The sequence below is a fragment of the Phoenix dactylifera genome, chromosome 2 (assembly GCF_051530095.1).
Source record: "Phoenix dactylifera cultivar Ajwa chromosome 2, Ajwa_hap1_PhDact_Kaust_v1.1, whole genome shotgun sequence".
Taxonomy (NCBI): domain Eukaryota; kingdom Viridiplantae; phylum Streptophyta; class Magnoliopsida; order Arecales; family Arecaceae; genus Phoenix; species Phoenix dactylifera.
This window is the reverse complement of record NC_143191.1, coordinates 43,378,658-43,667,015: the sequence shown is the minus strand read 5'-3', so window position 1 is coordinate 43,667,015 and position 288,358 is coordinate 43,378,658. Positions and strand designations below refer to the sequence as shown.

Below are 288,358 nucleotides of genomic sequence, written 5' to 3'. Positions count from 1 at the left end.
ATGCTCATATTAATAACATTATCAATAGAGTTCTCTATTTTAGATAATTTTTTTATTTCATTTTAATGATCATAATATTACTTAAGAGTAAAAATATGAACACTAATGATCCCGCTATATTGTATTTAAATATCATTCAGATTAATATGTTTCTATTTTTTATTATATACAAGTTGGATCATATTTTTATAATTTTATAATAAAATACGATTTTACTATATTGATAGTTATATATGTATATAGTATTGAAATTTTGTTAGTGATAGTATATCATAATATTATTATCAAAAAAATATTTTAGAAAATAATTAGATTATCTCATAATATTATCTATTCTATTATATGTATTTTATATCATATTTCAAGAATAGTTGAAAAAAGAAAAAAAGACTGCGCCTCGACGCGTCCCATGAATCATACTACTTTATAAAGGCTCAGCTTGTGCTAAGCTCTCTATTCATCGTGAGCATACATGTATTAATGATATCATCAACATGATTCTTTATTTTGAACAATAAATAGCACTCCTATATCTATTAATATTCTTCTATTATTTATTATATACCTAAAAAGAGATTCAGTATATTGCTTTCCATTCATCAAATGGGTACCGGTATCAATGCCAATACTAATGTACACGACTATCATTAAAATTTATTTCTTAATATGCAACAGATATTAAAGATTCGATGTTAATGCTAATGACGCTATATTAATGCTGGGAGTCGGCAACCATTAAAATTCATTGCTAAATATGCAATAAAAATTTGACTATCGAAGACTTTTATTTATTTTAATTTATTATATTACTATATAAAATATTAGATTGCTTTATTGTGTCTCTGGCATTTATGGATTTGAAACATAAAAATAATCTCTCCACATATAAGAGTAAGCCTGCATATGTCTAACCCTCCCTATATCTTGCAGTAAGAGGGGGCTTGTGTAGTGGAATACCATCTGAACATATCTCACCTAGCTATTATCTCATGATAATGGCTTATAAAATGAAAATAACAAAGAATTCCTTTATATGAGATGAGAACAATAATTTTATTCATTAAGCAAAGAATGATGTTACTTGCTGGTTATTATCAGTTGTTTTCGGTTACTATAACAAATAACAATAGATTTAATAATATTATTTCATGACAAATTGGATTGCAAAAATATAATATTTTTTGTTATTATTATAGTGATAAACAATGATATTTGATGGGATCCATTATCTAGAAATATGACTTATTTAAAATTGATATTATTGTTATAATGAGAATTGCCGGTACATTCTTTTGGACTCGGTTTTACAATTCTTGAATTCAATTACATGTCATGAACAAATAATAATGTTAGTATTTGATCATGTATATGATTATGAAATGTTTGCACAAAAGAACATGTTTGTAAAATGAAGAACCGTTTTTTAATTGATACAAAAACTGCAATTTTAGAATATAAATTCCGCACATGAAGAACAAATAAAGAGGCATATGATAATAATTTCTGTTAAATAACAAGCATTATCATGAGATAATGGTGCTAATTTGAATGATAATTAATAATAAAATGACCCTGAAAAACTATGTCAACGGCAGAGGCGTTCCAATCTAATCTATCACCGGGTCCATGGGGCACTTCAAGGCAAGTCCATGTGATAAAACAACACAAGACTGCAAGGGCAAAGGATAGAATAGAAAAGGGGAGCAGGAGGGTGCATGTGGATTGGTTGCTCTTCAATTCAAAAGTGGGGTGAAATCTTGGGAAGATTTGGGCGAAATTCTGGTCGGGTCTTGCTTTCTTTGTGGACGGATCTTATATCTCGGTTGAGTTGATGGATCTGGTCCAACCAATAATTTTTACCCATAGAGAATCCAATCATGGGGAAGTAAAAGAGAACCAAACCAACACCAACCCAACCTCCCCCTCTTCTTCTTCTTCTACTCTTTTCTCCATATCCCAAGCTCTTATCATCATTCCTTTATGGATGCTTGGTGGTGGAAAGGAATTATCATCATCATCATCAACAACAACAACAACAAGGAGAAGTAGAAAAAAGAAGGTATGACAATTAAGGTAGAAGCAGAGTTCCATGTCCTGCCTGTGGATGGCAGCCTTAATGATAGGAAGCTCATTGAGAGGCTCCGTAAGAAATTCCTACATGGTGGTAGTGTTTTATCTGAGATCGTCTACAAGCATGAAGAAATTTCTGATCTTGAATGGGATAATTATCTTTCTGTTTGGGGCATGCATCCGTGCATCAAAAAACAATACAAACCAATCAACATGAGTATATCAAACTAATTACAGCCAAGAGTGGCAATAGGTCATGTTCGGGTTGGGTCAAATTAAGCTACAACATGCAAAATGTTGACCCATACCTTGTGCGACCTGACAATATAGCAAGTCAAAACCTCACAAGCAATACTTAGCCAAAAGTTTAGACTCATGATCCTATACTACTTATTGGACTAATAATCTAATTAATTTTGCAAGGTTCTAGAGCCAAGCTAAAAGTTCCAACTTAGTCCTCAAAATTATTAACTATTTATTTTCTAAATAATTTTAAAGAACAAGTACTTAACAAAGATCGACCATTGAAGAAATTTTTATTCGAGACCATGACTTGACCTAAATTGTCGGAGCCTAAAAAGAACCCTACCATCGTTGCCTAAGCAGAATATACTGGATCATTTAGATTTTAGGTCAAAAAATTAACTAATACTCGATCCCAATTATCGTTTGGGACGAGTCAAGCTTCTGTATTAAGCCAAATTTTATTATCTCTGCTTCCAAAGAGTAGCATTAATCTCTCTCCATGCATGCCACATGGTGGGAGAAACTTTCTGTCTGTGCAACACGGATGCCCCTAGTGTTATTTAGAAGTGACCGTTGCAGGCATAAAGTTCTCAATCAAAAATTTCACACAATTGATTTGTCATTCTCACATGCTTCTAGTAATTGATGCAACATGACACACTGGCTATAAAAATTGGAATAATTAGAGAACTGCACATGGTTTCATAAAACTTATGCCAATTTTCTAGGTCGCCAAAGCATTTTTTTCAGAAAACATTAGGGAACATATCATGGCATGTTCTACCTAAGTACGGTATTTTGAGTTAACCCGATGTGTCAATTAATCTCTTGACAATGTGCTACCAAAAAATCTATTGATAAGAAATTGCTTGTTTGGAGTCAAGAGATCGAGTTAGCCAGTTTGAAATCCAATTAAGCTGATTTGGTGTAATCCGAAGTCAATTGACTGAGTTTTATGCATTCACTAAATAAGTTTGAATATAATTATTGTTGCCCAAGGTGACAACCCAAGAGGGGGGGTGAATTGGATTTTCTAAATTTTATGATCTCAAATTAATTTCTAAATGAATATGTAGTTTGGCCTATGTGAAGAATATAAGTGCAGTAGAAGCAAGAGTAGTTAAGCCCTAGGCAATTATAATTAAATCATTTTAAGAATTCAAGCTAGAACAACTACACAATATAATAAATAAGATAAAGCAAGAGGCACAAACTAAACACAATGCAAACACAAGCACGTATAGTAGTTCGGTGCACTCCAAGGCACCTACGTCTACTCCCCAAGCGTTTTCTTGAGAATTCACTATAATCTCTCGGATTACAGTTGGATTGTTTTTTTGAACTCACAATCCAAAAACCCACACAGTTGGTTTTACGGGTTCACCAACAAAAACCTAACCGTTGGTTTTACGGGCTCACCAACAAACCTACACTATTGGTTTTACGGGCTCACCAACAAACCTTACAAAAGAAATGAAAGAGTTATAGTATAAAGCTCCTTGATGAGCAAATGAAACAAATATGCATAAAAGAAAGAGAAAAGAAAATAGTTATCGCTTCGAGAATGCTTTTCTTTTTTTGCTGAGATTGCTTCACTCTTCAATGGGTTGGTTGAGGTCTTGAGGGCACTTGAATTCTGCTCAACAACCTTCTTTTGGATTTTTGAATGAAGCAATAAATGGAACTCCCTAGAATTTTCTCTTCTTCTTGAATGCTCACTTAAATTCCAAAAGGATGTTTTCCCCTGATGAATAGTGGCTCTTAAATACTTCTCCAATCTCCAAAAGTCAGTTCCTAGCTGTTGGATTAAAGAAACTAGCTGTTTATAGCCATTGGAGCCTTAAAAAGTACATCTGCAAAACTAGCCGTTATGCTGTCAGTCGAGCTCGGGTCGACTCGGATTTTGCTGGGGTTGACTCGAGCTACAGTAGGGTCAGCTCGAGCTACAGTGGAGTCGGCTCTGACAGAAAATTCCAGAGAACATATTTCTGTTGAAACTGGTTGGGGTCGACTCGAGCTATAGTGGGGTCGGCTCGAGCTACAGTGGAGTCGGCTCGAACAGAAAATTTCAGAGAGCAATTTTCTGATGATACAAATTGGGGTCGACTCGGATTTTGCTGGGGTTGACTCGAGCTTGCTTGGGGTCGACTCTGATAGGAAATTTCAGAGAGCAATTTCTTGATGGAACTGGTTGGGGTCGACCCAAGTACTGTGCCAATTTTCTAGGGTCAACCCGAGGCCTGTGCCAAGTGTGCCAAAGTGTACCAAGTGTGCCAGAGTCGGCTCCAAACTTTCTGGGGTCGACTCTAGGCCTGTGCCAAGTGTGCTAAGGTGTGCCAAATGTGCCAGAGTTGGCTCCAAACTTTCTGAAGTTGACTCTAGGCCTGTGCCAAGTGTGCCAATATGTGCCAATTGTGCCAGAGTCGGCTCCAAACTTTCTGGGGTCAACTCTAACCTTGATTTTCTGCATCTTAAGGTTAGATTTGCACATAAAACCGACATTGCAAGTAATTTAAGATGTTTGGCACATAAAAGTTTCATCTTTTTAACTATGGAAAAGAGAGAATTGCCTTTTAAGGAAAACTTGACTCTTAACTTTGTCAAACTGAAAATTTAGGTTTTTCCTTAAGTTCTTCCAATGAATCTGTCTTTAGATGAGTTCTTGAGAGTTGTTTCAATCGAATATATAAGGCGTATCAAGAATGTATCGTTATTTTCTTCCTTAAGTGTTTAGGTACTGATCAATTGAGTTAATACCATTAGTACAATCATATGACCTCAATGGCTTTATAAACATCAAAATTATACTAGAGTCAAAATTAGGTGGGGCTCCCAAACTTTGAACTAAGGCCTAAAGATAAAATATGATAATCCGTCTGATAAATGGTACAGAGTTAGATTGTTCTGATGGATGTAGAGTAGTAGGAGGATTGCTAGCATCAGTTATGATAAATGCTAAGAATAGGGGTCAGACGTGGGTAGCAACTATTAAAGTGAGCAGTTACTATCTCTTAGTATAAATAAATAAAATTATACTATGTAATAGACCCTTCAACGTCTAATATATCAATAAATTCTATTTCATCTTAGTTTTGCTTTATCCTGCACTTTACTTATCAGTAGAACTCTATCTTAGATCTAGTGTTAACTTAAAATTCTCCTATTATAGCCCATGCTACAACTTATCTTAATCCATCTTTCTCGAATGATGGTGTGATGGTGGTGAAAGTACCTGAAGGTCAAGATATCTGGACCCACACTACTCTTGTATCTCTTTTCGATTATCCTCTTTCCAGCTATGCTAACGTCGGTGGCATGCCAGTGCACTTATATACCCCTTGTCATTGGACTTATCACCTTTTCGTCAGCCAACAACTTTTTTGGCATGCTCGAATGGGAGAGGAAGGGCAAACCAACAAATTCCAGCCAAGGGTGGCAATAGATCAGGTTTGGGTTGGGCTAATTAGGGCTAAAATGTATAAAACCTTGACTTGTGAGATCCAACACAAGATCATGCCAAAACCGTATAAACTATACTCACATACAAGTCAATAGCCATGATCTAATATAATCTATTTGATCCATAACCTAATTAATTTTGCAAGGCTCCATACCCAAGCTAACATGTCCAGCTTACTCATTTTAAGTTATAGTTCTTAATGATTCATTTCCAAAATAATTTAAACAAATAGTACTAGAAAAGAACCGACCATCTAAAAATTCTTATTCAAGGCCATGACTGACTTGAATTGTTCTAGCTCAAAATAGATAGGAGTTGTACCTTTTGCGCGAAAGAAGAATTCATTTTTCTTTGCACGAATCCACTGATCACACAATAGTCACTTTGAGATCTGTGCAAGTGGATGAATGAAGAAGTTTGGAGTGCTTTAATGAAGTTCGGGAATGCTTTGAGATCTGTGTAGGGTATAATCCAATGGTCGATGTCGTAAAAGAAGATCAATCATTCTTTCATGTGAAAGATACAACTTGAACTAGCTCAAAATAGAACTTTACACTCATGACCTAAGTCGAGTTATGCCTAGCCCAAAGCCTATTAAAGTTTGAGACTACAATTTCATACATTTCCTGGCCCAAACTAAACAACCTCAACCAAAACTAGGCCCAAATACTGTTCAAACAAGCCATGTCTTCAGGTTATGGTCAAATTTTACCACCTTGGTTCTAGTTAGTTGCACCCACATCTCTAAGCCACGTAGTAGGAGGTACCTTTTGTGTGTGCAATACAGAGTTCCCCTGGCATTACTCATTTAAGAATGATTGTTGCCACCACAAATCCCTCAATCAAAAAAGTCCCACAAAGGATTTGCAATTTCTCTTATTGGCAATTGGCACAACATGATGTATTGGCTATCAAATTGGAGCAATTAGAGAATTTTATATAACTACATAAAGCTTAGTGCTAGTTTTCTACGTCACCCGAGCATCTCTCCCTAGAAATGCCAGGAGGCATATCATGGCATATTTTGTCTGAGAATAATGCCTTGAATTAACCTTAAACACTGGTTGATCTCTTGGTAATATGCTATTGAAAAATCTATTGGAAAGAAATTACTGATCCTAAGTTAAAGATAGGGGTGGTAATCGGGTTGCATCGTACTAAAAATGGATCGGGTCGGACGTGTGATAGATAAAAAAATCAGGCAACCTGAGCCCACCCTATTTATTAAGTAGGTCAAAAATCCACTCCTAAACCTAACCATTTTATAAAATAGATAATCTAATCTGATTTACAACTAGTCGAAATAAATTAAACGGGTTAAATAGTTAAGCATTGCTAGCCTTACTTAAAGATGAGTCAATTCGGAATCCAATTTGATGAGTTTTTGTTTTGTCCTAAATGAGTTTTATTATGATTGTTCTTTTTCTTGGGGGTAAGTCGGATGAACTAAATAATACGAGAATAGATACATCCATGGAAATCGGTAAAAAAAATATTTAAAAATTGAAGCGGACAGCATGTCGAAAAATTCCAAAGTGTTATCCTAGTGTGATTGGCTACATGGCACTATCGGCTTCTCTATAAATATGTGAAACCTCAATAGGGAGTAGGGCATACATCATCCGACGGTAATCAAATAAGAGCAGATGGATTCTAGTATTAGGAGATTGTGGAACTGAAAGCCATCTAATAACTATCAAAAAATCTCCCTCTAGATAGATGCGAGAAGCACTCAACCTCTGTATAACATAAGTCAGTTCCTTTCATGCAACTCATAATTCCACCATTGTAGAGTAGTACCAAATATTTTAATACCTACATCAGCTAAAAAGGTTCCATTAGCACCCTTATCACGAAATTTACTCCATCAAAAGCACCTTGCTCTTGTACACTACCATCAAAATCAAACTTGAGAAAGCAAGAGAGTGCTGGCACCCCCAAAAAATAACATGTATATGGAGATGCAAAAAAGAATCACAGTCTTTTCCTCCTATCAAAAGTTCCTTTGAATTCGACGTCTAGGCAAACTCCCCCTACTAAGGTGAATGCTTTTAGCAAAATCAATCTTGCACTCAACCTTGTATCCTTAAAAATATGGTTGTCTCTAGACTGCCGGATCCGATAGGCAATGTAGCACATCAAAATTGCTTCAAATCTTTCATCTTTACTAGAGGATTTATATTATTCTTTATTTTTCTTTTTACTCAACTAAGATTCCTCCTATTATTTCACTAGATATAAAACTTCCTAAAGTAGACGACAAAATAGAGTAATCAGTTATTATTTTCTTTACTTATAGATGTAATGCCTCGAGATGCTAAAAATTTTTAATTTATATATTAAATAAATTTTAGAATATTGATGACAAGTGCGAAACATTCACAGAACCGACAAATTTTACGCTTTGACAAAAGTCTGTGTGCGTTACACATTCATTGCCTTAAAACAACTTATGAAACCTCTTTGCACCCGCATAAATATGGATAGAGGGTCTCACCTGCAGAAACAAAGAAGAATAGTATAGAAAAATTGGATCTGCAGTCTAGGGCAGGATGGAAGGATCACAGAGTAGGGTAAAGGTGTGTGTGCGAAGAAAGCCATGGCTTAAAGATTTCATTTTAGCTCCATCTATAAAGGTTAGTTTCATGAGATGAAAGATTTTCTAATCTTCCATCACTACTTGAATCATTTTTTTCATATATGTGTTTTGTATTTTTGTTTAAATATCTTGTGTTGTCTCCTTTTTATAATTTTTTTAAAGGATATTTGGAGGGGTTAATCTCTACCATCTATCGTTAATCCAACCCCACTTTATCCCCACCCCACCCCAACGATGAGGGCGATTCTAATAGAAATCAAACCCTCTGCCTATTGAGAGATGGTACTATCGGAACTAAAGTTTCATGATTAAAGTCGTGTTGTCTTAAAATTTCTAAAGAACTTGTTCTATTTATGCGTCTCCAAGGCATTTTAATAATATATATGGAAATTGTATACGATAATTACCACAATTAGCAAAATCAAAAATCTTTCTTTTTTGTAGGTGATGAGGCTCAATCCTAATTTGTGTATTTCTATGGGTAATTTTATAAAACTCTAGACCTCTTTTAGTGGATGAGATTGAAAGAAATTAGTAAAAATAATTTATGATTAGAGAACAATAGTGTTTATTGGGAGAAAAAAAATCTATCTGTGCATGAGGAACCCTTAGTTATAATATTAATGAGGAAATAGAATAATATATTTTGAGAAAATAGTATTAATTTATTTATATATATTAGGGATTTTTGATTTGAATGATTCTCTTGTTTACATAATTATTATTATTTATTTTTTTTATCTCCCTTTTCTTTTTTCTAAATCACCCAAAGTTTTGTTTTGATATGGATTTAGAGTTATTTTTGTATTTTTAGTACACTTTTATTTATATAGCAAGTTGTCATATAATTTTTGTTATGCAATCATTAAAAGTAACATGCATGTTGAGAATACCATGAATCAATCTTCATTTTTTTTTTAGCATTTTTTATTTGAATAAATTTTGTATTTCAAATACCGACACCAATTATTTTGATAAACATTGTTAGTTTACATTTCACGAATAATTATTATGGGTGTTGTCCTGTTAATTTTCAAAACATGTGATTTTAAAGCATTCATCGTGGTTTCTAAATTTGTAGTTTGATTCTTCACATGCCATGAATTTACTACCTTTTTTATTTTTGAAAGATTGGAAATTATCAAAAATTCTCAACAGTGGTTAGGAAAAATTTTTACATCCTTTTGGTTGATAAAAAAAATTTGCATCCTTAAAAATCCACAATTAAGTGGATTTTTCTTCCTTTGAAAGTTTAAGTCCAAGATAGAAATTATACAAATGGAAGGTAATATGAGTATATATTATCTCTAAAAATTGTGCCACTCTTGTCTTAGCATTTTGATATCATGATCCCCCATATCTTAGATCTAATACGGCATTACTCATTTGAATTAAGGTATCAGGGACCAAAGAAATAAGGGATATCATTCATGCCTATCAATGGCTATGCATGGATTTTGCTATGGCTACTAGGTTCCAACTTGGGAAGCATTTTGTTTTGAGAAAGCATCAAGGATTTTTATCCAAGCATTCTCGGCTCCTTGGACTTAAGAAGTTTTTGCCAAGCCATGTGACATGCAACAACAAATTAAAGTCTAGTTTTTGTTTTTCTTCAGCAGGAGTTTTCCTTGCCGTGCAACGGGTGTCAACCAGCTTAGTTGATGAAGTCACTAAACGTTATCATATTGATACTAGTGACTTTAGTTTGGATCTTGTTCGTATTCGATTTTGGTCTAACTTTCTCTCATCACAGTTCTCCTTTAAAAAAAGAAAAAGACAAAAAAATTAGAACCGGCAAAGTTATCAAATTATGGATCGTTATAATAAAAAAACAGCTTAAGTTTCTCCCTCTCTCCTGTGCATATATATTGATTTTTAATTATATAATACAATATAATAATATACTAAAAGTTTGGTTAGGCCATCCTTGCCTCAATCAACAAGGTTCAAACCATCATTTTTGTGAAAAAAATTCACTAAAATTCAATCACAAATATGCCCCGGCACCTAATCAAATTGACCGAATGATTTCATTAATGCACTAATGTCTACCATGACCCATTATGAAATAGCTCTAATACACTTGCTATTGTGTAGCATGTACACACTCAGTATATCCGCATCAGGCACTAATCAAAAAGGCATGTATGAGTTATTTGCTTCCATTATCTACAGATCAGGACGTTATAAAAATAAAGGCTGTTAATAATCATGTTTGAGTTGCTTAACCCCCTCCGTGACTAGTCACCATAATTGTTGTTTAAGCACTAAATCTCGAGAGATACACTGACAGATTCTGCCTATAAATATCCACCGCCATCAAGATCTGGGCCTTGCTGCCTATAAATATCCACCGCCATCAGGATTTGGGCTCGTCGAGCCCGTTGTATCAGTCCGAGGCAAATCGACATCTGGGCGTATCGCTTCGTGTAACGGTCGCCCAAGTTTTCCAGGTTTGGAAGGCATTCCCTCCCCGTCTATCTGTCGGGGCGCTGGGCGCTTGCGCCTCTGATCCAAGTGTCATCGTCTCGTCTCGCCGCGAAACCAGCGGCGTTGATGGTCGGCGAAGCCTAGCTTCCCCCTTTTGTCCCCCAGATAAGTCAGTCTTTCTCCCTCTCGGCCCCCGTCCCCACCGCGGCCGCCTTCTTCTCGGAGAATTCTTGAATCCAAACCCTAATTTGTTGCTGCCATTGTGAGGAGAGGGAGTTTTTGGGTTCAAGAAGAGGGGAGGGAAGAACCTTGGATCCGGATCTTGAGAGAAATTCTAGGGTTTTCGGGGGTTAGTGGAAATGAGTAGCTTGGTGGAGCGGCTTCGTGTCAGATCGGAGAGGAGGCCTCTCTATACCGACGACGATTCCGATGATGATCTCTATGTCGCCCGGGGTGGCTCCGAGAGCAAGCAGGAGGAGAGGCCACCTGAGAAGATAGTGAGGGATGATGCGGTAAGAGTGTTTTGTGGGGTTTCTACTTCTATTTTAGATGCTATTTTAGCTTAGTATTTTTGGTTGTTATGGTTTTGTGGCTAATCGAGCTAGGGAAATAAGTTGTCGGAATCACATTGTCTGTGTTTCTTGATGATAATTGACGGATGCGACTGCTGTTCATGCACTGAACAGTTCTTTATGGCGGAATTATATATTTCATTTTCTTGATAATAGTTCATGCGTGCGTCTGCTCTTATTATCTTACGAACAACTTCTTGTTGCCTATATTTGTGAAAAAGATTGATCATGGGTTTAATATATAATAATAATAATAATAATAATAATAATAATAATAATAATAATAATAATAATTTTCTGTCTTTTGAACGTTGGTCGCATTATTGAATGGTGTGGGTGTGAATATCGTTGTTAGATCGGTCATTGCCACAAAATTTTGGTTCTAGTATTGTTTCTTTCAGTGACATGCGACATGGTTGATTAGTGGAAATAAGAATATAATAACAGGCTGGAACAGGGGAGACTTGGCTAGTTAGTATCATCAAACAAGAAAATGAGCCACCGTCTGTTTTAGTGGTTTCTGGTTTGCTTATTCAGTTTCATGAAATCTCGTTCATCTTTGAGAGTTTGATGTTTTATCTTGTTAGAACTTTTCTTTGGTTTCCCTATATCGCTTTATTTTCTATTTTGTAGGAAAATGATACATGCAAAACTTGTGGAAAGAGTGGGAATCTTATTGCTTGTGGAACATGTACATATGTTTTTCACCGGAAGTGCTTGCCCCCACCTTTGAAAGTCATTCCTGATGATAGCTGGAGCTGCCCTCACTGTGTATGCCTTTTTAAGACAGACCCGCCTTTTATCTTCCTCCAATTTTGAATGGTTAAATGTCATGGTTGATCGCTAAAGCTTCTGCTTTTTCAGGTAACTCCCCTGACTGATGTCGAGAGGATTTTAGATTGTGAAATGCGCCCAACTGTTTCAGAAGTTGTTGCTTCAAAGCCTGGTTCAAAGCAAACATACATCAAACAATATCTTGTTAAATGGAAGGGCTTGTCATACCTTCACTGTACTTGGTAGTTCCTAGCCTACTAGCAATTTCTTCAGTTAATTACTTTTCCTTTTTAAGCAAATATATATTTTTAAGATAATTACCACTTCTCATTTGCGAGCTATTCATTGTCTTGTGTTAATGAATCTTTGTATTATTTAAATAACCAGTTTGTTTAGTAGTACTATGTATATTTTCTGTTATCCGTGCTGATGGATTTACCCCCGTTACCTCCTATTCTGATCAGGGTTCCAGAAAAAGAATTTTTGAAAGCTGCCAAGACACATCCTCGACTAAAAACTAGAATAAACAACTTCCATAAACAAATGGAATCTATGGATAACTCTGAGGATGATTGGGTTGCGATTCGACCTGAATGGACCACTGTCGACAAAATTCTTGCAAGCAGGTTTCATATTTAATTGTTCTCATATTTCTAATTCAGCTAAATTTTTTAGGTTTTTTCCTGTTAAGAGCAATATAATTGAAAATTCTTCAATTTGTACAGCTACTTTGACCTATAATTTTGTAACATTATAAACTATCAATTGATTGGAAATTGGATAATTCTATTATATTTCATCTAGATTCTTCATTGTAATTGTGCTATCTTGATAATTCTACACTGAATGTTATGCCATTATAAATCATCAATTAAATGCTTAATTAGTTGAAGTCTATTATAGTTTGCCAAATATCTTGATAATTCTACTGGTCCACTTAAAATAAATATGCGTAATATCATATAATTCTGCACCATTTGACTGATTCCTTGCACAGAGTACAATAGGCCACATTCTCAGTAGTAGTTGCTATTTATGTCTCTTTCCTCATGTTTCATGGCACTAATGCTTAAACATTTTTATTAGTTGGCCTGTTTCTTATAATTTGAAGAAATGAACTCCCTGATACAATTACTTGATCAGAATTGCCATGCTTTTGTGGCTTCCTTTTAAGTCAGAATGCATGTTCAGTGTCAAAATGAGGACATCTGATTCTCATATTAAATTGAACATAGTTCAACTCATTTGTTCAAAAACATAAATTGGGCTAGCTGAAGATCTCTGTATGATGTCCTGCATTCCACATCTTTAGGCTTTTAAATCTGCTTCAATCTGAAAGAAACCATGTGTTTTAGAAAATTTCTATGTTCAGATGCTTGGAAAGGGACATGCAACTACTTAGATAATTATGTCAAGAATTTCTTATCTTCCATTCATATAAAATGTAGTTCCATACATATTGGTTAAACAACTATATGATTGGTTTAATCCTATATATTGTTGTTGGTTGGAAATGGACATTTTAGTTTTAGTATAGCTAAATCAATGTTGGAGTTAGGCTTGGAAACAATTTGGGCTTGGGTTGAACCAGTCTTAGACTGAGCTCACTCCAAATTGTACATGGTGTGCCAAGAACCAGCTCGAGTACAAATTTAGGTTTCAGGTCAGGTGTGAGCCTGAGCTGAAGCGTCGAGTAGATTATGGGAAGGGAGGAGGGGAGAGAGAGGAGAGGAATGGAGAGGCAGAGAGGGTGGAGGAGAGGAGGTGTAGAAGTGGAGGGGACTTTGAGAAGTGATAGAGGCGGACAAGGCAGAAAAGAGAGGTTTGGTTTGTGTATTTAGTATAATAAAAAACATATCTATATGTTTGTATATACATCTATGCACATGCATGTATTGCAACCATGGTATGCTGTACCGGTCGGTACCAAGCGTACCGTACCCGTACCGTTGGGTACTGGTATCGGTACATCAATGTCGGTACGTCTGGCGTACCGCATACCGTACCGACACTCAGTACGCCTATACTAGTGCAGCACCGGTACGAGGTTCGGTACCGGTACGGTGAACCTTGATTGCAACTGTGCTTGTGTATATAATGCAGTTATAACATATAAATGATGCAAAGAGAGGACTCTACAGCCACAACCAAAATCAGTGGGACACATTGCAAAATGAAAAACTAAACTATTAGTTGTGATCTACAAGGTCCTCATGCCTATCCATCAATGCACCCCAAAATCAACACCCCACACCATGTCATTAGAACTATGTATTTGGGAGGATTTGATGTATAGGCTAGGGGTTCGAAGAACATGTTTTTTTACATGGACATTTTGTCCTTCTAGATCATATCCAACAGTCTAGATTATCATTTTGCAACATGTATCACTGAATATTGTATTGGGTGTAAATTCCTCTCTTTAAACCCTGTGTATTGTAATCACATTCATATATGTTATTTGTTTTATTTTGTACATAAGTCGGTAGCTGCCCTTCAATTGGGCCAAGGTGGCAAATACTTTGCCTGTACTTTGGTTTGGAAAACCTAGTCTGGTCCTATCTCTTAGTCATCCAGCTGAGTTTCCCACCTTAACTGGAGCTTGAGATTTTGTTAGTGGTTGCAAGCATTATTCTCCGCAAGTTGGTTGAGGAGCATGCTTGTACAACCTCAGCTAGGCTGTGTTTTAAGTGATTCAATCATAAGGTAAATATGGCTTGCATCTCAAGTTACAAGTCTCAAGTGGAATAATATTTACATATCACATAAAAAAATGATCTTTGCATCATCTTCATCTGTTACTTATTGATGCATACTATTAACAGCAGTTTTTGGTATTTAATGTTTGAGCTACCCATTTTATGTTTATTTTTTTTTTGTCTTTCATAACTGGTTCATTCTGCCTCAGGCCTGATTACTTGGTGCTAATACATCTGTTTGCTTCTAATTATTTAATCAGATGGCTTCCTTGAGGGTGTTGATTGGTATAACTAACCATTAATGAATTTCTGATAGGAGTAAGGATGATGAGCGTGAGTATTTTGTAAAATGGAAAGAACTTCCTTATGATGAATGCACCTGGGAAGTTGAGTCGGATATCTCTGCTTTCCAACCTCAAATTGAAAGATTTGAGGTGATTCAATCTAGAGGACGCAAGAAATCATCTATTAAGAGTAAGAATACCAGTCATGATTCGAAGGAACTGAAGCACAAGCAAAAAGAATTCCAACACTATGAGCATACCCCAGAATTTCTTTCTAGTGGTATGTTTACATCCATGGGTCGATGATATCATATTTATTACTTTTCTTCTGGTTCATTTAGATGTTTTGTTTAAATTTCTCATTTTGATGCTCATTGCTTCTTCAAAAGGCACATTACACCCATACCAGCTTGAGGGCTTAAATTTTCTGCGCTTTTCATGGTCCAAAAGTACACATGTGATCCTTGCGGATGAGATGGGTCTTGGTAAGAACATTTTACAGTAACGAACTTCAATTCTAGCATTTTGTTTCTTCCAAGTGTCATCTTTGTGGTTCTTAAATGTTGAGCGTCACCTATTAACTGCAGGTAAAACTATACAGAGTATTGCTTTTCTTGCTTCTCTTTTTGAGGAGAAATTGTCCCCTCATTTGGTTGTTGCACCTCTTTCAACATTGCGCAACTGGGAACGCGAGTTTGCAACCTGGGCACCTCAGATGAACATTGTACGTGATGAACTTCAATTCAAACAAAATATTAAACACCACTTGGAGTGAACTGTTCTCTAATGAAATGGTCTTAACTTGAATCAAATTTGTTGTAGGTAATGTATTTTGGATCTGCCCAGGCTCGAGAGATCATCAGGCAATATGAATTCTACTTGCCAAAAGAGAAAATGAAGAAGAACAAAAAAAAGAAAAATGTTCAAGGTAGCCATCAAAGCAAGCAGGCAAGGATAAAATTTGATGTGCTTTTAACATCGTATGAAATGATTAACATGGATTCAGGAATTCTGAAACCAATACAGTGGCAATGCATGGTAATTTTCTTATAATCTTATGGCCCTTTAACTGGTACTCTCATTTTGTATATCTCTGCTCTGACTTATTTATTTTTGGTGTAGATTGTAGATGAGGGCCATCGCCTCAAAAACAAAGATTCCAAATTATTTCTTCAACTCAAACTTTTTTCAACTAAGCACCGTGTGCTTTTAACTGGAACTCCACTACAGGTTGCAATTCTATCCTATATGTTTAGGGGTTATGTTTCATATCATTATTTTCCCTCTGTATATACTCATATCTTACAGTGACAAATATAAATTTTAAATGATTTTTCATTGTTCTGAAGCTTTTGTACATGACTTGTAGATGCTTTATCCCTTCTAGATTTATGTTTCAATCTATGAGATTAGAATATTTGCTGATATTGATGATAGAGTAATACCATCAATTTCTTGGTTTCTGCCTGAATGTGACTGAGATATGCATCCATGTTATAATATCAATTTTGTGCAGATTTATTATCCTATTAAATAAGAAATTTAATCAGGAGATATGTTTATAGCTAAGCTTCATAGAATTTGTCATGATTCTAAATTGAGACACCACCACAGTTTCTTCTGAGATTTTAAGGAATCCAAACTGAACTAATTGAAAAGGCCTGCCCATGGCATTTTCCCATCTGAACTTTCTTCATTGATGACAATGGAGCATCAGTTGGTTTGATTAATTCCTCTGCTTGTTTCCTGAAGAAAACTTTGGAAGTTATCAAATAAAACCTGCAGTTTTACTTATGGACCCATTGGAACTGAACTGCCAACATTTCAGGACAGAGATACAAAGAAAATATAGTAACATGAAATCCATTAATTAATGCCTACTTGGTGGTACCAGTATTGCTCATTTTTTATAATATATATCGTCTCTTAGAAAAATGTATGTGACTAAATGTTTTACTAGCATTTTTGTGTGCCTTTAATGCCTGTGACTGTTGAAATCACTCCTCTAGTTTCTTTCTCTTTTTCTAAAAGAAGTTGACATATGATCTTTAAACCGATGGTCATACTATTTGAATTTCAAATTCATTGGGGACTGCCCATTTTTTTTCTTGCAGAACAACCTGGATGAGCTATTCATGCTCATGCACTTCCTTGATGCTGGAAAGGTGCGTACTGCTGCTACTTTCATTCCTTTAACATTTTCCAGCATTTAAGATAAGGCTATGAAACCCTCAAATACATGATTAGGATCTTATAGGTTTTGTAAGTGCAATTTAATTCTAGATTCATGGTTGCACGCCATATACAGAGGGGTTGTCATATGTGAACTGCCTTATAATTTCCACAGATTGACTATCTTTGCACTTCAAAAATTTCAGATGTTTATTTTTTAATGGTTGACATTCTTTGTGCACAAGTGTGCTCAGTTTGCCACGTGAATGAAAACTTAGCGTTTTAGTCAATTTGGTTGATGAAACATTTGTCAAGTGTTCTGCATTTCTGTGCCAAACTTGACCTCATCTTAGGTAGCACAAATGAAAGATGCATGATAAAATGTTGGACATTCAATTCTTAGTTTGATGCATGGCTTTGCTATTAATAAGAGGTTGGTGTTCAAACAGAAGGTGATAAATATTATATATCTTTTCTCTATTAATATTGTTTCATCACTATTCTGTTTCTAGTTTGCAAGTATAGATGATTTCCAGAAAGAATTCAAGGATATCAACCAGGAGGAGCAAGTTGCTAGGCTTCATAAAATGCTTGCCCCGCACCTTCTTCGAAGTATGCTTCTGCCTTTTTCTTGATTACATGTGGTACCATCTTCAGTGTATTATCTCACATCTTTGTTTTCTAGAATACTGAATTATTAAGAGTTCTGCATATTTTTCCAAAGAAAGGGTGCTCTGCATATTAGATAATATCAAATTAATTACATGCTAGCTTTTTTTTAGTTGCTTTTTAAACTAATCTGGAATACCGGTATGGGACATTCCATGCATATGGTGTATGAAAAATATAACACATCACATCCATTTCCATGTGAGGTTGAATTTATGAAATATTAGTTAGTTCTACAACTCTTTCAGTTCACTTCAGTTAATTTCTACGGAGTTTTGAGTAGCGCACTGCACGCATTCTTTTGGTAGTGATATAAAGGGGTACAAGTTGAAGAATGACCTGATGGAAGATAAATCTTCCAGAAACTCGAGTAACCAGCTCGTGTTTTTCCAGTGGGATGAGTCAACTGGTTCTACAGTTGAGATCATTGTCTTAAAGTTGTTGACAAATGATACAGATGCTGCTGTTTTGGCCTACAAATTAAAACCAGACCAACAACTGCTGGTCTTCTATGATATGTGGATTGTTACTGGATGAGATCAACAGCTTATTGTTCTTTAAAATCAGTAATAAAATACTGTCTCTCTTTGATTCGTGCATCATTGGTGTTAATATATCAGTTCTAAAACCAACTTCCATATAGATTATTTTGTACATATACATTACATTCATTTGTTCGTCATGGATGACACAATGAAGATTTCACTTTCGTATTTTTTTCTCTTACCAATAAACTTTCAATCAAGACGTTCTTGCCTCCCCTGTTTGGGCTTTTGCTCGAATTGGAACCCTTACATGTTCGTAGGCTTTTATGATGGTCCCATTTCCCTGCATAAATTCATGCATCGTTTTTCGATGCTGGAAGAATATAATGATCTGTTACGAATGGTTTCATTCACGAACTATATGCAATTGTTTGTTCAATGGTTGTTTGTGTTTCATTTTGATTATTATACATAAGAATAAACTCCTGTGTTTTTGACATTGGTAACGAGTTGGTTTCACAAGAAGTGATTTAACTGAACCAATGAAGATTATTTTGTACATATACATTACATTCATTTGTTCGTCATGGATGACACAATGAAGATTTCACTTTCGTATTTTTTTCTCTTACCAATAAACTTTCAATCAAGACGTTCTTGCCTCCCCTGTTTGGGCTTTTGCTCGAATTGGAACCCTTACATGTTTGTAGGCTTTTATGATGGTCCCATTTCCCTGCATAAATTCATGCATCGTTTTTCGATGCTGGAAGAATATAATGATCTGTTACGAATGGTTTCATTCACGAACTATATGCAATTGTTTGTTCAATGGTTGTTTGTGTTTCATTTTGATTATTATACATAAGAATAAACTCCTGTGTTTTTGACATTGGTAACGAGTTGGTTTCACAAGAAGTGATTTAACTGAGTTTAGTATTACCATTAGTGCCTTTTAATTAAAATAAGAATGAACTTGTAGGAGTTAAGAAGGATGTCATGAAGGAACTTCCGCCAAAGAAGGAATTAATTTTACGGCTTGAATTAAGCAGCAAGCAAAAAGAGTATTATAAGGCTATTCTTACTCGTAATTACCAGATACTAGCTCGTCGTGGTGGTGCACAGGTAGGTTTTGCATCTGAAATGAGACTCTATTGCCTTGTTGTTTATGTAGATAACAAATGCAACTTCTTTGGTCTAGATATCCCTTATCAATGTTGTTATGGAACTTCGCAAGCTCTGCTGTCATGCATATATGTTAGAAGGAGTGGAACCTGATAAAGAGCCAAACGATGCCAATGAAGGTCTAAGGTATATATTTTATTGCATGATTGTTTTAATGTGTAGTTTACTAGTTTGTATATTTTGTGCTGTTGCTTTGTGTTCCTCCTAGGGGTGGCAATCAGATTGGATCAAGTCGGGTCAGGACCTTTTTATCAAACAAGTAACCCGACTTGACCCGCATAACCTGTTTAATAAATAGTTCAAGCCAAGTTAAAAGGCTTAAGCAGATCTAGCAGGTTTTAAACATTCTAAACGGGTTAAACGGGTCAATGGTATGAACCAAAACCTGATCCGTCTAATAAATAAATCTAGGCAGTTCCACCCGTTTATGATCTGGACCGGTACATGCCGAATCCAAATCTGCTTAAAGTGGGTTGGTTGCTGGTCGGGTCTTAAATTGCCATCCCCTAGACTTCCTCCTCATTTGGGTTTTTATTGAACCCTGTTTATCCACAAGGCAGCTTGACTTTTTTCCTATGTTTTGTTGTAAAATGACATGCTATTGAAATTCTCAAACTTTTAAGTGTTAATCTGTTCTTATTATAACAATATCTTTTGGATTCCTTCCGTTGAATTTCAGACAACTTTTAGATGCTTCTGGGAAATTACAGCTGTTAGATAAGATGATGGTGAAGCTCAAAGAGCAAGGTCACAGGGTTCTTATATATTCACAGTTTCAGCACATGTTGGACCTACTGGAAGATTACGTAACTTACAAGGTATTTGAAGCAATGTCTATCAGTCTTTTAGACAACTAATTGTTATGCACTGGTCGGCGGTAGCTCATTAGATTTTATTGCACCTGTTTGGTAGAAATGGAATTATGAACGTATTGATGGGAAGATCAGTGGAGCTGAAAGGCAAATACGTATAGACCGATTCAATGCCAAGAATTCCACAAGATTTTGTTTTCTTCTGTCCACAAGAGCTGGTGGACTGGGAATAAATCTTGCAACTGCAGATACGGTTATTATATATGATAGGTAAAAGTCTTGGCTTTGTTGGTTTATACTTTATACGGCTTAAAGTGTTGCTATATGATACTTTTCCAGCTCAAATATGCCATATGTAACTTGCTCTCTCCAAACTATGATTTCCAGTGACTGGAACCCACATGCAGATTTACAAGCAATGGCCAGGGCTCATCGATTAGGGCAGACTAATAAGGTTTAACTGTTTCCTGCTATACCTCTTTGACAAGAATAATTTGCTTGATAGCTGTCTCTGACACTGATGTGGGAATTATTTTGCTGCTGCTGTGTTAGTTTTTCCTGATTCATGGCTTATTTTGCAGGTCATGATATATAGGCTCATTACTCGGGGAACCATTGAAGAACGGATGATGCAGTTGACTAAGAAGAAGATGATACTAGAGCATCTTGTTGTGGGTCGGCTTAAGGCGCAGACAGTTAATCAGGTAAATTCAGTTTTCACCTGAATCTTGTTTCTTAAAGTGAAGGGACATTGCTATTATTTTTACAAGGCATTGTGTGAAAATAGGATTTTCTTGATTTAGCGTGAAATTGAGTGTCAGGATTAGTCTACAGAATTTCTAAACCTTGCAGAGGCTCCGCTTGGTGAGAATTATGAAAAAAAAAATCTTGGAGGTTGCTGCTTGTAGACCTCTCGTTCTCTCTCTCTGGTGAAGCAGGCATTGCCTTACATATGGGAGAAGATAGCCCACAGAATCAGCATACATTAGATCAAGCAGCTCATGAGGAAAAAGTTCCTGCCAAACCTCTTGAGAAAGATTGTTTTGAAGGAAGTCTTAATGTTCATCCAATTGGGGGGTTGACCATGGACAACTGTGATAATCTAGGCAATATTAGTTACCTTTGCTGTTGAGGTGAATTTTTCATTGTTACAAGGAGATGGGTTTTCACACTTAGAATTGCCTACCAGAATTTAGAACATTAGATATCCAAAGTTTCTTCTAACATTTTCTCCCCTTTTCAGTTTCGTTGTGTGATTGTGTCCTTTGCAATTCAAGTTAGTATATATGGCTTCTTGTCTTCTTGGGATGTGTATGTTTTAGATGCCAGTAACATATTGTGATAGTTTTTGTAAACTAGGATGTCAGGTCCTCGACCCAAAAGTATATACATTATTTGGTGTCATGCAGTCTATTAATCTCAGAATTTGAGAAAGCAGGGATATAGGCATCTTGAGCTACAAACTAATGAATTACCAAGATAATTAACATAATATTTAAATAGTGACATGTTTGTGTCAGTGCCATCTGATTGGATAATTATATTCCAGAAAGTATCTTGTATAAGGATCCTAGACATGTTTGTTGGTTAACTTAGGTATCATTAACCCAAACCAGAAAAATAGAATGCAATTAAAAAGTTAACTGTAATCTGTTGATGCAAAGTGCCTAGTTTTGGTATCCAGTTTTATCAAATACAAACAAGCCAAATTTGTAGAGGTATCCATTTATGATGGCATAGGAACTCTCTCTTTTTAACTTTTTTAAATGGCTTTCATTTTTACAATGAGCATAGCATGGTGAAGTTTTAATATTGAACTCAATCATAGCAGGTGGCTTTCTTTTTTGTATTAATTTGTGAACCACATATTGTGTTCAACCATAACCATGAGAGACATGTCTTATCCCAACTATTTGGGTGGTGTCTCCATAACTTACTAAGTTATTTATTTTCAATGTCTATGTGTACAAGAACATTTTTGTAGGGTTCTATACATGCAGCTAGGATGGCTATTTTTATGGGAGGTAAGAATAAACAACATTACAAGTGGGTACAAAATTACAAAATCTATGCTCAGTCATGCACAAACCTTTTTTTTTTTTTGGTATCAATTTATGTGAAGCTTTGTGCTTTTAATTAATAATTGCTATGCTGATAAAAAATTAATTGCCTGTTTTTAGGAGGAGTTAGATGACATCATAAGGTATGGGTCAAAGGAGTTATTTGCTGATGAAAGCGATGAAACTGGAAAAACTCGCCAAATTCACTATGATGATGCCGCAATTGATAGGTCCAATTTGGACTATCTTTTATGTTTTTATTTTAAAATAACAAATTTATTCAGAGTCCTTAGTTATTGCTTTATTTTTTGGTAGATTACTTAATCGTGACCAAATTGGTGGTGAAGAATCTTCAATTGATGAAGAGGAGGATGACCTTTTGAAAGCTTTTAAGGTACAATTCTCATTTCTGCATTTTACAATTTTTCTAGTTAGTTTTCTTGTTTTACGTGCATCTAATCTCTGTACTTTCTAAAGATCGAATATTAATTTGTCCAATGCGCAAACCCCATTAATTTTCTTAGAGCATAGAAAACAGAAAGAAATTAGGATTTCAACTTCGTTGATGCTCTACCCAAATTCGGCTAACCCAAAAGGAGCTCACAGTAGGTCTAGTCTTGGGTGACATTGACTTAGCCCCTGTTATAAATGTTTGTGATTAAATTGGGTATATTACTATACATTATTTATGTCTAGCTGTCATAGATATCCTACCAAATAACCACCACTCGTTTATCCATCTTTCTCCTGCAAGACAAATACTGCTATTTTGATTATATGCATTCAAAAAGACAGTAAACATTTTGCTGAAAAATGTCTAGATGAGAATGAATGATACCATATTTGTTCTGTCTTCCATGTGGCTGAATGCAAAGTGTCTTTTGGTTGTGTTGTGAACTCTTAAATTCTATTTCGGTTTTATAAAGCTTAGGGTATAGTACGTAATTTATATTGGAGTTATGCACATTGTGGTGAAAGATCGTTGCATCCTTGTGCTTTTTTCTAATAAAGTAGAAAGATCCTAGCCAGTAAATGTGTATAATGATTATTGATACCTTTTCTTTAATGCAGTAGCTAAGTGATCAAAGCATCCTTCCAATTAATACAGATGTTGGACGACCATTTCAACCGTGGGCTTAGAGTGGCTCTCAATTTGACTTAACTGGTCTTAGCAGGGTCCATATCAGGAGATCTATGTATTTATTAAGCAAAGCTGAATACAAGTGAAATTCAGATAATCAGATTCTGAAGTTTCTAGCTTTTGGTCAAATCAGTCTTTTGAATTTATGATTCTGGATTTTATAAAGTTCAATTAGAAAAAAACATATATAGTATATTTTCTCTATATATTTGCAAGGGGCCTGAAACAGGATCATGAAACTGTACATACATATATTTTTTCTATATTAGTGAAGAAAATTCTCTGTAACTTCTGCCTTCATATGTTATAACATTCCAACTCACCCAAAACTTGACTTAAAACCGACATCTGTAGTGTTGTTTTCCTTTTCTTTAACTTGGATAAAAGAGGTTCCACTAAATTTTGAATTTATAGACACTAATGGGCCCTGTAATTTTCTTATTTTATTAAAATGTAGTAACATGAATCTTATGTGCAAAAATGTGTTTTTTTTTTTGTGTTCCTAAGACTTGTTTTGACATATCGCTAAACTTGAAAAATGAGTTGCAGTGTTTCACGAAAAACAAGTCCTGCTCTGTTTATTGTGGAAATTGGCATTCATTTTCTATCTTTACTGAAACTAAGGTACAACCAAAAAGCCCCTAAAGTTGCATCCAAATATTCCTCGCTGTTGAGAGTGAGGGGTGTTTATATTGCCATAAGTCAAAGGTTTTTTTGAGGACAAATGTTATGAGGGTGCATAATAATGTGAGAAACTGTGTTAAGAACCACGCTTGTGGCTAAATGATCCTCATTAGGAATGAAGGTCAACATCCCTGGTGGAGGGCACCCCTATGGTTAGAATTGTCACTGTCACAAGGTGGATCTTAACAATGAGGATTTCTCAAGTTTTGTAGGCATCGCTCTTATTTATAAATCCTTTCAAGTGTATTTTTTGTTAATTGAATGACCAATTTATGATACTGTCATCTGCTGCATGCATGCTTTGTGCATCACTCGATCACTTGAGTGATAATTAACCTGAACACATGATATGTTAGGTTGCAAATTTCGAGTATATAGATGAAGTTGAAGCTGCTGCAGCGAAAGAAGAGGAAGCAAGGAAGCAATCTATGACTCACAGAGCTTCTAGCTCCAATTCCGAAAGGGCAAATTACTGGGATGAGTTACTGAGGGACAGATATGAAGTTCAACAAATTGAAGAGCTTACCACTATGGGAAAGGGAAAGAGAAGTCGTAAACAAGTAATGCCTTTCTCTCCAATACATTTCTCACTCCTAAATCATGCCTCTGTTCATTTCACCAGTTTGAGCTAAGCTGCTGCTTTTTTTTTCTTCTGTTTTCGTGAGACCATGAGAAGCTAATCTCCACCTACTACCCTATATCCACCCCTCCCCATCTAGGCTGGAGCCTAGGCCCCTGGGTAGGCTGAGCCACTACTAGTAGAACTGGGGAAATTAATTAATTGGGGGTGAACTCCTGACCTCTTGCTTAGAGGGCAAGATGCAGTACCATCCGAGCTAAGATTCATTGGTAGCTAAACTGCTAGTTGATTATGTGAAGATATATTCTTGCTTCTGCTAAACTTTTCCCTTATTGCATCTAATTCCATTGATCTTTTTAATTCACTTGTGAATAAGTTGAGGGGAATCATGGATAGGTTGGACCTATATCCCCTTTCATTTGGTTTTGGAATGATATTGTTGGTGCTGTTACCCTCCTCACCTCCATAATTAGCTCCTTGATGTGTGAAATGGATAAAGGCTTGATGCGTTTTTTTGGTCTAGGTGTGTAGCTATCAAATTGCTGGCTCACTTGTCTCTACACAACTATTTCTCACCTTCTGTCATACTTCAATAATTTCGGTGCATTCTTTTATCTACCTTTTTTGCCTCATAACCCACTAAATTACTAATTAATGTACTCGATTATTTTCTCTTTTGAAGTAAAGGAGAAAACCAAGTGTAGATTCTCTTCTCTGTTTAACTCTGTCCATCACACGATTCCATATGAAAATAACCTTGATGATTGATCTTCATGCAATAAGTTGTATTTTTTCTTAGAAGATTCTTATCAATTGTCTCAATAATTGTTCCATCACTCTTCTTAGTAACCTCATATTGTAGCTAAGATATTTACCATTCGATAGCTCAGGTACTTCTGATTAGCACTTTTATATTTGTAGCATGGTTATTCAGTGTCCATTCACATTCATATTTTCATTGATAGAGCTTGTTGACCAAACTCATTTCTCTTATATTCATTGTGCTTCTATTTTTGTTCCATCTAGCTCTTATTTGTGAGTTAGGTGGGTTTGATAACAAGCATACACAGACTTGATGAATGCATTTTTGCTTAGCCCTTACTCGCAAATTCAGACCATTCATTTCATGATGGGTTTTGTGACTTGTCAAATTCAGAACTCTAGTTTAATTGAATGTGCTACTTCCTAATCATTTACCTACTTCTATCTAAGCATGCTTCTCTAGATATATATGTACCTCATGCTTACAATTCAATTCTTCTTGTATTCTTCCTCATTATTGGGGTTATTATTTCTTGGGGATCAAAAGTTGCCATCAGTCTGAAAATTTTCTTTTGTTGGTTCAGACCTTTTGAGTTATTTATTGTGTCTAAGACACATTTTCAGTTCACAAGGCAATACTTACAAATTCATCTCCTTTTGCAGTTGGCCCAGTCTGAAATATTGGATTATTGGATTTTCCACTTCTTATTACTTTGTTTGAATTTCAACAAATCTATTATCCTCATGGATAAAAACTATAGGTTCACATTCTATCATCTGTGAATTGCCAAATGGTACCTGCTCAATATGAAGTTAATAGAAAATGGTTTAGATATGAGAATTTGAAGGACTATCACATGACCTTCAGATGTCCTTGCCGAACGTAATATCTCAGCACCCATGAGCATGACGGGTATTTGAAAGAAAAAGATCATCACCTCCTGGATGTCTCTAAGTTTCTGTTAATAAACATGGATGCGAACTTTTCTAATTTGAGTTTCACGTGTGATCTTTCTAAATTATCATTTGATATATATCCATATTCTTGATGGTGCCTCATTTCTTAACAGTTACTCCTGATAGCAAGTTATTCCCCATATGGCTCCTATCTTTGGTTAGGTATGCTATGAAGGTGGGATCCATTGGACCAAGTTGTTCATTGCATATGTACTTTCCTCGACCATTCTTCCTTACATAAAGGATATATGCAGTGCTGGTCCTTGTCCTATTATCATGCCAATTCCTTTTAAGATCTCTGCAGAGTCTCTCATTAATGCCTTTACCCTGACAACTATTAATCTCTAGTCTCATATTATGTCTCTTGTTGGTGCCCTATGCCAGCTTTTCAGTATGTTCTGGAGTTCACATGTGAGATGAACTGTGAATGGATTAAAAAAATCATGAAGAGAACCCTTTCCTATACATCCTGTAATTTATCAGTAATATAATTATTATTTTGTTGAAGATAATCATTATTTTTTATTTTTGCTTTTTCTTTATAGATATTATTTGCATTAGTCATTGCCTTTCAATTGATGATGCCGACCTGCATTAGCGTATTTTTTTTTCTTGTTAATATGTATTCCACATCTTATTTATTTTATTAAATTTCATTTAGATGGTAGCTGCTGAGGAAGATGACTTTGCTGGTCTGCAAGATGTCAGTTCTGCAGATGAGGATTACTGTTATGAAGATGACCTGTCAGATGTTGAAACAAATTTACCTGGAAATATGCCAGGGAGAAGAGGCCAGCTTTCAAAGAAGAAATCACGTGATATTTTATTCAAAAACTATAATTTCATGATAATATGTTTCCTAGGATTTCACATATAGGGCATGTTACTTATTAACTACAGTAATACGATCACACAGAGTATATGGAACCACTTCCTCTGATGGAAGGTGAGGGAAGGTCTTTCAGAGTTCTTGGATTCAATCAAAATCAAAGGGCTGCATTTGTGCAAACACTGATGAGGTTTGTTAGTAATTGTTCAATTATTCGTACGATGTCATAGTTTGTGGAATATCTTAATCTGACCAGATCCTATTGATCAGCCCCTTTCCCTCTCTGCTTTTACACTCTTTATCACACTTTCAACATTTGTGCTTTTCCAAAAGTAAAAAATAAAGTAATTTTAATAATAAGTTTTGCCACTCTTAGCTTGCTATGTTGGTTATTCTAGGCATATGCTAAAGGCAGATTATTGATATCTATCAGCAAGCATCTAAAAAATGCCTCACTGTTCTCTAATCTTGTTATATTTAATCAGCTCCAATTTTATTAACCATGTTGTTCATCTCAAGAGATTGACGATAGCTAGCTGTTGAGTCTTCTTATTGTTATTTGATTACAATAATTGATTTTATGCCCTTATTATCAGTATGACCTTTGCTTTACTACTATAGTACCTCTTATTCTTGTATTATTTTGCAGGTTCGGCTTCCAGGATTATAACTGGAAGGAGTTTCTTCCTCGACTGAAGGGGAAAAGCCCACAGGAACTTCAAGAGTATGTTGTATACAAACCATCTGCATAAGTTATAAGCTCACACGCTGTTATGTTTAGACAAAAACCATCTGAATAAATTATAAGCTTAATGATATGTTCAGATCATGTTTCAAAATATGATGCACACCTCTTATTCATTTTAAATTGCTGAATTTGAAATCAATATTATCAAACGTGAATGCCAATGATCCAAGTTTCAGGAATCAAGGTACACTTTTTAATGCGGCTAATACATTGTCTGATTTCCGATCAGACCGATCTTGGTATGCCTGTAACAGATGAGTTCCAAAGGAAAGAAATTGCGTGCTTTGGTTATTGGACATATCTGGAGTTGATTGCTTTCCTTATGGAACGTTGTAATTGATTCTTCCAATATCCAAGCTATGCCCCAATCCTATTGTGTCAGCTCGGATGTACGAGCATCAGTCCCAAACCCTTTAGCATTTGTTATATGTTGGTTCTTTAGGGCATCTTTGAAAACTTCTTGCTGGGTACAATGGGATCTGGCAGGATGTGCCGGAGATGGGGATGGGAGAGAACATGAGAGGGAAAGAGAGCACATTGAGGCTGCAGGTCCTGGTCCCTGCTGGAAGAAGAAAAAGACCTCAAGAAGTCTTTTGTTCTTTTAATCCCTCATGGGGACTGTGAACCCTGCATTCACCCTCTCCTGCTTTCCCGCTCCAGCCCTTCTCTGGTGCTCCCCCCTCTTCAGCCATTCTGGCAGGAAGTTTCCAAGCATGCCCTTAATGATATTCAGGAATCTTTTTAGGAGTAATTATTTTTCTTTTTTTTCTTAGATGATGGTTGCTTTACGAAGTTCAATAATTTTTACAAAAAAATGCAGATTTTGAATTTTAAAAACTTTATCAAAGTGTGATGATATTGGGAAAAAATCTCAAGTAGCTATTTTAAGGACAAAGTGGAGCAATCTAACCTGCTGGGTAGCAAGTGTTCTAATTATAAATCAAGAACCTGTCTCTCATAAATGCTGAGGCCAGAAGAATGGAAAAATTAATCATGTCTAAAATTATAAATGAGGGGAGTGATAATTTGTCCTTCTGATTGAAGACGAACTATGAATGCATCAGCATCAATTATTGCAACACTTCAGTTAGAGGAGTCAAAGATTGTTTGGAAATAAAAAAAGCATATTATATTTTGCACTGAGATGCTATATTTGGTCAACATGAGTTGCAGATTGGAAGCTAATAATTTAAAGCCAAGAAGACAAGAACTACCCAAAGAGGTGGCTGATTTGTTGAAAGAGATTTTGGTAAACAGGAAATTGGCAGTTATTTTGCATTTGAATATGAAACTAATTGTCTTCCCAAAGCAGTAATTGCAGATATATGTGACCTTGTGAAGATGAATTAGTTCCGTTAACTCTTCTATGAAGTGAACCTTGGCATAGTTCGCTTCAATACCATGATCCCTACAATTCTTTTTTCTTTTCCTCTTTATAATCTCTTCTACTTGAGGGAAAGAACCTATGCCATTTATTCCAAGTAAGATGAGCTGAACTTTTGTCATAAATTTCTATGAAATTATTATAGAACAACTACTTACTTTCAGCCCAATCCAGTTGAAAAATATCTCTCTGCAAACTAGAAATATTCTGTGTGGACAATTAATATCCTTTTCTTAGATATTAGTTTCAATATACAATACATTCTTTGGCAGGGAGAAAGCTTGCTTGTTTCAGGTCTTTCAGTTTGTTTATTTCTATATTCTTTAGGAATTTTATTTCACTTGCAAAACATTGAGGGCTTCATTCTTTTTTAGATAGTAAAATAACTGTGATGTGCCCATCCTTGTTTATACAGCTACGCACAACTTTTCATGAATCACCTTCTTGAAGGTGTAACAGACTCGCCAACCTTTTCAGGTGATCATAGTGTAAATTTCGTCTTTTTGTGCTACTTCTGCTTATGTTCACCTTTGGTCCTCTCTCTCTCTCACACACACACATTCACTCTCTATTTGTGATTTTGTGTGTTATAACTGTAGATGGTGTTCCAAAAGAAGGATTACGAGTGGACGATGTAATGGTTAGGCTTGCACGTATTCAGAATATAGAAGAGAAGGTACATTGTGTAAAATGCTATATGTTTATCAAATCACAGTTTTCTTATTTATGAAGTCAATCCTGATATAAACCCTTTGAGTGGGCGCCAACTAAATGAATGCAATGCTGCAAGCACATGATTTTCTTCATTTAACATTATATTGTTATGCTAACAATACACCAGTGTTCGAGGATATGAGCATCACATTTTCCATCTTTAGATGAATACAGATCTGACATTTTCTACAGCTTTCTGTTTTTAGCATAATTCTTGCCTCATAGATTATGGTGTAACAGTATCTAAGATTTTGATGGTAGGATATCCTTTCCCTAGTTTATATTATATAGAAATTCATGGAATGAAGTATGGAAAATGCAACATTGTGTTCTGAAAAGGGATGGTGGAAGCAAGTACATAAAAACTTATCTGCCAGCAAAGATTTCCCATAATGTTTTCTAACCTAGATTGTCTTACATTGCATCATAAAGATGAATGAATATGTTTAAAGATACATGACTTTTGTGCATACACTAATCCTCTCTAGGGATCATTTTTGACCTCCTTAGATAGGTGAAGATTGCACTCTACTGACAAATTAACAATGCTAACTAGCACCAATTTATCATCACCAAGGAAATATATTAGTGGAAAGAAAAGGTACATATTCTAATCTAGATTCAAGTTATGGATCCTCTATTTTTCTAATCTAGATTCTGATCAAACTTGCTTACTTTGATGCATGCAACTACTCATTGCTGTGTATCATGTTGAAGCTGTTATTGTGCTATTATGGAGCAGTGCTTATACAATCTTGACACTGGCTAAAGCTTTCCTCTTAGACATGCTGCTTTATGACAAGTCAGGAAGTTCAAAATCTATACATACTCCCAGTGTGTCGCACCATTCTTACCAGTCCTGCAAACATTAAAATGATGGATATTTTACTTCGCTACTTGCAAATAAATTGCCAGGACATGATAGACATTTCGGAGTGTTACAAAACACTGCATAACATACTCTTCAGAGATCATATTGTCAAACCGTGACAACATCATCTTTACATGTCTATGCTTTGTATTTCTGCCAAAAGGTTGTCAAGAATAGTTTTTACAAAAGTGAGGAACTGAGGGTCTTCTTACTAATACATTAAGTGATGACCTTGTTAATATTATTGAGTTGTGGGGCAAGATATGAAATTAGAAGGTTCTACATGGAGCCAGTCTGAGATTAGATGTGGAAGGATATAGATTGAGTACAATTATCACAAGGCCTTCTACTGCAGTCTAGTTATTTTAAGTATTCCAAATGAGGACAGTGGATCTGAAGTATGAAACTAGTTAGATGTTAGCGTTACGCATATTCTAGAGCACATAATTTTATTTAACAATGTGGGAACTGATTACGGCAAAATGGAGATATTATATTCATTGTTCATGCTGAGGCTTTTTGGAGTTATAAATAAAATTCTTTATCCATGCATGCCTGTTGCTTGTTGGTAACCAATTAAAGTTAACATACTTGAAAGGACCTTTTATTTTTAAAAATGCAAAAAAAAAGTGACTATCCACCTAACTTCTTTGGCAGTATTAATGCAGCTAGAAGTTATTCTAGACATATTGTTCCAAAGTGCTTTGGCTGAACTCAAAATAATCAGAACAAATTCTAGAAAATATTCCATGTAAGCTTGCCTGATAGTCTTTTTGTGATCTCTTTATGTAGCAAATTTTGGATGCAGCAATGAAAGATCTCATTTTGAAAACTTTTTTTTTTAAACGCTATTTTTTTTTAATATCTTAGTTTGGATTAGTCACTTGTAATATGTAAACTTATTTCAGTTATTATATATTTGTTTCTTGTACTGGATTACTGCAATAGTTATCATATGGCGCTCTTAGCCAACATTTATCTATGTTAGGCAGCTTCATGATGAAAATATATGGCATTTATTACAACTTGTATTCTTTAAATTTACAGGTCAAGTTTATGTCGGAAAATCCTGGGGCTGGCCTCTTTTCGGAAGATATATTATTGCTTTTCCCTGGCTTGACTGGGAGGACTTGGAAAGCAGAGCATGATTTACTGTTACTGAAATCTATATTAAAGTATGGACTCATTTAATTTTGGTCTTTATTTTATAGCTAAAGTAGTCCTTTGGTTAAGTAAATGAAGAAAACGTGCCATGAGTATGTAGAGAATGTGGCAAGTAATATGAAACAAAGAAAATGTGGTAAGTACTAAATAAAGCACATGCTTGACTGGTGAAGAAAACAAAGGAACCATATCGCATGTATTATTTTATGGCTTCATGTATGTCCTACTATAACCATAGGAATCCTATTTAATTATTGTTACCTGTAAAAGGCCAAGTCCTTAAATTGTGAGGTGTCTTCAAATTATTTGTCACAACTCACAACTATCCAAGTCAATTCTTTTGTAGTTCCCCACTACCTAAGTCATATACTTAGTGTACCCTCAATTGGGCTGTCTCTGGGGCTGCTATTGGGCCAGTTTACATATAACAATGAAGCTTCCCCTAGCCATATGTTTAACAATGCCAGTACATTATTATGAATGTTAAACTTATCTAGCGGTTCATACATGTGGTCGCTTCCATTTATGTCTTTACATTGTCTATACCTTATAATGATCTTGTCTAGTAAACATAATGAATCTTGTGCATTTCTCTTTTATCTGAATTAATCAAATAGCCTTAGAAAATCGTCTCAATGGTTGACGTTGTTAAATTACTGTTCATTTGACTGCCCATTGGTATCTTCACAGTTTGTGAATTGGTAATTTAGCACTTCTGAGCTTTTCTACCATTTTGTTGAGATTCACCTGGTCTTTAGGACCTCATAACATAAATTTGTTAATCAAATTCAAGTGAGCAAAGTGTTCTTCATTATTTTACTAGACCAATTAATATTGCATTGGGTACGGAAATCCTATCTTTCTTCTTTCTTTCTAAGCTGTATATCCTAGAAACACCTATATTTTATCAAGTGCTGGCATAAATATTAGTTACCGATCTTGAGGGATTTTCCTTCCTTTTTTGTAATTGTAGGATTTTCCAAGTTGGGCATGCTGATTATAGTGTTTGCCAGATTTACTTGTATTGATTTATGCATTACTTGTAGTGGGATGCAGCCTATACAAACTTTTTGAATGAGCAAGATTATCCAAACATCAGTTTTATCACCTATCTTGTTTTAACAGTTTAGGATAATAATGACACCCTCTGTCGCATTTTTTCCCTGGACGACAACAACATGAGATGTAGAATTGTCACTTTGGATTTATGTTATTTGGATTATTGCCACTGTTTGAGGTGACTCCTTCCTGAAAGCTGAAGGACACCCCACATATGTGTTAGTTTGTTAGATAATATGAGCTATTTGTTAAACAATGCAAACATAGAACTAGGAAATCACAATATACTCTTGATATCTCCTATCTATTAAACATGATTGGGCCTGGAGATTTGGATGGTTTGACAGCCACGTTCTTCTTTCTCTTCCCTTCTTTTTACCCCATTTTGTAATACATAACTTATGAGAATGGTCAATAGTTACTGATATGTGCAAATGTCATGGTAGAGTCCTGTTGTTGCTTATGCTTGGCTTTCCATGGACATAAACGAGAGTCAAAGTCAGACATACATGACGTATTCAAGTGCATGACATAGCAAGAGGAGGGAAAAAAGACATAGAGGGACATATAAGAAAAAAATAAACCAAATCATATATATAGTTCAAATTAAAATGTTATTTTGTAAGGAATTTTAATATGCATGTTTCTTATTAAAAATTCCCAATCAGCCTAATATACAAGAAAATGACATTCTGCAAAATTATTTTTCTACCTACATCCTTTGCAGATCTCTAAAAAGAACGAAGGCTCACTTCTGACATTAGTAGTATCGGTTGAAACTTGAAAGAGTTTATAAGTATCCAATTGTCTGGTACATATCTATATCCAAGAAAGATTCTTGGATTTGGACAAGTGTCCAGGTAGCCATTTATACTTGTTTCATGAGTGACTAGTTTTTTTTTCAAAATAATAATTGAAACTGCAAGTTTTCAATGAGTGAATAGCAAAAATGATATTGATTATGTTCTTACATCTCCTATTTTTATGTTTTGTGATTATCAATTGGGATACAATCTACATGTAATTTCAAGTTCATTTTGCTTGCTGCTTTGATGTTTAATTGCTTCTTTTTGTTTCTTCAAAAAAAATTACTTCATTCCTTTTTGGTATCTAATTACGTATTTTACATTAAAGGCATGGCTATGCAAGATGGCAAGCTATAGTAGAGGATAAAGATGTTGGGCTTGCTGATGTTGTTCGCCAAGAATTAAACCTTCCTATTATAAATGGATCCTTTACTGAAGGTGTTCAAGTCAATGGGGATGCAAATTCTGGTCCTGCCAATGTCAGTATTCCCTTGAATATCAAATAGTTGGCACTCTAAACTAGCATTGGGAATAGTTCTGAGTTTCTTGCTGTTACTGTGTTGCAGGGTGCTTCAGAAGTTGCAAAGGGAAGCCAATCATATCCGGACTACTCTACACTGTATCAATTCAGAGAAGTGCAAAGAAGAATGGTGGAGTTTATAAGAAAGAGATATTTTCTGTTGGAAAAAACTCTGGATCTAGAATGTGCTAAGGTACAAGTTGTAGCTTATATGCTTGCCAACTTCCCAAAGTACCTCTACAGTTGTTGAGTCCTTCTCTAGAAAAGATGGTCTGGATGTGCATTAAAATATTAATATCAATACACTTTTTCTTGTTACGATTAGGTTTCCGAGATATTGCTTGCTTAGTGCTTTCATTCTGGTTCTCATTATCTAATATTTCACTCTTTATTTTTACAAAACTCAGATATTTCTGCATAATTTCCTTGGTCTATGATGTAGTTTATTGGGCATTTTGCATAACAGGACACCAGTTTCCAGGCAAATCAATCAGAAATTAAGTAATATATCCAATCCCTTCTCCTTGCTTCCATTTGCTTCCCTTTCCTTCCTGCCTGCTTTCCATTCTTTCTGACCCTTTTTTTCCTTGATTCAAGACACTTTTCTGAGATGCTGCTTCTAGCTTTTGGTTCCTCATGGCAAAACAATAGTCAATGCTCCCATGCTCCATACTTCTTTCGTGCTTGTATTCTCTTCCCTTTCTAGTTTTACCTCTCTGACCCCAACATCCCCATGTTACCAGGCTCATGTTATGAAATGTAATTTTGTATCCTCTTACCCATTTTAGAATTGAACTAAGGATTGTCTGCTTACACCACAAAGAAAGTAAGGATGGTCCTATAATCACCCGATAAAAAAATCCCTTGATAATTAATGAGACACTTTCTGTTCACAATCTTCACTTACTAATTCATAATCTTCACTTTCAGAGAATGATTGTTTGAAAGATAAAGAATAATATGAAAGTCCATCCTCGAATAACTAGGAAAAGATCTGTTTCTTAAGGTTGTGATTATTAAATCCATATACACATAATGTGCCATGCCTCTGGTACTTCCATCTAGGCATTCAGGTTTTGCACTAAACAATCTGTTCTGTAATAAAGACGAATAGAATTTTTTTGAGAATATGGTAGTTATTCACCACTGACTATGTTTTTAAGATTCGATTAATAAAGATGATTAGGATACTCTTCAAATGCTGTTAATAAAATTCATGCTTTGCTTGTTCAAGTTATTTAGTTTAGATTTAGTCAAGGACCTAACAATGACCCAATGTACTCCTGTTACGGACAAGATTATGTGTTTCTCAGGAAGAAACAGTTATGAAATGTATTTCTGAAAACTAGGAATGTATCACCAAATTGCTACATTCATAGTTCCAGGCTTCCAGCTAATATAAAAATTCAGATATCTGTTTTCCTCCCCATCATCGATTTCATAAGATGCATGTGCACATGTGCTTTCATAAAGTTGCTCTCATATTTTTATGTTTCATTTGTACATTTGCAAACTAAAGTTTGTCATGCAAAACTATAGTCAGTGAACCAAAATAACATGCTATATCACTTGTTTTAAAACACTTAATTAATTAATATTTTGCTCGTAATAGGATAACTTTTGTGTTCGCAATAATAGTTCTGTCATACTGGGAACCTAGGGTGAATGATATTCAGTTACAGATAAAGCATAATGCATTTGAGCTATGTCTCATATGTATGTCATCCATTGGATACCCTGTGTGTTTAAACCTGCATATAAACTTTCATTCCTGAGAATTATATATTTTTAGTTTGTAGCACAAGAGAATTAAGAATATGAAAAATGATTTAGAAAAGTTTGTCATCTTGACAAATAAAGATCCCCAAGGCTGGGCCAGAGTAGTTTGGAGAAGTCTTGAGGGATTGGTTTTAGTTCCTTTTGTCTTATGTATATGCAAATATATGGAATTTCTCGGGAAGCCTAAATGCTTGATGTATTGTAGGTGGTCCTCTGCAATTTTTCTTGCTTTCTACAACTATGACCTCAAACTGAACTTCAGCTGAGTGGTTTCTGGTTGAGAGACTGTCTTCAAGTTATTGTTGTTGCTGTTGATTCTTTCGATTTGAACATGATAAGAACTTAAAATACCTGCACTATCTTTTATAGATATTGAACGTGCAAGAGTTCATGGAAGTTCTCCAGCTGAATCAACAGGAATAGTTGAGAACCAGGTTGGGACCTGGTTTTGATCTTTTCTGATTGCACTCATTTGGGTGCATTCTACACACCTCATCAATTACACAATATAAAAAAAATGTCTCTCTCTCTCTCTCTCTCTCTCTCTCTCTCTCTCTTCTCTATCTAATCTGATAGATTAATATGAGCAATGCAAAACCACGATCCCTTGTTTTGTCATTTTTAATTATATAAACTTATTGAATGTTCATTATTGATTCAATATTTGCAACTTCTCTGATACTTTAATAATAAGCAGTGTATGATAATCCTGAAGGATAATGCATATGATTATTTATAGTTTAATTCTATTTTTTCCTGTGATTTGTTTAATTTGTATTAATTTTTCGTGTACTGGCACGATATTAGCATTGGTGTTTTAGATTCATTGCTTCCATTTTGTCTGACAATAAGCAGAGTACAATCAAACCATCTGAGCCTGCAAGTCAAGAATCAGAGGTTGAGCCAAAGGTTCCAGAAGCACAAAGTCCGAACCCTTTGGATACCTATTCATTGTTGAAAGAACTACCCACTCTGGAGCCCATTGGTTAGTAGTCTCTTTTAGTCTATCTGGTTGCTTGAGTTCTTTGGTTAATGAACTTGTGGATCTGTTCAAATGATTGAGGCACCTGCTGCCTGAATGGTTCTTCTATTACCTAAATTATATACTTGTTAATTGTGCTTTTAAATACATTCTTACTCTATTATATGACTTGCTTTATTCAAGTGGCTGCTCAGTATTTGGCCTAATATATAATAAGCTGATTTTAGTGCGCTTTCTACTGTAGCTAAAACATGCTTTCTGTTACAAGAATTGAATGCATTTAGAAGGTTTTCGCGATGAAGTCATCTTTTGAATGTTGCAACGTAAATTATTTTTTGATGGTGTATATATTTGATGTCGTACCAACTTCCTCTAGTATCCGTTGGACACTGCTAAAGTTGGACATCTGCTTTAGGACATGTTAAGCAACAAAAAAATTTAACCAGGGTAAAAGATTCTTGTGGGAAGTTGGTGGATGATCGAGTTGTCACTATTTCTATATTAAGCTAGCAGCATAAACAAACAATGTCTTTAGGATGTAAGGGCTGCCTCTACAACAATGCCAACTTAAGCTGCCAGATTTACATCACTAGCAGTTTCCTATGTATGAAACAGAATGGGGCATCTAGTTGTGGTTCAGACACAGCATGAAGTTGGAATCCATTATTAATTTAAGCAATTACTTGCTCCTATATAGTACCCTTTCCTAGATCTTTATCTTCCTTTCATTACATGATTTTGTTTGTTTATGGTTTTGGCATCTTAAGACCATTTTGAACTGTCACCATCAGCTTCCATCAGCTTTGCTATTTTGGGTGATGAATACTTCAACAATTTCTCAAACTATGTATTTTGTTTGCATGTTGTCTATTTGAAAAGTACTAGGCTTAGCTATGACATTTGTGGTATTCCTCTTTGCAGTTTCTAGTTGTATCTATTGGCTATATATTTATTGGGTTTTACTGTTTTATCTAAGTCTATATTATGCCTCAAAAGGTTAACTAGTTACCACATCTTCAGGACTGTATCCTTCTAATTTGCAGACAGTGTGCCAAGCCTGTTGAGGCTTTTTGTTCAGATGGTGCGCACAAGTGTGTCTTTTCTAAGGCTCATGACATTTTCTCTATCATGGTGCCACTCTTCTGGTCATGTTCCCAAATACCTGAGTAAAATGGTGTCATTAAATGCAGTCTGTTAAAACCTAGGTTGGACCAGCTGTTTTGATCAAGGTCGAGCAAAACTAGATACTTATACCAGTATAGGCTATACACAAAGTGAAAAATTCTTAAACCTTGCATAATTGGGAAGGTTTGTTTAGGATTTCTAGGTTCTCTAGCTACAAGAATTACCCATAAATTGTTAAATGTTACACTCAGTGCACAAATGTGGGTACATTAAATTAAAGTTTTTCTACCTAATTGGACTCAAAAGAAGTTCATTAAGACTACCTTCTGACATTTGTGTATGGGTTCACAAGAAATTTTAGAGACAGAAGGATCTGATATGCACCTACTCCTAGACCTGTCTGCTGAGTTACGCCCCGTTCGATGCGACGTTCGCAGCGGAATTCGAACGGGACGTCGTTCATCGTATGAACGTGCCTCGGATCGTAGAATTCAAAAAATTTTCTGGATCCAAATCCAGAAGATCTTTGAACTCATTAGGAAGGGGAGATTAGGATCTGAGAAGGGTTGATTAAGATTTATAAAACTGAAGCAAAATCAGAAGTTATTAGATTTGAAGATCTCATCTTCAAAAATTCTGCAGGTGTAGAACACCGCAGCCTGATGATCTATTCTAGGGTCCTGTTTGAGCCGCACAATTGTCCGGCCTTTACAGGTATCCACACGAGGATCTAATCATCTGAGAATGGGTCTTACCGGAGTGCTAGCTCCTTGCAAAGGCCTCTCGTGACTATCATAAGTTGGAATAAGAATCTGCAACTTACCTCCTTGATGAAGAACCTTTCTTTTTCAACCTTGCTCGCGATGGAGGATGAGGAAGGAGGAACCTTGCACGTGGATCTTCCTTGCCTTGCTACCGTGGAAGAAGAGGAGGATGAAGACCCCTTGCTGCCGTGGAGGAGGAAGAAAGAAAAGGAGGCGTGGAGAGGAAGAGGAGAGAATTAATTCATAATGTCTCCCTTGCTACCCTTTTATAGATTGAGTTTAGGGCCTCTCCTAATCTTATTTGGAGTATGAGACTGTAACCCACCCTTGGATTAATGCCAAGTGTCCAATCCTTGTTTTTATAGATGCATGACATGTGTCCACTTAATCATTTGATTAATTTTCTAATCACATTAGGATTCCTAATCTCATTAGGAGAATTAATTGATTTGGGAGCATGCATCCTACGACGCCATGTGGATTTTAAAGTATGCATAGTGTGAACATGACTTAAGTCATATTCATCCTACGACGACATGTGGTATTTAAAATCTGCACAAACCTTGGTTTAATCAAATTAACCCAATCATGAACCCAAATCAATTTGGGTCAAACCCAATTTGATTTGGCTCATTAAATCAGTCCAATTGCAATCCAATTGCAATCAATTCCACTTAATTTTTCTTTCATTAACTTACTAACGCTTAGTGGGTTAATTCAATCACCAATCATATTGATGATTGATTTCTGTTGTGATTTCAAATCACAATTATGATAGTCTGACTAATTAAATCCTCTATGTGTGTGATCCCGTAAATTCTATTCTGACGGGTAGTGAGACATATTGAGATCTCCATCTCAATATCACTGAAACTCCTTTCAGTGGACTGAAACTCCTTTCAGTGGACTGAAACGATTTCAGTTCTACTCTCAGGGTTCACTGATCACCAAGTGAATGCCTTCGAGTCTCACAATCCACTAGTGATACCTAGCAGTATATGGTGGCAACCCAGCAGAATGGAATGTCTGAACCTCTAGGTGCAGTTAGCGTATGATATAGTCCCTCTATCATGGATCCCGATGCGACGGAGGTTATGGATATCTCGTCAAACCCCATTGTCCGTCATATGTCAAATTTATACGACTTCCAGTTCGAGATATGGAAAACTCTTTTTCCAAAATACCTGGTCAGGAATTTATCGAACTCAGTCTCATAAATCACAAAGGATCACTCCTAATTTATCAAGGTCGATAGATCCCATCTAGATGCAACCCTATTCCAAAATGAACCTACTGTAGCCAATCCACACTACAAGGACCCGAATGGCTAGGGCCCAAGTTCACATGCTCGTCAAACTACAGCAACCTCATAGTGAATAGCTGAGGCATCGCAGGTCAAAGGACCAGTCATACAACTGCAGCATAAGTAGTCACTGACGAGTGGATAGACATCCATGTGACTACTATCTTTGGTCATGCTCAGTACTTTGTTTTCTAACAAGTACTTGCATAATCACTCCAGTATCTCTACACCGTGGACTCGAGATTCGTCCATCTGACTAAGTGATCTGTGCACTAATCTCAGCGGATCGATCACCGTTCCTCGTGATGGATCCATCGATCAGGAGCATTTAGAAATTAATCCCTAATGACACATGCCTCAAATTCTCAACTTCTTTGAGAATATGTGTCATCATCTATTAATTTCTTGGACAATTCATGGACACATACAAAACATGAATGAAAAACAAATTGCCCAATCTTATTTATTAATAAGAGTCAAATTACAAATTTATGCCCTAGATTACAAATATGCGTCAGCCACGTTGGCTTTTAGGGCATACTTCTAATACTGTCTCCCACTACAACCTATGTAGTGGAACATCTAGCAACATAAGTTCTAATCAAAGGCTCATAAAGTCAAATTAGCTTTATCGTGATTCTTTTGAAAGGCCCTAAGAAGTGAAGTAGCGCCCCTTTTTTCCCCATATAATAAGTAATATAGGGGATAGGCTTGCTGTCAATGATTTTTTTTCTCCATTTTAATCTCTGGAATTGGGACCTAAGAGAATGTGACACTGAAAATTGATGTCTGAAAATTTCAACAGAGGTGAAGACATTTGTTTCTACCATCCCTTTCTCCCCTCACATAAAATACTTGCTGACAAAAAAGTATGCCACTTGCATGTGCCTAATAAAAAGGTTCCAAATTTATAGATCTATTTGATTGGATTTTCTTTTTTAGAAAAACAGTGAGGGTATACATATAGGTATACATATAGTTTTATGTTTTTGCATCTAACTCATTTTCCTTTCAAGACTTGTTTTCCTCCAATATTTCTTTTCTTTAGTTTTTCCCTTTTTCAAATTGTCATCATCCATACAAATGCTCAATAGAGAAGAATTGGCAATCTATTGACTAGAATCTAGTCTAATTGACTGAACCTTGGGTATGTCAGGTTGGAAACCAAAGCAGCTTGTTTGAATATTATTTCAATTGTGAAAAAAATAGCTAAGAGAGGACTTCATCATGTCTTTGAGAGTACTCATTCTCTGCTTTATTACATTATCTGTCTAGTATATGTAAATTTCCACCAATGAATAACAAAAAATCCTTAGAAATCTTAAGTCTGCTATCTTTTAGCACATTCTCAATAATCATCAATGACTACTTGTTATGGGCATTTAACACCTGCTGCAGTTTCCTTATCCTTATTAATTCTGGAAATGTGTATGATGCTCTATCCTTGGGCCTCTCTTGAGCAAAAGGTTATTACTATGATTCCTCAATGCAACATCATCAGATGTTGATATATGCTACCTTGTTCGAGTACGTCAGTATTCAGTCTTTCTCTGGCATTCTTTTAGTTTAAGATGAATCTTCTAAAACCTTTCTCTGGCATTCTTTGGTACAAGTTGGTTCGTGGTACCGGTACTCGTTCTGCTGCCCGTGCCAAGTATCGGGTTGCTACTAGTATGGTACGGTATGCAACCGGTATTGGGTGGTATGGTCCAGTATGGCAAACCATGGTTGCCACACTGGAGTCAAGGCTCTGTTGCCTGATGTTCCAAATGACTGAAAGTTTATTGGCCTCTGAACCTTCACTCAAGTATTTAATTGTATAAAAAATGTTGTTTGCATACTTCTGCATCTTTCACCATGCATTACATAGATAGTGTATGAGCTATGGCTTATTCATCTGTGGTACACCTCAAGTTCCAGTGATACTTTATGGTCTACTGCTAGGAGATTTGTAGGTCAGTTCAACGACCTCGTTAGATTCTATGGCCATTTGTATGGGCTTTTCTTGGAGGACAGTTTTGGTTGGCCTCAGCCGTTTATCTTATTGCAGGATGCATCTTTCATGATTTTTTTTCCTTTATATGTCATTTTGGGGGAAAAAAGGATTTTTTTTCTTTGTAGTGTGAAATCACTAATTTGCATCAAGAATTACAGCTGATTGGCTTGATCATTGGTTGACGATCCATTTCTGGGTACAGCTGAGAGGAGGTTTACAGTATTAGCATGATGGTTTACCTGTTATATTACCTGGATGTGCTGAATCTCATGACCATATTGTCTAGTTCAAAATGAAATAGATGTCAAAGAGTGTTAATTTCTTAATGATTTTATATATATATTATGTTTACTTTTATCAGAGCATTTCTGTTGCTGACTACCATCTAATGTCCAGCTCCAAATGCACCTGCATATGATGACAAAGGTGCCTGCTTGGAAATGCCACGGCTTTATAATGAGGTAAGTCATAAATCATAAGACTCGGTTGATGCATGCTCATTGTTGTTTCAGCAATTAATCTTGTTCCTTGTGTCTTGTAGATTTGCAGGGTGGTAGAAGACTACGCCGTTGACTCGGTCCAGGCATACTTGGATGACAGATCCGCAGGTTCTAGGCTAAGGAAGAAGCTCCGTCCCCTTGAAATAATGTGTGAAGATGTACAGCGAATCCTTGCAGTGACATGTCAGAGTGATGATGCTGCTGGAGGATCAAATAATGCAAATGCTGTGGGAGATGATGTTCTGCCTGGAGGCAGCGTAGGTGGTGGGTGACAACAGAACTGGAACTGGGGTAGAATCCTCACAATCGGTGCATGCATCACAACCAGATACGAAGGTTACAGCTTGCTTATCGGGCGCTAATCAGACAACTGACAAGGTCATTGTGTTAGACGAGTAACAAGAATATCACATTCCATAAGATGACAATGTTGTAGGCCAAATGGGATATTCAATCTTTAACTTACTGTAAGACCTAGGTAAAATAAAGCTTTCTTACCATAGTTTGTGCCATTATACTGGAGCAACAGTTATTTACTATAGCAATTTATGACTTTCATCAGTTTGATCATTGCATTTTCAACTCATGCGTGGTTTCCTGATGAACAAGCTGCCAATCAGGATAATGTTGATCGGTCAGGGACTCAACCAGCCGGCCTAGAAGCTGCTAGCCTTTTTGTCTAGAATCTAATGATGCTGTGATGATATGAGCATTTTGTGGTTGAAATTTAAGCATGCAGAATTAGTTTTCTGTGCCTTGCTCCAAGATCATGGTTCATTTTCTTTATGGTGTTGTGTGAGATTGAGGTTGCGCTTGACATGTACGTTATCAAGGTTGGCTTGTGAGCCGTTGCAGATGTGCTCGTGTTCTGTAAATTATGGGAATACAGCATGATCTAGTGCAAGATAACTCACATCATAAACTCTGAAAAGAAGAGAAATAACTCCCCCATTTACTTTCTATTAACGTTTCTGCTGTCCATGTTCTGTAATTCTTAAACAATCAATATGAGGCTCCTCCATGTATCTTCTCAGGCAAATGAAGGTCGTGGAATGTTTGCCTTCATTCCTGTGGGCCGGCCAAATCAGTACACATTCTACGCCCATGGTCTTCTCGTGGCGGTCTTCTATGGTGCGATGAAACATATATTATGACAGGTATAACGATTCTTCCTTAACTTGAAGATTCTGTGGATCTATAACCTATATGTATCCATATATGCACATCATTATGCATGCTACTAGACTATTTTATAATAGCATACTATTTTTATGTTATTAATTTATTATCGAGCCTCTAATACTTGCTAGGAACTCGGCCGAGTTCCAGAATCGGCTGAATGCAGCTGATTTTTATGTTGATTTGAGTTGAGTTTTTGAATTTTTTGAACTAAGACCTGCATATCAGATAAAGGATAAGGTATACCGTGCTGCGATCCCCTGATCATGGATTCCCACTTCCAGGCTCCACCAGGCGAGGGATCACATTCCATAAGATAAGTTATAAAATATACGACGTGACTTTCATCATCTGTCACTGTAAAAATGCCCTCCCAATAATCAAGCTAGTGGACTCTCCACTTGAAAGCAAATTTTATGACACAAGATTTTAGATCAGGAGTCAGGACGATGGATTAGAACGGCGTTCAGAGCGAGTCAACCGTGCTGGTCCAGTCACTCCCAATTTTCAGCAAGCACTACTAAAACTCTTACCACTTTCCTCCGAAACTGTTAAACTGTTTTTAATACGAAATAATAGCTGTTTTAACTTTTCTTTTTGACATTTTAACTTTGACTGCAAAATAACTCTTATGACAGCTTTCATGGATCATTACAAGGAGAAACAACGGTGAAATACTAGCAAAATTTTGGGTTAAGCATTGGATGGAATCACCTTAAACAATGCTATACACCAAAAAAAAAAAGGAAAGAAAAAGTACCACAAGTAAAATCAAATAAGAATAAAATAACTTGCTTGTATCATAATTTAGAGAATTTGTTATGGTGGAGAATAAACTTGCTGATACGGCACGACCGGACTAGTCCAATTTAGAATGGATGTGGCATCTTGCAGAGCCAGACCAAATCCATCTTAGTCAAATTAGGAAGCATGACGAGCAAATCAGAAAAACTCCGAGGCCATGTGTTATCCGACGAGGAACACTGCAGCTCGCATATTCCTCAGCTCGACAACTTGAATCTCTCCATCTCGGTAGCTGATTTTCTCCATGCATGGAAGTGTGTTCTCTCCATCAGGCTGGAGATGAAGATTATCAAAATAGCCTTCAGTGGTTATGTCGAATCTCTAAGTGATTACATCGAATCTCAGACGATTATTAGAACAACCTTAGGCTGTTAAGATATAATTCTCAGAAGATTTAAGATTTTAGCAATAAATCAACTCAGAAACCTCCCTCAAAGATTGAAGCATTGCTAATACCGGCATTATAAAACTCTTTATTTTTTTTTACTTCTTCTTTTCCATTTTCCATCAAAAAATCTCATCCGACTTAAACATCAGAGGAGTCGGTCAGAGCGAATTCAATGAGCTCCTTGACCTTATTTATTGTCTTGCAAATTCATGAAAGCAACCCACGCCATTTATCCGGGATCGGGAGCAAATATCATTTTATCTATTGATATAGAAAATTCAAATTCAAAAACCATTTAAAGTTGACGAGCAAGGTTACTATTCTCATTGCATAAACATTGTTATAATAGGATAATAGTTTGATAATATTTCTTTTCTGTTACCCAATTAGATGAGTACCTCTACCAACTACGTCGCAGTCGGCGTTGGTGCAAGACAACAGGTGGGCATCATCTGAAAGACTGAGAGTGAACGGTGGCAGCTAGTTTTTTCCGTTATATAAATAAAAGATAAAAATAATAAGCTTTATATATAATATATATATTTGATAGGATGCATGCTTTATATAATTTTTGCCGTATCTATGCCTGCCAAATTTTGCAGGCGGAGCCAAATAAATATGGTTTAGCGCTAGGGCTAGAAACAGGCTGCGTTAGGTCGGGCCACTTCCCTATCTAAGCTTGGCTTGAATGTTTTTTTGGCTTCAAGCTGAACTTAGGCTCGAAAACTTTGAAAAAACTCAGCCCGAGCTCGACTCAAACCCATACTAGAATCCGAGACAAGCTCAATTGGGCCTACACAAATTATTTGTTTGGGCTAAAAACTAGATCGAACTAAATTAAATTGAAGCTTAATCTTCCAATCTTTCATACTATAGCTTCACATTTTTTTTTGAAGAAATACTATAGCTTCATATTAGCAACCACCTAATTGTCAAAGGCATGTTTATCAGAAAAATAAATTGATAATATAATTAGAAATGATATTCTATTTTTTAAGCCGTTCATAAATTAGTACCTAAGTTTGGGCTCCATTTCGACTTCAAGCTAGGTCTGGGTTTGAGTTTGGCTCCATTTCGGATCCCGTCCGAGCTTGAGTTTAGGCCAGGCTAATGATATATCAGAGCCCAACCTAAAAAAATATATGGATTCTATATTTAAGTGCAAATCGCGTCCAAAATTTTCCAGACCCAACCTGTATAGCCCGATCGGAAGTTGGTCCGGTCGGGCCAATTCCAGCTCCACCTAGCGCTCTCCCTCTCTCTCTCTCTCTCCGCGTATGCATAGTGCTAATGATAAATAATGAATGCAAAAAAGACATCTCAAGCCATAGCCGCAGCCTCCAAGACCGTTGCGGCTGTAGTAATACTGTAACTGCCGTTATTTTAAATCATTAAATAAGACTGGATTTTTTTTGGTACAGTAAGGCTGGAGATTGGAGTTGAGGTCCCAGATCCGGCTGGCCGGGTCTTCTACCTCTTTTCTTCTTCTTGTGATTGTGGTTTCACATTATCATCGCTTCAATGATTGCTGAAAAGGAAAGGAGACTTAGTAGCGAGGAAAAAAAATAAAAGAAAAAAGGAAAGCAAGCAGGAAAGAAAGCAGAAGAGCCGCGTCGGCCTGTCTTAGGTGGTGGGAGCGAGGGAGGCTGATCAAATGGCGGATTTTGGCAGGAAGCCGTCGTGGGGCCGAACGCTGGTGATCCAGGCGGCTCTCTGCCTCGCCCTCTACGCGGCCTTCAACATTGGACGGCCCCAGGCGGCCAGAGATGCTCGCCTCCAATCCAAGCTCCACCGGGAGTCGCTGGATCTCTACTTCCTTAGCGTCAGGGGAGGCCTCCGGAGCCCCAGAGAACAAGCTCATCTCCTCCATCAGGTTGGGTTGACCTCTTCTTGACTTCTTGCTCCCCTTTTTGCTTCTTCCTGTTTTCGATCGGATTTAGCGGGCAGTCTCACCCCCTCCTGTTGCGATTCTGGTTTTGTTTTACTGGAAAAGAATTCGGCAAGGTTAAAACGATCAAGAATTAACATGCAAATAAGGTGTTTGATTATATCCGTAAATTGCTTAGTAGCCCGATGCGCTTCCCGTATGGCTGTTCTCGGTCAATGCAACGAAAATCCATAATAAGAAAGTACGGCATGAGCACTGACCGAGGAACAAACCTAATATTTGGCTGAAGCAATAAACATCCTCTTCTCATCATCTTTTAATGTTGTTTGTTAATCATTCTTTTCATGTCGCTTGCAACCATTTGCCTAAAAAAAATGAGCTTCTTCTTCGCATGTAACCATTTGCCAAAAAAATTGAGCTGCTTCTTCGCAATATCCTGCTTACAATTCTTAATTTGCTTCAGTTCCGTCAGTTGGCCTAATTATGCCCAGGTACATGACATGGATGCTCAACATAAACAGGCCATCCCTAGAAGTGAGAAGTAAAACATCAGAAGGAAAAAATCTTACATTCTCTGTCCTTAATGTTCTTGAATGCCCTTATTCAGAAAACCTTACTATCATGCCAGAATTTTTACAGGAGTAATCCACAAAATAGAGTGTAGCGTAACAGTGGTCGATGTGTCCGTTATGCGGCTGATATTGATTATCATATCACCTCTGGTATCTTTGTTTTTAAAGTTATATTGAGTGAAGTTCTGTCAGGTAAAAGCACCAAACAAAACACACTCTTTAACTTGAGCCTTTCACCCTCCACCCTTTCTCCTTCCTGTGTGTTCATCCCATCACTTGGAAGAGACTCACATTCGTTCGGTTGCATTTGTAATATACTGCTACCTTGTATTTTCACCTTTTTTGGGCTTTTAATTGATTGTTTCACAAATTTGTGTTGTTGATGAAGATGGACAAGGCAGCAAAAATCTATAAAGCAAAGTTCGTGGTGAATATTGGGGAACTTGGGGAGGATGATCCACTTTTGCGGAATGTAATGTCAATATCTTAAAGCATTAATCTTTTCACAGATACTGTAAAATTTGATTGCCTTGCTACTCATTATAACTTGTAATCGTAGTTGTCCCTTTGCAGGCCACTTTTCATTTCCCATTGGTGGAGATTCCCTGGTGCATTATCCTTCCTTTGAATTAAATTTTCATATCGAAATAATTATTTCATAAATTTTCCTTGTTTCAAACTTGGCATTCTTATGAAGAGAAACTGCAAAGATGTATCACTCCTTTAACCATAATCTATGGAATGTCATAGGTATACGACCCCAGTTTCACAAGGACAAGTGAATGGGAACTTCTTGAAGAAAATCAGAATACCTCATGGGCAAGATTTAGACATCATTGCTGTAGATACAGGGCCATTGAAGGTAACTATATATCTTGTATGTTTCTAGTCGATTGTAGTGATCTATGCATTATCAAGAATTTATGGTATTTAACTTTTCTACAATTGGTATCAACACAAATTTACACAAGATGCTTCTAAGAGCAAGCATGAAAAAATGGACTAAAATAGTATTCGATATTTAGCAACGATACTAAGTTAAATAACAACAGTAACGCACCCCTTGGGTGATATAAATCCCCGTATTTCCTCTATAGTCAGATAGGTATATTCTTTTAACCTCATTTGAACTTTCTAGAGTTTTTTCCTTTTGTCAACAACTGTTAGCTCATTTGGTTAGCACCTTGCACCGAAGAGCTTGCCCTTGGTGGATGTCCAAAGTCCTAGTTTTTTTTCCTCTTTTCCTTTCATCAAGGTGTTTCCCAAAATATTTCAAATCAATGACTACTTTCTGGTTGTCTACTTTATTTTCATGAATTATAAATTTCTCTCATGCCATACTCCCAGATTCCAAATGTGTGGCTGTCATTATGACTATTACATAACATAGGTATATATGCATGCTGGTACTTGTTCTTTTGCCCTTGATGGCAACCATGCTATAAACTATAAACGATTAGAAGTTTGAATTCATAATACATTTTCTTTGCTGGAAAGCATGATTTGGAACAATATTAGACAGTATTTTCTCCATGAAGCTTGTATAATAGAAGTAGCCATTGCAGATATATTTTCTGTCTGGTTTGAACAAAGAAAAAACTGCATTCATATTTTGCTGACGTTTGCTTCTTGATGTCTCTGTTGCTATAACATGCCCTGACTTGTATGCTTTTTTGCAATTAGGTATTTGCTTAGATGTTCTTATGATTGATTTGGTTTGATTTTACAAGAACCTTTCGCATGTGGAACAACTTAGCAAGATTGGAAGTGACCAATTGCATTGGATAAAGGGGACTTTAGCAGCAACCAATAGCAACTGGTACGGGCTCTGCTTACTTGTCATCCAATTTAAATTATGAGCTCTTACTTTGGTAGCTGAAGTAATCATGCAAAAGATGCATCTAGTGTGACCTGTTATGATCACAAATCCTTTATTATATGCATTTTGCATTCTCTATGTTTCTGTTTTAGTAGAACTTTTTTTAGCTATAGCACATTTGCATTTATGTGCATTTCATGAATCCAACTTCGATTTAAGGAGCACCCTATTCACTACTGCTGAAGTCAGTTGCTACGCTATGCTATATTTAGACATACATCATATCTTAAAAAATATGTGAGCAGTTATTGAAATTTAACAATTTGATAACATAATTATGTAGGTATTGTTGTAATCTATGTGTACAATACATCCACTACGAGTATCAGAACAGCGATAGAAATAAATTAATGTTACTGATTAATAAAATAATGCTCATGGGGGCAGTGAATACTTTAAGCCATAGTTTAATGATCTTCATTTAGCTCTTGCAGAACCATTTCTTTAAGCCTTTGAAGATGAGGGACCTCATGAAAAATGCAACGAAGAACCAGGATTCTTGGGAGGTCTTTGAGAGAAACTTGACAAAAATACATATAGTGGATATGATTTCCTCCTCTATCACATGTGCCCACATCGTAGTTGCCATTTATGTATCTTCATTGGGCATTTGTATGCCCTTGATCTGTTACCTTCAAAAAATAAAAGAAGTCATTTGGAAGGTTCGTCTCTTTCCTATAGGAAACAATTGCTAGCACACTTCTGTTACATACATATCTATTGTTTCATTCATCTGATCAATTATAAATTGGTAGTAGTTCCATGTGCTTGTGATCAGTACTGTTATAAAATGTGTATGTTTCAGTTAAGAAATAAATCAATTCCACCCCAAAATATATCATGTTTTAAGACTGATCTTGTCAGGTTGTATATAATCCAGATTTGAAAGCTCCAGTCAGGAAAAACTAAAAACTAAAATGGGAATTTTTTTCTTCCAAATCAATTACAAGATTTATTATGCATGGTTCCCTGATATTGTAATTTTCCTATGTTCTTAAAGATCTCTTCAGCAAAGGGAATGGGACAATTCTTCATGTTTTGTTAGAAAGTGTATCTCTTTTAGAATTTTTATCACATATGTAAAAGTCATTGTTTTGCAACATAGTATTGCCCAAGATAGATGATTTGATTTGTTTCTTGAACTTGAAAAACTTGTAGAGATCTTAGGAGAACAATCACTGTGATTTGGCTGAATGTGATTGCTCTCTGTTTGTCCAGATAGAATGAGGTGGTTGCAGACCTTCAAACTTAAAAACAGAAAACAATGAATAATCTTCAAACATTTTCTGAATGAAAAGTTAAAGTGCTAGTTGAGCGACAACACTATCTAAAGCGAGATCTCATCCATTCTAGATCCTATTTTTTTTTCTCTATGTGATTCTTCTTTTAGTTGTTTTAGTATGGTTCCGTCCATCATATTCATGAATTACTTGATAAGAAGACACAATGCATCTTTATTTTATTTGATTGATACACCTAGAAATATGCTGTTGGACAATTTATGACCTGACCTAAGTTAAGAAGGTTTAGGTTTGGCATAAACTGGTCTAAGTCGTATATAGTTTGATCCAACTTGACCGGTTTATGAAAAGGGTTAGGTTTAGATCGAATTCTTGAACCATTTAACCCATTGTGACCTGTTTAATAATTGGGTTGAATCGACATGGTTACGACCTGACGTGTTTAATTTATTTAAACTGCTTTAGACTCATTTAAAACCCATAAACTTGTTTAGCCTTCTCCACCTTGTCTGTTAAACAGGTTACATGGGTCGGGTTTGGTTATCCGCTCAATAAAGAGGTCAGGTTCGGTTTTGTATACTTGACCCATTTAATAAGTGGTTTGGGTTTGGGTTGACAAATTTTTGACCTAGCCCGACCCATTTGCCACCCCTACTTAGAAGAGCATTAATAGTTGGGTGTATAAACTCTCTAAAATTAGATAGTTCTAGCATTTATGGATGAAACCCTATAACCATAAGTATCTGGTCTATCAACAGAATAATCATTTTACTTCCAAGAAACCTCATTTATAATGCGGTCAAATTAGTTTATTAATTTGACCCTGATGAGATTTTTTAAATACTCTATATTGGAGGTCAGCACTTGATCACTTTGCGAAATGAGGTTTGCATCAAAGTAGAATATTTGATAGTAAGGTATCTCCCATGGCATATTCTTTTGTTGGTTGACACATGGCTTTAATGCAGTTAAACAGCTTAAACGGTCGTTTTCTGTTTTTGTTTTTTGAAGCCTTAGACATCAAACTTGACAAGTAGTTTTTAATTTTCTGGCCTTGATTATTTATTTTTGTCTTCAAAAAGTTCCTTCTTAGAGTCCTTGTATCTTTACTATTATATACAAACCTATGTTGCTCAAGGAACTGTGAGATGCCCCATTTAAGGCCTTGTTAGTGACTGCCTTCTAACAAGTACTTGCTCTCATGAAGCCTCAGTTAATCCAATGACGTTTAGACTTCTGGATGGCATAGTCCATGTCATGGCTAAAATTGCATGCAATATATTATGCTTCAGGCTAGAAAATATAATACAATTAACTAACATGCTAATTTGCATTATCTTAAGTACCTGCTATTTCTTTAAACTAGTGAAAATAACTTTATTCTCATATTGGCCTTGAGGAGATATTCTTTTATATTAATATCTAATGATCGATGTTTTTTTGAAGCACTCCACACAAGTGGAAACTCATTCATGTGAAACTGTTAAATAGGATAAGTATACCTGATTTAAATATCAAAATATTCTATAAGAAACTAAACAATTTATGGCATCATCATGGATAATTCTAATTGCATACTGGTCAGCCCTTTTAATATCTGAACAGTAGCTTTGTTCTTTCTCCCTACAATTATAATTTGTGTAATTGTTATAGACAACGTTCTTTTTTTAATTCAAGACAGGCTTATAGTCATTGGATTTGATCCATTGATTGTTTGTGAAGAAAAGCAAGGGACAGAAGTAGTAAAATTTTATGAGCCTCTGCACCATATCTTTCAAGAATTTGGAGTGGTGAGTTGGATCTTTATCTTAATCTGCTAGATTTTCTAATCTCATCATCAGCACTAATGCTAAAATATATTTATACCTTCCAATTGAAAAAAAAAACTTCAGAATGCTTACCTGAGCAAGCGGGGCTGCACTGGCCCTTATTATCATGATGAAGGCATTGTGTACATTGGAAACACAGGTCCTGCAGACAAAACACATAATGCTTTCTCAGCAAATGGAAATGCTAATATTTTTAGGTGAGTCGTGTTTTTTTGTTTTTCAAGAGGAAATTTGTCAGTTTGGCTAGCTACTTGACTTGAGTTGTCTTCTGCTTTTTCAGTGAAATGCACAATGGGTTCCTTCTACACAGAGTCAGTCCACTTGAAATTGTGGGTACCGTAAGCTATTGACTGATAGCTTGCTATTATTTGGTTCATTAACTACTCATAGATATAGGACTTATGATTTCTAGTATGTTTGTTGTAAGTTTAAAAAGGAAATGGTTCCTTTTATTTTGTAAACATGATTCTATGAGAACCCACATGCATGATCCTGTCAATGTATTTTTTTTGCTGTGGAAACAAGAATTCCTTTATCTTGTTTTAATTAATTATTTTTTCTATTCCTATGGCAGGAGTCCTACTTCATTGACTCTACAGGGAAAATAGTTTTTAAGGCTACAATCCGTCAGCATGGAAGGGAAGCCATCTGAACTGCATCATTAGAAATAGAAGGCTACTTGCTTTTTCCCTATTTCTATCTTTTTCTAAATTTTTTTTTGGGAAATTGATCAATTATTCCCCTTGCTATGCATATATTTAGTCATTTGTAGTAAATCATCAGTTGATGGTGTATTACAAATTTATTTATCTGAAATGAAATGGTGATGAAATGAATGTTTTGCGAGTTTTGGTTAATGCCACCAGTTTTCCAATTTTGTATAGTTTTTGGCAAGATTAATTTGAGGCAATGTACTGTTTCCACTAGTATGGGCCTCACCATGGATTCAATTTTGCCACCCCACTTATTCAATTGTTCAAAAAAAAAAAAAATCTGCTGCCCCACCAATGATACCCATTATTGGAATGTCTCCATTGTAACTTCGGATATTATCAAGATATTTGTCATTATTGACGTACTATCATGAACTAAATAATTAAAGTGAGATGAAATACTATAAAAAAGGATTTCAAACCAAGGGAGGTCTCAAATCAAGAACCAAAGCCTAGCATAATTTGGTCTCGCTCATGGAGCAAGTTAAGTAGCTAGGAAGCCGCTTAAATATAGTACTTAACATACTGAGCAAGGAGATTATCAGACTTAAGTAGCCGTCAAAGAGGTCAAGTGAGGGCTAACGTTGAATCAGGCCAATCATTTATGGAGAATGATGGGTTTTTTCCATTGATCCAACTGAAGGGATCCGATGATTAACAAGATATGGCAAATGGAAGAACTGTACTGTTAAAAAAGTTGGAGAAGTATCCACCTCAGATGCGGACGGCTACAAAACCGTTAATCGTACTGGGAATGTAGTCTTAAAAAAAAAAACTTTTTAGACAATTCATAAAAAAAAATTTTATATAAATGACGGGATTGATTGATCGAGCGAGTAATGGGAAGTTAGGCAATTCATGCTGTTAGGTGTATATTTGTACTATTTTTCAAAAGCAGTTTGGCATGCTTGATGGTAATGCTATATCTTTTCTTTTTTTCATAAAGAAGCAATGATGAATTTTCCAAGTGGAACTTTTTGGGTCCCTTGCCATCACTTTTTTTTGTTTTTTTGGTACAATGGCTGCTCACCCTCCTCTAATGTAGGACCGGCCAACAGAATCAGAGAGTAGAACTTGGCTTAAGTGCGAGGGAGGGTCCCCCAGTGTGGCCAAAGTATCTCTCCAGAGTGCTATGCAGCATACGATACAATCCAGTCTGCGGCGCTGTTCACTTCCTGTTATACGTGCACTACCTGGAAGGTGCTGCAATCTCTCAGCATCAGCCTGATGTTGCAAAGCAGGGGACTGCCCTCCCCCCTCCATCCCTCCTTCCATATCCAATCGATCACTGTGGCCGAGTCTCCCTCTAGGATGATGCGCTCAGCCTCCAACCTCCGTCTCGCATATGACACCCCTTCTTATGCTGCCCTGAGCTCCGCCTCTATAGCTGAAAACCCATCGATCCGCCACCCACCAGCAACAATCAAATGTGAGTCGCGGCCTCTAATTACAAAACCCACATCGCCCCTACCGCCAGCTCCTGAGCCACTACTATCGAAGTTCACCTTTAAATAGCCGGGGGGTGGGGACTCCCAAAAGATAAGGAGAAACCTGAGCGCTAAAGCTGTCGCTGAAGCTGCCGAGCGGGGGTTCCAGATGTCCCTGGCCATTCCAGATGTCCATGTTTTCTTTTTTTTAAGTGAACCGGCATCTCACTGCACTCGGCTATGAGAAGGCCCAGAGCAATTATAAGACAAAACATGATCTAATGCCTGCGGCACACGATCAAAAATACCCCATAATACAAACCTGGCACCATATTGTTGAATAGGTGACTGTAATGAAGCGACACAATATAGACTATCTACTACTACTACTGGCGTGGAGGTTTACTGCTATCACTACTGGTAGTAGGAGGCGTGGAGATCTACTGGTGTTCCGTACACATTGCACTACTCTGGGGCTTTCATACTCTGATGAGGCAAGACTTGGATGGTCTGGTGTTCTGCAGGCAACCAGTTGCAGCCATCTCTTCGTGGAAATCGTTCATGTCTCCAAAAACCTGTCCAAGATGTGTTCAGCTCATGTTTTTTTTCTGATTTGTCCAAGGCAAAGCTGGCATTTTGGCCCCTAATTAACCACCGATCTCCTGTATTTGGCTCTGAAAAAGGGGTTTACATCCATTGCAGGGAGCTTCTTGGGGGAATTGTAGCAGCATCCTTTCTTCATATATGTCATCTAAGGGGACTCGTTTGGTTCGCGAGAAAAGAAGAGAAGAAAGTGTGGTCAACGAGCAAGTAATAAGATGCCTCTTGTTTGGTAGGAGTTTTCAAAGGAGAGAGATGGGAAAGTTGTATTCCCATTGGAATATGATTCCCATATTTTATGGAAAAGTTACTTTCCCATGAGGCCGGAATCACTTTATTTTTATTTTTTTCCAAAAAGGCCATTCAGCATTAAAGAGGCATTAAAGACCTAATTTTTATTAAGGGCATAATAGAAATTATACATAACTTTCTCAGAAAAGTGGATGGCCAACCAAACATAAGCACTTTGGAAATTTGTCACTTTTCCATGGTCAACCAAACATGCTAAAAGTACCTTCCTAGGCATCTTCTTTCTAGGAATTTGTTTCCCAAGAATCATATTCCTAGGAGGAAAAATGCTTCCCGCGAATCAAACGAGCCCATGATATCTGATAAAATGGATTGATCTGAGCCTCCTTCCTTTTCTTTAAAGCATATGTTACTCTTTACTCCTTCTTGTTCTTTAAAATGGCTGTGCTTTTTCCTGCTGCTCCGCTGTTGATTATTTTTGCCTGGAGGATTGGGTGGTGGGAGAAGGTTGCACACAGTGCTCCACATGGTAGCTATATACTATTTTTGCTGCTGCTGCTGCTGCTTCCTTTTGCTTTCATTATGATTTTGAGGCAGTGATGATTTCCTTGGCCTTTCTCTTTCAGGTTAATTTGAAGCACTCTGATTCTGTGAAAAGATGAAGAAGATATTCCCTGAGCGAGAGATCCCGAGCGGGTGAGCGGGTGCACGGTTGCCTCAAGATTCGTGCACCGAGGGAGAGTCACAGGGACCTTTTGTCGAATAGGGGCTGGGTGTGGGAAATGGCGGATCACGGAGCTAGAGCACCGGCAACGCCGGCGTTGGGGAAGTTCGGTGGGTCGAGCTATCCTCTCTCTGGGGATGAGGCGAAGGCTCCTTCATGGGCGGAGGCGGCGAAGGGTGCGCCGAGGCTACCAGCCTGGACAAACCACCGCATCTCTCCTCAGGAGCTAGAGGTGCTACAAAGCAAGTTTACAGAGATTCTGGAGGTGCCGGATGAAGAGCTGGAGGGAGCTAGATCAGAGTGGAGGAGCTCCACCGTCATTGTGAGGAGCCTAGGGAGCTCCCTGATGCTGGTGGACTCGGCAGAGTAGTAGTATGGCTCCGGCTGCCGAGGCTTCCCTTGAACTATTGGAAGGGACCGACCATACTTCGAATCGCAGCGAGGGTGGGGATTCCTCTGGAGGTGGTTAGCTTCACAAAGTCGAGGAAGCGCTTCAGTTTTGCAAGGGTGAAAGTTGTGTTGGATTGTTCTGTCCCGCTGAAGCCGGGGATCTTTGTGAAGGGGAGATCGGAGGGGGCTGAGGAAAAATTTTGGCAGGGTTTCGTCTATGAAAACTTACCGGCTCCGTGCTCCCAATATGGGAGGATTGGCCACCCATCAAAGGAATGCTGCTTTCTCTCACCGGCGATGGTAGGGACGGAGGCGGTGGGAAGCTTGGACTCAGGAAAGCAGTTGGCTGAGGCGAGGCAGTCGGAGGCTTCGATGCAGGTGGATGGGAAGGGAGGCGCCTCGGGGGAGCAGGGAGTTTGCGGCCCTTAGCTGGTTACGAACCGTCTCCGATATCAACGGCCGGCTAAAGCTCCTATCCGGAGGAAGGAGACGACCAAGTCAAAGGGGAGACAGAATGCAGTGTCAACAGCCTCCCGTGTTGCTACGAGTCCCACCGAAAACTGGCCAGATTCGAGTACTTCACCAATCAACCTTGAGGGATGGCAGAAGCCATCCAAGGTCATCCGACGGAGGACGCCGGAGAAGGACGTCTCGGTCGCCGGCTCGGGTGTGACCAGGGCGGAACCGAGTCAACCAGGCTTAGACCCTGAGTCTTAGATCGAGTCGGGGAGGATGACGGGCTCGGGTGGGTCTAGTTCCGCTATGGGCCAGGCCGATGCAGGGCCCAAGGGGGAGCCCGTGCCGCGCTCGGGTGGGTTGGGTCCAAGCCCACTAAAACGGTCTGGGTCCCCTTGGGTCAGGGTTCTAGTCCGGTCTTACCGGGGGATGCGGCCTCCGACTGCGGATTCAAGGAAGACGGAAGGCGTCCGATGCTGGAGAAGCCGGAGCTCTCCTCCACCTCAATCGGCGGTGTGCCACCGGCCTCCTTGGGTGGAACCTGACCTCCGGGGAGTTGGCGGGGTGACTCGGGCCGAAGGCAAGGTGAAACAGGGGCGGAAGCTGGCGAGGGCCTTCTCCACAGCGGGGGGCCTGGTGGCGATGGGGGCGATATCGGTGGCTGGTGCAACACCGGGAAAGCCTGGGGCGGACCGACCGGGCGTGGCTCGGGTGGTAGATGGAGTCGGCTTTGGTTCGTCGGGAGTGGCCACCGGCAGTGAAGAGGTGGTCTCAGTTGGCACAGCGTGCCATTTGGCACGGGCAAATAGTGATCCCCTCTTCTTGGCTAAACTGGCTCACGAAGGGGAACTCACTGAAGATGGTCGTGACTTTGATGCCGGAGGGAAGCAGGAAGGTGCTGAGGACTCTGGTGTGAAGTCTGGGGATCCAGTGTGCAGTGCGGCACAGGTAAACAATGAAGGGGATCATATGCAGGTCTTGTACAAACTAAGGGCCTCAGTCAAGGAAGTGAGAATCGATGATTTGATAGGGGAGGGGCTTTTGAATGCAGAGGCAGATTGTGGTAGTGGATCCGGGGAAGTGGGCCATGTCAACTTGCCGTGTGATCAATGAAGGTTATTCTATGGAATTGCCGTGGAGCTGGAAAGATGAGGCAAACGGCTTTCCGTAGATTGGTGCATCAGCACAATCCGAACATTTGTATACTGTTCAAGACCCAGTTATCCAGGAGGGGCCTTCAGAAGGCAAGGAGGGTGTTGCCGAGGGGATGGGGATTCTATGCAGTAGAATCTCAAGGACTTTTCGGAGGTATCATTGTTACTTGGGCTCGAGGGTGTTGTCGTTTGGACATATTCAATGTTTGCAATCAAGAGGTGATCATGGTTATCTTGTAGGATAATAGAAGCTCGTGGGTCCTATCAGTCGTGTATGCGAGCACAAACTATAGGATGAGGAGGATCTTATGGAAGGAGGCTACTCAGTTGATCGGTCAGGGACACCCAATGTTAATGGCAGGTGACTTTAATTGCATTGTTGATCACCAGGAGATGATGGGGGGAAAACCCTTCTCTTACAAGAGGAAGATTAGGAAGTTCCAGGACTTCCTTATGCTGAACGGTTTGGTTGATCTAGGGTTCTCCGATCCAAAATTTACATGGTGTAATAACCAGCAGGGACAGGCCAGAGTCTGGGAGCGACTAGATAGAGCATGTGCCACTGCCGGGTGGATTCAGTGTTTTTCTGACTACTAGGTTAGACATCTGCCCAGGATCGCATCGGACCACAATCCACTATTGTTGAGCACAGAGGTACTTGTCCCCGCCCGTTCCCCTTTCAGGTTTGAGAAATTTTGGCTCAGTTATCTTCGGTCTTGGGAGATGGTATGGGAGGCATGGAGGACACCAGTTAGGGGAGATGCTATGTATCGGGTGTCTCGTCGGCTAGAGTTGACGAGGAGACAGCTACGGAGGTGGAACCATGAGGAGGTGGAGAACATCTTTAGGAGGGTGGAGGACCTAGAGGGGACTATCACCAGTCTACAGGTTCAGGAGGCTTAGAGGGGAGGTTTATTAGAGAAGGAGGTGGGGGAGATCAGATTACACTTGGCACTGCATGATTCTCTACTCAGACAGCAGGAGATATTCTGAAGACAGAAGTCGAGGATACAGTGGATGCAGAAGAAGATCGGAATATTATACTTTTTCATCAGGCGACGGTCATCAGGAGGCGCCAGAACAGGATCAGAGCTATTAGGGGTGAGGATGGGCAGTTGTCGGAGGATCCTGATCAGATATGGCAAATTGTGGAGAGTTTTTTTAGGACAAAGTGGACTGAGCAGTTGGGGGGTCGTAGTTTAGATGACATACCGGCGCCTGTGGTCCGAGTGTCGGCGGAGAAGACTGCAGCATTGATCAGGCTGGTTTTGGCAAAAGAGGTTAGGGAGGCGGTCTAGTCTTTGAGGGGGACAAGGCTCCGTGGCCAGATGGTTTTCCACCTCTATTCTTCTGGAGGCATTGAACGATAGTTGGACAGGATGTGACAGCCGCTATACAGCAGTTTTTTAGTACATCCGCGATGGCGACGGATTGGCAGCGGACCTTCATCACACTGATACTGAAACGGCAGGATGCCACTGAGCCAGGACACTTTCGCCTGATTAGTCTTTGTACGACCTTGTACAAGGCTACAGTAAAGATTCTTGCCGTCAGATTGAGGGATATTTTGCCGAGGTTGATCAGTCCGAAGTAGGGTGTTTTTTTGGGAAGGCGGAGTATTTCGGATAATGTGCTGATTGCCCAAGAGTTTATGTTTGACTTGCACAAGGCACCGATGAGGAGGAGCTTGATGGGGATCAAGCTCGACATGGAAAGGGCGTACGATAGGGTGAGTTGGGATTTTTTGATGCAGTCTATGCAAGGGTTTGGCTTTCATGAAACATGGATCGGCTGGGTTATGGGCTGTGTGAGGGCTTCTTCATTCGCTATCTTGGTGAATGGCTCGTCATCCCGATTTTTTGAGTCCGCTGGAGGGCTACGCCAGGGATGTCCCCTTTCTCCACTGTTATTCATTATGTGTGCAGACGCGCTATCCAGAGCCCTTAGGCAGGTGATGGCCACTCAAGAGTTGAAGGCTTATAACCCTGTGGTGGGGGGTCCCTTGCTCTCTCACCTACCTTTTGCTGATGATTGCTTGTTATTTGCCCGGGCTTCGAGGCAGGCCGCAGGGGTCCTCTGCAGGATCCTTTGGCACTATTATCAAGTGTCGGGGCAGCGAATCAATTTGGTGAAGTCATCTGTATGTTTCAGTCCGAAGATCAGGCAGGCAGTGAAAAATTCTATTTTGGAGACTTTGGAGGTGGGTGAGCAGGAGGGCACGTTGAGGTACCTGGGGGTCTCGATCAGTGGACGGCGACTGCGCAGCAGGGATTGTTCCTCACTCGAGCTTAGCATCAGGCATAGATTGGAGGGATGACAGATGCATACTCTCTCTATGATAAGCAGGATTACTCTGGTTCGGTCAGTTCTTACTTCGATCCCCATCTATTTATTATCCAATTCCTTCATTCCTGTATCTTTTGTGAAGACCCTTGAGCAGCTCTTTAGGAATTTTGTTTGGGGGAGGAGCATGGGAGAGGCGGTATCCACTTGTTGGCATGGGAGGTGGTGTGTCAGCCGATCAAGTATGGAGGCTTGGGACTGTTGTCTCTGGTGGCGAGACGGGAGGATCTAGCGGCACGAAATGCGACGAGATTTGTTCTAGAGCCGGATAGTATGTGGACCTCATTGATGAGGGCCAAATATGGTGCTTTGCTACCTGGAGCACGAGGGGGCCAGCTTCACTCTCTGGTTTGGAGAGAGATGTGTGCTAGAGCAGCGTTGCTGCTTCCAGAGATTAGATGGTCTATTGGGGACAGGCGGTCCATAGATGTTTTGGAGGATAGCTGGGTGACTGAGCAGCCGATCAGCCAACTTCCGACCATGGTGGACTCGACGAGGATTGCTGGATATAGGGTCAGCGACCTGATGGACCCAGATGGGGGCCGGTGGAGGGAGGGATCGATCCAGGAGGTGTTTGGGGAGAAGTTGGCATAGGTGATCATGGGTCTTCCAGTTCCTATTTGGGAAGTGCTTGACAGGTTAGTATGGCTGCCGACGGGTCGGTCGTAGGTACGAGCCAGGCATCTTCTTACTTTGATTAGTAGGGCGCCAAATCAGCAGATCGAGGGAGGATGGATATAGAGGATGCGAGTTCACCCGCGGGTGGCGCTTTTCGTCTGGAAGGTGGCATGGGATTGCCTACTGACCAGGAGTCTGCTAGCGAGCCGGGGCATGCGAATTTTTCAGTGCTGTGATTTGTGTACATATACAGAGGAGACCATTGATCATGTTCTATTACAATGCTCCAGGGCCAGGGAGATATGAAATAGGTCTCATGTTCCACTACCTCTCTCGGTGGAGTCGGCACGGGACTTTATTCACGTGCTGAGAGCATCAGTGCAGAGCCCTAGTTTTGTTGAGGCAGGCATTCTATTCGCACACTTGGCTTACTATATCTGGTTGGATAGAAATGCTGGACTCTTTGAGGGGAGGAGGTGGTCTTCGAGGATGGTGGTGGATCGAGTTGTGCTACAGGCAGGGGAGGTCACCGATGCTACTGCTTTGTTCTCTTCTGGGATGGCCAGGGACATATAGGGTACTCTCTCTGTTATTACAGCGACCAGATTCGCCCTTGTTTCATGGGTGCCCCACCCCTTGGTCATCTCAAGGTGAACTTTTACGGTAGTCGGTCGATGGACGGTGCTTCTGGAGGTGTGGGTTTTGTGATCAGAGTCTCCCTTGGTAGGTTGATAGCCGCTGATGGCCGTCGCATGCCAGGGCTCATCGTTGTTGGGGCAGAGCTGTGGGCTGCTTGGGAGGGTCCTCGGCGAGCGAGTGCATCTCGAGGGGGACTTTTCTATGGTGATCGACTGGATCCGGTGTGCAGATAGGTACAGTGACGGTCACCCGCTCATCCTAGAGACCCGGGAGATGGTGATTTTCAGGCAACACATGTGTACCGAGAGGCAAACAGAGCAGCTAATTAGGTCGCCTCATACGTCGCCCGACACTCCGGGGAGTTTCTTTGGACATCTGAAGCTAACATTCCCACTCTTTTGTACTCTTTACTTTCTTTAGATTTGGCTGGATGTACTCAAGTTAAAGCTACATGAATTGCCGTTTTCACCAAAAAAGAAAAAGAAGATATTGTAAACTCTTGTACGAATTTAGTAGAGAGACTCGGCTTTATATAAGTCTGAGTGTACATTTGTTGATTACATTTGAAAATGGAAAAACTATTATTTACAAGGAATGTATACCAGAATACCTATAATCATGGCGAAATGTGACTTGGTTTGACATCCTACAATTGTAGATGAGAGAGAGAAGATTGTGTCTTTACCGAGAATCCCTTAATCGAATCCAAATATAGAGGATTTTGAATTTGATTCTTATGGAGGAGATTGTGTCTTGACCGAGGATGTCTTAACTGAATCCAAATATAAAGAATTTTGAATTTTGAATTCGATCCATAACAAATATGGAGGATTCTGAATTTGATCCCTATCATTCTAAATGTGTTCCTGAACTTTCCACCTCTAGAAGGGAGTGTTTGTGCTCGGCACGTTACGACCACAATTGTAGGAAATTTAAACAATCAGGTTACGAGGCACATTTTTAGTCCCTGCACTATTCTGAGGTCGACCGGTTCCATCAATTTTTGGTTGGATTATTGAGGTGTGGTGTGTTTTTGCAAGGGGTAAGTTATGTGCTTCGCTGTTACTCGTGATAGCATGTCATTGGACTGTCAAATAAGCATGCTGCCCATAAGCAGCTCATTAAATGCTTGCTCGATTAATAAAGAATGCCAGGTCTCTTGACGACCTTACATAATGTCAAATAAACGGACACAGCTTAGCGTCCCATGATTCTGAACTCAAAATTTCTTTATCATGTTCTTGTCGTTTAGATGTGCCCCAATTTTTTCCGGTGTTTTTAACAGCCTTTTAATGTTCAGGCTTCTTCCAGGTTCAACGCTGGGGTTAACTAAATTATTTTTACAAGAATTATACTTTAGATTATTTTACTTTTTTTTTATAAAAGAAAAAGTTCTGAGAGCCTTACGAAGTTTTCATGTTATTCACTTCAGTTTATCTATGCTAATCTATGAACATTCCCTGCATACTGAGGATGAGCTCTCAGTCCGAATGCGACTACTTTCCTTTGCATTTGAATGCGCAGGGCTGGACGGCCGTGAACATCTGTTTGGTTATTTTCTTACCTGCTCCTCTTTATGCACGTAATAGATCCGTGCGGGCGTATGTTTAATCCTATATCAATTATTTGCTGGGTAGGTCTTAGGTATTTATACAAGATTAAGGCCCTGTTTGGGGGAGCTGTTGGCAGTAGAGCTGTTGGAAGTAGAGCTGTCTGAAGTAGAGCTGTTATAAAAAGCTGTTTGTTGTTTGGTAACTATATTTTTAAAGTGCTGTGGCACTTTAACATAGGTTTGGTAAACAAACTGAGAAAGTACTTTTATATGATAAAATTACTATAAAGGATATTGCATAGTATTATACAATAGAGCATGATAAAACATAACATATATTAATATATAATATACGATATAGTTTAATATTACTATAATATAAAATATTATTATTATAATATAGTAATATGATATTGCATAGCATAGCATAATGGTAATATAATTATTAGAATAAATTAATTTTCTATAATATAACATAATATTAAATTATTTAACATAACATATTAATGTATTATGATATAATATAATATATATTATGTTTATAGTATAATACAATAATAAAGGTATAAAATATTATAATTATTAGTATTAATTAATTTCTCATAATATAACATAATATTAAATTATTTAAAATAACATATTAATGTATTATGATATAAGGTAATATAATATAATATGTATAGTATAATACAATAATAAAGGTATAAAATAATATATTATTAGTATAAATTAATTTTTTATAATATAACATAATATTAAATTATTTAAGATTACATATTAATGTATTATGATATAATGTAATATAATAATATACTTATAGTATAATATAATAATAAATAACCATTTATCTGTTTAATAGATTATCTCTTTACTTAACTATTTGCAATGGCGACAAATTCACTGTACTTATCAATATCATAAGGATCAGATTATTTGCTACTCACTCATTATTTTTCTTTATATTTATTTATTTATACGTTCATTCGTATATATATTTTTATTTATGCATTTATTTATTTATTATTTTATCCATTGAAATATATTTATTTATTATCTAATTTATTTATTCATTCATTCATTCATTTATATAAATATTTATTTATTTATTTATTTATTTATTCTTTTATTTTATTTTATTTTCTTTTATTTTATTTCCTTTTCTTTTTTTTTTCTTTTCTTTTTTTCTTCTCTTCTTCTCCTTCCTTCCTCTGTCCCCTTCTCCGTAGCACCGGAAGGGGGCCAGGCCGCGGCGGCCGCCGGAGGGGGCCGGGCCGAGGCCGGCGGCAGTCTCGGTGGCCGACGGCGCTGAAGGGGGTGCAGCACTACGGCGGCGGGGGAGCGGGACGGGGTGCCGCGGTGGGGGAGAGAGACGGGGTGCAGCGGCGGGGGAGAGGGAGGAGGTGCGGCGGGGGAGAGGGAGGGGGTGCGGCTCTGCAGCGGTAGGGGAGAGGGAGGGGGTGCGGCGGCGGGGGAGAGGGAGGCACTGCCGCTGCGGTGGGGGAGAGGGAGGGGGTGCGGCGGCGGGGGAGAGGGAGGGGGTGCCGCGGCGGGGGAGAGGGAGGCACTGCAGCGGCGGCGAGGGAGAGGGAGGCGGCAGCGGCGGCGAGGGAGAGGGAGGCGGCAGCGGCGGCGGCGGTGCGGGGGGAGGGGTGGGGGTGCTGGTGGGTTGGGAGAGGAACAGGGCGGGGGGGAGGGGGGGTGGTTTGGGGCAGGTCGGTTGGGAGAGGAACAGGTGGTACAACGAGATTTTGGGGGGAGGAATTTTTTTTTTACATGGGGGTATTTTGGTCAAAAAGACAGCTTTCCGAAAAAGCTGAAAACAGCATTTTCGGAAAGCTCCAAATTGGAGCTTCCCCCCAAAAGCTGTTTTCAGCTTCCCGCAAAAGCTGAAACAGCTTTTCAAAAAATTTACCAAACACCATTTTTTAGCTAAAAGTACTTTTGGAGGGCCAGAAAGTGCTTTTTGGCCCTCCAAAAGCTCCCCCAAACAGGGCCTAAGGAATCCATATAATACCTTCCAGTTAGCCATTTTAGGTGAGGCCCTGAGTTGTTACAAATAGTATCAGAGCGGACCCGACCTAAACCTATGTAGACTAGGAGACACTGCAGCACAATCCATTGGGGCTGACCACGAGTCGATGTGGTGTTTGTAATTAGATTTGAATGAATTTGAACTCTTAGCTCGAAGAGGATGTCAGGACTTGAATGAGAAAAGTATGTGACACGTGCGGATGTGTGTTTAGTTCTACATTGGTTATTCGCTGGATAAATCTCGGGTACTTATACAGAATAAATAAATCCAAATAATATCTTCTACTTAACCATTGTGGGTGAGGTCCAAAATTGTTACATAGTGTGTATAATAGGAATTACACATAACTTTTCAAGAAAAGTGGATGGTCAACCAAATATAAGTACTCTGAAAATCTGTAACTTTTTCATGGTCAACCAAACATGCCAAAAATACTTTTTCAGAAGTTCTCTTTCCAGAAATCTACTTTTCAGAAATCATATTTCTATTAAAAAAATATTTTTCGCGAACCAAACGAGCCTTATTTATCTGTCAACATGTCCGCTAGATTGAGCCAGCATAATGTAGTTTAATCAATTGGAGACATGTGAGTTTGATGGTGAATTCTAAAGCTTGGGCTCATGCAATACGTGGTCGGTTAAGCCCTCGCCGTGGCTGAAACTAAACGGACCGCAAGTTGAATCGCTTGTTACTTGACATTCTTCTTAGGAAATCGTTGGTGATTAACCCCAAAGTGTGTCACGAGGTGAAATTTCTAGGTGTCTCCGGAAGATATGTCTGACATCCGTGGATTTTTGCTGAAGATTTATTTGGAGACCCATGACCAGAACGTCTATTTTGGCCCTCATGAAAGGCTACAAATACGGTATGGTTATAGATTGACGGGACTACCTGGTTTTATCACTATAAAGTCTAAAGCTAAAGTTAGATCAGATACTAATATATTTATATTTATTATATTTAATATAAATATAAATATAAATATTTATTAGATAAAAAATTTATATTTATATTTATTTTAAATAGATAAAGATCTAAATAGAATATCAAGAGTATAAATATAAATGAGATATAAGTTAGGTAATTAAATTTTGTGATTATAAAATTAAAAATATTGCTAAATAGGTAATAGAACAAGTTAATAACATATTATTATTGTAATTTATTTTTTTAAAAATTTATCATTTATTAATGCTATATAAAAATAAAAAAATAAAAATAAAAATACATATTTAAATATAAATAGCATAGTTATCTATTATATTTATATTTATTTATTTTACTGATGTAAATATGTATATAAATATTAATCAAATAGGATACGAATCCGACTGATATTATTGGATCCACCTCAACCCCTAATAAAACCATTGGAAACCACATCCAAACAAGAACGGCTCATGAAAAAAAATCACAATCCACCGTTGGATCATCCACCGCAGAGAGCTCAAAGCGCGCCAAACTGCATCATCCGTCTGCTCAAAGCGAACAGTGGACGATCCAATGGTGGGATTCCCGCGAAGGAAGCCGACCGCGAAAGATACAACCCGAGTCCCACCCGAACGGAGGCCAAGAGTCTCCGCACTCTAACCAAGGAGCTTCTCCTCTCTTACAGTCTCCTCTTCTCAATCCACGCAAGGCGTTGAACTTCAAGCCTCTCTGGTGCTTTCTCTGCTGAAGAGGCGACGATGACGAATACCGCCACCGCCTCCACCATGCGATTTTTTTCAAAGCTTTGGTGAGGCAGCCGCTGCGCTAATCATTCGTTGAGAAGATCGCAGAGCCAGGGTGAAGGAAGGAGGGAGCTTCCTCTCTGATGGATTTCCGAACTCCGCCATTCATCCACCCTTACAGCTCTCAAAGCGCGCAATGGATGATCCAACGGTGGATGGGCGCGAAGGAGGTTGAATCCTTCTTTCGTGCTAAGGATACAACTACGACCCGGATCGGAGCCGATTCTCAGCTCCTCTCTCCCCTGAGATAAGTCCCTCCTGATTAGTTTTTTTTTTCTCTAAAAAAAATTTATTTCTTATTCGTAACTTCGAAGTGATTTCAGTACGATCTGCTTGGTGTTTTGATTCTAGGGTTTTTACTTTTCGTCAGAAATTTATTTATTTCTGTATTTTTCCCAAAGAATAGTTAACCATCATTCCACTCTCATCCGGGTTGCAAAAAAAAAAAAAAAAAAAAAATCTTTGGAGAAATTATGTTATTAGGGCTATTACGAGCTTTAAATTTTAATATTTCTAAGAAATTAAATTCTGAAAAGCGTATCGCATCCGAAGAACGATGAACCCGAGGTATTTTGTTTTTCAATTTTATTGGATGTATCCGTACTCGATCCACCCACCTTTGGAGAAAAAAAGAAAAAAAAAAAGAAAAGAAAAAAAAAAGAACGATTTGAACCCGATTCCGATCATGGAGGCCCATCTTTCGAGCTTGCCAGTCCCCTTTCATGTTCCCATCGTCTTGTACCGCAAACAGAAGCGACGAGAAAACACTGCCAACGAGTCCTGACACTGATGGGACATGTCGGGTATGGCAAGTAATGGTGGCGTCTTAAAAGCGCTGCCTGCTGGCACCCCAAAACTTCGTTTCTAGAAAATTTATTAAAAAATAAACAATTCACCAAAAAAAAGGAGGTTTATGTGGAAGCTTGTTTATTTGAAATCAGGTTCGAATTGAGCACAAAATAATGGGAATCAAATAAGCTGGATCCCCAACTTTAAGCTCGAAATTAATTTCAAATCAAGCTTGACTAAACCCAAGCTTGATCAAGCTTGGTTGGATTGCAGCCCTAGTTGAAAATCGTTATAAGGTCTGATTTGGAGTTGGTAGGCAAAACTTGGATGGCCTGCTGCTCATCAGGCAACCAGTTGCAGCCATTTGTTTTGATCTGTTAGTTAGAGGATATTATTCTTTTTGATAAAATCGGCAAATCTGAGGCTCCTCCCTTTTCAAAGCAGTTCTTTCTGAAGCATTAGATGGGTTTTTTTTTAGAGATCTTGGATGTTTCGAAGGGATGCATCCTTGCTAGGACATGAAAGTCTTATCTTTCCATGTTCCTTTTTGTGGTTTTGTATGTTTGCTGGTAATGCTAAAGGTACTCAGGTTTGGGTGTTTGGTGTCTTATCGGAATAGATGAGTATTGTGAGGACCTATGAATGCGTGCGTTTAGTCTCACATCGGTTATCCATTAGGTAGGTCTTGGGTACTTATATAGAGTCAAGAAATCTAAATAATATGTTTTGACTAGCTTTTTTGGATAAGGTTTTGCGTTGTTACAAATGGTATCTGAGCAGACTCAGTCTATGATCTATGTACTAGAGGATACTGCAGCACAGGCCAATTGGGGCTCATCTTAGATTGATCGTGATGCTTGCGATTAGATTTGACTAGATTTGGACCATTAACTTGACGAGAATGTTAAGACTTAAATAGGAAAAGTATATGAGGACCTATGCAGGCATATGTTTAGTCTCATATCGGTTATACACCCGGTAGATCTTGGATACTTATATAGGGTCAAGAAATCCCAATAATATCTTCTATCTAGTTTTTTTGGGCGAGAGCTTAGGTTGTTACAAGTACACCATATGTTACTGCCAGCAATAGAGTACATGCATTGCATGTTTAAGGCTTTGTAAAAAGAGAGTGAGTGATGAAGTCCAATTTATTTAGGAGTCAAATTAAACAGTCCAATCTACTTTGGATGGAGTCAAATTATAGAAAGATATGGAGTCAACTCTATCTAGTTAACGAGAGAGGGAGCTCGAGAAAAGAGGGGGGGGGGGGGGAGATAAGAGAGGGAGAGAGAGCTAATAGGACAATTAACATATTTTTTAAGATAAAAGAAGGCTTCTCTTGGTACACAAAATAACAAATGGAATCAAAGAGGAATTCTCCTTGATTTCAAAGCCATCATTTTTATATGTAGTATAAATTATAAGAAAAGACATGCAACTCGAAGCAGTTGTTACATCCCTGGGGATGCCTCAAGCCATTTCTTAACTCTAATGGGAATGGTGAGGCAAGACTTGCTGCCATTCTACACTCAGCCATTACTCTTGATCTGTTGTGTGTGGCACATTTGGTGTTGCTTAAAGAAGTCCTCTTGCAAATTCTAAATAAAAAATACTTACTAATTAAGAGCCAGTTTGGGATTACCTTTGTTTTATGTTTTGTTTCAAAATAATGACCTAGACTGATCACCATTATTATAAACTCTTTATTTTTTGGAATTGTTGGTAAAATCTGCAGAGCTTTTGATAGCAAAGATTTATCGCTTTAAAAAAAGAGGGAACATAAAAGCAAGGAATAGCATAAGTTTTGTGCAAATGCTATCTTCAACATCAATCTTCATGTGGTATTTCACCAATTTATAGCAAAACAAAAATGATGCTAAACAAGCCCTAAGTGTTTGATATTATCAATTGAGAAGTGCTTCTACAAGAAGTGGAAGTTAAAAAAAAAACTCTCTTTTATGAGATGCTAGAAAACTAACTTAGCTTCTTGTGTGAGATTGCTCCATATCTTTCGATGTGGTAAGCCCATCCATATAATATAGTTTTATAAATGTGATAACCAAATATCAAATATATCAAAAACTGCTTCGAGATAAGACCTTAAATGAATCTACTTTTTGAAAATGACTTTTTGATAAGCAGAAGTGACCCTGAACACACCTTTGGTTGGCTTGTCAAACAAGTGTGTTGTTTGTGAGTAAAATGTATCAAACATCCCTTTTTTTTTTGACTAGGAAATGTTGTTCAAGACATACCGATCAAGGTTTGCTATGTAGTTACCATGAAGAGGTCTTCCTCCATGGTTCATCTGCCTTTCCTCACCTCAGCCTCTTGGATGCAGTTTATCCTTTTGTTCATGGTGTTAGCTTTTCCCCCATGGAAGAGAATTTTGCTGATCCATCTATTTAGAGCATGCTTTGTGTTACTCTAAAAAGTACTTTTGCAACGTTTAAAGCAAACAAGCGCTTCCTAGAAAAAAAAATGAGTTTGGCAACAATAACTGACACAACAAAAAACATGCCCCACCCCCTCTCTCTCTCCCATTCACTCGCTCGTTCTCTTGCTTGCTTCTTTCTTTTCTGATCTTTCTAATTCTCTTTTCTGTTTTTAGAGGCTGTGATGAGTTGCGCTTGTATCTCATGCTTCAGATGGTGAAATTTGGTGCTGCTGTTGGACAATCTTGTCCCAAAGCATTATAATGATATAATTGCCATTGTTTTAGACATGCTCCCTCCCATACCCCCCCTCCCTCCCATGCACACATGTTTAATCCTTCTCCTCCATGCCTAATAATACCTACCATCCAGGCAGAGGTGAAGTACTTTTTTAAATTAGTTGTGCATCTCAAATGCCAACTAGTTTGCATTATTTGAACAGGCCTGGCCAACTCGGATGGCCTGCTATTGGGCGGGCAACCGTTGCTGCCTGTAAGCAACCTCATCCAATGTCTGATAAATGCGCAAAACTGAGCCTCCCTTTTTTCCGACTTAACTATTGTTTTGTTAAGAAAAAGCACTGTCAACCTTTTAAAGAAGGGGAAGAGCTAACATAACATGGATGAAGGTAATGATGAAGGACATGGATTAACATAAAATAACACCAAAGGTAGCCCTAAATAAGAATAATTGGTGAATGAGGATACATAAAACCAACCCCAAATGGATGGAATAAGGTTAAATGGTTATGGTAAGTACTATCAACTTTTTCTTTGCTTCTTGGTTCTCTCTAGATTTTATTCTTTGGTTAACTAGGCCTTGGCTTCAGGAGTTGCTTTGTTGCTATTGTTCCCCCGCTTCCATATATTCCATACGTGTTACTTGATAGATCTTAAGGTTGTGATACTTGATAGATGTTAAGATATCAAGCTTTATGTGCGCTTCTTGGCCTTTATGCAGAAGGTACGAAAAATCTATAATATTATAATATTGTACTATTCTAATATTATACTATTCAAAATAAATAATTTGTAGATCAAGAATTTATAATAACATTTCTTGATAGTACAAAAAATTAAAAAATTGAAAGCAGTATGCACTATCTTTTATTGTCATGTGTCATACTAAAAGTACTTTCTCAATTTGGTTACTAAATAGATGTTAAAGTTCTACATCACTTTAAAAATATAGTTACTAAACAGCAAACAATTTTTTGTTAAAAGTTCTACTACCAAAAATTCTACTTCTAAAATCTCTACTAACAAAAATTCTACCACTAACGACAATCCCAAATGGGACCTAAGGCCCTGTTTGACAAAGCTTTTGGTGGGGCAGAAAGCACTTTCTGGCCCTCCAAAAGTACTTTTGGATGAAATAGAGGTGTTTGGTAAAAAAAATCGGAAAGTTGTTTTAGCTTTGCTAGAAAACTAAAACAACTATTTGGGAGAAGCTCCAAAATAGAACTTCTTTGGAAAAGTACTTTTAGGATACATCTGGAAGTTGTTTTGATTTATAATTTTTTTAATTATAATTATAGACCAAAATACCCATGATAAAATATTATAATTATAGAAAATATTTTTTTATATTACAGAAATCTGCAAGAGTCCCAACAAAGAAAACAAGAAACCCAAAAATTAGTTCCTAAAAATATTATATTAATAAAATATTAATATATAATGATAATAATGATAATATTTTATACCTTTATTATTTGTATTATACTATAAATATAATATTATATTACATTATATCATAATACATTGATATGTTCTATAATATCAGATTATGTTATATTATTATACTATAGCATACAATATTATATCACTATATTATAATAATATTATATTATATTACAGTAATATTATACTATATTATATATTTATGTATTAATATATATTATATTTTATTATGCTTTGTTGTATAATACTATGCAATGTCTTTTATGATCATTTTTGTCATATCAAAAGCAGTTTCTCAGTTTGTTTACCAAACACGCATTAAAATTTCACAACACTTTACATTTGGGGGCCTAAGGCGAATTTAGTGAATGAGGCCTTTTTTTTTAATAATAATTTTTTTAATAAGTACAAAATACTTAAAAAAATGATATGAAAATAGATAGCTGTCAAGTACACTATTTCAACAAAGATGCATGAATCTAACAAAGATAGACAAGAAGCCTCTTTAGTTTAATATAATTCTTGAATGGAAGCACGGAAAAATAATTACTCTAAAAGAAGGGCCTATGAAACTGATTAAATAACTGAGATAATGCTTGGCAATACTGTTTACCATGTCAAGCAAGAGCAGAATAGGAAAAGGTTATCACATGGCACTTCATGGTCAAGGTAAAGGAAAGAATTTGTCCAAAAAGGGACCTCTCTATAAGAGAAAGTAGGGGCATTATGGGAAATTCACTCCATCTAATTAATAAAAGTCCCATCCCACCATCTCCCCTTCAAGTGAGTACCCAAGCAGCAACTGCAACATCACAGCACAGCAGCCATTCAACCCTCCCCCCCCCCTTCCCCCCCTTCTTTTCTTTCTCTACCACCCAAGAGGGGAGAAGAAACAGAGAGGAGAAAATTAAAAGAATCTCCACCCTCCAAGAAGTCCATCTCCAATCCCCCTATCTTTCTTCCTGATGGCCCAGCTGGATCAGGAGTAATGTGACTATGTGAGGGAAGGAAAACCAAGACCAAAACCAAAAAAGAGAATGGATGAAAGATAAGAGTGGCTTCAGACATGTGTATCAAGCCAACCAAAATCCCTCCTCTCTCTTTCTCTCCACTCAAAACAAAACTACTGTCCCCAACTTCCCAAATTTCCCCTCTGCAGGCCAAGAAACTCTCCACCTCCCTTCCATCAAGGGGGAAGACTCGTAGCCAGCTCATGTTCCTGTTTTATATGGGGCCTTTGCTTCCTTTTGGTCATGGCCAGACACAGAAAACAGGGCAAGGGCCTGTTCCTCGGGCCGGCTTTGACCAAACAACAAATAGCTTTTTTAAAAACCTCTATTTCAAAAAACTCTACTTTCGAAAGCTCTACTTTCAACAGCTCTGCCAAACGGGGCCTAAGTATGAGGCTTCAGGAAGAGGCAGTGGAAGGGCCGGTGGCTTTATTCTCATAGAAGCTGCCTCCTTCTGCTCCTCTACCAAGCCAGTGGTTCTGAATCCTCCCCATTCTCTCTGTGTGTTTTGAAGAGGTGGTGATGGGAAACTAAGATCTTTGTGTGATATGATATAGAACTTGTTTTTTCTTGCTACGATGGTTCAAATCCTAGGTATCATTTAGTTTTTATAAAAAAATCCGAATATTAAACCCAGTTTCGGTCACTCGGATTTACCTTCCTTCACTCCCATCCACCATTGGATCACCCATGGCACAGATTTTAAAGCGCTTCGAACTCCTCCATTCATCGGCCTGCATAGATCTCAAAGCGAGCAATCGAGGATCCAACAATGGACTCGCATGACGGAAGATGAATCCTTCTTTTGCGTGAAAGATACAACCTCAATCCTGAGGCTTCAGGAAGAGGCAATGGAAGGGCTGGTGGCTTTATTCTCGCCAAAGCTGCCCCCTTCTGCTCCTCTCCCAAGCTGATGATTCTTAATCCTCTGCATTCTCTCTCTCTCTCTCTCTCTCTCTCTCGCTCGCTCGCTCTCTCTGTGCGCGTGTCTTTTGAAGAGGCTGTGATGAGTAATACAAGATCTGTGTGATATTTGCTACAGTGTTTTGGCCATGTAGCTTTACTTTTTCTTGGCAATGGTGGCTGGGCAGCTAGGAAGGTCTGATGTTCTGCAGGCAACCGCTGCCGCCACCAGCTGTAGAGAAGAGTGCAGAGATGAGGAAGAAAGTGGGATCTTCTTCTCTCTCTGTGCCATAATAATGGATCAAAAGCAACTCTGAGCCTCACTCCCTTCTCTTTCTTTATTTAAGATATGTTGCTGTTCTTTTGCTCATTTTTCTTCCCATTCTATTTAATTTTCTATAAAATTTTTAATCTCTTATATTTGTGGCTCAGGTGATAGGCAACTGCTGGATCATATGCTGATTATTCCTGCAGCCTTTGCTACGTGCCTGTATGAGTCATTTCTCTTTTTCATCTTAGTGATGAGATACCTGCAGACCAGGCAAGGTTGTTCAAGACATACTGACCAAGGTTTGCTGTGCAGTTACCATGATGAGGTCTTCCTCCATGGTCCATCGGCCTTTGCTCTGCTTAGCCTCTCGTTTCCCGTTTATCCTTTTGTTCATGGTGTTAGTTTCTTCCCCCATGGTAGAGAATTCTGGTCCATCTATTTAGAGCATGCTTTATGCTTCTTTTAAAAGTACTTTGCAACTTCTAATGCAAAACAGTGCTTCCCAGAAAAAATAAGTTTGGTGACAATATCTGAAAAGTGTTTTTAAAAGTAGAAGCAACAGAAAACATGCCTCCCCCCTTCTCTCTCTCTCTCTCTCTCTCTCTCTCTCTCCCATATTTAGTTCAGTGTTCCCTTCAATTCCATTCACCTTCCTTCGCTCCCATCCACCATTGGATCACCCATGGCACAGATTTTAAAGTGCTTCGAACTCCTCCATTCATCGGACTGCATAGATCTCAAAGTGAGCAATTGATGATCCAACAATGGACTCGCATGAAGGAAGATGAATTCTTCTTTTGCGTGAAAGATACAAGCTCAATCCTGAGGCTTCAGGAAGAGGCAATGAAAGGGCTAGTGGCTTTATTATCGCCGAAGCTGCCCCCTTCTGCTCCTCTCCCAAGCTGATGATTCTTAATCCTCTGCATTCTCTCTCTGTGTGTGTGTGTGTGTGTGTGCGCGCGTCTTTTGAAGAGGCTGTGATGAGTAATCAAGTTCTTTGTGTGATATGGTGTAGAGCTCATTCTGTCTTGCTACAATGTTTTGGCCTTGTAGCATTACTCTTTCTTGGCAATGGTGGCTGGGCAGCTAGGAAGGTCTGATGTTCTGCAGGCAACCGCTGCTGCCACCTGCTGTAGAGAGGAGTGCAGAGATGAGGAAGAAAGTGGGATCTTCTTCTCCCTCTGTGCTGTAATAATGGATCAAAAGCAACTCTGAGCCTCACTCCCTTCTCTTTCTTTATTTAAGATATGTTGCTGTTCTTTTGCTCATTTTTCTTCCCATTCTATTTAATTTTCTACAAAATTTTTAATCTCTTATATTTGCGGCTCAGGTGATAGGCAACTGCTGGATCATATGCTGATTATTCCTGCAGCCTTTACTACGTGCCTGTACGGGTCATTTCTCTTTTTCATCTTAGTGATGAGATACCTGCAGACCAGGCAAGGTTGTTCCAGACATACTGACCAAGGTTTGCTGTGCAGTTACCATGATGAGGTCTTCCTCCATGGTCCATCGGCCTTTGCTCTGCTTAGCCTCTCGTTTCCTGTTTATCCTTTTGTTCATGGTGTTACTTTCTTCCCCCATGGTAGAGAATTCTGATCCATTTAATTAGAGTGAGCTCTAATTCTTTATGTTTCTTTTAAAAGTACTTTGCAACTTCTAATGCAAAACAGTGCTTCCCAGAAAAAATAAGTTTGGTGACAATATCTGAAAAGTGTTTTTAAAAGTAGAAGCAACAGAAAACATGCCTCCCCCCCTGCTCGTGTGCTCGCCCACTCCTTTCTTTTCCGATCTTTCTAATTCTCTTTTCTGTTTTTAGAGGCTGTGATGAGTTGTGCTTGTATCTCATGCTTCAGATGCTGAAATTCTGTGCTGCTGCTGGACAATCTTATTCCAAGTATTATAATGATATAACTGGCAGTAGTTAAGACATGCTCTCTCTATCTCTCTCTATCTCTCTCACGCACACATTTAATCTTTCTCCTCATCTACCATTGAGGCAGAGGTGAAGTGATGGGATTCCAGCCATCTTTCAAGTACTTTATCTTTTAAATTCGTCATGCATCTCAAATGTTTACTAGTTTGCCTTATTTGAACAGGTTTAGCCAACTTGGATGGCCTGCTATTGTGCAGTCAACTGTTTCTGCCTGCAAGCAACGTCGTCCAATGTCTGATAAATGTGCAGGACTGAGCCTCCCATTTTTTTAAAAACTTTATTGTTGTTGTTCCCTTTTTTTTTGAAAAAGAAAGTACTATTAACCTGTATAAAAAAGGGGAAGAGATAATGTAACACACATAAAGGTTATGATGAAGGATATGAATTAACCTGGAATAGCATCAGGGATAGCCGTAAATAGGAATAAGTGGTGAATGAAGATTCATAAAACTGACCCCAAATGGATGGGAAAAGGACAGATGGTTATGGTAAGTACTATCAACCTTTTCTTTTCCTCTTAATACTCCATCGATTTTATTCAACCAGGCCTTTTCTTCAAGGAGTTGCACTGTTGCTATTCTTTTCCCCACTTTCATATATTCCGTACATGTTGATAGATCGTAAGATTGTGATACTTGACGGATGTTAAGATTAGCCTGCTTTATGCGGGTAACTGCAAGGTACAAAAGTTTATTGAAGGAGAATGTTTATTGAAGGAGCTTAACTAAGTAGACATGATTATGGTAATGAATTCTGAATCTCAGCTTTAAACAGTTCTATATCACATTCCTGCAGGCATTCTTCTCTAGCTTACTAGCCCTTTTCGTGGCTAACAACCAACCAAAGGCTGCTCATGAACCATTCATCAATTGACAGCCATAGTCCTTATAGAGGTCATTGTTTGCTTATCTTGCTCCTATCATTTACGCTTCAGTCAATGAAACTTAGATGTGCCTGAGTTCAAAAAGAGAAAGGAAAACTTTTATGTGCCTGTTCAAAGGATAGGTGACTGAAACCCTATGGGTTTTCATTGTTAGGGTTTAATTTCGTGGATTTGTTATGTGTCATGATAAAATAGCCAACAGAGCTGTTTGTTCTCCATGCAACTGTTGCATCCTTTTAAAATATTCCGCACGATGTCTGAAAGTTGGGCAGAGCTGAATGAACTTGGATACAGATATTAGACAGATGCTAAAATTTGTGTCCGCTCCACATTACTTCTAAAAAGTTATGGATATTAATCGGATGTGACTCCATATACAAGTCAGATTTGTGAGAAAAAAATATTTTTTAAGGAAAAGATAATGGATAATTCTAAATAATATAATTTAAACATATTAATGGTTTTAAAGAGATACGAGAATGACAAGTAGCTAACATGAAGAATTTATGTAATTAAAAATTATATAATTTATAACTCTCTTCTTGGTCACCAAAAATATATGATCATCTATGTCACTGTTAAGCAAGCCGCGACACTTAATTTAAGGTAGCATTTAGCATGATTGCTGGTTTTCTTTTTTTGTTTTTTCTAAATAAATCTGAAACCAGTTTCTCTCTCTCTGTTTTTTTTTTTAAACCGAAAACTTGAAACTTGTTCAGTGGCAAATATGGCGATGGTGGTGGAGAAGAAGGTGATGGTGGCCGACAGCAGGCAGCGGTGGTCGGTGGCAGCAATGGTTGGGGACAGCAAAGACGGCCAGCAGTGGGGGTGGCCAGCAATGGCTGATAGCCGGTGGCCATTGGTGGTGGACGGTGGTCAGTGATGGCAACCGGCAGTAATTGGTGGCTAGCAATGTTTGGCAATGGGTGGAGGTGCCGGCATGCGGTAGCGGTAGTGGCGGATGGTGGGCGATTGGGGAGATGGCAAGCCATTGCTAGTTTTCAGAAAAGTCAGCCTCATTTTCTGGTTCTACAATTTTCAGAAACTGGTTGTCAGTTTCAAAAAATGGAAAATGGAAAACGGATTATTAAACACATGTTCTGCCTGGCAACCATGTCAAGAAGTGCCTAGATAAAAGAAAATCTTCATTTTTATTTAAGCTAAAGTTGAGCATTTGGATATTTGAATTAAAAAATATCTTTCCTTATCAGTTTGACGTTTCGGAGTTCTGATAGTGGTGTTTGCTTGATCCCTTCCTCTTGTTCCATGGTTCCTGCATTAAGGAGTATCACAATTTTTCAAATTCTCTTCAGCATTTTTTTTTCCTTTTAGTCTTTTCAGAATGAGCGAGCCGCTGACTGATAAAAGATGGAACCCTCTTTTTCATTCTGCTAGTGCTACTATGATTACTGTTGCTTGGACAATTTCTGCTGGTCGCATTCTTTATGGGTAAACCACCTGCTAGTTCTGTCACAGCTACTGCCTCCTCTTGTATGTTTGGTCTTATGTAACTAAACAACCTACTCCTGTTGCAGCAACTGCTTCCTCTTGTAGGATTGGTCTTATGTAACTTACCTCATGGTCCTGTCTCAGCATCTGCCTTCTCTTGTATTCTTGGTCTTATGTAACTAAAGCACCTCCTAGTCCTGTTGCAACAACTGCCTCCTCTCTCTGTTTTTGTTGCTGTGAGTGGAGTGATTTGTGAAACCAGCTTCACTAGCTTAGGCATTTTTAGGCCATTCATTAAAACTGAACTGATAATGGCTGTTTAAGAGATTTTTTGGCATCTTTTTCCTACAGAAGCAAAAGAGGTTGTACCATGGGCGGTAATGTACCATGGGCAGTGGTAATTTGCTGGTTACTATATTGTATGGTATTGGACGAGAGGAGGTGTGCTAAAGCAAGGGCATTTTGCCGTCTCGGAACTTATGGTACATGCTTGCAGTTGTGCTTGTATATTTCCATGGGGTGTGCAGTAGAATATTCATAAAACTGGATGTGCTAAAGTACTTGCTTCTCTATTCGATGCAAGTAATGACGACGAAAGCTTGGATGATCTGGTGATCTTCTGTTAAATAGCTGCAGCCATCAGTAAGCTCCTGAATCTTTACATGCTTTCCACCTTTTGGTTTTTCCTTCTATGTTGTTGTAGCTTATTTTCATGCCATGACCCTTTGAACTTGTCTCTTGGCTTCTTTAGTGATTGTCTTTGTGATACCTAGGTAGATGCGCAAACAGCTTATTGAAATTTTTAAAGTCTAAAACATGGATATGTTCTGACAGTTGAAGAAGAATTCGAGGCTGAAGTTTAAGTTATAATCAAAGTTGAGTAGCTCCAAGCAGGCATGTGATATAGGAGCTCGTGTTTTTATTGCTGGAAAAACTATAGATAATGAAACTTCATAGGGGACATTTGTTGTAAGACCCATATTTGAACCTTTGGTTTGTTATGAATGATATGAAGGTAAGCTTTATGTTGGCGTGGTAGTATTGAAAGGGGCTTGATAAAATTGAGTGAACTGAAAGAAAATAACATGTAACTGCGGGTGAAGGTAGTTCAAATAAGAATTGCCTTCAGTTTAAGGAGCAATGCGGCAAAAACTCTTTTGTGAATTAGGTATCGGGAAAAGTGTTCATATTGTCAAGGACTGCTCAAACAATTTTTTAATATGCAGTCTATTAGATATGGAACTGGGTTCAGTACGGTTAAGGTAAAAATTTGTGAGATTCTTTTCTCAAACTCATATATTTCCTGGATTGCTGCTTACCAAACATGTGGTAAGTATGGAATGAACCACTGATTTATATCACGGGAAGCAGCTCATGTAGCCTGCTGGTATTGAACACTTCCAAAAGTTGAATTCACGATCATGGTGGGTTGGGAGATGTGATATTGTCTGCATGTCCTTAGTAATGCCAGGTATTTTTCCCCTTCTGTTTTAGGGTGTATTTACTTCAATTTACATTTAGCTATATATCCATTCTGCATGTTGATATGTGTGAGCAATTATTGCAAACCTTTGTAGACGCTAACTTTCATAATTTTTGCACCCCAGTACCATTCATATGCATTCTAGAAATTGATATGGTAGTCTATATGTTCTTGTGTGTTCGTAGTTGACTATAGAAATTCCATGATATAACTGTTGGACCATACTGTCTGATTTTTGTCCTATTATATGAACAGCAAATACAAAGCCTTGGCATTCAAGCACCACATGAAACCGGTTGGAACCCAGTTATTTCAATTTAGCAAACACTCAAACACTAGAAATTTTCTTACTGAGCTGGATTTTTCTAGGTCAACTGTTTGGCTGATTTTATGTTTAATAGCAAGCAAGAATTTGGAGGCCTTTTTTTTTTTAATTTTGATATAATGTGATTTGATACAATTGGATTCTTGAAATCTAAGTAGCCCATATTACCACAAACAAGGGAAAACATACATGTAAAGAAAACGCAATGGCTAGAAACTAGTAATATGAGCTGAGTGCTTTTGCATGTCGACTAATGGAACTGTACTTTTTTGAAAGTTGTTTGGACTCCACAGGTGATTGAGTTGTTGAACAAGATTGTAACACACAAACAACCTTGTTGCAGAATGTTCCAAGAATGTTCATTTCGCCCAAGGGCTTTTTAGATATTTTTTGGTTGATGAGTCCAGGTTGAGAGCTGAAACTTGTGCAATAGCTCTTGGCTGCAAAAAATAGGCGAATTATGCTATTTAAATTGTCTGACTTACCAATACATTGAATGCATGTTTTTTTGAGAAACAGTTCAAATAAAATTATTTTCAACTTGATATTAAGAAGAAATTATTCAGTGTACTACATATGAAATACCAATGTCTCTGAAAACAGTCTACGCACACTGGAGGCTTATTCATATGACACTGGTAAAAAGAGTCAGCGTGCCTGATTTAAATACAAAGAAGTATTCTGTAATCGACCAAACAATTTATGACATCTCATGGTTGCTTACTATTTGGCCCCTTTAGTCTTCTAATCGTGGTATGCATTTCTTTCTTTTCCTCTGACTTATAATGTGTGTATTTTTAGTTTTCTCGAGCATATGTATGGTTGTTGAATTTGCTCCATAATTAATTTGTGAAGAAAAGCATGCAACAAAATCCGCACAGCAGCTTTCCAGAGTAGTTGTAAGTCGAGCCTGTGCTGTGTAGGGTCGGAAGATGATGAAGCGAAAGTCCTCTGTAGGCAGCCTGCTACTCACCTAATAAAACAGGATTCAGCTTACCCTTCAACGTACTGTAATATGATGAAGTGGAAATCTCCGTGCTGCTTTTCCACTGAAATGTGCTATTGGTTGCTTCTAAACAGAGTTATCAACTAGAAGTTCATACCATAAGCTATCGATTAATTAAAAGTTGTAAGTTTCGTGATTCTAGCGGCATGTATTCTATACAAGTTTCACCTTCAATTATTTTTTTGAATAATTTCTAATCACATTCCAATGGAAACAGGAATTCTTTATCTAATTATTTATTTCTCTAGGATGGCAGGGATTGGAATTCTGCAGGCAAAACGGTCCCCCAATATGTAATTGATCTTTGGAAGAGGAGTCGTGGCCCTACAGGAGTTTGATCCGTTACCCTCTATTTGTAACTTTAATTATTTAAAATGTATGGTATACTGTTGTTGAGCAATATAAACCGGATAGTGAATCAACCTCATGTATTAAATTTCATTGTTTGAAGATAACACTTTTATTGAGAAGACTATTTCTATTGTCCAATTGATCCAGCAATCCTTAGTATTAGACTTTGTGCATGCTGGTCTGCCCCGGTTTTTTTTTTTTTTTTTTTTTTTTTTTTGTTCCGTTGGTTGGATCGACTGACAGGGAGAAAGTATGGTTTCAGAAGTGTATTTGAAATCTAATATTTTTAGAGATCTTTATATGAAAAATAAAATGATTAGTGTTAAATAGCAACAAAGCAACCTCTCGCAAACCTTGATGAAGCCGCTAAAATGGAAATACAGGAATAAATTATTCGCGCTAGTCAGACAATACTACGTGACTCTTCATCAAATTTAATATATATATATATATATATATATCTATATATATAAAAGTATGTATGTTAGGATTTTTTTTATATGAATATCTTCCTAAAAATTCTTGCATGATTTTTTTTTAAATTTTATATTTATTTCTGTATTTTTATCAAATATTGTTTTTTACAAATGTCTCTAATATAATTTTTTTGATACAATTAATAAAAATTATATTTATTTTACTTAAAAATAAAATAAAATTTAAAAATTAACTTTTTGTTTTCTACCCAATCATTCTATAAATGTTTTTCTTTTCACGTCTACCGATTAAAAATAGTTTAGTTATTTTAATTAGAAATTATTATTTTTTAACGGTGTTAGATGGTGTGGATATATATAAAAAATAGTTATAAAAAAATAGAATAACAAAATAAATATTTTATGAATATATATTTATAAATTTAAATTATGAAATAATATTTATGAAAAATTTGATGTATAAAAAAGCCCCGTATATTATTTTTGGGATGAATGGGAAAAGAAAAGTCTAGAAGGTCGACCGCTTCCGGCTTTAGTCGGCACGTGGGAGTTCCACTATAAATAGAGGGCAGATTGGGTTGGAAAGCATACTCATAAGTTTAAGTATGAGGCTTCGGGAAGGCGCGGTGGAGGGGCCGGTGGCTTTTGTTCTCGCAGAAGCTGCCCCCTTCTGCTCCTCTCCCTTGCCGATGATTCTTAATCCTCCCCATTCTCTCTCTCTCTCTCTCTCTCTCTCTCTCTCTCCCCCTCCTTCTTTCTCTGTGTGTGTGTGTGTGTGTGTATGTGTGTGTGTTCTGAAGAGGCGGTGATGAGAAACCGAGATCTTTGCATTACTCTTTCTAGGCAACGGTGGCGGGGCAGAAAGGAAGGTCTGATGCTTCGCAGGCAACCGCTGTAGCCACCAGCCGTTGAGAAGAGTGCAGAGATGGGGAGGAAAGTGGGATCTCCCTCTCCCTCTACGCCATAATGATGGATCAAGTGCGACTCTGAGCCTCTCTCCCTTCTCTCTCTTTATCCGAGATATGTCCCTGTCCTTTTGGCTTTTGCTCATTTTCCTTCCCATTCTATTTAATTTTCTGCATTTTTTTTAACTTTCGATGTTTTAACCCATTCGATTTGAAGTGATTTTTAGAAGATCATGTTCTTGTTTTGACGCTAGGGTTTTGGGAATTTGGGGATTTTGCGTCCACTTAGTTTTTTTTTGCACCTCTCCTCTAAGGGGGTTCAAATCCTTTGTGTCAGTTATTTGTTTAAAACAAATCATAGAATAATATTAGCAGAAAGGTCGAGAAAGGTATATTTGGCAAGCAAAGATCAGATATTCTTATTTTTTTTTCTTTTTCGAAACGGATGGTAAACTGGATTTATTAAACCGATTTAGAATAAATGCAACTGTGGGGAATCAGAAAACAAAATATTTTAAAACTCAAAAGATTTTTTTTTAACTCCCGATCCGTTCCAGTTTTATCTTTAGCCCGAGAAAAAGAATCGGATCAAATAGATAGGTGGCATACCACCAAGGTGGTAGCACAGTTGGGATGGGGCTAAGATTACATTAGAGTGGCCCTTCGAAACGCGCAGGTGTCGATTAAATACGGGAACCGGATGCCTCCCGCATGGTTTGATCGGTGGAGTCGTCATTTGGTCTGTCGGTACTGAGATGGTGTTGGAGTGACATATTCACATGTAGAAAGGGCTGTCACATTGGTGGGGCTCCTAACGGATCGGGGAGGGTATGAGTGTGTTGTCTATCCGCATCGGATATTTTCTGGTGGAAGGGTGGCCCAGTGGGGGTTGCTACGTGGGGGGGGGGGGGGTTAATTCTTCTCTCCCCTCTTTTTTTTTTCCTAAGAAAAAAAGAAAAAAAATAAAGGTGGCATTAAAAAAACACTTGCCGTATCATTGTAGTGGGCACGGTCACCAAGTCCTGACAGTGGTGGGATGAGACTTGCCTCGTCTCCTAAAAAGGGCTGCTTGTCGGGTCCATGCCTATAATTTTTGACTCTGGGTCGGGTTTAGTCCGATTTGGGTCGGATCCGGGTTGGATCCGGTTCAAATTCAGATGCTACCGCTTTCTTTGTGCTTTTGGGAAAGAATTTGGGCAAATCTAATTTGGTCATATCATAATTGAGGTGCTGGGTGCCCCATGATTTGAAAGACTTGCAATTAGGCCTATTAACGAGCCGAGCTTGAGGAGGCTCGAGCTCGGCTTGTTTTACAGATGTTCGGGCTTGGGCTTGGTATCGAGCTCTGTATTGTGTTCGAGCTCGGACTTGCTTGACAAAGAAAATGTTCGGACTTGAGCTCGTAAAGCTCGTTTTAATTACGAGCTCAAATCAGACCTCGAGCCTGAGGGCTCGGGCTCAATAATAAAGATTTAGTATACATTAAACACAACCATAGCTAGGCTACTGTGATGAGTGGAACCTTCTACGAAGGAAATGTTACATCCTACAATGCTAGGCTGAGTCCTGTATGATTTCGCCAGATGCGGTACATGGAAGTGGACCAACAGTGGCGACGGAGATACGACATCGCACGTACGCCTGTAGACGGTGATGATTATGGTCAGATCTGGAGAACAGGGGTGGTTCATTCAAACTAAAAAAATCTGCATTAGGATTTTTATAGCGTCATTGACCACGTGTTGCGACCCAATAGGAGGAGCCTGTACTGGGTTTACCGAGGAATAATTACTGTTAGCCCTTGTCCTTTGCGAGAAAAGGGCACGGGTTAGGTTGGGTTGCAGGGGGTGCGGCAGATGGCAGAGTGCAGTGCTACAGCTGTGACGCTGCTAAAGGGCTGGTGACGTCTTTTAAGGGGGGTTTGATTGCGTTTTTTGCTGCGGCGAGTAATAGTGGCAGATCTTTTGCTTGAGGGAAGAGGGGGGAGCAGCCGAGTTTCTCGTCGATACACGAATATCGAAGCATTGGTCCTGTACGGCAACTGGGTGAGTTTTTAAAAGCTAGCAAGTGTGGGTTGGGGGGGAGGGGGAAGAAAAGGTCCGTGCTTGATACCAGAGCCCAAACAGACATGTGAACTGCTCGAGCTCGGGCTCGATCTCGAGTTTAAACGGACCTTATTTTTGATTCAGGCTCGTTTGACTAAAGACCGAGCTCAAGCTGAATTTTTATTGGACCGAGCTCGACAAGCTCAGTTCGTTAACGGGCCAGTCAGAACAGATGACCCATGACTTCTAACTAAGTCGGTCTGCAAGCCAAATTTCATATCACACTATTTTTTATCTATATGACTGATTGGACGGAACTTGGTGTCTCCCTCCTCCCCCTCTCAGGAGGACAAAAAAAAATCCCACACCTTCTTCCAAAATCCAATTCCATTGCAGAAAACTGGCACATGACCCATATTTAGTTCAGTGTTCCCTTCAATTCCTTTCACCTTCCTTCGCTCCCATCCACCATTGGATCACCCATGGCACAGATTTTAAAGTGCTTCGAACTCCTCCATTCATCGGACTGCATAGATCTCAAAGCGAGCAATTGATGATCCAACAATGGACTCGCATGAAGGAAGATGAATGGGGGGTTCTATATACACCCCCCCTATTGCTAAGGACACCCCCCAAAAACCCAAAAAAAAAATACCCAAACTAACCTTTAGTGTAATTACCATATTGCCCTTGAAATTTTCTCAGTACACCCCCTCTTCCTCCTCCTCCGTTTCGTTTTGAAAAGAAAAAAAAAACACCCCTCAAACCCCCCTTAAACCCCTCGATCCATTTACATCGTTTAGGCGATCTTTGAAGGAGATTTAAGCCCCATTCGAAGCATGGACAAGCAACTAGTGATTTGGGACGAAGAATCGGCCGCAAAGGTACGTGTTCCATCTTGTTTCGAAATTTTTTTTTTTCACGGTTCGTGCTCCGTTCGGCACTGGGAACAAAAGGCTTCTGTTCGGCTGAACAGTGCCGAACAGAAGCCTTCTGTTCGGCAACCCTCAACCGAACAGAAGCCTTCTGTTCGGCTGCACAGTGCCGAACAGAAGGCTTCTGTCCGGCACTGTGCAGCCGAACAGAAGGCTTCTGTCCGGCTCTTTACAACTTACGAGGTATTATAATGTATTGTGCAATTTTGTATTAGTTTAGCGAGCTATTTTTACAGCTGTGTACTTACATAAATTGTTTAATGTATAGATCTTCAAGAGTAGAGAGGACTTGTGTAATTGGAGTACAGTTATTCCATCGCTATCCCTAATGGAATAACTGTATTATCACTTTTTTCGGGTATTGGGGGTGCTGAGGTGGCTCTCCATCAGCTGGGAATACATATGAAGACTGTTGTTTCCGTTGAGATTTCAGATGTAAACAGAAACATACTTAAGAGCTGGTGGGAGCAAACAAATCAAACAGGGGAACTAATAGACCTTTCTGATGTACAAGAACTTAACGGTGACAAGCTTGAGCAGATGATTAACACATTTGGTGGGTTTGATCTGGTTATTGGTAGAAGTCCATGTAATAATCTTTCAGGTAGCAACCGCTATGGTCGTGATGGGCTGGAGGGTAAACATTCATCTCTTTTTTATGATTATTTTCGCATCTTAGACCTTGTGAAGTGTATCATGGGGAAGAACTTCTGATTGCACCATCTCACTTTCTTGTTTTTGGGTCAGTGAATCTAGTTGTATGTTACATCAGGGTACGTTACAGCAGGCATCATCATTTCTGAAGGAAAAGTTGAGCAGGCATTATCATTTCTTTTGTTGGAAAAGAGGGCTCTGTGATGTTCTTGGTCAGGTGAGCGAAGCGCAAATAGGCTGCGCGCTTTATTTGGGGGAGTGAGAAATTAAGGGGGTGGTAGAGCATCTTTTAAATGTTTGCCTTTGATGATTGAGGCGGATTTTCTGATAAGCAACAGTTATGTTAGCTATGTATTTAAAATGTTGAAAGATCATGAGGATGTTCTCTTTGAACCTTAACTTGCATTGCAGAGGCAAATTATGTTATTTATCCATGCTTAGCACAAATAAATTTCATGGTTTAAATTTTGAATTTACAGCAATACTATCATCTCAAGAATTATTGAGAAAAAATCTCAAGAATTGGCCAGGTGATTCTCTGACTTATTCTCCAATAAGTAAATTTTATTGAGGTAGATGTATTTCTCTCTCTCTCTCTCTCTCTTTTTTTTTCCTCTATTTTTGCAATAATAGCTTAAAACAAGTTGTTCATGGACTGTTCGTGGATTACCAAGTAATGAAGCTGTATTATACTGCAGTGGTGATGGCCTTTTAACTCTGCTTGAGGCCTTCCCTTGCTTGTTTTCCCCCTTTTTTTTCAATTATTTAATTATAGAACTAACATGGGACCAAGATGTCGATAGCGATGTTTTCACGGATTTTAATGTTGCTGCTGTTGCCTGTTACTTGAAATAGTGGCTAGGATTGCTCAATCAATCCTTTGACTAGATTGTTGTGGAATAGAGTAATGGCTATAATAATAACTTATAATGGGAAGATGAATTGCATCCCGGACGCTGTGTGAGCTGAGGTGGGGTCCCAGGTGTTCCGAACTATCAAGGTCTCTCCAATGGCGGATGAGTGAATAACTTTAGCAGCCTGAGTGAAGGACCTCTCCAAAGTGACTCTCTGTGGCTGAGTACTATCCTCAAATATTTGGCCATTCCTGGCAAATCAGATGTAGTAGGCTAAATATGCAATCCTGATGCCCTAGCTTTCGATGTGAGGTCTATTCTTACACCTCCTCAGACAGGAAAGGAAGAACTCAACTAGGACCCCAGCTTGGAGGAAAGTCAAGGGGTTTTGGATGAGGCCCCAAACCTAGCGTGCTTGCGGGCACCGAAACAAGATATGATCCACAGACTCCACTACCAGGCAAACGTCGCAGTTCGAGGATTTTCTCATCCCTCGACCGACTCCTTCGACCATGGGGCCGACCAAAATACATTGGTTCGGCCCCATGGGGCCGACCCAATTGCAGCGGGTCGGCCCCATGGGGCCGAACCGAAGGCACTGGTTCAAAGAACCAGTGCCGAACGATTTGGGGAGGCGGGGGGGGGGGAGCTACCTCGAGGTGGTCGTGGAGGCGCCGGCGAGGTGCTCGTTGCTCGGGAGATGGCCGGGGAGGTGGTTCCGGGAGAAGCCGGCGAGGTGGTCGGAGATCGGGAGAATGCCGGCGACGAGAGGGAGAAGGGGGAACGGGGGGGTTTTGGGCGTTGGCGAGGTGCTTTGGGCGGAACAGTTCAAAGGGAGACGGAGGGGGTTTGGCCGCCGGCGAGGTGCTTGAGGCGAGGTTTTTTGGGCGGAAGGGAGAAGCCGGCGGGTGTTTTGGAGGGGAAGAGCGGGGTGGGGGGGGGGGTTTGGGGGTGTAGAGAGCAATTTAGGTGAGGGGGTGGGGAGGGTGGGGGGTAATTTAGGAATTTTTAATTTTTTAGGGGTGTCCTTAGCAAATGGGGGGTGTAGAGAGTATTTAATTTTTTTTTAATTTTTGGGGGGTGTCCTGAGCAATATGGGGGGTGTACATAGAACCACCCAAGATGAATCCTTCTTTTGCGTGAAAGATACAACCTCAATCATGAGGCTTCAGGAAGAGGCAATGGAAGGGCTGGTGGCTTTATTCTCGCCGAAGCTGCCCCCTTCTGCTCCTCTCCCAAGCTGATGATTCTTAATCCTCTGCATTCTCTCTCTCTCTCTCTGTGTGCGCGCGTCTTTTGAAGAGGCTGTGATGAGTAATCAAGATCTTTGTGTGATATGGTGTAGAGCTCATTCTGTCTTGCTACAATGTTTTGGCCTTGTAGCATTACTCTTTCTTGGCAATGGTGGCTGGGTAGCTAGGAAGGTCTGATGTTCTGCAGGCAACCGCTGCCACCACCAGCTGTAGAGAGGAGTGCAGAGATGAGGAAGAAAGTGGGATCTTCTTCTCCCTCTGTGCTATAATAACGGATCAAAAGCAACTCTGAGCCTCACTCCCTTCTCTTTCTTTATTTAAGATATGTTGCTGTTCGTTTGCTCATTTTTCTTCCCATTCTATTTAATTTCTACAAAATTTTTAATCTCTTATATTTGCAGCTCAGGTGATAGGCAACTGCTGGATCATATGCTGATTATTCCTGCAGCCTTTGCTACGTGTCTGTACGAGTCATTTCTCTTTTTCATCTTAGTGATGAGATACCTGCAGACCAGGCAAGGTTGTTCAAGACATACCGACCAAGGTTTGCTGTGCAGTTACCATGATGAGGTCTTCCTCCATGGTCCATCGGCCTTTGCTCTGCTTAGCCTCTCATTTCCCGTTTATCCTTTTGTTCATGGTGTTAGTTTCTTCCCCCATGGTAGAGAATTCTGATCCATTTAATTAGAGCGAGCTTTAATTCTTTATGTTTCTTTTAAAAGTACTTTGCAACTTCTAATGCAAAACAGTGCTTCCCAGAAAAAATAAGTTTGGTGACAATATCTGAAAAGTGTTTTTAAAAGTAGAAGCAACAGAAAACATGCCTCCCCCCTTCTCTCTCTCTCTCTCTCTCTCTCTCTCTCTCTCTCTCTCTCGTGTGCTCGCCCAATCCTTTTTTATCTGATCTTTCTAATTCTCTTTTCTGTTTTTAGAGGCTCTGATGAGTTGTGCTTGTATCTCATGCTTCAGATGCTGAAATTCTGTGCTGCTGCTGGACAATCTTATTCCAAGTATTATAATGATATAATTGGCAGTATTTAAGACATGCTCTCTCTCTCTCTCTCTCACACACACACACACACACACACACACACACACACATTTAATCTTTCTCCTCATCTACCATTGAGGCAGAGGTGAAGTCATGGGATTCCAGCCACCCTTCAAGTACTTTATCTTTTAAATTCGTCATGCATCCCAAATGTTTACTAATTTGCCTTATTTGAATAGGTTTAGCCAACTTGGATGGCCTGCTATGGTGCAGTCAACTGTTTCTGCCTGTAAGCAACCTCATCCGATGTCTGATAAATGTGCAAGACTGATCCTCCCATTTTTTTAAAACTTAATTGTTGTTGTTCCCTTTTTATTTGAAAAAGAAAGTACTATCAACCTGTAGAAAAAAGGGGAAGAGATAATGTAACACACATAAAGGTTATGATGAAGGATATGAAGCAACCTGGAATAGCATCAGGGATAGCCCTAAATAGGAATAAGGTGAATGAAGATTGATGAAACTGACCCCAAATGGATGGGAAAAGGACAGATGGTTATATGGTAAGTACAATCAAGCTTTTCTTTTCCTCTTAATACTCCATAGATTTTATTCAACCAGGACTTTTCTTCAAGGAGTTGCACTGTTGCTATTCTTTTCCCCACTTTCATATATTCCGTACATGTTCCTTGATAGATCGTAAGATTGTGATACTTGACAGATCTTAAGATTGGCCTGCTTTATGCAGGTAACTGCAACGTACAAAAGTTTATTGTAGGAGAATGTTTATTGAAGGAGCTTAACTAAGTAGACATGATTATGCTAGTGAATTCTGAATCTCAGCTTAAAACAGTTCTATATCACATTCCTGCATGCATTCTTCTCTAGCTTACTAGCCCTTTTCGTGGCTAACACCCAACCAAAGGCTGCTCATGAACCATTCATCAATTGAGAGCCATAGTCCTTAGAGGGGTCGTTGTTTGCTTATCTTGCTCCTATCATTTACGCTTCAGTCAATGAAACTTACATGTGCCTGAGTTCAAAAGGAGAAAGGAAAACTTATATGTGCCCGTTCAAAGGATAGGTGACTGAAACCCTATGGGTTTTCATTGTTAGGGGTTTAATTTCGTGGATTTGTTATGTGTCATGATAAAATAGATCTATGAATTTACCTTAAATTTTCTGGCAGGTTAGATTAGATTGTGTTCTGATGCATCTTAGTATATGTTGTTCTCATGTTTCATGCTTCAGTAAATGGAACTTATATGTGCCTGCTCCAAGGATAGGTGACTGAAGCCCTATTGGTTCATGCTTGGAGTTAGGGGATTAGTGTCATGTATTTGTTATTTTGGCGATGAATTGATCCCTGTCATTTCCTTAAATCTGCTAGCAGGTTAGGTTGGATCTTGTTCTGGCATGTTTTTGTTGTTTAATAATTGGTCCACCTGCCACCTTAACTGCTTTACTGTCACGGCAAAATTGGATAGCCAACGGAGTTGTTTGTTCTCCAGGCAACTGTTGCATCCTTTTAAAATATTCCGCACGATGTCTGAAAATTGGGCAGAACTAAATGAACTTGGATACAGATATTAGACAGATGCTAAAATTTGTGTCCGCTCCACATTTCTTCTAAAAAGATATGAATATTAATCGGATATGACTCCAGATACAAGTCAGATTTGTGAGAAAAAATATTTTTTAAGGAAAAGATAATGGATAATTCTAAATAATGTAATTTAAACATATTGATGGTTTTAAAGAGATAGGAGAATGACAAGTATCTAACATGAAGAATTTATGTAATTAAAAATTATATAATTAATAACTCTCTTCTTGGTTACCAAAAATATATGATCATCTATGTCAATGTTAAGTTAGCCGCGGCGCTTAATTTAAGGTAGCATTTAGCATGATTGCCAGTTTTCTTTCTTTTGTTTTTTTCTAAATAAATCTGAAACCAGTTTCTTTCTCTCTCTCTCTCTCTCTCTCTGTGTGTGTGTGTGTGTTTTTTTAACCGAAAGCTTGAAACTTGTTTGGTGGCAAATATGGCGATGGTGGTGGAGAACAACGTGATGGTGGCCGGCATCAGGCAGCGGTGGTCGGTGGCAGCAGTGGCTGGTGACAGCAATGATGGCGAACAGTGGGGGTGGCCACCGATTGCTGATAGGAGGTGGCGATTGGTGGTGGATGGTGGCCAGTGATGGCAACCGGCAGTAATTGGTGGCTAGCAATGTTTGGCAAATGGGCGGATGTGACGGCATGCGGTAGCAGTAGTGGCAGATGGTGGGCGATTGGGGAGGTGGCAAGCCATTGCTAGTTTTCAGAAAAGTCAGCCACATTTTCTGGTTTCTACAATTTTCAGAAACTGGTTGTCGGTTTCAAAAAATGGAAAATGGAAAACGGATTATTAAACACATGTTCTGCCTGGCAACCATGTCAAGAAGTGCCTAGATAAAAGAAAATCTTCATTTTTATTTAAGCTAAAGTTGAGTATTTGGATATTTGAATTAAAAAATATCTTAGTATCCAGCTATCTGACTCCAAATCCAAAAAAGATTCAAATCCATCTGAAGAAACCTACCATTCGGAGATCTGGATCCGAATCCCAGAAGAATACTTAAAATCCGTTGGAAAGGAGCAAGTGGTTGGATTGGCCTGACTGTATATGTATCTAAATATCTATATCCGAATCCTTATTCAAATCTTATCAAACAGTGATTTTTCTATTCAAATTTGATGTGGTCTAGATCTGGATTTATCAGAGCCCCTATCGGGCCTATTTCTAATTTGTGTCATTCTCTGGATATCTTCATTGTTTTGCAGCTTTTGCCTTCCCACAGCACCTTCTGGAATGGTTTTCTTGGTCGACTGCCTCCTGCAGCACATTTCCCCCCCCTCTAATTATGTTCTTTCTTTATCAGTTTGACGTTTCGGAGTTCTGATGGTGGTGTTTGCTTGATCCTTTCATCTTGTTCCATGGTTCCTGCATTAAGGAGTATCACAATTTTTCAAATTCTCTTCAGCATTTTTTTTCCTTTTAGTCCTTTCAGAATGAGCGAGCCGCTGACTGATAAAAGATGGAACCCTCTTTTTCATTCTGCTAGTGCTACTATGATTACTGTTGTCTCTTAAATGGTTGTTTGGTGAAAAGTAGTTGCTTCGACAATTTCTGCTGGTCGCATTCTTTATGGGTAAACCACCTGCTAGTTCTGTCGCAGCTACTGCCTCCTCTTGTATGCTTGGTCTTATGTAAATAAACAACCTACTCCTGTTGCAGCAACTGCTTCCTCTTGTAGGATTGGTCTTTTGTAACTTACCTCATAGTCCTGTCTCAGCATCTGCCTTCTCTTGTATTCTTGGTCTTATGTAACTAAAGCACCTCCTAGTCCTGTTGCAACAACTGCCTTCTCTTGCTGTTTGTGTTGCTGTGAGTGGAGTGCTTTGTGAAACCAGCTTCACTAGCTTAGGCAATTTTAGGCCATTCATTAAAACTGAACCTGATAATGGCTGTTTAAGAGATTTTTAGGCATCTTTTTCCTACAGAAGCAAAAGAGGTTGTACCATGGGCGGTAATGTACCATGGGCAGTGGTAATTTGCTGGTTACTTTATTGTATGGTATTGGACGAGAGGTGGTGTGCTAAAGCAAGGGCATTTTGCAGTCTCCGAACTTATGGTACTTGCTTGCAGTTGTGCTTGTATATTTCCATGGGGTGTGGAGTAGAATATTCATAAAACTGGATTTTTTAAAGTACTTCCTTCTCTATTCGATGCAAGTAATGGCGAGGAAGCTTGGATGATCTGGTGATCTTCTGTTAAACAGCTGCAGCCATCAGTAAGCTCCTGAATCTTAACATGCTTTCCACCTTTTGGTTTTTGCTTCTATTTTGTAGTAGCTTATTTTCATTCCATCTCCCTTTGCAGCCCAAAGAACCAGTGCCGAACGATTTGGGGAGGCGGGGGGGGGGGGGGGGGGGGAGCTACCTCGAGGTGGTCGTGGAGGCGCCGGCGAGGTGCTCGTTGCTCGGGAGATGGCCGGGGAGGTGGTTCCGGGAGAAGCCGGCGAGGTGGTCGGAGATCGGGAGAATGCCGGCGACGAGAGGGAGAAGGGGGAACGGGGGGGTTTTGGGCGTTGGCGAGGTGCTTTGGGCGGAACAGTTCAAAGGGAGACGGAGGGGGTTTGGCCGCCGGCGAGGTGCTTGAGGCGAGGTTTTTTGGGCGGAAGGGAGAAGCCGGCGGGTGTTTTGGAGGGGAAGAGCGGGGTGTGGGGGGGGGGGGGTTTGGGGGTGTAGAGAGCAATTTAGGTGAGGGGGTGGGGAGGGTGGGGGGTAATTTAGGAATTTTTAATTTTTTAGGGGTGTCCTTAGCAAATGGGGGGGTGTAGAGAGTATTTAATTTTTTTTTAATTTTTGGGGGGTGTCCTGAGCAATAGGGGGGGTGTATATAGAACCACCCAAGATGAATCCTTCTTTTGCGTGAAAGATACAACCTCAATCATGAGGCTTCAGGAAGAGGCAATGGAAGGGCTGGTGGCTTTATTCTCGCCGAAGCTGCCCCCTTCTGCTCCTCTCCCAAGCTGATGATTCTTAATCCTCTGCATTCTCTCTCTCTCTCTCTGTGTGCGCGCGTCTTTTGAAGAGGCTGTGATGAGTAATCAAGATCTTTGTGTGATATGGTGTAGAGCTCATTCTGTCTTGCTACAATGTTTTGGCCTTGTAGCATTACTCTTTCTTGGCAATGGTGGCTGGGTAGCTAGGAAGGTCTGATGTTCTGCAGGCAACCGCTGCCACCACCAGCTGTAGAGAGGAGTGCAGAGATGAGGAAGAAAGTGGGATCTTCTTCTCCCTCTGTGCTATAATAACGGATCAAAAGCAACTCTGAGCCTCACTCCCTTCTCTTTCTTTATTTAAGATATGTTGCTGTTCGTTTGCTCATTTTTCTTCCCATTCTATTTAATTTCTACAAAATTTTTAATCTCTTATATTTGCAGCTCAGGTGATAGGCAACTGCTGGATCATATGCTGATTATTCCTGCAGCCTTTGCTACGTGTCTGTACGAGTCATTTCTCTTTTTCATCTTAGTGATGAGATACCTGCAGACCAGGCAAGGTTGTTCAAGACATACCGACCAAGGTTTGCTGTGCAGTTACCATGATGAGGTCTTCCTCCATGGTCCATCGGCCTTTGCTCTGCTTAGCCTCTCATTTCCCGTTTATCCTTTTGTTCATGGTGTTAGTTTCTTCCCCCATGGTAGAGAATTCTGATCCATTTAATTAGAGCGAGCTTTAATTCTTTATGTTTCTTTTAAAAGTACTTTGCAACTTCTAATGCAAAACAGTGCTTCCCAGAAAAAATAAGTTTGGTGACAATATCTGAAAAGTGTTTTTAAAAGTAGAAGCAACAGAAAACATGCCTCCCCCCTTCTCTCTCTCTCTCTCTCTCTCTCTCTCTCTCTCTCTCTCTCTCGTGTGCTCGCCCAATCCTTTTTTATCTGATCTTTCTAATTCTCTTTTCTGTTTTTAGAGGCTCTGATGAGTTGTGCTTGTATCTCATGCTTCAGATGCTGAAATTCTGTGCTGCTGCTGGACAATCTTATTCCAAGTATTATAATGATATAATTGGCAGTATTTAAGACATGCTCTCTCTCTCTCTCTCACACACACACACACACACACACACACACACACACACACATTTAATCTTTCTCCTCATCTACCATTGAGGCAGAGGTGAAGTCATGGGATTCCAGCCACCCTTCAAGTACTTTATCTTTTAAATTCGTCATGCATCCCAAATGTTTACTAATTTGCCTTATTTGAATAGGTTTAGCCAACTTGGATGGCCTGCTATGGTGCAGTCAACTGTTTCTGCCTGTAAGCAACCTCATCCGATGTCTGATAAATGTGCAAGACTGATCCTCCCATTTTTTTAAAACTTAATTGTTGTTGTTCCCTTTTTATTTGAAAAAGAAAGTACTATCAACCTGTAGAAAAAAGGGGAAGAGATAATGTAACACACATAAAGGTTATGATGAAGGATATGAAGCAACCTGGAATAGCATCAGGGATAGCCCTAAATAGGAATAAGGTGAATGAAGATTGATGAAACTGACCCCAAATGGATGGGAAAAGGACAGATGGTTATATGGTAAGTACAATCAAGCTTTTCTTTTCCTCTTAATACTCCATAGATTTTATTCAACCAGGACTTTTCTTCAAGGAGTTGCACTGTTGCTATTCTTTTCCCCACTTTCATATATTCCGTACATGTTCCTTGATAGATCGTAAGATTGTGATACTTGACAGATCTTAAGATTGGCCTGCTTTATGCAGGTAACTGCAACGTACAAAAGTTTATTGTAGGAGAATGTTTATTGAAGGAGCTTAACTAAGTAGACATGATTATGCTAGTGAATTCTGAATCTCAGCTTAAAACAGTTCTATATCACATTCCTGCATGCATTCTTCTCTAGCTTACTAGCCCTTTTCGTGGCTAACACCCAACCAAAGGCTGCTCATGAACCATTCATCAATTGAGAGCCATAGTCCTTAGAGGGGTCGTTGTTTGCTTATCTTGCTCCTATCATTTACGCTTCAGTCAATGAAACTTACATGTGCCTGAGTTCAAAAGGAGAAAGGAAAACTTATATGTGCCCGTTCAAAGGATAGGTGACTGAAACCCTATGGGTTTTCATTGTTAGGGGTTTAATTTCGTGGATTTGTTATGTGTCATGATAAAATAGATCTATGAATTTACCTTAAATTTTCTGGCAGGTTAGATTAGATTGTGTTCTGATGCATCTTAGTATATGTTGTTCTCATGTTTCATGCTTCAGTAAATGGAACTTATATGTGCCTGCTCCAAGGATAGGTGACTGAAGCCCTATTGGTTCATGCTTGGAGTTAGGGGATTAGTGTCATGTATTTGTTATTTTGGCGATGAATTGATCCCTGTCATTTCCTTAAATCTGCTAGCAGGTTAGGTTGGATCTTGTTCTGGCATGTTTTTGTTGTTTAATAATTGGTCCACCTGCCACCTTAACTGCTTTACTGTCACGGCAAAATTGGATAGCCAACGGAGTTGTTTGTTCTCCAGGCAACTGTTGCATCCTTTTAAAATATTCCGCACGATGTCTGAAAATTGGGCAGAACTAAATGAACTTGGATACAGATATTAGACAGATGCTAAAATTTGTGTCCGCTCCACATTTCTTCTAAAAAGATATGAATATTAATCGGATATGACTCCAGATACAAGTCAGATTTGTGAGAAAAAATATTTTTTAAGGAAAAGATAATGGATAATTCTAAATAATGTAATTTAAACATATTGATGGTTTTAAAGAGATAGGAGAATGACAAGTATCTAACATGAAGAATTTATGTAATTAAAAATTATATAATTAATAACTCTCTTCTTGGTTACCAAAAATATATGATCATCTATGTCAATGTTAAGTTAGCCGCGGCGCTTAATTTAAGGTAGCATTTAGCATGATTGCCAGTTTTCTTTCTTTTGTTTTTTTCTAAATAAATCTGAAACCAGTTTCTTTCTCTCTCTCTCTCTCTCTCTCTGTGTGTGTGTGTGTGTTTTTTTAACCGAAAGCTTGAAACTTGTTTGGTGGCAAATATGGCGATGGTGGTGGAGAACAACGTGATGGTGGCCGGCATCAGGCAGCGGTGGTCGGTGGCAGCAGTGGCTGGTGACAGCAATGATGGCGAACAGTGGGGGTGGCCACCGATTGCTGATAGGAGGTGGCGATTGGTGGTGGATGGTGGCCAGTGATGGCAACCGGCAGTAATTGGTGGCTAGCAATGTTTGGCAAATGGGCGGATGTGACGGCATGCGGTAGCAGTAGTGGCAGATGGTGGGCGATTGGGGAGGTGGCAAGCCATTGCTAGTTTTCAGAAAAGTCAGCCACATTTTCTGGTTTCTACAATTTTCAGAAACTGGTTGTCGGTTTCAAAAAATGGAAAATGGAAAACGGATTATTAAACCCATGTTCTGCCTGGCAACCATGTCAAGAAGTGCCTAGATAAAAGAAAATCTTCATTTTTATTTAAGCTAAAGTTGAGTATTTGGATATTTGAATTAAAAAATATCTTAGTATCCAGCTATCTGACTCCAAATCCAAAAAAGATTCAAATCCATCTGAAGAAACCTACCATTCGGAGATCTGGATCCGAATCCCAGAAGAATACTTAAAATCCGTTGGAAAGGAGCAAGTGGTTGGATTGGCCTGACTGTATATGTATCTAAATATCTATATCCGAATCCTTATTCAAATCTTATCAAACAGTGATTTTTCTATTCAAATTTGATGTGGTCTAGATCTGGATTTATCAGAGCCCCTATCGGGCCTATTTCTAATTTGTGTCATTCTCTGGATATCTTCATTGTTTTGCAGCTTTTGCCTTCCCACAGCACCTTCTAGAATGGTTTTCTTGGTCGACTGCCTCCTGCAGCACATTTTCCCCCCCTCTAATTATGTTCTTTCTTTATCAGTTTGACGTTTCGGAGTTCTGATGGTGGTGTTTGCTTGATCCTTTCATCTTGTTCCATGGTTCCTGCATTAAGGAGTATCACAATTTTTCAAATTCTCTTCAGCATTTTTTTTCCTTTTAGTCCTTTCAGAATGAGCGAGCCGCTGACTGATAAAAGATGGAACCCTCTTTTTCATTCTGCTAGTGCTACTATGATTACTGTTGTCTCTTAAATGGTTGTTTGGTGAAAAGTAGTTGCTTCGACAATTTCTGCTGGTCGCATTCTTTATGGGTAAACCACCTGCTAGTTCTGTCGCAGCTACTGCCTCCTCTTGTATGCTTGGTCTTATGTAAATAAACAACCTACTCCTGTTGCAGCAACTGCTTCCTCTTGTAGGATTGGTCTTTTGTAACTTACCTCATAGTCCTGTCTCAGCATCTGCCTTCTCTTGTATTCTTGGTCTTATGTAACTAAAGCACCTCCTAGTCCTGTTGCAACAACTGCCTTCTCTTGCTGTTTGTGTTGCTGTGAGTGGAGTGCTTTGTGAAACCAGCTTCACTAGCTTAGGCAATTTTAGGCCATTCATTAAAACTGAACCTGATAATGGCTGTTTAAGAGATTTTTAGGCATCTTTTTCCTACAGAAGCAAAAGAGGTTGTACCATGGGCGGTAATGTACCATGGGCAGTGGTAATTTGCTGGTTACTTTATTGTATGGTATTGGACGAGAGGTGGTGTGCTAAAGCAAGGGCATTTTGCAGTCTCCGAACTTATGGTACTTGCTTGCAGTTGTGCTTGTATATTTCCATGGGGTGTGGAGTAGAATATTCATAAAACTGGATTTTTAAAGTACTTCCTTCTCTATTCGATGCAAGTAATGGCGAGGAAGCTTGGATGATCTGGTGATCTTCTGTTAAACAGCTGGAGCCATCAGTAAGCTCCTGAATCTTAACATGCTTTCCACCTTTTGGTTTTTGCTTCTATTTTGTAGTAGCTTATTTTCATTCCATGACCCTTTGAACTTGTCTCTTAGCTCCTTCAGTGATTGTCTTTGTGTTACCTATGTAAATGTGCAAACAGCTCATTGAAATTTTTAAAGTCTAAAACATGGATATGTTCTGACAGTTGAAGAAGATTTCGAGTCTGAAGTTTAAGTTATAATCAAAGTTGAGTAGCTCCAAGCAGGCATGTGATATAGGAGCTCGTGTTTTTATTGCTGGAAAAACTATAGATAATGAAACTTCATAGGGGACATTTGTTGTAAGGCCTATATTTGAACCTTTGGTTTGTTATGAATGATATGAAGTGGCGTGGTAGTATTGAAAGGGGCTAGATAAAGTTGAGTGAACAGAAATAAAATAACTTGTTACTGCGGGTGAAAGTAGTTCAAATAAGAATTGCCTTCAGTTTAAGGAGCAGTGCGGCAACAACTCTTTTGTGAATTAGGTATTGGGGAAAGTGTTCATATATCAAGGAGCGCTCAAACAATTTTTTAATCTGCAATCTATTGGATATGGAACTGGGTTCAGTACGGTTGAGGTAAAAAATTGTGAGTTTCTTTTCTCAAACTCATATTTCCAGGATTGCTGCTTACCAAACATGTGGTAAGTATGCTATGAACTACTGATTTATGTCACGGGAAGCAGCTCATGTAGCCTGCTGGTATTGATCACATCCAAAAGTTGAATTCACGATCATGGTGGTTTGGGAGATGTGATATTGTCCGCATGTCCTTAGTAATGCTAGGTATTTTTCCCCTTCTGTTTTAGGGAGTATATACTTCAATTTACATTTAGCTATATATCCATTCTGCATGTTGATATGTGTGAGCAATTATTGCAAACCTTTGTAGACGCTAACTTTCATAATTTTTGCACCCCAGTACCATTCATATGCATCCTAGAAATTGATATGGTAGTCTATATGTTCTTGTGTGTTCGTAGTTGACAATAGAAATTCCATGATATAACTGTTGGACCTTACTGTCTGATTTTTGTCCTATTATATGAACAGCAAATACAAGCCTTGGCATTCAAGCACCGCATGAAACCGGTTGGAACCCAGTTATTTCAATTTAACAAACACTCAAGCAGTAGAAATTTTCTTACTGAGCTGGATTTTTCTAGGGCAACTATTTGGCTGATTTTATGTTTAATAGCAAGCAACAATTTGGAGGCCCTTTTTTTTTTTTAAAATTTTGATATAATGTGATTAGATACAATTGGATTCTTGAAATCTAAGTAGCCCATATTACCACAAACAAGGGAAAACATACATGTAAAGAAAACGCAATGGCTAGAAACTAGTAATATGAGCTGAGTGCTTTTGCATGTCGACTAATGGGACTGTACTTTTTTGAAAGTTGTTTGGACTCCACGGGCGATTGAGTTGTTGAACAAGATTGTAACACACAAACAACCTTGTTGCAGAATGTTCCAAGAATGTTCATTTCGCCCAAGGGCTTTTTAGATATTTTTTGGTTGATGAGTCCAGGTTGAGAGCTGAAACTTGTGCAATAGCTCTAGGCTGCAAAAGATAGGCGAATTATGCTATTTAAATTGTCCGACTTACCAATACATTGAATGCATGTTTTTTTGAGAAACTGTTCAAATAAAATTATTTTCAACTTTAATTTAAGAAGAAATTATTCAGTGTACTACATATGAAATACCAATGTCTTTGAAAACAGTCTACGCACACTGGAGGCTTATTCATATGACACTGGTAAAAAGAGTCAGCGTGCCTGATTTAAATACAAACAACTATTCTGTAATCGACCAAACAATTTATGACATCTCATGTTTGCTTACCATTTGGCCCCTTTAGTCTTGTAATCATGGTATGCATTTCTTTCTTTTCCTCTGACTTATAATGTGTGTATTTTTTGCTTTCTCGATCATATGTATAGTTGTTGAATTTGCTCCATAATTAATTTGTGAAGAAAAGCATGCAACAAAATCCGCACAGCAGCTTTCCAGAGTAGTTGTAAGTCGAGCCTGTGCTGTGTAGGGTCGGAAGATGATGAAGCGAAAGTCCTCTGTAGGCAGCCTGCTACTCACCTAATAAAACAGGATTCAGCTTACCCTTCAACATACTGTAATATGATGAAGTGGAAATCTCCGTGCTGCTGTTCCAATGAAATGTGCTATTGGTGGCTTCTAAACAGAGTTGTGCATTACCATAAGCTATCGATTAGTTAAAAGTTGTAAGTTTCGTGATTTTAGCGGCATGTATTCAATACAAACTTCACCTTCAACGATTTTTTTTGAATAATTTCTAATCACATTCCAATGGAAACGGGAATTCTTTTTCTAATTATTTATTTCTCTAGGTTGACAGGGATTGGAATTTTTCAGGCAAAACGGTCTCCCAATATGTAATTGATCTGTGGAGGAGTCGTCATGTGTCCCTACAGGATTTTGATCGGTTACCCCCTGTTTGTAACTTTAATTATTTAAAATGTATGGTAAACTGTTGTTGAGTAATATAAATCGGATAGTGAATGAACCTCATGTATTAAATTTCATTGTTTGATGCTAACACTTTTATTGGGAAGACTATTGCTATTGTCTAATTGATCCAGCATTCCTTAGTATTAGACTTTGTGCATGCTGGTCTGCCCCGGGTTTTTTTTTTTTTTTTTGTTCCTTTGGATGGATCGACTGACAGGGAGAAAGTATGGTTTCAGAAGCGTATTTGATATCTAATATTCTAAGAGTTCATTTTATGAAAAATAAAATGATTAGTGTTAAATAGCAACAAAGCAACCTCTCGCAAACTTTGATGAAGCAGTTAAAATGGAATACAGGAATAAATTATGCTCGCTGGGGACACAATACCACGTGACTCTTCATCAAACGTAATATATATGGATGTACAAGTACATATATATACATATATACTTACATACATATATATATATACACACACAAATATATACACACATATATATATATTTTCATTGTATAAATATTTTTTAAAAAATTTAAATTTATATGAATATTTTCTTAAATTTTATATTTTATTTCTGTATTTTTATAAAACATTATTTTTTGAATAAATGCCTCTAATATAGTTTTTTTTTGACATCATTAATAAAAGCTATATTTATTTTAATTCAAAATAAAATAAAATTTTATAATTATTTTTTAATTTTCTATCGTAATTATTTTTTTTGGTAATTTATGAATTAAGAATATTTTAGTTATTTTAATTTGAAATTGTTAATTTTTTAACGGTATGGTGTGAGTAAATATATATGTAAAAATAGAAATAAAAGAGGATAGAATAATAAAAAAATATTTTATGAAGATTTATATATATATTATGAAAGAATATTTATGTAAAATTTGATATGTATACGTGGATGTTCATGGAAAAAAAAACATATATATTATTTTTTGGGATGAATGGGAAAAGAAAAATCTAGAAGGTCGACCGCTTCCGGCTTCAGTCGCTACATGGGAGTTAAACCGTGTGCGTCCACTATATATAGAGCGCAGATTGGGTTGGATGGCATGCTCATGAGTTTAAGTATGGGGTTTCGGGAAGAGGCGGAGGAGCCGGTGGCTTTTTTCTCGCAGAAGCTGCCCCCTTCTGCTTCTCTCCCTTCTTGTCTCTGAGTAGGACGATCCATTTTGCCTCCCATCACTCCCCATTCTCTCTCTCTCTCTCTCTCTCTCTCCCCTTCTTTCTCTGTGTGTGTGTGTTTTGAAGAGGCGGTGATTTGCACAAAAAAAAAAGAAAAAAAGAGGCGGTGATGAGAGACCGAGATCTTTGGGTGATTTGGTGTAGAGCTCGTACTTTTGTTGCTACGATGGTTTGGCCCAGTAGCATTACTCTTTCTAGGCAACGGTGGCGGGGCAGCAGGAAGGTCTGATGCTTCGTAGGCAACCGCTGCAGCCACCAGCTGGAGAGAAGAGTGCAGAGATGGGGAAGAAAGTGGGATCTCCCTCTCTATGCCATAATGATGGGTCAAGGGCGACTCTGAGCCTCTCTCCCGGCTCTTTCTTTATCCGAGATATGTCCCTGTCCTTTTGGCTTTTGCTCATTTTCCTTCCCATTCTATTTAATTTTCTGCATTTTTTTTAACTTTCGATGTTTCAACCCATTCGATTTGAAGTGATTTTTAGAAGATCATATTCTTGTTTTGACGCTAGGGTTTTGGGAATTTTGGGGATTTTGCATTAAAAAAAATCCACTTAGTTTTTTTTTGCACCTCTCCTCTAAGGGGGTTCAAATCCTTTGGGTCAGTTATATGTTTAAAAAAATCATAGACTAATCATAGCAGAAAGGTCGAGAAAGGTATATTTAACCAGAAAAGATCAGATATTCTTTTTTTTTTTTTGAAACGGATGGTAAACCGGATTTATTAAATCGATTAGCATTTTTTTAACTTTCGATGTTTCAACCCATTCGATTTGAAGTGATTTTTAGAAGATCATATTCTTGTTTTGACGCTAGGGTTTTGGGAATTTTGGGGATTTTGCATTAAAAAAAATCCACTTAGTTTTTTTTTGCACCTCTCCTCTAAGGGGGGTTCAAATCCTTTGGGTCAGTTATATGTTTAAAAAAATCATAGACTAATCTTAGCAGAAAGGTCGAGAAAGGTATATTTAACAAGAAAAGATCAGATATTCTTTTTTTTTTTTTGTTTTGAAACGGATGGTAAACCGGATTTATTAAATCGATTTAGAATAAATGCAACTGTGGGGAATCAGAAAATAAAATATTTTAAAACTCAAAAGATTTTTTTTAACACCCGGTCCGTTCCGTTTTTATTTTTATGTTTAGCCTGAGAAAAAGAATCGGATCAAATAAATAGGTGGCATTAAAAAAAACACTTGCCATATTATTCAAGTGGGCACGGTCACCGAGTCCTGACAGTGGTGGGACGAGACTTGCCTCGTCTTCTAAAAAGGGCTGCCTGTTGCCTCTTGAATATCTAGGGTGATGGGGTCGGGTAGACGGGTTGACTCCGATCGATCCGAATTTTTGTTCTTTAAACTCAGACTCGATCAATTAAAAATCGAGTCAGATCGGATTTGTATCTATAATTTTTGATCCCACGGATCATTCAGGTTAGATCTAATCTGATTTGAATTGGGTTTGAGCCGGGGCTGAGTCAGATTTGGGTCATATGTTATCTTTTTTTTTTGTTTTTGCGCTTTTTATCTTTTTTTTCCGCTTTTGGGAAAGAATTTGGGCAAATCGTATTTGGTTATATCATAATTATGAGGTGCTGGGTGACCCATGACTTGAAAGACTTGCAATTAACCTCCGGTCGGAACAGATGACCCATGACTTACTAAGTCGGTCTGCAAGCCAAATTTCATATCACACTATTTTTTATCTCTATGATTGATTGGATGGAACTTGGTGTCTTCCTGCTCCTGTCTCAGGAGGACAAAAAAATACCAGACCTTCCAAAATCCAATTCCATTGCAGAAACTGGCACGTGACCCATATTTAGTTCAGTGTTCCCTCACTTTCTCCCTTCAAAAGTTAAAAGAAATAAAAACCAAAAAACAGAAGGAAAAAAAAAAGCCAGCTACCGAGGCACTAGCGGTATCAACAGTGTAATAGATCGAGAGAGAATCCTGACGGGCCGAGGTTCCTTTGGATTCTGTGAACCTATGCTTGTTGCTATCCTTCTACACTTGAACCCTCCTCCCCTTAGGGCTTTTCCTCCTCATTGGCTGGCATTTCCCGTCCCTTAGAGAATAACAAGGCCATGGGATCAAGCTAACGAGCTCCTAAGAAACCCATATCTCCTTCCTGTCTGCCTTGAAAACCCGCCATAAATTCACTTTAAAACGACCAATAGTACCACCACCCACACAAAAAAAAAGAAGAGACTCTCTTGCTTGTTATCACAAAGCAAACTCATTTATTTGAGCTTTTGCTGGATTTTAGGTGGCTTTGTGCAGCCTTTATTTTGATTTTGTTTCTCTTTTTCTATTTCCATTGCCACCAACTTAGTGCTGTTAAAGCCACCTACTTAGCATCGTTTCTGGTCCTTAGACAAGTCACCTTCTTTCCAACTCAAACCAGCAGTCCTCTCTCTCTCTCTCTCTCTCTCTCTCTCTCTCTCTCTCTCTCTCTTCTAGGCCCAAGAGATTCTGAAGCAGAGCAAAGTTGTGTGGAGCTTCTGTCTTCTTCTTTGTCTTCTGGCACAAGAACATATCTGAGATAGCTCCCATTCATTAAAAAAACCATTTTGGGTCTGCTTTTCTGGCTTTCTTGCTGCTATAACTGTCCCGAGTCAACCAAAAGCTTGAGAGCTCGGCGTTTGGGTTTCCTTCTGTTTTGCTCATTCTCTTCGGGTCTGGTCGGGTCCAGATTCAGTAAACCAGACCTGATCCAGAAAATAGTTCGGGGCCAATTTTAGGACCCGACTCAGACATGTGGGTTTAAAAATTTCAGTCGGATTGGGTCGGGTCATGGGTCGACCGGACCCATTTGCAGCCTTAAAAAGCTTTTACTTTGGAAAGCTCCTCTGCCAAACGGTGCTAAGTACGAGGCTTCAGGAAGAGGCAGTGGAAGGGTCGGTGGCTTTATTCTCATAGAAGCTGCCTCCTTCTGTGCCTTTACCAAGCCAGAGTGGTTCTGAATCCTCCCCATTGTGATATGATATAGAGCTTGCTCCTTCTTGCTTCGATGGTTGGGCCCCTAGCATTACTCTTTCTTGGCAACAGTGCTCGGGCAGCTAGGAAGGTCTGATGCTCTGCAAGCAACCGCTGCAGCCACCAGCTGTATAGAAGAGTGTAGAGATGAGGAAGAAAGGGGGATCTTGCTCTCCCTCTAGGGGCGTTTGGTAACCCCAACAGGATCACCATGGTGAACTAAGGATTTGATCCCCAGTGATCTAAGATCACTGTGTTTTGTAGGCCATAGTCCAGTGATTAAAATTTTTCGAATATCCATGAGTAACTTATTTGGTATGGTACGGAAATCCAAGATCATCGACCACGTAATACCACAAATACTCCTGATATAGCTTAGATTTTTTATGTGTTTCTTTTGCTTATTCCCCTGTAAAATATTTCTTTTTGATTCTTTGATGACCATTCATGCTAATAAAATTTACTATAGATCTTTAGCACTGTTTCCATCTATTTATGGTTGATAGCAATAGTGCTCTAACCTTAGATCTCACTTCATACTAGACTATGTTTCAAGGTGAAATAACCTGTACCTATCTTAAGCTGGAAGATATTTTCTCTTCTTAGTATCGTTCATTTGGAGTTGTCATTCAAATAATTTGAGAGGAAATCCTGTCATTTTCTCGTTTTCTCCTCTACTTGTGCGAAATCTCTGTACGTGCGGACCAACTACTCTATTTTTGTGATGCCATCATGTCCTTATTTCCTTACTCTCAAATCCACCCTTCCCATATCTTTGACGAAGGGTTACTTAATTCACTAGATGTTTGCTTCCCTGAGGCCTCTCGGATCCCCGCCGATCCCGGCCGTTCGACTTTCGTCGCTGCCGACGGCCGATTGTCACCTTCGGACTACTTTTTGTGCTCTCTAGAAAGGAGAGCAGAGAGATGGGAGAGATCGGAGCGGAGAGATGGGAGATGTAACGACTCGAGCATTAAAAAAGGTTGAGGGGTATTTTTGTCTATAATTTTCAACTTAAGATCACTGCCATGGGGTGATCCTGAATTTCTGACCTCAAGGATGGGTATCCCATCACCGGGTTGGATGGTAATTTGAGAAGTGAAGGTGATTTAGGATCACGCCACGTAGGATCACCGTGGTGCAACTAAACGCGGTGATCTTATCACCTCCACCCCCATCACTCTTGATCTTGGGATGATCACCCCATACTAAACGCTCCCTCTATGTCATAATGATGGATCAAAGACGACTTTGAGTCTCTTTCCCTTCTTTTTCTTTATCCGAGATATGTCCCTGTCCTTTTGGCTTTTGCTTATTTTCCTTCCCATTCTATTTAATTTTCTGCATAAAAAATTAATTTTCAATTCTGCAACCACTTAAATTTGAAGTGATTACTAGAAGATCGGATTCCTGTTTTGATGCTAGGGTTTTGGCAATTTTGGCTATTTTATAGAAAAAAATCTACTTAATTATCATTTGCACCTCTCCTTCAAGGGCTTGCCATTGGAGAAGAGGGTTCAAATCCTAGGTATCGTTTAGTTTTTATAAAAAAATCTGAATGTTAAACCCAGTTTCGGCCACTTGGATTCACCTTCCTTCGCTCCCATCCACCTTTGGATCACCCATGGCACAGATTTTAAAGTGCTTTGAACTCCTTCATTCATTGGACTGCATAGATCTCAAAGCAGGCAATCGATGATCCAACAATGGACTCGCATGAAGGAAGATGAATCTTCTTTTGCGTGAAAGATACCGCCTCAAACCTGAGGCCTCAGGAAGAGGCAATGGAAGGGCTGGTGGCTTTATTTTCGCTGAAGCTGCCCCCTTCTGCTCCTCTCCCAAGCTGATGATTCTTAATCCTCTGCATTCTCTCTCTCTCTCTCTCTCTCTCTCTCTCTGTGTGTGTGTGTGTGTGTGTGTGTGTGTGTGTGTGTGTGTGTGTGTGTGTGTGTGTGTGTGTGTGTGTGTGTGTGCGTGCGCGTCTTTTGAAGAGGCTGTGATGAGTAATCAAGATCTTTGTGTGATATGGTGTAGAGCTCATTCTGTCTTGCTACAATGTTTTGGCCTTGTAGCATTACTCTTTCTTGGCAATGGTGGCTGGGCAGCTAGGAAGGTCTGATGTTCTGCAGGCAACCGCTGCTACCACCTGCTGTAGAGAGGAGTGCAGAGATGAGGAAGAAAGTGGGATCTTCTTCTCCCTCTGTGCCATAATAATGGATCAAAAGCAACTCTGAGCCTCACTCCCTTCTCTTTCTTTATTTAAGTTATGTTTCTGTTCTTTTTGCTCATTTTTCTTCCCATTCTATTTAATTTTCTACAAAATTTTTAATCTCTTATATTTGCGGCTCAGGTGATAGGCAACTGCTGGATCATATGCTGATTATTCCTGCAGCCTTTGCTACGTGCCTGTACGAGTCATTTCTCTTTTTCATCTTAGTGATGAGATACCTGCAGACCAGGCAAGGTTGTTCAAGACATACTGACCAAGGTTTGCTATGCAGTTACCATGATGAGGTCTTCCTCCATGGTCCATCGGCCTTTGCTCACCTTAGCCTCTCGTTTCCCGTTTATCCTTTTGTTCATGGTGTTAGTTTCTTCCCCCATGGTAGAGAATTCTGATCCATCTATTTAGAGCATGCTTTAATTCTTTATGTTTCTTTTAAAAATACTTTGCAACTTCTAATGCAAAACAGTGCTTCCCAGAAAAAAATTAATTTGGTGACAATATCTGAAAACTGTTTTTAAAAATAGAAGCAACAGAAAACATGCCTCCCCCCCCCCCTCTTCTCTCTCTCTCTCTCTTCTCTCGTGCTCGCCCACTCCTTTCTTTTCTGATCTTTCTAATTCTCTTTTCTGTTTTTAGAGGCTGTGATGAGTTGTGCTCGTATCTCATGCTTCAGATGCTGAAATTCTGTTCTGCTGCTGGACAATCTTAATCCAAGTATTATAATGATATAATTGGCAGTATTTAAGACATGCTCTCTCTCTCTCTCTCACACACACACACATATTTAATCTTTCTCCTCATCTACCATTGGGGCAGAGGTGAAGTGATGGGATTCCAGCCATCCTTCTAGTACTTTATCTTTTAAATTCGTCATGCATCCCAAATGTTTACTAGTTTGCCTTATTTGAACAGGTTTAGCCAACTTGGATGGCCTGCTATTGTGCAGTCAACTGTTTCTGCCTGCAAGCAACCTCGTCCAATGTCTGATAAATGTGCAGGACTGAGCCTCCCATTTTTTAAAAAACTTTATTGTTGTTGTTCCCTTTTTTTTCGAAAAAGAAAGTACTATGAACCTGTATAAAAAAGGGGAAAGATAATGTAACACACATAAAGGTTATGATGAAGGATATGAATTAACCTGGAATAGCATCAGGGATAGCCCTAAATAGGAATAAGTGGTGAATGAAGATTCATAAAACTGACCCCAAATGGATGGGAAAAGGACAGATGGTTATGGTAAGTACTATCAACCTTTTCTTTTCCTCTTAATACTCCATCGATTTTATTCAACCAGGCCTTTTCTTCAAGGAGTTGCACTGTTGCTATTCTTTTCCCCACTTTCATATATTCCGTACATGTTGCTTGATAGATCGTAAGATTGTGATACTTGACAGATCTTTAGATTGGCCTGCTTTATGCAGGTAACTGCAACGTACAAAAGTTTATTGAAGGAGAATGTTTATTGAAGGAGCTTAACTAAGTAGACATGATTATGGTAGTGAATTCTGAATCTCAGCTTAAAACAGTTCTATATCACATTCCTGCACGCATTCTTCTCTAGCTTACTAGCCCTTTTCGTGGCTAACAACCAACCAAAGGCTGCTCATGAACCATTCATCAATTGACAGCCATAGTCCTTATGGTGGTCATTGTTTGCTTATCTTGCTCCTATCTTTTACGCTTCAGTCAATTAAACTTACATGTGCCTGAGTTCAAAAAGAGAGAGGAAAACTTATATGTGCTTGTTCAAGGATAGGTGACTGAAACCCTACGGGTTTTCATTGTTAGGGGTTTAGTTTCGTGGATTTTTTATGTGTCATGATAAAATAGATCTATGTATTTACCTTAAAATTTCTGGCAGGTTAGATTAGAATGTGTTCTGACGCAACTTAGTATATGTTGTTCTTATGTTTCATGCTTCAGTAAATGGAACTTATATGTGCCTGCTCCAAGGATAGGTGTCTTAAACCCTATTGGTTCATGCGTGGAGTTAGGGGATTAGTGTCATGTATTTGTTATTTTGGCGATGAATTGATCACTGTCATTTCCTTAAATCTGCTAGCAGGTTAGATTGGATCATGTTCTGGCATGTTTTTGTTGTTTAATGCTTGGTCCACCTGCCACCTTAACTGCTTTACTCTACTGTCACGGCAAAATTGGATGGCCAACAGACTCCAGGCAACTGTTGCATCCTTTTAAAATATTCTGCACGATGTCTGAAAATTGGGCAGAGCTGAATGAACTTGGATACAGATATTAGACAGATGCTAAAATTTGTGTCCACTCCACATTTCTTCTAAAAGGATATGAATATTAATTGGATATGACTCCAGGTACAAGTCAGATTTGTGAGAAAAAATATTTTTTAAGGAAAAGATAATGAATAATTCTAAATAATATAATTTAAACATATTGATAGTTTTAAAGAGATAGGAGAATGACAAGTATTTAACATGAAGAATATATGTAATTAAAAATTTTATATTTAATAACTCTCTTCTTGGTCACCAAAAATATATAATCATCTATGTCAATGTTAAGCAAGCCGCGGTGCTTAATTTAAGGTAGCATTTAGCATGATTGCCAGTTTTCTTTCTTTTGTTTTTTCTAAATAAATCTGAAACCAGTTTCTCTCTCTCTGTGTGTGTGTTTTTTTTAACTGAAAGCTTGAAACTTGTTTGGTGGCAAATATGGTGATGGTGGTGGAGAAGAACGTGATGGTGGCCGACAGCAGGCAGCGGTGGTCGGTGGCAGTGGTGGTCGGTGACAGCAATGATGGCCAACGGTGGGGGTGGCCAGTGATTGCTGATAGCAGGTGGCGATTGGTGGTGGATGGTGGTCCGTGATGGCAACCGGCAGTAATTGGTGGCTAGAAATATTTGGCAATGGGCGGAGGTGACGGCCTGCGGTAGCAGTAGTGGCGGATGGTGGGCGGTTGGGGAGGTGGCAAGCCATTGCTAGTTTTCATAAAAGTCAGCCACATTTTCTGGTTTCTACAATTTCCAGAAACTGGTTGTCCGTTTCAAAAAATGGAAAATGGATTATTAAACACATGTTCTGCCTGGCAACCATGTCAAGAAGTGCCTAGATAAAAGAAAATCTTCATTTTTTATTTGAGCTAAAGTTGAGCATTTGGATATTTGAATTGAAAAATATCTTAGTATCCGGCTATCTGACTCCAAATCCAAAAAAGATTCAAATCCATCTGAAGTAACCTACCATTCGGAGATCTGGATCCGAATCCCAGAAGAATACTTAAAATCTGTATATGTATCTAAATATCTATATCAGTATATGTATCTAGATATCTATATCCGGATCCTTATTCAAATCTTATCAAACAGTGATTTTTCTATCCAAATTTGGTGTGGTCTGGATCTGGATTTATCAGACCCGCTTTCTGGCCTATTTCTAACTTGTGCCATTCTCTGGATATCTTCATTGTTTTGCAGCTTTTGCCTTCCCACAGCACGAATGGTTTTCTTGGTAGACTGCCTCCTGCAGCACATTTTTCCCCCTCTAATTATGTTCTTTCTTTATCAGTTTTGACGTTTCGGAGTACTGATAGTGGTGTTTGCTTGATCCTTTCATCTTGTTCCATGGTTCCTGCATTAAGGAGTATCACAATTTTTCAAATTCTCTTCAGCATTTTTTTTCCTTTTAGTCTTTTCAGAATGAGCGAGCCGCTGACTGATAAAAGATGGAACCCTCTTTTTATTCTGCTAGTGCTACTATGATTACTGTTGTCTTGTAAATGGTTGTTTGGTGAAAAGTAGTTGCTTGGACAATTTCTGCTGGCCGCATTCTTTATGGGTAAACCACCTGCTAGTTCTGTCACAGCTACTGCCTCCTCTTGTATGCTTGGTCTTATGTAACTAAACAACCTACTCCTGTTGCAGCAACTGCTTCCTCTTGTAGGATTGGTCTTATGTAACTTACCTCATAGTCCTGTCTCACCATCTGCCTTCTCTTGTATTCTTGGTCTTATGTAACTAAAGCACCTCCTAGTCCTGTTGCAACAATTGCCTTCTCTTGCTGTTTGTGTTGCTGTGAGCGGAGTGCTTTGTGAAACCAGCTTCACTAGCTTAGGCAATTTTAGGCCATTCATTAAAACTGAACCTGATAATGGCTGTTTAAGAGATTTTTAGGCATCTTTTTCCTACAGAAGCAAAAGAGGTTGTACCATGGGCGGTAATGTACCATGGGCAGTGGTAATTTGCTGGTTACTTTATTGTATGGTATTGGACGAGAGGTGGTGTGCTAAAGCAAGGGCATTTTGCAGTCTCCGAACTTATGGTACTTGCTTGCAGTTGTGCTTGTATATTTCCATGGGGTGTGGAGTAGAATATTCATAAAACTGGATTTTTTAAAGTACTTCCTTCTCTATTCGATGCAAGTAATGGGGAGGAAAGCTTGGATGATCTGGTGATCTTCTGTTAAACAGCTGCAGCCATCAGTAAGCTCCTGAATCTTAACATGCTTTCCACCTTTTGGTTTTTCCTTCTATTTTGTAGTAGCTTATTTTCATGCCATGACCCTTTGAACTTGTCTCTTAGCTCCTTCAGTGATTGTCTTTGTGATACCTATGTAGATGTGCAAACAGCTCATTGAAATTTTTAAAGTCTAAAACACAGTTGAAGCAGAATTCGAGGCTGAAGTTTAAGTTATAATCAAAGTTGAGTAGCTCCAAGCAGGCATGTGATACAGGAGCTTGTGTTTTTATTGCTGGAAAAACTATAGATAATGAAACTTCATAGGGGACATTTGTTGTAAGACCTATATTTGAACCTTTGGTTTGTTATGAATGATATGAAACGGCGTGGTAGTATTGAAAGGGGCTAGATAAAGTTGAGTGAACAGAAATAAAATAACTTGTAACTGCGGGTGAAGGTAGTTCAAATAAGAATTGCCTTCAGTTTAAGGAGCAATGTGGCAAAAACTCTTTTGGGAATTAGGTATTGGGGAAAGTGTTCATATGTCAAGGAGCGCTCAAACAATTTTTTAATATGCAATCTGTTGGATATGGAACTGGGTTCGGTACGGTTGAGGTAAAAATTTGTGGGTTTCTTTTCTCAAACTCATATATTTCCAGGATTGCTGCTTGCCAAACATGTGGTAAGTATGGAATGAACCACTGATTTATATCACGGGAAGCAGCTCATGTAGCCTGCTGGTATTGGTCACATCCAAAAGTTGAATTCACGATCATGGTGGGTTGGGAAATGTGATATTGTCTGCATGTCCTAAGTAATGCTAGGTATTTTTCCCCTTCTGTTTTAGGGAATATATACTTCAATTTACATTTAGCTATATATCCATTCTGCATGTTGATATGTGTGAGCAATTATTGCAAACCTTTGTAAACGCTAACATTCATAATTTTTCCACACCAGTACCATTCATATGCGTTCTAGAAATTGATATGGTAGTCTATATGTTCTTGTGTGTTCGTAGTTGACAATAGAAATTCCATGATATAACTGTTGGACTGTACTGTCTGATTTTTGTCTTATTATATGAACAGCAAATACAAAGCCTTGGCATTCAAGCACCACATGAAACCGGTTGGAACCCAGTTATTTCAATTTAGCAAACGCTCAAGCAGTAGAAATTTTCTTACTGAGCTGGATTTTTCTAGGGCAACTATTTGGCTGATTTTATATTTAATAGCAAGCAACAATTTGGAGGCTCTTTTTTTTAATTCTGATATAATGTGATTAGATACAATTGGATTCTTGAAATCTAAGTAGCCCATATTACCACATACAAGGGAAAACATACATGTAAAGAAAATGCATTGGGTAGAAACTAGTAATATGAGCTGAGTGCTTTTGCATGTCGACTAATGGAGCTGTACTTTTTTGAAAGTTGTTTGGATTCCACAGGCGATTGAGTTGTTGAACAAGATTGTAACACACAAACAACCTTGTTGCGGAATGTTCCAAGAATGTTCATTTTGCCCAAGGGCTTTTTAGATATTTTTTGGTTGATGAGTCCAGGTTGAGAGCTGAAACTTGTGCAATAGTTCTAGGCTGCAAAAAATATGCGAATTATGCTATTTGAATTGTCTGACTTATCAATTCATTGAATGCATGTTTTTTTGAGAAACTGTTGAAACAAAATTACTATCAACTTGATTTTAAGAAGAAATTATTGAGTGTACTACATATGAAATACCAATATGTATATATATATATATATATATATATATATAGAGACACACACACACACACACATACGCGTATATATATACACACGTATATATATACACACGTATCTATACACGTATATACGTATATACGTGTATATATATACACGTATACACGTATACACGTATATGTATATATGTATATGTATATATGTATTTGTATATACTTATAGGTATATATGTATAGGTATATATGTATATGTATATGGATATGCATATAAACACACACACACACATGCATACACACACACACACACACACACAGACACACGTATACATGCATATATTTATATATATATGCATATATGCATGCATATGTATATATGCGTGTGTGTGTGTGTGTCTAGATTTTTTTTGTATAAATATTTTTTAAAAAAATTAGATTTGCGTGAGTACTCTTTTAATTTTGATATTTATTTTTGTATTCTCATAAAACATTGTTTTTCATAAGTGTCTTTAATATAACTTTTTTTTGGCACCATTAATGAAAACTATATTTATTTTAGTTAAAAATAAAATAAAATTTTGAATTTAGTTTTTTATTTTCTATCGCAATTATCTTATGAATGTTTTTTTTTTTACATCTACCGATTAAAAATATTTTAGTCATTTTATTTTGAAATCGTTAATTTTTTAACGGTGTTAGATGGCGTGAGTGTATATATATATATATATATATATATATATATATATATATATATATGCAAAAATAAAAATAAAAAAATAGAATAATAAAATAAATATTTTATAAGAGTATATATATAAATATAAATTTTTAAAGGATATTCATGCAAAATTTGATACAAGGATATTTATGGAAAAAAATCTATATATTATTTTTTGGGATGAATGGGAAAAGAGAAATCCAGAAGGTCGACCGCTTTTGGCTTCAGTCAGTACATGGGAGTTAAACTGGGTGTGTCCACTATAAATAGAGGGCAGATTGGGTTGGGAAGCATGCTAATTAGTTTTAGAGCTCGTTTGGTTCGCGCGAAGCATTTTTCCTCCTAAGAATATGATTCTTGGGAAGAAGATTCCTACTGAAAATGTACTTTTGGCATGTTTGATTAAATATGAGAAAGTGACAGATTTCTACAGTGCTTATGTTTGGTTGACCCTCCACTTTTTTTAGAAATGTTGTGTAATTTCTATTACACCCTTAATAAAAATTAGGTCTTTAATGCCTTTTAATGCTGAAGTGTCTTTTTGGAAAAAATAAATATGGAGTGATTCCTGCCTCATGGAAAATATTTTTTCGTTAATATGAAAATCATATTTTTATAGAGATATAACTTTTCTAACTCTCTCCCTTAAAAACTTCAACCAAACAAGAGACATCTTATTACTTTTTCATTGACCACACTTTCTTCCTTCTTTTCCCGCGAATCAAATGAGCCCTAAGTGTAAGGCTTCGGGAAGAAGCGGCGGAGGGGCCGGTGGCTTTGTTCTCGCGGAAGCTGCCCCCTTCTGCTCCTCTCCCTTGCCGTTCGAGGTCGGCCCCGCTTTTAGCGGGGGCGAGGCTTGGCTTGATTGGCTCTGAGTAGGACGATCTATTTTGCCTCCCACATTCCCCATTCTCTCTCTCTCTCTCTCTCCTCTTCTTTCTCTGTGTGTGTGTATGTGTTCTGAAGAGGCGGTGATTTGCACAAAAAAAAAGGAGGCGGTGATGAGAAACCGAGATCTTTGGGTGATTTGGTGTAGAGCTCGTTCTTTCATTGCTACGATGGTTTGGCCTAGTAGCATTACTCTTTGTAGGCAACGGTGGCGGGGCAGCAAGGAAGGTCTAATGCTTCGCAGGCAACCGCTGCAGCCACCAGCCGGAGAGAAGAGTGCAGAGATGGGGAAGAAAGTGGGATCTCCCTCTCCCTCTATGCCATAATGATGGATCAAGGGCGACTCTGAGCCTCTCTCCCTGCTCTTTCTTTATCCAAGATATGTCCCTGTCCTTTTGGCTTTTGCTCATTTTCCTTCCCATTCTATTTTAATTTTCTGCATTTTTTTTAACTTTCGATGTATCAACCCATTCGATTTGAAGTGATTTTTAGAAGATCATGTTCTTGTTTTGATCCTAGGGTTTTGGGATTTTTGGGGATTTTGCATTAAAAAAAATCCACTTAGTTTTTTTTGGCACCTCTCCTCTAAGGGGGTTCAAATCCTTTGTCAGTTATTTGTTTAAAAAAAATCATAGACTAATCTTAGCAGAAAGGTCGAGAAAGGTATATTTAGCAAGAAAAGATCAGATATTCTTTTCTTTTTTTTTTGTTTTGAAACAGATGGTAAACTGGATTTATTATGTCGATTTAGAATAAATGCAACTGTGGGGAATCAGAAAATAAAATATTTTAAAACTCAGAAGATTTTTTTTAACCCCCGGTCCGTTCCTTTTTTATTTTTATGCTTAGCCTGAGAAAAAGAATCGGATCAAATAGATCGGTGGCATTAGAAAAAAAACACTTTCCATATGACTGAAGTGGGCACAATCACCAAGTCCTGACAGTGGTGGGACGAGACTTGCCTCGTCTTCTAAAAAGGGCTGCTTGTTGCCTCTTGAATATCTAGGGTGATGGGGTCGGGTAGTCGGGTTGGCTCCGATCCAACCCGATTTTTTGTTCGAGTTTTAAACTCAGACTCGATCAATTAAAAATCGAATTAGAACGGATTTATACCTATAATTTTTGATCCAATAGATCATTTAGGTTATATCTAATCTGATTTGAATTGGGTTTGAGTCGGGTCTGAGTCAGATTTGGGTCATATGTTATCATTTTTTTTTTGTTTTTGCGCTTTTTCTCTCTTTTTTTTCGCTTTTGGGAAAGAATTTGGGCAAATCGTATTTGGAAGACTTGCAATTGACCTCCGGTCAGAACAGATGACCCATGACTTACTAACTAAGTCGGTCTGCAAGCCAAATTTCATATCACACTATTTTTTATCTATATGACTGATTGGACGGAACTCGGTGTCTCCCTGCTCCCCCTCTCAGGAGGACAAAAAAAATCCCAGACCTTCTTCCAAAATCCAATTCCATTGCAGAAAACTGGCACATGACCCATATTTAGTTCAGTGTTCCCTCACTTTCTCCCTTCAAAAGTTAAAAGAAACAAAAACCAAAAAAACAGAAGGAAAAAAAAAAGCCAGCTGCCGAGACACCAGAGGTATCAACAGTGTAATAGATCGAGAGAGAATCCTGGCCGGCCGAGGTTCCTTTGGTTTCTGTGAACCTATGCTTGTTGCTATCCTTCCACACTTGAACCCTACTCCCATTAGGGCTTTTTCTCCTCATTGGCTGGCATTTCCCATCCCTTGGAGAATAATAAGGCCATGGGAGCAAGCTAACAAGCTCCTAAGAAACCCATATCTCCTTCCTGTCTGCCTTGAAAACCCGCCATAAATTCACTTAAAAACGACCAATAGTACCACCACCCACACACAAAAAAAAGACGAGACTCTCTTGCTTGTTATCACAAAGCAAACTCATTTCTCTGAGCTTTTGCTGGATTTTAGGTGGCTTTGTGCACCCTATATCTTGATTTTGTTTCTCTTTTTCTGTTTCCAATACCACCAACTCGGTGCTGTTAAATCCACCTTCTTTCCAATTCAAAACTTCTATGATTTTGCACAAAACTTCTATTTCTTGTTTTTATTTTCAAATCTTTTGAAACAATAGATTTTTATTGAGTTTCATTTACTTGTCGGTCAAATTCTTTTTTTCTTCTTGGGTTTTTGAAAACAGAAACAGAAAACAAAAGTAATACCAAACGGGCCTTAAGGCTATGATGATTTGCCCCGCGGTTAATTCCCTTCTAGATGCATTTTGAGGCATTCACATTGATTTGCTGGGTGCATGAAAATTTTTCTCTCCATTATTACTAGTTCTAGACATGTCTGATTAGGGGTGAAAGTGGATCAGATAATATTCATCCGAATTTGTTGTTGTATTTAAATCTATCTGGATATTGATAAAAATTTGATATAGATATGGATAGACAACTATTCGATATCCGAATAACTTATTTTATTTGTAATCTTATTTTAAAAAATAAATGATTATATTAATATATTATTAATTTGATTTCTTATCTATTTAATAATATTTTTGATTTTGTGGTCGTAAAATTTAATTATCTAATTTATATCAGTATTTACATCTGTATTTTTGGTATCTGATTTGTATTTTTATCGGTTTACAATAAATATATGTATAAATTTTTGCATCCGACTAACATCCATGTCTATATTTATCAACTAAAATAAATATGTATATGGATATGTTAGTATCTGATCCGTACTTGATCTGATTTCAACTCTATGTCTGATGTGTGTGGGTTTGTTTTGTCTGCTGCAAGGTTGATACAAAGAATTTCAAATATGGCTGGATGCAATTCAATGAATTTGGGATTCTTTATCGGCTTATTTATAGGCCAGCAAACAAGCAAGCTTTTTGTGAACAGCTCTGGTCCTGCTCCAAATTCTCCTTGAGTTTGGTTCTTGATCAAAATGAGCTGAGCGGGAGCTAGGCTTAGTCACTCAAGCTCATTCAATTCGTATTTGCAGTTCTCTTGGAATTGGCAGGGCAGAATAGGATGGTCTGTTGTTTTACAGGCAACTATCTGCAGCCATTTCATTAGATCTGTTGTTTAGAGGGTTTTTTGCTTTCTTATGCACATTGTCCGGCGGCATGGGCGATCTGAGCCTTTTTTCTTCCCTCCTTATCGTTTATGCCTTTAATGAGGCTGTTGAAGATATTAAACTGCCAAGAATTCCTTCAGAAATAATTTAGTAACTGAAAAATGTATTCAAAATATCATTCAACTGGTATGGTGTATTCTTATTGCTCCCTTTGGGTTGGTATCATGAAATATTCCATTTAATGGAGTAAAGTGATTGATGCAGATTCCTGTGCCTATGTTTCTTTTGTTCTTAACATTATTATCTTCTTAAGATTAATGCTTGATAACTTGGTGATGTCACTTGAAGGTAACTCAGCTGAGTTGTTGGGCCATTGCTATCTTTGGAGTTGGCTTTGTGAATCATGGCACATGATGAACCAAAGTAAAAGGCTACAAGGTCCTATTGGTGGGTGTGACGTCAAGCGTCACATCAGATTGCAACTAGTTTGACAGCTGGTTTGGCTTATGCAATGTAAAGGGGTCCTGGTTTAAAGGCTAAAGCATCAAATCTAGCTTGGATATACGGATGTCCGATCTGTATTCAATCCATTTTCAGCCCCATCTAAAGCATTGAATCCTTATGCCATGTTGCTTGCACTTGAAGAAGGGAAAAAAAGCATTACAATGCTTGCATGCTGTGTGGCATGAGGGGTTGGTGCTGTTAATGTGGTCTGTGAAATACATACAAAGTGTCAACTCCCTTGTGACCCATTAGGGTGTTCTTGCTTTTCCCCTTTTGTTGTTATGGTTGAACACGCATGCATTTTCCCCCTTTTGGCAATATTGTTGGGTCTTGGCATTTTTCTTCTTTATACAGAGGCAGTGATGATTTGCCCAAAAGGTATTAACTTTGTCAGTTTTATGGTGGGCTATTATTTACTTATTATTTACCATGCAGAGGTGGCAATGGGTCGAGTTTGGTTTCCTGTCAGTATCCTCAGCATTTCATTTTCTTTCTGTTACCTTAATGGATTGATATGATGTGCACAATTTGATAATCTGTTTTCCCATGTTCGTCATTTCATTTATTTGATGACATTTGCTCCATTTCTTTTTAAAAGTGGGCTACTCATTTCTTGCCAATATCTGAAGTATATTTGTCGAACACTAGTTTACCGTGCTCTACTGGCTTGGCATATTTGGATAGGCTGCTTGTCAGCGGACAGCCATTGCAGCCTATCTAAAATGGGCTGATTGATGGGCAAATACTGAGCCTCTCTAACCTACCCTCTAAATTTGGATAAAAGGAAGTTTTATAAAATGTTTCTATTGTCTCTCTTTTTGTATTATTATCTATATTACCATAGTTTCCATCATTTTACTTATGTTTTTAAAAATTTAAAAATCTTGCTACTTTTTCTCTTTTTGTGTTATGTATATTGTTATAGTTTCCATAATTTTACTTATTAAGGTATTTGCAAGTTTGTGTAGCCTAGGGCATTCTTTGATGACTTGAACAATTTTCATCGGTATCCGTGATGCTTCATTTTTTTCTAATACCATAATGGGTTGATATGATGTAGACAATTTGATAATCTGTTTTCATGTGTCCTTGTCATTTGCTCTAATTTTATATTGTTGATTGATTTTTTGTTCCCTTCTGGTTTATAAGATACAGGAATATGCTTCTCTGCACTGACAAGTTTTCTGTTTGTGTTGCTTTCTGTTCTTTCTCTGGAGGTTGGGTGATGGGAGAAGGCTACTCCCATCCTTCAGGATAGTCTGCCCCATCCTACCCTTCCAAGCTGGTGATGTCCTCCATCCACTTTGATGATCTCTATTCTGCTGCTGCTTGTATCTCATTTACTTCTGTTTTACTCCTATTTATATAGAGCAACAGTTTATCTTGTATTTATTCTGTCAGGTAATCAGAGAGCGTTCAGAATGTCATTGCCGCTGCACCTTGTGTCCCTAGTTGTTTTGTTAGATGGAGGAAATTCTAATGATTTCAGGGTCATAGCAGATTTTAATTGCTTTGTGCTGTTCTGAACATCAATTAATTCAGTGTATATATCCTGGATTCTTGTAGAGTAATGTACTTTTGCAGAGAGGAAGAAGCTGCAAGCTTCGAATACTTTACATGTAAGCTTGTTATTGGGCATGATTGCTCTTTGCCTCAAGATAACAAACTAATGTGCAAAACTGATAGCCTCTTTCACCAAATTTCAACGGTTCCTATTTTAATAAAAACTTTGTTCAATTTTTAGGTCCTAGTGTTCTATATGACTTTGCTTCTTTTTTCAAATTTGAAGGTTTCCTTTTGTTTAACATTTCTCTTAAGAGGTCTGTTAGACGAGTTTGTTTGCAGCCCGTATTTGACTCGAAATTCTGCTTGAACTTGAGTTGCTTGGTTTGTAAACGAGGTAGGCTAGAGCTAGACTTGGTATATTTGAGCTATCCTTGATTAAGACCAGAATAAAAAAAAATGGAATTGATATGTTTACATTTTATATATATATATATATATGAAAATCTTATTTTAATATTTATTTATTGAAGGGACATAATTTAATAATAAAGAATGCATTTTCTTCCATAATACTGGGATATTGTTGTGGTGGTTAGCTAGAAAACTATATATGAAAGCTTTAGGTGACCTCAGGCTTACCAAATCTGTTAAGCAAAAGTGTTTGTGCGCAGCTTTCTGGAAAGTAAATGGGCGGGAGGTTGAAAAATAAGCTGAAGTTGAGCTTGGACTCACTCATTTGTGGTTGATTTGTTTGCTCCTGTAATCATTAAAACAAATCTACTTTCGGTGGCATAGGTAAGCTTGGACGGCCTGTCCTGCTATTCAGACAGCAGTGTGCAACCTCTTGTTTAGATGTTGAATCTTGGTTTTGTTCTTTTGCAGCCTTGATAAACTAGGTTCCTCTTTGGCAAGGATTTTGGTGTTTTTGTGGATTAATTTAACCCCCTTTTTTACTTTGTATAACTACTGGATTGTATGATTGTAACATAGTTTCTAACTTACAGAATTTCTAGAGTTAACAACATGTTTATTTGCTGAGAATATGTATATCTTCCTTTTTTTCTGGAGACTCTTGATTTGGTAGGTAAGTTGCTATACCATTTGTGCTAAGAAGAGTTGCCTCCTCTTTTCAGCTAATATTGACCCAACTTAATTAGTGTCGAACTTCTTTTCTTTTCTGCTGCTTTGTTCATTCATTCATCCACTCATTTTTGCTTCTTTATTTCTTTCTATCAGTGGTTAAAGGGTCTGATGATTTGCCCTTGTATCTCCTTTGTGCTTCAAGTGTTGAAATAGTATGCTGACATCTGCAAGAAATTCTTGTCTTGATAAGAAGGCTGTTATTTTACCCCTAGGTCCAATTTTGGGGCAGGTGGTACATCAATTTTTAATGCCTGATATACATATTTTTGAAGATCCAATATGCATTTGTTACTTCTGCCTCCTAGTTAGATCTAGGGGCAAAAATTGTAAAGATGTTATCTTAAAATCTGGTTAGCATTATTATACAATAGATTGTAAAGATGTTGGATTAGCTAAATCTGGTTTGTATAGTCTGCCAAGAATGGTTTGTTCATTCGTTTAGCATGATTTTCTGTAACAAAATTAGCTGTGGTAACTGCTAAAGGTGGTGCCTAGAGTTCTACATCAGGTGTTTTTGACTTCTTTTTTTGTTTTTCTAAGAGGGTTGGGGGTAAGGGGTAGCTGGGACTTGTGTGGTTCTGAAACACTTATTTTCTCCTCTTTTCAGTGGCAAGCCAATCTTGGACAGTCTCCTGTCTCCAGGTAAAACAGCTTGTGTTTCTTTTCTTTTCAGTGGCAAAGGAATTGCCCAATGGCAGAAAATTGCCCTCATTTCAGTTTATAATTGTCTGCATTTAGATTTTGTGTCTAGTTTTTAGGTATTGTATTTTCAAGCTTGTACCATTTTTGCTTGTTAAAAGTGTCTGGATTCTTTGTGAAAAGCCAGTGCGATGCTTGTGGTGAATCAGTGAAGTAGATTGCATCAGGGTGGTAAAAATTTGAAGATTGCTTGCTTGATGGTAATGATATATGATGACCTGATTTCATATCTTTGTTTTTATCCAAATGTTTTTCCCTTCAGGATTTAGGTTATTAAGAGTTTCTAAGCTTCGATGCAGTTAATACTTGCTGCTCGTTCAGTTAATACTTGCTGCTCGTTCGTAGGAGATGGAAGGAGGGCCGCCTTCAGAGGGGCAAGTAGGCAGCTGTCTGAGAAAATTTGTCATTGATGTTGAGCACCTTCTCTCCCTAGTCAAGATGCTAACTTTCTGTCATTGCTTCGTAATAAAAAAAATGTTTTCAGACTGTCAAATAAAAAAAATTTATGCATCCATGCTACCGGATTGTTCAAATGTCTTTTAAATGTATTCTCTGATACTAGTTTATTGTCATGTAATTCGAAATTTCATTGCTAAGCTGTTCTCTTAGATCTTCCTCATCTCCATGAGCTTCAATCTCTTATCTAGGGGTCAAAAGCATTTTTCCTTTTTATATTACAATTGGTTTCTCTTGATCTTGTAGAGGATCGGCCGCTTGCAAGAGCATGGGTGGTTTGAAGTGCTAAATAGCTTTTCAGCTTCCTGGTGGTTGGCCAATCAATTGAGAAAGTGTGCTGAAGGCAGACTATGCTGTCGCCGGATTGTCTGAAACCAAGTGCTGAAGCCAATGCATTTATATTGGACCAATTACGTACAAACATGTATACAAGGAAGGACCAATGCTTTAAAATATGTTCCAAAATACTCTTAGCAGGCCTCTCCCGCTGATGGAAGTTTATTACCTTAAGGATCCACAGGTTCTGAAGCCCGTGATCTTATTTGTGTCCGATTTGAGTAACGTGCGTGGTTATATATATCATTTTCGTATATTCCTGTTTGTACGGGATTCACGTACAAGTTTCACCACCTGTGTGAATGTTGGTGGTGAAGTTTCAATGCTATTAAATATGTTTCCTTTCCTATATCAGATGATACGGGAATCTTGGAGGGTAAGTTGTTCCATAAGCAACCTGTTGCACAGCTCGGGTTCGGAGGATGATGCGATAGCTGATAAATCGATTTTCAGATTTCTTCATTTAGGAGAAATTTTGGGTTTTCTTTTTATATGAATAGAAAACTATTTACTCGTCTTCGGTCCGATATTAAATGTCTCCTCTTTCTCCTGTTACTTATAAAATGGTAAGGTGCAAAGAAATCATTAGACAGATGGTACTATGTATTTTCATGTCCCCTGCTCTTTTCCTTTTTTTTCCTCCAGAGTATGTTTACGAAGCTTTGTTGGCCAAGTAGGGTTACCCTCTTCTTTGCTGATGATGATGCAAATCTCTGTACCCTTCTTTCTGACGGCTTGTCTTTTGACTTTTCCTCTCCTACTCTCTGTGTGCATTTGTCTTGGTTTTTTATTTTTTTATTTTATTTTTAGCATGCATGTCTCTGCTTGCCGCTCACTGCCTCTGCAATTTGTAGACGATTTATTCATTTCCTGTTGCATCTCTAATTGGCTTTAGAGTTGCTGCCAGTGCAAAAAGAATACGTATGGACAGACTTTAATATTTCTTTTTCGAGTATGGTCTCTCAGAGTAGGGTGGCGATTGGTGTCAAAGATTGTATTTCAAGGATTAGGCTTAAGGCAGCAGAAAGCTTGTATATCCTGTTAAGACGTCTGAAGTTCGGGATTCAAGCAAGGTTTAACCCTGCAAGTAGATGGAATTCAGGTCCTAAATTACCGTAGCAATAGAAGATAAAAAGAAGAAACCACGTTGACACCCAATGCGTGCATACGGCAGATTGGCAACAGCTAATTTTGAAAGAGAGAGAATGAACTGACTCGGCCCAGGCTAGCTGTTTGGTTTAGGTTCGTAATTTCAATGCAAAGGTTATTATGTATGTATTCTTCTCTTTCTTCCGGCAAGCTAGAGAAGAAGCCATCTTTGAAAACTAGAGCCCCACCGATCAGCTCTCAGACGGCACGCCGTTCTTGCAACCAGGTTTGCAACCTAATTCCCTTTACGTGAAATTATCAAGGGAACTGGGGTGAGATCCTGCACGATCTAGGTCATTTCCTTCAGAACGATGTCAGTATCTGTAAAAGGAACTAGAGCATTTGAAACGCAACGCGTGCAAATTTAATGAGCCCAAGACAAACCCTAAGTACCCAACCCAGGCCAGCTAACGAGAAGGGGGCAATATCACCTGACCTCGTATCAACTTTCTAATTAATGTAGCCACCGTCTATAAGCACCTCGCCCCCTATCTTTTATCCTCCCATAATTTTCTTGGCCAGCTAGGGGAGAATAAAAATTCTACATCGGGTCTGCTATATAAAAATCATATAGCGGGCTAAGCAGACCTGTTAGAATCCACCATGCACTATCAGCAGATTTATAGATCTCAAAGCAGGACTTTCACCAAGTTATATCTCTTTCCAACTTTTTTTTCTTTCTAAAACAGATGATTTATATAGTTCTAATACAGATATATCCAATAAGATCAGAAAACAACAAATTCTGGAGCGCTTTAAGCAACTCTTTTTCCAACCTATAGAATATCTCTGGAGTAACTGGCTACATACGAAGCCACTCAGTTCGCAGCCCCGTTTGTCTCTCTGAACACATACTTGGTTTGGAAGGCCATTCTTCCACATCACCACTTGTCATGGCCCGAATGTTCCGATGTAAAGAATGGCTCCACCACTCTCTCCCCACATCTTTAAAGACCCATACAGCTCGCCTCCCTGCCTCTCTGCCATCCTCTGGTCGCCTTTAGACTATAAAATCCTAACCCCAACCCCTAGCTCTAATCCTTATCCTCACCTTGATCATCGCAACAGCTATGCAGATAGAGATGGAGTGTTTAGACTCATTCCCAAAAAAGCGAGCTTTGGTGCCGGAGAGGCCGAAGAAAGAGAGGAGATGAATGGCAAGGGCCTCAACAAAGAGGTGGGCCAGCATTGTCACTGATAGCGCCTGGAAAGGGTGGCGACAGCTAGAGGAGTTTGAAGGAGAGGAAAGGAGAAGAATGGCAGGATCTTCATGATACGTAGTTCTTTTGGGCTCGTTTGGTTGGCAGAAAAAAGAGAAAAAGTGTGGCCAACGAAAAAGTAATGAAATACTTCTTGTTTGGTTGAAGTTTTCAGAGGAAAGAGACGGAAAAGTTGTATTCCCATGGAAATATGATTCCCACGTTTTATGGAAAAGTATTTTCCATGAGAAACATGGAAAAGTTACTTTTCCATGAGCCGGAATCACTCTATTTTTATTTTTATTCAAAAAAGCCCTTCAGCATTGAAGAGGCATTAAAGACCTAATTTTTATTAAGGATATAATAGAAATTACACATAACTTTTTCAGAAAAGTGGATGGTCAACCAAACATAAGCACTCTAAAAATCTGTCACTTTTCCATCGTCAACCAAACATGCCAAAAGTACTTTTCCAGTCATGCTCTTCACAGGAATCTGCTTTCCAAAAATCATATTCTTAGGAGAAAAATGCTTCCCACAAACCAAACGAGTTCTTTGTGAAAGAATTAACAGGAAGCTCCGTCAGGGGCACGCCTATTTCTCTTCTCATGACTTCCCTGTCACCAACTAGTCTACTACCTTCTGCAATATAGAACCAACTAGTCTACTACCTTCTGCAATATAGAAAGGTCCCAGTTCCAACAGATTCGAGTACTACCAACAATCCTAACAGTGTTGATCTCACCATCCGTCACCAAAACTTTATCATACTTGCAACACACTTGAATATTCATCTCAAGGTCGCAGTTTAACAGATTTGAGTATTACCAACAAGCCTATCAAAAACTATTGACCTCACCAAAATTTTATCATACTTGCAACACACCTAAATATTCATCTCAAGGTCCCAGTTCCAACAGATTTGAGTATTACCAACAAGCCTATCTAACAGTGTTGATATCTCACCATCTGGGTCACCAAAATTTTATCATACTAGCACACACTTAAATATTCATCTCCAGGTCCCAGTACCAACAGATTTGAGTATTACCAACAAGCCTATCAAACACTGTTGATCTCACCATCTTTCACCAAAATTTTATCGTCCTCGAAATGCACTTGAATATTCATCTCTACTTTACTTGTCAACAGTAGATTATAGAGCATGTTCTTGATTCTATCCCATTACGTATAGATCAAGCTTCAAGCTTCTCTTGATGTTAGCCACTATATGACCTGTATCACACCAAGACCAATCATCAGGCAAAGTATACATTTCTGATCACAGGAAGCAAGCCAAACATATATATATATATTTTTAGCCATTTGGCTAAAGACCAGCCTTTAACCCTACAACCCTTGATCTGTATTGTTTGCCGTAAGGAGGGCAAGTGGCTTCAAATGTCAAGCTCAGTTTTTTTATTGATCTATGTACTGTAAAACATGCTTGCTAGTAAACATGATCAAAAACTCAAGGGAGACTGAAAGTACCCTACATAATGCCTGCATACAAGTGTTTTTAAACATCAAGGATGAAGGTCAGGAAAACCACATGAAGTCTACCAAAAAAAACGAAGCTTAAAATTATTTTAAAAAACTTTTATATGGGAAAAATAATTAATGAATTTGAGAACCTGGTGCACTAAATGAATATAAAATTAATGACTGCTTTCAAGGTAAAGGAGACAAATAACAGCAGTGTGAGAGAGCAAGATGAGAGAAAAAAATATTACTTTGAACTAAACTAAATGTTCCACTGACAATGGAATCCGAAATTACAGATCTATCAGAATATATGAAATTCCATAATGCAACAAAACTACTCCCACATTTAATCCCAGTGAACCCAAGAGATGGCAATGATGAAATCAATTTTGGAAGGTTTCACCTTAAAAAAAGAATTTGATTTCCACATATCACAACTGCCTTTTTAACACTGATAAAAAGAACTAAGTTTTGAGACCACAATCTAAAATCAAGATAATTCATAAACATAAACAAACTAAGAACCATGAAGATCATCAAATAGGGAAAAAGAAATCTACAATGTAGGAGAAGAATATCCCCCCAACTCCCCCAAAAGAAGAAGAAATTCTAGCAAATAAGGAACTTCTTAAGAAAGCAATGCAAAGCTGGTCTAGTCTCTACCTAAATGAATCAACAAGTGTTCTGGGGATGACACCCAACAACCAGCCACCCACCCCTCCTCCAAAAAAAAAAAAAAAGAAAAAAGAAATGGTACAGACGTTTCTTAGGATGCATTGTGTTTTAACCCGTTAAAATGGTCTACATGATCACACATTTTTAGAAAATTGTTTTATGGGATGTTAATTTTTCTTGTCAAGAAATCTTCTTATTGTCATGGTAAAGACATAAAAAAACTTGGTGTTGCTTACATTACTCCCTATTCAGTGTACCAGTCCTTTGTTTCAGTTCAGTGTTGATGTACCACACAAAAGTCATGTGGCAGATTGTGCATGCCATTCCACCAATCACCGCATACAGGAGTTGGAGTGGTGAATAAAGCAGGTTGGTGAAGTTTTTTTCCCCGTAGAAGACAATGAAGATGCTATTTATCTGGCTAGTAAAAATGTATTGGAGACCTACATTTGTATATTAATCTCAAAAGAATCCAAGAGGTAAGAAATATTTGGAAGAGAGCTACTTCACAATGTGTAGTTTATTGTTTTGTGAACCTCTATGGATGACTTGCCTGTACGAGCACCCCAAGCAGAATCCTTTCTACCATAAAGATCAACAAATATTAACTCAAAAGCCAACTTACTTGCCCCCCATAAAAGTGAGGCAAAACAGCCATATGCACTTGCTTGAAACCTTGTTCCTATTTAGGAAGTCCTTATCACACACATCAATGATAACAAAACTGACCATCACTCCATGACGAGGTGAACTGCAAAGCAAAACTACAAAACAAGGAGGCTCCAGAAAAAGATCTTCAATGAATATACGTATATAAAAGAATGAGGCTTGGATAAAATATGTACATAAATGAGAGGCAATAAAAAAATCTATGCAACGATGGCTAAATTTCATTAGCTTTCAATTATGCTATCCTATCTTCATTTGCAGAAAATTAATTTTTGAGGCCATCAGTCCTATACTTAGTCCTAGAATATGCTAGCGATGCAGAAAGAAAAAGGAGTTTCTTTTTCCTTGTTTGGGAACACACACACACACACACAGAGCATCAGTTACTTAACATTACTCACATGCATTTTGCAAGTAAATAATAACATAGCCATCAAAACCACATGTAAGACGCAGCTAACATGAGAAGTGTATCAAGATAATTTAAGAAAGAAAAAAACTGAAACACCAAATTCCAGGAAAGACACTATCAATCATGAAATGTATTTAAGTAACATCTCTGATTCTTATGTATGTAAGCCAAACCAAGCAAAACATTTTTAAAGACCAAATACTTAAAAAGAACAGCTAGATCTTCTCATTAACGAAGCAACTAAGACTAGCCGATTACCCAAATTGATGCCACAGACCATCCAATAGCAATGGGAAAAGAAAGTCCAAGCAGTAATATCAATCTCTATGGCTCAACTGTTGTCACCTGCTGCCACTCCCCATCCACTGCTTCTTTCCACAATGTGACATTGTTATTCCCATCAGCCACAGCCAAGATGTTCCCTGTCAATGACCATGACACCCTCCAAACAGGGGCCTTAAAATCATGCAGAACTTTACCCTCCCACTGATCACCTTCCTTCGCCACTGTCCATATAACCACAGTCCCATCCTGTGAAGCACTAGCAATGGTAGTCTTTGGGAGCCCCAAATTTGGTGCCCAAGCCACATCTCTCACCCAGTCAGTGTGCATCTGAAGAGCAGGAAAACAATCCATCTTCCAACTCCCATTGTAAAGCTTCCACACTTTAACCGTGTTATCACAGCCACCAGACGCAAGCTTCTGGACAGGATCAAACTGTCCTGAACTGACAAGGGAACCTGGTGCCATTGCTGGAGCCCATGAGACAGAAGTGACTCCAACTGGGTGGGCCTGGTCAATCCTAGTAGTGTCCCAGCCTCCATCCGTTCGAGCAGTGAAAACCGAGATGTTCCCATCTGAGGAACCACAGGCCAAGCACAGGCCAAGCTCATGCGGCGCCCATGCAATGGAATTGACAGAGGACTTGTGCTCGGAGAAAATGTGCGCCTGAGTCCACTCGTCAGGCTTGCTTCCTTCCTTCCATATGATCACACGGCCATCATAGCTGCAGGAGGCAAGCATGGATCCAAACTTAGGGTGGGCCCATGCGACCTGCCAGACTGGACCCTGGTGGCCAGTCAAGGTAGCAAGGTGCTGATGCGAGGAGCCACTTACTCCAATAATCTTGATGGTAGAGTCAGAAGAGGCTGTGGCCAGGCGCTTGCCATAGTAGTCCATCGAAACATCATGAACCACATCCTGGTGACCCGTTTCTATTTTCTGAGAAGGCATTGTCCCAGTTCTAAACTGAGAACTCTAGGTTTGTATTTGTTATAATTGTTCTTGTTTAGTTATGTCCTATGGAGGACACAATTCTAGCTGCGCAAAATTGCAAAAAAGCATTAAATTTCAGTCAATTTGACCAAACTTCGACACAGCTAAGCATGGTTTAAAGCTGAGAGAGAGAGAAATATAAAGAGTCCATCTTCTGTTAGAATCTGTATATCTTAGTTTATGCGTCAAATTCCAATTCATTAAACATTCTATAATATTTTCAAGAATTTGTTCCGCAAGTACTGCAACTGATCCCAAAACAAAACCGAGATGGCGAAATCGTCAGCTAATGAAAATAAATAACCAAAAAATAATAAACATTCTTGAAATTTAAATCATCGCAAAATTATCAGCAGAGACAAACTCAAGGTTACAACAAATTCGGAAGAGAAAGATCGGATCAAGCACAGGCAAAAGAATATGTGAATCGACCTTCACATCATTTCTTGTAAATTACAACACTGAAAATTTATCAAAACATCACATTATAACGCTACAAAAACTCAGAAATCAAGCAAAGATGAGCAGGATGAAATTATCCAAAATTAAGTCATACATAAACAGCAGTCAAAACTAAAAAAAGAAAATCCTTAAACACGAGAACATCGACCACGGATCAGGGGACAAAGGGGTTCATCTAGATATGTTTATTATTTCCATGCCAGATTTCATCTTACAGCAACTTAAAGATCGCATCAATTAAGAGAAGAGGGAAATTGAAAAACCCTAGATCTTTGCTAGAAAGAAATCGACAAAAGCAAACCATTGCTAGATCCAGAAGCAACGAACCGAATAGAAGGATTTGAAATCAAAGGACAGAGGAAAGGATTACCACTTCGAGATCTCTCGCGCACCAACACCGGATCAGGCAGAAAGGCAACTCTCCTCTCCCTCGATCCCTCTTCTTCCCCACCCCAGGTCTCAGCAATAGGCAACGTCAAAGAAGTTTCCGACAACCCGAATCCCGACCCGACATCGTGTCCGCAATAAGGCTGCAAATGGGTCGGGTCGACCCGTGACCCGACCCGACCCGACCCGACCTGCGTAGACCCGACCCGACCCGAATTTTAGGACCCGCGGGTCTGGGTCGGGTCCTAAAATTGGACCCGAATCATTTTCTGGGTCGGGTCTGGGTTTACCAAACGGACCCGACCCGACCCGAATGGACCCGAAGAGAGAGAGGGGGGGAAAAGCAAAAGAAAGTCTTTTCTTTTTTTTTTCTTTTTCTTTTTTTTTTGGCGTGGGTTGTGGTACTGTTGGTCAGTGTGGGAGGATAGCAACAAGCATAGGTTCACAGAATCCAAAGGAACGTCGGCCCGTCAGGATTCTCTCTGGATCTATTACACTGTTGAGACCTCTGGTGTCTCGGTAGCTGCCTTTTTTTTTTCCTTCTGTTTTTTGGTTTTTGTTTCTTTTAACTTTTGAAGGGAGAAAGTGAGGGAACACTGCAACTGAATATGGGTCATGTGCCAGTTTTCTGTAATGGAATTGGATTTTGGAAGAAGGTTTGGGATTTTTTTTGTCCTCGTGAGAGGGGAGCTGGGAGACACCGAGTTCCGTCCAATCAGTCATATAGATAAAAAATAGTGTGATATGAAATTTGGCTTGTAGACCGACTTAGTTAGTAAGTCATGGGTCATCTGTTCTGGAGCTCAATTGCAAAGTCTTTCAAGTCATGGGTCACCCAGCACCTCATAATTATGATATGACCAAATTAGATTTGCCCAAATTTTTTTCCAAAAGCACAAAAAAATTGGACCCGATCGGACCCGAACCCGACCCGAATCGGACCCGGACCCGACCCGAACCTGACTCGGACCCGACCCGACCCAACCCGATCTTCAACCGGGTCGGGTCCGGGTCCAAAATTGGGACCCGAACAAAAAACCGGGTCGGATCGGGGTCACCTAGGACCCGACCCGACCCATTTGCACCCCTAGTCCGCAAATAACACCCGATTCCAGCCCGACCGGATCCATTTTTAGCCACTCCGCAGCCCGGCCGGGCAAAAGCTCTTTTTTACGACGATTTCTCCTCTCTTTTTTTCTTTTTTTTTCCTTATTTCTTTCTCTCTTTCTTTCTTTTATTTATTTTTAAGTAGATTGATCATACCTAACGAGTATGAATATACCCAATAAAATCGAAAAACAAAACACTATGGAGTATCCGGGGCAACTCCCCATCTTTAGCCCGCAAGATACTATCAGAGTGACTAACTATATAAACAGTCACCTAGTCCGCAGCCTCATTAGCTTTATGGAAAACATGCTTGGCCTGGAAGGCCCCTCTAGCCCCACGATTGCTCATATATCTCGGAGCAAAGAGTGGACGCAACCATTACCCTTTAGACCTCCACGGACCCAACTGATGACCGTGGTCGAATCTCCCTTCGGGACAATGGGACTGGCCCGTAAAACACATCGGGTGTGATGAAAGCCCGCCCAAGCGGCCTTCAGTCCCGTTTTCGGAACCGATATGTCGAAGAATTGACTGCCTCTCATAGCCACGACTCTAGCCGACGGATCCCGAATAACAAAACCCGCACCGCCCCTCGTACCTTCATCTAGACAGACCCATTGAAGTTGACTTTGAGAAAACTCGGAGGTAAGGGCTCTCAGGTGAAAAACACCGTACGACGATTTTCGTTCAGCTCCGCTATTTTGTATTTCCCCTGATTTTACATTAAAAATTATACTTGTGTATGAGATTTAGAGTTCCGGACAATTTTACCTTTAAACCTAATACGAAGACGAAGATAGATGATCTAAATACAAATATTCAAAAAAAAGAAATAGACGTCGAGTAAATATTGGGTAAATCTCATTCATTTAGAACAAAATTATTTTTGAATTTCTTAATATATACAATTCTGAAAAAATAATATTTGTTTACAGAATTGCTAATACAAAGATTTCTTTGTATTACCTCTTAAAAAACACACAAATTCTTTGCGTAAGATTCACCCAGAAATTTTTGCCCTTGGCAATTTCTGAAAAACTATAGTTTAACCTTGGGTACCTTATGGGGGATGGAATATTTTTCGGTGATTCATGCACATTTTGAGTGTGGAAGATATCTGGCCCGGTCAAATATTGCTCCTGTTGCATCAACTTTTTCAACTACCAAATTACATCAATTTTCAAAGTCAATTAAATGCTTAGAAAGGTTTTTTATATCTAAACAGTTGTTTATCCAGCATTTTTCGATCATCTATATCAGAGTGAAAAAAGTATGTTTGTTCTTCTTCTTCTTCTTTTGATATGGCTGGATGTACTCAAGTTAAAGCTATATGAAATGCCGTTTTCACAAAAAAAAAAAAGAAAAAAAAAAGTATGTTTTCTGAATTTGAATCTTATACAACACAAAAAATAAGTGCTTCCTTCCACACAGCTTATCATCTAGCGCATTGCTCGAAAGGGTCAGAGGTAGGTTGTAGCTAATATTATGCTAATAATTACAGATAATTAGAGTAAAGTATAGTAACTAAAACAAGAAAATTAAAGATAAGTGTAATAATAAATTAAAAGTGAAAATGAAGGTAAATATAAAGATAAAATAAATATTTGATTAGCTAAATGTTTCGTCCTCCTGTTGTATTTTTTTATTTATACATTCAATCACCAACGATCTAGCAACCGTATGTGTCTAGTGTCGGTACTTGCTCATATCTAAACTCCATTTTATTTGACAGTTTCAACCAGTTGAGCTACCACCATTCTCTCACCTTCCACGTCCTAACAATCTCATTAGTTAGGTCAATGGGAAAAGATCCATAGTTCACCGGGCACGATCGGGCCGCATTGTTATTAGTCTTTACTCGACCTCTCTAACGGCTATTCGATCTGATAGTTTTCTTACTCGATCTCTTTAAGTATTATTCAAGACTGAATAATGTTACAGCTTCTGTGAAACCGCACGGACTGGGCCGGGTCCACTCGACCGGCCCAGCCCAAAAACAAATGGGAGGAAGACTCCGACTGGGGTCTTCCTCTTCCTTTTCGATCGAGAAGAGGACTTCTCTCCGATCGCGACGGGATTGGAAGTCCATCGCGATCCGGAGACCTCTGGATAAGGCTGGGAGAAATCTATTTATAGAGCCCCTCCTCCTCCTTTGAGTTCGTCCAAGGTGGAGTCACCAAATCCTATCTCTTCTTCCGGTTTGGGTCCTCCTCTTCCTCGATTTTCTGCCGAAGAAGGAGCCGCCGGATCCCTGCCGGAACTGAGGTAAGAGTTCCTACTCCTCTTCTCTTCATCTCTTGGCGCTTGGATGTGATTCTTCATAGATTTGAGCCGGCCAATCGCTGGAGTTTGGATTCGGGATAGGGCACTTTGTTTCTTCGCCGTCGGCTCGTGTTCACCGCCGTCGGCAGCCGAGGTTGGCCGAGCCTCTCTTGCCGCCGACGGGGCTGGCCACCGCGGCCGCCCTGGGACCGACCGAGATGGAAGAAGAAGAGGAGGGGAGAGGTACGGTCCCCTATTTTGGAGAAGAAGAAGAGAGGGGTGTCTCTCTTCTCCTCTCTCTTTCTCTCTCATGTTGAACCCTCTCTCTCTCTCTCTGTTCATGGCAATGTTAGATTGACCCAGGTAAAGGTCCTGATCCCGGACTGTCGGGCACTTCTGTGTGGTCGACTCTAGGAGGGTGTTAGAATTTAAGTCTTTATATATTATGATGAATTTTAATAAAAAATATAATTTTGGAATATTAGGCTTTAAGAAGAAATTTCGAGATTAATTGGATCTATCAGTTGGATTGCATTTGCAAGATAAGTAATGACTGCCTTTTTTAGACTCTTCATTTATATAATATTATTTTTGCATCGAATAGATTGTTAATGAATTTATATATGATTTATGAATTTTAGGAGATGATGATTTGAATGAAAAATAGATATGTGAATTGGAATAATATTTTTCGAACTATTGTTATATTTACTGTTCTTGCATCGTATATGCATATTTAGATCGGATTATGATATATCTATTATGTTACCAAAAGCATTTTGATGTGCATTGGATTTGGAACTCTCAGCCTGACTATGTTCTGAACCCTGCCAATTGGGGATTATGCATTGGCAATTTTGGCCCCACCACAGGGTATAAGTGTGGTATTCTGGCCTACTCTGCAGGGTATAAATGCGGTCTTCTGGCCCGCTTCGTATGGTATAAGTGCGATATTCTGACCCACTCCGCAGGGTATAAGTGCAATTCTGTTTCTGGCCTAATCATAGGGTATAAGTGTGGTCGTAGTTAAAGGTTGTTGAGTTGAATGTGATTTGTCTCGCATCGGATTTATGATTATGTATATGGGTATTTGAAAGATACGGATTTCAATGAATTTGTGTTTGAAAAGAAATTGATTATGTTATTATGCTGATTCATCGTAATTTATATTTATATTTTATGTTATTATATGAATTGTTTAGTTAACGTATTTATTACTTACTGGGCTGTCTAGCTTATTATACGATTTCTTACTGTTTTTACAAATCCGAAGAATTAGCTCGATCCAGAGTTTTACAATATGGGAGAGCGCCTAGAAGAACTGAGGCACAAGTTATCATTAGGATTTATATAAATTATTGTTTTATCTTAGACAATTACTAGACTTGCAAGACATTGTAAGTTGTGTTAGTTAAAGAAATAAAGTTTGAATAATATTAGTTAAAATATTTTTGCTGCCTGATTTGATATTGTGATAAGATGCCTTGCATGCTTGTGGGGAGAGTTTCCTACTGGTGTGTGGCAGCTGCCGCGACCTTCGGCCGCGATCTTGGGTCGGGGGCATGACAACTTAAGTGGTATCAGAGCATGAATGAATAAATTCTAAAATAAAAAAATCTGACATGACATGAGTGCAGGTGGGTAGACACTAGGGACATTAGGACGTTAGTTTATGATGATTGTAACAAGCCATCCTATATACTTGTAATTAACTGGTAAGCTTATTATTGGCATGCTGCTATTTGATAGATATAGGTCAGAATGCCTCCACATCGGATGAGAAAGACTACTCTTCAACTGCATGTACGAAAATTTCGTGGACGAAATTTTTTTTAAGGGGGAAGAATGTGAAACCCCATGCACTGGGCTGGGTCCACCCGACCGGCCCAGCCTAAAGCAAATGGGAGGAAGACTCTAGCTGGGTGAAAGAGTTCGATCGGTTCTAGCAGTGATTGCATGCTGAAATTTTTAAATTTTTCAATGGCTGCACCTGTTCGGGTTGCCTACGTACCTCTTCATAAGGGGGATCAAGCCATACGTAGTTGTTTTTAGTTTTAAAATTGCAGCGGTAAATATTGAATTAAACATTTTAATTCTAGCATGCATAAGAAATCAGATTTCAAAACATCACTACAAAACACATGATCGATATGCCGGAATTGTTTAAACGATTATGCTAAATCATTTGCATGATTAATATCAGATCTGAAATGAGATTATTAAGTTCTAAACTTAACTAATCTATGATCCAACTAATCTTTGAATACCCAGCATCTGAAGATTACTCTGCAAAGAGCTCCTGAAGAGGTTTAACCCTTGGGGATTAGATCTTAACTAAAGTACTGGTGTGAGATTTATACCTTTGCAAAATCAGAATATAATGGATCTAATGCTCGAGCTTCACAACCACACAATCGTCTAGCCTCCACGAGTAATCCACGCGAAGTTCCTGGAGAGATCCAATCCCGCGGAAGTGCTAGCTTGCGCAGAATTTCTTGAGGCTGAAATTTGATCTTCCTGATACTATCAACCTTTGATCTGCCTTCTGGGAAGAATTTGGAGGAATGGTTTATAGGGATTAAAGAGGACTTAGATCTGATCTAAAGACTCTTATCAGGGACCCCTAACACTAATGGTGTGATGGACTTAGAGGAGGAAGAAGTCGGCTAGATTGAATGCAGAATTTTTCCATGCATGAACTAGGGTTCCTCTCTTTTCTTTTTCCTTTCTTCCTTCTTTTTTTTCTTTTTCTCTTAATTTCGGCCACCAGCTGATGGAGGTCCTTTTAATGTCGCCCTCCACTCCTCTTCACATGCTAACCTTCCAATATTTTGAGAGTATTTTGTGGGGTTTTGAATTCAAAATTCAAATGCTTGTTTCATGCGCCAACACATGATGAAGCTTGATCTAATTTAAACCATTCATCATGTCGCCACTTTCTTCTTTCAATTTCGAAATTTCCATGCCCACAATCAGATTAGAGGGTCATGAGGTGATTTTGTGGTGTTTAAATTCGAAGTGAGATAAAGATAAGGATGACATATGCCATGAAGAGAGAGAATTTGATCTTATCTAATTCTTTTCATGAATTTATCTCACCATTTCACCCCATCTGATGATGAAGGAGGTCCCTGATGTATGCCACATGTCCCATGGCGCCATTAAATAAGTTAAATTAATTTTTAATCATATTAAAAATCAATTTATGGCGCCATGCATGGATATGTGACATGTGGATTTCAAGATCCGAACAGTTTCAGATCAAACCCATTCAATTAAATTAAATCCTAACAATTAGGATTGTCCAATTACCTTGGGTTGAACCTAATCCAATTAGGTCATTCATTAATTAAGCACAAATTTAATCTAATTTAATTTGGTCAACCTAAGTCCTCTTGATTCAGACCTAATCCAATCAGGTCAAAAATCTTGATTGAGCCCAAAATTGAATCCAATTCAATTTGGCTCATGCTTAGTCCAATTACTTAATTAAATTAAGTTTATTAGTAATCTAATTACTAATTAATCCTTCAATAATTACTTTAATTATTTTTACGATAATTTTTCAATCGAATTGACCAAATTATCCCTGAATGATTTTCAATCATTCTTCAGCCGTCTTGATCAATCAGAAAACTTCTATGCGTGTGACCTCATAGGTTCGAACCTAAGCCGGTAGTATAGGAACGACTTCCTACACTAATCGACATGACCATCTAGCAATGGTACCCGACGTCCGGATAGGCCGAATATATGCGAAGCAAATATTCTGGAACTCTGGACTATGGTTACTGTATAATTCAACTCTGTAATCAGTGCATCCATGATATGATTCAACTTTAGAAATCCTGTGACTCCTCACAAGGATTACCCTGGCCAAGGTTTTGCTAAATTAAACACAAAGCATTATCTCCTGTTTTCAGGAGGGGTCAATTCCATTTTGACTCACTCACTGATTTTGCAAGTACTTGATTGCACCCTGTAACCTTCCGTCCCAGAATTAGAAATTCTGCTAGTCCGGTACTAAAGTACAGTGAGTTGCTTGCTAATCACTGTGGTGATCTTAGGTCTGAGGGATACTTATACCCATATCCACTCGGAACATCTATCGACAGTAGAGTATTCCAGAATTGGTCACGTTCAGTGAAATGTACTTCTATACTTCATCTGTGTGACATATCAGTGTCTCCACACTCCTTGGTTAAGAGGACAACCAACGTATATGTCTCACAATGACCTAATCTCGATAATGCTGTCGTCCTAGTAACAGTATATCATTTGGTCGCGAATAGGTTTAAGGACTTGAATATAAATCCTCCTTTATCATAAAATAAGTCCTAAGGACTTCATCATATAAGAGTTCATTTGAAGATGTACAATGAAATGATGAATAATGCCAAATAATATTTTATTAATTTATCAATTCATTTAAAAATTCAATCATCAACATGCTGACGATTGACATTTATGATACAATTTCCAACACTGGGGTCTTCCTCTTCCTTTTCGATCGAGAAGAGGACTCCTCTCTGATCGCGATGGGATCGGAAGTCCATCGCGATCTGGAGACCTCTGGATAAGGTCGGGGGAAATCTATTTATATAGCCCCTCTTCCTCCTTCGAGCCTATTCGAGGTGGAGCCACCAAATCCCATCTCTTCTTCCGGTTTGGGTCCTCCTCTTCATCGATTTTACGCCGAAGAAGGAGCCGCCGAATCCCCGCCGGAACTGAGGTAAGAGTTTCTACTCCTCTTCTCTTCATCTCTTGGCACTTGGATGTGATTCTTCACAGGTTTGAGCCGGTCAATCGCTGGAGTTTGGATTCGGGATAGGGCAGTCTGTTTCTTCGCCGTCGGCTCTTGTTCATTGTTGTCGGCAGCTGAGGTTGGCCGAGCCTACCTCGCCACCTCTTGCCGCCGATGGGGCCGGCCACCGCGGCCGCCCTGGGACCGACCGAGATGGAAGAAGAAGGGGAGGGGAGAGGTATGGTCCCCTATTTTGGAGAAGAAGAAGAGAGGGGTGTCTCTCTTCTCTCTCTTTCTCTCTCATGTTGAACCCTCTTTCTCTCTCTCTGTGTTCATGGCAATGTTAGATTGACCCGGGTAAAAGATCCTGATCCCGGGCTATTGGGCACTTCTGCGTGGTCGGCCCTGGGAGGGTGTTAGAATTTAAGTCTTTATATATTACAATGAATTTTAATGAAAAATATAATTTTGGAATTTTAGGCTTTAAGAAGAAATTTCGGGATTAATTGGATCTATTAGTTGGATTGCATTTGTAAGGTAAGTAATGACTACCTTTTTCTAGACTCTTCATTTATATAATATTATTTTTGCATCGAATAGATTGTTAATGAATTTATATATGATTTATGAATTTTACGAGATGATGATTTGAATGAAAAATAGATATGTGAATTGGAATAATATTTTTCGGACTATTATTATATTTAATGTTTTTGCATCGTATATGCATATTTAAATCGAATTATGATATATCTATTATGTTACCAAAAGAATTTTGATGTGCATCAGATTTGGAACTCTGAGCCTGATTATGTTCTGGATCCTGCCAATTGGGGATTATACATTGGCAATTCTGGCCCCACCACAGGGTATAAGTGCAGTATTCTAGCCTACACCGCAGGGTATAAGTGGAGTATTCTAGCCCACTTCGCAGGGTATAAGTGCGGTATTCTGGCCCACTCCGCAGGGTATAAGTGCGGTTCTGTTTCTAGCATAGCCACAGGGTATAAGTGTGGTCGTAGTTAAAGGCTGTTGAGTTGAATGTGATTTGTCTCGAATCGGATTTATGATTATGTATATAGATATTTGAAAGATACGGATTTCAATGGATTTGTGTTTGAAAAGGAATTGATTGTCATTATACTGATTAATCGTAATTTGTATTTATATTTATGTTATTATATGAATTATCTAGTTAAGGTATTTATTACTTATTGGGCTGTCTAGCTCATTATACGATTTCTTATTATTTTTACAGATCCGAAGAATTAGCTGGATCCGATGTTTTACAATATGGGAGAGCGGCTAAAAGAACTACGGCACAAGTTATCTTATTTAGAATTTATTTAAATTGTTGTTTTATCTTAGACAATTGCTGGACATGTGAGACATTGTAAGTTGTGTTAGTTAAAGAATAAAGTTTGCATAATATTAGTTAAAATATTTTCGCTGCCTGATTTGATATTGTGATGAAATGCCTTGGATGCTTGTGGGAAAAGTTTTATACTGGTGTGCGGCAGTTGCCACGACCTCCGGCTCGCGATCTTGGGTCAGGGGCGTGACAGTTTCGATCTCTAAATACGTGGCTTAGGTCCTATTCAAAACCTCCTTGATTTGAAATCCTCACTTTTGTTGCTTTCGGTCGCATTCCATCCCTAAGCTTTCATATGTATGCTATACTTCAGCATCAGTGTGCGGTGTGAATAGTTCATTTTCTTGAGTTTCTTTTTGCTGGATTGGGTGGCCAAATAGCCCTCAATGGTCAAAAAATCTTGCATGATGTATTTTCTTTCATAGTTATATAAATATTTATTATTTAAAGCACTAAATAAAATGAGAAGCGTTTGTTGGATCATGTTGGTTTTGTGGGGTTTGATATGATCAAACAAACTGTTAGATAGTTGCACTTAACATGAGAGAGTGCTCGTGATTGGGGATTTTGTGGAAGATAAGAGAGCAAAAGATTTGGAGATATGGAGGAGCAATGCTCGAAAACTTTGATGTTAAACTCTTGATCCTATGTTGAGCGGATTCGTTGGGCAGTTCATATTGAGCAAAAGATAAACATCCATAATTAAAAAAAAAAAAAACTCTTACGAAGAGAAAAAAATCCAGAGCCGCTTAATCATAAAAATTCCGCTTCTGTTTTATTTTATTTTACTTTTTACAATTTTTCCCCGAAGGTTGCTTCAGTTTTAATACTTTGTTGTACCCTCAGGTCCCTGAGAGCATCTACTTTGCACCTGACGAATTTGTCCAATTAAATACTCCATTTCTTTTTTCAGGTATGAAGATTTGTGCAGCGTATGTTTAGTCTTACATCAATTATTTGCTGGATAGATCTTGGTTATACATGATCAAGGAACCTAAATAATACTTTTTAGCTAACTATTTTGAGTGAGGTCCTAAATTATTACAAAAAGTATTATACCAGACTCGGTCCATAATCTATGTGGACTAGAAGATACTGCAGCACAGATTCATTGGAGCCAATCACGAGTCGATTGTGGTACTTATAATTAGATTTGAATGGATTGAAAGGCTTAAACCGAGAGAGTATGTGAGAACCCGTGCAAACGCATTTTTTCGGTGCAGATTGAATAGCTATTCCAAATATCAATGATCCATCTTTTGATGGAAATCCATATATATAAATAATCAACGATGCAGTATTTGCTGACTAAGGAGATTAATGTTCGAACATATAATGTCAGGCTCACTAGTAGATGTCGATGTTCAAAATAAATATCTAGTAAACAGTCAGGGAGAAGAGATTTGTTGCTCAAGTAGAATAATAATGGTAATTTGAAAGAAAAAAAAAAAACAAGAGAAGAGATAGAAAAAGGAAGATTATGGGAGAGTGAATTGGCTAATAAGTTTATGAAGAAAGAAAACCAATTATCGTATTCCTTCAAAATATTCTATTTTACAATGAATATTTTTTGTATATTACATCCAATATTCTATCTATATTACACATTAAATCCTTCCTCATTCTTATTTGCAAATTGATCTTATATTTATTTATAAATAAATATAAAATATCTAGATTGAATTTGCACATGAGGACAATAAAAAGGTTGTATGATTAAAGCATCCGAATCCGACGGCGGGCATGATCTCGGTAAGTATGGCCTCGGCAGGCATGACCTCGGCAGATGTGATCTCGATAAGCATGGCCTCGGCAAGCATGGTCTCGGCTGAGCAAAGTCCGATTGACCTCGAGGCCAAGGAAGACCTAGCAGAAGTTGAGACCGACCCTGACTCCACCAACAGTTAAGCCGGTTTCTAAATCGGAGTGTCTACCTAAAGAAGAGGTCACCAAATCCTCCGTATTTGAGATCAAATTCCGCAGTCTCCGCCACAACAGCTGTCAATATTTGAATCCTTGCAATCTCAACCGATTGCCAACTAGCCTGAAATTCTGTGCTATCTAAAGTAATTCATTTAACCCAAGATTTGCGCAATCACATCCGATTACGAGTAACTGCTACATCCCCTCCTATAAAGAGGGAGGGACTCCAGGGAGAGAGGCATCTTCTTCCCTCGCCAGAAAAGATCTCTCCATTAAAATATCTAAAGATCCCTCTCTGACTTAAACATCGGAGGGCATTCGCCAGATCCCCTGGCCCAGGCTTCTTACAGGTCTGCCGGAGACAGCCGTCCGCCACCGCCCTGCAGCAGAAGCTCCTCCTCCTGGATCATGGTCACCCCCAGGTCCGATTTCCACCAATAACAGTAGGCACTAGAGGAAAGGTCCGAGTCGTAATCATGAGACTAAGGAGCAGAGGGGCTTCTAATGCCTCTAGACATCGCGAATCAAGCCCTGGCTGCTCGATCCAGAATCCACCATCGAGGCCTCCGGCAGATCACGTTCCGTAGATCCAACCTGAACAGTTCGACGTACTGGTGCAGTAAATCCAAGCGCTAGCCATAGCAGTCCAAAGCTTGCAACAAGTGAAGGCCCCTCTTATGCCGCCTCCACGAGTTCACACTCGATCGGCACTCCCTCTAGATGCGCCTGTGTCCCAAGGCCGTAATCCCTGCCATTGCTCTTCAAGGATCAATGATGGGGAACGGCGCCGTTACCAGGATTCTTCCCAGGCGTCCCTTTGGGGGGAGTCGTCAAGGAGTCGCCAGGATAGAAGGCCGCAGCCTCAAACCCGGTGGCAACCTTCTAAAGCCGGATCGACTCTGGGTCAATCAGTATCGGGATGGACCACTACAACAACTTCTCAAGACAGAGAACTCGACAAGAAGGTCGAAGAATTCGGGCGGCAAATCGAGGTACTCCGGGATCAAAGAGTAAGGCATGAGGGCGACCCCGATTTTACCACCAAGTCAAATCGAGGTACTCTACTATGCAAGGCCTTCCCCGCAACCCTTTGAGAAACGGCTCGGCTTTGGTTCTCTAAGCTGAAGCCGAGCACCGTGTTCTCCTTTGAGTAGCTGGGCAGGCAGTTTGCAGCCAACTTTGCTGCTAGCCGGTGCCAACGGCGAACGTTAGATTCTCTTATCGACATAAGGCAAAAGGAAGGAGAATCCCTAAAAGACTACATCGATCGCTTTACTGCCGCTACTTGGGAGGTTCGCGATCTCGATCAATCAATTGCCATGTCAGCATTGAAAACAGGAGCTCGGCCCTATAAGTTTCTTTTCTCCATTGAGAAGAATTTTTCTGCCAACTTCACGGAGATGCTGGCCCAAGCTCGAAAATACGCAAAGGCTGAAGAGGCCATGGCTTCTCGGCGAGACACCGCCGAACGACCCTTAAAGGTGCAGAAAAGGTGTTGGGAGGACCGCGACCGCCCAAGAAGTCGGTCGCCCCGCCGAGAGAAGAACTTGCCTCGATGAGGAGCCCGTCTCGTCTGAGATCGCAGCCCCGATCGAGATCCCCGTCTCGACCGAGGACGCCACCAAGGAGGTATGAGAACTATACTCCCCTTACCACTACTCGAGCTGAGATCCTTATAGAGATAGAAGGCCAAGGCTATTTTCAACCTCCACCACCGATGCAAGAGTCGGAAGCTCGGTAACGCTCTAGAAAGTACTGTCGCTTCCATCGAGATCATGACCACGATATAGAGGAATATTTTCGACTTCGAGATGAGATTGAAGTACTTATCCGTCGTGGGATACTAAACCGATTTGTACGAAACCGACGTGATAAAGGAGAACTAGTGGAGAACGCCACACCACCTGAAGATGAAAATAATAACAGACCCATTGCCGGCATCATCAACGCCATAGGAGGGGGCTCTGCCGAAGGAAGCTCGGCTAAAGAACCTGCTGAGAAGGAAGCCCCTCTGAAGCGTCAGTGCATGATAGAAGCCATCTCGTTCTCAGATGAGGACTTAAAAGGAGTTGAAACTCCCCATGATGATGCTGTAGTTATTTCCCTTGTCATAAATAAGTTTGATATAAAACATGTTTTAGTTAATAATGGAAGCTTTGCAAATGTATTATTCTATGATGCTTTCTAAAAATGGAAATGACAGAGGATCAACTCCGGAAATGAACGCACCACCGGTCGGATTCTCTAGGAATTCAGTCCCGGTTGAAGGAATTGTTAGCCTACCTATCACGGCCGGGCTCGCTCCCAGAGAGAGTACTGTGAAGACGAACTTCCTAGTAGTCCGGGTGGCTTCAGTCTACAATACTATTCTCGGCCGACCTGGACTCAATGCCGTCCGGGCCATAGTCTCAACCTACCATCTGCTCATGCGGTTCCCCACCGAACGGAGAGTCGGCGAAGTTCAAGGGGACCAAGCAACGACCAAGCAATGCTACATGGCGACCCTTAAAGCAAAACAACCGGCTGAAAATCAGTCCAAGTCCCGCCCTTGGTGCTACCTATTGAGACCTTGAAAGTGCAGGACGAGCCTGGGAAGCAACGAACAGAGCTCGGGGAGCTTCTACTTCAAATTCCCTTGAGAGAGGACCGCCCGAATCAAACCGTACAGGTCGACTCCAGCCTAAGCCCTCATAAGCGAGACCGCATGATCAAATTTCTCCAAGCCAATACCGACGTATTCGCCTGGTCGCCCACTGACATGCCGGGAATAAATCCTAAAGTTATGGTTCACCTACTCTAGGTGAGCCCAACCTACAAGCCCGTTAGGCAGAAAAAACGGAGCTTTGCACTAGAATAAACTTCTTGAGGCCGGCTTTATCAGAGAAGTCACCTACGTGGTCCTCGTGAAAATAGATTATGGGAAGTACTGCATGTGGGTGGACTACACCGACCTGAACAATGCCTGCCCGAAAGACAGTTTTTCTTTCCCAGAATCGACCAGCTCATTGATTCTACCTCGGGACACCAGCTGCTGACGTTCATGGATGCCTTCTCAGGATACAATTAGATCCGGATGGTGCCCGAAGATAAGAAAAAGACAACCTTTATCACTGACAAAGGCCTCTATTGCTATAAGGTAATGTCATTCGGGTTAAAGAACGCTGGGGCAACTTACCAAAGGCTGGTCAGCAAGGTCTTCAAGGACCAGATAGGCCGGAACATGGAGGTCTATGTGGACGACATATTCGTGAAAAGCCAGACGGCCGAACATCACATAGCCGACCTCGACGAAGTATTTTCCACTCTCAGAAAGTATCAAATGAAGCTCAACCCCACAAAGTATGCCTTTGGAGTCACCTTGGGCAAGTTCCTCGGTTTCGTGGTAACTCAAAGCGGGATCGAAGCGAACCCAGAAAAGATCCGAGCACTGTAGGAGATGGCACCACCAAGAATGGTCAAAGAAGTACAACGGCTTGTTGGACGAGTTGCAGCTTTGGGAAGGTTTGTCTTGAGGTCGGCAGAGCGATGTCTCCCTTTCTTCAGGATTCTCAAATGGCCAAAGAACTTCATATGGACCGAAGAGTGCCAACAAGCCTTCGAAGAACTCAGGTTTCATCTTGCCTCTCCTCCATTGCTCACGAAACCTCAGCAGGGCGAGCTCCTTTATCTATACCTTGTCAAGTTCCCGGTAGCAATGAGCTCGGTCCTAGTTCGGAAAGAAGACAAATCTCAAAAACCAATATACTACACCAGTTGAATTCTGCGAGATGCAGAGACCCGATACTCCAAATTAGAGAAAACGGCCTACACACTACTCATCTCGGCCCGAAGGCTCTGACCGTACTTCCAAGTTCACACTGTGGCCGTATTAACTGACCAACCCATAAAACAAGTTCTATAGCGATCGGATCGTACGGGGAGAATTGCAAAATAGGCGGTCGAGCTCGAAAAATTCGACCTCGAGTGCCGCCCGAAGCCGGCAGTCAAGGCACAAGTGCTCGCCAACTTTCTATTGGAATGCAACCTGCCAGACGACCCCGAGACCAAGCTCACATCAAAGGAAGACATTTCAGAGCAGCCATGGATTCTACATGTGGACGACTCCTCAACCTCGGGGGGTAGTGGAGCAGGCCTCATTCTTACCAGCCCAGATGGAGTGGTCGCGGAGCAAACTTTATGCCTCGAGTTTCCGGTCTTGAACAACGAAGCGGAGTACGAGGATCTCATTGCTGGACTGAAATTGGTGAAGGAGCTCAAGGTCGGCAGCCTAAAAGTCTTTAGTGATTCCTAACTGGTCGTGAGCCAAATCTTAGGAGTTTTTGAACCAAGGGAGACATCAATGCAAAAGTATCTCCAGAAGGTATGAAATATCACCTCTACGTTGAACACCTTTGACATTCAGCACATCCCCAGAACAGAGAACACAAGGGCTGACCTGCTATCAAAGCTGGCGACTTCCCGCATAAGCGACCTCCCAAGAACCACAACACTCGAGTATCTTAAAACACCAAGCACCGAAGAGCCTGAGTCGGCCCTCTGCATCGAAACTGAGCCGAGCTGGATAGATTCATTTGTCAACTTCCTACAGAATGAAGTTCTCCCCGATGATGAGCTCGAGGCCCATCAAGTCAAACGCCAGGCTTCTCGATACCTCCTGTATGAAGGCAAAATATATCGCAGGTTCTTCTCGTCTCCGCTCCTCAGATGCCTCCATTCCTCGGAGGCGGATTATGCCATGCGAGAAGTTTATGAGAAGATCTGCGGGAACCACCTAGGAGGTCGGGCCTTGGCCTACAAAATTCTACGCTAAGGATATTACTAGCCTACACTTCAAAAAGACACTACAAGCTTCGTCCAAAGGTGTGACCGATGCCAGAGGAATGCTAATGTTCAGCGCCGACCCTCAGTTCCACTGACTTTAATCAGTGCCCTTTGGCCATTTGCCCAATGGGGGATCGACATATTGGGACCGTTCCCCCAAGCTACTGGATAAAGAAAATTTCTCATTGTCTCCATTAATTATTTCACTAAGTGGGTCGAAGCTGAACCAGTGGCCCAAATCACCGAGCCAAAGATGCGAGAATTTATCTGAAAATCGATAATCTGCAAGTTTGGGCTCCCCCGCGTCATCATATCCGACAACGGCCATAACAATACCCGCTTCAAGAAGTTTCGTTCCGAGCTCGACATTGACCATCGTTTTATCTCGGTCGCTCATCCCCAGACTAATGGTGAAACGGAGGTGACAAACCGGACCATCATTCAAGGACTTAAAGCCAGACTCGATCGATCTAAAGGGCAATTGGTCGAAGACCTTTACAATGTCCTCTGGGCCTACAGAACCACATTCCGAATCCCTACCGGTGAAACCCTATTCAACCTAGCTTATGGAACGGAAGCAGCTTCCATCATCAAGGGTGGAGAACTACGATGCAGCTTCCAACTCATCACGACTCAGAAGCAACTTAGATCTTCTTGAAGAAACAAGGAAAGCCGCTCGAAACCGCATGGCAAGATATCAACAGAAAGTGGCATAATATTACAACTCTAAAGTCAAGGTCAAGCTCTTCAAAGTGGGTGATCTCGTCCTGAGGAAAGCTGAAGCCTCTCAGCCTGAAGCTTGCCCCAAATTGGGAAGGATCATATCGAGTCGTTCGGATCCAACGGCTCGGAGCATACAAGTTAGAGTCCCTCGATGGAACCCTCATTCCTTGAAGTTGGAACTCCAAGAGCCTCAGGATATATTATCAATAAAGCCCTTTTAAGGGTCTCTTTCAAATGCATGAAAATCCAATAAGACATTCCTCAAGGATTTCTCTTAACCATTCAGAATTTCTCCTAATGTTGATATGCTTATCAACCACAGGTCCTTATTACAACAGAAAGTGTCCTCATAACATCGAAAAATGCTTCGAGTCACTTGGGGAGACCTAATGACGTCTCGACCAAGCTCGAGACGCCCTACTATGTCGATCGCAAGCTAAGGCTCCTTCGACCTCGAGTACTACCTAATGACATTCCAACCAAGCTCGGAATGCCCCGCTGAGTCGACTTCGAGCTAAGACTTCCTCGACCTTGGGTACTACCTAATGACGTTTTGACCAAGCTCGGGATGCCCCACTAAGTCGACTGTGAGCTAAGACTCCCTCGACCTCGAGTACTACCTAATGACGTTCCGGCCAAGCTCGGAACGCCCCGCTGCGTCGACCGCAAGCTAAGGCTCCCTCGACCTCGAGTACTACCTAATGACGTTCCTACCAAGTTCGGAACGTCCCGCTGCATCGATCGCGAGCTAAGACTCCCTCGACCTCCGGTACTACCTAATGACGTCCCGACCAAGCTCGGGATGCCCCGCTGAGTCGACCGCGAGCTAAGACTCCCTTGACCTCGGGTACTATCTAATGACGTCCCGACGGCTGAGTCGACCGCAAGCTAAGACTCCCTCGACCTCGGGTACTACCTAACGAAAATCCGACTACAGTTCAAGATGCCTAGGGCAGATACTATGGATCGAAGGGCACTCAAGCCTGTAATAGCTCACGATTCCAATGGTCGAATAACAGCTTGACTAAGCCTACGCTACAACTAGATCCATGCCCGGAGATTTAGTAAAATCTTTTGAAAAGCGTCGGAATCGGATTCAAAATTGAATGACGCACGAAGTCTTGCCCAAATGATCAAAGACAAAGTTTTGTCGAAAACACAAGCAGAGACAAGTCCGGAGATGCAACAAAATTCATACCAGATGAAGAAAACATATATTTTATTGATAAAAAGCCTTAAGGCTAAGTACAGGGACACTGACTCCGAGGTCGGCCCGTTTAGCTGTACAGTGGTTTTAGCGGCTGACCTCATTTACAAACTTGTAAAAAAAAAAAAGAAAGGCAGAATCTCAGGCCGCCTCGGAAGTAGTGGCGACCTCGGCACCAGCCTCGGGGCAGTCTGCTGGAGCAGTCTTGGGAGCAGCCGTCTCTTCGAACACTGGAGTTCCATTATGAAACCGCAACTCAAAATTACCTCGAAAAATAAAAAGCTGCGCCTCGTGCCTTCATTAAAAAACACCCAAAAGTACCTTTTCCCCTTCTTTCGAAACAACAAAATCATTTGAAACCGCCCAATCTCATCAGCATGACAGAATCGGCTACTTCCTTCACCCGAGCTCGAAAATGGCTCGACCTCGGAAGTCGGGGGTAGTGATGAGGAAAAAAGTAGACCACCCAACACATATGATTAAAGCACCTGAATCCGACGGCAGGCGTGATCTCAACAAGCATGGCCTCGGCAGGCATGGCCTCGGCAGGTGTGATCTCGGTAAGCATGGCCTCCGCAAGCATGGTCTCGGCTGAGCAAAGCCCGATTGACCTCGAGGCTAAGGAAGACCTAGTCAGAAGCTGAGACCGACCCCGACTCCACCAATAGTCAAGCCGGTCTTTAAATCAGAGCGTCTACTTAAAGAAGAGGTCACAAAATCTTCCATATTTAGGATCAAATCCCGCAGTCTCCACCACAACAGCTGTCAACATTTGAATCCTTACAATCTCAACCGATTGCCAGCTAGCCTGAAATTTCGTGCCATCTAAGATACTTCATTTAACCCAAGATTTGCACATTCATATCCGATTGCGAGTAACCGCTACACCCCCTATAAAGAGGGGGGGACTCCGGGAAGAGAGGCATCTTCTTCCCTCGCCGGAAAAGATCTCTCCATTAAAATATCTAAAGATCCCTCTCTGACTTAAGCATTAGAGGGCCTTCGCCGGATCCCCGGCCCAGGCTTCTTGCAGGTCTGCCGAAGACAGCCGTCCGCCATCGGCCCACCGCTCTGCAGCAGAAGCTCCTCCTTCTGGATCACGGTCACCCCGGGTCCGATTTCCGGCAATAACATATATATAATTTTTTAACTTCAATCATGGTATCTAGAGCAAAATCATGTATCTTCATCTCATTGAACGATCATGTATACATATATATGTACATATATGTACATATGTATGTACATATGTACATACATATATGTACATACATATATGTACATATATGGACATATATGTATTAGTTTTTTTCTTGTTAACGAGTCTTTAATTCACACAGTGGTGGTATTTATGTTGCGGTTCTGCCTACCCTTCTCATCATCACTCTAATTAATTACTCCAGCTCCACTACTCCTCTGACCAAACATTCCCCGTTCCCACGCACGGCTCGTTGACGGCAGCGCAGCCGCTGTTGAAAGGATCGGATCTAAGAAGAGAGGGGAGTGTAGCGGAGCGAGAGCGAGGGGAGATGTCGGGCGGGTCACGGCGGTCGGGGGCGTGCGTGAAGTGCTGCCTAGTGCTGTTCGCCGTCGCGTCCGCTCTCTGCGTCTCGGGTCCAGCCCTCTACTGGAGATACAAGAAGGGCTTCGGTGGTGGGATTTCCTCCCACTCTTCTTCGGCCTGCGCGCCCTGCGTCTGCGACTGCCCCCCTCCCCTCTCCCTCCACAAGATCGCGCCTGGTACTCTTTTCCTGCATTCTTGCTCCCCTCCCCGTTCTTTTTGGTTGCTTTCTCTCTCTGTCTCTCTTTTTTTTTGCGCCAAATTATTCGGGGTTTTGATGATTCGTTAGCGTTCAATTTTGTGATTCGGGGTTTGGAATGAATTTAGGTTATTATTCGTTATGCGATCTTGGGTTTGATGATGATTGATCTTGTTGGACAAGGAAGATGGATAAAAAAGCTCCAATCTTTCCTATTAATTAGCTATTGTTCGTTAATGTTGGAATGGGTAGCTAGATCTAGGGGGATTCATTACTTCCTGCCGTTTAAATTGTTGAGTTGTGATTTTTATTTGGACTTCCTGACACGGTAATTTCTTGCAAATTAGTTATTTTACCTTTTCAATTGGATTGTTTTACTTTCCTGTGAGAATTTCACTTAGTAATATGATTTCCTTCCAGTGTCTCTATACGTGTTACTGCCTCAACATATCCTAAAACCGTACCACATGAGCTGAGAAAAATATTTTAGATCAAACAGGAAGCAAGTAGGTCACATGTCAATTTGTCTATGATACTGCGATATTGGGAGTGTGGCATTGAAGAGATTCATAGTTTAGGATGGTGAAAAAAAAGGTAGAACAGATTTTATTGACGATGCACGTTGCTCCCTTTTTTCCAACAACCTTTTTCTTTTTTCGGAGAAGGGAACCCTGGAAAATGGAACTTGTTATTTTATAAAGTACCTTCCTACAGCATGTTCGTCTCTTGCTGGAAAATTTTCTAGGAAATGCCGAGAACTTTAACTATGGATCTTCAGATTAGATGTCTGAAGTTAGCCTCTTTTGCCCAAATCTTTTTTCTCCCTTTTCTGTTGAGTGGTGAAGATCAGCGTATTATCTTATTTCTTTGTTCAATCCCTTGGGAGGAATAGATTGCAAACAGATGCAAGTGACGGGGCCTTGCTGCAGGACATTGGCTTTGAGGAGATATGCTGTCTAACAAATTCCTTCTGACAACTATAGCTAGGTTAGAGAGGATTGATTTAGACATCATGCTTTTTGTGATGTTTTAGAAAGAAAATTGACATCTGGATTTCTTTGTGTGTGAGTGTGCGTATGAATTCACATCAAACATCTTGGATTGAACATTGCAACTGGCTCCCAGTGTTCAGGAACCCAGTCTTTTGCCTTTGTGGTTTCTTATCTATATTGGTTTCTTTTATTTTTCTTTCTCCTTTGTGGCTTTCCTTTTGCCCTTGCATCTTGAACTGGTCTTCCTATTAAGGCAGTAGGAGCTATCTCACTAAAAAGGAATATCTCTCCCTTTTTCCCCTATTTCATTGATAAATCCAATATTCATGAGTAAGATAAAGGTTTCATATATTATAACTGTATGATAACTTCTTTGGTTTATAAAATCCAGTACAATTGAAACTGTGTTAATGTTGTATTATAGTATCCTCTGAAAGGAGCTTACTTTTCCTGCAAACTGTGAGTCAGAAATGGTCATCTTCTTTTTTATAACTGCGCTTGTATCTTCTTGATTCTTGTAAGTTATATGATTACTGCATTTTGCTTAGTCATTCCAAGCAGTGACTTATTGAATTTTTATTCTTTTGCAGGATTGATAAACCTCTCAATTACAGGTTTAAACTCATCCCATGAAGAATCTCTCTCTCTCTCTATCTCTATCTCTATCTATCTATCTATCTATCTCTCTCAGTCACGTGCGTGCTGTGTATATATGCGTGTGTCTATGCTTTTAAAGAAGTGTAGAAATATGCATATAAGTGTGTGCCTGTGTTTTCGAAGAAGTTAGATATGATGTTTAATTCATGCATCTCTTTTCACTTATCTGGTATTAGTCCTTTTTCTTGCTTATTCCTGCCAGTTTTGGTCTTATTTTCCTTGTATTTTCTTGACATTAGAGTATCTGACATGCTAGACATCTGATATGCAAATTTTGGAAGGTAAAACATATTCTCTAGCATTGGCATTTTAAAAAATCCATCTCCTTGCTATAAGAGAATGAAAGATCATGCATCCCTGCCTTAGTCTGCTAGTCTTTGCCACATAAGATGGGTAAGTTGCTTTATGGTTAGTAGTTTAGCGCTCATACATATTGTACTTGTGCTTCATTTTTCTGCAGTTGAATTACACACAAATTGCATCAAAGAGTTCCGGTAAGGCCTCAGAATATTGTTTTATACTTTATATTCCTATGTGTTTACATATGCCTATGTATCTGTGGATGCATGAATTCATGATGTGTTATTCATTAAGATATCACCTCCTTGTATTTACCGCATGGAGGGCTGAGTGATTCTAGCCCGGTGGTTTCGGGCTTGGTATTCAAAGAGCAGATCACTTGTTCGAATTCTAGCTTATACACTATTACGTGAGGATCTATACGGGCATGTTTGGTCCTACATTGGTTATACACTAGAAAGATCTTGGGTACTTATACAGGAACAAAGAGCTCAAATAATACCTTCTGGCTAGTCTTTTTGGGGGAGGTCCTTGGTCGTTACAAATGATATCAAAGTGGATCCAATCCATGGCCTATGTGAACTGGGGCACATTGCAGCATGGGTTCATTAGGGCTAACCATGAGCTGATAATATTGCTTATTATTGGATTTGAATGGATTTGGACACTAGGACGCTAGGATTTAAACGAGAGAAGTAGTCTAGCAAGGATACTAGGACTTAAACAAGGAGAGTATGTGAAAACTTGTATGGGCATATGTTTAGTCCTACATTAGTTTTGTGCTGGGAAGATCTGGGATACTTATACTGGACCAAGAAACCGAGATAATACTTTCTAGGTGGCTTTTTGGGTGAGGTCTTGGGAGTTCATCTTTGTCTTCTCTTGGCATGTCGATTGCAAATGTTCTAAAGAAATGGGGGCCATATATGTTAAAGCTTGCTTCATCATTTCTTTAATGAGATCATTGTGACAGTTGACTCACAAAGGAAAATTTGATGGTCGGTAGGATTAGATGATTAATTTTCAAGAAAAGAATCTTTTTATTACCAAAATTTGCCGGTCCCTGAAGCTGAGCATGGAAGAATTATCTGTGAAGGGGAAAAAGAAAAGATAAATTTGAATGTGCACTATTTAGAGGAACAAAATCATAAAAAGACTTATGTGAAACATAGTTTGCCTTGCAAATGAAATAATGGATCTGCGCGTACACATATATGACCCACCGTTCTGAGAAAACCTTTCTTTGTATGCCAACGGAGAATGGTTCTTCTGTACTCCAGCAATGGTAAGTAATAAAATTGTGCGCTTGGTTTGCATTGTGTTTGTGGATTGCATGTATATACATGTGATGTGTGAAGCAATGTAGTATCTAAAAATTAAAAATGGTCAAATTTCACTGCAGTTGCGTAAAGGCTTTTTGTTCACAATCCATGCATGCGATATCAGAGAGTATGTTTATCAATATGAGGTCACTGCTTCATTGTCGTTGACCCTGTCATTGCCCCTTCACCTTCTATTTTGTATTGGCGGCTCTGTTTACACTATAATCCAGCACTGTGATGTTCTTTGTTCTTATCAAACTTGCTGGTGGATACACCATTTCACATGACAGATTGTGGGAAACATGATCCGGAGCTCAACAAGGAGATGGAGAAGCAGTTTGTGGATCTCCTCACAGAGGAGCTGAAGCTGCAGGAGGTTGTTGCTGAAGAGCATACTCATCACAAGAATGCCACCGTTGTTGAAGCAAAAAGAATGGCTACTCAGTATCAAAAAGAGGCTGAGAAGTGCAATGCTGCAACAGAGATATGTGAGGAGGCCAGAGAGCGGGCTGAGGCAGGGCTGACTAAAGAGAAGAAGATCACGGCACTCTGGGAAAGGCGGGCCCGTCAACTGGGCTGGCAAGATGCATGACTTGTGGTTTAGTAAAATTTTCGCTACTTGCTCTTTGTAACCATATCAGGTGTTTCTTCAATAGCGATGAACTGTAATGTCTATTTATATTTTTGATGACGAACGGCACTAAAAGCGTTTGTAATATTATGTTCTTACTCCTGGAGAAATGTAGATGCATGCCTTAGGTTGGCCGATGTCAAATCTAATATGCTCTGTATTTATGCTGCAGCCAATCTCTGCAGCCCGAGCTTATAATATCTTGCTCTTCTCTACTTGTGATTTAGTTGGCGCTGATTGATGTTTATTTTACCACTAAACTCAGTAGCTGGATTGCCTCTGTAGTATGGTGATTTTTAGTAATGTAATTTTACTAGCAGCTTGACCTTTTCATCAACATCTAATACAGTTATTTATTTTAGTTAAATCTGGAGTTATATTCCTCACTAAATGTGATCAGATGCTCCTTTCTAATTTGTATATTAACGACATTATGAGCAAGTAACGTGGTGATAATGAAAAGTAAAGGTGTCAACCAGGTAGAGAACATCTAAAGCAGTCTGCAAGAAGCTGTCGCCCTTTGTATTAGTCACTAATATTAAGCCAAAGAACCAAAATTAATTTGCTATCTATCTTAGCCACCAGAAAATTTTAGTATGCAGACTGACGAATTAAAGTGATAAGACTATCTGCTTCTGTTATTCCACTTCTCTGGCTGCACGTGATTAATTTTGACGGCAATATATTAGAAACTTTAAGTGTGTTAGGCTTATGCATGATACTGTTTTATTTATGAACTTGTGAAGGTAAATTGAAATATTACTGTTTTACTTATGAACTTGGGATGGCAAATTGAAATAGATTAGCATCGCCTTGATTAAGTGGCCTTTTAGAATGCTTATTACTAATTCTCAATTTGTAAACAATCACATATGAATATTCATTCAAGTGCATCGAATGGTGTGTTTTGGAACTAATCCAATTGCAATTAGTTCCGCTAACACTAAAGAATAACATATTGGAAAAATATGTCATCCTTTAACCATTTCTAATATTCAGGTTCGACCTTCTAACCCCTTTCCTTAAAACCAAAAAAAATCCCCACACCATTGGATTTGCCTGCTGTTTGGTCATAAGTCCATTTCAACATTGCACTATAAATCGAAATTTGATGGCGAACATATTCCCATCTCGGTATGATAAAGATTATCAAGGTCAGGGATCATACATATCCCGGATTTTAGTCCTTGGATCGGGACTATGTAGCCAAATTGACATGACTGTCATAGTCATGCCCAGAAGGATTGCCTACAATATTTTTAAAGGATTAATCTTTTCGAGAAGCATTCCTAATTTTTGTCCCTTGTCAGAATTGTACATAAACTGTGTAATGTACTCAGATAATCTTAGCTCAGATTCATGCACAACGTTAATAAAAACAAACTTTAATATGACAGCAATAACCTAGCAGAATTACCCCAGAAAAGTATTTTCATTTTGTTATCCATGGTCAGAAACTTAGTAAAGGAACGTCATCCATGACACAAATATATTTATACTAGCGTTTATAGCCCTTGAAAAGTATATATAGGTTGGCCCTTTGGTTTAAAGACCTATAATTAAACTTATTACAACTTATCCAGGAAATAGTGAGAGAAAGCAGGGACATGCTTCTGAAGTAAACCAATTCTGACTTCAATCCCTCCTCCATCATTCGGACTCTGCATGAAGTAGGCAACCTGTTGGAAAGGAGAAGCCAATGGCGACACATAGATTGCATCTCCGAGCCCAAAATCCACCTTGTGGTAGGGAGTTCTTGTCCAGTCCGAGACCATCGTAAGCTCAGGCAGCGGAGGGAGCACGCCTTGTGGAGCTTCGAGCGCCTCCAGATAGGCTCCCACGTAGTCATTGTTCACAGATTGCTTTGCCTCCTTTATCTTCTCAATGATTGTTGCCAGGGTTTCCCTTTCGAGTTCTCCACTGGTGCATGAGATGGAGGAGAGCACGTAGGCATTCCCTGTGAACCCTTTGGGCAGGGTTGGATCCATCCTGGTCCTCGTGTCCACTGCAAATTGGAGGCACACCGTTCTATCTTTTGGTATTCCTAAGGCTTTAGTCCTTGCCTGCAGCAAGTGAACATAGATTGGCATATGAAGCCACATGCATTTTGGTAAACATGCTGTGATGAGTGAAATATGAACCACATCTAGATACTACGTCTGGCTTTTCTGCAGAAGAATGCTTTCAGTGTAGCTGACTTTAGCTAAAGCATAGGTAGTAGATAGAGATAGCTTACCTCCTCTCTTTTCAGCCACTAAAAATCTCCGCATGAACTAACTTTCGCACAAGCTTAGTCAAACGTGGATAGCTTACCTTTTCTTCTTCCAGTCCACCAGAGATTTCCTCCATGCGAACCATTGGATCAAGGCCTCTCTAGGAATACAAATGTAAGTGGAAGTTTCATAGATAAATGGAAGGCTTTCTGAAATAGAATGACCAGGATTTTTATGTTTGATATTTGGTGAAACCCCAATGCTCAACATGAATTATTTGAGAAAATCTGTTCGAAGATACTTCGTTTTAACTGTGGTAAGGCTATAACCAAATTGAATCAAACCAGGTTATGCTGTTCAAAAAGGGGTTTTAGTTAAATTGAGTGAATTAGAACGGAGGAGCTCTGGTCATATAGCAATAGAAAGGATTCAGCTGTACAAACAAAGTTAGAGACATTAAAATACTTTGTGACACTCCGGCATTTACTTGAAGAGATCATGGAATTCTTGCTGTCAGTTTCAAATTAAGCACAAACTGACTGTAAATTTGATCCTTGAGGTTTATGCAGAAATTTGTGAAGGATATTCTGGAAAGAACTTTATAATTAATGTCAGTTATGCCATTTTATTTACATTTGTTTGAAACTATATAGTTCTCTTGGCTATAATCCTTTTCTGGTCGCTATTTATGTTGGAGCAAAGCAAGCTACAATCTCTTCTGAAAAAAAAAAAAGAAAAAAAAAAGAGAACGAAACAAAACAAAACAAGCTGAAACCTAGTGATTCAAGGCCAAGCCTCAGTGCTACAGGAACTAGTACTTTCTGGTTGAGCAAATCCAAGCTAGTTTCTCAACAAAGGTGAACTGAAACATGAGTTTTTCTAGGGGTTCATTGGCAAGAAAAGTGTTCCAGTTCCTAAGGTTGCTCCATAGCCTGTATTTTCAAGAATTTCACAATTTTATGTGAAAATAAAAGGATAATAGCCAATACGGATCAAACAGTCGTTTGTAATGGCTTTTGAATAACTTGAAAACTGACCCTCTTTATGCACTTTTGATGCTATTATCATTTGAAAAGCTTCAGGGATATACATATTAGAAATAGAATGAGAGAAATGGTTTAATGTGTCCTCAACCATAGATCTATTGCATGAGATTATTTGATTTGAACTATGTTCTTATAAACTCACCATGAGAAAACTTTTATCCTTCCTCCTCACAATGAAATCTCAGAACTGATACTCGTATGACTTACTGAAATTATGTAGACTGTTATGAAACTTTCATGTGATTTTATTATCAAATCTTATACTACTGTTTATTATTCATGTACTATGTTATAAAAACTGTCCATGTACATGTGCTTTCTATTAGTCTGTTCCTTGAAGATGTATGAGTTGAACTTTATATTATTAATCAAACATCAGATTGATTATCATCAAATTAAATGGTAATTGGGCTTAATAGAAATAATGGTTGGCACTTTGATAAAAATGTCGAGACTCTTCCGGATCATAAACATTGTATCATATATTTGAAGCAATCTACTTCAAGTAGACCAATATCATTAGCTATCAGAAATTGTAATAGCATAGAAAAAAGAACACAAGGGCTTAAAAGGAGAGAAATCTACTATCAATAAACAGCTTAAAAAGGGGCCATATGGAAGAAGAAAACTCTTATAGGAACAGATTTACTTGCAAAAATTGTTATTCACATGACACTTGCTGAAAAAAATTTAACTATGAATAAACTATCCTTGACCTCCATGCACTTCACTTTAAACTTCTTAAAATATTGACTTCTATGAGAAGAAAACTACGTATGGCATCTCACAGCAAATTTTCTAAAGGATATAGTGATGACTAGACACAAGACAAACAGGTGTGCATGGGCACGCACACTTCTTGATGATTTATTAAATGGTATTCTTTGAAAAAAAATATAATGAAATAGTATTCTTTGAAGAAAGATAAAATGTTTGCACTCTGAACCCATCAACAGCACCTTAATACATAGGTACTTTCATTGCCAAAATTAGTTTATTAATGTTAATATGTTGCTTTTTTTCCATAAATGAGGTCGAAGAAAGTGTCACGCTTTCAGTCTTCCACCCTTCTGACTCTTCTATCAATTGCATCATCGGTCTATATGCTATATGCATGACCTTTGGTATCAGTGATTTTTACTAAACTTATAAAAACAATAGAAAAGAAGATGTGCATAAACGTTGGGAGGAAAATTTTCAGATGTAATTCAGTCATTCTAAAATATTGTTATCCATTATATCACATAAGGTTTGTATATGTCCACACCAATTCCTAAGGAGATGATGTCTACTAAATCTTAGAGCTATACAATTATTCTAGTAGATCTTAGTGGTCATGTGAATGATACTATAGCAACATTTTACTACGAGCATGCATCCTAAAGACTTTCAATTAATTGTTCTAACTTTCACTTTAGCACTTTAGTCTATTATAGATCAAGATTTATAAGACCTTAAAATTTGTATCTGAGCTCCTCAAGATTTCTTGTGGTTTGCCTCTCCGTTATCAAGTACTTTGTCCTGTATGTATACTCATTTTTTTTCTTTTTACATGCATCTCGCTAGTGATATTCATGATACATCTTCTTGAATCTTAAGGTTTGTTCTATATATATATATATATATATATATATATATATATATATATATATATATATATATATATATATATATATATATATATATATATATATATATATATATATATATATATATATATATATATATATATATATATATATATATAACCGTCATTTCCATAATTTCTTACAATTTTATACATTCCATAAGTGTAGCTGGTTTATGTCATGCTCCACTTACAAGTTTAAGAGGTATATATCATTGTTTTATTTATCCTTTAGTAAGCCAATATATATTCCTCTACACCATAAATTCAGTAAGGATTTGGATTTCAAAACATACTCCATACGGATATACGAGTATGCATGTGCATAAAATGTTCAAATGACCATAAATCATTACCAATTTATAACATCTTGTTAAGCTAGGCCGAGGTTTTGGAATTTTTCTCCTAGCATTAGAAAATCCTTTTTTAATCTTCTTTTTCCAATGTCACTATATTTTCTCTTTCTAGGTTTTCCATTAGCATCTCCTGATTGCTAGAGACAAATATAAGCTCACTATCCTGTTCATTTCTCTATGTTTATAATCTAGTAATGCTACTTTTGCATTGATATACTTATTTTTTAGTACACAGTTAACTTTGTAAAACTTTTCTTCAAGTCTCAATGACCTCTAACAATGATTGTCAAGCTAGGTTGAGTTTGGGAATTTTTCTCCTACCATTAGAAAAAAAATCCTTTGTTAATCTTCTTATTTAAATTTCACTGTTTTTCTCTTTCTCGGTTTTCCATTAGCATCTTCTGATTGCTGGACACAAATACAAGCTCCTCTTATTAAAGTTTGCTACCATATTGTTCATTTCTCTGTGTATAATCTAGTCCTGCTGCTTTTGCATTGATATACTTATTTTTCAGTGCACAATGAACTTTGTATAACTTTTCAAGTCTCAAGAACCTCCAACAATGATACAAAACATTCAGAACAATACCTCTACATCACCTAGTTAAAATTCTCTTGTGAATATATTTATTATGCTATACTTCTTTCAAACAAATTTCAAATGAAAGAATCACCACTGTAGACTATCAATTTCCAGCCCCTACATCTAATTACCAAAACCTTCTTTTTCAACTCTGTTAGTCCATTGAGATTGACCTAAAAACTTATTGTTAGATGTTATTTTTAGCATTAATCTTCGGCTCAAACTGCAATTCTAGTCATCCTTGATAACCATCTATTATAACAGTGATAATTCTAATTAGACTTCTCCAATCATAAGTTATAATTCCTTTTGCCTTAAGAAAAAGCGATAAAAATCTCAAGTATAGTAATCTGACCTCTAACCACAAAAAAACATCTTTTATATATCTTTTAATCATCTTTTTCAGATGTTGTACCTCAATTTTACCTATAGTTATGATCTATCGATAATGTCCTTAAGAAATAAAGCTATGAAGGAGAATAAGTAACAAATTTACCTTGTCAAGAGTTGATTAGTAACAATTATTTCAACCCATATTAAATAACTATTTTAGTCTAGCATTTCCCAAAGTTCTTTCAGCATTCCTTGTGACTTTGCGAGATATGAGTGGTGATTACAACGTCACAGAACTTTAAATGTACATATGTATTTATCTTTTTTCATAATTTTTCTAATTTCATTCTATCCACTTTTTTGAAGAATGTCTTTTGCATTTAGTTTGTTTTCTTATTACTCATAGTAGTATATGAGTTTGAACCTTTTCTAAAGCAACTTAAACTTAATAATGTGAAACATAAAAGATTGCATATTTTGTTATGCATAAATTGATGTGATGTGATAATAATTCATTCTATGATCCATGGAGGTTTAGATGATCATAAAATTTCTTTTCAATAATATGCAAGTTAGCATGAAGCAATTTTTAATTCATAAAACTAGATGAATTAAATTGATTTTATTTACTTGCCTGTAGGGTGTACATAAGTGTCTTTCCTACAACAATTTTTGCTTACCTCTTACAGAGTAAAAAAATCAATTTATAGAATGAGAAGGCATTTTATTGTCTTAGTACTATATGATACAATTAAATGTGTAACAGGACAAATTGATATAGTTCATTCCGCGTACCTAGAAGAGAGAACAAAATGGTAATTCATTTTTTCAGTTAGCCAACATGGGTACTCGGCTATTTAATCAAACTTCTATACTTAATTATTGTTGATCTAGTGCTAAATCTGTTTGTATGACTTTGCTATATAATTTCTTCATTGATTCTTCCGACATGAAAATCTGATTTTAAGATGTAATTTGTAGTTCATCTATAATCTTATGATGACTATGAAGTGAAGTTCCTTTTCTGTGTTTTAATAATTCCTCCCCCACTCCTCCCATTACAAAATAAAAAAGAGATATATATAAAGAAAGAGAGAGAAAATGAACCTTCATAAAAATGAGGAGTCTCTTGATAGATCAACATAGATATCAAAGAGGTTTGGGAAAGAAATAGATCGAGATAATATGAGTAAAATTAGATCATCTTTTTTTGTATTAAAAAAATAGTCCATATATATTGATCTCTCTTTTTTGTCATTATTATATCTCGTTCATGATTAGGTTTCATGTGAAATAAGTATCTACTCCGAGTTCTTCTTAATGAGTGATATTCATCTTTACGGTGAAAAAACTATATTGATGATAGATCTGATTGATTACAACTGTGGCCTTTGTTTTGCATACAATTCTTGCTCAAGGAAGCAGCATAGTCATGAAGAGTTATACTTGCTTCATTTCCCTAAAGGTAGACTAAAGCAAAATCTTAAGTACGAAAAACCACATTTGATTATTCTAATCAAGTTTTGAAATGTTTCGGATAATGTTCTTTTTACGAAAGCTTTTATGTCTCGAAAGTAGTAGGAAAAATATGAAAGATATATGAAACTTATACATATTTTTGCTTTTCTTTATAATTTTGCACATGCATTGTTCATAAACAAAATTATCTCATGTTCTGTTCAAGAAAACGAACTCTTAAAGAAGATAGCATCCAAAATCATGTTTAGCTATATATGTTAGTGAAGTTTAAACGTGTAGGTTTTGTCAATTGCCAAACTATAGTACTCGATCATGTGCCATTGTCCTGGTCTAGTTGAACTGTCGTAGTCCAACTCTAAAGCAGCTAAGGTGTGCTGGAAGAGTGTCATGATGGCAGATGAAAGCTTCTATTTGGATGTAGACTTGCGAAGAAAGACACTGCTTCATAACCTTTTTGTAACTTGATAGATGACTCCGTTATAATGTCTAAAAACACATAGTGAATGTGTTATTTAGAAAAATAAAATATTTTGTGTTGATTAGCTCTCAACTTTATGATCTGGTTTGAGATATGACATTGAGGAATCTGTGGTACATACCACTTTGCTTGCGAAGAAGAAGAAGAATGGGTACATTTCTAGAGTGAATAAGTAGTTTGGTCCTAAACTTCATAAATCTGGTGACATTGCCAAAAACCTGCATTAGCTATCACTGAATTCTCCTCATTAATTTGTACAGTAAACAATTTATTTGGACAAGTAAACTTTATAACCATTAGAACAAAGGACAGTTTTTGATGCCTCATATGATATGTTTGTATGCATGTGTGTGTGTTGTAACAAGCCTTCACCATGAGATCATACTGATATTTTGCTAGCAAGCGTGTGACTGCCCTCATCACTTGACCTATTGCCACACCCAGCAATATATCACAACCAATCTATATTGTTTAACTTGTGCTTACTTTATTAAACAGCACACATAAAAGGGGCTTAAGATTAATATAGGTAGTTGAGCTGTATCCATGATAGAAGATGGGTGATGGGTACTTTTTTTTAGTGATGAAGGTTTATGTAATTTCTCTGCTGCCATGTTGAAGTAACTGGTCATGTAAAAATTTCATATGCTCTCTATATTATCATTTCAAGCTTATTTCTCTTTTGAAAATGAGATTTGGAGGATGAAAGGATGCATCAAATGATATGGCATGACATACAAGACCAAGAGACAATCCTTGCTCAGTCAGTTGATGTTTCTAAGATATACCTCCTAACAAATTTTGGTATGATTAAATATACGATTAACTGCTGCTACACGTGGGAAAAGTGAAGGTATACATGGATTTGCTAAAACCATTACTCACCCAGTAGTTCTTTCTGAAAAGCATACATGGCCAAAGTTGATATGTCTGAAAGCATTCTTCTGCTTTATAAATAATATGTATGCATGTGTGTGTGTGTGTGTGAGTGTGGGTGCGTGTGTATTTATACATGATGCTTAAGATTTCCTTTGGTTCTACCATATCTGTTCCATTCTATAACTGTTCTACAATAAATGTGAGGCTTGGGCCTAATATTTACTGGGACGGAATATAAAAGCATACCTCATTTGCGATACCACGCAAATTTGTATGAAGACACAAGATCATATGAAACACGACATGAGGGTATTTCTTGTATATATGTCTATGCGAGAGAGAGAGAGGGGAAGGATAGAGTTCCATCAAATTCTTTTACCTTCCATAGGTGTGCTGCCACAACCTCGAAGGAAGAGCATGAAGTGCCACTCAAGCCCCTGGTTGCCTTGCTCTTAAGCTTCACTACCATGGAACTTCTCAGAGAAAAGGTCCTAAGAACAGATTGTTCATGGTTTGCGCTGCCCACGTCTGAGAATTTGTACTCTCCCTGAAGTTTTCCATCAGGATCCATGCGTTTCATGAAGACTGCCTGTTCTATTAACAGGTAAAGATGATCAACAGCTGTGACTCTTGTCATCTTCTCTCTTCCCCCAGGTCTAGTTAAATTCTCTTCGATTTGACCACGGCCTACCAACAGCCTCCCCCTCTCATGCACTGGCTCAACCAGTTCCACCGCCTCATCTGCTTTTCCAACTGTTTTAGAAGCCCATGCATTCATGAAATTATAGTTTGCCAACCCATCAAAGAGTGAGTGATTTGTTCCTACTCCCATCGCATACCCTCCACAGCCAAACTTAGTCACCTACATGTCAAAAAAAACAAGGATAATATAACAATAAACATATGGTTAAGCTGCAAAAGCCTATGAACTCATAGTACTACATGGACTCGCCTGGGCAACGACAAGGGGCATGTCAGAGAAGCTACTGGATAAGGGAGGCCTGAAAACAAGGTGTTCATAGAAGTCATTGTACTGAGAGAGGTCTCCAAGCTCTGAGATCTTCAAACGAGTAGCAGCCTCGACTAAAAGTGCACCCGAATTGGTGCAAACCAGGTCAAGCTTTCCATTGGGTGGGCTTAAGAACAGCCTCCCTGCAGCTGGGTACCAGGCAGACAGGGTATCCTCCAGGCCCGTTTTTAAGGAAGAGAAAAGAGAGCCAGCTGACAGGCGTTGGTGGGGTGGAGGTGATCTGTAAAAGAACACCAAGTACATGAGCAGAGGGCACTTTCTGTCTAGATTGGAGAGCTGGATAACTCTGGCCTCATGGGGGTGAGCTCTTGGGTAAACTGTTGTGGTCTTTGTGATGAGAACCTTATGGTAATCCTCCCTCTGGATGGCCATTGCTTCAGTGGCCCTCTAGTTCTGGCTGAGGCCTGAAATAAGAAAGGCAAAGGAAAGGGGGAGAGGAGAGATGCCTTGGTAGAGGACAGCTTCGTTTCGATGGTTTTCCAATGGGGGTTATGACCACTGATATGATTTGTGATAACTCTAGTTCTCTTTACTCTTCGTGCATGGAACTAGTTTTATTTATATTTATAGATATGCTAAGTTACCATGCATCAATCGCAGCTACAAGCTTTTAGCAGTTACTATTGTGTCTGCCAAGGGTTAATTCGGTTCGCATGTTTTTTCAGAAAAGGTGAAAAAAGGTTTGGTCCACCTTAGGGATCGATTTAACGATCCCGTTAGCACACAGACTGAAGACCGGAGCCCTCTGATAATTTGACTTTTGTTCTGAACCCATGGCTTGACTTTCTCCTGCTGACTAAATTAAAGAGTTTCATGTGATCTGATGGCTCGATCTTACCACTTAACTTCAGCTTATGTTCCACTAGTTACTGGATATTTATGAAGCTGGCGTCATATTTTAGACTACTGCAACTAGATTCGATCGCATGATTAATATTTCTTCTGAGTGGGCTGCCGTTATTCCTGTTGTTGCTCCAGTGTAGTTGTGAATCGTTTCATTTGTGTGAGCTGCGATCATAGGAGTAACAGCTATATATTGATTACTCTACAAGAGAGATCTATAAACCAAGACCAACCAATCAATGGTTCCTTTCATGAAAGAGCATTATCTGAAATCTTTCCATGATCAGATTTTTTATATATATAATTGTATCCTGGCTGTTTTGATCAGTCTTAGTTTTCTGTAGTCCCGGGATTAAAAAAACTGATGAGTGGAGAAGAGAGTCCACATATTGGATGCCGAACCTTTGCTCAAATTGGATGCAGGACCACCAACATTACGTGTTATTGCTTGGATTATATATAACTATCATCTTATCATTATTGGTGGTAGCTGCTGCTGTTGTTAGTGCATTAACTCTTGACTTCAATACTTTGTCATGCCTTTTCTAGCAGCTGCACTGCCATCCCTAAGTTTTGAAGGGACAGAAAGAGCCAAGGAAGGAGTAGACCGGAGCCATCGCCAAATTAAAGGGCGAGCACATTTTGTTGTTGAAGGGAGAGAGCTCAGTTCGCACAATTGAAGGAGGTCCAACCACAGCCGCCTCGGTTCTAGAGAGTCACAAAACAACATGCCACGCCCGTGAAACTGAGCTCCAACTTTAGACTGGCCCCAACTTCTCCTCTATGGCGTGTACTGACCCCATTCCCATGAGTAAAGGAGTATCCTTTTTTTGATAAGAAGGAAAGGAGTATCCTAGAAATCAGAGTGGGAACAAAAGGCTAATAGAGAGAAGGGGAGAGGGAGAGAGAGAACAAAAGCCGCTTGAGAGGTGGCATTAAAATAAGGGGAGGGGCTTTGATGGGCAAGGGGAGTGGGGTGGTGGTGATTGGGGCATCAAAGGGTGGGGAGGGACAGGGTGGCAAGGGAGAGGCGCCTCCAACGAAAGGAGCCCTCCGGAGGGCATTGGAAAAGAGGATATGTTGGTTTGTAGGTGGGCATGCGTGCAGCCAAAGCCGGGCATTGTCTTCCTGTTCCCCTCTTTCCGGGCACCAAGAGACCCTCTTTTGTGGCCTCTATCCAGCCCCAGCCCTCCCTTTTCTCCATTCCTCCTTCTCCTCCCCACCTTTTAGCTAAACAAATAAGGATCCTTTTGGGTGTGGACTCGAGCACCTACGTAGAAAAGATCAGTTGAGAGGAATGTATTCCCCCCGCCCCCTACGACTCATAGCTTTCACCTAGGTTCCTTTCACATGCATGTATGATGTGTAATAAATTATGTTTTTCCCATTTCCATGAACATGCATGCTGTTGTGAAAGATGTCATGCATCTCATCAATGGTATATGAACATAGTTGTCTCATGCTCATCTTGTTGTTGACAGGAAGAAATGCTTGCTTGTTATGTGGCCACATGTGCATAAGAACGTGCATGCCCCCAACCTACTTCTGGGGCTCCTCATAATTAATTGATTAGTTAGCCTTCAGTGGATTAAATATTGTGGCCATCAGACTTTGCAAAGCTACCTACCTGAATAAATTCGGAGTTCAACTGCATGGCAATCCCACTATGGGTAATTTCTCAAACTAAAGGTACGGACGGGTGCAAGCGACGCGTACCATGTCTTTGATCATTAGTCGACGCATTGCACCCGATAACTGTACTAAAAGATGATGTTATACTAGTACGTAACCGGCGCTGCGCGGCAGAATTATCTGAAATGGAAAGAAAAAAAAATTGATAGCTTACCCGCATAACCCGCATATATTTTTTTATAATAAAAAAATATTTTTTTAGCAAATGGACTTACATAAGTCTTAATGTTCATAATCCATATGTTCTCCGTCTAAACTGGAAAAAAGAGTAGAAAAATTCTAAAAGAGTATTACTCAATTTTGGAGATTCAATAATGAAATATGAGTAGAAATTATGAAAAAAAAAGAGGAATACACGAGGAGGAAACGTTTAAAGTTGCATTACCTCTGCCGCAATATCTTTACAGGTGATGCAGGTAATAGTTCTCTGCAATGGTAATGCGGTATTTTTTTTGTTTAAAAAAAGAAAAAAAAACAGTATTTAAAGTATGTTACCAGCTTGTATTTGGTGATTTTCTAGACGGAGTTGCTTCTTGAAAAAGTTCAATATGAATCTATTTTTTGGGAGTCGAAATAATAGATTCTTCTTGAACTTGCGATGAAGAAGGTCCGGATATAGAACTTTCATCTAGATTAGTACGTTGAGATTCACTTTCTGGAAAAATACTCGTTACCTTAAAATATATTAGTATGTCGACCCATTTGCTATTGAATTGCTTTGAGATTCATGCATAATAAGTTCAAATTTGTGAGCTCTTTGGAATTTTAGAGAGCTCCAGGCTCCAGCTCATTCCCTCTCTTGCCCTTTCCTCATACCCCCTACACCACCGCCCTTAGGCCAGTACTGATATGCTGACCCTCCCAACCATCGAATCGCTTTGAGATTCGTGCTAGTGTAAGTTAAAATCTGAGCTCTCTAGAATTCTAGAGAGCTTCATCTCATTCCCTCTCTCTACTCCTCTCCTCATCTCTCTCCTCCAACCCCTACCCCTTGCTACCATACCCCCCACTTTCATCTCCCGACACTGCTCTAGTTCATTTCGTCTCTCGTACGTTCTCTCCTCATCTCCCTCCTCCAAACCCTATCCTCTGCTACCATACCCCCACTTCCATCTCCTAATGTTGCCCTCCTCTCTCCTCCCCTTCCTCTATCACGCCCGCAGCACAGGAAGAGGATGGCCATCTTTTTTATCTGGTAACCCCCCAATATTCTGGCCTAGGAAAAGGAGAGAAAAAAAAAACTTACATTTTAGGTCAATTGCATCCTCCCTTTATTAAATAATGACATGGGAAGAGGACGGTTGTAGGTCTCCTGCAGCAACCACCCCCCAATATTCGAATGAGAAAGGAACAAAGGAGGAAAGAAACAGGATATGGTCACAATGCTTTTCAGGCAACCATATATAACAGAGCAGTAATCTTCACACCTCGTCGGGGCTAGGATGACTAAGGTCTTGTTTGAGGGAGCTGTTGACAGTAGAGCTTTTGGAAATAGAGTTGTTAGAAGTAGAGCTTTTATAAAAAGTTATTTGTTGTTTGGTAACTATATTTCTAAAGTGCTGTGACACTTTAATATGTATTTAGTAAACAAACTAAGAAAGTATTTTTGTATGACAAAATTACTATAAATAACATTGCATAGTATTATACAAGAGAGCATAATAAAATATAACATATATTAATATATAAATATATGATATAGTATAATATTATTGTAATGCAATATATATTACTATAATATAGTAATATAATATTGTATACTATAGCATAATAATTTAATATAATATTAAATTATTTAACATAACATATCAATGTATTATGATATAAAGTAAAAAAATATTATATTTATAGTATAATAGAATAATAAAGGTACAAAATATTATAATTATTAGCGTACATTAATTTTTCATAATATAACATAATATTAAATTATTTAACATAACATATTAATGTATTATGATATAATGTAATATAATATTATATTTATAGTATAATACAATAATAGAAAATAAGAATATCTTTTCTTGCACGGAAGGGAGTCTGATCTATGGCTAGGGTTCTTTGTTAGGGCTCCAGTAGATTTTTAGGTTTATAAAGGGACAAAGTATGTAATTGTTATATTTTATTATGAGTATTTTGGTTAAAAAAATAACTTTTCGACAAAGCTCAAAACAGCTTTTTCGAAAAGCTCCAAAATGGAGCTTCTTACAAAAAGCTGTTTTTAGCTTTTTATAAAAGATAAAACAACTTTGCGAAATTTTTATCAAACACTCTTTTTCATCCAAAAGTGCTTTTGGAAGGTCAGAAAGTACTTTTTGGCCCCCTAAAAGCTCTCCCAAACGAAGCCTAGGTGACTGCATCTATAGTAGACATGGTGATGCGACCATAGACATCTGCCTACAAGTAGGATGGCATGGTCGCGCGTGCTTGCAGAGTAATCTCCTCCATTTTTTCTATGCTTTTTTTTGTTGCTTCATCAAGACAGCTATTGCTGTCATTTACCCCAACTACAACGAGGAAAGGAGACCACACATATTTGCCTAGCAGCATGATGGCATAGTCACGCTTGTTTGCAGAGTTTTTTTTCTTGTTTCAGTGGGCTATGTTCCACGGTTCATTCATTAAGACAGTATCGTTTCTTTTTTTTTCCTCTACTTTTTGTTTTAGTGAGAAGGCATTTGACGGTTCATTTATTAAGATATGTACTGTTGGGCTATGTTTCACGATTCATTCATTAATGTAGATATTGTTTGCTCCATTTTCTTCTTCTCTGCCTTTTTTTTTTTTTCAGTGGGCTACCTACTCCAGAGGCAAGGCAGTCCATTCACGTTTTATTAAGGCAGGTACAAGGGAGAAAACCTGTTTCACAGTTCATTCATTAAAACAAGTGCTGTTCTTTTTTTTCAAACTATGCTGCATAGCGGTCTCCCCAAACTTTTCAAACCGGCTAGATGGCGCCGCATGGAGGTCTCCAATTTCGATATTTGGGTGAACTTCAGTGCGATACTTGTCGTTCCAAGAGACCACCAAGCTCTCCTTTAATGTATGCTACGTATCACGGTTCATTCATTAAGATATGTATTGTTTCCTTTTTTTTTTCCTTTGCTTTTTGTTTTAGTGGAAAGGCATTTCACGGTTCATTCATTAAGATAGATATTGTTGGGCTACGTTTCACAATTTATTCATTAATGCAGGTACTGTTTATCCATTTTTTTTCTTCTCTGCCTTTTGTTTTTTTTCTTATTTCAATGGGCTACCCATTTCGGAGGTAACGCAGACCGTTCAAGTTTTATTAAGGTACAAAGGAGGGAAGTAGTTTCACGGTTTATTTAGTAAAACAGGCACTGTTCTTTTTTTTTTTCAGGATATGCTGCAGAGCGATCTCTCCAACTCTTTCAAACTGACTGCATGGCGCTGCGTGGAAGTCTCCAATGCCGACATCTGGGTGAACTTCAATGCGACACCTGTCATTTCGGAAGACCACCGGACTCACGCTTAATGTATTGTATAGATGATTTACTAATAAAAAAAATAATGTTATATATACACATACATAAGAAAAGAGACACAGCTTAGATCATCAATGACCTAGTTAATCTAGGTGTTGGGGGAAAATAAATCGTCCCAAAGCACATGAGCAGACCGCCAGCACACGGCCGGAGGCGCCCAACCTGGAGGGCGCCCGACCTGGAGGGCGCCCGACCTGGAGGACGCCCCACCTGGAGGGCGCCCAACCTTGAAGGCGTCCGACCTAAAAAGCGCCCGATCTCGAAAGGCATCCGATCCCGGAAGCCGGACCTCGCCGACTGCCCGCTGCGGTCACATCCTCCTACGGCCCGATTTGGGACCACGTCTTGGCGGCTTACTCAACAATTAATGCGCATGGTCTCTGTAGACCTCCGGCTTACTCAACAATTAATGCGCATGGTTTCTGTTACCTACGGATCTCCGGTCCTCCATGGCAAGTCAACTCGGCTGCATCCAGTCGGCCGTGACAACTCCCTGATTCCAACCCCATCCCCTACGGCAAGGCACTAATTCGCATGATCGTGCATCAATTCATGCGACGTGCTCGGTTGTACGGCAACTTCGCTCCGTCACCTTACAGGTCACCCAGCGCCCCTCTATAAAAGGAGAATCCTCCTACCTTGGATGGGAGAGGCTGAAACTCTGGATATATTTTCCTCCATATATCTTTTCCCCCTCTGACTTAGGCATCGGAGGGCCGGCGCCGGAAACTCCGGCCACCGGCTTTTTGCAGGCCCCACGGAGGACGCCGCTTGTCGACGGAACACCACTCACCGACTCTCGCCGGAGCTCCACATTCTCAGCCGACGACTACCCCCGGGTCCAATTTCCAGCAACAGTTGGCGCATATTGTGGGGGGAGGGGGCCTTGAATTTAGTCCCACATCGGCTAGTAGCGGAAAGGTTCTGTGCCTTAAATGGGGGGTGGAAATCCTTTCCTCTCGAGGGCCCTTTTGTGGGACAAAACCGTGAGGGCACTAGTCTCCCCCCGTCTGCGCTGGACGCGTGGGCCGGAGCGCCCAAAGCGGATAATACCTCGGAAGGAACGCCGTCCTCTTTCTTTGCTAGCTTAATGTGGGCTATCCTGTTGTGTGAGACTCCGGCCAAAGGCCATCCCCGCAACAGATGACGCGCCAGGAAGGGGCGCCTCCTCTCTCCATTGACAACCCCTCAGGTTGCCTGGGGGGCTGGCGCGGGTAAAATCCGATACAGGACCTTCCCGCTGAGGGAGCTATGTTGTGAGGGGGAGAGGGCCTTGAATTTAGTCCCACATCGGTTAGTAGCGGAAAGGTTCTGGGTCTTAAATGGAGGGTGGAAATCCTTTCCTTTCGAGGGCTCTTTTGTGGGACAAAACCGTGAGGGCACTAGTTTCTCTCCGTCTGCGCTGGACACGCGGGCCGGAGCGCCCAAAGCGGACAATACCTCGAGAGAAATGCAGTCCTCTTTCTCTGCTAGCTTAATGTGGGCTATGCTGTTGTGTAAGGCTCCGGCCAAAAGCCGTCCCTGCAACACTAGGTATATATTAAAAACGTAATCTAGATGGGACAATGTAAAGGCAAACCATCTCTTTGCCTTCAAGCTTCCGTTTCCGATCTTTTATTAGTTTATATAATTTTACAGTGTGTACATTACTAATAAAGTTTGCGACTAACGTGTCGCTCACTGATAGCTTATGAGACTGCTAGTTGAATCTCGTGCAGGACCCAACACACAGACACACACAGAGGAGTGACATTGCATAGATCCAAGCTCACTTAATTCGCTAATTAAAGCCCAACTAGTGAACAAAAAAGGCTAGCTGTTACGTGAGAAGCGGCAAGAACACCACACATGGAAGCATCAATCAGACTTGGGAGATACAGTTGTGTATGACGGGACCTGCCGTGATGTTATTGGGAGAAATGTTCTCAAGGACGACTATATACCCATGTCATCATTAATTGCATGATAGACAAACATCACCAAGTGATAGGACCCAGCACGTCCTTCCTAAAAAAAGAGATGTAGACCCAGCACATGACATGTCAAGCAAAATCTAACTACTCGGTTGCCCTAAATAAGCCTCCAACGAAAAATATAGATTGATATCCGGATACCCGTTGCAGAGCTGCGGGCCGCATGGGCTAATCTTCGTTATGCTTGATATATCTTATGGGCTAGTTTTATTATTCTGAAGGGAACTCGATCACTATCATCAGTTGGATTCGGAGGCTCTAGGAGCAACAGTTACATCCACCCTTTGCTGCGAGACATCTGAACTATGGTGAGGGATGGCAGGACCTTAAAGCATGTGTTCCGTAAAGCTAATGGAATGGCAGATTGGGTGGTTGATTATGTAGTCAGCTACTCCGATAGCATCCTATGTACTGGTGATGGAAAGTTGTCTCGGTATTCCAAAATATTCTGTTTTTCGATTTTATTAGATGCATTCATACTTGTCAGGTATGATTCACACTCTTTAGCAGCAAAAAAAAAAAAAAAAAAAATTTCAAAACAAGCCTCTTGAAAACACGTACGTGGCGCCGCACGTGGCATGGAGCCAGCTTCCAGGCCTCGAACCAGCTGGATTAATTAGAATCTTGCTTAGGACCCGTTTGGTTTGGTGTAGGCCGAGTTAGAGCCCACTTCACTAAAGTGGGTTCGGCTCCCTCTCGACCAAAAGCCACTTTTAGGGCTTTTCTTTCTTAAAATAGACCAAGTGGGAGGTCAATTCAAATTCATTTCAAGCTTACCAAATGCCCAAAGTGGATTCGGATGTGCAGGCGACCAAATATATTTGTCCTTAATCTAGTCTTATGCTGGACTGGTTACCGATTCAATTAACATTCAAATCTAAATCAAGTCGATTAACTTTGAAAAGCAATTAATCAGGCCCATTTTTGGGTTGGATTCAACTCAAGTCTTTGTAATTTCATAAAATTAGATCTGGATTTTTAAACTAATTCATCAATTTTAATCAGGTTCCATCAGATTGGGCCCCATTTTACAATATCCATACTCCAATATATGAGTTTCAGGTCTTTGGGATTCATGTACGCCTCACTTATGGATCCAAATTTGAAGCACAGATCAGATCCACGATTAGTCGTGTACAACCAACTTGCACCCAAAAGCTACATAAAATGAAATTAGTAGAGGGTGGAGGTCGCAGAAGCTGCCGTGGAGGAGTCTCAGATGTTCCTAGCTCTCAAGGCATCACCGGATGGAAATATGGATCATCTCATCCACTTGAGTCAAGAACTATGAGCAATGTCACTCCGGGCGACTAAATGTGATATGCAATGTATGCTGCATAAACCCTACTTCTTGTTCAGGGCATTGTATACACCATCCTTCAAATAGGCTGGAAAGGTCTCCAATGCCTGGGATGCAGAGAATAAGCGACTGGGTATTCGAAAGTCACCATACATCAAGCATGGGTCACCGTTTCCTCGACATCCAGGCAACAATCGCAATTCGAAACAACGTTCAGTGCAGCATAGGATTCTATTCCAACCCACCTTCCACAGAAACAAGACAACTCTGATATACATACATATCATACCAACAAGGTTACATATCACACCAACTATGTTACATATTAACTATGTTACAGAAAACATAGGTTCAGAAGTACATATATATCAATGGCACCGAGCTAGCGGGGGCATGAGCCGTGGTTGGCTGTCGGTTCTAAAGTCTTCGATTCTCGAGAAACTTAGCAACAATGTTGTCTTCCCGGGCCCACGAGAAGGGTTCTGTCCATGAGAAATAGGCTCATATCCATCCCCAACGAGACGTCCTACTTGTCGCTTTTGTCCTAGCAACATCATGTCTTCGCGTACCAAGGAATAGAGGTGGTCGGTCTAGGAATCGCAGCCTTCGCACCAGGAACTCCTACACCGGGAGTCTCCAGAGGCATTTGCTTATAAGAAGTTTTGTGGCTGTGGGCCAGCATTTGGTCGCCAACGAGGTGTTCCGAGCACTGGTTCTTTGGAGCATTGTTCGGATCCAGGGGTGGTGGAGAAATCAAGACCAGGATGTTGGAGGAATAGAGCTCGATCTCTACTACTAAGGCTAATAAACTGTTATTGATCTCTAGGACTAGTTTCTACTTTCTAGGCTGCAAGTGTAATAGGATGGAAATGGCCTGAAGTTCAGGATTAATCCCAAGAGAATCGTAGGGTGATAGGGTACCCTGGCTATAGACTTTTCTTTGGGTGATGCACCCTACTAAGGATTAAAAGATGCAATCAACCCTGGCGGTAGGTTAGTGTGGGGGTCTTTGACACCTAACGCATCATTACAAAAGATACAAGCAAGAGATATATCAATTTTTCTTTGTTAGTAGATAAATCTGATCACAGTTTGTTGTTGGTGGTAACCCGCAAATTGTGCTAGAGCAGTGTATGATCGCATTATGTCATAATTTTGTTTTCGCAACTGGACCATGCGCTAGAACATTGTAATAATATGCTGTCGATGGTCGGTTTCGATGAATGCGATATATTGTGCCCCACTAGACCACCTCATTTGTTGCTTGGGTGGGCAATTGGATCGATCGAACCATCCTTGGTTGTATAAAGTTTGCACCCTATGGCATGCATGGACCAGACTTCACCAATAACAAACGAGCTTAGCTATAATAGAAATCGCACCCATGCACACAACCAAGGAAAATATGAAAATCTTATGGCACTATCAAACCAGCACACAAATATGATAAACGACATTAGTTGGAGTTCGATTGAAATAAATACCTGATTAAAGTTAGGCTGTGCTCATAGGGAGTTTGGCATCTTTTTGGTCTTGAAGCTTGGAAAGAACATTCCTTCTCCATGCGTTCAATTTATTAAACTTTTGAAACTCTGAGAGCTTGATGCCTACCAACCTCCTCTACTCAGGAAAGCTCGTTTTAACAGAATCCTGGCAAGCAGACACTTGGAATTCCACCCAACCGGGAGAAGGTTGCTTGTCCTCAAGATTTTGAACTAATGAAGCCACCTATCTTTAATCCACTGTCATCGGTCAGTTAATTATGCTTTCAACTCGGAGTACAGAGTTCATCGAATCCGGCATGCAAACTTAGAAGCAGAGCCTGCAGCAGACATATCTGTGAGTCATCTATTTACCTGATTTAAGTTAAACAATGTTACCAAGATCTGGCCTATCAATAAGATCTGGCCCGATTATAGGCTTTACACTTTAGACCAGTCACCAAATAAATGCATGATAGAAAACAATCAAGAGAAAACTCTGGAAAAGGTAAGTGGATATGAATTGACAATCAATGTTAACCGTCTCGTTGCTCGCCAAATATCATACTTTCGCAAATTAAGTTACAAAATATAAAGGTTTGCCCAAACAATTTATTACTTCAGTCCTCTCATCGCTTCAAACCTGCTAATGCCGCCACCATGATACATAAAAATTGGAGTTAGATTTGTGTGCACAGTTAAATGGTGTCTACTCTGACCTTATGGAATATTTAGCAATGTAATTATGGAAATGGCACTCCGCAAGGTGACGCATGATAACCTAACTATACCATGGAACCTACGGAGCAACACATCGGTTCCAAGAGCAAAAAACATCCAAAATCACTAGCATCATAGCTCACAGAAACCATCAAATCAAAATCAAAATCCATGGCTGTGCACCACAAAATTCCAAATGCAATACCACCTCTTATCTGATGATCCTAATCTATACAGCAATCAGAACAGTAGCAGCAATTGCAGCTAGAATCTTTTGCCACAAACTGACTAAATAATGTTACAAACTCCTTTACTAGACAGCAGCACCAAACAACCTACAAAGGGCTTCACATGCAGGCACCTAGAGGATAGAAGTCGCAACCTATGTCACCATCCATGAATGCAATGTCATCCTTGTCCTGCAGGGCACAATGTAACACAGTTAGATACCTGAGAAACATCACACCTGTAAATTCTGCAATACAAATAAGTGAACTGTGTAATTCTTGATTGTTTATATTCAACTCAGAGATAGCACGAAATGGACTAAAATGGATAAAAGAATGAACGAAAACATGCCGGAAGGTAGAATGGCGAAAAAACTACTCTAATAATGATAACAAGACCCTCAAGATGCAGATAGAAGAAAGGATATGCCTGACCAGCTTCCCTTGGAAATAAGCTTTCAAAGACAAATCAAATCCACCATCACCCAAATTATCCAAATAAATAGGAAGAACAAATTGAATTTATAGTCAGTGTATTCTGATGTATTATGCCAGAATTTTAAATAGTTTGCACATGAAATGGATGCGCTCGCATAGGAGAATTTTCTTTTGGAATGTGGCACTTGATGCTATTCAAGCACAATATTATGGAATAGCTCCTCTACCAACATAATGGACCCTGAAATTTTACAAAGGAAAGACACTTACCCTGGGGGAAAAAAAGCTCATGTGTAAGTTAAGAATTTTCAGCAGAAAAAATATTTATCTGATTTGACGACAAAGATAGGAAAGATTGGACGAGCCAACAATGTGCAGGAAAATCACAGCCAAAAACAAAACTGACAAAACAACCTCAGCCATATTTCTTCTATCATATCCCAACTGTAGTCTAAGAGGTACAATCTTGTAATCTACCAGGTTTGACAACATTCCAAATAAAGCAATTGCAAGTGATACAAAAGGCTCCGTTTACCCCAGTGATTTCGTAAAACCTTGAATATCATAGTAATGTTAGACACCCCAAGAATATTTTGAATCTTCCATTTTAGAATTGCAAATATTGATCCAAGCAACTAAGTTAATGACCCCTTGTATGAGGTCCTAATTCATAATAGTTTCATTGGAAGAATCTTTCTAGGAGATTTGTTGTTCAGGAACCGATGAATATCCAAGCACTTAAATAGTAAATCCAACAAAGTAAATGTGGAATCATGTCGAAAACATTGTGACTTAACGGTAGTTACAAACTAAAAATAGATAGAAGTAGTACTGGGAAAAAAGGATAGGAAATTCAGAATTTATGTTGACGTCCAATGTTGCACGGTAATATTTCAAGAATTGAATCAGGCCTATTCCAGATTTGCCTCAAAGAACACAAGATATAAATAATTTATGGTAATCTACACCTCAAGTTTTAATTTTAGCAAATTGTTTCAGTGGAAATTCTATCACAGTTACTAATGTGAAATATAATAACACATTCAGTGGCGTAGGACTACCAGACAGGCAACAAGTCCAGACCACTGAAAGAGTTGGTGAGCATCGCAACTTAGTTTCAAATTCTTGTTGTATTTTCTTTCAAGGTATCCACTTTCACCAATTTATGTACAATCATAACTTTTGATTATATAGCCTATCCGTGTTTCTATGACTCGCATAAATTATCTCAGACAGATATTACACTCTGAGATCCTTCCTGACATCATAGCATTCACAATGGCCAAAGTAACCAGATTTAGACCTCAAAATTCGAAATATGAAGGTTTCCCTTTGCATTATATGTTATATATGGTTGTTTACCATAATTAAATATTCCATCAGAGACATCACATTTCTTATCTTCCACACTTGTTGATCTACTTGCAAGACACATGTAAATAACTCTCCTTGATATCCCTTATTAAAGTTTGAGGAATTAGCTCCAACTATAATGATGCCAACATCCTTTGGCAACACCTACGTGACATGGACTCGTATCCCCCGACTAGATAAATTTATTGCTCATTTGCAACATTAGGGAAACAAATGCAAATGCACAGAATCTCATCTATCATAATGCAAAGCCTTTTGAGCCATCTTTTCATGAAGCTTATTATGCACTCAAGTTTCTCTCTCTTGGGATTCCATTGCAAAATATGCCCTTCTTTTAGTTAAAAGACCTCCCCCCCACCCGAGACACCACTTTAATAGATGACTAGAAAAGAGTACACCATGTAAATGCTCCTTCTTAATATACCATGTAAAAGGCACATGCTGAGATCTAGCTCCAATTATTTATTAGCTATCACCTCTCTAGTCTTGTTCATCCATTGTCCTGTTTTCCTTAAAACAAGCATGAAACCATGCGACTTACTGATTTCCCCACAGACATCTAATGTGATGTCATACATATCGTACCCCATTATTGCCTTGAATTCATCATTATATGTACAAGGAATTGACCGTCACCACTAAGAAATATTATAATTCATTCAATACAATTTTGATGCATGTTTCTGCTGTATCTAGATGTGCCCACTCTAACTCTTCTATATACATAGTCTATATATTGTGAAAAAACAATATATTCTTGTAAAGTGTATATCAAGTAATATTGCAGTTCCATGTTTTATTTATATAGGAGATAAAAGTTGAGCTTCAATGTCAGTATTTCGCTGAACATATTTTTAATACAAATAGACCTATAACCAGTTTAAAGTTTTCCACATAAACTAACATGGGTGCACAGTTTGGCATCTCCTTCCATGATGTTAAGGTGCAAAAATCTCAACGTGTCTTTTGTCACTTGGTGATTCCTCAGCATATTTCTTGGTATAAGGGCAGATTTTGCTATGGCCGCTAGCAGACGCCAGTAAAGGAATGTGCATATTTTCCCATTCTTTGAGAAACCTTGGAACCATTCCATTGATCAATTACCTTATATTTTGCAGCTTTATATTGCCCCACATGTTGTGTCTACAGGGGACCATGAAACCTATTATCATGGCAATAACGACTTCACAAGAATATTCTTGCTGTACAAGAATATAAATAATGCCCAAACACCAGAAAATTAATCCCCTGAGGATTTCTTTCTCCCTCCACTCTCTGTAAAAAGACCTCAGATCATGTGAAAGAAGAATGCTGGAGCCCATTAATTTTACTTTTACGGAAAAAAGACATCAAGACACCATAATAACAATCTCTGAAAAAAATAGATACAGTACATTGAATTCTATGAAGAGGAAGGTGACCAAAAGAACAGCTTCAAACATAATCTAAAAGAGGGCCATATAGGGGGGGGGATTTATGCCTCAGTAGCATTATGCAAAGAAAACGCTCTAAAAGGATCATAGGATGCATTCCTTATGATTCTTTAGTTGTCCTCTATCAATCACCAGAGCACTAGCCACAAGGTAGAGCAGAGTTGTAAATGAGCTTAAGAGCCTCAAGCTCAAAGCCGTCAATTGGTTAGGGTGTACTGGAGGGAAATATCATACCCACTAGTTAAGCAGCCACTCACCATAATTAAAGTAAAACCAAAAATGTCTGTTACCATGTTGAGTTATTTACAAATCACCATCAGATGGTGATTAAGTGAATGTGCTGTTGAAAAGGTACTGCATAAAACCTTACATAAACTACAAAATGAGTCAAATGTATCCAGGCACGAAGTAGGTAAACAAAGTCATCAATGATACTTGCCTAGTTTGAGCAATCATAATTACCCTATTGCCACTAAAGGCAAGCAAGTGGGCATTTGAGCCTAGATGTTTCACCTCTTTTAGTCATGTACTTATGATGCTCATTTAGGCAAATGGTCCAAAAGCTCCAACTGGTAGGCATATTATACAGGTTGTAACATTTGAGTGTTCATCTGGAGAACCCAATGTATATGAATGCACAAATTAAAACCTTTTCTCTTGGATCTAATAAACTTTAAGGTTGTGTAGACATGTCAATTAAGAACGTAGTTTCTTTCATCCAACTAATAGCAAAAAGCATCAGTGCAGATGATAGCCATGCTAAAAATTGCATCGTGTTGTTAATTATGCTTGGCCACATTACCATAGATAACAATATTATATTCTGAATGCTACCATTGGGCATCCTACTGTTCAAAAATTTAATTAGCCATCTTTTAAAATGAATGTGCACTCTGAGTAGTCAGTCATAAAAAAACTCATTGGCATATATAGGTCAATAATAACACAGAGAATTTATATACAAATTCATTGACTTCAAAATGTACTAGAAGGCCACAATGAAGTAATACATGATACACGTGCTCGACTCACGATGAAATAAATAAGAGGTCGTGATGCACCATAAGTAGCCATATGTATACATGATACACTCAGCAGTCAGCACTCATCAAAGGGCCATGATAACCCTCTATATGCTTGTTGATCTGTAAGCAGATCATGTAGATCTACTAGTATAAGACACCTACCACATGGAATACCAGAATAATTAGAAGGCACCATGGGGACTCAGAGACTCAGAAAAACTTGTCTGAACTGCATAACAGTGAGAAGATTCCAGACTCTAGGTAAGTAGCAAAGTTTGATGAAAATGTCTATGCTTTGAGACATCATATATGTGTCTATGTGTGCATGTATTTGTATTATTTATCAAAACAACATAGTTGACAAGAAGACAGCATGTAAATGTAGAAAGAAGACATTTAATCTTCCTTTACAACTTTAATAGCTGATTCTGTATTTCTGTATAATTCAGGAGTAACTTTATCCTTTCCGTGTCAGGGGATCTCATTACATCTCTACTATGACTGCCCCATTACCATGAATTTTACAACTGTCGAATTGCATTAGGTAAAGAATGAAAAAGCTACCTACCTAAGATACATCCAGGGAAAACATCAGCTTCAAAAGTTATGCCCAATATTACTACCAATTACAAAAGGGCAACTCAAAAGCATTCTTATTGTGATCTTACAACACAATGTAATATAAAATGACTTATATTTCGTGTGAGCTCCTAATTTAAAAATAGCCAGTGGGGAAATGTGCCAGTTAGGAAATTGCGTTATCTAATGTCAAATGGTTCCTACCTATGTATTGGTTAGTGATGATGGTTGAGAGTTTTTTGGTGCAGATAGAATAATAGTTATATTGTGTACATGCTATTAGATATACAGCTTCAGTTGTTATCTGTTGATGTGTCTTCCATTCTTTCTATGAGTTGGCATGCCTTAAATGCATAGAGATTATTCGTAGTTGCACTGTAAACGTATTGTGATGAACATTTGTGAGGGAAAGTGTGGTAAGTGTTTCTTGGTTCATTTCCTAACGAGAAACTTGCATTTGCTTCAACGAATGATCCTCAAGTCGCACAGTGCATAGCCTCAAATTGTTGGCCTTGGACCATCACACATGACAAAATATGGATTCTCAGTATCCAAGCATCCAATCAAACTGTTATTTTGAATCACTATGATGCAATGAAGTCTTACATTCATAAATAATAACCAACAGAGCTTCAACAAAATCTAATGACCAAGCTGGCACTTGTTGCTCAAAAAGTTATTTGCTTGAATTACAACCTTTTGGTTGTTCAAGTTTGTTCTAACAGCATCCATATCTACTGCTTTTATTGTAGTTTAATTTTGTCAACCCGCTTCTTTATAAGAGGGCTGTGTCCATTACAGTGACAAAACTGAACAATGCTGGTGGAGCATTGTGATAGGATCATAACAAGAGATGAAAGATAAAGGCGATCTACTTTTGAGTTGAGTTCTTGAATTCCATTTCCTTTATCCTGAAGAGCAGCATCCCCGTTTTTGAAGATGTGATAGTTCTATTTTATTGTAAAACACATCTGATATGTTTTATCTTCCAAATCAAACCTTACATTGAGAACTTTGCTTACCACCAAATAAGCATTTCAGTAAGCCACAGGCACCACCAATAATTAGCAATGCTACGCAGAAGACGAAAAAAGTAACATTTAGAGCAACATGTAAACAAATGAAAATGGATCATACCGGTTTGATCATGGAATTGACCAAATCATCTAAAAAGCTGCAGCCACTAGAATTGAATCCACCCAGCGATTTAGAAATCTCCAAAGTAGAATCCTCCTTAAAGGTCGGCTGGATATTGGTGGTTGACTTATCAATCTTGCAATTCTGTTCAGGAACTGGAGCAATAAAATTTGTTTGGCCAACCCCATTTATGTCCAACTTTTTGCTTAGATAACCGTTGTTCAGTCTCTGATTCTCAGCAATAGAATCAACTATAAGCTTACTTGACAATGAAGAATTTGAATAAGAATTGAATATAAGATTAGGTTCATGAATATGGTCTTGATTTGCCTCCTTTGATTTCTGTTTAGTGGTGCCTGCACTTCCGAAGTTCAAGAACTTTGAGTCTTCCTCTATAGCTGAAGGCATTAGCATCGTGTTCCCACCAAGAGAGCTGGCCTGGCACTGCACAAGTCTTCCAGTGACAGCATCATGCGGAGGTGCCGCTACTACACTGCTGGAAGAAATATTCAGACGATTTCTGTCTATGTGTGAAACTACTGGAACACTGGCTCCCATATTAGCTAAGTCATTATGATGAAAAGGGGCATTCATAGACAAAGTGTTGGATGTATAGCTGGTTAATGGAACAGCATCCTGCCAGGTGTCATTACATCTACCAAGATCAGGCAAATGGGAAGAACCACCAACACTCATGTGGAAAGGGTCTGAGCTCATGGATGGTATTCCTACAGAAGAGTGATTGCCCAGCCCCTTTGACTGTGTATGCTGCCGATATGCTTGTGATAACAATGGGCTGTTTGTTACATTGACAAATGAGTTACTGGAGCTGCCAGTAGCCAGTCTAGCACCAGAGAAACCACCAGGTAAATGGATACTTGCTTCCTGCATCCTCTTGTGTTGTTGCAATTGGTCTAATTCCAATGTTGTGGGCATCCCCTGGAGCAACTTCCCATGTTGGCTTCCTGGTAGACTAATGTGCTGAAGCTTACTAAGATCATTGATGGGATTGTTTGTGTTGCAATGGGTATGTTCAGGTTGAACTATTCCTGAGGTAGCAAAACCACGCAGTCCATATCCAGCCGGATTTGTTCTACTTAGCACTCCATTTGTTTGGAAAGATGAAAGGGCTGGTAGCTGACCAGAAGCAGCCAATGCATGAAAATTTCCATATCCGTCCAAAGAACCGATATGTAAAGAGGAGGGGTCTCTCCCCCCAAAAGCAGCAACCATGTTAGCTTGTTGGCTTGCCACAGCACTGAGTCTTTTGAGGTAGAGCCTGTACTTCTGCAATTAGAACATTTGCAGTCAGCTTCAAAGCAGGAACACAGTTACCTACTCAGAGATGATACAATATGAATGGGAGATGGGCAGCTATATAACCCAATTGGAGCACTATGGTTATCAAATATGCTCTTTTCTTCAAAATATTGCTCCTTCATTACACTAAACATTCAAGAGGACTTGACTAATTGGACATTAGAACAACATCTACTAATGTCCAGGACATCATCAAGTACAAAAAGGCCCTATTTATCAGGATAACAGTACAGAAATTTTTGGCAGTGTTTACCTCAATACCAGCATAGCATGCCAATTCAAAAAAAAACAAAAAAAAATGAGAGGGGGAAAAGGAAATCGACAACCAAAACAAATGGAGTACCTGTAGGTGGCTTGCAACATTTTCCCTTGTGAGCTTTTCAACATTCATCAGATCAAGTATTCTCTTAGGCACAGCCTCTGTAACAGAAAGATAAACAGAAACATCAAGCACAAACTTTTCAGTAACATTCAGTCCATCCCTAAAACAGGAAGTGACAAAAAACAGCTGTGGCAGGAAAGATCTTACTGTCAATTCCCAACTGATTGACAGCAGCTACAAATTTTCGATGCAGCTCAACGGACCACACAACCCTCGGCTTTTTCTGAGTGGACAGTTCTTCATTCTCATGCATGTTTTCCTGACCATCATCTTCATCATCCTCATTCTGGTCCTTCCTCTTTCTGTTGAGTTTCCCGCCATGATCAGATGATCCACCAGTAGTCTGACCCTGCTGGGCCTTATCAGAATCATCCCCGTTATCATAATTATTATGATCTTTGCTATCAAATTTCCTCCTCCTAACCACATGCTGCCATATGTTCCTGAGTTCTTCAATCCGAACAGGTTTCAAAAGATAGTCGCAGGCACCATGGGCTATCCCCTTCATCACTGCTTTCGTCTCACCATTGGCCGATAGCACTGTATTACAGATTTTCTTTGTTCAGCAACTGCGTTTACTAACAACTAAAAATTTCAAGATATGACTGACAAAAACTCAATAAATATATTAAGGTACCACAGCGATGCTAAAAAGCACAAATGGAGTATAAAACCATTTTTAATCAAAAATCTTTCTTGTCACTGTTAAACGTATTCTGTCTATAAACCTACTTGTCACTACTCCTGATTAAAGATGAATAAGCTTTGAATTAAAGAAGATCGACAATATCCTCATTATTAGGATGACTGGAAAAACTGAGACAACATCCAAGACTTACTGATGACTGGGAGGTCCATTTCGAGGCCCACAAGCTCCAACAATTTGAAACCATCCATGTCGGGCATATGGACATCACTGATGACCAGATCAAACTTGTCTTTGTTCTCCCTCAGCATCTTCAGAGCCATGATAGCCTGATTAGTCGTCGTAACTACAAGAACCGAATAAACTCTTTAAACGGATCCCAATTGAATTGTAAAACAGAAAGAAAGAAAGAAAGAAAATCCAAACTTGACCCAAATCAAAAATGAAATTAAGACACCACCGTATATATATATATATATATATATATATATATATATATATATATATATATTATAAAGAGACAAAGGAAAACACAACAACAAATTAACATAAACAAGAAATCAAGATCAAATCTTTTCATGTGGGAAATTAATAGCCTGTACCAATTTGTCCCATAATGACAAAATCCGAAACCAAGATCGACAAAATTAGAGAAAGGAGATATTAAGAGGAAAGAGGAGTAAAAAAGATCCAACCTTGATACTGGCATTGAAGCAAAAGAGCCTCAAGCAACCTGAGGCAAATTGGATCATCGTCAACGGCCAGAACCCGCAAGCCGACCGGAAACTGGTCTTTGGGCCCACCTTCTCTCCCCATGCTCCACTTTCTCTCTTCTGCTGTCATCTCCTCCAATTTTTCCACCCAAAAAGCAAGGAAACAAGAGAAAAACAAAAAAAATATCACCTCGGAACTGCGCTCGGAGCTGCTTCAACTCTCAAAGCACCCCAAGCAACTCTTCACTTGACCTTCTAAACTCCTTTTTGGAACCTAGAATGAGCTCTAAAGAGAACTCCATGGAAGTGCGAAAGCAATCAAGGGGGAGAAGAGAGAAGAGTAGACAGAGACAGTCGAGATCCCGAGTCCCTTCTCAATACCAGACCAAGAAACACAGCGAAGAGAAGGAAGGATGGAGGCTTTGAAAGGAATCAAGCGAGAGAAGGGCTGGCAGAGAACAGAGATGGAAAGTGTTGATGGAAAGGAATGTTTTACGGGAATTGGAAGGGAGTCAAATAGGGAAAGCAACAACAGAGCTTGGTAGAGATGGAGGGACCTCAATGGAAAACCTCTCTCTCTCTCTCCTTTTTGTAGTTTGAACTTCCTGATTTTTTTCCCCCTGCAATCAATGAGCACCCAAGCAATAATTTCCTGAACAAATAGAAATCCTGGGATCTAAGGGAGCTAATGAGCCAAAATTAAAGGAGGATGGCTTTATTTCTTTTTGGCAGCTTTTCCTTACTATGTTATCAATGCATCATGCCCCATGAGCCATACTTATAATTTTTTTAATGCCAATGAGATGCTATAATTAACAAGGAGAGACCACTCTTTTTATGAGCACTACATGGCAATTATACTGTTATACATCCCTTTCTGTGAAAGTAATTTATGGCAAATGCCAGGAATCAGCAGTGCGTGGGATGGTGACAGAAATTTCCAATTGCTAAGATGCAAAGGTAGAGTGTGCCGTGTAAGTCTTTCTGTGGAACAAAACCTTGTATAAACACTGGATAGTTTGATTAGACAATTAAATATTTAAATGATATCATGGCAGGCGACATGATCACTCTATTGGGCGGTTGTTGATCTCTTGATGCAGGCATCAGGTTATCGAGTGCTTCATGATTGATGATGAGATTTTGTCATTTTTGATTCCGGGGGGATTTAGTGGGACTTATAATTAGGATGATTAGAATTAAATCCATGAGTTGGACTCGCCACTTGCCTTAATGAGGCCTTTCTGGGCGTCCCTATCCTTTTGTCAGTTTGTGCGGCAGTGGAGGCTTCATAAGCCCTGCCCATTGTCCTCGTTGAAGTAGGTTCATATCTTCTTCCCTACTAGTGCTCTGCCTTGGCTTCTTTTGCGCCGTGGGCCATGCCATGGCCAGCATTAAATGCTATGGCCTAGTTTTTTTTATCACCATCATTATATAACTCTTTTTTTTCTTTAAAACATATTATTAAAAATTGTTTGCCAGCTAAATTTGTTTTCTAATGACTTGTGCATCATAAAATAGTGTTTTTATCCTCATGTATACTATTTAATCATTAGCATGATGGAGTGAAGAGCCTGCTATGTTTAGCAGAATTTTTGGACCGAAATTAGTAGTTCCTGTAAATAAGAACTCTCTGTTACATCACAGTTATCGAAAAGATAAAAAATCAATTTACATAAATAAATATTGGTGCAGCATGAAGTTATTCTTATTGTAGGGTTTTTGTCAAAGTGCTTAATACATCGCATGATATTTGGTAGCGGCATCTTACTACGTTCATGTGCTATACATAAATTTTTGTTCTCTACATTAGTATAGATGGATTGTTGCCTGATAAATGATAGCTTATTCAATCAAAAGTTCCTCTAATCATCTGTATAAAAGTCAAGTAGCGTTCGTCCTATTGATATTTTTTAATAAATTAGACCGCAAACACTTCCACTACAATAAGCTAAAATTAGAATAAACATATCTAATTATTAATTTATAATTCTTTGCTCTCCTATGGAGTCCAGACCCACTTTCCAAAGAAGATGGCAAGAAATAATACAAAGTCGTACAAGAGTAAATGGTTAAAAATAACAAAGGAGTAGATGTGTATAAATAGTAAATTTAGAAAGGAAGAGAAGAAAGTATACACCCATGGTACCTTTTTTTTTTTCTTTGAGGGGGAGGAGGTGATGCTAGGGTGATGGTTAGTAATCCTTGCACGCAAATAAGAAAGGAGTGAAGTTGGTTGGAATCATTACATTACTCGCTAATGGAATTTCCCAGAGTAAACTTTAGAAGCGTGAATCCCATTCCAATTTCCAAACGGCATGTTTATAGGAAATACATAGTGGAAAATTCCGCTACGGCAAGAGTTATTTGTCTACGTGCATCACCCCTCTTATCCAAATGGAAGATACGGGCGTACGATTCCCCGCCTCTCCTTCCATTTATTATTCTCCTCTCCGTCGTGACGATATCATCCATCGCTCATACGATGGAGAGGGGTAGCGAGACTAGCGGCGGGACCGTAAATAGACGTCGATCACGAGGCCGTGCCCTCCGCATGTGCGCGTTGCGTGATGCCGGGACGCATTAATGGAATAAATAACGGAAGGAGGAGTCGCCCGTGAGGACGCGTTTCGGCTGGCGAATGGCCGGCCCTGTCCGTTGGTGGGGCCCGCCTGAGATCAGCTGACGAGGACGACGCCGACGAGTTAGGGATCCTCGCTGGCTTCCTGCGGGATTCGCTTGTCCGCTTCGCCTTCCTGTTACTCGTCGAAACGTGTCCCGACTTCGATGGATGATTGCTTCTCGGCTGTTGGATCCGGATTCAGCCTGGATACAGCTGGGAGCGGCATAATGATCGTCTTTTAAATGCGATCATGGACAAACAATATGCGGGAGGTCAAATATCTACATGCCCACCACCCATGCCTACATTTTTGGGGCGCCAAACGAACCCAGCAGCCAAATATCAGCTCGGGCTAAGCTTGGGATGGGCCCGGGTCAGGCTAAGTTCGAAGATGAAATCGGGGTGCCCACTATCTTCTCTACTCTTCAATCTTTGTTCGGATGCGCTATCTACGGCACTTTGGCGTGCTGCGAAGACCTAAAGACTAAAGTTTGGAGGCCTGCAGATTGGAGCCGGTTTCTATTTAGATATCACATCTTGTGTTTGCCGACGAATGTATGCTCCTGGTGCAGGCTATGAGGGGAGCAGCCTGGAAGGTATGGAGAATTCTGGAGAGATACTGTGCAACCTCAGGCCAACAGGCTAATTTGGCCAAGTCGACCATCAGCTTCAACCCGAAAACCAAGCAGCACAAGTGAAGGCAACCATCAAGGAGATTCTGGGTGCGGGAGAGCAGAAGGGAACCTTGAGGTATCTAGGAGTTCCAATTACAGGTCGCCGACTTCGTGGCATGCAGAGACTGCACCGAGGTAGAACTAAGTATCAGATGCAAGCTCGAGGAATGGCAGGTGGATGCATTATCGATGATGGGTAGAGTGACCTTAGTTCGGTCGGTTCTTAGTTCGATACCGGTCTATTTGATGTCCAGTACTTCAGTGCTAGTAACGTTGTTGCGGCCCCTAGAGCAGATACTTAGGAATTTCATCTGGAGCCGACAGGAGGGCAGAGAGAGCATTCACCTTTTGGATTAGGAGGTAGTCTGTCAGCCGGTCAAACGGAGAGGTCCAAGGATCCCCTCACTCACATCTAGGCCGGGGGTGCTGATGGTGCGGTATGCGGCCAGGTACATTTTGAAGCCTGACAGTCTGTGGAGTTTGTTTATGAGGGCCAAGTATGGTGTTCACCCTGGGGCGATAGGCTTGCAAGTAAGGTGCCATATCTTCTTCATTTGGAAGAAGATATGCTCTTATGCTCCGAGGGTGCTTACGGAGAACAAATGGGCGATTAGTGATGGCCATTCCATTGCTATCTTGGAGGATAGTTGGTTGTCTGAGATGCTACTTTGTAAGGTGCCGACCTTGTTTAATTCAACAAAACTAGAGAGCTGCAGAGTTGGTGACTTGATCATCCTAGGGGAGAGCAGGTGGAATGCGATGCGGATTAGGAAGGCTTTTGGGGAACAGCTAACAGAAACAATCCTGAATATCTTGATACCATTGGGGGACGTCGGATAAACTGGCCTGGGTGGCCACAGGTAGGGCCAAGGTGCGGGCTGTGGACCTACAAGCGACAATTGGAGGGGATACTACTCGACAACTAGATAGTAGATGGATTTGGAGAATGTGTATTCACCCCCGAGTGGCCTTGTTCATATGGAAAGTGGCTTGGGGGTGTCTGCCAACCAGGAGTGTATTAGTTGGGAGAGGAGTCAGGATTGCCCTGAGGTGTGGTTGGTGTCCTGATGTGGAGGAATCCATTAACCATGTTTTGTTGGGGTGCCCGCAGGTAGTACAGATTTGGAAGAGGGCTTCCCTCCCCCTGCCTGAGTCCATCCGCTCTGCAGAGGAGTTGCTGCACCAAATTCAGGATGCCATAAGGAGTCCTAAGACAGCGGTGCAGGGCATCACTTGGGCCTACATGGTGTAGCACATGTAGCTATATAGGAACTCCAAAATCTTTGAAGACAAGTGGGTTCCCTTGAGGAGTATTGTAGAGAGAGTCACTATCTAGGTCGCTGAGTTCGCTGGGGCTTCCTTGGAGACTTCACTCTGCTATTACAATGCCCAGATTCATTCTTGTTTCTTAGGGCCCCCCACCCCCTGGCTATATCAAGGTAAACTTCGACGGGAGCACAAATGGTGCTGGTGGTAGAGCCGAGGTGGAATTTGTGATCAGGAGCCATGACATTAGGTTGATTATTGTTGGGGGGCGAAGCACCGGTGGACCGACAGCCATTGGTGCAGAGATCAGGGCAGCTTAGGAAGGCATCACCTATACTAGGCAAGTTTTGGGGGCGGAGCGCATAATCTTCGAGGGGCACTCAGCCTCAGTGATCGAGAGGTTATAAGGGGGGCAAGGGGATGGTGAAAACCCTCTGATCTGTGACTTATTTCAGATTGTGGAGGACTGCAGTACCTTCCAGGTTGTACATGTGTATTGCGAGGCGAACAAGGTGGCATACTAGGTCGCCACCTTTGCTGTCCAATATTCAAGAGAGGTCCGTTGGTCTTATCAAGGAGCTATCCCTGCACGGCTTCTTTATCTTCTTTCTCATGATTTTGCTGGTTGTACTCATGCTAGATTGATATGAGTAGCCGTTGCACAAAAAAATGTTCTTTCTAAGCTTGAACCTGCAATTTAGGCTCGAAATTAATTTCATGCCAAGCGGAAGAGTGCCTGGCTGATCGAGCTCACCTTGCTAAGGTTCGATATATACCACTTACACATAAGTTTTTAGTGCCTTAGAATCTAAGATCCAATGGTTGAGGAGAATCGAGACTTATGGCTCTAAGCCTCCAACATATAAGATCCTGACCTCTACTATCACTACCTCCCTCACCCATGCCATAAACCTCTCATCGCCGATCACTACCACCACCTCTCCTCCCCTCCGCACTGCTGTTGGGTCAGGGATAAATCTTTCATGTGAAAAAAAAATGATTCGCCCTCCTTCATGTGAATCACCATTGGATCACCCACCACACGAATCTCGATGCGCTCTGAACTCCATTCATCCATCTATACTAATCTCGAAGTTACTAGTGAATGATCCAATGGCAGACTTGTGTAGAAGATGCGCCGTGTATGACACATGAGGGCACCTTGTTTGATGGCTATCCATCTTCTGATGGCGGCCATAAGCATTACGTTGGACTCTACAATGCAAACCGTGCACCATAGAGGATTTGTGTTCAAAAGATACCCCCCAAACTCATGGCCGCCACCACCTCTCCTCACATATTGCCACCACCACCTCTTCTCTCGTAACCTCATATGCTCCCATGAACCATGAACTCCCATCTTCTGCTCTCTACTATCCCATTCTATGAAGTAACCTACTCGACACCTCCACATCTCCTAGCCTGGCGACACTATCCCCTCTCCTTCTACGAGCTCTCCTAGAAATCCTAATCCTAATTCTTCTCTCTTCCCTCTTACTCTCGAGGTTCTAGCTAAGGTGGCAAACGAGACTATGCCCCCCCCCCCCCCCCCCCCCCCAATCAAGATGAAACCTTGCTAATTTAGATCCCTAATTCTTCGCTCTCTATCCCTCTCTCCCCCTCCCTCTATTGACTTTCGTGGATCTCATTGTGTGAACACTTTTAGCAACTCTATATATGTGAATAGATGGTCGTGTCTTTGAAAGAGAGGACAAGATCAATCCTAAACCGAAATTGAATCAATCTTTAATTCAAGCTTATACTAAGCTTTAGTTCAAGTCATTATTTTGGACTGATGCTTGAATTGATTTCTATCTTAACTTAAGATTTCAAGCCATTTGTGTAAACTCATGCTCGACTAGGTTCGAAGTTAGGTTGGAATTGAGTTAAACACATAGTAATTTTAAGAAATAATAATATCATATGTTGATAGTGTAAATCAAATAATAAGGATATTTTATTACTATCATTGATTCTTAATTTTCATAAATCACTGATTACAAAGATTGAGAGAATATTTTTCAAAAAGATTTAAACAATAAAGAAAATCTATCATAGAAAATTTTGAATACTACAATCCTTTCTTATTTCACTCCTCTCTCAATTCTTTAATCCCTTATGATAGTCAAGACTTGATAAAAATGTATGGAAAGTACGTGGCTTTTTAGTGAAGTTTAAATTCATTTCAGCTGCATTATGAAAACCATGTCAACATGGGACATTAAATAAAAACTAAAAAGATCTATTTTTTTTTCTGTTGCCACTAAAATCTAAACTAAAATGCTGAGGTCGATAGATTACCAAAGTAAAGTGATGAGGTCGGTTTAGCTCCAATTATAGAGTTGAGCTGATGAATTGCTTGAACTCGAATTTAAGTTCATTTGCTGACCTCTAGTCAACCAGAAATTAGAAAAAAAAAATCCACTTGTTGGAGTTTTTCGGTTAAGGGACCCTTTGATGCTTAAGTTAGCCGGACTTTAGTAAAACAGTAAAAATTTTGAGATAGAGGCAAAGTTTAAGATAGTGTATAGAGAAAACATATCTAGGGATCCTCATTCATCCCCTTATATAGAGAGGGGTCATCATCCATTATCGAAATTAGTGAGACACCTTGGCTACTCGATAATGGGTGCTAGGTCATGCACATGGGTAGAATTAACTATTTTGATCATGTTGTAATGAATGGTCAACCATAATAAGTCATAGCTGCTTTTGAGTTCCTGGTTATGTTCTTAATGGATATTAATTGCCTTTAAATGAACTTAAACGGTAGGCACATGGCTCTTCTCCATTGTACGATTTGATCAAGGCGTCACTTCAGTAAGCAACAATGTTAAGCATTTCATACAAAACCGAGGTTTGGCACTTCAGCCTATACCGAAGGCAGATTGACAAATATATACCATATCATTTCTTAACAAATTTTTTTCTAGCTTTTATTTTTGCTTAAGAAGATGGTTAAAAAAAACGAGCTAGTATAAGTTCCTTAGATATTATAGTGATCCACACTGAAAATGAAAATAATGGCTACTTTCTCACCAATCGAATATTTTATTAGATTTTTAATAATAGTTATTAGAAAAAATTAAATGAACAACACATATAATTTACGATAGATTCAGAATACATAAAAATTATGAGAACATCATCTCATGACAAATGATCCCACCATGACCACCATTCTCGCCATCCCTCCAAGCTAGTCGGTGTTTTCTCTCAACGACCATTGTCTCGCCTTCTATCTCTTCTTCCTTTCCCCATCCTTGTGCTTCCCAACCCATCTTTCCACCATTCCTCAGCTATGCGGTCCCCCATCTCTAACCCCTTCCATCTTCCCCCCTCTCTCTAACCTTCTTCTCACTTATCCCCACCACCGCCAACTCCACCGCCCTTGTCTCCATCACCCAATCACTTGTCTCCACCCTTGTTATCCCCACCACCCCCACCTCCACCGCCTCCACCTCCACTATTTCCCAATTATTTTCCTCTCATCCCTCTTGATGTGATTGCCGTTGCCGCGGACATCAAAACCAGACCTGACGTAAAACATTAAACGACTGTTGCCGCGTACTATTATTTTTTTTCCCTTACAATGGATGGCCATACAGTTCGAGCATTGATATATTTAAGAAAATCAGAAAACAACATATCACGGAGTGCTCTAAACAGATCTCTTTCTCCAACGCACAGTCTTCTCCAAGTGATCAGCCACGTACGAGGCCACCCAATCTGCAATCTCATTAGCCTCTCTGTAAATATATCCGATATGGAACACATCGCCTCTTATCATGGCCCGGATATTTTGGAGTAGAGGGTGGTGCACATCCGCACCACCAGTGTCTCTCTGAATCTATGTGCACCACCGGTATCTCTCTGAATCTAGCCGATCCTCCTTTAATAGGATCGCTTTGGTCCACAGAACATGCCGTATATAATCCAGCCCATGCCGTGCATACTGTTGGATGGGAGACACCCAAAAGCTGATTGTTGGTTGGTCCACATCATCATCGTGCGATCGGAATCGGACGGTCCGGTGCCATTGGATTAGTTTAATAATTCGGCCTCCAATTTTCCGTGCACGAATCTCCAAGCGCGAGCAAAGCTCGCCGAGACCGTAGAAAGGGGATAGCCGAATCCGGGCTCGCGAGAACGTTCGGGTATCGGACACGGCCGTGGTGAAATCCGGACAAGGCGAGGACAGAAGTATTAACTGAGTTTGGGAGAACTGAATGCTTCCATCGGCGGAGGCCGAGATCTAACATCTACATACCACGCGACAAGGCGGCATCAAAGTATCAAACACTTGGGCTGCTATAGGTTGAACATTGGTGGGTCCTTCACAAGCATTCAAGAGAGGAGGAAATGATCTGGTGATGCTAACTTTAAACATGAGAGTAGTTTTGATTTCTCTCTGGAAAAAAAAATAGAGAACTAATCTCAAATATCCCTACCCACCCATATATCATGGTGAAAAATAGGGATTTGAATCTGGATCCGCTAATACAACTACCATAGAATTTGTAAACTTATCAAGTCAGCACCTTCATATTACAAATATTGAGCGTTTCATAGATTCTATAGGGAAACCTCTAATTTTCTCAAAGAGCCTCAATTGGCTTTCAAGAAATTTGTGAAGCCTGGTGCTTCAAAATGTATCATTCTGCATTGAAGTCATAGAGTTTATAATTTATCTACACAAAATATGTGATGATAGAAAACAAAAAATCTAAATAAATCTCTAGCATAAATTCCACACAACAATATTGCATGATGAGTGTTAATGTGTGAAATAAAGGATGTTTTTCGTTGAGAACCCTGGAAAAGCCACCACCTAGATTTGAACCTAAGGTCTCTCTAATATGGATAGCAGGGATGCCAATATTGACAATTTAATTTCTGTGAAACTGCAAAGATATTTTAAGGGCAATTCTAATTTTATAATAAAAGATTTTCAACGCATAGAATGGCCTCAATAGAAGTTTAAAAAATTAGCATACATCTAAGTTGTTACTTAATATATCTATGTTAATATATATATGGTGGCATACAGTTCAACTGTAGGTTGCATAAAATATGGTTCCTCCACAAGGAACCAATTGTACAACAAACCTTTTATCTACTTTTTTTTCAACTATCATTAGTAGCCTATTTAGGTATAATCAATTCATCTATCCATGCATAGGGACGTGTTGACATACATGTGTATGAATATATGTATGTACATATCTATAGGTTTATATGGAGGTCCGTATTTGTATCTTTAGATGCTTGTGTTTTTATAGATTAAATGACTAGTACTAATCTAACTCATCAAGCTGAGTCTTGGGGTTGAGCTCAAGGCAACCTCTAAGCTAACCATGCCCATTTGACTAACTCATGGATATTCTGAGGATTAAAAGCTTCATTTGACAAAGCTTTTAGTGGGTTAGAAAGTGCTTTCTAGCTCTTCAAAAGTATTTTTGGAAGGCAAAAAATTAGTAAGCTGTTTTAGCTTGGCCACAAAGCTGAAAACGTCTATTTAGAAAGAGCTCTATGTTGGAGCTTCTCCCTAAAAGTACTTTCTCACTAATGTTGGAAAGTTGTTTTTATTTTAATAATTTTTTTTTATGACCAAAATATCCACCAACAAATCTCATGATTACATTTTATATTATATCATATCATAATATATTATTATATTATAAGAATAATATAACATATTCTTGCAATCATAATATTATATTATTATAATAATAGTATTTATATTATGATAATATAATATATTATTATTATATAATATGCTATTAATAATGTAACAAGATAATATATTAGATTATATTACATTATTTAATCTTCTATTATATGATTACATTATTATAATATTATATTATTATATTATTATAATACAAACATATAATATTATATTACAATAATATAATTTAATATAATAATATTTAGTAATAATAGAATATTATTATACTATAATATATTATATTATATTTTATTATAATATGTCAGTATATTAGATTCTAATTCGTTATATTATATTATATTATTATATAATATTACATTATATATTATGTTAGAATTATAATAATATTATATTATATTATAATAATATTGTACTATTAATAATATATTATTATATTATATCATATTATGTTATATTATAATAATATTATATAAAATAATAGTATTTTAATATGTAATAATATATAATATAATATTATATTATACTCTACTATGCAATACTATGCAATATCTTTTATTGTTATTTTATCATACTAAAAGCACTTTTTCAGTTTATCAAATATATATTAAAGCTTTACACCACTTTAGAAATGTAGTTACCAACATCAAATAGCCTTTTATAAGAATTCTACTTTCAAAAGCTTTACTTTCCAAATATTCTCCTTTTGAAAGCTCTACCACCAACAGCAATTCCAAATAAGACCTTATTTAGCAAAGCTTTTGAAGAGTTAGAAAGTATTTTTTGACTCTCTAAAAGTATTTTTGGATGATATAGTGGTATTTAGTAAAAAATTTGGAAACAGTTTTGGCTTTGCTAAAAAGCCGAAAAAAGTCTACTTGGTATAAGCTTTGTATTGGTGCCTCTCCAAAAGTGCTTTCTCGCTAATGTCAAAAAAGCTGTTTTGATTTTAATAACATTTTTTAGTTGATAAAAATACTCATCAATAAATCTCATAATTGCATCTTACATTATACCATATCATATCATAGTATTATACTATAAATATAATATAATAATAAATTAATATTATATATTATATTATATTATTATATTATATTCTATTATATGATTATATTATCATAATGATATAATTTATTATATTATAATTATATAATATAATCTATTATATTATGTCTTGTGATATCATATCATATCATATTATGTTCTATTACTATGCTATAATATTTAATATTATATTATATTATAGTATTATAATAATATATTATATTATAATATTATATTATATTGTATAATGATAATATTATACAATATAATAACATTTTAATATATAGTAATATATAATATTATATATTATTATACTCTACTATACAATGCTATGTAATATCTTTTATTGTTATTTTATCATACAGAAAGTACTTTCTTATTTTAGTTATTTAAAAAGGTTTCATAATATTTTAGAAATATAGTTACTAAATAACAAATAATATTTTGTAAAAACTCTACTTCTCAATAGTTCTACTTTCAAAAATTCCAAAGGCTCTACTGCCAATAATAATCCCAAATAGATGTCGATTCTTGGGAATATGCATACACAAAGTAATCTTATCTGGTTGGTGGAACTATATCGTAATTTAAAGTTAGTTGATCATGCTTCAAATAAAAAAGTAAATTTAATTAATATAAAAGAAATAAGATTGAAAAAAACTATCCATATTGTGGTTATTCTATCCATCTCCTATGTTATTTTATCTTCCCTCTAGCCTTATCTTAGATTTCCTAGATGTAAGTATTGATTCAATGTATAGTCTTTAGATTCTTTGCTTTCTGAAGTCACCTGGCACAACTTTGCTTGATTATTTTAATCGGTTAGTGGGTCAGGAAGGCATACAACTTTGGGCGAGTTTTATAATCGGCAAAGTTGGAGCTCAGCTAAAGATGTCATCACTTTTAAGGTGGGGATAAGCCCCACTCAACCCTCCTATTTTGATATGCCAAAAATCTTTTACTCCATTACATGGATCACTGTTCAGCAAAAGATCGCTTCCTCGTTATGCCCTCTCAACTATATATGCATGTTAGGATTATAGAATCCTACCTCAAAAGAGAAGGGAAACTTTTTACCAAAAGAAGAGAAGGGAAACTAAAGACATTAACTTGTTGACTCGAGGGTTGCATGTGATCTTCGATATGCGGCCCATTTGTCATCCTCAGGGATCCACAAGTGTGAGCTTGATAAGTGTGGGCGGCACTATCAAGCATTAGCTAATAGAATAACGGGATATCCTATGGCCCTGGAAGAGAGAGAGGACATAATGTGGTCATGTTACTTTGGAGTCCACGAAGCTAGCATTCCCATACTTTTATTATTTGTTTCTAATTAGCTCTAAGACACGTCTTCTTTATATGAGAGAGAGAGAGAGAGAGAGAGAGAGAGAGAGAGAGAGAGAGTATACCATGGTCATGTTACTTTGGAGTCCAATAAGCTAGCATTCCCATGCTTTTATTATTTGTTTCTAATTAGCTCTAAGACACGTCTTCTTTATATGAGAGAGAGAGAGAGAGAGAGAGAGAGGGAGGGAGGGAGGGAGGGAGGGAGGATATACCATGGTCATGTTACTTTGGAGTCCAATAAGCTAGCATTCCCATAATTTTATTATTTGTTTCTAATTAGTTCTAACACACGTCTTGTTTGTATGAGAGAGAGAGAGAGAGAGAGAGAGAGGATATACCACGGTCATGTTACTTTGGAGGCCAATAAGCTAGCATTCCCATACTTTTATTATTTGTTTCTAATTAGCTCTAAGACATGTCTTCTTTATATAAGAGAGAGAGGGAGGATATACCACGGTCATGTTACTTTGGAGTCCAATAAGCTAGCATTCCCTTACTTTTATTAATTGTTTCTAATTAGCTCTAAGACACGTCTTCTTTATATAACACACACACACACACACACACACACACACACACACACGGAGAGAGAGAGAGAGAGAGAGATACCATGGTCATGTTACTTTGGAGTCTAATAAGATAGCATTCCCATACTTTTATTAATTGTTTCTGATTAGCTTTAAGACACGCCTTCTTTATAAAATAATCATGGTTTGGTTTCAATTGACGTACGCTCCCTAGTTCCTTCAAGCACGCTTGCTTACACTCTGGATTATATGAGATGAAGAGAATGAATTGGTCTGTACGCGGACTAACATCACACGTCCAAAGATATGTTCAATACAAGATAATACTTCTTTGAAATAGCTTGTGGTGACTATCAGATGATTCGTCGTGATACAAGCGCATGGAAGGTCGCATGGAGGACGTAACGTGAAGCACATGTGAAAGTGGGTTAGGTCCAACTCAAATGGTTTCAATGTTTCCACGTTTGCTAACTTGACCTCTCTAGCAAATGAGTTCGCATTAGCTAACATCCAAATTGTGTTGAATTTAACTCATTCAACAATACTTTTGGACAGAAATAATCATCCTGAGCTGTATATTTTGATTTAAAAAAGGCTGAAACGAATGGGTGCCCAACCTTGATCCACCCAAAGTTCAGCAAAAAGTCTCATCCCTATGCCCAGCTCGTCCTCATTGAAGATAATATATGCCAGAAACACTATATAGGGTGCCTATAATTCAGAGTCCTTTTGCTTGTGTAGCTCATTAATTACCATGCATGTGCCGATGGGAGCAGACCAATACAGGCAAACCCAGGTTTGTGCAATCCAAGGTACGATCAAAGGCAGCAGTCCAATCTGCTTCACTCGTGATTCATGAGATCCAAGATTAATTAGCACTCTTAACATAGTTTAAGAGTGTTTCGACATGGTTTGGATTATATGTAAGGTTGGCAAAATGTGACCCAATCCATCAATTAGACCTACGTTCAACCAGCCATAAGCAGATTTAATTAGGTTTGGGTTAAAGAAGATCGAGTTATAAATAGGTCATCCTATTTAACTTATTTAATGTTCGAGTCGGGTTTGGGTTTTAAATATTTGACCCATTTGACCCATTTAATATGTTTAATATCTAGATCAGGTTAATTCAAATAACATGTTTAACTTATTTAAAACCTGGTCACCTTGTTTCTATCTTATTTGAACTAATCCGCTTAACATATTTAACCTGTTAAAAACTTACTTAATCTGTTAAACCTGACTTGATCTGTCTAATAAACAGATTATATGGGAAGGATCGGATTGCGTGTTTAATATGTAGGTTGGTTCTGATCTGGATTTTTGATATGACCTATATTCAATCCAATTCCTATCTAATCTGACCTGATTGCCACCCCTAGGTCCATATGTGACTGGTATATACCTAATTTTCTTGATCAGTATGCCTCTTGTGGCATGTTTACAAGGGAGAGGCCTGCAAAGCAACAAGGACATTTGTTCCATTCGTCAGAGTCAATCACTAACGAATCTGGGAAGAGATCCGAAGAGTTCTTTGTGACTTGATGTTACAGCCACCTGTTATATGTTCTTTAATTTGTTTAAGCTAAAGGCGTGTGAAATGGAGGTGGCTAGTAGAAAGGACAGTGCATGAATGTTTTCCATTGTTGGACTGGCTTGGCCTTGTGCTTTCTGATGTATTGCTGATGTCCGATGGCTTTGTCCATTGTTGGAGAATGAATCGAAAGTAAATATACTCGAAAGTTGGATGAAGGAGACTTGAAGCCTCGTTGAACAATTTCAAGCTCTCAAGACTCAAACTTTAATGTTAGGTACCAATGAGGATCATGAAAACTAAGTGGAACCTAAAAGATGGGTTAAATATCTCTCTAAAGACATTATAGAAGGTCATGCTCTCTCTCTCAAGGAAAAAAAAAGAAAGAAAGAATAAAAAGACCTAATCCAATTACTCAATGAAATGTGGTTATTTTAGGTTCATCCGAATATGATTAGGTCTATACGTATTAGGTCATACCGATTTAATTTTATCTGACCCTATTACCGGTTGATTGACCTAGTTGACACATTAGGTTGCATTACTTTAAACTCTAGGGTTTGAAATTAGCAAGTCGGCACCTTGAGAGGTCACCAGCTTGATATAGTTCAAGTAGTCAATGCGGTCCCTCGCCTAACTTATGGACACGGCATTAGCATTACAGTGTACAGGGTACAAGGATGATTGATAGGTACAAGTTTTTCCCATGAAGAAAGTATAGATGGTTAGGCAAAGCTACAAATAGAATGAGAAAACTTTATTAGTAGCTGCCAAAGTGGAGTATGTGCTTCCACTGTGGCTGTGCATGGAAGGTGCAGACATAGCTGCGGAACTTGACTAAAAGCATCCTTGATTAGTAGGGATTCATGAGCCCGGGGGATGCGAGGAGTGCTATGATGTGCGAAGCTAGTGTTGGGAGGTGGATGGGGCAGGGACCACTTTAGTCCCATACTACTTGAGTAGTAGAAAAAGGTTGAGCTTATAAGGGTCTCATTCCCTTTCTTTTGCGAGGGCTCTTTTGGTAGCGGCGAAAGTCGCACCGAAGGGACAAAACCGTGCGGGGTGAAGTACCTACGTGGCTCTCCCCTAGAGCGGACAATACCTCGTAACGGAGGCCGTCCATTTCCGTGCTCTAACAGTTGGTGCTTTCGTTGAGAGCCCCGCTGAAACTTTCCCGTACGACTCTTTCCGTTGGAGGGCGGATGGGGCAGGGACCACTTGAGTCGCATACTGCTTGAGTAGTGGAAAAAAGTCGTGCTTATAAGGGTTTCATTCTCTTTCCTTTGCGAGGGCCCTTTTGGTAGCAGCAAAAGTCGCACCGAAGGGACAAAATCATGCGGGGGTGAAGTACCTACGCAGCCCTCCCCTAGAGCGGACAATACCTCGTAACGGTTTGTTTTGCGATGTTGTTCTTATAGTCCCAAAGGATCCTAGCGTTGGGACAATCCATTCTCTTCTCTTCCTCATGATCTTTCTTCCATGCCATTATGGTGTGCATAAGCTTTTCTAAAAGGGGTCATGGGTTTTGTGTTGTGAATTGGTGGTCTTCTTTTTAGCAGCTATGCTGAATTTATCCAAGTGGTCCATACCTAGGAAAAAGGATGCTGGCTGCGGTGCTTATGAGGCTATGTTTGTTCATATCATTTGAAGCTCATGATGACAGGATGACCCAATAATTTCTCTCGTTTGTTTTTTTTTTGGACGTGTGTTTGGCATTGCATGACATTTGTGTGGACGTGCTTTAAAGCAGTATCTGACCAAGTTTGGCATTCATGTGCGCATTGCGTTAGGTTCAACGAGCAAATGGAGAAGAGCTTCTATAATTGGGTTGAGTGCGGTATACATGTTGGACTTTGATGCATACACACATATACACGTACATGCATGCATACATGCATTAGTACATACATATATACATACATACGTAGTGTGTGTGTGTGTGTGTATAAAATATGTTCATGTTTTTAGGTTGATTATTGCCCTCTTTCTCCAAACACTATGGACCCAACTCAAGGAAACAAATGAAATAAACAATATGCTCTTGTATGGCTATTGCAGTAGAAAAAAAGTTGGGGAGTGATCTCATTATCATTACATTGCATATCCATATTTGATGATCAAATAATTCCAACTATGAACTTGGTGAAATTATAATTAGTTTGTGAAATATAAGCTTGCATGTTGAGTTCCATTTAAGAATTAGATCTGGCCTAGGTCTTTCAGAGGCCTACTCGTCAACTATTTGATCATTTGTTCAAGGCGGTGGGGATGAGTTGGGCATACATGATTGCACCTTTTGGACCTTTTCGTGAAGTCACCTATGGGCTGAACCAGGCCCTCTTGGACTAGGCCCTGGGCTAGAAATTGCTTCCCATTCACCACTTTCCTGGGCCTCAGCTTGACCATCAGGCCAAATGGACCAGAAGATCCGCGAAATGTTTCTAACTTAATAGGCAGGATTTCGCATTTTAGACTTGGATCATTTAGCTCAGATTTCTGTCAGATCATGAAGTCAGCAGACAAAATGATGCTTAGTTGAAAAATTCTGCAGCAAGAATAGCCTCGGCTTCACAAGGAAATACTAGTTTGAAAATAAATAAGAGAGAACGAAACATATATTTGCTTTCAGATCCGAAAGTGTTTACAGAAACCCGGGATCTCGCAAAGTCATACAAATAATTCAATTCTCAAGAGCAAATTGACCCCAGAAACAATAGTTTGTCGATTAAGATCTTCTCAGGATTTGTGTTCTCTGCCCAGCGTTCAAAAGGTGTATCAACTTTCTGGACAGAACATCTAAAGCTGATTCATGTTTGTCACTGAGATCATACTCCAGATGAGATGCCTGTATAAGCCTTTTTTTTTCTTTTTACATCTAGGAAACCAGCAGGCATCCATGAACAGGTAACCGGCTCCTAAAAGAGTGAACTGCTTCTGAATCCCGTCAGAGGATGTCATTTTAAGCCGAATCTCAAACACTTGTTGTGTTTGACTTCGGCGATGGTCGATGCAGGTGCATTGCTTTGTTTCTGCTGCTTTGAGAGAGAGTGCTTCTCCATTGCACTGATAAATTTTCGCAGGTGCCTGATGTACTCAGGATAAGTTTCTAGATTGCAATGACCACCACCCTTGACCCATAGTGGATCATACTTTTCTTTGGATAGCTCCCACAAGCGCTTTCCATGGGACCAATCAACAATATCATCAGCTGTTCCCTGCAAATGATTGATTGATCGATTAGCATTAACGAATTGATCAATTAGCGTTTACAATGATCAGCATTTACAAAGACAACAATGGTAACTCTGTAAACATTTAAGATAAAAAAAAAAACTAAAGAGATTGAAATGTATAAGCTTGGAGATTTAACTTGAGATATCTGATATGAAGTTCAACCACTATTATCACTTTTATCAAGTGAACAACATTGAGCACAATTTTTAAAGTCAATGATTTCACCTACTTTCTCCATCAGTCATGTCCTCTTAGCCTCAAAAAAAAAAAAAAAAAACATTGAGCACAAAACAAAAAAACAAATAGGTAAGTCAACAAAAAAAAATCAGCTTTGAATCATTAGATCTCAAATAAATAAGTCCAGCAAAGAGAATAAAAAATAAAGAGAAACAGGATTCCAAGTCCGAATTTTCCACATGTTAACCTGTGCCTCATCAGATACGGGAGCCATCTTTTCCAGTAAACATGGATTCTTCAGACTTACCTAAAAATATGAACTCTTCAGATGGGTCTACAAATTACTTCTTGCAGGCCGACGAAAAACTTTTATGAATTTATTAATAAGCATATAAAAATTTTAGATTTGTCGAGCAAACACAAATTTCTATAAAGCTGCTTGAGGTACTTTTCTTCCATGAGAAATTCATGCCATTGACCCCATGCTCTGCTATAAGACTAGAGATTAGAAGCAAAATTTGAATGCCATTTTTAAGAATCCAAAAATTTGAATGGGAAGAAATCCTTTCGCAGGTCAATGAGAACAGTCAAGCAAATGACAAAGGTGTTAGCAGTCAAAACTTGAAATTTAAAAGAAAAAGCATTATGCAGAGAACCCTTGAAACTTTAAAATGAAATTAGGTGACACTTTTTGAAACATCAAAGGGGAAAAGCATTTAAAACCGGGAAAGTTTTAAAAAGTTTAAAAATGATGATGATGAAGAAAACAAGAACGACGACGAAAAACTATCAACCAACCATGGCAAGGTGCATGACAGTAGGAAAAGATCTAGACAAAAAGGAAAAAACAACAAATCTAACGCAGAATAATATAGTATTAGGTGAAAAACCATGAGATGAAACATGCATGGGATAACATGAATAGTTATGGACTTAGTTATGGCATAAATGAGAATCAGCTTCCTCTAAGGTGATGGATACATTGAGATCTGTGTTTCAACATTCTTTTGCACTAGCATAAATCTTCAGCACATTCCGTGCAATGCATTCCACTCCTTTGGTCATAAATTTAATTGGTAAGAACTATAGGCTTGACTTCCAAGTAAGCTTCAGTATCCTCTCAAGACAGGAGTAAACTGCATATGCTTCTTGCTTCCTCAAGCAGCCAATTTGCATCCAAATCCAGAATTGAATTAATCAAAGTTTCACTAAAATACGACCAGCCTCCAGCATGAAATTTAACTACATAGATCTTCTGCTTTCTTCTGCATGAACCCATCAAGATTCCAAGCCTAACTACTCCAATTGATTAAAGGTCATCAGAACATTATCGATCAATTATGCAACATACACTATGTTGCTTCCTCCTGCATTAGTTGCACAGGCATCAATGCATAACACCTTTTTTCTTGAGCAAATCAATGCTTAGCAACTTACTCTAGAAAAGGGAAAGAAAAAAGAAGTTTAAAAGCTCTGTCAAGTGCTGCTCTCCACAACAGCACTTACTAGTCTACCAACAAAACATGTTAAATGGACTTACAATTAAAAAGATACAAGAATATTTGAAAGCACATCCAATCTATATATGACTCTTTTACAAAAATGGTTGGATGTTGAAACCTGCCCCCTTTTTCTGGCCCTATTCTATAAGAAAGCCATTTCTGTTTAAATCAAATACAATAGGATTAACTAAAGAACCAGTGCTTGCCACGCTGCAGTACTGAGTTCCAGTAATGCACTGGTACAGACCTGCCAATCTCTGCTAACTAGCATGGACGAGTTACATTCATTAATAGGCTTTCTACTCATTCATTAGCTTTTCCTTAATGAAGTTTCAAACTTATAGTTTCAGAATACCTTTTGATTGAAGTGTGAAATATTTCAGCCAAAGTAGAACTGCTTAACCAAGTATACCAAAACTAGAATAAAAATCTGTAACAACCCAATACCTCACCCAAAAAGGCTAGCCTAGAAGGTCATATTTGGGTTCCTTGCCCTGTATAAGTACCGAAGACCTTCTCAATACACAAGCAATATCAGACTAAACACATGCCAGCACGGTTCCTTACCCCATTTATGCCCTAGCACCCCCGCCAAACTAGGGGATGAAATACAATCAAATTCAAATATAATTCAATCATAAACACCACACCACAATCCACCACGATTGTTACCATTTTCAGCGACCCAAGACCTCAACCAAAAAGGCTAGTCTTTAAGATATCATTTGGATATCTTATCCTTGTATAAGTACCCAAGACCTCCATAATGCACAACCACTCTAGGACTAAAGACATGCCTGCACGTTCCTCACATACTCTTCACGTTTAAGCACTAGCATTCTCATCACATTAAGGGTCTCAACCCACTTAAATTCACATCTAAGCATACCACGATCGGCCCATGGTTAGTCCTAAAAGAGCTCGTGGTACAGTGCCCTCTAGTCCGCACATGCCATGGGCCAGGTTTTCTTTGATACCATTTGTAATGATCCAGAATCTTACCCAAAAAGGCTAGCCAAGAAAATATTATATAGATTCTCTGGCCCTGTATAAATATTCAAAACCTCCCTAGCACACAATCAATGTGAGACTAAACACATGCCTACATAGGTCCTCGCAAAATCAATTGGAAAGATCACTATGAAAATTATAAGAAAAGCATAGGAACTTAATACATACATACACCAAAGCATAGGTGGGAGTACTTTACTTACATGTGACATGTTTGTTATGCGGCTTGTGCATAAAAACGCTTTATAAACATTGTGAACTTGTCAGGAAATTTTTCTGCCCTATGCAGATAATGTTTGCTCAAACAAGCTAGAATTATGTGCTACACAGTTAAGTAGATTCCTCTAGGACAACAGGGCTCAACATATGTAGATAATTACTTTGGGCAGATTGTCATTTTGACACACTCCAGCATATGCCAGACATCTAAGATATGATCATGTAGCCTAGCCACAAACGGATGCTGAAGATAGATATGTAAGACACCTAACAAAGTGTAGCTCAGGTGAGAAAAATAGTTTCTGAAGGGTTAATTTCACAACCACAAAAAATGAAGGGGACAATCTGTCCCAGCATGTTTCTTCATCAAGTAAATATGAAGTATGCTTCCTCTTCCTCTGTTGATCTCACTAGGCTATGGCACCCAATACATGCAGCCCACTCTTTTGAAAAACCTTAAAAGAGCTAAACCGGCCTATCAATTTTCCTCTCTGTCCATAAGAAGAATACACACAGCCTTGACTTTTCAATTTAAGAGACGTGAAAAAACAAACTCTATTTGACTTTTCCATTTAATGACATATAAAAAATAAACTATCAAATATATAATTCAACAGCTATGCAAAAGATGGTGTTAGCTTTAGGCCTCGAGGTTGAATAATTCCACACAAACAAAAGCTTCTTGTGATTATACCAATTACTGGTCAAGTTATAATTAGAGGCTGTATATACCCAGAAACTGGTCACCATCTCTAAAATTAAACGTACTTGTGAAAGAGACAAACAAATAACTTAAAATGATTTTTAAACTTGCGCATACTGTTAGTGCTTTCGATGCATCAGCCTACGAATTCTTTACTGCAGCATGGTTATGCACAAAGGGGCTCATGTGACAACAAGAGAAATTACATTGCAAGGGGCAAACATGAAATAGGAAATGTATATAACTTACATGTCCAATGGATAAGGACTTACATGTATTACAAGAACAGGACAGCTGACCTGTCGTATCTTGTCAATGTTCTGCAAATGACCAGCGAGATTTGCTCAGTACGCAACCGAAAATCTAACTATGCAAGAAAATCATGAAAAATGCATCAAAACTTACTTTGAAAATATCGAACCAGAATGTCACCTTCACAGGGTACAAGACACGTATGCCTGATAGGATTGCACTATGAAGGACAACACCTCTCAGTTTCTGCAAGCGTGCAGCCAAGTGCAATGTAGGTCCACTACCAACAGACTGGCCATACAAAATCAGATCCTCCTGTCTTATCCCATACTCTTTCTTCAAACAATCATAAACAGCCTCTATGTCATAGTACGTATTGAACTCCGATGGCTTTTGAGATGGATGGCCAATTACAAGAGAAACAGAATAACATCAGAAATGGCATTAGGAACAGAGAGTATTTACAATTAAAACTTGTCTAGAATTTATTTCCTATTATGACCATAAAAGTTGTTTCAAGTTTTGTCAAGATTTCCACTATGCACTTTCAAGAAAGAAGCACATAACAGGGTTATGTGCCGAAGATCTTATCAACAGATCACCTCTTACATTGGCTATATGAGATTTATCTCAATGACAAGGAGTTGCTAGTGTACAATCATTGACCTACATGTGGGCAGTCAATAGTATTATTTTTTTGGCAGCATTAAGCCAAAAACCTATTGAATCTGTAGTTAGGAGACTGTAACAACTAGGACCTCTGATGTTGTGATATTTCAGGTATGTCCAAGTTAAGAAGTGGCCTGAATTTATAACATTTGGAAAGACTAGTAATTTTTATTAGAAAAATCAGAATAAAGACAAGCATGTGTTGCTATTTCTGTTTTGATGCTGCTGTTCATATTAATCAGTGACAAGGACAAGTGGTATCATGTGAATGGATGATGTCGAGAATCTTTCAAAGGAGAAGATTTTGTTCACTTGATCCAAGCAGTTCATCCCCCACACCCCCTGATCTGTCCATGACAGGTGAAGTATTCACAGAAAGAAACAGTTCCCTGATACAGGACATCCTGCTAGCTTCCAGTTTGGCCCCTCCTATCTTGACAAATCCAAAGGCCATCGCAAGGGAGGCATGATCTAACTCAACGAATTATAGATGACAGTAGTACGGCTATCAGATATTTTCCTCAAAAAAATTGCAAAACCACTAAGATGCTCATTTTCAAAGCCTACATACAAAAAAAAAACAAATCTCACTCATGCATCTATTCATATTATGCTCACCTTCCCAGTGGAAGCCCCATAACCAGAGTAATCATAACTGCAAAAAATAACAAAAACATCCGTCAACTCGTGCAGAATATAACAGCAAAGTCTCAGATTCTTAATTTCTCACTGTCTAAAATCTAAAAGGATAATGAAATCCCAGCAACACCGCATGCAAAAGAATTCTACATGAATCTCCATCCAAAATGGAGAAAAAGGAGGAGAACAGAGAAAGGAGCCTATATTGTAGTAGCGAATTAATCTCATAAATGAGGAATACGAGCAACCAAGCTATTAATATTGTGATCACCCCTGAAAAGGATTTGAGAAAAAAAGATAATAAATTGAACAATAGTTAGTTAAGACTCCAATTTTTCGCATAGCATTTTTCCAAAAGACCCCCAATTTTTTAACTTTTCATTTCCAACCAAATATATATATATATATATATAGAATAAAGAAAGACCTTTAACCAAAACTTTTTAAACAAATGCATTGAGCACCACGTTTTAACTACACATAAGAAAACAATCTGAATTTTAATTCATCTTAAAAATCCAATCTTTCCACGAACTATGGATCCAAAAAAATAACATAAAATTGATATCAACGCAAAAGTCCTAAAAACATCCCCTTTTTATATTCTTTCTTTTATCCTTAAAAAAAAAAAGGAAACCAAAAACGTATGTGCATAACATCCACCAAAATCTATCCATCAAAGAGAAAAAGGGGAAAAAAAAAAATCCAAGCACGCAAAATTAACCAAAAGGGCATCGAAAACAAAAAGATCAAAACAGGGAGAATAATAGAGACCTCATGATGTTGACACGGAGGTGGGCGCGGAGCTCGAGGAAGAGGTCGACCATCTGGCCGAGGTCGGCGGCGTTGCCGTGGGAGTAGAGGACGGTGAAGCGAGCGAGGGGGTGTCGCCAGAAGGCGGCGGCGATCCGGTTCCCGGCCTTGGTCTCCAGTAGGTGCACCTCCACGTTTTTGTCCGGCGACACCCCCGTCATGAACAGCCTCCCTCCCCCTCCCCCCTCCCTCACCACCTCGTATGTCGCCGGCTCCGGCGGAAAGAACGCGAATTTCGCCGCCACCGACGACGTCACGTTCCCCATTCCCTCCTCCTCCTCCTCTTCCCTTTCCCTTCTCCCTTCTCCCCTTCCTCCTTTCCTCTCCACTCCTCTACGCTTGTAATCCTTAAAACCGCGTTCAAGTATTCGATGACCGAATTCCGACACCAGGATCTATCTATCTCCAAAGGCGTCGCCTTTCTTCTCTCTCTCCATATCTAATATTTCTCTGCGTTCTGGCCTTCCTGGATTCCATTCGTTCCTGCTTCTACTTTTCTTGGCGTTGTTTTGGCCTCCGGGCGGTGTTTATTTTTACGGGAGAGGTGGGAGCGATGCTGGTGGAAGGGAAGGGAGGGAGGCGTGGGAGGTGAGGAAACAGAGACCAGGTGGCGGAGGAGCGGGTTCATTAAATCGTGCCATTATTAAAACGGAGGGTTGGGACGGGGGTGGAATGAGAGTTATCCTAGAAAAGGAAATAACAGATCCGATCGGAAGGGAAGGGGGGTGGGATTAGGGATGAGGTGGACCAACCAAAAACCAAAACCCAGCGGGCTCCCTCTCTTTTTTCTTTCCTCTTTTTTCCCCACTTTTAATATTGTACTTTAATTACTTTGTTGGCCCAGTAAATTTATGATAGTAAGGGTTAAACTAATCACTTTATGGAATCCTTTCCCTCTTGGTGAGCTTACCGCTATCATCTCTCATAGAATGGGTAATTGTACTGCAAAGAATGTCTTTGATTGAATATTATGTTCACAAAGAATTCATTATTTTGGTAATATTCAAATTTATTGGAATGTATTGTGAGTGACGAACAGGATGATTATTTGTTATAAATAAATTAAAAGATGTCTAAGTTAATTTGGTTAGTTGCATGAAACTTAATTACTTGATTTAATTAGTTTTACTCTTTCAATTTGTAAATACTACCTTTGTAAGTTCTGAATCCATAATTTCTCTAAATTCTTTGATATATCCATTAAAAATTTATACACCTATAAACTGCATAAGGTAGTTAGCAGACACTCTTCCTCACAGTTGTAAACCGAGATCCATTAGTTTGCAAAATGTAACACTATCTTTACATTGTTATAAGACAAGGTGATGGAGATTAAGCTCCTCCGCGTAGTACCGTAACGGACCACAAATGGTAACGGAGGATTGGCGTGGAGATTAATTAGAATAAGGAAAAGAATAGGAAGGGGATCGGATCTCGGGCGAGGGGGAATCAACGGCGGAGATTCGGTCAAAGGCTGGGTTCAATCTGCCAGTTAGGGTGGGAGTTTTAGTCAGACATTCTCCAAGGGGTGAAGCTTTGCTCGTCGGCTGGTCGTCATCTCATCTGCCACGGACGAGCCCTTTTGGTCTTTTTGGACTGTCCCTACACAAAATGCCCTTAGATTTTTACCAATATTACCAGAATCGCCATCGCTCGGATAACTTTAGCAACGGCCGTTACTTGGCCTGGTCCGTAAGCTGGCCGGGTCTAAATGCTTGAGCCGCATCAGCTAACGGCGTGCTTTGAGTTTTAACAGTTTGGTTTGTTTGAAACTTTTCCGGGAATCTAATAATCGATCAGTCTGTTGTACTCGGGTCCGGTACTTGTCGCGTCCAATGTATGCGTCTTGATTCGGGCGAGAGACATTTGATTGATCAACCATAGGAAGAAAAAAAACATATTTATCGACCACATGATCCCATTAATCAAGAAAACGTTAGGTACGAAATGCTGCATATATAATGAGTGCCATCAATTAATTAAATTTCATCTGAAAAAAATACTAATCAAAAAATATTATTTATTTTTTTTTGATATCGCATAGATACCGAGAATTGGTCTATTACATAATCAATATAGAACTAAACGCACGTCCAGACACATTTTTGCAGAAATAAAATTAATATTTTTTTTGATAATGAAAAGATCAATCAGAAATTTTATATTTCAAAATCAAAAACTGCATATTATCTTTTCTATACATTTTTTGCCTAACTCATTTAACTTAATCTAATTCATCGTAGATAGGGCTATGTTTTCTACTTAAAAAAAAAAAGATCAAATTCGAATTTGAATTTTGACTGACTTTGTAAAGAAAAGCTGGTTTCAGGTTTACAAATTTTTGACCCATTCATATGTCTGACCTAACCTGTATCTAATTCGGCCCGACCTAATTGCCACCTTTATACTATATCCAATCATCAAAAAGCATAAGATTTAATGGTCGGTTTCAATAACCTGCCTTGTTATGTTAGAACTTAAAGAATGGCCTAGTTGAATTTACACCTGCCTAACATGACAAAATGCTATGGTGTATTTTGGGTCCCTCAAAGGTAAGAGTTTGCAGCAGGGTAGTCAATGATCATGGTCCTTCTTGGCTGCTTTCCCTTTTATTTCTGAAGAAGAAGATCGCGGTGTAATTAGAGTAGCTCAAGTTTGGATAACCTGAGATGAAACCATGTCAAATTTCAATGTGGTAGTGGGTCATGTTGGAGCAAAGAAAAATATGGCTCCCACTAATAAATGCTTGACGTTCCTACCTACACCATCCTCCAAATTGATTTCCTCCTACCCAAATATGATGTCACTCCTCGCACCACTTTCCCCTGTTCATAACGTTAGACTGAAGCAAAGAGGACAGCGAGAGCAACGCACTGCAAAACCAGCAGTAGCCTCAGGACTTTTGTAAAAGGCCTTGAGGGCAATCTCGTTCAAGCGGATTTGTCTCACATGACCAAGAATGCAGCACCTATGAGTTCTTGCAAATGATAACAGTGCTACTCAAGTAAACATATGTATCTTAATTGACGAATTCGTATGAATACAGTTTGCAACCTAACTATGACTTATGGGCACCAATGTGCAAGCTAAAGCTTGCATAGTGTCAGCAGTAGATTTTTTAAGCCTTCTGTGGATCCTAATTTCCTACTTGACCTCCTAATCAATGACAAAGACTGAAGTAATAACTAGCTAGTGGTCCCTTGAAGGCTAGCCACAGCTTAGTGGTTCCTTATTAGCTATGGTGGGTAAAAGTCCGCGAGATTGCTTCACTTGCACCTCAACGTACGGAGTAGCCGAGGATTGTGAATGATTGTCCTTAAAAGCATAACTCTTTTAAAAAGCCACTACTACCACCATCGATATAGCATTTTGAAGTGTTTGAGAGAGACACCGCATGCATTCCAACACACAGCTCCACTTAAAAAAGGTAACCCACCGAAGGATAAACTTGTGATCCCATCACCCCATTGTCATTTGCACCTGCCCTTTTTTTTTTTTTTTTGGTTGAATCTAATATTTTAAAATATTCGAGCAAAAAATACATCTGAAAATTTTTAAAAAAAAGAAATAGAAAATTATAGAATATATGATTCAGTATATAAAATATTATTCAGATAACTATAACTTTTCTCTAGATATATGAAACTTAGGATCCATATGAATATGTATTTAGTCTCTAATCGGTTATTTTCTAGATAGATGTAATCCACATAATATCTTTCGGTTAACTATTTTGGGTGAAATTTTGAGTTATTACAAATAGTATCAAAGCGGATCCGGTCTATAACCCCTGTAGACTTAAGGGACGCTATAGCCCCTAGCTTATTAAGGCTAATTACGGACCGATCGTAGTACTCGTGATTAAATTTGAATGGATTTGAAAAAAAAAATTCATATGGGTCCCATGGAGATACTTTTAGAGCTTTTACTAGGTTGATGAAATCTCACTCAAAAAAGTTGCACCAGCGATGCGTGAGTCTCTCATCGCTGTGTCTCACAATCAATAACATACAAACTATGGAAATAGGATCAATGGAATTGCATATTACGGATTCTCACGACACGATATCTATTTTGTCCTTTTGGGGTAAAGGGGAGCACTAAGCTTAATTTGATTTTATTGTCAGAAAGAGGATTGGATGTGTGAGGCAAAAATTATTTCACTAATCTTGACACATATGATGGTAAATAATATAAAAAATATACAATTATTATAACTAACTAAAAGAATATAGCATACAGGGGCACCATATTCACACGATTGATGCTTTTGTTCACCTAAATTGTGTGATTGTGAATTTTTTTTGAAAAATTACAGAAGCACTACTTTAAGTTTAAGCCAGTTACACTTAAACCTCCAATAATTAAAAAGATTCAGTTAGCCGCCAAAACTTCATTTTCATTGTAATATGGCCCAACCATCTATCTGGATCCTAACACCATTAACGGAGTAAAAAAAAAAAAAAAAAAAGACTAAAATACTCTTAATTCAAAGAGGTTAAACCATGGCTTTCACACAATCTTAAAGTACTTCATTCTATATCATTCATCTATCAGATCTTAAAGCGCTCCATCCACTATTATCCATCAATCTGTACAGATCTCAGAGCACACAATCCTCTATCATCTATCTACCTACATAAATCTCAAAGCACTCCATCCCCTATCATTCATCCACCTGCACAGATCTCAAAGCACTTTATCCTCTATTATGTATCTGCTTGTACAGATCTTAAACACTTTATTCTTCGTCATTCATCTGCCCACACAGATCTTAAAGCGCTTCATCATCTATCCACCTACATAGATCTCAAAACATTTAATCCTTTATCATTATCCACTTACATAGATATCAAAGCACTTGATCCTCTATCATCTATCCATCCGTACAGATCTCAAAACACTCCATACCGTATCATCCATCTACCTACACAGATCTTAAAGCGCTCCATCCTCTGCCATTTATTTCTCTGCATAAATCTCAAAGCGCTCCATTCTTTGTCATCTATCTACTTGCACAGAGCTCAAAGTACTCACGGATCTCCGAGCACTTTTAATTTGTGTCATCCGGAGGAAGGAATGGTTGGAAGAAGTCCAGCAAAGATGTTCATGGTCCCTGATGGCTACTTTACTTTTTGTGCTACGTAGTCATCAAACTACTGTCTAGATTTAATTTTCTCTTTGACATAAGATATGGTCAAACTGGGGTCATTTTGCTCCCTTTCTGCCTATTAGAATCCTTGGGACCACGCCCATGCTATCAAGCAGCGATACTACCGCTTTTGCCCTTCCTCATACGGTTGGTCAAAAGAGATGGGTCAACATGGACTGCTACGCTTGTGGAAGTTAGTGCCCGGAAAAAAAAAGATGGGGACACCGTGATGCTGTCGCAATTCTAAATCGCAATTCCTGAGATGATTGAGTGGGTCCCACCCCTCTGTTGGTATCTAAGCCAGCAGGATGAGACACATCCTTCTGTAGCCCTAGCTGGTCTGAGATAACCAGAGAGAACAATAACTTTTTCCAGATCTCTTTTTGTGCCGCAAGCAGGATTCAGTCTTCCTACCATTACATGTCATAGATTTTCCGATTCAGGAGGCAAGTAAAATCAGGTAGACATTGTGCACAAGAGATAAAAGAACACTGAAACAAGAGCTTTTAGCTCAATAGAACATGACATTTCAACTTAATATGGCTTTTATTTGTTCATAGATTCAGTATCCCTTTTTTATATATATATATACATTCGTTATCCTTATACAACAAGCTCTACCAACGAAATTTGTACTTCACATCAAACCTCAGAATGGAAACCCACTACAAAGAAACCTGGTTATGGGTTCCAAAATAGGATATTCTCCTCTTCTACTTCAGTTTTACTGCCATCTACCAAAAGCCAGACCTCCGAGATCTTTTCCACCCTCCCCCCCTCCGCAATCTCGACTAATGTAAATGCACGCAAGGTACCATCCTTCGCATCTGAAGCTTGCAGTTGATTTTTGTCCTCTTCGGTGCCTGGAGAGCTTGCTCCTTGTACCATTTTCACCCTCGGCACAATAGCTCCATTCAGGTAGATGGTGTTGTCAGTGCCGACTACTATCATCTTTCGAAGGCCATTCCCATATGCTAGTTCTTTATGCATATGACCAAACACTACTATAGAAATGGGAATTTGGGTGTCCCTTTGCAAATCAGATATGGCTTGAGCAAGATCTGTAGGAGTTGTTTTACATAAGAGATTGGCGTCAAACCATGATGATAGAAAAAAATAATTTGTAGCATAAAAGCATCTACCTGGATCTCCATGGTCACCACCTCTGAATACCCAATCTCTTCCACAAATGTCACTGACCTTTGATCCTAAGCCTGCATATGTTGAAGTAGGAAAACAGAGGGGAAGATTTCAGTTGCGAGTAGTCATTCAATTACCAGGATGCAAAAAGTTAACAGATCTAGAAACCTGTAGGGCCATTATGTGCAAGAAATATAATAGAATGTCCCTCTGGTGTCCCTAAAGCAGCTCCATGGATTTTCTTTGCACTTCCTTCCATATCATTGACTCCATACCTGAAGTGAGAATAAATGCATCAGATAAATGGGTAGTATATCAAGAAAGACATAAAAAGCATCTATTATTTTATGCTGCTTTACATAATCCTATCAAATATATGCAGCATTGCTGGAAGACAAACGATCCTAATCAAAAAATAGCTGATTAAAACAAATCTGGACTGCTATTAGACTACGTGCAGCATTATCACATTTGTCAGGATTTAATAAGTGGAAGGCCAGATATGAAGTTTATTCATCAAGATGATGACTTTAGCTAATTGACTAAGTCTACTGAGATGGATTCCCAATCATGACCACCTTCAGTCAGTCTGGTACACTAATTACTTAAATTAGCTACAGAAAGCTTAGAAAAGAATGAAACAGATAATAATATGGCAGACAAATGCACAATATACTCTGAAAGAACTGGTGGCTGATGGGAATTCATTAGTTTCAGAGAATGGAGACGAGCTAACGAGAGGTCTATGGTTGAATTCTATGCAGGGCCATGGATCATGAAAGGCTTAATAGCAATTAAGAATATTGATTCAATAATCAACAGCTTAGAGATAACTCTAGCCAGCCTAGTGAAACGCCGAGTTTAGTTTCTTGTCTAGGGTATGTGATGAAATGTTTCAGGTGTGCTTTTACCGCTATCGTTGTACGAGTATGGATAAGCAAGGCCCATTACCACAAATAATTTTTCAAATAACAATATGCTGGGCTATGTGATGAAAAGGTTGCAGGATGTTTTTTCCCGTTTAGCACCATCATTAAAAACCACTACACATTTTCTAGGAGGTTGGTCATCCTGAGAAGAGGCAATTAACCATAATCACTAGAAGATGCAGATGAAAGCAACTGCCCGAACAAATAAACTGAGATCAATAACATCAAGGGAAACTTGAGATTAGCAATCAAATCCAATAAGAAGATATTGTGTAATGAGCCACAGAAGTTGCCAATTTTTGTAAACATGCCAAATAAATTAATTATGTATGTTTATACGACGAATACACTATTATTATGACATAAAATAAATCCAAAACTCGTCACAAGGCTTGCTGAGAAAAACAAATAAACTAACATTAAATATTCTGTTATCTGAGTTTACAACAAGCATGGCCACTAAGACGTATACAAACTAAAATATGATAAATGGTTTAACGAGACAGTAAATATATAGTCAAAGATAATCAACAGTGATAACAAAAATAGCCTCCGAGTATCCTGAATCCTAACATAAACTTTCTTATTTTCTCATCTTATACCTCATCCATACAGTTACAGTCAATGCTAAATTTTCTATATATAACTGGTTCCCATGCCTTACAGGAAAACCAACTATAAAGTAAAACAAAACTCCCAGCTATATAATATGTTGTGGCTGCTTCCAATGCATTTATTTCTATAATGAATCCTCAAAATAAACTAAGAAATATGAGAATTACAAAAATGAATGACCAGCCAAAGTATAGAATGCAACAGGTGGAAAAAAGATAGTGGACAGAAAGTGGTTTGACACTTTCACTTCGGATAGCATCCCATATTTAAGTGGTATAATGACCAACCTGGAAGAAAGAAGCCTTCGCCGAAATATTCTGTCACCCCCACAAGAAAAGGGTCGACCACCAACAATAGAGAGTCTTAACATTGGGAAATCCAAACGCTGATAGCCAACATGTTGTTCCCCAAGACTGGCAGTGACAGAGAAAATTGATTAAACATATAAAAAAAAATAAAAGAATGTTAGAGCATATTCTTCCATTCCCCATGACCTGAACTAGACAACTTTAGCACAAGCAAACTCGATGCATGTAAATTCTACAACAGATCAGCACAAGCTACACAGATCTGGAGCAAAGTTAAACTTTTTTTTCAACTTCTGATGTTTAATAGGTTATACACCAACACTGTTATATTGTTGAAACAGTAAATCAAATCCATATTTGTTTTGTATGTTAATGTGCACATGCATTGACATTTTAAATCACAAGAACAGCACATTTTTGTTTCATAAAATTTGATATAGATGTGTTCACAAAGCAACCACACATTGTTAACAATTGTTATCCATGCCGTTACATCTCAAATCTTCAGAAGCACTAACTACAAAGATAACCCAATTCTGAATAAATGGACATGATTTTGCCAATAAGAAGTGGAATCATATAGAAAAATCAAAATCATTGTTTAGTGAGATGGGAAATAAAAGTATGAATACTATAGGAAGGTATGAATAACCTAGAGAAAAAAAATGCTAGAGAATGATGCTTTTGGAAGTATTCAGATGCTAGAGGCTAAATAACTTACCATTCCAGCTGAAGCTGGACACGATCTGCCTTCCTGAAGACCATGCTAAGATACGATTAGATCAAATATTTGGATTTCGGAATTATGAATTCTCTTGCAGTTAGAATAACACTAGATTAACCATGATTACAACCGTAAAGCTTACTTCTCTGAGAACTGTGGAGTATTCCAACAATCATGGTTCCCTAAAATTGCTGCTTTTGCGAAATTAAGATTTGAAATGCTTCTAACAAGTTCAACATTTTCATTACCAAAATCACCTGCAATATTCAACTTAATTGAAGAGCTTGAAAATCTTAACTAACATAACTAATCAGCAAAGCCCTGAGAGTTACACCATGTGAAGGAACACCATGGAAAGAGAAAAGGACATGCCTGTAAACAGTACCAAATCAGGCTGCATGTCACATTAAAAAATTGTCAGTTTCCTGTGGACTAATGTGAGAAACATCAAAATACAAACCCTATTTCCATAAGAAACAATATTTGTAAGTACAACAGAACACAATCTCTGAACAGGCCCCGCTGAAAACAACTGCATTTGCATGTCACACCATCCAAACACACAAATTGTGCAAAAGATAGACACCCTCAGATGATAACAGAAATAAAGATAGAATTTAGGAAGCAATGACAGTAAAGATGAAGCCATCTGAAGCAAAACTCCATTGTTAAGCCATTATCAAAATGCTGCTTTCCAGATCTAAGGTTCATTAAAATATTTCATCAATAGTTCTTTTTCTAGCTGAATATTAAGGGAAAATATGATACTGACTATACTGATGAATATCGTTAAGATGACAAATCCTAGATACCTAAAGGGAACAAGATGTTGGATGCCCAAGACAATTTTCTTCTTCATCCCATTATGGTAACTTAGAATCAAAACGCTGACCTCTTCAATATAGTATCACAATCAACAAGCAAAAGGCTGCTTTCACCTTTCCGTAGCCATAAACAACGAGCCATCCTATGTACGTAGTTTTTTGTTTAGGGGTTAAGTTATGATCCCATCCAAGTTCCAGAGTGTTTTACAAACAGCTCTGAAGTAATGCTGAGTTTCCAGTCAAGGCAACTCTAGACAAGAAAAAGGTCTGCCACGAATCCAAGAAGGCTAGGTAACATGCAAGAACCCTTTAGTACAGATATAAAGGTATCACATTTTCAACTTATTGCATAATGCAGCAACCATCCAAGGCCCCACTAGACTAGGATAGAGATTAAACAAGAAGAAAGGAGATTGACAAAGAATATTTTATTTACCTCAACTAAATTGAATATCTAGAATAGAGTACTACAAACCGTAGAGACACATTAGATATCTTATCAACCAAAGGAAAATTTTCACCCGAATCTGCTGTAGTTTAGATGAACATGGAAGCACACCTAAGACTCTACCCAACCAAAAGACTTAGATGGGTTTCTGTTGCTAAGTTCTCTCATCCTGAAGTGACAGAGTAGTGTGGTAGATCAGGAAATAAGAACGAAAGTAAATGCTCTATTTGAAAATGTGCTATATATATATATATCATGCTCTAGATTTTTTTTGATAGGAAAAAAATACCAAAAGACCTCCCTAAACTTAAGGTGAGTTTCACTTATGTCCCACCTATTTAAATCTTTTCAATTAGCTCATTTAAGTTCGACATTCATCGAACCTGTATTGGGGGTCATACCAGCCAGTTACCAATTTGATATAGTATCGATACTTACTGTAGACCCGAGGTGTACCAGAACCAGGGGGAGGGAGGGAGATGGAGAGGGAGAAGAGGAGAGAGGGGGAGGGAGAGAGTGAGAGGCAAGAAGTCGAGGTGTTGGAGATCTTGGATGAAGCCTGGGTCGCACTGGCGGGGCTTCAAGGGAAGAGATGGCGGGGAGGTCAAGGGTTTCCATGGCTAAGGGTTTTCCCTAACGAAGAGAGAGAGAGAGAGGGAGAGAGATGTGGAGGGAGGGATGCATACCGGTGGTCCGTGGTCATTATCATCATTGTCGTTGGTGGCAACAACAATGAAACTCTAACCCTAGTGTGAGAAAGAAAAGGAGGGTCAGGAGAAGAGGATGGTTGAGAGGGAAGCCTGAATCGCCTCGAACTGAGTGGAATCGGACGAGATTGAGGCAATTCGGTTCGATTCAAGGCCTATACCGACCTGAAACTTTGTCTTGTCCCGATAATTGACCGACTTGAGTTAGTACGCCTCAAATCAGGCGGTTCGGGATGACATGGCTGATCTTGCTCAAGTTCATTAAGTAATGCAATGTGATGTTGTTGTCCATCTTTGTTTACCTGTTGTCACTAGATCACATCATGTTATGGTCATGTGACAATTTTAAAACTAAAATGCCCTGGATAACTTTAGGACTAAAATTACCTAATCTCAATTAGCTCCTTTTAGATCCCGTCGCAATGCTCCCCACTAAAGAGCTCTTCTCTAACAAGAAGTTGGTCCCACTACAGCCGGCGTTGATGGCATCAAAGCCGCTCGGCAAAGTTTGCTGTCAAGATCTGGATGTAAATTGCAATCATGAACCTGAACAATGGTTAATGCAAAGGGCACTACAGCTATACCTCTAAGATGCCACTTGAAAGTGCCAATGCTTCTCTAAAGAAAATCCTTTGCCCACTATGCAAGAACTATGAGATTGAACTAGCCAAGCTTGTTGCAAAGGAGTTCAAGAATTGTCTCCAAAACTAGAAGCTCATCAAGCATTGCCTTAATGGATTTAGCTTGTGAAGCTAAGCAATGGAGGTAGTGCTAAATTACAACTAATCATATTCAGTTTCAAATGCTTTTGCCATCAGCCCATAATCAAATTTATGAAGTGAAACTACATTGATCCTTGAAGCTGATTCTTTTGAATTGTGGTGGTGCTCTTCTATAGTCAAAGGAGCAAGAGTCCATGTGGAAGTAGAGCACAAAATGCCCTGTCCTAGGGCAGTAACATAGCACTCAATGAAGTTCAACTCAGGAGCACTGTAGGAATCCACAGCCATAAACATGACTTTTGCCTCATCCCTTCCACCAGGTTAGACTTCTCAAAAGCCTCTGAGCAAAACATCAGATAGGAAATTTCTTCAACAACCTATTCTTAGAAGATCTGAAGGTCATGCCACATCACCATCAATCACGATTATAAATCTTTAGTAACTCTGTCTTAGCCACCAACACCATCAACAATGTGGTGAGGTTCCTCCTAATTCACCTCACCAAATCAGCCAAATCTTGAAGGCCAAGGCGGAGCAAGAGCAAGGCTCATGTCCGCCCAAGGGCCTTCTTTCATTCCTTGGGGCACAACCGAGGTTCGGCCATCCTTGGCAAGCAAGGGCCGAGCCATTGGCAACACCGACCGGGCACAGCAGCGGCGCGCCCAAGGCCGCAGACCTTCGGCTGGGGCGCCACTGCAACCGAGACAACCGACAGGCCACAAGGACCAAACACAAGGCAAAGCCATTGGCCGGGAGGGCCAAGCCAAAATTCCAGCCGCGCGCAAGGATTGGACGCCCCGGGTCCAAGCCATTGCGCGCGCACACCATCGAGCCAACAATATCCAGACGGGCACAGGCGCGGCCAAGGCAAGCCCAGCACAGGCCAAGGCACGCGCAAGCCACAGAGGGCCAACCGACAGCAACGGGCCGCGCGCGCCAAGGCACAGCAGGCGCGCGGGCTAGAGGGAACCAACGGGCGGCAACCGCCCAGGCGCGCCCAAGGAGCACCGTGCGCACGGGCCCTTGGCGCCAAAGACCGCCGTGCGCACAGGCCTGGAGCAACGGCCGGCAACCACCAGCGCGCGCGGGCCCTTGGCGCCCAAGACCGGCGCGCGCGCGCGCCAGTGGCAACGGCAGGCAACCGCTGGCACGCGCAGGCGCGTGGCCGCCAGCGCCAGCGCGCGCGCGTACCATGCGCCGAAGACAGCAACCGCCCGAGCGCGCCAATAGCCAACCGACCGAGTCCATGCGCGCGCGGGAGCCAACATCCAGCAACCGGCCAGCAGCCGAGCGCCCAGCGCCCAGACGCCCAGCGCCCAGACGCCCAGCGCCCATGCGCCGAGCGCCCATGCGGCCAGCACCCATGCGCCCAGCGCCCATGCGCCCAGCGGCCAGACCGACAGAGCCAAAGGATCCGATCACAGACCAAAGGGTCAGGCGCAGGAAAACCAAGGCAGCGCCTGGTTTGCCAATGCCAACGCGCAGCCCGCCAGACCGCGCGCGGCACGGGCAAAGCCAGGGCGCAGGACCATGACAGCAGGATCCATCTTCTGCAGAGGCCAGTGCCAACAGCAGCCAACTTCAGCCTCTGCAGTAGCCAAAGCTTGGCCAACAGCAAGAAACCGCCAACATCCAAACTGCAGGCCAATGCCACAACAGCAAGGAACCGCCAGCAACCACCGCCAAGCCAAGCAAGCAGCCAACCAAATGGCAACCGAATCAAGACAGCAAGCCATGCAAAGGAAGTTCCCAAGGAGTTGCCATAGCATGCAAACAGCCAGCCGAGTGGAAGCCATTGTAGGCCATTGTAGGGAGTCTACAAATAGAGCCAAATGAAGTGGGGGGAAAAACTTTTGAACCATTGAATAGTTAGCCACTTTGTAAGTGCATTCGGCCATAGGCTTGGATAGGCATTATTGCCTAATTTCGGTCCTAAGGGACTTGGGCCAAGGCAGGGTAAATCAACCCCCCTTGGATTTGGCTAAGGAAGGGAACCATCAATCCCTCCTTAGATATTGTATTTCCTTTTCAAATTGAATCAAAGTTGCCTTTGATGCCTCTGCATTCTCAAATGAGTTGTCTTCATTGGCAAGCAAGACTTTAGATTCCGAAGAGGAGTGCAAGACTCCATCCATAGCCGAGCATACTTGGAGTTTGGAGGAGCAAAAGTGCCGATTATCCCTTTTACTTGGCGCTATCTACATTCGGTCAAGGCGGCACACCTTGATTTGGGCCAACGCCAAAGGCTAAGAGGGAACTCCTTGGTGTGGGAAGTGCATGACCGACACTTGGTCCCCACCAATTTGGTGCTTTCATTGAGAGATCACTTCAACAAGAAGATCATCTTGAAGGTAGCGCCATTGCCTTTGAATACCTTTGAAGGATTGTTCTGAATCTACAACAAAATTATCATGGAAGCCGAGGGTAACCAAAGGCTTGAAGCCCTTGAAATTCAGTCCAACCGAATCAGCAAAGCCTTGGAAGAAATCTCCCATTCCATGGCTGAAATGAGAAGGGATACCAATCATAGTTTGGAGAGGTTGGAAAGGAGGATTTCGAGTGGAGAAAAAATTATGAACAAGGAGTCTTGGCCGCATGCCAATGGGCAGGACCAAGAGAGGGGAAGTGAGGAAGAGTTAGCAAGTAACCATAGTGGTTGTCGGGTGAGGGAGAGAAGGAGTGAAAGAGTAAGAAGAGGGAGTAGAGTGGAAGGATTTGGGGTTTGTGTGGACCGGTTTGGAAGAGGAGTGGAGTATGAAGAAACATATAGTGTGAGGGAGTCCGATGAAGAGCCCCGGATTGCCACTAGACCGAGTGGGAAAAGAAGAGAAGAAAGGGTGAGAATGCATCACCATGGAGATGTTGAAGAAGATGAGAGAGAGCCTAGAAGAGAAGTGAGGAAACCAAGGATAGACTTCCCTAAATTCAGTGGGGGAGATCCTTTTGAATGGATGGACAAGGTGGAACAATTCTTCTATGTCTATGAAGTTCCACACAAGGAGAAGGTCACACTTGCTAGTTTTCATCTTGAAGACAAGGCAAGCAAATGGTGGAGATGATTGAGATCCATCTATGAAAAGGAAGGAAGGAGACTTGGGTGGACTGCATTTGTGAAGGAGTTCATGACTCAATGGGGGCCATCCCCTATTGTGAATTATCATGGACAATTAGCAAAGATCAAGCAAGAAGGAAGGGTACGGCCTTATGTTGAAGAGTTTCGCCACTTGCAAACATTGGTGACGGGTTGGTCGGAGGAAGCCTTGATGGGCACATTCATTGATGGCTTGAAGCCATGGCTTGCCAAAGAGGTCAAGTTGAAGCAACCCAACTCCATGCAAGAGGCCATGCGCATTGCAGAAATCCTAGATGATGGCTATCAAACCGAGAGGAGAATGATCAAAGACACCATCAACCGGGAAGCCAAGGCCATGCCAACCAAAGTACCATGGAAGACCAAGGATGCAGTCGGCAGCAACCCAAAGAACAGCCAGCCACAAGTCAAGCGGCTGTCAAGGGAGGAAGTCCAAGACTTCATCAAGAAAGGATTGTGCTTCAAATGTGGGGAGAAATGGGGCCGAGATCACAAGTGCAAATCTGGACAAGCGTTCCTAATTGAAGTCCAAGATGCAGAAATTGAAGTTGCAGAAAACAGCCAAGCAAGTGATCCGAATGAAGACCAATCCCACAATCAGCCAAGTCAAGTGCAGGCGGTGGAAAGTGATGCAGAATTATCCTTGAATGCATTGACAGGGGTGCCAAAGCCAAGCACAATGAGGCTACTAGCATGGGTCGGCAGAAATGAAGTCTCACTGTTAGTGGACAGCGAATCATCCCACAATTTTATCAATGCAGCCATTGTGCCAAAGTTGGGACTACATCCTACAAATATTCAGCCATTTGAAGTGAAGGTGGCCAACGGTGAGAAGCTTACATGCAAGGCAGTCATTCAAGAAGTGAAGATGAACATTCAAGGGGTAAGAATCATGGCTGATCTACATGTGATTCATCTAGTTGATCTTGACATAATCCTGGGTAGTGTGTGGCTGAAAAGTGTGGGAAAAGTGAACACAAATTATGAAACCATGACAATGGATTTCAAGTTGAATGGCAAGAAGGAACAATGGACAGCAATTCAAGGACAAGAAGAACCGCAAGCTATTGAAGATCCATGGTTACTTCATGAAGAAAGGGAATTTATATGTGCAGCCATCAGCAGAATAGAATGGAGGATATGGGACCGGATTAGAGAAGCAATCAGATTGGATGTTAGATCACAAGAAATCAAGGAGAAAATAGAAGCCATTTCGGGTGGAGTCAAGAATTTCAGCATCCGGGATGATCTTATCTTCTACAAGTCTAATGTCTATGTGCCGGATGTCCCAAACCTAAGACATGATATCCTTTCCCACTTCCATAATAGCAAGGAAGGTGGGCACTCCGGATGGTTTCGAACATATGTTAGAATCAAGCATTTCTTCTATTGGGAAGGATTGAAGAAGGATGTCAAAACCATGGTGGCCGAGTGTGACATTTGCCAAAAGGTGAAGTATGATCCTAGGCTACCAATGGGATTACTACAACCATTGCCTATTCCAAACCAGATTTGGAAAGATATCTCCATGGATTTCATTGAAGGATTGCCAAGTAGCAAGGGCTATGAAGTGATCTTAGTGGTGGTTGATAGACTCAGCAAATATGCACATTTCATCCCTGTCCAACATCCATTTACCGCCAAGACCATAGCCCAAACATTTGTGGAGAACATAATCAGGTTACATGGAGTTCCTAGAAGCATCATATCGGATAGAGATAAGATTTTCATGAGCCTGTTTTGGAAGGAACTCTTTGCATTGCAGGGCAGCATGTTGAAGGCCGGTTCATCCTATCACCCACAAACAGATGGGCAAACGGAGGTCACCAACCGGATATTGGAACAATATTTGAGATGTTACTGCCATGAACAGCAAAACAGATGGGCCAATTACTTACCATGGGCAGAATATTGGTACAATACCTCATACCAAGGCTCAACCAAGAAGAGTCCCTTTGAGTTGGTATGTGGGCGAACACCTCCAACACTCACACGATATGAGATTGGAACCACTAAGAACTTTGAAGTAGAGAAAGAGTTGCTGGCCCGTGAAGAGGTATTGAGGATTGTAAAGAAAGAGTTGAAGAAATTCCAAGAAAGGATGAAGAAGTTCCATGACCGGAAGAGAAGGGATGGTGAACTACAACCGGGAGATTATGTGTACCTAAAATTACAGCCCACACAGCAAAAATCCTTGAGGAAGAGGGTCAGTTATAAGTTGGCCAAGAGGTACTATGGTCCCTACAAGATCTTGGAACGAATTGGTAAGGTTGCATACAAATTAGAGTTGCCTTACAATTCCTTATTACATCCTGTATTTCACATTTCTTGGTTGAAAAAGAGAGTAGGAGATCCATCTACTATTGGAGTAGAATTACCAAAATTTGATGAAGAAGGAAGAATAGTACTCCAACCTATGAAGGTCCTCCAATATCGAATTAAAAGAAAAGGGAGGAACAAGAGAAAGGTTTGGCAGGTTCTCATGCAATGGAAAGACATTCCAATTGAGGAAGCCACTTGGGAAGAATATGATGAAGTGGCTAGGAAGTATCCAAAATTTCCCCTTGAGGACAAGGGAGTTCTTCAAGAGGGGGGGAATGGTGAGGTTCCTCCTAATTCACCTCACCAAATCAGCCAAATCTTGAAGGCCAAGGCGGAGCAAGAGCAAGGCTCATGTCCGCCCAAGGGCCTTCTTTCATTCCTTGGGGCACAACCGAGGTTCGGCCATCCTTGGCAAGCAAGGGCCGAGCCATTGGCAACACCGACCGGGCACAGCAGCGGCGCGCCCAAGGCCGCAGACCTTCGGCTGGGGCGCCACTGCAACCGAGACAACCGACAGGCCACAAGGACCAAACACAAGGCAAAGCCATTGGCCGGGAGGGCCAAGCCAAAATTCCAGCCGCGCAAGGATTGGACGCCCCGGGTCCAAGCCATTGCGCGCGCACACCATCGAGCCAACAATATCCAGACGGGCACAGGCGCGGCCAAGGCAAGCCCAGCACAGGCCAAGGCACGCGCAAGCCACAGAGGGCCAACCGACAGCAACGGGCCGCGCGCGCCAAAGCACAGCAGGCGCGCGGGCTAGAGGGAACCAACGGGCGGCAACCGCCCAGGCGCGCCCAAGGAGCACCGTGCGCACGGGCCCTTGGCGCCAAAGACCGCTGCGCGCACAGGCCTGGAGCAACGGCCGGCAACCGCCAGCGCGCGCGGGCCCTTGGCGCCCAAGACCGGCGCGCGCACGCGCCAGTGGCAACGGCAGGCAACCGCTGGCACGCGCAGGCGCGTGGCCGCCAGCGCCAGCGCGCGCGCGTACCATGCGCCGAAGACAGCAACCGCCCGAGCGCGCCAATAGCCAACCGACCGAGTCCATGCGCGCGCGGGAGCCAACATCCAGCAACCGGCCAGCAGCCGAGCGCCCAGCGCCCAGACGCCCAGCGCCCAGACGCCCAGCGCCCATGCGGCCAGCACCCATGCGCCCAGCGCCCATGCGCCCAGCGGCCAGACCGACAGAGCCAAAGGATCCGATCACAGACCAAAGGGTCAGGCGCAGGAAAACCAAGGCAGCGCCTGGTTTGCCAATGCCAACGCGCAGCCCGCCAGACCGCGCGCGGCACGGGCAAAGCCAGGGCGCAGGACCATGACAGCAGGATCCATCTTCTGCAGAGGCCAGTGCCAACAGCAGCCAACTTCAACCTCTGCAGTAGCCAAAGCTTGGCCAACAGCAAGAAACCGCCAACATCCAAACTGCAGGCCAATGCCACAACAGCAAGGAACCGCCAGCAACCACCGCCAAGCCAAGCAAGCAGCCAACCAAATGGCAACCGAATCAAGACAGCAAGCCATGCAAAGGAAGTTCCCAAGGAGTTGCCATAGCATGCAAACAGCCAGCCGAGTGGAAGCCATTGTAGGCCATTGTAGGGAGTCTACAAATAGAGCCAAATGAAGTGGGGGGAAAAACTTTTGAACCATTGAATAGTTAGCCACTTTGTAAGTGCATTCGGCCATAGGCTTGGGTAGGCATTATTGCCTAATTTCGGTCCTAAGGGACTTGGGCCAAGGCAGGGTAAATCAACCCCCCTTGGATTTGGCTAAGGAAGGGAACCATCAATCCCTCCTTAGATATTGTATTTCCTTTTCAAATTGAATCAAAGTTGCCTTTGATGCCTCTGCATTCTCAAATGAGTTGTCTTCATTGGCAAGCAAGACTTTAGATTCCGAAGAGGAGTGCAAGACTCCATCCATAGCCGAGCATACTTGGAGTTTGGAGGAGCAAAAGTGCCGATTATCCCTTTTACTTGGCGCTATCTACATTCGGTCAAGGCGGCACACCTTGATTTGGGCCAACGCCAAAGGCTAAGAGGGAACTCCTTGGTGTGGGAAGTGCATGACCGACACTTGGTCCCCACCACAATGATAGGCCAAACCAGGGTTGCTGCCCATGAAGTTCCAACTCAGAAAAACCTGGAGAAGGTAAACATGGTCATGGGAACCTATTAAACTAGGGAGTGAACAATGATCATTAAGCAGAAATCACATGCCTCTTAGCAACTCCTAATCAACTGACATCATGTCAACCACTTAGCACCATAAACCAAATTTTTCTAATTGCATAGAAAACCATGGCTAGTGAGACTTTAGTTATGTTCTAAGCACTCCAGCTGATTATCTTGCAGATTCTGGAGGATCAAAAGCAAAGTTTGCCATTTCAGTACCGAAGTCCGTACTGGTACATTACCAATACACGGTATGGTATGAGATGGCGAGATGTCCCGGTTCGATACCGATACAGTACGTACGTCCGATACGGTACTGTACGAACCAGTATGGCGAACCTTTATCAAAAGATGATATTTACAATTGGAATGAAAGGTTTGCCTCCTAGAGGACTTCTGGCATTGAGTAAAATATGACTAATTATGTTAGTAGGTAGTATATGTGATATTGATGAATATCTAGGCTACCAATTCTTGACCCCATATCTTCTGCTTATTCCCACCTTGAATGGTTTGTAGACAACTCGGCTAGATATATGGGAAAGTGGTGGGGACACAGACCACCGTTTCCAGCATGTGTATAGGCGTCGCCGGCGTGCATAGCACTTTGGCCGCCCTAGTTTTATTTTCTTATGTATTTTTGTTTATTTATTATGTATTTTTCGTCTTTGTTAGTGTTGACTTGTTATGACTGTATTTAGCTATTATAGTGATCCATGATGTTGTGGGGATCATGGGTAGTTGCATGATCATTTGTGGAAATCATGGGTAGTTGCATAGGGGGCTATATATGAAACCCTCATGTCTATTGTTGTGGTTAGAGTAATTTGGAATGAAAACTTTGTCTTGACATCTGGTGGACTCCAGAACTTCCCTCCCCTCTCCTTTCTATTTATATTTTCTACCCTAAATCATCTGTTCCGCATCAGTTTGGTATCAGAGCTTAGGCAGGCTTGCCACTGTTGCTAAAGCCTCGATCCCTCTTCTGTCTCTTCCACTGTTCCTACTGTTCTCTTCTCTTTCAGATAAAATAAACACCTTCTGCTGCCTCCTCCCTCTATCTCGGATCTCAACCAGACAAAAAAAAAAACAAAGCAGAAGCCTTTGCGGCTGGTCCTCCACTTCCATTCTCAGCCAGTTCTCCTTCCACAGAAGCACCACGCCAGTGTATGGCGGAGCACCGCCGGATCCCAGGATTCCGGTGGGCACACGAAATCTACGCGGTAACTCGACCCCGGACGCCGGAGCGTGCTGACGGACCACGAGTGACTCCCGTTGTCAAAAAGAAGAGGAGCATCGCTGCCCTTCTTTCGGCTCTGTCCCTCGGACCCGCCGAAGCGCCTGCCGGCCACCGCGCACACGAAGAGAGACGGGAAGACATTCCTAGTGAGAAGAGACCCAGTGCCGGAGCAGGGGACCGGTCGCCGGCCATCATCACTGACCACTGAGATCCACCCGCACTGCTAACGTGAACTTCGGCACGATCGGCCGCCAGGAACCGCCAGCAATCGTGGGCGTAAATCTCAGCACGCTCACTTGAAACTGTTGGAGAGTTTCAAGTTGGTAAACGGGTAAGCTCCAAACCCGTTAACCTTCGGTCAGTAACCCGGATCCGTTCCGGGAAAAAAAAAAAAGGTCACATGACCCTCACGTGAGTCTCGCACGTGACTTCCACACGCGACAACTCCAGGCGAAAGCACGTGACTTGCACGTGCTGTTCAAAAAAAAAAAAAAAGAGTGTACCTGTCGTTCCGACGGAGAAGAACCCTAGATCTTGGGTTCCGCCACCACCGCCGCCGTCGACGCATCGCTGCCACGCCACCGCCGCTGTCGCCGCTCTTACCACCGCCGCTGTCGTCGATCTTGGGTTCCCCTTTGCTGCCGCCGAGCCGCCTCTCCCTTCCGCCGCCAGGCCATTCTCGTTCGCCGACGCCGCTCACCTCCGCGACCGCGTACACCGCTGCTTCGGTCACACCGCCACCCCTCCTTCATCTTCTCCGTTGCCTCCACCCTCCACCAACCCTTGAGTTCACCCCATTTTCTTCTCCCTCTCAGCTCACTGAGACCCTTCTCCCTCCCATCTCACCGAGGCCTCTCTTTCCCCCGCGCCACCACCTCCACCTCCGTTGCCGACTCCATCGTCCGCCCTCGCCGCTTCCTTCGCTCCCCAAAACGAAGATCGCCACCCTCTAACATCGCTCCTCTTTTCTTTCCCCCCATGTCTCCCTCAGTCCTTTTCCCCATTGCTTAGAGGGATCCGAAGCTAGTCTAGAAGCTTCGGGTCCCCTCTCACTTTCCTGCTTTCGGGCGAGCGGGCCGGCCCAGTGTTTGGCCCGTTGTCACGCGAGCCCAGTTGATCCTCTGGCCCATTATCTTGCGGGCCCAGCTTTCAGGCCTCTGTACTTGGATCCAGACCCTGCAGTGAGTTGGGCTTCCACAACGATACCCACAGTCGACCGTCTTCCAGCAGCATCTTCTACAAACCGTCGAGCTCCGGTTCTGCATCCTACACTCTGACATCTAAACTCATCCACTGACTCAGATCTGTCAGAAAAGATCACAGACATAGTGGAACAGATTTTGGACGATCAGATTGTCAGTACACAGAACGGTGGTTATCAGCGATATCTGGTCAGATGGCATGGTCGACCTCCGTCAGATGATACTTGGATTAGCAGAGATGAGCTTCAGCGACTTGCTTCAGACCTGTTGGAGCATTACCAGACATCCGTTTCGCCAGAGGCGAACTCTTCTCAGCTGAGGGGAGTTGGTGGGGACACAGACCACCGTTTCCAGCATGTGTATAGGCGTCGCCGGCGTGCATAGCACTTTGGCCGCCCTAGTTTTATTTTCTTATGTATTTCGTTTATTTATTATGTATTTTTCGTCTTTGTTAGTGTTGACTTGTTATGACTGTATTTAGCTATTATAGTGATCCATGATGTTGTGGGGATCATGGGTAGTTACATGATCATTTGTGGGAATCATGGGTAGTTGCATAGGGGGCTATATATGAAACCCTCATGTCTATTGTTGTGGTTAGAGTAATTTGGAATGAAAACTTTGTCTTGACATCTAGTGGACTCCAGAACTTCCCTCCCCTCTCCTTTCTATTTATATTTTCTACCCTAAATCATCTGTTCCGCATCAGAAAGAGCATTGAGAACACCGGTTATTTATATTAGTGCATGCAAGAAGAGCAATGCTCTAGTTTCTTGTGTTTATATCAGTGCTCTTCATACTGCCACATTGGCCAAGCTCTCCTAGAGCCAAAATGCCCCGTCCCACCGATAACATAGTAGAGCAAGTGAGATTTCAATCCATTTGCTTAAAGCCTTCGGACTCATTGGTATTATGTGGAATTCTTAGTTTTGACATAATTTACAAAAAAGTAATAAATAAAAATAGAGAAATGGCACCAATGCTATACTATCATTTGGGTCATGGAAATTAATACAAAATTCTTGCATCCCATCATTCACCATCTCCACCTTGTAATCACTCATCATCCTATACTACATCAAAAAAAAAATCCAAAAAATCAGAAGAAAAAGAGGGGGGGGGGATAAATCCATCCATCGGAGGATTAGTGGGGTCCCAGAGGTTTATAGTTTCATCAAGTCCATCTCGCGCCACTTGCTTGGAGAAGACATCTTTGCTTTAGTTCTTTGAGATGGAAGGAAGGAATGAGATTCTTTCTTTCTTCTGAGAGGTTCACAAGAGAAGAAGAGAGGAAAGATTGGTTCTTCGGAATTCTATTCTCCTTTTTTAAGGAAAAAGGGATGATGATGATAGAGGATGAGAAAACGAGATTGATCTGCCTTCAACTGTTTTTTCCCTTCTTCATCTATGGCTGCTGCTTTGTTGCAATAGTTACACGACATCCACTCCGACCTCTTGTCCTCCCCCATTTCCTTTTGAGACCCTAAAACAAGAATTTTTTTGAGCTTCTTCCAAAAACCCTAATCCTCTAAGACGTGTTCCAAGGCTTGGAGTTGACCTTGAGTAGTCAAAATTTGTTAGAAATCTTACTGGTTGCAAACTTTTAATAACGATGAGGGTAATTGTGTCATTTTAGATAGCATTTTAGTGGCGTTGAGTGTTAGGTAGGGCTCAAGACCACATTGCATCATGTAATGAACTTAAGGGAGCTAAATAAAAATTTTTAAACAAGAGAGGGTAAGTGAAACTCGCCTTAAGTTGAGAGACTCTTTTGGTAATTTCCTCTTTTTGATATGCTCTAAGTTCAAAGATAGGTACTTTAGTTTGTATTGAAGGTTGTAAGAAAATAAAAGGAAGACCTAAATTAACATGGATGGAGGTTGTCAAGAAGGATATGGAGAAACTTAAAATAACATAAGAGGTGACCCTAGATAGAAATACTTGGCAAATGAGGATCCATAAGACTGACTCCAAATAGTTGGAAAAAGGAGATATGATAATGATTATGAGTATATCCTCTAAGTTATTTCATGACGACAGAGTCTAATAACAACAATGCATGCTCTTATGATAAAAGCAGTACTGTAAGTTGTTTAAACACAAAAGATATAAAACATATTATTCATCTTGAACCATATATGGCACATCATTGTAAATGCCATAAGCTAGAAAATTTTGAAATTAGAGAGTACCTGCAGCAACTGAAGGGCTTTAGAATCTTCTTCCAGGTCCCAATCATCGTGCTTCAATACAAAAGTATAAATATTACGGAAAGAACCGAAGTTCTAGCATAGACAGTAATCCTATACATCGATTTAACCATCTTTGTAAACAAACAAATAAAGAAACTGTATGATAATCTATCAGATATCGTAGCTAACAGAATATGGGAGTTATACATAATAGCACGCCTCAAAAGCAGGCATTCATTGTGTGAGTTGCAAGGGCATCCATTATTTTTGCCTATGAAGATGAAATAATCCATTGGATAGTCTTACAAGACAATATCATACTGGCAGTTAAAAGCTGTATTTATCATATATTTTTGCCACAAGTAAACATGCAAGAGGTCCTAAGCATAATGATGAGAATTGGTGTATGTTACATAGCTTCAGCACATGCACGTTTATCCTTGGGTAATAAGAATTAGATGCTAGATGCAGTTCAGTATGGTGATACGATGAATTGATGATTTAAGCAGTAACAATAGAGTTCAAATTGTTATATGTAAGATAACTGTCCACATTAATCAAGAAAAAGTGCAGGAAAGAAAAGAAAAGCCCATAAGGTTAGTGTCTGCATCACACATCATTCATCTGTCCACAACAACAAACATTTTTTCTTTCATTGGAAAAGAGTGGGTGAACCCAGTCATTTCTTTCTGGTGTATTTACAGCCCATGGCATCAGCAATTACCATCATAAAGAGATCAGAATTAAGTACATCAGTCCAGAGAAACTATGCCATGATAAAGGGGGCTCTTGCATAAAACAATCTGATAAGCCTTGAATTGAGGAATACCCCAGAGTTCATGTTGTTTTATTTATAAAAGTTTCCAATGCAAGCTCCTGAAATATCAATGACTACATAACATGTTCCCTTACCACTAACTAATTTAATATGAAAGGTTTTAGTCTAATACACCTTCACGACTTTTTTCTTCTATTCTGCCATGAGTTACAACAGGTATACTTTGAAGACTACAAAAGAAATTCATGATTCTTGAATTAAACCTGAACTAACCTTTTGACAAACATATGACTTTATAAGTAATAAACATATAATCTTAAAAAGTATCTTTCACTGACTCATTGGATCCACTCTTGATGGCTCTCTCTTGCAGACCAGTTGATGACAAAACAGATTACAAGGTTTCCTCTCATGACATATATAAACTTCATCACCTTTGGATAATGCCTCGAATTAGGAATGCTGTATTGTCACATCAATAATCCACAGCAACGACAAAAATTACAGAATTTCCAACAAACAAATATGAGAAATTTCATAATGAATTTTGACAGAAAATAAAAGTTTTTTCTTCAGGGAAAAAAGTGTTTCTCTCATTAATCTAATCTGCCTTATCTCTCAAATAACAAAGCATGGTAATAGTGGAATGCACGTTTATCCCAATAAACCAAACAACCCCTCCTTTTCTTTTTGTAAAATGCAACAACCTACTGTATATTGTAACTCCAACTCAAACATAGGGCTAATAGAAGTCAGAGATAATAAGATTTTCTAATAAAGAATCAATGAAAGAATAAAATTTTAAACACCTAGAAATAGAAACGAACACGTTGATCCAAATTAGAGGTCAAAACTCAGAACGAATCAAGCCCCTTACTTCAAAAACTACAGATTCACAAGCAAAGATCAAGCATCGCCGCCCCCAAGGAAGGATTTCCAAATAAATCGAATGAGGTAATAAAGAAAAAATGCGGGATTCACACCGAACTCACCACGTCTCCGACGACTGCGATCCTGACGGAGCGCGACATGGCGAAGCGGTTGGCCTTCGAGGAAGCGATAGAAGAATAGGAGGAGGCGAGGAAGAGAAGAGGGGAAGGCGTGGGAGCGTGTATCCCGACCGCCCATGCGCGTATCATCAACGAAGTACTCCTGCCCCACTCTCTCTGCTCGGAGAGACGGCAAGTCGTCCACGTTCTAAATGTTTACGGAAGAACTAACGGGGTTTTTGAGATTCCGTCACGATAGAAACGGAGGAAACGAGACGCTAGTTCATTAGTTGAGAAACCATTTTTTTATATAATTTTTAAAATATATTCAGGACTCATCAGATGTGAACGGGAGGACGCTGCTAAATTTATCCAACAGTCTCCTCCGCATACAGCAAGTATGTGGTTTAGAAAAAAACCGTGAATTAGACAAGTTTGGAATTTATCTCTCAGGATGATTCTCTCTTCTTATTTCTATTCAGAAATATCCCCTTCTGCAAAGCGATAATTGGGCAATAATAATAAATTAAAAAAATAAATTACAAAAAAATTAAAATTAGAGATAAATTATAATTATGTTTAATAATTTGGAAAATCTATACTTATTCTTTGATGTCTATTTTTATTCGATACTTTAATCTATAATTTAATAGTACATTAGTCAAACCATTAATTTTAAATAGAACTCAAATATTATATTAAAAGAATTTCTAAAAATAATCAAAATAATCTTAAGTAATATAACAACTATCTAAAAATATAAAAAATATATATATCATTCTCTCTATCTATGACTAATTTCGACTTTTCGCACGAGGTAAATGATTTCATAATTAAAAAGAGTATAAGTATAGATTTACAAACTATTAGATACAAATATAATAAATATAAACCTCAAAAAATATATTTTTATTATAAATTAAAATATATTTTCATTAAAGGAGGTAATAGGCATAGAGCAACACGAATTGGACATATAACATCGCTCCACCAAAATAAAGAGAAAAAGAAAAAAACAACACTCCTCCATCTCAATGCAAATACTCATAGATGAACTTCCCCAATTGAAATATAGTAGTCAAATGAAATCTCCCAATTAATTCCTTGAGTTGGTTGGTATTTTGACAACAGGCAGAGGCTTCAATAACCAAAACTAACCTGTGTGGTTGCTATCAATCTACGTACTAAAATCTAAAATCATGGGACTGTGATACTAAATGACTTGCATACACTCTCTACAACTAATGGCGGGATGGACACAACCCCCTCCCTTTTGTTATTAAAAAAAAAAAAAGAAAAAAAAAACTGTGGGGTTGCCCCTGCCGTTTGTTTCTGTTTCCTCAACTGACTGTCACAAAGCAAATTAAGATGCCCCGTCTAAAACATGCGAAACAAGGTCTTTGCCACCCTGGGAATCAAAGGATTGATTGCATCAAGTAGAATTACATTAATTAAAAAAAACGCGGGGGAGGGGCGGTGCGGTCCATGACTAGTTAGACTAAGCATGTCTTTTGATCGACCATGGAAGAAACAAAACGAATCCAGTCTCTCATCCGCTTTATCTATTTCAAACATTAAGCTGATAAAAATAATTTGTCTTGTACATCAAGGAAAATAAAGAACGACTAAAAACTGTGAAAGAAAAACTATACAATAAATTACTTATGCAATTTTACATTGGAAGATTCCATATTTTCATTTGATTCAACTACATATGTACAAATGAAAATTTGCAGGCGTGGGTATTTTCTCTATTTCCAAACCTTAATAGCACCATCTCTGCTACTGGATATCAACAGCCTTTGGTTTAACTTGACAGAGGCCAATGAGAGCACAGAGTCACGGTGACAGCCAGCAGAGTCAGTGGCAGCCGCAGCAAGGAGAGCCTTCTGAGTCAATTTAGGTGCCCCAGGACGTTTATGCGACTCCTATTCAGCAGTAGAAGAATGATCAGCACCCAATAAAACAAAAACTCAGAAAATAAAGTCAGCTTTTGTCTATTAAAAATGGTCCGCTAACAGTTAGTTTCCAGTCAGTTAAACCAAACCGCTATAGACAAGTCAGCATGGTTTAGTTTATGCATTCACTTCTTTGCAGGTAAAAGATACAGTACTGACATGATGTGATGATTTTTACCCTCTGTGGAACCAGATGCAATGTAAATAGAACTGTCAATGCCCAGGCAACAAAGCTAAGAGGAAAATCCAGTAATTCTGGTCACAAACTCATCCTAGACTTTCTTTCAAAGCAGAAGCGAAAAGTAGATCTTTTCTTCAAAACAGGAGTCAAAAGGAGTCCACACTCAACCCAATACGAGCAATCCATCTTAAATTTAGATCGGGATCACAGGAAATCACGATTGTCGCTGATTGCATACAATTCATCATTGGATCGAGTTAACAATTTGCCCCAATTCTTCATACAATTTACAATGCATGGGCACAGTTCTAGCCAACTCTGTCCTCAAGACAACCATCAACAAGAGGTAGCATAAGGCATGCATATGCACATGATCTAGGAAGTGCTGTCTCTCTCTCTCTCTCTCATACATGTTCCATTTGATGTAAAATTGATAATCTGCATTTTCCACACTTTGGTAGATAATACATTGCACAAACATTAATGTGACATGGCACCTGATGTTTACTTCAACCCTGATATCAACTAACAAACCTTTCTTATAAGGGATTCATTTAAATCTAGAATGTTTTATGGTTAGTTATCAACCTAAAATCAACTCTCAAACTGGTGCCAATTTTCTAGCAAAGGCAACTTTGGGTTAGAGAAGAACCTGCTGCACACACAGAAACCGACCTGTGCAAACTCGGCCTGACCTGGCTGGGCTGATTTTTCTCAGGCTCAAACAGAGGTTTTCAGCTCAATAAGCCAGGCCGGGCCTGAGTTATTTCCCTTAATACCAGACCTCGGATTGGCTGGATAAATGCTCAGGTCTAGACAGAGTTGTCCCATCTCCCCTTCTACCTTGGTCCTTTTCTCCACCACTCCTCCCTCCTCTTCCCCTCTATGCTTCACTAGCCCTTCTCCTCCATCTTCCTCTCTCCTTCCCCTTTTCTCCTCAACTTCCTCTCCAACTCATCTCTACCCACCAACCCCACCCTCTAACCTCCATGATGCCGTCCCATCCATTGATCCTTGCTCCATCACCATTTGCCAGCTATGTTGCATGTCGCTCCCATTTTCTCCTCTCTCTCTTCCTCCTCTTTCCTCTCCTCCTCGCCCCTCCCCTTCCAACTCCTTTTTCTCTCCTTCCACTCTCTTTGATTAATTTCCATATATTGGCCTGATTCCCAAGGCCCCCACAGTGCCCCCCCTACTTGATGCATGTCACCATGCCAACTATGGCTCATTACCTCGCCATTGTCCGTAGCTGCCTATCTTGCCACATCTCTAGAGTGGTCTAACTGAAATACCAATAGTTTCAAGTCAAAGAAGTGTAATCCACCATTAGATCACGTTAGGTTTGGACCAGGGACCCAACTAATAATTAGAAGTTGTATAGTGTTTTAACATGTCCATTTTAGAAGTTGTATAGTGTTTTAATAATTAGAAGTTGTATAGCATTTTAGACAGAAAAGTGCCAAAGTATCGACACGATGGAAATGTCTGGATCTTTAAGTTGTGCCAAGTAGACTTGTCAATTGCTCGAGTCTGACCTAGCCCGTAATCTAACTTGACCCGACCGTAATCTGATCACCAGAATTCGACTCGATTTTTTACTAATATCATGGAGATTTATGGGGCATCAGAGAGAAACCTCTCATCTCCCCTCCTCTTCACCATCGCCACCACGCACCATAGTCTCGAGCGCCTCTGCCACCCTCGCTATCGATGTGGAGTTTAGGCCCGATGCGGGATCATTGAGCGGCAGTAGAGTAGGCCCGACTGCTAGATCCACCCCAATGCTCACCTACCACCTAATAGAGGCTGCGCCAACAAATACGTCAAGGAATAAGGTCGAGCTCAGTGGCTGCTGTAGGTGATGGAGTCAGAGTGGCAGCAGCCAAAGCCGACAGAAGGGGAGGTCAGTGGTGAGGGTGGAGAGGAGGGTGGTCTTGCTAGAGCCAGAGAGATTGAGGATGGCGAGGAGCTCCTAGAGGGCCTGAGGATGACAATAAGCAAGCCGATCTTACGGCATGGCCGAGCAAGTCGCCCAACATCAGATAGAGGGAGATGAGATGCCACAAAGTCTCTCTTTCTCTCTCTCCACGTTGACCCACAGTGTTTAGATGTCATCTCAGGTCCTCAAGTTGAGTCGGATTCCCAGGTCAGGTTGGGTCAGGACCCCTAATTCATTGACAAGTGTAGCGTGAAGAATTAAAAGCTCTTTTTCAATAGGAAATTTAGAAATTTTACGAACTCTATCCTTAACACCAATTATGTGGAAAGTTTTATTGTGATTTATAACTATTATTTCTAAAACTCCTTTACTCAACTCCACATTCAATGAAGTAATATCAAAACTTTAAGGTTTTTGATATCAAAAGCTTATACAAATGATAAGCATCATCAAAATGGGCAGTATTGTCCTATTGCAGCAAAAAACCAGCATTAGCATACAGTGCATCGCGTACTCACACCATGTGTTGGTACTCGGTACAGTACCAATTCGGTATATCCTCCAATGCTAGTTTTTAAAAACTTGGTATTCTTGGTGCATGTTATTTTTGCATTTTCATACAATTTTGTTACTAAGACACCGTTATAAAGTATTATCTAATTTGTATTATGTGATTAGTATTTTTTAATTATATTTATTTTATTCTTTCCATTTTTATTTGTAATAAATGTTAAATTTTAGATACAAGGTCATTCAACCAGCCAAAACATTTTTCTTTGAGCTAGGTGAAAAACCTAATTATAAAACCCAAGCAATTTTTCCATCAAGCAGTATCATCCACACAAAACCCAAGTCGATGGTAAATGTACCTGCTAGCTGCACCCCTTGATTTTCCTCAGTAATTTTTGCCTTTCTAACAAATATTCTAGCGAGCAATTGAAAGAAAAACTGCATCAAACTCCTCAAGGTTTCGCCTATTTGATTTTTAGGTTTCTTCATGTAAAACTGAAGTTCCTAATCTGGAAGAATCCTAGACTTACCAATGCTGCTATGAGTGTATACAGTTATTCAGTACGTGATCATGTAGAATAATCTAGGCAACATAGGTTACAATAAAAATAATTAACATACTTATCATGAAATGTACCTGCACAACTTGAACCCCGAAACTAGATCTTATATCGTAGTGCTCATCATTCCCGATGCCCTTTGTTGATGGACCACAGATGCAGTAACTTCGATCAGGGCTGCAAATTCGTGGGCATGTAAAGAATAAAAACATGTATTTCCACCAAGTGAAATTAAGTGTAAGATCTGAATCAAACCTGGTATGGTCCCAATAGCGAATCTTCAAGTCTGTTCCTCCGGTCAACAGATCTCCCCCAGGCAAAGGAAGCAATGAGTGGATACCAGGAAGACGAGGGGCAGGTTCGTTCAACTCATCAATTCTATATTTGGAGTTGTCATTTCGTTTGACATCTTGTTTACAAGTAGGCTTGTAAGGAGGCCTTGCAAGTGCCTGAGGCACATTGGACATTTCAGCTTCACTCTCACCACTTGTTCTGAATACCTGCAAACAAAATCAAAAGTTCATGAATAGATTTCTGATAAAATATTTGTAAATGTATGCATAAGTATAAACTTTTCCTTTACTCATCATTTGAGAAAATTAAAGTATTGCCAACTTCATCAGCCAATCCTCCTCTTAACTCCCTTTAGCTGAGTGTGCTACCTTATTCACTGGTGAACATGATTTGCATAGCTTTCTCAATGCTAAAAATCCAGGTTTAAACCATAACCTTCTCGACCCTTTTTATATAACAGGGATTTAACAAGCACTTATCAAGCAAGTTTTTCAAGATACTGCACAAGAAACTAGTAGCTAGAAAATGAGAAAATTCAGACATGTCAAGAATTTGAATTATTAATATATTATGATATACCAGCAACTTTAAACAAGTATGATTCTGGCAAATGATAATAAAAAAGTCATAATTCTTTATAGAAATGTGTATAGCCCTATTTGTCTAGTTGTCCTTTATAATTACTATACTGTACCATTTGTTAATTATTATATTGTATCATTTGTTTAGAATTAATTACATTATGCCCAGGTCTATGATGAGCATTCCAAATAATCAACAATTATTATTAATAATAGTATCTTAACTATTATATTACATCCAGCATTTATGATGAAAATTTCCCTTGCATAGCTCATTAAGTACATGCAAACAGCCTTTCATATACCTGGTGGCAGGTCCCATTCTCTGCGTTCCAGAGGGAAACTTCATTGCAGCCAGCAGCAATGTAAACTAATGGTCTTGCCATAGCAGACATGGAGTTTGATGGTGGGACTAGCAAACACATTTTCTCCACAGGGCATGCCAAAGAATAGTGCCATGAGTTAACAGGCAAAAGGAACCTCAAATCCCACAAAGTAAGCACACCCCTTGACGAGCCTGATACAAACCAATTCCCACATTGACTTATCACAAGAGAAGAGATGTATCCCTCCTCAGGTACAGCTTTAAATTTCCATGCTTCTAAATTCGTCCGAGTATCCCAGAGATGAATTCCACAATGTTGGGTACTGAATAGAACAGTCTGACTGATAAAACTATCAATAGTAGAGCAGTTTAAGAGGCTAAGAATTGCACCTTCTCCAATCTCTTTCTTCTTAATATCAGCAATGCCAGAGTACCTTTCAATTACACTGCCCAACCCTCTTGATATGTAATCAACAGAGAACAAGTGTATCGTTCCATCACTTGCTCCAACTACTACTTGTGCAGTACCACGAAGCATCGATGTACATAAAGCCCGACTGCCATCCAGTGGATAGGTTAACCTAGATCGGAAAGAGATGTCCTTTTCCAACTTTCTAGTATCCCATATTTTCACAGTGGAGTCATCTGAGGCACTTACAAAAAAGGTGTGGTCATTTGATATGGCTATGTCATTCACAGCAGAGCGGTGCTCCTGGAGATGTGCCACTAAGACTCCACGAGGCTTCCATCCTGTGTCTGGAACAGATGATGATCTGGCAAAGGAAGGCAGCCCAGTTACATCTGACAGTGAGGTATCATCTCCAGTCATAGATGAGCTGCCCTTCAAGGTATCACCAATTGTGACATCCTGGAACCTGCTGGTGACATAAGCAGATTGATCGCTGTCCTTACCCTCTAAATCTTGCACTGGTTTTGGGACCTGCATAGAGTTCTTACTGATGTTGAAGAAAGAGCCTGAAACAAGCTTAGGTGGAACTGAATTAGACAACCCAAATGGCTTGTTAACAGGCTCCAACCAAGGCATGCATGATGCAGCTACTCCTTTAGAATTCAATTGCAATGAAGACTCAGAACCTACAGATGCTGCTCCCACTGCACGCTTATCCATGCAAACAGAATACAATGGTATGCCTTCAGATGGTCCATCGCAAAGGGAATTATTTCCAGAAGTGACATGTGGAGAAATGAAGCCAGAAAATTGCAACTTATCAGAAGAAAAAGAATCTCTAATATCCAGTGTGCCAGAGGCATTCTGGAAAGAATTTCCTGTTCTCAATTTGGCAACATCTTCACCAACAGGTAGAGATGCATTCTGGGTCACACCACTGGCATATCTGCCACCTTGAGCACTGAATTCTTTAGTACCAGAACTCTTCCTGGAGTTCCGATCTCCTGTTACCCTCCTAGTGTGTTCAATAGTTTCCCACTGATTTGAATAGGTGGATGAGTTATACCATATCTTTCTCTGTCTTTCCAACATATCAGAGCTCCTTGCATTCTCCAGAACTTGATAGAAAACCACTTTCGAGACTGGAGGCTTAAGACATGACAGGAGAGATGCCTCAGAAGATAAAGAAGCTGGCTCTCTGTGAAAGAAAGGGCGTAAAACTGGAGAAAGGTACACATAAGAATCTACAGGTCCTAAGTTTTCACAACTCGCTGCAATAAAAGCAACAGCTGACCTTCTTACCCACTGGATTGGATAACAAAGCAAGGGAAACGCTTTCTCAAACATGGCCAGAAGTATCCTCTTTCTTAGGAAACCACTTTTGCACAGCAAGGACAAGCATTCCAATGCATTAACAATGACAGCCTCCATATCGTCACTAAGTGCCTGCTCAATATAAGGCAAAAGATATTCCTCCACACTTCTCTGACCGACAAAATAGCAGACAAAAATTATCTGCCCATAAAAAACTGCCCGCAACTGCTCATCTCGATCATTAAGAAATGCTGGGAGAATGGGCAGCAAGAAGTCATTACTTTGCCTATGACCAAAGAAGTAACATAAATGACCAATATCCTGCAGGAGAGCTCGACGTATATTTGGAGTTTGTTTTGGTCCCATCACTAGTTCTTGCACAATTTCAGCTACAGATTTCCTCAACTGTGAAAGTTGAGTGTCATTTTTGTCACTATGCTTTTTTCTTGGTGATTCTGTAGCAAGAGATTGTGGCTTATGAGTTAGACTGGATTTATCAACAGATCCTACATCAGCTAAACTCCAAGATTGAATTAAGAATCTGTAAGCAGTTAGAGCAATTTTAAATATGTTGCTAGCATAACAAATCCGAACACTTTCCTCTGGATCATCAGGAAGCATTGATAGCATTGGAAGAATATACTCAGGAAATATCATTGCATCACTAGGAGGGAAATCTCGGACAAGAGGCAAAATATCACATAATGTTTCCACAGCAGCACTACGCACAATTGCTGCAGGATCGGAAAGCATTGCAATAACATAGGGAAGTATATGTTGCAAGCGATCTTCATCATCAATGTATAGGGAAGATGCCTTTAGCAGAAGTATACCCCCTCTTCTCAGCTGTGGCTGCTTGACACTTCGTATGCACGAGCAAAGTAAGGACGCAATTAGGACCATACCTTCACATCTCATTTGACATTCTGTTCTTGGAAAAAAGGGCATTCCATATGTATCCGACTGACTATCGTATCCAGCCATTAAAGAATTCAAGTCGCTTTTCAGAATTTTTCTCAAAAGCGGTGTTTCTCGCTCCCTGTACCCCTTGGAATCACTTAAATTTTGCTGCCTTGAGTGCTTTAATTGTTGTGAAGACAAAGCAGAGACTGTATCGGAGCAGTTTGCAACAGCACATGGTACACCTTCCTCTGTAGCCTTTGTATGTGAATGATGGTATCCTTGTTCTACTCCCCTGAGAAGAGAAGTGATATCTCCAACAAGCTGGTCGCAAGCTAGGCCTTCTTCTAACTCTCCTTTATTCTTAACAGAGCCCCTTGTTGAACTCATGCTTCTTCTCCCACCTTCCATCTGCTGAAAAGGTTCATTATTCATTAGTTTGGGACCTGTGGACGACTCGGAAACAATTTCCTCAGTTGATCTACTGCTTGTCATGTACTCAAGTATCTTGTGGAAAGCATTCTGCGTCACTGCAACCTACAGTGGAAATGATCAAGTCTTAATATGAGTATGTGGTTCTACCTATTATCCAATTGACATATTACATCTGCAAAAGTTTCTCACCCTTGAATCTGAATCAAGAGGAATCAACCAGGAAAAGAATCCATGCAGGAACGGTGAGAAATAACTTGGGAATATAGCAGATGCATAACTTTGCAAATAGCTTTCACATGACAGCCTTGATTCTGGGTCTAACTGAATCATGTGAAGTATCATCTTCCGGATCCCAGCATCTTGTATCTGCAATTACAATACATAATCATCCAACTTTGTGATAACTAATTTTGAAAGAAAGTAGGCAACACAGATTATTATACGTAGAACTTGAAAAAGTTTTGACAATTTGATAACAAGATGAATGATAAAAAAAGACGAATAGATTGAAAAACTAATGCATACTTCATATAAAGGTGGCCCAATGCACAAGAATCCCAACATTGCAGCATTAGGGAAGGATTAGATTTACACAGCCTTACCCCTCCATGCAAAGATATGTTTCTATGTTTCAAATCCATGACCTCCAGGTTATAATGGAGCAACCTTACCGTTGCACCAAAGCTTACCCTCAAACACATTATTGATATAATATCATAAATTTATATTCCTAAAAATACAAAATAAACTTCATATTCTCGAAAATCATATGTTATTCAACAAACTATATGATTCTACAAACATGGTGATGCAGGACAATGCTGAAAAGAGAAGGAAGAAGAAAAGGAGAGGAGGAGAGGAGGGAAAAGAACCGGGCTTCTCACCTGGCTCTGACCGTGGCTTCATACCAGGGTTTCAAAGAAAGGAGGCAATTTCATTTAATCAATCATTAACCCTAAACAAGTGCATGAACCCATATATATAGGATTACAAAATAACAAAAAGACCCCTACAAAGAAAATAATCACAAAAAGGTCCTAAATTGACAATATGCAAATAAGCCCCATAAAAATGAAATAAAATAACATCAAATCAATCTAGCCATAAAGAAACTGACTGGACCATCCTCCTGCAACGACCGTGGCCCCGCATAACAGGCGGTCCGGTACTGGTGTCCGCACCAACTCCCCTCAGGTGAGAAGAAGTCGACCTCGATGAATGCGGCTCGGTACAACTCTGGTAGTACTCTAAGAGGTCCAGATCAATCCGCTGAAGCTCGTCCTAAGTCATCCAAGTCGAATCGAACTCCGGTCGTCCTCTCCAACGAACCAAAAGGCGCTAAATACTTCCATCACTGGATAAAATGGTTTGCCCGTCTAAAATGGGGTTAATGAGTTCTTTTTGTGCTGGTGGAAGAGGCAAAGGAAGTGTGAATGGGATGGGATCAGGAATAGGAGAATCATCAGGCTCAAGAGAAGGCTTAGCGAAAGGGTCAGCAAGGATGAATGGTGGACCCTTGAAAACAACCAAATCTTCAATATTAAAAGTAGAGCTGATACCAAAATCAGATGGAAGATCAATAACATAGGCGTTCATGCCAATCTGATGCAAAACCCGAAAGGGCTCAACACTACGAGCCTGCAGTTTCTTAACGGATCCCTGCAGAAACCGCTCAGGCCGAATACGCACCATAACATAATGCCCATGTTGGAATATCTTATCCCACCTATGGAAAACAGCTTGTAGTTTATATCGAGCATTACTCGCATGAATGTGCTTATAAATATCCTGATGCAGCTTATGCATGTGTTGTGCAAATGCATGTGCAGACTCTGAAATGCGAATATGCGGTGATATGGGTAGAAGGTCGACAGGCTTTCTAGCTTGAAAACCATGTACCACCTCAAATGGACTCATCCCTATGGACCTATTGATCAAAGTGTTGTATGCAAATTGAGCGACAGGAAGGATGGAATCCCAATTACGGTTATTTGCACTCACAAGACACCGCAACAGGTTACCTAAACTTCGGTTGACCACTTCTGTTTGGCCATCTGTTTGGGGGTGGTAAGCAGTGAAAAATTTCAGCTTGGTACCAACCATGTGCCACAGTTTTCCAAAAGTAACTCATGAAGTGAACATCCCTATCGGACACGATCGTTTTCGGTAATCCATATAACTTAACAATTTCGTCGAAGAAAATATTGGCCACCCCAGAAGCATCGGACGATTTGGAACAGGGGAGGAAGTGGACCATTTTGGAAAAACGATCAACAACCACCAAAATTGAATTATGTTTCCGAAAAGTGCAAGGAAGACCTAGTACGAAGTCCAAGCTGAGGTCAAGCCAAGGACGATCGAGAGCAGGCAACGGGGTATACAGGCCAGTATTTTGTTTTCTATGTTTGGCTAGTTGACAAGTTTGACACTGACCTACAATTTTAGCAACGTCACGTTTCAGACTTGGCCAAAAGAATTGATGTTCGACTTTAGCAATAGACTTATCGCGCCCAAAATGCCCCGAGAGACCCCAGCATGGACTTCCCAAACTAAAAAGTCCCTTGCCGACATGTGCGGGATACAGAGCTTAGAGGCTTTAAACAGGTACCCGTCCTGTAAATAAAAATCATCTATTACGGGTCCTTGTCCTTTGGCGAGGGCAGCATAAATTTTACCAAAATCGGGACAAGACACAGTCTTCCTTAAGTTTGTCAAAGCCCGTGATAGTGATAGACATGGCCGAGAGCACGGCTACTCGCCGACTCAGCGCATCCGCAGCTTTGTTAGCAGCACCCGATGTATGCTTCAAGACAAAAGTGTACTCCTGGAAAAATTCAACCCACTTAGCATGGCGATGATTCAGCTTTTTCTGGGAATGAAGGAATCGAAGGGCCTCATGGTCGTAGTGAAGGACGAATTCGTTAGGGAGTAGATAGTGGTGCCAATACCGCAAGGCTTGGACAATAGCATAAAATTCTTTATCATAGGTGGAATACTTTTGTTTAGCCTCATTGAGCTTTTCACTAAAATAGGCCATAGGGTGATGTTCTTGACTGAGCACTCCACCAATCACTAAGCCAGAGGCATCACACTCCACTTCAAAAACCTTGCTAAAATCAGGTAACCACATGACTGGTGACTGTGTCATCCTTTTCTTAATGTCGCCAAATGCTTTGGTGGCATTGCCCGTCCACCGAAAGTCACCTTTCTTAAGGCAATCCGTGATGGGTGCCATAAGTGTACTAAACCCCCTAATAAAGCGACAGTAAAATGTGGCAAGCCTGTGAAAGCTACAGACATCACTAATATTCTTGGGCTCGAGCCATTCTACTATTGCAGTAATTTTCTCAGGGTCAGCAGATAAGTCCTCGGAAGAGACTATGTAACCTAAGAAGTTAATATGAGAAGTGAAGAAAGAGACTTCTTAAGGTTAGCATATAGCCTCACATTACGTAACGTTGTGCAAACCTGTCTTAAATGATCCAAATGTTGCTCTTTCGAGTGGCTGTAAATGAGGATATCATCGAAGTACACGACTAAAAACTTGCCCATGAATGGTCGCAGAACTTAGGTCATTACTCGTATAAAAGTACTAGGAGCATTTGAGAGACCAAATGGCATCACCAGCCATTCGTATAGGCCATCATTTGTTTTAAAAGCCATCTTCCACTCATCACCTAGGCAGATTCGGATTTGATGGTAGCCACTTTTTAAATCAATCTTGGAGAAGATCGTGGCGCCTGCCATCATATCCAACAAATCATCGAGCCGAGGAATGGGAAAACGGTATTTAACCGTGATCCTGTTGATTGCCCGACTGTCAACACACATTCGCCATGTGCCATCTTTCTTTGGAGTGAGGAGTGCGGGCACGGCACAAGGACTCAAGCTCTTCCAAATGAACTCTTTTTGTATGAGCTCGTTAACTTGCCTCTGCAGCTCAGCATGCTCAGAAGGATTCATTCGATAGTGAGATAGATTGGGTAAAGTAGCTCCAGGAACCAAATCAATGGCATGTTGTATGTCACGCAAGGGTGGCAAATGATTCAGGAGGTCCTCAGGGAAAACTTCCAAAAATTCCTTAAGGATAGAAAAGCCTTCAGAGAGTATCTCGCTTTGCGTATTTAGGTGGTTCTCTAGGACAAGGCGAACACCATAGAATCACGGATAACTTCTCTTTCAAATTCGGAGGGGCTCAGGATATGGAATTCTTTGCGCGTTGGCTCATTTTTCTTCTTACCCTTGTCAAGCACCTTGGGCTTCAAGGGGTTAAGTGTAATCCTCTTGCCCTTAAATGTAAACGAGCAAGAATTAGATTGACCATAGAAGGTGACATCAAGGTCGAACAACCAAGGCCTCCCCAATATGAGGTGACCCACATCCATCGGGATCACATCACACCAGATGGTGTCTTTATAAGAGAGAATTTGAATTGGTATGAGACACCTTTCTTTGATATGGATCGAAGACATGTCAATCCAGGAGACTTTGTAAAGTTGGTTCTGAGGGACGGGAGTTAATCCCAAATGGAAGATAATGTTTCAAGGTATTGCATTAACGCAACTCCCGCTATCAATAATAACCTTGCAGTCCTTATCTTCGCACTCGATATAAGTATGGAAGATCGAAGTTCTTCTCCAGTCATCATGCTTGGCAGGTTGGGCAAGAGCACACCTGACTACATTCATGGTGGACTGAACAGGTTCGGTGACAACTGTTGGAGGCGTGGTCCGGATACAGCCTAAAGTGTCTGAATTTCCTCATATTCGTCATCGACGTCTTGGATGTTGTCTAGATTTGGCTCATATACTTGTTCCTCCAAGTCGGCATCGGCAGTAGCACCCTCTTGTTCTTGCGCCTCAATAACAAGAGATTTATTTGCGCATTGTGAGGCGACATGTCTAAAACCCTGGCACTTAAAGCATTGGATTCGAGAAGATGGTTTGGGAGGTTCACCAAGAACTCCCTTGCCCTTAGTGTCCTTACTTGGGGTAGGGGTGGAAGAAAAAGGTCTTGGAGGCGCGGACCCAATTGAAGGACGGGATCCGGAAGGTTGAGCACCGGCGGGAGTCCCTTTAATGTCAGAATATCTAACAAATGTTGGCCTAGATACCTGTTCATAGTTGTGTACAAATGTGTAAGCTTGATCGAGGGTGGATATTTCACGAAGGACAAGTTCCTTTCTGAGCTCATCATTAAGACCTCGTCGAAACCGGCTCAGGATCATCCGTTCATTTTCTTCCATGTTACATCGCATCATAAATTCATCAAACTGGGTGATGTAATCAGTAGCAGGCCGATTACCTTGTCGCAAGTTATTTCATCGGTCTAGGAGGTCATCTTGGTAGCTTAAGGGTAGGTTTTTTTTTTAAGTTTTTCTTTCATTTCTACCCAGTCGATTATTGCAGGTTGATGTCTCCTAGCTAGCAGTTGTTCGGTGCTTTACCAGAAAAGTTTAGCTCGACCGATGAGCTTCATTCTGGCGAACCGAACCCTCTTCTCCTCAGACAAATTATACCACTCAAAGAAGTGGTCCATCTCGTGCATCCAGTCCAAGAAGGCTTTTGGGTCAAGGCGTCCGTCAAAGGTAGGGGCTTCAACCTTAATACCCCTCATGACATCTTCGTCGTGGTCTTGAGACTCTCTGGGTTCGACATTATGACGGGGACCTCAATCAGCATCATGGAAGAGACCCAGTCTTCTGGGGTCAGGGTTGGCATGGGGGCGACTTGGAAAAGGTATTTGTCAAAATTATCCTGCCGAATAGAGATTTGTGGGTCTAGGACTTCATCCTCTAGGTCTCGGCCGGGGTAATGGGCAACACTATCGTCTTTGGATCCAATGATCCGTTATAAGGAGGTTTCAACTGAATCGAGTCGGGCATTGGTCTGGGCAGACATAGTGGTCAAGTCTTCAACTGCCTTCATTAGGGCTTCGATGCGGGCATCCATAGTAGATTGGGATTTGGAATGCAGGATGATACGACCACTACGAAGGTACATAAGATAAATGAACTCAATTATGTACTATTCTAGCAAATGAGGACAATATTAACTCTGATGCAAACTTAATGCATGCAATGAATCTTAATTGTCAATATGTATGCTTAATATAAACCCCAAACTAATCTCTAACAGTAAAATATGGCAAACTGGGAATCAGTAGGTGACGCTAGCCAATAAGAAGCTGCAGTCAAGTAGTACAGATGTCCACTAGGAGTTGGGTGACATGGGGTCTCATAGGTCTTCCAATGAGGGTTTAGCTCTACAATTAATAATAAAGAAGGCTACTAATAGGGTTGCGGTGTGTTTTGTGGATGTGCGTGAAGCTTGTGTTTTGGATTTCGGGTATACCACCAAACACAAAAATAACTTTCGAATGCTAAATGTAAACAAGCAAACCAAATATCCAAGATAGAACAAACCTGATCCGGTGGAGAGCGACGAACAAAGTGCAGCAACGAGCTCGTCAATTGGCGCCAATAGAGCCTGATGTCAGCAACATATGGGCCTGATCAAAATAATTTGGTGGGCCTGGCGACGGTGATCGATCTGAATACAGGGAGTGTGGTGTACGGTGGCAGGGCCCGGTGACTTGGGCCCGTGAAGGAGGCACTCGAGGTGGGCCTTGTACTTGGGCCCGTGAGAAGGAGCCCGAGATGTGATGAACAGGGCACGGCTGGATGGCCCATGCCTTGTTGGGCCTGAAGGTGGGCTAGGCGGAATGGGCTGCTGGTGGGGGGGGGGGGGGGGGGGGGGGGGGGAGGAAATGTGGCGAACGTGGGAGGGGGAGAAATCGGGGAAGCGGTGGCGGATGAAGTCGATGAGGCGGAGGCGGGGCGTGGCGGACAAGGCGAGGTGCGACGGAGGAGGCGGCAGGTGGAGGATGGGCAGGGTGCGGCGTTGGGGAAGGCGGAGAAGATGAAGGAGAGGGGCCGCAACGGCAGCTCAGAGAAGAAGGGCGGCGAGGAATGGCGGGGCTCGGCATCGGGCGGGGTGCTCGGCGGCGTAGGCAGTTGCAGGGAAACGAAGCGGCGTTGAGGATTCGGGATGGAGAGACGAGGCGAAACAGGCGCTCGGCAGCGGCGGCTCGGGCGAGATGATCGATGGCGGAGTTCGACGATGGGTGATGGAGCTTCAAGCGGAGCGGCATGCGTGGGCAGTGGCACAGCGACGGTAGCAGCAGCGGCGGAAACCATAGCTCTAGGATTTCCTCTTCGTCGGAAAGGAGGTAAGCAAATCTTTTTTTGGGCAGCACGTACAGGTCACGTGCCTCTTTTTTTTTCTCCAAAATGGATCCGAGTTACCCAAGAAAAAAGGTTAACGGGTCTGGACCTTACCCGTTAGCTGACTTTGAACCACCCGACGGTTTCGGGAGGCCGCGCCGAGATTCACGCCGGTGGTTGCGAGCGGATCTCCACGGTCTGTGGTGGCGGTCGCCGACTCCGGCCAGTGGTGGGGACTTCACTTCCCTGCGGCTGCTACAGCGGATCTGAGGCCGCAGGTTCCTCTTCCTACTTTCGATGGGACTGAGGGACAGAGATGAGAGAAGAGAGGTGAGGCTCCCTCTCTTATTGGCAACGCGATTAGCACGCGGCCCTTCAACATACTCCGGCGTTCGCGGCGCGATAGGTACACAAAGACCTCGTGCAGCAGCCAGGAACGTAGAAATGGAGGCTGCTCTGCCCTACACCAGGGCCTGCTGCTTTGGCACGAAGGCAAAGCACAGACTTTGATACCAAAGTTGATGCAGGACAATGCTGAAAATAGAGGAAGAAGGAAGAAGAAGAGGAGAAGAGGAGAGGAGAGGAAAAAACCAGGCTTCTCATCTGGCTCTGACCGTTGCTTCACACCAGGGTTTTAAAGGAAGGAGGCAATTTCATTCAATCAATCATTAACCTTAAACAAGTGCATGGACCCATATATATAATATTACAAAAAAAAACCCTACAAAAAAAGAATCCCAAAAAGGCCCTAAACTGACAATATGCAAATAAGCCCCATAAAAATGAAATAAAATAACATCAAATCAATCTAGCCATAAAGAAACTGGCTAGACCATCCTCCTGTGACGATCGTAGCCCTGCATAACAGGCGGTCCGGTAGTAGTGTCCGCACCACATGGATTTACATTAAGTAAATCTATCATGTTTTTATTACATTGAAGGGTTTCTCTAGAATGGAGAAATCTTTGCTCGTTGAGTACATCTTGAGAACGACCACAACGAAAGTTTATTAGTTTCTGTAAAATCTAATGGAATGTATTAGGTCGATCTTTAAATTGAGCAACAACCGAACAACAGTTACAAAATAATAATAATCCAAAGAATCTACTTATGAGGGTTATAAATTAAGAAAAGATAACCACTAAAATGTAACAGTCATTATATGTATTTCATCCTATTACCTTCTCAAATATATAAAAATAGAGAGAGAGAGAGAGAGAGCAGGCTAAAATGCACTTGAGTGCATTCTTCCCCAAATGTTTCCTTGTGGAAAACAATGATGGACCTCTTAAAATTAAAAAACAACACTATTGATCATTATCTATAAGTGTATAAGATGTCTAGAGGCTAAAAATCTATTTTTGACAACCACTTGCCTATGCATTAAGTGAACAAAAAAATGAATTGTAGCAATGCAGCTAGTAAGCTAAAGTATATAATACACTATTTAATTTTCAAATTCAAACCATTGATCTTCATATAAATATTTTAAAATATATAACAAATCAAATTTTTTGACTGATTCATATGCTTCTAAACTATAGATCAAGCTCCGCCGTACCGGTACCGGTCGGCATACCGGAGGCCGGCCGGACAGGTACGATACCGGTCTGGTCCGGTCCATACCGGCCCGGTACGGCAAGCCGGGTTTTGGGTTCCCTTTTTTTTTAGATGTTGTCTCTGTTGGATCTTAAATTAAGTAAACGTTGATGTTTTTTTATTGCTTTTTTCATGATTTTTGATGTTTCAATGTTTAAATTTAGGGTTGAAATTTGAAACATAGATGATGCAAGTTATTACTTCCTCCCGTTCCAAATGATAAAATGATACACATAAAATATCTTCAAACTAAGATGCAATCATTTACATACATTTAAAGCACTCTCAGGTATCTAAAATCGGGACAAGTGCCGATGGCTCTCGTAGATATCCGGATTATAAGTATAGTCAGGAGGAGGCAGATCAACCCAATCAGAAGGAACGCGCGCCAGGTTATAAGAACTGTCGGATCTCTCGCTCATGCTCTGGCTTTGAGAGGTGTCCTCTAATTGCGTAGGGGCCCATCCGAATATGGCGGAAGCAAAACCATATCCATATTCGTCAGGCTGAGGCTGTGGATAATAGAATCCATATCCGTATGCGAGCTCATCTACAGCTATATCCTGTCTTCCTAAACGACCTCGAGGAGCCCGTCTTATATATCCAAGGATATCCTCACGGAATCTATCAGGTGGTCGACCGTACTCCGTATCCTGTGTAGCACCCGTAAATTAAGACTCACCGGTGAAATGAAGACCACCCTTCGGCTGTATCTCATAAGTACCATACTATCGTCCGCTCCCTCCATGGCTAGAAGATCCATCACCATCAGAACCTTCATTGATGCTGGTCCAAGTCTCCTCGACACTCTCCATTAGGACCCTTTGTTTTCCTTTCCTGACCCTCTCTGTCTGGCTATATCACTCTTCTCTGCTGAGCATCTCTCGATCAGCTCTCGGAGGGTCTCGTACCAATCATGTGGTGATTGGCTCCTCTGTGCCTGCGGCTGATCAGCTCTAGGAGTGTGTGGAATATTGCGCTCAGCCCATTACTCTGAATCGACCCTAGCCTCGGTGGCTATAAAGCTAGCTGGTCGTGGAGGCGGTCCTGGCTCGTCAAGCTCGGCTTCCTGCTGCTGGCCTACAAGCCAGCCGAGTAGTGGATCATCGTCATCATCAGTGAAGGTCCCGTAAATCGGATCTGCATACTTGAGCTCCGATTCCTCCTGAATGCACTTTAGCCTCAACCGCAGATTGTAGTGCACATAAACAAGATCGTTGAGGCGCTTTTGTATCAAATGGTTTCTTTGTTTGCTGTGGATGAGGGCGAAGGTGGACCAATTGTGCTCACAGATACTAGAGGAGACTGTTTGGAAGAAAATTCGGATAGCTATCCGCTTTAGATTTCTCGCGGACCCGCCAAAATGCACCCACCATTCAGCTGCAAAAATATTTATAAAAATTACATATACGATAGTTCCATATTAGTAACCAAGTAACACCAGGTGAATGTCTTTCTGATGTGTGACGTACCTGGATTCATTTTGTGTTTGCTGACGACAACCGCTCGTTGACCAAAACTGTAGATGCCCTCTCTAAATAATTTGCTCTGTGAAAAAGAAGCATGTTCTACCATGTTAAAAATTGAAGATGTCGGTATACTTACATATGCTGGTAATTACTAAATCATAGTTACCTCTTCAAGACATAAGGTCGCTTTTTCTGGATCATGCTCCATCTGGTAAATCACATTACGCAAAGCATCATAAGTGTTTCATTCATACTAATTCCATCTATGCTGTACTAAAATTGGGGGTTTAGGTAGTATGCTGCACATATACGAGACTATCTTAGCATAATTATATAAGTACATCCATCATTATAATTGTCAATATTCTTGCTTACCTGATAGATGCAATTCTCTACCCATTTGTGCTCCGCATCCTCGCTCAATGATGTTGATGTACGACTGGTCATGTGCTGGATCTGCCTCCATAATCTGATCCTTTGCCTTGACCATCATGTGATACAAAAATTCCATTTGGGGATAGATCTCGCTATCTATGGCCCGCAACACTTCATATAATAGTTTAATAGCCTTGACTATTGTAGTGACAAGATCCAGAGTTTTTGAGGACAACTTCAATCATGGAAGGCGTCGACAAAGAATATGGCCGGATTGCATCTATGTTGGGTAGTTTTGGTAGCCGAAAGAAGTCATCTAGAGGAATTCCACAAGGAGCGACAATTCATGATGTAGATCTGCATGCTCTCCCCAGCAGAGATTCAAGACAGCAGAGGATGGACACAATGTGGATGAAGGATAAGAAGAAAACTATGTGGCGAGCTGTTGGATCCTGGTTTCACTTCAGCCACATTCCAGCGAATGTGGCAGACAATACGTACTACAGGTCTGCCATTGTCGCCATACAAGCTGCCGATCCCGATGTAGTTCCTCCAGGCCCGAGGACATCTATGGTGAGCTTCTTGACAACAATAAGGAGCTGGAGAATTGAATTGACTCGTACAAGAGCAAGTAGCCCATATATGGACTAACCATCATATGTGATGGCAGCGGGCTACTACAATAGTCAAGGCTATCAAACTATTATATAAAGTGCTGTGGGCCGTAGATAGCGAGATCTATCCCCAGATGGAATTTTTGTATCACATGATGGTCAAGGCAAAGGATCAGATTATGGAGGCAGATCCAGCGCATGACCAGTCGTACATTAACATCATTGAGCGACGGTGGGGAGCGCAAATGGATAGAAAAATTGCATCTAGCAGGTAAGAAAGAATATTGACAATTATAGTGATGGATGTACTTTTATAATTATGCTAAGATAGTCTCGTATATGTGCAGCATACTACCTAAACTTCCGGTTTCAGTACAGCATTGATGGAATTGGTATGGATGAAACACTTCTGGATGCTTTGCGTAATGTGATTTACAAGATGGAGCATGATCCAGAAAAAGCGACCCTATGTCTTGAAGAGGTAACTATGATTTAGTAATTACCAGCATGTGTAAGTATACCGGCATCTTTAATTATTAACATGGTAGAACATGCTTCTTTTTTACAGAGCAAATTAATTAGAGGGCAGCTACAGTTTTGGCCACCAAGCGGCTGTCGTCAGCAAACACAATATGAATCCAGATGCGTCACACATCAGGAAGACATTCACCTGGTGTTACTTGGTTACTAATATGGAACTATCATATATGTAATTTTCATAAATATTTTTGCAGCTGAATGGTGGGTGCATTTTGGCGGATCCGCGAGAAATCTAAAGCCGATAGCTATCCGAATTTTCTTCCAAACAGTCTCCTCTAGTATCTGTGAGCACAATTGGTCCACCTTCGCCCTCATCCACAGCAAACAAAGAAACCATTTGATACAAAAGCGCCTCAACGATCTTGTTTATGTGCACTACAATCTGCGGTTGAGGCTAAAGTGCATTCAGGAGAAATCGGAGCTCAAGTATGCAGATCCGATTTACGGGACCTTCACTGATGATGACGATGATCCACTACTCGGCTGGCTTGTAGGCCAGCAGCAGGAGCCCGAGCTTGATGAGCCAGGATCGCCTCTACGACCAGCTAGCTTCATAGCCACGGAGGCTAGGGTTGATCCAAAGCAATGGGCTGAGCGCAATATTCCACGCACTCCCAGAGCTGATCAGTCGCAGGCACAAAGGAGCCAGTCACCACATAATTGGTACGAGACACCTTCCGAGAGAGCTGATCGAGAAATGCTCAACAGAGAAGGGCGACAGCCAAACAGAGAGGGCCAGGAAGGAAAAACAAAGGGTCCCAATGGAGAGTGTCAAAGAGGAGACTTGGATCAGCAGCGATGAAGGTTTTGGTGGTGATGGATCTTCTAGCCATGGAGGGAGCGGAGGACAGTATGATACTTATGAGATACAACCGAAGGATGGTCTATATTTCACCGGTGAGTCCCAATTTACGGGTGCTACACAGGATACGGACCACGGTCAACCACCTGATAGATTCCGTGAGGATATCATTGGATATAGAAGACGGGCTCCTCGAGGTCGTTTAGGAAGACAGGATATAGCTGTAGATGAGCTCGCATACGGATACAGATTTTATTATCCACAGCCTCAGCCTGACGAATATGGATATGGTGTATCAGATTTTGCTTCCGCCATACTCGGATGGGCCCCTACACAATCAGAGGACACCTCTAAGAACTAGAGCGTGAGCAAGAGATCCGACAGTTCTTATAACCTGGTGCGTGTTCCTTCTGATTGGGTTGATCTGCCTCCTCCTGACTATACTTATGATCCGGATATCTACGAGAGCCATCGGCACTCGCCCCGATTTTAGATATCCGAGAGTGCTTTAAATGTATGTAAATAATTGTATCTTAATTTGAAGATATTTTATGTGTATTATTTTATCATTTGGAACGGAAGGAAGTAATAACATGCATCATCTATGTTTCAAATTTAAACCCTAAATTTAAACATAGAAACATCAAAAATCATAAAAAAAGAAATAAAAAAATCAAAGTTTATTTAATTTAAGATCCAATAAAGACAACATTTTAAAAAAAATGGAACCCAAAATCCGGTTCGCCATACCAGGCCGGTACGATACCAATACCGGCGGGTACGGCGGACCTTGCATATACATATCCATAAGTACATAAGTACATATAATATATATACATATATATGATCCCATTGCATATGTAACTAATAAAAAAGTACTGCCTCATCTTTCATACATTACTAAATGGAATATTCATGATCCTATTGCATGTGAAAATCAAGGGAGAAAAACTTAAGGCAAAAAAGAGGCATCAGTGAAGAATATTAGGACCAAGGTTTGCTATACTGATTGGTACAATACCGTATCAGACGTATCGTATCATACCGCTCGGTGGCATCGTATCGACACTCAGTACACCTCGCTGTCTCATACCGTACCGTGTACCGACACTATAGTAGAATGGTACTGGTACGGAATCCGATACTGAAACAACGAACCTTGATTATGATTGTTAGGGCATGGCCATGTGGGAATCACTGAGCTGACTAAATTAATTATCTCCCATGCGCAACTTTTTTTCTCTTTTACTATGAGGTATATCTAAATGTTATTTTCTTACCCTTTTCTTTATCAGCTTTTAGAATCTTATACCTACTAGGAAAGAAGATATAAACTTAATGGCTCTCCATAATAAGAGGGGCTAAATGCAAATATAGTTTTTAGTTCATCTTCTTATTTATGGTTTCATTATTCTGATTAAGGAACCACCATCTGGGTAAAGAATTTGATCTACAAAATAAACTGCTGCAATTTCCTTTTTCTTTGGGGGGTGTAGAAATTTTCATCTCTAAAATTTTAATATTTCATATCCCAATAATATGGATGTCCGACTTTCAAATTGAACCTCCATTAATTATTAAGCAAGAGAATCTTATTCAAGCTAAAAAGACAAAGAAAGCAAACACTACCAGAAGATATGTTAAGCAGGAGTATCCAAACAATTAGGAACCACCTTTTCAAGGTTTTGGCCAGGATCATACTGCCCCCGGCGATAAGAAAGCAGCTGGGATAACTCAAACAGTGGTTGCCCCTCGAGGAAGAGCTCAGCAATAACACAACTGAAAGGAAAATGATGATGAGACATTCTATAAATCATTTAAAGGACAGCAAAAAAAAATATATAAACGTCAGAGTATACTTATTTATACAAGTTGCCAGAAATAATACATTTAAAAAATCAAAATTCACCATCAATAACAATTTCAAATTTAGACACGTCAACCCAACTAATCATAAAGAAAGTACGTCCTGCAAATATATGCATAAATACCTAAGAGGAAAAAGATGCTTCTTCTCTAGATGGAAATGCGTGTGTAGGCAAAAGCCGCCTACACTTAGCATGAAATACAAAAGGCTGGATCCTGATGTTGGCCACACCCGATTTACATGAGGTCTGTGTGATTCAAAGGGACAGGGGTGGCTTCAGTGCTTCGCATTGCATGTAGGCAGTGTTTACCCGCACGCTCGTGCAGGTTCAGCACCACCTTGATCTTATGCCAACCAACTTTAAAAGAAATTTACATCCGATCCATTAGGATAAAACATAATATTAAGTATAAGATCTAATCTCAATGCTTGTCTTTTGAAAAATTCAGTTACTTCATAACATATGTCTTTAAACCAATGGACTGCAAATGTCCTTTTTCAGAAACCAATTCTTTCTGTCTTAGCATCGCGTCAGAAAAATAGATCACATTGTACATGTTATGCTTGCAGTCCTTTAGAAAGCACCACTTATATTTCATCATTTTTTTCCTCTTTGTGCTTAAAGTTATATTTTTTGCCAAGCTCTGTCTTCAACAAAATTTAAAATGGTTCAAGATAAACTTTTCTAGAATATTAAATATTTTTTCACTCAGACCTATTCACAATAGACATTTTCACAATCATTACCTAGATGTGCATTTAATAATAACTTTTCTATGTACATCTATTTTTCTAATTTTATTATACATCAAAGTATCCATGCATTGAATTGAGCCTGCACTAAGTATTCATATGTAATTTTAGAGCTTTCCAAAAAAAATTAGCAGCCTTATCTTCTTCTGGGTATTTAAACACTAATTAAAAGAGATGCTTCATGGCATATGAAATTTTGAAGGAGAAAAATCTGCACTTAAATGGCACAAAATTGAAGCAGCCCCAATTTGGGAGCTTGATTAGCCCAAGACTTCGAGACCGAAGTACATCGGTACTAGCCCAAGTCCCTTGGGCCTGGACAAGGCCCAATCACATTACTTAGAAGATTCTACCAACTACTTGACAACTCAATGCCAACCCATTGACAACCATTACTTAGCTAATAACCAGCTAAGTGCTAAATAGCACCTTTGTGTGACAACTCAATGCCAACAATATGGACAACCATTACTTAGATGTTTTTGTAATGTGTTAATTGCAAACCTCCTCTACAAAAGGAGGTTAGATGTCTTTTGTAAAGGCATGTTGTGTTGTGTTCTAGAATAAAGTTTCTAGTTCCTATATTTGAAGGAGTGATTACTTCTTTACTAGGTCAAGCCCAAGGTGTGATTCTAGCGTTGTTTACCTTCCCAGTTTCTTATTTTTCTCATTTCCCTTCTTTCTATTTAGTTTCTCCCTTGTTTCCTTCCATATTTCTAAAGCCTAAAAACCTGCTTAATTTTTACTCTCAAAACCAGAACCTTATCTTGTATAATTTGATATAACAGCACTTGTTGCATCATTAATGCAAGATCTTAATGAGATGAACTCCTTGACTTGATTCTATCTGGGTAATCTGATATATTTGCTATAACAGCAGTTGTTGCATCATTAATGCAAGAAGATGTTAGTGAGATGAACTCCCTGACTTGATACTATCCGGGTAATGAAGATATAGTGTATCAGTTGGTCCCCCTATGGCCCAACTTCCAACACACAAAAGACAAGGTTAATGCTGCTCCCGCTTGTTGACTAGCATCACCATGCTATTAGATATATATATACTCATTACTGTATTGCCACAAAAACCACAACTAATAGTCCCATAACAACGCATATTTTCCCCATGCAAATTCCAGCAAAAGCTGAAGGAACCAACCAGATAACATTATCCTTCAAACGCATTTTTCTCTATTCATGTGTAAGCATGCAGATACTAGATACAATAATACAACTGGCTTAGAAACTGATGTTCAATGCTAAGATATGATGATTAAATCTAGCCGATATTACATGCTTATGTAGTGTAAAACTTGAAAAAAAAAAAGGTTTAGCAGCAATTCTTACTCTGCTATTACATTTTAGGAGAATCATCATCATCCAAACGGAATGGCCTCATTAGTTTTTACATCATGGCATACTCAGAAGTGGGTCAGACTGTAAGTAACCAAGTAGGACCAACTTCAGCAATATTCGGTTCAGGAATAGGAAACAGCAGATTAGGGAATAGGTATGCCTATTAGAGTAGTTAACCAGAAGTTATTCCTGTTTTTATTTGATACAAGTTGGAGAAAAACTCTAGGCTGATGGCGCTTTCTCCAATGAAAAAACAAAGGAGGCAAGCACAAATAAGCACTTTATGATAGGAATAGCTTATGAAAGCTTTCCCTTGGAAAGTTGTGCCTAACATGAGCAAGTTTGATTAGAATAACTGATTATGCCTGTTTTCTAAAGGATCTTAGGCAGGAATAGGGCTTGGGCTGCTTTATTTCTGAACTAAGTGCTGCCTCGAAATTTACTAAAAAGTTGTTTTATTATTTTATCAACTTAAAATGGCATAAAGTATATTAAATCAGACATTTTTGGGTCACGAGCACCCAGAGTACAAAAAGGACACCATAGCATAAAGACTGCCAGATTATTACACACTCAGTCAACATCCAAAGGAAGGCTTCTAATAAAGAGATAATGCATACCCCAGAGAGAAGATATCCATTGATGGCTTTAAAGGTGCATCTGGTGTAACTTGTGCCTCACCTCCATGCTCATAAAACCTCTGGAAGATATTTAAAAAAGAAAATTTAATTTGATTTATTTCTTTAAACAAACCTTAGCAGAAGATGAAAGGAAAAATATAAAATGGATAATCAAAAAAAATTTATTCAAGATTATAAACCATGTCAATTGCAAGAGTAGAGAGAGTAGCTTCACCAAATAAGCTTAGTAGAGGAAATGGGTTTAGGAATATTTCAGGCTGTGAGTTTCAAAAATTGCATTAATTGGCAAAGTCATACCTATTCACATAGGATAAATCAAGCTCAAGTATTAGAGAGAAAAAAAAATGAAGCATTCTGATGCAAATGTACGCTCAATCAAAGTTAAAGATGGCAAATTGTGTTTGAGAAATAAAACCAATCATTCACTTCACATCATAAAATTTCTTCCCCACTTACTGAGAGTCAACATTACGATTTTTTTTTTTACATGCAGGTACATCAAAGACAGTACATTTCCCAAGTTAAGCCTCTGCAAATCCTTCCTCAAAACTTTGATCAAGGAATTTCTTTCATCATCTGCCTTTATGGCCATCTTTGGCCTTCATATAACCAATCCAACCTAGACGATTCTCTAAGAATGTACCGACTGTTGTGTAAGTTCAGATGCCTGAGCTAGTTTTGTCTACTGTAACTTTCGTTTTGCTTAACTTCCATATTATTGCTCAAACTTTTATTCTGCATAACATTCAAATTTATGCAACATCAACAGTCTACCCATTGTCCCACTCTATATAGTATCAGCTTATCTCTCAAATGCTTGTGGTGCAACTTCATTTTCAGTACCAGCAGCCTAAAGCAAAACTCAGGTTTTATTGAAGGGCTGCTATTTGAACCTGCAATCCCAGTCAATGGACAATAGAAGGAGAATATACAGCACCTTAAGAAAATATGTAACACAGCCAACAAATCATCTTCTTCTACTGCACTGCAAAATAAACATTTATAATTTTTGAGACACTTAAAGACCATATAGTCCAGATATTACTACAAATACTTCTACAGTCCTGGTGTGCTCTTGCTTGGCACTCGATACCTACATGCTAGAACTAGATATTGTATTGACACATTATGAATATTTGTTATCCATAATATACTGCGCTAGGTTCGATTTTCAAGGATATTGAAGTATTTGTATGTAATCCAATCTTGACATAATTCATCTAAACTAATCATTTTTCATACCGAATGATCTGGACTTGAAAATCAACCCATATCAAATGGTGTATATATGCACAATTTAGACCAAATAGACCTTCATAAGGACAAGGATCGGAAATAAAGGTTGAAAAGTTACGAATAAGGAATATTTGATAGTAAGAAGGATAAGAAGATATTTTCTGATAGAGACATACCAGTCAAGGAACCAACAGCAAAGAAGAAACCATACGGAACTTCCATCTTTGTCGTGCACAACTAAAGCATGAAACAACAAGAGCAAATATTTGGGCATAACACAAGTCTCAAAATGATTATATTTTTCAAACAAGTATAAGTTATCCATTTTCTCAACCAGCACAAGTCCATTTTGATTCAGAAACAAAAATGATCATCTTAAATTTGACAAATAAGAACTTGGTGCTTCGGCGGGAACTTGCCTAGGTTTACTGTCTTTTCATTTGGGAGCAAAATTCTTACAAAACTGTAATTCTACAGCAAAAGGTTCCAATTTTGTTAAGAGAACCAAGAACTAAGAAGCTTGCAGTTAAAGGGAAAAGAAGAGTAAAGAAAGAGCAAGCATGGACAGTCACGACAATAATTCATCCTTCCAGGGATCAATTTGTTGGATATCACCAACATTTATATGAGAAAATCAAGGTTGTCTTGTTTGAATTATGTAGATGTCAGCTAGAATATGAGCTCAACTTGGAACTATAGGACCAAATTACATCTAATGTGTTGCTAGGATGGTTGCTAGGATGTTTATTGTCCTCTATGGTTGTAAATACAAGCATTAACCTATCTATTTGGGGCCTTTTTCTAGGTCCTACTTTGGCAATGGTTCCTAGCATGGCCAGGTGCTTTGGAGCAATAAGTGTCCTCCTATACCTCCTCAATATTTTTATTATATAAATAGTAATTTCTAAGGGCCAACGTCTCGATTCCTCCAGTTAATCATAGGTGTCTTTTATCTTGCAAGCATTTCTCCTGCTTACTAACTTCTAGAAGTCTAAAGATGTCATATATGTCAATCGAATTGCCAATAACAATCACTGACTAAAAGAAGCAACTGCCATTTCAGATATCTTCACAAAGAAATTAGCTAAGGTGAGAGAGAAACAAGGATTGCTGCATAAACCAATTAAAGCGATTAATCTATGACATCAATAATCTGCAAGCAATTTGAAAATAATAAATTTTTGCAGCTTGAAACAAGATAAACAAAGGCATTTAGATTGGCTAGAAGAAAAGAACCAACTTCGGGTGCAAGATAACAACGCCTCCTCCCTCCAGTATCAAAAAAAAATGAGAAATCTGAAGGATCATCATCTGGTATGTAAGTTGGCTTGAAAGATGCAAAGTCCGCAAGGTACAGCCAATTCCAAGAGGTGACGAGAACATTCTCACACTTGATATCACCTACAATTAAAGGAAAAAAACCCACATTGTTTTAATAAACACCTCTAAACTAGAAAGTTTGCCATTTATTTGTCTCCAAATGATGCCCTCTCACCATGGCAAACACCCTTACTGTGGCTCTGCTCCACCGCACAAAGTAACTGCACATCCAAATGAGCTAAGTCCACAACCATATCTAGTCAACATAAAGAAAAGAATTCACATGAACAATGAACAGAAAGAAATGGTAGATAGATTGGTAGGGACGCTCGAGGTAAGTTGTATTTCAAAACCCAGATCAAAACGTATGGTTTGATTTCCAGTTGACAGTAACCACCAGGTTTGTTTTTAATTAAATCAAAGAATTCCATCAATCAGTAAATTCTAAACGTCTTTTCCTTTTCTGCAACAGTGCAGGAATTAGTACCTGAAAAGCAAGCCATTTCTTCTCGATGAGACTGAGGAAGGGCCTTGTGCTCAGCCGGTCATGAAGATTGCTGAAGAAATACTGCCTCAAGAGGTACGCCGCCTTATCCGTCTCTAGCCAAAACTAAATATCGGCCCAAAGTATTTTAGAATAAAATTGCAGAAAAAGGACAAAAGGAAAGTCTATAACTCCATTCCACCGCATTCACTCTGATTACAGCGCACTGTTCTTCTCGATAAATTATAATCAATTATATGCATACCAACCAAGAAAATATCACCGCTCGAATCTTTAAGAATTTAAACATATAATTACAAAATCTCATACTCACATTCCTGAAGAAAAATATCAAGAACCGAGCTTTAAGGACCTAATAACATGGAACAGGAAAGAGGGCAACAGGAAGTCACCTGGAAGGGCCAGACATGGGGGTTTTGAACGGTTTGAAAGATATCCCTGATCTGCGCCATCCTCTTCTCATAGTCCTATCAAGGTGGCATCAAGAAGACGAGATAGAATTTAGGATCAAAAAGATGGGAAAGGGTAAAGATTGGGGTTCTTGATGGAGAGAATCGAGAAAAAGAAATCTATACCTTGAGGTCGAAAGGGTCGCCACGCTTGAAGTAGACCTTGACGAGGACGAGGCCCTCGTCGTGCTTGCAGAGGATGGATTTAAAGAAGCGGCCGCGGCCGAGTACCTCGATGAGAACCAGGTTGTAGGAGGAGGGCAGGTCGTGGAGGTAGTACTCCGATGCCGACACCTGGGTCGTTCGTGCGATCTTGTTCCCCATCTCCTGTCTCTCCTCCTACTCCGCGCGGCTTTCTTCTTCTTGTTCCTCTTCGCCGGGGAAGATCGAGCATGGATCGGAGGGCAAGACAAGATCAGATTTAGGGTTTTCACACGTCGCGATTCGGAGGAGAAAGGGAGCAGGTTCGTCCGCTTCTTCTCGTCTCTGGTTCGCTCTCGCCGTCTTCTCGTCCTCCGGTGCGGGGTTTCTTTCGGCTTCGAGGACGAAGAACGCACGCGAAACCGGAGTGACGCGAACGAGGCACCTTCACTTCACACGCATATGAAAACCTTGCGCTTGTCTCTCAGCTTCTCGTTCAAACCAACCAAAGGTCCGTGCAAGTGTGCAACGCACAGTATAATTGTAATTAAAATAAAATAATAATATAACTGAAAAATAAAAAAAAATATATAATCAATGTATAATAAGAAAATAATAATGAGCCTTTAAAGTTATGAATTTGGTATTAATTAAAAAGACATGTTATACTAATGAGCCTTTAAATTATAAAACATCATTCTAATTTTTATCACATGATTTAGCCAAATAAATTTATAAAATTTATAGATTTCAACAATGAGGTCTAGATAAGAAAAAGGCGGTAGAGATGGGAGATACTCATTTATTTGATTTGGGTTTTTAAATGCATGGGAAGTTTCTCTATCATGCATGTGATTAGAGTTCAGCATTAAATAAAGTGACCTTTTTTTTTAGGGTTGTTTCGAAACTTACCGTATTTTCTAGTAACCTGCGTGATTAGGAGAGGCATGTGGAGAGAGTAATCTCTGCATTGCTCCAATTCTGATTTTTAAGAATTTTTGATAAGTTTTCTATAATATATGTTATTCAGGGAGAGTTCTCTAGAGTTACCATGGGAAGAGCTATGTTTGCATGGTAGTAAAAGCATGATACTATTTTATGTATATTTTTTTAGAATTTTTGATAAATTGTTTAATTTTCTATGAACCTCTTTATAATTAATACACACACATATTATATATATACTCGCGCGTGTGTGTGGAGAGAGAGTAATCCTGGCATAGCTCCAATTCTAATTTTTAAGGATTTTTGGTGAGTTTTTTATTTCTCTATCAACCTCTTTATAATATATGCCATTCAGAGAGAGTTCTGTAGAGTTACCAAGGGGAGAGGTATTTTTGCATGGTAGTAAAAGCATGATACTGTTTTATGTATATTTTTTTAGAATTTTTGATTTTTTTTAATTTTCTATGAACCTCTTTATAATTAATACACACATATATTTTATATATATATATATATATATGGAGAGAGTAATCTCGGCATAGCTCCAATTCTAATTTTTAAGGATTTTTGGTGAGTTTTCTATTTTTCTATCGACCTCTCTATAATATATGCTATTCAGAGAGAGTTCTTTAGAGTTACCAAGGGGAGAGCTATTTTTGCATGGTAGTAAAGCATGATATTGTTTTATGTATATTTTTTTTAGAATTTTTGATTAATTTTTTAATTTTCTATGAACCTCTTTATAATTAATACACATATATGTATGTATATATGTGTGTGTGTATATATGTATGTATGTATGTATGTAATATGATACGTCTTTAATCACACTAGCATCCCCCATGTGTTGCACCTGACGCGAAAGCATTCGAAGGACTTGCCGAGAACACTCGATGTCTTGTAGATATTATTTAAACAACCAATTTTACTTGTACCCCTAAAGGACGTTAACATTGCATATTATTTTGATATAAACTTTCTAGCTCCTTTTGTGAGTGAAGGGCTCTACATCTCTTCTCCTTCCACAATTTTTTGTTAAAAGAGTACACCCTTGGTGAACCAATTCTTATTCTTTTCACGAGGAAACAGCAACCAAAGGTGAGATTGTATACAGTGTACGTAATTAAGGGCCTGTTGGAAGCCTGCTTAAGTTATAGTCGGGATAGATATGTATAGAGTGAGAGGTGATAAGAGTAACAATGATTGGCGGAGAAGAATTTGAATGACATGGGAAGTCCTCCAAATAATGCAATCCTGAAAAAACCATGATATTCCATTCTTTTGAGAGGTGATTTAAGTTGTAGGACTTTGAATGAATCTAATTTTTTTAATTTTGATTAAACTTTTTCTCTACATCACAAAACTTCTCCTTAAAATATCTAAGCCATGTACAGTTTTATTCTGTGGACAAGCTATCCGAAGCATCCAATTACAGAGCTTAATGAACATGAAATCAGTCTTCTATGCGTTCTCGATGGTATCAGATGAGCCTCGCATCCAGGGGCTGTGTCTTATTCCACGCATATATCTTTGGGAAAGTATATGCAACTTGGTTGGATTATGCACTTCTAAGGAAGAGAAAAAGTTTCATGTAGAAAATCAAGAGTACACCCATGATATTATTAGAATAAAAGAATTAAATGGGATGACAACCATCAATTCTTCTTCTCACATGCTTGCAAATACTCTATACTGGTTTACATGAATCAATGAATATCTCCATACCTTTCGGTGGTTAATTCTTTTATTTGTCTTAGAAAGAAGCATGAATGTGAATTAAAGGTGTGAAGATTTGTGCATGAGCGTATGTTTAGTTCCACATCGGTTATTCGTCCGAGAGATCTTGGATATTTATATAAGATTAGAGAACCCGAAAAAATATTATTTGCTAGCCTTTTTAGAAGAAATCTCGAGTTGTTACAAATAGTATCAGAGTGAACCTGACTCATGGTCCATGTGGATTAGAGAACACTGCAGCAGGAACTCATTGAGGCTGACCACAAGCCAAATATGGTGCTTGTGATTAGATTTGAATAGATTTGCATCCTTAACCGGATGAGGATATCAGTATTTAAATTGTGAGAGCATATATTTAGTTATAAAGTGCAGGTGGTGAGTGCAAGTCTTCTACAACCCCATGAGTAGCCCTCAGTCCTAAATTAAAAGATTGGTTCAGCCAAGGTACATAACTGACCTCATTAGATTTTTGAGCTTTATCCAATTCTTGGCATGTGATAAACAGGGGCGGCCCAATACATTTGAGGGCCTAAGGCAAACTTTCTAAGAGAGGCTTTTTTTTAAAATAATAATAATAATAATAAATTTTAATAAGTGCAAAATACTTTAAAAATTTATTTAAAAATAATCCGTCTAGCTTTTTAAGATGCAAAATTGCTAATCAAACTTTTATACTCAAGATTCATTAAAATACTATTTTCAATCGATAATATAGCTAATCCATTTAATCTTTCTTGTGACATAGTTGACCGCAAATAAGATTTTATCAACTTTAATTTTGAAAAACTTCTTTCAGCAGAAGCAACTGTTACAGGTATTGTTAACAATATTCTGTAAGCAATGCATGCATTTGGAAAAGAATCTGTTTTTTTAATAAAACTTAAAGTATCAATAGGGGTACAAGTTTCTATTTGTAAAATTTCTTTTAAAACATTTAACTCTGAAAATAGATCAAGACCATCAATATCAGAATATTCACCGTGCTTTAAATAGTTTTCAAGATTAATACAACACCTTTTCAAATTCTCTTCATTCAAAGATTTTAACTTTCTAAAATTAAACAAAAAACCAAAAACATCTTCATATATAGTAAATTGTTCAAACCTACTTTGAATTGAAGAAATAGCTTGATCTACTATATATAAAAAGTAATCAATTCTAAAAGATTCTTCAGCTGATCTTATTGTCTCATCATCAGTATTTTCATCAAATTGTTTTTTTCTACGGATCACACGTTTTTCACGAAATGTAGGTTCTATTTTCATTTCATTTGCAATTTCTTTAGATGAATTCAAAGCATTCATAAATCCATTTTCTCTATAACTTTTTAAATAAGAAAGAAGACCTTTTAATTGATGTATGGCAACATCAATATGCATGTCTTCAGATTGTAAATTCTTACTAACTGAATTAACAGCAAACAATATATCGTACCAAATATTCATGCCCAATAAGAATTCAAAATTTTCAATCTCATATGTAGCTAAGCATATGGCTTCACTCTTTATTTTAGGATCTTCACTAGTTTCCGCTAATTGAATTAAGGCATCTCTTATTTTAGGAGCTTGATGTTTAATTGCTTTGATACTTTCAATACGACTTTCCCAACGTGTTTGTGATAAAGGTTTAAGAGTTAATGTAGATACATTATCTTGTAAAATTTTCCATCGTTTTGTAGAAGAAGAAAATAAGGTATAAATTCGTTGTATCACTCCAAAAAAAGATATAGCCTTAGGACATGAGTTAGCAGTATCACATAATACTAAATTCAAGTTATGACATCCACATGGTGTGTAAAATGCTCTAGGATTTATATCTAATAATCTTTTTTGTACACCTAGATGTTTTCCTTTCATATTAGATCCATTGTCATACCCTTGTCCTCTTATATCATTAATCTCAAGTTTATGTTTTTCTATTATATTTATAAGTTCATTAAAAAGGCCCTTTCCAGAGGTATCATCTACTTCTAAAAATTCTAAAAAATATTCTTCTACTTTTACTGGACTTGTTGAAGTATCTACACATCTTAAAACTAGGGTCATTTGTTCCTGATGGCTTGCATCAGGAGTGCAATCAAGTATTACAGAAAAGTATTTTGCTTCTTTAATCTTTTTAATTATTATAGCTTTAATTTCAGATGCTAATATTTGAATCAATTCATTTTGAATATTATGACCTAAATAATGATTGTGAATTTCACCATGTTGAATGCGTCGAACATGTTCTTGCATTACTGGATCAAATTCTGCAATCGTTTCAATAAAACTTAAAAAATTTCCGTTATTGCTTTGATAGATCTTTTCATTCTTTCCTCGAAATGCTAAATTATTTTTTGCAAGATTTTTTACGACAGCAATAATTCTCAATAAAACTTTTTTCCAATAATCCTTCTCTTGGTTTATTTGTTCTTGGAGACTTTTATCAATTGTCTTATTTTTTAGCAATCTCACTTCTATATCAATCCACCTATTCATGCTAATGATATGTTCATTAGTTGTTTCATGACTTTTAAGCTTGATACCTAGATTTTTCCAATCCCTACTTTCTTCATTGACTAATTGACTCGTGCTAGACTTTGAATCAAATAATTTACAACAAAAACAATATACCCTATCCAAATCCTTTGAATATACTAACCATCTTCTATCATATTTTTCGCCATTAGGTAACTTACGAATGTAATGTATAGTAGAAAAGTGTCTATTATTTTCATCCCTAGGAAAATGAAGATCATAATCTCTAATTGGACCTCTTTCCACTAATAGATCTCTTAACTTTGTATCAATATTTTTCCATTGACCAGGATCATATATATTTATAGAAATAGAACTAGTTTCATTAAACTCTACACTATCCTTATTTATCCTATCTTCATCTAATTTCTTATTGTGTTCTTCACTAGATATTGTTTCAGTAGATATTTGAATACTACTATAAATCTGGTTATCAATCTCATTTTGTTTCGTTCTTTTTATGTCATCTTCCAACTCTATTTCGTTCTGAGTTGAACTTGATGTAGTGTTTTGTTTATTTGTGACAATAAATCTATCTAAAGCACCTTTTTGAGATTGAATGAGTTTTTCGATTTTTCTTTTCTTTTTGAGTTTTTCATACCCACATTCAAATTTTCTATTAGACATTTAAATCTAAAAATAATATTATCAAACCAAACAATTAAGACAATCACTGCAAACAAATCAAAATAGAATAGAGTTGAAAATGATAAAACCCAAAATGCCAATAGAAACGGTGCCGGACTCGACGACGAACTCAAGTCCCAACAAGCGGTGCCGGATTTGACGACGAACTCAAATCCCGACAAGCGGTGCCGAACTTAATGGCGAGAAGGGGTGCCGAAGCTACTGTCAATTTTAATGGAGACCCTAGACATGAAAAACTATTATCAATTTTTAAGAATAGACATAAAAATTTATTTTCAAGAATCCGACAATAAAAATTTTGATGGTATTGAAATGTAAATAGTAAAGTGGAAATGGGTGCAAAATGGAGCTCTGTAAGACTGTAACAGAGAGTATATCATGACATTAAGTTTAAGAATGTTAATTGTAGTTTTTACATCATTAATTGTAACACTAAAAACAGGGTTATCTCTTCATTCACCATAAAATGAAATAAATAATTTCTATTCTCTCTTCCTCCTGGCTCCTGGCTCCTGCACAACTATCAGAAACAGGGAAAGCACCAAACCCCAACCATCATACTCTTAACTTTTCCCTCTATTTATATGATTCTATCTATCGACAAAGAGGTAAAAGGGGGGAACTAATGATTCAGCACAACAAAGCACCAACGATTACTTGAGTTAAAAACAAAAAAAAAAGCCCCTGTTGCCACATAATCAAATGATTCATTCAAACCACAGTTCCGGCAGCCGGCACATTCTGCCCAAAAAATAAATCCCCCATTCCCCAGTTTAGGCAAAATTTTCCAACAATCTTTAAAATTATAGTTTCTATTTTCCAACAAAGGGGTTAAAAAATCAGAAAGGGCTTGTAATCACTAATCAGTAAGCTGTCTGGACTCTGGTCTCTGGAATGACGAATTGAAAGTTGAAACAGGGGCGGAGCCGCAGAGGGCGGAACTGGAGAAGGAGAACTCACCTAGTCGGCTAGTCCCCTGACACCTAGAGAGGGCGGACTGCGGAGCCGCGGAGGGCCGAGAAGGAGACCTGGAGAAGAGACGCCGTCAAGAACCGAGTTATCGAGGAACGGGAAGCCGGGAAGGAAGAACTGTTGAGTCAAGAACCGAAGAAGAGCTGAGCTGCTGAAGGAAGAACTCAAGGATGAAGAAGAAGACGCCGTCCTCTTTGGTTATTTGGGATTATGGTGTCGGTGACTACGGGCTATGGCTAACATTTAAGAAGTAAGAAGACGGTGGCGTGCCAGGCGGACGGTTGGATGGAGAAGACGAGCTACGCTAGGGCCTGGGCAGCTGGAGAAGACGGGCTATGGACGGGGGATGGCTAAGATGTCTTGTCCCGTTACTCCCGTAAGCGGTAGGCCGTAACTCGTAAGCTCTATCCCCGTTGCCGTTGTCCTGGATGCCGGTTGCCGGACCGTTGGTCGCTGCCTGTTGGTCACTGCCCGCTGGTCGCTGGAGGAGGAGGTCTCCCAGAGGCGGAGGCCGGAGGCCTTCCTTTGGTCCGAGGCCCTAGGCAACCGCCTCGATCGCCTAGGGCTCGGGCCGGCACTGGTGATAAATGGAAAGAGAAACTCATCCATAGTTTATTTTTTTCTGGCCAATATGCATGAGTTTAATGCAAAGAGTCGGTTAAGACGTGGACTTGGCTTGTATATGCATCATTCCCCTATAGACCAAACCCCTTCTTCCTAGAGAAGCTTAGACAATGGGCCAAGACCGACCTATCACTAGGGATAAGAAAGAACCCTCCGCCTAATGATGTGCTCAAGTCTAATATTCACAGACCTTCTTTAGTGTTGATAGGTTCATCCTCCATTAGAAATGCTCTTTATTTTTTTGATGCATCCCGAGACTATACCATTTGAAATTAATATGTACAATGAGATCTTCTATGGACCAGTTCAATCTATCAAAAAAAAACAACTAAAGTTTGAGTCACAGACGATCCACATCCAAAGAGAATTTAGGCCTCGTTTGGCAGAGCTTTTGGTGGGATAGAAAGCACTTTTCTGACCCTCCAAAAGTACTTTTGGATAGAATAGGAATGTTTCGTAAAAAAATCAGAAAGCTGTTTTAGCTAAAACATCTTCTTGGGGGAAGCTCTAAAATGGAGCTTATTCGAAAAAGTACTTTTAGCATGTGTTGGAAAGCTGTTTTGATTTATAAATTTTTTTTTTTGGACCAAAATATCCATGATAAAAATATTATAATTACAAAAAATTAGTTCCTAAAAATATTATATCAATAAAATATTAATATATAATGATAATAATTATGATATTTTATATCTTTATTATTGTATTATACTATAAATATAATGTTATATTACATTATATCATAATACATTGACATGTTATATTATATAATATCAAATTATGCTATAATATTATATTACTATATTATAATAATATTATATGACATTGCAGTAATATTATACTATATTATATATTTATGTATTAATATATATTATATTTTATTGTGCTCTATTGTACTATACTATACAATATCCTTTATGGTCATTTTGTCATACGAAAAGTATTTTCTCAGTTTATTTACCAAATACATATTAAAGTTCCACAACACTTTAAAAATGTAGTTACGAAACAGCAAATAGCTTTTTTATAAAAGCTCTAATTTAAAAAGTTCTATTCTGAAAGTTCTGCCAACACATATTAAGCATGTTTATGCTGCTTTTTCTCTTTTTCTTTTTTTTAAAAAATATAAAATATATATATTTGCTCTATTTATTTTTGTTCACCGTGGAAAAGCTTTGAAGACTAGGCTACTACCAACTAGGAGAGCACAATTTAGTTTTGGTTAAAAAAACCAAAACAAAAAAACTATATGCATTTGTTTACGTCTTTGAGAGATGTTCCAGTACTTATCGTAGCCGATCACTTGCCATGGCTGACCCTCAGGCAAACTCTATCTTCTTTGTCATCAACCTTAGACCATCACACCCGATCCAACTCGTCCTAAGCATAGGAGTTAGTCAACACCGTCACTTCATCATATAATTCTGCTATGTTACTCTCTCTCTCTTGAATTCCACTACATCCAAGTACTTCATTGCCCCCTTATTTCTTGGTCCGACCCCAACTGCCGGTGTCGATCCCGTGCTCCGTCGAGCCCTTAATCTGCCACGTTCGGCCATACCAGGGCAAGCCCATCACCAGCTTTCTCTAGCTGCACCCCCTGCTGCAAGCCATAACTTGAGCCCATAGTTGGTGCTTACGTTGCTCGACTGGTCGCAGAGCGTTGCATAAACTCCGAAATGATGTGTTCCATGAACTGTAGTAGCTGAAGCACATCGGATTGATCCAGTCGAACTCAATGGCAATTATCTCTGTTGGGTACGACCTCAGTATATAGTTGGAAAGGAAGAACTGAGATACAAAATAGACTTCAGTTGTGAGGCATGCATGACTGGCCAATGGCTGTAGCATCCCGAATGGTAGCATCCTGCCTTATGTGTGGGACTTAGATCCTTAAACAAAGAGTACGCGATGAACCGTGTAGGCATAAATTTAGTCCCATATCGGTTATTTGCTGGATAGATTTTGGATATTTATACAGGATCAAGGAACACAAATAATATCTTTTGATTAGCCATTTTGGGTGAGGTCGTAGGTTGTTACAAATGGTATCAGAGCATAAAAGAGAAAATGCCGAATTAAGTAATGGCAAGGGACTTGCATATCTTGTTGGTCTGCCGTGTATTTTATTTATAGGAGATAATTACAATATGTTTTTGAAAATTATTACAAGAAAGGGGAGAGCATAAATCATGGGTCAATGACAATTCTTTCCTTCTCTATTTACAATTCTTTCCTCTCTATAGGAGGATATCGTATCTCACTAATAAGAAAAGGAAGAGCATAAATCACGGGTCAATGACAATATTTTTCTTCTCTATTTACAATTCTTTCCTTCGCTATAGAAGGATCTCGAATCTCACTAATACCCTCCCACAAGGTCAACAGGGGAGAGGCCATGTTGAGCTTGTCATGTAGCTAAAGAAACCATGGAGCAGGGAGAGGTTTTTTGGGGGCATCCGCAAGTTGATATCGGTTGGAGAGAAACTGAATATCCAAGGCTTCTTTTTGAACTTGTTTTTGAACAAAGTGGTAATTGATCTCCCCATGTTTTGTACGAGCATAAAAAGTCGGATTTGCCGAGAGATAAGTGGCACCAACATTGTCACACCATAAGACCGAGTAGAGAGGAGAAGGAATTTGAAGTTCATGAAGCAGGAACTTCAACCACAACAATTCAGAGGCGGCATTAGCAACAGCCTTATATTCGGCTTCAGTGAAAGAGCGAGCAACTGTCGGTTGTTTCTTGGAGGACCAAGAGATTAAGTTGCAACCAAAGAACACACGATAAGCTTTGGTGGATTTGTGATCATCGAAAGAGCCAACCCAATCAGCATCCGAAAAAATAGAGAGCTGAGTAGAAGAGATGCGATGCAATAAGAGGCCAAGATGAATGGTAGCTTTCAAGTACCTTAAAATCTGTTTGACAGCACTCCAATGTTGATCTGTAGGTCGTTGCATAAACTGATATACCTCGTTGACAGAGAAGGTAATATCTGGGCGGTTAAGAGATAAATATTTTAGAGCCAACTACACTGCAGTAAAGATGCGGATTAGAGAAGGAAACTCCATCAAATAAGGAAAGCTGTGTGGAAGATGGCATTGGCGATTTAATTGGCTTGGACTCTAGCATGTTGATGCATTTGAGAAGATTATAAATATATTACCACTGACTAAGTAAAAGTCCTTCAGGAACAGAAATAACCTACACATCAAGAAACTAGGAAAGATAGCCGAGATCTTTCACTGCAAAGTCGGCACGTAGTGTTTGAATAAAATCTGAAATTGCAGCATTGGTAGACCTAGTAATAATTATATCATCAACGTAAATAAAGACAAAAATTTGAACCTTCCCTTTTTGGTAGAGAAAGAGTGAAGAGTCGGATTTTGAGTTGAGAAAGCCATAGGCAAGTAATCGGTCACTGAGTCTAGCATACCACACCTAGGAGGCATATTTGAGACCAAAGAGGGCCTTGTGGAGACGACACACATAGTTGGGGAACGGATCATTTGTGTAACCCTAAGGTTGCTTCATGTAGATCTCTTCACAAAGAACATCATGCAAAAATGCATTTTGGACGTCTATTTGATGCAAAGACTAACCACACGAAATAGCATAGGCAAGAACAAGCCTAATGGTAGTGGGCTTGATAACAGGTTTAAAAGTCTCATCATAGTCGATGCCAGGTTGTTGATGAAATCCTTTGGCAACGAAATGAGCTTTTCTACGGTCAATAGTCCCATCATATTTTTGTTTAGTATGAAATATCCATTTGCAATCAATAATATTCATAGAGTCCGTAGGTTGGACTAGAGACCAAGTGCCATTTTGCATAAGGGCCGAAAATTCCATATCCATGGCAGCACACCATTCGAGATATTTGGAGGCAACCGAGTAACAACCAAGATCCTTCAGAATAGAAAAAATTTTAGTGAGAAAGGCATGGGGTAAAGGATACTGTACCGTGCCATCCATGGAAACTTTCAGTTTTGAGAATTTATTCTGAGATCTTGTGATTATTTTGTGAGTCTGAATCACATGAAGAGAGTTGTCGGATTGAGCTTGATCCAAGGGAGAGATATCCAGGCCATTTAAGTGTGAGGGAGAAGAGGTAGAGTCGGTTAACGTAAAGGTCGTAAAGGTTGACAAGTGGAGAGAGATTCAGATTAATGGGGGCTACGAAATTGGTGGGATCATGTGGTGATGAGGGTTGGCTAGAAATCTCGGAGGATGAGAAAGTGTCAACCAAAATTGGAGGGGCTAAGATAGAGAGGAATTCAGATTTATAGGAGATGTGAAAGGTGCTAAAGATGGAGAGGAATTCAAAATTATAAGAGATAGGGAAGGTGGAGAAATTATAGGAGATATTGAAGGTTGACCAGCATCCGAATTGAAAGGTGAATATGTGGATATGGAAGGAATAAAAGGAGAAACCGACTTGAGAGAAATTTGACCTGAAAGAATAGCATGCTGTGAGTCACTAGGTGGAGAAAAAATAGCACATAGATTGGATTTTGAAAAAGAAAAGACTCCTTCATCGAATATGACATGCCTAGAAATTAAAAAAAAATCGTAGAAAGATCAAGACAATTATAGCCACGATGATTCCAACTAAATCCTAAGAAAACATATTGTTTTGACCGAAACTCAATTTTATGATGATTAAATGGCCATAAAAATGGGTAACAGGCACAACCAAAAATTCTAAGAGTAAAAAAATTAGGAGGTTGACCAAAAAGTTTGACATAGGGTGTGCCAAAATTTAAGAGAGAAGTGGGAAGGCGAATAATTAAAAATACAGCCATTTAAAAAGTATATTCCCAATAAATGTGCAGCATGGAGGCATGGGACAAGAGAGAGAAGCCAGTTTTAACAATGTGCCTATGTTTTCTCTAAACAACTCCATTTTGAGCAGACTTGTGTGGACAAGTAACACGATAGATAATTTCAATGAAATTAAAAAATACGTGAAGGCTTCGAAATTTGCCACCCCAATCGGTTTGGACAAATTTGATTTGGCGATTAAAAAGCCATTAAACATGTAATTGAAAAGACTTAAAAATAGGAAGAATATTGGATTTACTTGCTAGAGAAAAAAGCCAAACATACTTAAAGAAATTGTTGACAAAGGAAACATAATATTTTTTTCTAAAATGGACATGATAGGAGAGGGTCCCCATACATCGGAATATATTAAATCAAGGGGGCCACATATTTTGAGTCAAATGAATAAAAAGTTAAATGATGACTTTTCCCTTGTTGACATGCAACACACATGGCAGAAATTTTATTATTGAAAATTGGAAGAGAAAATTGAGACACGACTTGCTTCACTGTTTGATAGGATGGATGACCAAGCCGTAAGTGCCAAACCTCCAAGGGAACACGTTGGGCAACAAGAGCTTGAGGGCTATTGGCTTGGATGGAATTGGATGGAAAAGGATAGAGCCCTTCATTAGTCTTGCCTTTGAATAACTCCTTCCATGTGAACTCGTTCTTCACAGAAAAATAATCAGAATGAAATTCAAGAAAAACATTATTATCATTGGTAAACTGACAAACAGAGACCATTTTTTTTTAATCTCCGGTACATGAAGAACTTGATTAAGCCGAAAATCAGATGGAGGTAAGGATAAATGAGTCGTACCGACATTCGAGATTTTCAAACTTATACTATCATCCACTTGAATCTGATCAGTTCCATGGTACGACTCAGCATGAAGATTGAGATTTTATAAATCATTGGTTAAATGATTGGTAGCTCCTGTGTTTGGATACCAACTATGATCTCTTTGAATTTGAGGCGTAGCAATATAGGCCGCCATAGGAGGAGGAGAGGCACCTTGATAAGTGTCATCATACCGATGGTAGCATTGGACTGCAGTATGTCCAAGTTTGCTGCAAACTTGACAGGTTGGTCAAGGAGAGGAGGGCTGGCCACAACCACGATTTCATTCACGATTGTTGTTATGGGGGTTGGCGCGTTGATGCTACTGATTGGAATGGCCACACCTTCTCTGATTGAAATTGTTGCATGTAGTGATATTTGCTGACCTGACATTCACCTCTGCAATGGAATGGAGGTGATCAAGATGGAGCTTGTGATTGAGAAGATGACCATAAATATCTTCAAGAGACATAGCATGAACTATGGTATTGATTGCCGTAACTAGCGATTCATACACTACAGGAGAACTTACCTTTTCCGACGCTTTTTAGAGTCTTTAGCGACGCTTATAAGCGTCTGCTAAAGATCCGGCAACGCTAATCAAAGCGTCGTAGAAGCGTCGGCGATACTGGAGTGGAAAAACTTTTTGCCGACGCTAGATGAAAGCGTCGGCAAAAACGGTGATTTGCCGATGCTTTTTGCCGACGCTTTAAAGCGTCGGCAAATATGAATTTACCGACCCTATAAAGCGTCGGAAAAAACCGTCGTGGCACGCGGGTTACGCCTAGGCCGACGGTTTTTACCGATGCTTTAAAGCGTCGGAAAATGTAATTATTTTAAAAAAAATAAAAATATCAAACTTTATAAATTTACATATATCATAAAACACACATTATACAATATGAACCAAACATTCAAATTACATTGATATTGACACAAACATTCAGATCATTCGAAATATTTATATTGTCATATCTGATTAAATTTACATAAAAAGTTATGAATTACAATGTACTTTTACATATCAAACTCCATAAAAAACAATCTACAAAGTATCAGGGACGGGAATTACAATGCCATTTTAGATGAACTCCCCGCAGAGGAATACCAAGATGCTTGCCCGAGCCGCCACTGCAACGAACACCAAGAACTGCACTGACTTGAGCTTGCTGCCTTTGTTTGTAGAGAAGCTTGAAGATTGAAAGTAACAGTAGACTTGGCCGAATCACCCGCTGACCAGATTACATGCAATAAGACTGGATGGCTTTGAAGGCTTTAGCATCCTGCACTCTGGCTTTGGATATTAAAAAAGTAATCATCTGCTAACTATATGTGAATAGTAATTCACTAGTCAATTTGGAACAGTTTTTCTTTAAGAGTAATTCACAAGTATTGTTGCTCTAACAGACTCTGATATCCAGTCAATTTGGAATGAAGAAGCACCTTCTTTAAGCTTCAGGTCGTTCACTGTTTTATCCAAACAGCTACCTTATCAAAAAAAAAATTTTTACCTCATTCCTGTTTTGGCGTCTCAGTGCTAGTTTCGTAGCTTGCAACTTCTAGGTGACCCTAACAGCTGGAGAACCAGAACTATTTCCCCTCCGTGCATCAAATCCTACATCCATGAAGCTTCATGTTCCGTCCAAATCTTCTCAAAATGAAATGGTGTTTGACCTTTTTGTCTTACGAATCTGCGAAAATTGACAATGGACAATGATCTGAATTGGCTCTTCATAGATGCTTCAACATAGTTTCAGGGTAGATATAAGAAATTATCTTCTACAGGCTGCAGAGGAGCTGGGAAACCAAGATAGGAGACTCGCTAATTAGACAACTGAAATTCATGTCTAGTTTTAATAAATAAAATATTTTCTAGAAATTCATGTGGTAATTCAAATTTGATATATTTCTTGAGAACATATTCGTTTGTTGCCCATATTCATTTGGCCCTTCTTAAACTAGAAGACTGTTAAGTGTTTTTCCCTACCTAAGCAATGTGGTAGCCCAATGTGTTTATAAACATTATACTCTTGATGTTTGCATTGATATGTATAGCAGGGAAACAAAAGTTGCCAATTATTCAAATCTGACCTACCTAATCACAAACAATTACATTTAAACATGATACATCCATAAGGTGTTCATGGGGCATCCAGGAGTTTCCACCTACCCTGGTATCCTAGCATCAAGTTGATAACTTGCTTTAAGCTGAACAACTAGAATTTTAATGAATGTGAATATCCCTACATCCTTATCCACTGAAGATCTGACCCCCCTCCTGTACCTAATAGCCCACCAACATGAGAGAGAACATAAAAAGCCCTATGTTTCTTACCTTTCCCACAAACCAAACAGGAGTAGCTCTTCCTGTTGCAAATTAATTCTTTATTCGCTGAATCCTAGTGAATCTTGACAAAATTTGAGAGGGTAACCTGTGCTAATTACAAGCAGATTCTACCTGACCAAGAAGCCAGACCGCTAAGTGAGCACAAATGACAACCTAAAGTATGCCATGCCAACCTAGATCCTTGTAAAACATCTTAAGTTGCCAGAGTATCATTATCTCAACAATCACAGTGATGCTGGTCTCCAATACTGATAACACATTCACATGCTTGTTTCCAATTCAATCATACTCAGAAGCTGTTATCTCTTTCATGCTTAATATGCGCTACGTTAAGTTCAACAAATCATATAAAAAAAAATTATACAGCCATCAATTCTTGCACAGATACCGTAAATTGACTAAATAGAAGCATATTCAAATGACATGTTAGACAAATTAAGAAAAACACGAAATTCAATTAGACTTACATCTTGTAAGGATCGGCACCAGTGAAACCAGTAGGTTTTGTTATCGGAATCAACACCTGTGCACAAAATCAAAAGAAAAACAGACAAATAAAGAACAAATCATGAGGGCGGAAAATCCTAGAACAAAACCAAAGATCTTACCTCCCGATTTAGCAGAGGATACGTCCTAGGAGACACAATTATCGAGAAAACCGAGATAAATTAAAGGCCCTCTCCCCTTCTTCTTGCAGCCATTATTGAAACATCGATGAACAAATAAGAAATCGAGTATTCAGGAAAAAGACATCTTATTGTTTTTCAATCATGCAGAAACATGTGAATATCCAGATAGATTGAAGGAAAGCTGGAGGAAGAAGGGTACAAGGGGACCTGCTGCTGGTGTCGAGCGAGCTTGCGGCGTTGGGTCTTGAGGGAGAGGATGGCGCGATCCACGTCCGTGATCTTGGGTTTCTTCACAAATATATTCCCCATCTCCGCACCTCTCCAGATAAGCCCCAAACCCTAATCCTTGCTCTCCTATCACAAAAAGAGAGGGGTAAGGGAAATCCAAGGAAGGAAGAAGAGAAGACGAGCTTCCTTTTACGGCTCCTCTCTTGTCTTTTTTTCTTTTGGCTTCGCTGCCCGCCGCTTCTCTCCCTCTCCATCGGGGTTCCGGAAGCGAAGTGGATCAAGAACGGATCCAGATAAAACGAGGGTTTCAGTTCGAGTTTTTACCCCGTGGTATTGGCCCGCCTTGCTCATTGGCACGATGTCTCCCGGCCTGTAAGCGAGCGAGATCGAGAGTAGAGACGAGATCCAGAAGAAGAAGAGGCAACGAACTGGAAAAGCTCTTCGATCGCCGGCCATGGCCAAGACTTGGACCCGAGCTTTTGGGGGAGGAAAAGAAGGGAGGAGGAGAGGAGGTCGCTCGGCGCCGGAGAGGAGGGTGAAGGACGGGACAAGGGTCGGCGCCGGAGACGAGGGAGGAGGAGGGGACAAGGGTCGGCTAGCTCTATTAGGCCTTGATCGATCGAGGATAGAGGGAGAAGGGGGGCGGCCGCGGGTTTTGATGAGATTTGATTTTCAATGACGCGCATAAGCGTCGTCTTATCCCAACTCTACGACGACGCTAATAAGCGTCGTAATTGGCCGACGCTTTTTACAAGCGTCGGCTATTTTTGGCAGTAGTTCGGAAACCTATATTTCCTGTAGTGATAGAAAGAATCAAGTCTCGCTAAAAGATATTGGACAACTTCAAAATCTTGAAGAGGTTAGCCAATAGCGGCGAGAACATCAAAAAGAGATTTAACTTTTTGAAAATAATCAGAAACAGAGGAGTTGCCCTTTTTTATGGTCGAAAGCTAGTAGCGGATTTGTATCACACGAGCTTGAGAGTGAGAAGAAAACATGCGCTCCAAAGCCACCCAAAGGGCTTGAGAACTTGTCAAGCCAACAATCTTGGCCATGACACTGTCGGAAAGAGAGGACATGAGGGTGCTCAAGAAGACTTGGTCTTCTTGGAAGTACAATTGAAAGGCTGGATTGAGTGCATAGGTAGAGAGTGATGAAGAGGTGAAAGGTGGCTGAATGTATTGCAGAGGTATGGAAAAGCTTCCATCAACATAACCAAACAATTGTTGGCCAAGTAGGTAGGGTATGACCTAAGTTTTCCAAAGAAGAAAATTGTTGGTGGTGAGTTTGACAGTGACAAGGTTGTGCATGCTGATCGGGGTAGAAACTTGAGAAAAGTTGGGTTGGTTGGTAGTACGAATGGTGTTTTGAGTAGTGGTGGGTGGAGGCATGTTTGGGCTAGAAGAGAGAGAGGACATGGTGACGACGTGTGTCATTTAGAAGGCTCTGATATCATGAAAGAGAGAATGCTGAATTGAGTAATGGCAAGAAACTCGCATATCTTGTGTGGCATGCCGTGTGTTTTATTTATAGGAGGTAATTACAATATGTTTTTGGAAAAAAATACAAGGAAGGAGAGAATATAAATCACAGGTCAATGACAATTTTTTTCTTCTTTATTTACAATTCTTTCCTTCTCTATACGAGGATCTCGAATCTCACTAATAAGGAAGGGAAGAGCATAAATATTTATGGGTCAATGACAATTTTTTCCTTCTCAATAGGAGGATCTCGAATCTCACTAATAGAGCGGACCTAGAACATGCCAATGTAGACTAGAAAGCACTGCTCGTGTGAATCCTTTTTTAGCACGAAAGAGACATTCCTGTCCCAGTGTAAACCTTTTGTTTTAAGCCTCTATTTTTTAGTACACATGTTTCATAGGGCCAGAACCCCTCGGAATTTTTGAAAAATTGTAACTCAATTTCCAAGCATAAATCACAATTTTTATTTTTGCTACCGCACAAAGTTCTTTTATTAAAAGAGACTGAAACAAAGATACATACGGGGTAAAGCCAAAGTTAAGCAAATCAATACTTATTACATCAAGCCAATGGAGAGAGAGAACAATGGCTGAAGAAGATGCGGAAGGAAGGCCGTCGCTCAGCTCTGCCATGCATCCCATGCTGCCAACAACAAACGCTATGAGTTAGTACATAAAAAGAGAGACGGGTTCCAAGCCATCGACACAACGACGCTAGATTAGATGTCAGCCGCTAATCCCACCATTAAGCATATCTTGACCCTGATCATCGACACGTGTCTACTAAAATTAGTAAAAGAAACAAACAGATGATAGCTAAAATTGAGGGACACGTGTCGATCACCAAATTTTTCTCAATGTATCAAATTTAGGTGCAATTCATAAGCAGGAGCACAGTACCTCAAAAGCTAGCTATTTTTTTACATAAATATCCTCCTAAATATCAAATTTTGAATAAATATCCCTCTAAAATTAATATTTACATGTATACTTTCGTAAAACACTTATTTTGCTATTCTATTTTTTTTATTCTTATTTTTGCATATATACTAACGCCATTAAATACCATTAAAAAGTTAACGGTTGCAAATTAAAATAACTAAAATATTTTTAATAGTAGATGTGCAAAAAAAACATTTATAAGGCAATCACGATGGAGAACAAAAAGTAATTTTAAAATTTTATTTTATTTTTAATTAAAATAAATGTGTTTTTTATTAACGGCATTAGAAGAACTGTTATATTAGGGGTATTTATGCAAAAATAGTGTTTGATGAGAGTACAGAAATAAATATAAATTTTACAAAAGTATTTACATAAATTTGAATTTTTCAGAAGAGTATTTACATAAAAAATCAAAAAAAGAAAAAATTCCATCTGCGCTACGTAGAATAATATTTCCAAAACAAATTGTAAAATTGAAAAGGGCATTTGTCGCCTTGCGTTTTGTTTACCTCCTCGAGAGATGCTCCAATCCTTGTCGTATCCGACCGCCCAAAAGAAGTACCCGCCGAGGCCGTGCTCCTGCGCGAACTCTATCTTCCTCGTCACCGACCACGGGTTATCGTAGCCGATCCAACTCGTCCCGGCGTAAGAATACACAGACACCGTTATTTCATCATCCACTTGGGTCGCGTTGTTTTCCGTGTTAAAATTCACCACCTCCGAGTACAACATCACCCCATCAGTTCCTGGTCCGAGCCCTACTGCCGGTGCGCCGATGCCGTGGTCTGCCGGATCCTTGAGCTTCCACGTCCGGCCATATAATGGCAAACCCATCACCACCTTCGTCGGTGGAATCCCAGCCTCCACCCACGACGTGAGTCCATAGCTCGTGCTCACGTTGCTGTTTGGGTCGTACAGCGCCGCAGGCGCCCCAGTCTCCGACGTGTCCCAGGAGCCATGGTAGTCGTAGCACATAGCGTTGATCCAGTCCAGACTGACCGCCATCTGGTCGGCCGGATAAGATCTCGGTGTGTCGCCTGTGAGGAAGAAGTGCGACGCGAAGTACACGGCTGACGTGAGCAACAGGCTCGGTCGGCCAGTCTCGCCCGCTTCGCGAGAGATTGCGTCGCGCCATTCCATGAAGAGGTCGCCGAGGCTGGCCATTTTCTCGGGGTTCGCCGGGAACTCCCAGTCGAGGTCAAGGCCGTCGAGGTTGTACTCGCGGGCGACGGCGATGGTAGATCTAATGAAGGCGGAGCGGGTGGAGCAGTTGGTGGCCATGTTGGCGAAGGTGTCGCCTCCGCCGCCACCGCCGCCGATGGAGAGCATGGCTTTGATTGGGGGATCGTGAGCGTGGAGGGTGGCCGTGAAGTCGGCGAGCATGCCTGCGTCGGAGGGGGTGACGACGAGTTCAAAGGAGGTGTTATCTAGTTCGACAAAGGCGTAGTAGATGTGGGTGAAGTAGGAGAGGTTGATGGAGGAGGGTGGGGAGGTGGAGTTGATCCATGACGGCCAGTAGCCGGCTTTGATGGCCGACAATGGGAGAGGGACGGGGGCCATGGCTGCAGATGGGACACAGGCCGGAACCGGGACGGGAGGACCAGTCGGCGAAGAGGGGCTTGCAGCCGGTGCAGGCCTATAAGCTCCTGCTCTGGAGATGAAGGGGAAGAAGGAGGTGGTTAGGATGAGGAAAGCTATGAATCCCGAAGCCATGGTGGGAGAGAAAGGGCGAACTTTTTGATGGTCATAAAAGGTGAGGTTGTCTTATAGGAAGAGGTGGAGCTCCGGTGACAACGAAAGGCTTTGCCCGATGAGTATTTTATTTGGGCGGCTACTCCTTCTCCTTTGTTGGAGTTGTTGAATTTTAGTCGGAACAAGGTGAGAGGGAGTTGGTCAATTTTGGAGTCTCACGTTTGGAGTTGAACGCACGGTGGTGATGATTGCTAATGGAGGGGTGATACCTCCACCTCTCCGTGAGTCTACTGGCGAAGGGGATGTTTGGTCTCCTTGTGGGCTTGGAATTCTCTCATATGTTCATCGAAACGTAAGTATTCATCGGCTGACTCCTGTTTGCGGTTGACTTTGCTTCTGGGACTTAAGTTTCGTCCACCTCAACCGGGTCAAGAGGCGCCATTTTTTAAAAAGTAACTTTTCAGCGCTACAGCTTGATGTCCACCTTCGCCCAATCGGCTTCTAGAACACGTCCTTTTCCGTTAATGACATGTCTCTTTTGTCCTCATTCATACCTGTTAGGGAAAAAACCGTCATAGTTAAGTGAGCAGACCCCCCGAGCGGGGGCCGACCGAGCAGACCCTTTAGCTTGAAATTACCTCCCCTCCAGACGAGCAAAGGGTTACGTCTTATGTCTGCCATCAATTAATGCGTATGGGCTGCGCAGACACCTGATTCACTCAACAATTAAAGTGTATGATCTCCATCACCTACGGACACCGAGCCTCTTACGGCAAATACGCATGCCTACAAACGATGGCATGACTCTTCGATGGCTTAAGGCTCCAGCCTGATTTCGTACAATGATAGCATTGACTTACATGATCGAGCATTAATGGCCAATCGAGCAGATGTACGACCTGCTCTGTCACAGTCACAGGTAACCCGACCCTCCCTATAAAAGGGAGATTTCTACACTCACAGAGGGGGGCTCTCTCTCCGGCTCTAATCTCTCTCACTCCCCCTTTCCTTCCTCATATAGACTTCTTGCTGACTTAAGCGTCGGAGGGCCGGTGCCGGACTGCCCGGCCACCGGCTTCTTGCAGGCCTCCGGGAAGACGTAGCCCGCCGACAAGCCGCCGTCCGCCATTCAGGCCGCGGAGCCTCCCCCTTCCAGCCGACGGTCGCCCCCGGGTCCAATTTCCAGCAACAGTTGGCGCTAGAGGAAGGGTCCGAGTCGCGACCATGAACCTGAGAAGCAAGGGAGCTTCTAACGCCTCCCGACGTCCCCCACCAAGCCCTGGACACTCTGTCCAGAACTCGCCACCGCCGGGAGACCCGACTCCCCAAGTTCAGCCGGAGCAGTTCCACGCCCTCGTGCAGCAGGTTCAGGCGTTGGCCGCTGCTGTCCAGGGCCTGCAACCTAGGGGCGCCCCGACGGCACCGCCCCCTCCGGCCCCAGTTCAACCGGCGCCCCCTGCGAGTGGACCACCCCTTCCAGGCCAAGATCACCGTGTTCCCCCCTCCCCCAGGGGAGAACACCCGGTGACGGGTCCTGGAGACTGGCCACTACCATCAGAAGCCGAGTCAGTCCCAAGACGACTTGCGCCAGGGCGCACCGCCACGGCGATCCCCCCAAGTGATGAGCTCGACAAGAAAGTCGAGAACCTGGAGCGTCAGATTGAGGCGCTCCGTGGCAGGAAGATGGGACACGATGGTGACTTCGAGTTCACCACGAGATCCCCCTTTTTCCAGCAAATCGAGGACGAGCCGGTCCCGCCGAGGTTCAAGATGCCCCAGGTGGAGC

At 39.6% G+C, this 288,358-nt stretch overlaps 11 protein-coding genes, 3 long non-coding RNA genes and 1 pseudogene across 71 annotated transcripts; 6 read left to right on the top strand and 9 right to left on the bottom strand.

The window, feature by feature from the left end:
* The first annotated feature begins 10,690 nt into the window (after positions 1–10,690).
* LOC103714226 (CHD3-type chromatin-remodeling factor PICKLE-like) lies at positions 10,691–43,752 on the top strand. Its single transcript, XM_008801406.6, has 31 exons — positions 10,691–11,317; positions 12,011–12,148; positions 12,242–12,393; positions 12,616–12,777; positions 15,167–15,414; positions 15,524–15,619; positions 15,722–15,858; positions 15,957–16,172; positions 16,257–16,364; positions 17,249–17,299; positions 17,819–17,918; positions 19,440–19,582; positions 19,659–19,768; positions 20,322–20,460; positions 20,555–20,724; positions 20,842–20,908; positions 21,036–21,158; positions 22,635–22,744; positions 22,830–22,908; positions 24,696–24,899; positions 27,300–27,453; positions 27,555–27,657; positions 28,117–28,191; positions 30,015–30,076; positions 30,199–30,275; positions 32,232–32,359; positions 34,542–34,692; positions 34,780–34,926; positions 37,368–37,497; positions 43,079–43,143; positions 43,224–43,752. Exons 1-31 carry the CDS (start codon positions 11,165–11,167, stop codon positions 43,452–43,454), a joined length of 4,029 nt encoding a protein of 1,342 aa, XP_008799628.2. The 5' UTR covers positions 10,691–11,164; the 3' UTR covers positions 43,455–43,752.
* A 3,087-nt stretch (positions 43,753–46,839) lies between these two features.
* Positions 46,840–53,819, top strand: LOC103714225 (Calcineurin-like metallo-phosphoesterase superfamily protein). The gene is made up of 9 exons (XM_039126226.3): positions 46,840–47,426; positions 48,402–48,485; positions 48,587–48,621; positions 48,764–48,875; positions 49,744–49,832; positions 52,815–52,923; positions 53,026–53,159; positions 53,243–53,291; positions 53,537–53,819. The coding sequence occupies exons 1-9, from the start codon at positions 47,208–47,210 to the stop codon at positions 53,612–53,614; spliced, it is 909 nt and encodes a 302-aa protein (XP_038982154.2). The 5' UTR covers positions 46,840–47,207; the 3' UTR covers positions 53,615–53,819.
* Positions 53,820–67,363: 13,544 nt separating this feature from the next.
* Positions 67,364–124,355, top strand: LOC103714224 (uncharacterized). Of its 50 annotated transcripts, none has more exons than XR_016399471.1 (9): positions 88,957–90,755; positions 95,181–99,448; positions 99,549–99,606; positions 101,615–101,878; positions 102,005–121,151; positions 123,123–123,157; positions 123,342–123,414; positions 123,560–123,625; positions 123,917–124,355. It is a non-coding gene; the product is annotated as an uncharacterized LOC103714224 (long non-coding RNA). The 50 variants fall into 50 exon arrangements; XR_016399467.1 differs by having other exon boundaries at positions 123,514–123,592; XR_016399461.1 differs by having other exon boundaries at positions 123,514–123,625.
* A 5,340-nt stretch (positions 124,356–129,695) lies between these two features.
* LOC103707340 (protein transport protein SEC13 homolog A-like) lies at positions 129,696–131,849 on the bottom strand. The gene is made up of 2 exons (XM_008791784.6): positions 131,703–131,849; positions 129,696–130,915 (listed from the first exon to the last, which is right to left on the bottom strand). The coding sequence occupies exon 2, from the start codon at positions 130,826–130,828 to the stop codon at positions 129,920–129,922; it is 909 nt and encodes a 302-aa protein (XP_008790006.1). The 5' UTR covers positions 130,829–130,915; positions 131,703–131,849; the 3' UTR covers positions 129,696–129,919.
* A 2,525-nt stretch (positions 131,850–134,374) lies between these two features.
* LOC103707339 (uncharacterized) lies at positions 134,375–141,276 on the top strand. Its single transcript, XR_604140.6, has 2 exons — positions 134,375–135,094; positions 141,094–141,276. It is a non-coding gene; the product is annotated as an uncharacterized LOC103707339 (long non-coding RNA).
* Positions 141,277–151,252: 9,976 nt separating this feature from the next.
* On the top strand, positions 151,253–155,758 carry NKS1 (ubiquitin-associated protein (DUF1068)). The gene is made up of 3 exons (XM_008791783.5): positions 151,253–151,621; positions 153,224–153,247; positions 155,203–155,758. The coding sequence occupies exons 1-3, from the start codon at positions 151,411–151,413 to the stop codon at positions 155,502–155,504; spliced, it is 537 nt and encodes a 178-aa protein (XP_008790005.3). The 5' UTR covers positions 151,253–151,410; the 3' UTR covers positions 155,505–155,758.
* Positions 155,759–156,956: 1,198 nt separating this feature from the next.
* Positions 156,957–166,105, bottom strand: BAT1 (HXXXD-type acyl-transferase family protein). The gene is made up of 3 exons (XM_008791782.6): positions 165,490–166,105; positions 164,917–165,399; positions 156,957–157,606 (listed from the first exon to the last, which is right to left on the bottom strand). Exons 1-3 carry the CDS (start codon positions 165,937–165,939, stop codon positions 157,112–157,114), a joined length of 1,428 nt encoding a protein of 475 aa, XP_008790004.4. The 5' UTR covers positions 165,940–166,105; the 3' UTR covers positions 156,957–157,111.
* Positions 166,106–177,275: 11,170 nt separating this feature from the next.
* Positions 177,276–187,326, bottom strand: LOC103724249 (two-component response regulator ORR22-like). 4 transcript variants are annotated; one of them, XM_039126183.3, is made up of 6 exons: positions 186,342–187,326; positions 185,840–185,992; positions 185,148–185,540; positions 184,962–185,038; positions 183,299–184,585; positions 177,276–177,504 (listed from the first exon to the last, which is right to left on the bottom strand). In XM_039126183.3, exons 1-6 carry the CDS (start codon positions 186,487–186,489, stop codon positions 177,433–177,435), a joined length of 2,130 nt encoding a protein of 709 aa, XP_038982111.3. In that variant the 5' UTR covers positions 186,490–187,326; the 3' UTR covers positions 177,276–177,432. The 4 variants fall into 4 exon arrangements, with proteins under 4 accessions (XP_038982111.3, XP_088572652.2, XP_089785163.1 ...); XM_088716526.2 differs by having other exon boundaries at positions 177,276–177,991; positions 186,342–187,198; XM_089929037.1 differs by having other exon boundaries at positions 185,148–185,569; positions 186,342–187,108.
* Positions 187,327–203,663: 16,337 nt separating this feature from the next.
* On the bottom strand, positions 203,664–210,954 carry LOC103724250 (alpha/beta-Hydrolases superfamily protein). 2 transcript variants are annotated; one of them, XM_008815447.6, is made up of 5 exons: positions 210,247–210,954; positions 209,452–209,488; positions 208,318–208,554; positions 208,185–208,232; positions 203,664–204,281 (listed from the first exon to the last, which is right to left on the bottom strand). In XM_008815447.6, exons 1-5 carry the CDS (start codon positions 210,549–210,551, stop codon positions 204,021–204,023), a joined length of 888 nt encoding a protein of 295 aa, XP_008813669.4. In that variant the 5' UTR covers positions 210,552–210,954; the 3' UTR covers positions 203,664–204,020. The 2 variants fall into 2 exon arrangements, with proteins under 2 accessions (XP_008813669.4, XP_008813670.4); XM_008815448.6 differs by having other exon boundaries at positions 208,162–208,232; positions 210,247–210,953.
* A 4,975-nt stretch (positions 210,955–215,929) lies between these two features.
* LOC103724251 (Calcineurin-like metallo-phosphoesterase superfamily protein) lies at positions 215,930–236,044 on the bottom strand. 2 transcript variants are annotated; one of them, XM_008815449.5, is made up of 9 exons: positions 235,843–236,044; positions 234,073–234,123; positions 219,526–219,547; positions 219,296–219,410; positions 219,151–219,195; positions 218,409–218,534; positions 216,746–216,852; positions 216,580–216,651; positions 215,930–216,498 (listed from the first exon to the last, which is right to left on the bottom strand). In XM_008815449.5, exons 1-9 carry the CDS (start codon positions 235,987–235,989, stop codon positions 216,119–216,121), a joined length of 1,065 nt encoding a protein of 354 aa, XP_008813671.1. In that variant the 5' UTR covers positions 235,990–236,044; the 3' UTR covers positions 215,930–216,118. The 2 variants fall into 2 exon arrangements, with proteins under 2 accessions (XP_008813671.1, XP_008813672.1); XM_008815450.5 differs by having other exon boundaries at positions 219,151–219,183.
* On the top strand, positions 229,843–232,665 carry LOC148714841 (uncharacterized). Its single transcript, XR_015975664.1, has 2 exons — positions 229,843–229,985; positions 232,596–232,665. It is a non-coding gene; the product is annotated as an uncharacterized LOC148714841 (long non-coding RNA).
* Positions 236,045–237,396: 1,352 nt separating the features above from the next.
* VPS15 (protein kinase family protein / WD-40 repeat family protein) lies at positions 237,397–266,653 on the bottom strand. 4 transcript variants are annotated; one of them, XM_039126129.3, is made up of 12 exons: positions 266,123–266,653; positions 265,940–266,014; positions 265,530–265,652; positions 265,218–265,298; positions 264,963–265,123; positions 262,466–262,545; positions 259,543–259,648; positions 245,435–245,611; positions 242,168–245,347; positions 241,243–241,487; positions 241,065–241,164; positions 237,397–237,767 (listed from the first exon to the last, which is right to left on the bottom strand). In XM_039126129.3, the coding sequence occupies exons 3-12, from the start codon at positions 265,543–265,545 to the stop codon at positions 237,591–237,593; spliced, it is 4,323 nt and encodes a 1,440-aa protein (XP_038982057.3). In that variant the 5' UTR covers positions 265,546–265,652; positions 265,940–266,014; positions 266,123–266,653; the 3' UTR covers positions 237,397–237,590. The 4 variants fall into 4 exon arrangements, with proteins under 4 accessions (XP_038982057.3, XP_008813674.4, XP_026656228.4 ...); XM_008815452.5 differs by having other exon boundaries at positions 265,218–265,263; XM_026800427.4 differs by having other exon boundaries at positions 259,499–259,648; positions 265,218–265,263; positions 266,123–266,652.
* On the bottom strand, positions 252,642–259,536 carry LOC148714840 (uncharacterized). The gene is made up of 3 exons (XM_088716524.2): positions 255,705–259,536; positions 255,542–255,617; positions 252,642–255,449 (listed from the first exon to the last, which is right to left on the bottom strand). The coding sequence occupies exons 1-3, from the start codon at positions 255,744–255,746 to the stop codon at positions 255,058–255,060; spliced, it is 510 nt and encodes a 169-aa protein (XP_088572650.2). The 5' UTR covers positions 255,747–259,536; the 3' UTR covers positions 252,642–255,057.
* Positions 266,654–269,313: 2,660 nt separating the features above from the next.
* Positions 269,314–275,206, bottom strand: LOC148714839 (uncharacterized; annotated as a pseudogene).
* Positions 275,207–284,396: 9,190 nt separating this feature from the next.
* On the bottom strand, positions 284,397–286,848 carry LOC120107852 (class V chitinase CHIT5-like). Its single transcript, XM_039121349.2, has 2 exons — positions 285,390–286,848; positions 284,397–284,578 (listed from the first exon to the last, which is right to left on the bottom strand). Exons 1-2 carry the CDS (start codon positions 286,591–286,593, stop codon positions 284,556–284,558), a joined length of 1,227 nt encoding a protein of 408 aa, XP_038977277.2. The 5' UTR covers positions 286,594–286,848; the 3' UTR covers positions 284,397–284,555.
* Between the last annotated feature and the right edge of the window lie 1,510 nt (positions 286,849–288,358).

What these genes read in the sequence shown, in the direction of transcription:
- LOC103714226 (XM_008801406.6), top strand. Translation starts at nt 11,165, where the DNA reads ATGAGTAGCTTGGTGGAGCGGCTTCGTGTCAGATCGGAGAGGAGGCCT. An exon ending in TAACTGGAACTCCACTACAG is followed by an intron (nt 16,365 to 17,248) that starts GTTGCAATTCTA and finishes TTTTTCTTGCAG; the next exon opens with AACAACCTGGATGAGCTATT. An exon ending in CAAATTCTGGTCCTGCCAAT is followed by an intron (nt 34,693 to 34,779) that starts GTCAGTATTCCC and finishes ACTGTGTTGCAG; the next exon opens with GGTGCTTCAGAAGTTGCAAA.
- LOC103714225 (XM_039126226.3), top strand. Translation starts at nt 47,208, where the DNA reads ATGGCGGATTTTGGCAGGAAGCCGTCGTGGGGCCGAACGCTGGTGATC. An exon ending in AAGCTCATCTCCTCCATCAG is followed by an intron (nt 47,427 to 48,401) that starts GTTGGGTTGACC and finishes TTGTTGATGAAG; the next exon opens with ATGGACAAGGCAGCAAAAAT. An exon ending in CCATTGGTGGAGATTCCCTG is followed by an intron (nt 48,622 to 48,763) that starts GTGCATTATCCT and finishes GGAATGTCATAG; the next exon opens with GTATACGACCCCAGTTTCAC.
- LOC103707340 (XM_008791784.6), bottom strand. Translation starts at nt 130,828, where the DNA reads ATGCCTTCTCAGAAAATAGAAACGGGTCACCAGGATGTGGTTCATGAT.
- NKS1 (XM_008791783.5), top strand. Translation starts at nt 151,411, where the DNA reads ATGTCGGGCGGGTCACGGCGGTCGGGGGCGTGCGTGAAGTGCTGCCTA. An exon ending in CCTCCACAAGATCGCGCCTG is followed by an intron (nt 151,622 to 153,223) that starts GTACTCTTTTCC and finishes ATTCTTTTGCAG; the next exon opens with GATTGATAAACCTCTCAATT. An exon ending in GATAAACCTCTCAATTACAG is followed by an intron (nt 153,248 to 155,202) that starts GTTTAAACTCAT and finishes TTCACATGACAG; the next exon opens with ATTGTGGGAAACATGATCCG.
- BAT1 (XM_008791782.6), bottom strand. Translation starts at nt 165,939, where the DNA reads ATGGCCATCCAGAGGGAGGATTACCATAAGGTTCTCATCACAAAGACC. An exon ending in TGCCCCTTGTCGTTGCCCAG is followed by an intron (nt 165,400 to 165,489) that starts GCGAGTCCATGT and finishes TTTGACATGTAG; the next exon opens with GTGACTAAGTTTGGCTGTGG. An exon ending in TGGCAGCACACCTATGGAAG is followed by an intron (nt 157,607 to 164,916) that starts GTAAAAGAATTT and finishes CACTTGCTGCAG; the next exon opens with GCAAGGACTAAAGCCTTAGG.
- LOC103724249 (XM_039126183.3), bottom strand. Translation starts at nt 186,489, where the DNA reads ATGACAGCAGAAGAGAGAAAGTGGAGCATGGGGAGAGAAGGTGGGCCC. An exon ending in CAATCAGTTGGGAATTGACA is followed by an intron (nt 185,039 to 185,147) that starts GTAAGATCTTTC and finishes TTTCTGTTACAG; the next exon opens with AGGCTGTGCCTAAGAGAATA. An exon ending in ATGTTGCAAGCCACCTACAG is followed by an intron (nt 184,586 to 184,961) that starts GTACTCCATTTG and finishes TTCTAATTGCAG; the next exon opens with AAGTACAGGCTCTACCTCAA.
- LOC103724250 (XM_008815447.6), bottom strand. Translation starts at nt 210,551, where the DNA reads ATGGGGAACGTGACGTCGTCGGTGGCGGCGAAATTCGCGTTCTTTCCG. An exon ending in ATGGGGCTTCCACTGGGAAG is followed by an intron (nt 208,555 to 209,451) that starts GTGAGCATAATA and finishes CCATCTCAAAAG; the next exon opens with CCATCGGAGTTCAATACGTA. An exon ending in GTCCTGTTCTTGTAATACAT is followed by an intron (nt 204,282 to 208,184) that starts GTAAGTCCTTAT and finishes AATCATTTGCAG; the next exon opens with GGAACAGCTGATGATATTGT.
- LOC103724251 (XM_008815449.5), bottom strand. Translation starts at nt 235,989, where the DNA reads ATGATACGCGCATGGGCGGTCGGGATACACGCTCCCACGCCTTCCCCT. An exon ending in TCGCAGTCGTCGGAGACGTG is followed by an intron (nt 234,124 to 235,842) that starts GTGAGTTCGGTG and finishes TTTGTATTGAAG; the next exon opens with CACGATGATTGGGACCTGGA. An exon ending in TGCACATAATGGCCCTACAG is followed by an intron (nt 216,652 to 216,745) that starts GTTTCTAGATCT and finishes CAACATATGCAG; the next exon opens with GCTTAGGATCAAAGGTCAGT.
- LOC148714840 (XM_088716524.2), bottom strand. Translation starts at nt 255,746, where the DNA reads ATGGAGCATGATCCAGAAAAAGCGACCTTATGTCTTGAAGAG. An exon ending in CGACCTTATGTCTTGAAGAG is followed by an intron (nt 255,618 to 255,704) that starts GTAACTATGATT and finishes TCTTTTTCACAG; the next exon opens with AGCAAATTATTTAGAGAGGG. An exon ending in CAAACACAAAATGAATCCAG is followed by an intron (nt 255,450 to 255,541) that starts GTACGTCACACA and finishes ATATTTTTGCAG; the next exon opens with CTGAATGGTGGGTGCATTTT.
- VPS15 (XM_008815452.5), bottom strand. Translation starts at nt 266,320, where the DNA reads ATGGGGAACAAGATCGCACGAACGACCCAGGTGTCGGCATCGGAGTAC. An exon ending in GCGACCCTTTCGACCTCAAG is followed by an intron (nt 266,015 to 266,122) that starts GTATAGATTTCT and finishes CCACCTTGATAG; the next exon opens with GACTATGAGAAGAGGATGGC. An exon ending in CAGTAAGGGTGTTTGCCATG is followed by an intron (nt 265,124 to 265,217) that starts GTGAGAGGGCAT and finishes CTTTAATTGTAG; the next exon opens with GTGATATCAAGTGTGAGAAT.
- LOC120107852 (XM_039121349.2), bottom strand. Translation starts at nt 286,593, where the DNA reads ATGGCTTCGGGATTCATAGCTTTCCTCATCCTAACCACCTCCTTCTTC. An exon ending in TTGGAGCATCTCTCGAGGAG is followed by an intron (nt 284,579 to 285,389) that starts GTAAACAAAACG and finishes TGTTGTTGGCAG; the next exon opens with CATGGGATGCATGGCAGAGC.